Below are 288,358 nucleotides of genomic sequence, written 5' to 3' on the forward strand. Positions count from 1 at the left end.
GGCATGGGCAAAGGCCAGGGGGTAAGCACGGGACGGGGAAAGAGCGGCAGCCATGAGGGCGGGGGCCGAAGAGCAGTAGCACCAGCACACCAACCAACAAAGAACACACCACGAACACCCTGATTGCTACCCGGGGGCCTTCAATTATACCTTCGTCGAAAACCCTTATCTGTGTGCCAAATCAGGTTAGTTCTTTGCTTTAATTTTGATGGGCTATTGTAAATAATGGGCAATCCATACTAACTGGTTTTAGATGGCCGGTAATCGCATCTACCGGCCCGATAATTGACTTGTATTGTCCTGAAAGTTCCTTGATGGGCCTGTCCGGCCTCGATGGCTCTGTTAATCTGTTTCCAATAATATATGTAGACTGCTTGATGGCCTTAACTATAGGCCTAAACTGAATTGAGATTTGTCTCCAATTCGGTCTAATGCATAATTCAGAGTCCTGTCTGGTTCCAAAATACAAAGTCTCTCTTCACAGAAGCCTGCAGCTTGGGTTTCGATCCACAAGCTGTCTGCGTTGCAGAGTCCATTTTAAAATCCCACAGGCTTGCTGCCACGAGGCACGGACGCCATTTTGGGTACCCCTTTTGATTTAAAAAGTCCACGCGGGGTCCCGTTTATTAATAACAGCCTTCGGGGAAATGCAGAAATTTTGCAAATCTTACAGCCCCAACACAGATTCTTGCGGGACACCACTAGTCTCATCCTGCCAATTATCCCTACTATAGGGCTGAATTTTCATTGAGGAGGCGGGTAGGAGGCGGGACTACAACTTTCGGGGCTGTAGTCCCGCCTCCATCGAGTTGTGGCCAACCCACATGATTTTCACTTGATTGACCTTGTTGAGCCCACCCAGCGGGCTCAGCAGGCCAATTAAGGGCCACCCGGCAACAGGTGACATCACAGATTGACATTTCATCTGTCAAGAGCTTTGGACAGATGAAATATCATTGTTCGACAGCTGCTTGAAGCTGTCAAACACTGACTGATGTAAGAAAAAGGAGGCTTACCATCAAGTAACTTTAAAGTAAGCTTTAAGTAACTTATAAACACACTATATACAAGAGAGGTCTTTACCATGCCTCTGGTAGAAGCCTCTTACAATACTGAACAGACCTGTATTTATACCAGTCCAACAGGAAGTGACACATGACAGGAAGTGAGGTATGTACACAGTTCATAGTTCATAGTTCACAGTTCACAGGAAGTGATGACATAACTTCCCGGAAGTTATTATTTTTATCACATTCTTCCCTCCTGCAGGTTTAGGAGGCTGTGGTCTACCATTTGGTCCGCAGCCGCCGAACAAGGAAGAGTCGCACCCGTTTGGATTCCCGTCGTAGAGGGTCGCTGGTCCGCTTACATGCGGTTGGCCATTGGCCAGAGTCCGTGTGGCCTGGATTGCCCTGTGAAGGGTCGGGGAGATCATGGCTTCGAGTACGAGCCCCAATAGGTTCAAAGTCAGACTGCCTCTGTTCAGAGGGAGGTGCAGAGCTGTTCTGTGGCGGACCAGTACTTTCATGCGTGGTACTGGGAGGGTCGCAACCTTGAGCACGGGGTTCTACCGGCACCAAGCTAGTTGGTGTCCGATCAGGATCCTGGAGAGGGGTACCCGATAGGTCCCAAGAGTTTCCTGGTGAAATGCCATCACCCGATGTCCCACTAGGTCCTGGTGGGCAGGGAGCCAGATCCCGTAATGATACGGTAGATTCTCGGCCGTCGGAATATCGTATGTTTGCATAGGTGGGGTTGGCATCGGTTAGTTCGACCTCGTCTACAAGAGGGTCATTTTTAGACGTCCGAACGTATCTTCGGAGTAATACAGGTCCAGGAGTAGTTAGCCATGACGGGAGTGATGTCCCATGAGATGAGCGACGCTGGAATCCAAAGAACCGCTCATGAGGTGTAGTATTTGTGGCTGTAGAAAGCAGGGACCGTATAGAGTGCAATGCACCCGGAAGCACTGTTTCCCATTGCTGGTCTGGTAGGCCCCGAGATCTTAAAGCGAGACGTACGGAATTCCAGATGATACCGTTATACCTCTCTACCTGCCCATTTCCGATGGGATGGTATGGTGTTGTTTTGCTTGTAGCAATTCCCCGTTCTGAGAGGTAGTCCTTGAGTTCCCTCGACATAAAGGATGGACCCCGATCTGAGTGAATATAAGCCGGCATGCCACAGAGAGAAAATACCTGCTCAAGGCAGCAGATTACTGTGGACGCCAGCATATTGGAGCAGGGGAAGGCAAACGGAAAACGTGAATATTCGTCGATCATGGTGAGCAAATATGTGTTCCGAGTTGAAGAGGGCACTGGGCCCTTAACATCGACGCTAAGTCGTTGCATCGGTTGGGTTGCATGTATGAGTATACCATCTGAGGGGCGGAAGAACTGAGGTTTTAATTCCGCACAAAGCCGGCATTCTGAGCATATTTTCTTTACATGTCCAGTGGAAAAAGGGAGATTCCGTGATCGTACGAAATGTAGCATGCGCGTAACGCCAGGATGACACAAACCATTGTGGATATCCATGAGGGTGGAGGATGACATAGTGGAGCAGAATGCCCATGTGAGGGTGTCCGGGGCCACATTCTCCTTGCCAGGCCGATAGAGAATGGTATAACCAAAAGAGGCCAGTTCCATCCTCCAAAGTTGTATTTTATTATTCTTAATTTTGGTTCGTTTTCGATTATCGAGCATGAAGGCGACTGATCGTTGGTCCGTGATCAATGTAAAGTGCTGGCGAGCTAGAAAATGGTTCCACTTCCGTACTGCCTCTATGATGGCTGTGGCTTCTTTCTCAACCGGAGGATAATGTAGCTCGGCACCTTGTAAGGTCCTGGACATAAATGCTACAGGACGACCTTCCTGATTCAGAGTAGCCGAGATCGCCACCTCCGAGGCATCACATTCAACCACAAAAGGGAGATTCTCATCAATGGAGTGAAGAGCCGCTTTCTCCAACTGTTTTTTGAGAAGGTTAAAGGCTGCAACAGCCGCTGTTCCCAGTGGAAATGATTGGATTTTGTCCGAAAAATGAGGAATCCATTTAGCGTAGTATGCAAACAGACCGAGAGCCCGACGTAAAGAAGCCGGATTCTTAGGTGACGGGAGCTCTTGGAGCGGGCGAAGTCTTTCTGGGTCTGGCTTAATGATACCATTGCCTACGCAGTAGCCAAGGATGTTGATGGTCGGTTGCGACTCAACAGATTTGGATTCATTCAGGGTCAAATTACGGCGATGGAGGGCATCCCAAAATTTTTGGAGGTTGGAGTCGTGTTCCTGTTGATCGTGACCTGCAATGGTAATGTTATCAAAATAGGGAAAAGTGTCCCTTAGGTTTTCCTGCTTAACCAGGCCATCCATTGCCCGTTGAAAGACAGCCACTCCATTAGTAACCCCGAATGGGAGGCGACGAAATTGGTACAGCCGTCCATTAGCCTCAAAGGCTGTGTACTGCTTATCTGAGACCTTCAAGGGTAACTGATGATAGGCACTTTTTAAATCGTAAGTTGAGAACACTTTGTATTCGGCCAGTTTATTAACCATATCATCAATGCGTGGCAATGGGTAGGCGTCCAAGTCGGTATATTGATTGATGGTTTGCGAATAATCGATGCATAGTCGCCGTTTGTGAGGTTTTAGAGGGTTCTTGACAATGACGACTTGAGCCCGCCAGGGCGACGAACATGGTTCAATGATATCCTCTGCTAGAAGTCGAGAGATTTCAGCCGCAATAAAAGATTGGTCTTCCTGATTAAAGCGCCGCGATTTCGTTATTATCGGTTGGCATTGAGGCGGAATACTGGCAAATAATGAGGGTTCATCAAGTGAAGCTGCTGATAATGCACAAAATGGTAATTTAGACGGTATATTAGAAATAGTAAGTCCGGGTTTGGATCCACCAAACTCAATGGTGAGTTTCTTATGCTGTTTTTGGAAGTCCAGTCCTAAGAGGAGATCACTACATAAGTCCTTGAGCACCGAAAGTCGGGTGGAGGGATACATACGACCATGAAGTGTCATATCAACAACACAAAAGCCGGAGATTCTGGTATTAAGTGATGACTGGGCCATCGCAATTGCCTGGTCCGATGGGAAGACATGTAGTTTCAATTTCGCAACAATCTGTTCCTTAATGAAACTATCAGTACTTCCTGAGTCAATTAAGGCATCTAAGGTATGCCCTTTAATTGTAATTTTTGTGGCTGCATGAGACAGGTTCTGTGGGCAAGCAGCTGTAATTGGTGTCGTTGCACAGAGAGTGGCTAAAACTCTCGGTGTGCTTCTTCGGGAGAGAGCTCGAGAGGAAGCTTGATAGGTCCTAGCTGGAGCATCTTGATAGGCCCTAATTGGGGCAGTTCGGTAGGCCTTAGCTGGATTGGCCCTCGTAGAGGCCCTTGATAGGCAAACTTTAGCAAAGTGTCCTTTTTTCCCGCAATAACTGCAGATTGCATTGCGAGCAGGGCAGGTTTTCCTAGGGTGAAAAGCATCTCCACAAAAGAAGCATTCCTTCCTAGATTGCCAAGAGGCTGCTAAAGTGGGGTTGTCCTCCTCTTCTTCATCAGAATTATCAGAATTAGATTGCCCCATGATAGGGTTCACCTGAGACTGCTTGAATTGTCTGGTTGCAGCTACAGCAGCAGATCGAGATCTGGGCAGCTGATAGAGGTCTGCATTTCTCTTTGCCAAATCCAGTGAACAAGCTAGGTCAAAAGCTTTTTGTAGCTCAAGTGTTTTACTTTCTAGTAGACGCTGGCGTATAAATGGAGAGGCAATCCCGCAGATGAAAGCATCACGAATCATTTCTTGGCGGTACAGCTCAGCTGAGGCTGCCTGAAAGTTACAATCTACGCTGAGCCTGCGAAGTTCTTGCAGGAATTCGTCAATTGATTCCCCTGGCCCTTGTCGGGCTGTGGCCAGTAGATGTCTAGCATAGACCTCATTTGGGGTCTTGGCATACAGTTTCTTAAGTGCCCGAATCACCTCATCGTAATTATCCCATTCATCAACATATTCGAACACTTTTGGGGTCACATAATTGATAAGTATCTTCAATCTAGCAGGAGCATCCGCTTCACATTCATCCAGAAAATTCTCAAAAGTACGGTACCAATGCTTCCATACCCTGCCAGCTGCTGGTGCATTCGGGTCCAAGTCCAGACGAATAGGTCTAAGGATTTTCTCCATGATGGGTGGTTCCCTGGATCCTTAATTCCGAGTTTGTCCGAAGGTCTAGTATTTGTGAGTGTAAATACTAAGTTACTTAAATTGATGTGAGAAAAAGGAGGCTTACCATCAAGTAACTTTAAAGTAAGCTTTAAGTAACTTATAAACACACTATATACAAGAGAGGTCTTTACCATGCCTCTGGTAGAAGCCTCTTACAATACTGAACAGACCAGTATTTATACCAGTCCAACAGGAAGTGACACATGACAGGAAGTGAGGTATGTACACAGTTCATAGTTCATAGTTCACAGTTCACAGGAAGTGATGACATAACTTCCCGGAAGTTATTATTTTTATCACACTGACAATCTGTACTCCAAGTAAATTCCTTCCTCTCAGGATGATTTAGAGATCTCACTGGAACAGAAAGCTGAATGCTGCAATTTTTGACAGATCGCAGCCATTCTGCTTTCTGTGCCGGTGAGATGAGGGACTCCCGAGACCTGAAGGAAGGAAGGCTGTAAAGGTAAGTATATGTAGGGAAAACTTCTTTTTAAACACTTTACACACACCAAACACACTTACCTCTGCACTCATGCACCCATCACTCACCTGAACACTGGACATCTCGACCCCTCCAAGCCCTTCATCCCAACGGCCCACCTTGCTAACTTGGCGTGGTTTGTATTACGTCCGTGAATAATTGAGACACGGACAGCAGGAGTGGAACAAAATAAGTCTTTACTGATGGAAGTCAATAGTGAAACTTAAACAACAGAGGCTCACTAGTGCCTTTTATACAGGGGTGGTCACTGCCGGTACTGCAGTCTGAGACCAGTTATTCTCTTAAAGGTACATACACAACAATTCCTCCCCTTTTAGATAAACAGTACATAACATTCATTTAACAACTAATTGATAACTAATTACAATCACAATTACGGTTACTAGATACATTGGTTAAGTTTAAGCAATTATAAGTTCAGTCTTTGAGGAGGCTTCCTGATTCTGTCTGGATAACGCCTCTTTGGGGTATCAGGTTCTTCTGGCAATGTTGATTCAGGATCAATGTTGTTGTTTGGTTCATCTGCTTCCAATATTACCGGTTCTGCGGTAGCTGCAATTGGAACGTCGATTTCATTACCAGGTGTATCAGATCATGGTGTGGAGTTGACGTTTTCCAGTGACTCTAGAATCTGGTCAGCATGGCGTCTTACAATGCTCTCCCCAACGTCCACGGTATACATGAGAGGTCCTTGTCGTGTACAAATCGTTCCTGGCTGCCATTTCTCTGTGCTGTAGTCCCAGGCCAAAACTGGTTGACCTATCTTAAAACTCCTGGTCGGCCTTTCATTCATATTCTGAAACTGCCTGTTCTCCACATCTCTTTGGACGTTTGGCTTAACCAAATCCAAGTGGCATCGTAGTCTTCGATTGAAGAACATCATGGCTGGAGTTTGGTTGGTAACCGCATGTGTCGCATTCCGGTAGGCAAACAAGAAGTTGTCCACCTTGTGTTGTAGGGGTATATCTTCATTACACATTGCCTTGATAGCCTTCTTGAATGTTTGGACAAACCTCTCGGCCAATCCATTAGTGGCTGGATGATATGGGGCAGATGTGTAATGCTGAACACCATTGTTCTTTAAGAACCTCCAGAACCCTTCAGACACAAACTGTGGTCCATTGTCAGAGCAAATCTGTTCAGGCAGCCCATTCCTGGCGAATATGGTTCGTAAAACTGTGATAGTTTTTTCCGTGGTGGTTGAGGACATTTTTATTACCTCTGGCCACTTTGAATGTGCATCCACCGCAATTAAAAACATCGAGTCCATGAAGGGACCAGCAAAATCAATGTGCACCCTTTGCCATGGAGATGAGGGCCACTCCCATGGATGCAGAGGAGCTTGTGGTGGGGCGTTTTGGACCTTCTGGCATCCTGCACAGCTCTTGGTCATCTCTTTGATTTCTCTATCGATTCCCGGCCACCACACAAACGCTCTGGCTAAGTTCTTCATTTTTACCCCACCCAGATGACCCTCATGAAGCTCATTGAGCACTCTATCCGTCAACTTAGGTGGAATTACTACTCTGGATCCACACATCAAGGTTCCTCTGCACACTGACAGCTGTTCTCTTCTCGGCGAGAATGCTGGCAGCAGTGGTTCGCCATGTGCTGGCCATCCCTTCACCGTTAAATCATAGACCCGTGATAGTGTCGGGTCATTCCGTGTTTCCTTTTCTATGTTTGCATTCATCACAGGGAGACATTCGACTGTGGTCGAGTGGAATAACTCCATTGGATCCACTGCAAGGACTTCTTCTTCCACCGTCGGCAACGGTAGGCGCGACAATCCATCAGCATTTCCATGCTGTTTAGTTCCTTTGTACTCGATGTCATATTGGTGTGCCCCTAGGAAAAGGGACCATCTCTGCAGCCGTTGTGCTGTCATTCTCGGTACGCCCTTCTGAGGGTTGAAAATGGAGTTAGTAGAGTAAATTTTTGACCGTGCAGGTAGTGATTGAACTTCTTCACCCCTCACACTAGGCTGAGGGGCTCTCTGTCAATCTGGGCGTAGTTACGCTCGGCAGAAGTTAACGAGCGTGACGCAAAAGCTATCGGCCTCTCTAAACCATCAAGGAATTTATGTGATAGTACCGCCCCAATGCCGTAGGGAGACGCATCACACGCCAGTCTGATCGGCAGTGCTGGGTTGTAGTGAGCCAATACTTCCCTTGAAGTGATTAAGTCCTTACTCTTCTAAAAGGCACACTTACAATCATCGCTCCATTTCCATGCTACCCCCGTTCGTAGCAGTGGATGCAGAATTGTCGACAAATTCGGCAAAAACTTATGATAGTAATTCACCAATCCGAGGAATGACCTCAGTTGCGACACATTTTCAGGCACTGGGGCCTTAACAACCGCTTCAATTTTGTCAGGGGACTTATGTAACCCCTCTTCATCAATCACGTGGCCACAATACATAGAAACATAGAGATAGGAACAGGAGTAGGCCATTCGGCCCTTCGAGCCTGCTCCGCCATTCAATGAGATCATGGCTGATCTTCGTCTGAGATCATAGCTGATCTTACCAGTTCAGTACCCCGTCCCTGCCTTTTCTCCGTAACCCTTAATCCCCTTAGCCTTCAGAAATATATCCAATTCTCTCTTGAAAATATTTATTGAATTAGCCTTCACAGCCCTCTGTGGCAGGGAATTCCACAGGCTCACCACTCTTTGAGTGAAGAAATTCTTCCTCATCTCTGTTTTAATTGATTTGCCCGCTATTTTTAGACTGTGGCCCCTGGTTCTGTGCTCCCCGGCCATTGGAAACATTCTCTCTGAATTCAGCCTGTCCAGGCCTGCCATAATTTTATATGTTTCGATGAGATCCCCTCTCAATCTTCTAAACTCCAGTGAGTACAAGCCCAAACTATTTAATCTCTCTTCGTAGGTCATTCCCGCCATTCCAGGTATCAGCCTGGTGAATCGCCGTTGCACTCTTTCCATGGCAAGAACATCCTTCCGCAGATGGGGCGACCAAAACTGTACACAATACTCCAGATGCGGTCTCACCAGCACCTTGTACAGCTGTAGTAAGGTATCCCTATTCCTATACTCGAACCCCCTTGATATGAAGGCCAACATACCATTTGCCTTCTTAATCGCCTGTTGCACCTGCATGCTCTCCTTCAGTGACTGGTGCACAAGAACACCCAGGTCCCTCTGCACTTCCCCATCTCCCAATCTATTGCCATTTAGATAATAATCTACCCTCCTGTTTTTACCCCCAAAGTGGATAACCTCGCATTTATCCACATTATAGTGCATCTGCCACGTATCCGCCCATTCCCCCAACCTGTCCAAATCGCACTGTAGCCTCCTGACATCCTCATCAGAGCCCACCGCTCCTCCTAGTTTAGTGTCGTCAGCGAATTTGGAAATATTGCATCCAATTCCCTGATCCAGATCATTTATATATATTGTGAACAGCTGGGGTCCCAGGACAGATCCTTGCGGCACCCCGCTGGTCACTGCCTGCCACTCCGAAAACGAGCCGTTTATTCCAACTCTCTGTTTTCTATCCGCCAGCCAGTTCTCTATCCACGTTAATACTTTGCCCCCAATCCCATGAGCCTTAATTTTGCATGATAATCTTTTGTGTGGAACCTTATCGAAGGCTTTCTGGAAGTCAAGGTACACCACATCCACTGGCTCTCCCCCATCTATTTTACCAGTTACTTCCTCAAAAAATTCCAGCAGATTAGTCAAACACGATTTACCCTTTGTAAATCCATGTTGACTCTGTCCGATCCTTTCCCCATTTGTCAAGTGCTCCGCTATTTTATCCTTAATAATGGACTCTAGCATTTTGCCCACAACCGATGTAAGGCTTACTGGTCTATAATTCCCTGCTTTCTCTCTACCCCCCTTTTTAAATATTGGGGTAACATTAGCTACCCTCCAATCCACGGGTACTGTTTCCGAGTCAATGGAGTTCCGGAAGATGATCCTTAGAGCATCTGCTATCTCCAGGGCCACCTCCTTAAGTACCCTAGGATGTAGTTTATCAGGCCCCGGGGATTTGTCGGCCTTCAGTCCCCTCAACTTACCCAACACCATATCCCTAGAGATACTAATTTCTGTCAGCTCCTCCCTCTCATTAGTCCCTATGTTTGCCGATATTCCTGGGAGGTTATTTGTGTCCTCCTTTGTGAATACAGAACCAAAGTATGAGTTTAATTGGTCTGCCATTTCCTTATTCTCCATTATATATTCTCCCGAATCGGACTGCAAGGGACCGACTTGGGATTTTACCAGTCTTTTCCTCCTGATATACCGATAAAAGCTTTTGCAGTCTGTCTTTATGTTTGCTGCAAGTTTACTTTCGTATTCTATTTTCCCCTTCCTGATTAATCCCTTTGTCCTCTTTTGCTGTATCCTGTACTGCCCCCAATCTTCCGGCCTGGTGCTTTTTTTTGCCAGTTGATATGCCCTTTTTTTTGATTTTATGCTGTCCCTAATTTCCCTCGTTATCCACGGTTGAGTCACCTTTTTAGGTTTATTTTTATGCCAAACCGGTATAAACATGTTCTGGAATTCTTCCATTCTATCTTTGAATGCTTGCCATTGTCTATCCACTGTCAATCCCCCCAGAAACACCACCCAATCAATCTTACCCAATTCCCGTCTCATACCCTCGTAATTCCCTTTATTTAAGTTCTGGACCTTAGTCTCTGATTCAATTTCCTCACTCTCCATCTCGACTGAGAGCTCGATCATATTATGATCGCTCTGACCCAAGGGGCCTCGTACAAGAAGATTGCTGATAAGTCCCTTCTCATTGCACAATACCCAGTCTAAAATGGCCTGATCTCGAGTCGGCTCCTCGACATATTGGTCCAGATAACCGTCCCGAAAACATTCCAGGAATTCCTCCTCCTCAGAATTTTTACTAATTTGGGTAGTCCAATCAATATGTAAATTAAAGTCACCCATGATGACAGCTGTGCTCTTATCGCACGCTTCTCTAATTTCCCTTTTTATGCCTTCCCTCACCTCCATATTACTATTTGGAGGCCTATATATCACACCCACTAACGTTTTCCTCCCCTTGCTATTTCTCATTTCTACCCATACAGATTCCGTTTCATCCGAGTTAATATCCTTCCTTTCCATTGCATTAATCCCCTCCTTTACCAGCAATGCTACCCCACCTCCCCTACCTTTTTGCCGATCCTTCCTAAATATTGTATATCCCTGGATGTTAAGTTCCCAGCCTTGCCCACCCTGCAGCCACGTTTCTGTAATCCCAATCAAATCATACTTGTTTACCTCTATTTCCACAACTAATTCATCCACCTTGTTCCTAATGCTTCTAGCATTAAGATACAAAGCCTTCAGGCTTGCTTTTTTCACACTCTCATTATGAATTAGTTTGGCCCTTTGTGTTTCTCTCCTTTGCTTATTGCTTCTCACCTTTCTACCATCTATTTCTGACTTCATATGACTTCCCTCTTTTCCACTACCTAGGTTCCCATCCCCCTGCCAAATTAGTTTAAATCCTCCCGAACCGCCCTAGAAAATATTACCCCGAGGACATCGGCTCCCTCACAGTTCAGGTGTAGACGATATCTGTTTCTTAAAAAATTCGCACTTGGGGCGGTTGGCTCGCAGCCCATGTTCCCGTAGTCTAGTGAGCACCTGTTCTAGGTTGTTAAGGTGTTCACTGTCATCTTCGCCTGTCACAAGGATGTCGTCCAAGTAACACTGAGTCCCCGGAATCCCTTGCAGGACTTGTTCCATCGCTCTTTGCCCTATCGCCGGAGCCGATGCTACTCCGAATACCAATCGATGATACTGGTAAAGACCTTTGTGAGTGTTTATCGTGAGATACTTCCTAGAGGACTCTTCAAACTCCATCTGCAAATATGCTTGTGCTAGGTCAATTTATGTAAAACGCTTCCCTCCAGACAGTGAGGCGAAGATGTCTTCTATCCTTGGAAGAGGATATTGTACTGTGTGAAGGACTGGGTTCACCGTCACCTTGAAATCCCCACAGATGCGAATCTTCCTTGGCTCTCCGGACTTATTGCTTAACGTTTTCTTCATGACAGGAATGATGGGTGTCGCTCACTCGCTCCAGCCGACCTTAGACAACACGCCTGCCTTCTCCAGATTCTCCAGCTCTGCCTCGACGGCTGGGCGAATTGCATATGGTACTGGTCTTGCTTTGAAAAACTTGGGAACTGCATTCTCTTCTATTTTTATCGAGGCGGTTACGCCTTTAAGCGTGCCCAGTCCTTGTTGAAATACCTCTTTGGCGTTAGCTAAGATTGTTGACAATCGTCCAGGAGTGACGTCTTCATCTTTTTTACCGTCCACCGTCATTGCATGAATGGAGTGCCAATCTAAGTTTATCTTCCTGATCCATTCCCATCCCAATAACGGTGGTCCACCATTTGGCAGTATGTAGAGGTACAATTTCCGTATTTTCTTGCCGTTGTATTCGACAGGCACCCTTATTTTTCTCTGGGGTATACTTTTTGCCCCGTATACGTCGTCAAGACGATGGATGTCTCTTTCAAGGGTATGTGTGAAAATAGCCGCTCGTAATCTCGTCGATTCATGACGGTTAGCGCTGATCCTGTATCCAATTCCATTTTAACTTGGGACCCTGCTATCGTGAGGGTGACCCAAATGGTTTGGTGATCCTCTTTTGCGGTTACATTGTGAAGTTTGAGACAGCTTAGTCTCCTGTTCCCGGATTCACTATCGCTCATCTGGTCTTCGGAATTACTGTCCGTCATCTTTTGTACTTTCTTGTACGGTTCCTTAGTAGCCTTTTTGTTGTCGCTGGTCTTCTTCCCAGACCTGCAAACTCGTGCAATGTGTCCCATCTGTTGAGTCTGTGTGTTCCAGATATACTTATTTTAAATAACTGGACACAGACAACAGGAAAAACTTAAACAGGTCTTTACTACTTGAAGGTCAGGGCTGAACTGCTTTACAAATTACTACACAGAGCTTATATACCAGTGTGGTCACCACCGGTACTACAATATACAGTAGCAAGAGAAAGTAGTCCATCTTCTTAAGGTAGTTCTCTTAAGGTGGTACAGGTTACATACACCACAATTCCTCCCTTTTTAGCTTAACAGTGTACACCCCAATTTAAACATAACATGGATAACATATATACAACTTTCATGCAACTGTTCAAAGATTCAGTCTCTGAGGAGGCCTCCTGATCCGAGTTGGATAACGCCTTTCAGGGGTCTCTGATTCTGGTTGCTGGGGTGACTCCTCTAATTGATCTCTTATGGATTGAACATCCTCATGTACGTTCGCGTTTGAGGTAGATGCTACAGGTTCAATCATTTCTTCCACTGGTGTCTCTGCTGTAGCCATGGGTTCGACCCTTGTTCTCGATTCTACAAGTTGGTCAGCATGACGTCGTATTACGTTTTCACCAATCTCTACCATGTACATCAGGGGTCCTTGTCTGGCACGAATTGTTCCAGATTGCCATTTCTCATTCTTATAGTCCCGGGCTAACACTGGTTGTCCTATTTCGAAACTCCGAGTGGTCTTGGTATTTACATGCTGGAACTGTTTGTTTTCGACTTCCCTACGCACATTTGGTTTTAACAAATCCAACCTGGACCGCAACCTCCTGTTATAAAACATCATGGCAGGACTTTGATTTGTCACTGCATGTGTGGCGTTTCGATATGCCATTAGGAAATTGTCCACCTTGTGTTGTAGTGGAATATGGTCTTCGCTCATGGCCTTTATCGCCTTTTTGAACGTTTGTACAAATCTCTCGGCCAACCGGTTTGTAGCCGGATGATATGGGGCAGATGTATAGTGTTTCACCCCATTCTTCTTCATGAATTTCTGGAATTCTTCTGACACGAACTGCGGTCCGTTGTCTGAACATATCTGTTCTGGCAATCCATTTCTTGCAAATATGGTTCTTAGAACTGCGATCGTCTTTTCCGAGGTAGTGGTCGCCATCTTAATCACTTCTGGCCATTTAGAATGTGCGTCTACCGCTATCAAAAACATGGAATCCATGAATGGACCTGCAAAGTCGATATGTACACGCTGCCATGGGGTTGAAGGCCATTCCCATGGATGCAGCAGTGCAATTAGAGGTGCATTTTGAACTTTTTGGCACCCTAAGCAGCTTTTAGTCAGATCCTCTATTTGTTTGTCGATACCTGGCCACCACACATAAGCCCTAGCAAGGCTTTTCATCTTGACTCCCCCCAGATGACCTTCATGCAGTTCCTTTAGAACTCTCTCCCTTAATTTAGGAGGAATAATCACCCTTGTACCATACACCAATGTTCCTTGACAAACGGACAGCTGTTCTCGTCTGGCTGAGAATGCCGGTAACAGTGGTTCACCGTGTGCTGGCCATCCCTTCACTGTCAATTCGTAGACCCGAGACAGTGTCGGGTCGTTCCTGGTCTCTCTCTCAATACTCGCATTGGTGACTGGCAAACATTCGATGATGGTCGAGTGAAATAACTCAACAGGGTCAACTGTCGGTGCCTCTTCCACTGTAGGTAGTGGCAGGCGCGACAGCCCATCAGCATTACCATGTTGCTTTGTACCTTTGAATTCGATCTCATATTGATGTGCCCCTAGGAAAAGGGACCATCTCTGGAGCCTCTGCGCTGTCATCACCGAAACACCCTTCTTAGGGTTAAAAATGGAAACCAATGGCTGGTGGTCTGTCAGCAGCGTAAACTTTTGGCCTTGCAGGTAATGATTACATTTTTTTACTCCCCACACGAGGCTGAGAGCCTCCCTATCTATCTGAGCATAGTTGCGCTCAGCGGAGGTCAATGATCTGGATGCAAACGCGACTGGTCTTTCCAAGCCATTTGGCAACTTATGTGATAGCACTGCCCCAATACCATATGGAGAAGCATCACAAGCTAAACGAATAGGCAGCGTTGGGTTAAAGTGAGCCAACACTTCCTTAGAGGTGATCAATGCCTTGCTTTTGTGAAAAGCCCGCTTACAGTCCTCGCTCCACTTCCATGGCACTCCCTTTTGTAAAAGAGCGTTCAGCGGGTGTAGCACCGTGGATAAATTTGGCAGAAACTTATGGTACTAGTTAATCAACCCTAGGAACGACCTCAACTGGGATACATTTTCTGGAGCGGGAGCCTTCACAACAGCTTCAATCTTGTCAGGTGACTTGTGAAGCCCCTCCTGGTCAATGACGTGACCACAGTATGAGATTCGCTTCTGAAAGAACTCACATTTCTGGCGATTAACTCGAAGTCCATACTCTTTCAATCTGGTGAGCAACTGTTCCAAATTAGCAAGGTGTTCCTCATCATCATCTCCTGTAATAAGAATGTCGTCCAGATAGCATTGTGTGTCAGGAATTCCCTGTAATACCTGCTCCATGGCCCTTTGCCAAATCGCTGGAGCCGATGCCACTCCAAAAACCAGTCTATTATACCGATATAAGCCCTTATGCGTGTTGATCGTGAGATACTGGCGTGACGCTTCATCAACTTCCATCTGTAAGTACGCCTGTGCCAGGTCTATCTTGGTGAAGTGTTTCCCGCCAGACAACGAAGCGAAGATATCCTCAATCCGCGGAAGCGGATATTGCACTGTGTGAAGAACCGGATTAACAGTGATCTTGAAATCGCCAGAGATGCGAACCTTCCCCGGTTCCCCCGGCTTGTTGCTCAATGAACGCTTCATGACGGGAACAATGGGCGTGGCCCATTCACTCCAGTCCACCTTTGACAGTACTCCTGAACGTTCTAGCCCTTCCAGCTCAGCTTCCACAGCAGGTCGTATCGCATAAGGTACCGGTCTGGCTTTGAAAAATTTCGGGTTTGCATGTTCTTCAACCTTGATGTTTGCCGTAATTCCTTTCAGTGTTCCCAGTCCCTGTTGGAACACCTCCTTAGCATCGTCCAATATTCTGGACAGTCGTTTAGGTTTGACATCGTCCTTTTTACCGGAATCTACAGTTAGTGCTTTTAAGGAATGCCAGTCCATATTTATTCTCCTGATCCATTCCCGTCCCAGTAGTGGTGGACCTCCCTCAGGTAACACATACAAGTCCATTCCTTTGCTTTCTTTACCCTTGTGGACCACCTTTACTTTTATCTTTTCGATGGGGTACACTCTTTGCCCCGTGTATGTTTTTAATACAATCTCCGTATCCCTTAGGGGAATGTGTGAGAATAACCTTTTGTAATCTTGCTTATTCATGACCGTCAATGCCGATCCCGTGTCCAATTCCATCTTCACTTGGACTCCTGCTATCTGGAGTGTAACCCAAATAGTTTGGTGGTCTGCTGTGTTACCCACATTATGTATTCTTAGACAACCCAGTTCCTTACTGCTGGAGTCTGAATCAGTCTTCTGTTCATCCGAACTGTTCTCTGTCACCTTGTGTACTTTTTTGTACTTCTTCTGTGGTGACTTTTTGTTGCTGGTCTTCTTTCCTGACCGGCATACTTTCGCTATGTGACCGAGTCTGCCACATTTTCTGCATTCTTGATCTTTGAACCAGCACTTGTTCTGATCGTGCGTTGTCCTTCCGCAACGATAGCACTTTACTGCACCCAATGCCATTTGATTGGTGCTGAGTTCCGATGGCCTTAGCTGCATTTCCGCGGTGCCTCGTGCTGCCGCCTCGTGCGATGCTGCAATGGTGACAGCTTTATCTAGCGTAAGGTCCTTTTCCTCTAGCAGTCGCTTCTGAGTTCCTTCTTTTAATAGTCCACACACGAACTTATCTCTCAGAGCATCTGCTAGTCCTGTACCAAACTGACAGTACTTTGATAGCTTGCGCAGTTCAATTAAGAATTCAGCGTTGGTTTCCTCTTTCAGCTGCGTTCTTCTGTAAAATTTAAATCGTTCCGCTATCAGCAGCGGCGTGGGGTTTAAATGCTCTTGCAGGATAGTAACAATATTCGCGAAAGTCTTATCCGCCGGTTTATCTGGTGTTACAAGGTGCCTTAATAACCCGTACGTCTTCGCACCCATCGAGTTTAATAGGGTTAGTGCTTTCTTTTCAGCCGGTATCTCATTTGCTGTACAATAAACTTCAATACGCTCCACATAAGTGGCCCAATCTTCGACATCGCTATCAAAAGCAGTGATGTTACCGTTTTTAGGTATCCTTGAAAGTTTCTTTAAGTATTTGATTTTTTTCCAAAATGGCAGCTTCCCGCACTTGGCGGCTTTTCCCACGCTTGTCTTCTTCCTGCGCCGACTAAAATGGTGGCTTCCCGCGCTTGGCTTCTTCCCCCGCTGGCTACAATGGCGATTACCGCGCTGTTGCCGTTCTCGCCTCCCAGCGGTCCTCAGTTTCCCCCGACGCTGCTGCTTTTACTCCCTGCTGTCCTCGTGGGTATTAGCGCTTCCTTTCTTGCTGCGCGTCTATTCCGATTGCAGCCCGGCCCTTTACACCGGCTGCGGTCGAGTTCTCCGCCCTTTTTCCTCCGGTCTCGCCCCCCTTCTCCACTGACAACGCGGCCGACTTTCTGCCCGTGTCGCTAGATCGGCTTACCCACCGCCGTGGAAGAAGGATGATCACTGCCTGTCGCTGATGGTGGACTTCGTGGTCAGCAATTCCAACCCGGGTTCTCGATGCCTCCCGTGCGAATGCGGTGCTCAGCAGGATGATGAGGGCGGATGCCTCTTCTCGACGCCCGTTCTGGGGACGAAGCTGCCTTGGATGCAATTGCCGCTGGGTAAGATCGACTCGTCGCCACTGTTGAGTCTGTGTGTTCCAGATATACTTATTTTAAATAACTGGACACAGACAACAGGAAAAACTTAAACAGGTCTTTACTACTTGAAGGTCAGGGCTGAACTGCTTTACAAATTACTACACAGAGCTTATATACCGGTGTGGTCACCACCGGTACTACAATATACAGTAGCAAGAGAAAGTAGTCCATCTTCTTAAGGTAGTTCTCTTAAGGTGGTACAGGTTACATACATCACACCATCTTCCCTCATTGCCTGCATATTTTGTCTTTGGACCAGCAGTCCTTCTGGTCATGGTTAGTTCTGCCGCAGCGATAACATTTTGCAAATCCCTGTGTCATTTCGTGGGTGCCGTATTCCTGTGGTTTTTGTTGAATTTCTGCAGCTCCCCTGGTTGCTGCTTCATACGATACTGCCACGCTGAAAGCCTTATCGAGCATCAGCTCTTTCTCTGAGAGTAACTTCTTCTGTGTTCCTTCACTCAGGAGTCCACAGACAAATTTGTCCCGTAGGGTATCTGCCAGTCCTGCTCCGAACTGGCAGTGCTTTGATAGCTTGCGTAGTTCCGTAAGGTACTCAGCATTGCTCTCATCTTTATGCTGAGTTCTCCTGTGGAATTTAAATCTTTCTGCTATCAACAGCGGTGCAGGGTTTAGGTGTTCCTGTAGGACAGCAACAATTTCGTTAAAACTCTTCGCCTTCGGTTTGGCTGGAGTAATCAGGTCCTGCAATAGGCCGTACGTTCTAGCGCCCATTAAGTTTAGCAATATCGATGCCTTTTTCTCCTCCGCTATTTCGTTTGCCTCGAAATATACCTTGGCTCTTTCCACATACGTGGTCCAGTCCTCTATTGTATTATCAAAAGCAGTGATACAGCCAGTCTTCGGCACCTTGCAAACCTAAAATGGCACCTCCCGCGCTTTGCCTTCTTCCCCGATTTAACAAAATGGCGCCTCCCGCGCTTTGCCTTCTTCCCCGTTGATTAAGATGGCGCCTCCCGCGCTTTGCCTTCTTCCCCGCTGTTGTTAGCGCTGCTTTCCGCGGTTTCTTGCGCGTTTAATATTTTTTTTAAAATTATTTTCCCATCGTGGAACAACCCTGTGGGACTCTTGCCTCCCTCTTCGCGGGTCTATACGCAGCCCGGCTTCGTAGCACCAGCCGCACCCTGTGTGCTCCACCCTCTCTCTCTCTTCTTCCCGACAACGCTGCTCGGCCCCGTTGCAAACCACCCGCTCGAGTTCGCGACCGCCGCAGCCCAGGAAGGATCAGTGCACTACCTGCCACCAGCCCGATTAGCTGAAGCACCGTCGACAGGAACCAGGCCCCGCTTCCGACAGCTTCTCCAGCAATCTTCAACTCCGCAACACAGGGCGGATGCCCACGGTCGACACCCGTTTCTACTGCTTCTTACTTTCTTTTCTTTCTGGCCTCGACCTCTGCTCACTTCGCTGTAGGAATGGATCCCAGGAGGTGGTGCAGACTGTAGGTAGGTTCGTATCTGCTCGTCGCCAGTATTACGTCCGTGAATAATTGAGACACGGACAGCAGGAGTGGAACAAAATAAGTCTTTACTGATGGAAGTCAATAGTGAAACTGAAACAACAGAGGCTCACTAGCGCCTTTTATACAGGGGTGGTCACTGCCGGTACTGCAGTCTGAGACCAGTTATTCTCTTAAAGGTACATACACAACAGTTTGGAGCCGTCGGGAATCCCACACTTCACCAATAAAAATAGGGATTAGGCTAAAAACTGCCTGTTAACTACCTGTTAACAGGCAGTTAATTGGCACTAATCCCCTTCCCGCTTCGGGGAGGCCAGTCCCAGTGCGGGTCGGGTATCCACCTCCTTTGAAACTGGCATGGAGGCGGGTTCGGGGCGGGATGTGCTCGTGCCCCCCAATTTCAAGATTTTAATCCCCCACATGCCTCCTATCCCGCCTCCACGGCTCAATGAAAATCCTGCCCTATGTCTACTGCTGCTCAGCCAATTTCCTAGCTAGGTCAATAATTTGCCCTCAATTCCGTGGGCTTCAGCCTTAGTTAACAGTCTCTTATGAGGGACTTTATCAAATGCCTTCTGGAAATCCATATAAATAACATCCATATAAATAACATTCCCCTGTCCACTACTTTAGTCATCTCTTCAAAGAATTTAATCAGGTTCGTCAGGCATGACCTACCTTTTACAAATCCATGGTGGCTCTCTCTGATCAGCTTAAAAATTTCTAAGTGTTCAGTCACCCTATCTTTAATTATAGACTCTAGTAATTTCCCGACAACAGATGTTAGGCTAACTGGTCTGTAATTCCCTGGTTTCCCTCTCTTGCCATTCTTAAATAGCGGAGTGACATGTGCAATTTTCTAATCTAAGGGAACGGTTCCCGAATCGAGAGATCTTTGGAAGATTATAGTTAGGGCATCTGCAATGTGCTCACCTACTTCCTTTCTAAACTTGGGATGGAAACCATCTGGTCCTGGGGATTTGTCACTCTTTAGGGCCATTTTTTTCTTCATTGCTGTTATTTTGCTTATGTTAATTATGTTGAGTCCCTGTCCCTGATTCAATATTAGTTTCCTTGGGATTTCCAGCTTCCTCTCCTGTAAATACTGATGCAATGTAATTATTCAATATATCTGCCATTTCCTTATTATCATTGACAATATCACCGATATCAGTTTTCAAGGGGCCAACCTTGCTCCTGACCACCCTCTTTTTCATAATATAATTGTAAAAAAATGTTGTGTTGATTTTGATATCCCTTGCAAGTTTCTTTTCATACTCCCTTTTTGTAGCTCTTACTATCTGTTCTGTCACCCTTTGCATCTTTTCAATTTGTCAGGAGCTGCTATTTTTTGCATTTTTATATGTTTTTTCTTTTAGTTTTATGTTGTCTATTACCTCTTTAGTCGTCCATCACTTTTTTTTGGCAAGTAGAGCTCCTGCCCCTTAGGGGTATAAACTGATTCTGTATCACATTTAATTCTATTTTGAACACCTCCCACTGATCTTCTATCATTTTGCCCATTAACAGATTGCCCAGTTTACTGTGAACAGTCTCTGTATCATTGCATTGAAGTCGGCCGTACCTAAATCTAAAATCTTAGTAGCTGTTTCGTGTTTCTCCCTTTCAAACATTACATTGAACTCGATCATGTTACGATCGCTATTAGATAAATGTTCATGCACCGTTAGGCTATTAACTAAATCTGGGTCATTACTAAATTTAATAAGGCTTGCCCCCTTGTTGGTTCTAGGACATATTGTTGCAGAAAATTATCCCAGGCACACTCAAGAAATTCACTTCCTTTCTGACAGGTGCTAGTCTGCTTATCCCAATCTATATGAAAGTTAAAATCCCCCACTCTGCCTTTACTACATGCTTGTCTAATCTCTGCATTTATACAATCTAGCACTTCACAGCTGCTACCAAGAGGCCTGAACACAACTCCCACTATAGTCTCGAATCCTTTCCTATTTCTTAATTCTCAGTAAACAGAGGCTAGGTGCTTCATCACGGGGAAATTGGTAAGTTGAGTCCTCGCAGGTGGTTATAGAGTGGTATTGGCAGAGGATTGTGAAGAAGTTGGCTATCCATCCTCTCAGCCAGCATGCGATTTACAGGGTATTATTCCATTTGCCAAATTTACCGCCTTATACTCACATTGCTTTTTGCACTGAACTTAGCACAGAGCAACTGTGCGGCATAGGACACCTTCTGCTGTTTACAGCGATATCTGCAGCAGCAGACCCAGAAATGTCTGGAGCGAGAATAGAAATCAAAACTGAACCAGATAGAAGCGATTACGGGGAACTAGAAACTTACTGCCTTATTGGCAGCTTGTAAACCAACAAAGTTATTCACACCCGAAACCTTAGTTTTTGCTCCGTCACTGCAACGTGGAAAGTGAGTTACTCACTGTTTGTGGGTTCATTTTCTATAAATCTGTGCAAACTTTCCATACGAATGCACGATAACATAAATACTTTAAATATCTAAAATAATGCCATTGGCAGCATGACTCAGAATTGACACAATCGAATTGATTGGAAGATTGTTTACTTAGAACTTTTTAAAAACTTGCAGTGAGCTTTTAGTCTCTAATTTTTAGGCTCTCATTTTTAGCGACTAATTCAAAATTAGTCCTAAGCTTGATTTCATTCCACTGAGTTATAAAATGCTATTTTTGTTTATTGGTGCAATTGGGTGAAAGGTGTTGTTTGAATTCGGCGAGGGTATCGCCAGTCTCCCGGCGTAACTCTATCGCAGACTCAGTTACGCCGGGTCCCTGCCGTTTCTGGGAGTTTCCTCAGTAAAGAGTGGGGCAGCTTCTTGCCCAGTGATGGGCAAAATGCAGCCCGTGCGCCAGTTCATTCTATCTGGCTCACTGGACGGGACAGAAATAGAACGCGAGCCGAAACTTGAGCTGCGCATTAGTCGGAGTCGAGTCATGGCTGCTCATCTCGATGACTCTTTTACTGAAGAAAGAGACCGGCGCTGCGTCTTTCCTCTCCCGCTACCCAGAGTACGATGGCAGGGGCATCCTCATAGCCATCTTAGACACGGGAGTGGATCCCAGAGCACAAGGACTCCAGGTAATGGCACGCGATTGTAGTTCAGGGCTTGCGAAGCCTCGGGCTCCTGTACTCAGCACACTAAAAGGAGAACACCTCTCACGTCGAAGGCCCTGCAGACTTGAGCCGCTCTGCCAAACAGCCACGTAGAATTTCAGTACATCTAATTGATCAATTGATCAATCATTTCATTCAGTATTTTGCACTACATTTTGTGTATTTAAGATAGTATCTGAATTTATGTTCATAAATAATTGGGAGGGTAGAAGTGGGAGTGGTGATGAACACAATGAGTTGGCCTGTTTAAAATTTACCAATTTAACACTTTGCTCTCACCAACGTGCGCGGTCCCTTTAAATTTGCTGCGCGGTATCTCTTCCACTGGCAGGAGCTGGTCAGCGGCCTGCGCGGGACCTCGCGATTGGTGCACGACCGTGCACCTTAGGGGGAACATTGGTGTACGGCCCTCAACAGCTCACCAAAACTTGTTAAGTGGCCCTTCAGCCCAAATAATTGCCCACCCCTGCTTCAAAGTTAGGAAGGGAAGAACCGCATGGGGTAGAAATTGCACCTTGTCATGGCCGTTCTACGGGCATACAATGGGCACAATGAGGGCCAATTTCGGGGATAAACATCCGGCGTCCAAAGGACGTCTGACTCAATATTGGGTTGGACCATTTCTCAGGCCTACCTGGTGGCAGCCGAAAGCAGGTGTTAGACTCTTTACATATGTAAATGAGGGGCCTGACGCCTGTTTTAGGTCACCTCTGGGAAATTGGATATTGCAGAGTGGAGTCGGTGCTAGGCCTTCGCCGTTCCAGATGCTTTAGTGTCTCCTGCAGCCTAAGCAGTGGCCACCAACAAAGGTATGTTTTAAAAACATTACTGTGGAGCCAGTGGGAGCAGGAGTGCTGCCTCGATGCCACACTATCCTGATCCGCGGGCAAGGTAAGCGACCAAATATTCATTTTCTTCAAATGGGCGAGCTGCCTTTGGCGGCACGACAGGCATTGGGCCGGGCAGGTGTTGCGGCCGACGTCTTTTCTACTTCTATAACATAGTGGCACTTGAGCTAATGAGGCAGTGTTTAGGCACATTAGTTATGTATTAATCAGTAGATGTCATGCTGTATGCAAAGTGGTTCAATATGAAAAGAACATTATTAGAGACTGGTTTATAAGATTTTACTGATGAGTTATGTAAACATATAGTGAGAAAGAAGAATCTGTTCCAAATATCAACCATGTTAAAAAAGACATTGACCAGTACCCTTAATGCCTTGGATATGTCTAGGAAACTTAACTCCAATGAAAACATCAGGTAGCTAAACTTTTGTTTGTGTCCGATTGTATAATACGGTGGTGCCAGAAATAGCTCAAAGGCCACCTATTTCAAGGGTATAACAATACTGGCTGCGCCTTCAAATATGGTGATGTAATAATGGAAATGAACTTCTCATGGATAAGAATCACCCTGTTCCAAGCCGTTCCTGTACTGGGGATAACGGATTAAAAACTGTGAAGGAAGTACAGAGGTAGAAGTTCAAACCAAACAAAAACAAAGGAGGACAACTACTTATGCAGCTTAGTTTAATTCAAACTGAAGTATTGGATCACATATACCGAATGCCCCATTGTCCTCACTGTGTCATTATCAGCTCGCACTTCCCGAAATTTGCAGCGTAAATTATATTCGTGCTGAAGGGTGCAGGAACAAGCCTAATGGGTGCCTGCCACGAGATGCCCCAGCAAGATTTGGCCATTATTTAGAACTTCAATACAAAGTTGTCAGACATAAATAGCATACTGTAAATAAAACAAAGAAATTCAGGAATCTTTCAAATGTTTTCAGGCTGTGCATGTAAGACTTCCGTCGCCTCCAGTTCAGATCCAAGGTCGTTCCATCCTCTGTCATCGAATTACAGTATGCAGACAATGCTTGCATCTGCACTCACTCGGAGGTCGAACTCCAAGCCATCGTAAACACCTTCACCGAAGCATACGAGAGCATGGGCCTTACACTAAACATCCGTAAGACAAAGGTCCTCTACCAACCTGCCCCCGCCACACAGTGCTGCCCCCCGATTATCAAAATCCATGACAAGGCCTTGGACAACGTGGACCACTTTCCATACCTCGGGAGCCTACTGTCAACAAGGGCAGACGTCAACGACGAAGTCCAACACCGCCTTCAGTGTGCCAGTGCAGCCTTCGGTCGCCTGAGGAAGAGAGTGTTTGAAGACCAGGACCTCAAACCCGGCACTAAGCTCATTGTCTACAGGGCAGCAGTGATACCTGCCCTGCTGTATGCCACAGAGACATGGACCATGTACAGCAGGCACCTCAAAGCACTGGAGAGGTACCACCAACGCTGCCTCCGCAAGATCCTGCAAATCCATTGGCACGATAGGCGCACCAACGTGCTCAGGCCAACATCCCCAGCATCGAAGCTCTGACCACACTCAATCAGCTCTGATGGACGGGTCACATTGTCTGCATGCCCGATACGAGACTCCCAAAACAAGCGCTATATTCGGAGCTCCGGCACGGCAAGAGAGCCCCAGGTGGGCAGAGGAAATGCTTCAAGGACACCCTCAAAGCCTCCTTGAAAAACTGTAACATCCCCACCGACACCTGGGAATCTCTGGCCCAAGACTGCATAAAGTGGAGGAGAAGCATCCGGGAAGGCGCCGAACACCTCGAGTCTCTTCGCCGGGAGTAAGTGGAAGCCAAGCGCAGGCTGCGCAAGGAGCGCACGTCAACCCAAGCACCCCACCCACCCGCCCCTTCAACCACCGTCTGCCCCACCTGTGACAGAGACTGTAGGTCCCGCATTGGACTCATCAGTCACCTGCGAGCTCATTTTTAATGTGGAAGCAAGTCATCCTCGGTTCCGAGGGACTGCCTAAGAAGAAGAAGTAAGACTTCTGTGGAGATAGATCCATGACAAAACACTGTACTGTAAAATATTATGGAACTATCAGTCAAAATGTGGTCACATTAGAATAAAGAGAAAAGCTTTCATATCTACACGTGTCTTCAATCTACAACTTCTTCTGTGAATCAAACAGAGATTTGTAGTGTGGTGGATTTTATTCCCTTTGGGAGAGCTTCAAAGTATTGTTGGATTTTTGATGCCATTTCCAAGCTGTGTTATTACTTTTGAAATAAAGACACTGAACCAGTCAAAAATGTTATAATAACAAGTGGGATTTTGTTCTCTTTATACAACAATGCAAAGAACCAATTCTGCCTAAGTATCTAAGCAGTACACCGTATACCCTCCACCAAACAACTTTGTGGCTGTGAAATTCAACCCCATAGTTTTGTCCATCTAAAAACAAAATGGCATCTGCCTCGTTTCCACCCACTTCTGGCGCGGCCCGTGCTGTTCACCATCTTGGTGAGGGTGATAGCGCAGGCGATGCGTGAGCGCACCGGCGTTGGTTCAGCTGCACAAGGGACCCCACCAGCGCTACTTAAAGGGACACATCCAGCTCGCAGGTAAGTTGATTGCTGCTTTTGTATTGGCTCTTGCAGAGTTTGTAGGAGTACTGGGTTGCTGTGAGAGGTGTCAAAAGTTGTTAAAGTGTGCAGGGAGTGCTGCTGGACGTTGGGAAGGCTTCTGAGTACACCATTTCCTCCCAGTTATGGGAGCTCTAGTTGCAGTCCCCCCTTGTGCTGCAGCCTGACAGGGAGATGGAGCAGAGGCAGCAAAGAACACAAGCTGCTCGCAGAGCGAGGAGGAGGAAGGGGAGGAGGGCTCTCAGCAGGAGAACTTACTCAGCTAGGGTCTTCAGGTTGCACTTCTCCCACCTGCACCTTAGCCAGGAGCAGTGTGTTTGGTGGCTCCGCTTCACCAAGGAGATGGTCACAGAACTCTGCCACCCAATGGAACCAGACCTGCAACCTCAGAGCAGGGCGATGATGGCGCTGCCAATGGCCCTCAAGGTGACCATGGTCCTGAATTTTTTCACCAGTGGATCCTTCCAGGCTGGAACAGGTGACATAGCAAACAATTCATAGTTTGCCATCCATCGCTGAATCCAGGAGTTCACAGTGGCTCTGTATGCTAGGAGAGTGGACTTCATTGTCTTCTCTCTAAACAGAGAGAAGCAGGAGAAGCATGCATGTGGCTTTGCTAGGATATCGGGCTTTGAGAACCAGTTCCAGCAGCTGCTGATTTCAGAATGCAACTCCCCTTTAAGAGGTGCAGACTGCCTTTAAAAGTGGAGACTATCTTTAAATAGAGCTAGCCTCGCACAAACTTTGGCCCCCTGCTGAGCATTCAGCCACTCAACAGTGCTCTCAGCACCGGGCTACATGCATCTATAATGATAAGTAGCAGGCAGCACGAATGTTGCATGCTGCCTGCATTATTTCCAATGGGCATGGGCCAATCGTGCCTGTTTTCGGCCCTCGTCGAATTTTTAGCCCTGTGTGTTTTATCCATTTAGTGACTTGACCCACAAGAGATGGTACGGCCTCATTTGAACAAGGGTAAAAATAGGATTCTCTCAGCTTCCACAAGTTCCCAACATCTACTCTAGGGCCTCGCTATCAATGATTTAGGCCTCTTAGCTGATTAACCTGGAGACATGACTGATTGATCATTTATCTCATTTGCTAACAGTGGTACATTGCTGTGCACAAATTAGTTGCCACGCTTCTTTATATTACAACTATGACTACATTTCAAAAGTACTTCATTGGCTGTGAAGCACCTTGGAACATCCCGAGGTTGTGAAAGGCGCTATATAAATCCAAGTTCTTTCATTCTTCCTTCACCCTCTACCTTGCTATATCCCTCCCCTTCTTCAATAGTTTCCCTTTGACCAAGCCTTTAATCATCTAATTCCTGCTTGTTTATTTCAGTTCCCTTTTCGTGAAGCACCTTGGGATGTTCTGCTATGTTAAAGGCACTATATTAATGCAAGTTATTGTTACTTTTAAGAAAGAAAGACTTGCATTCTACAGCGCCATTCATGACCACTGGACGTCTCAAAGTACTTTACAGTCAATGAAGTACTTTTTGAAGTGGAGTCACTGTTGTAATGTGGGAAATGCAGCAGTCAATTTGCGCACAGCAAGCTCCCACAAACAGCAATGTGATAATGACCAGATAATCTGTTTTTGTTATGTTGATTGAGAGATAAATATTGGCCAGAACACCGGAGATAACTCCCCTGCTCTTCTTCGAAATAGTGCCATAGGATCTTTTATGTCCACCTGAGAGAGCAGATGGGGGCTCGGTTTAACATCTCATCCAAAAGACGGCACCTCCGACAGTGCAGCACCCCCTCAGCACTGCACTGGAGTGTCAGCCTAGATTTTTATGGCTGTGTAATTTTACAGTTCATACCTGTAGTTGGCACAAGCTCAGATCACAACATTGCACACAGTTTGGCATTAGATTCACAATCCTATTTAAAGAAACCATAAAGATGGCAAGTATCAAGCATATAAAAGTTCACATTGGTGCCAGACGTCGTGTTTTTCCAGGGTACAGTTAAAGGATATAATCTAGCTAGAGCATAGGCAGTTTCCAATACATACTGTACAATGCTCCACACAGTGCAAAATGCAAATATTGAATAAGTCTAAATAATGCCAAAGTTATTTTGCCACAGTAAGATTATCTTGGCCAGGGTAAAATTATTAAATCATGGCCTTTAATATTTCTTTATGTTCAGATTGCAATGGTCAGTTGTCTTAATATTGGCTCAAAAATTGCTGTGGCAAGTCAACGAATGGCGCCCACCATTAGTTAGACTTGCCCTTGCCCGTTTAATGTCGACAATATTTTGTGCTGCAAGTTACTGAAAATGCAAGGTGTGCCCGCTACAGAGCATCTGGAATCTGAGTGAACAGGGCAAGCAACTGGGTATCTCCTTAACCAAATTGAAGCATTGTGAAATTAACAGCACAAAGACTGAGAAGGAAGTGTAATTTAGAGTGGGTAAATTCAATGCCAAATCAGGTACAAAAAGAGAAATAAAGAGAGGGGAAAAAGATTGGATTAAGAGAGAAAAAAAAGACAGGAAGAAAAAGTTTTTAAAAATGTAATTAAAAAAATCTCCAACAACAATTAAAATCTGAAGGAATGAGACTCCACATTTGTAATAGTTAATTTTCAGTGTCAGAGAGGTTGACTGACAGTAATTCAAAATTTTCACGTTATTACTTAGTACTTAGACTTGAAATGACTTGACTTAACTTTCTGTGGCGAGTTGACTTCGTATTTACTGTGCAAGTACAGGAACTTCACGTTCCTCAATGCATTTGAACAGGGAGCCAGACAGCGAGATGTCATTTTTGTGAAGCTAATGGCGGAGTGGCACATCTCCGACAACAACTTTTCGATTTACGCATTTAATCGCGCATTTGCCCTTGCCTAAAGTTGTTGTACCATTTGCGCATGAACAACGCCCAGCACTATTAGCTTCTAGCGCTATTTTGACAGCAAATTTTGGCCCATTATGCTAGTGTCTTAATGTGACAGCTGACCCAAATATATTCTTTAAAAAAATGGCACTACATTTTCTATAACAGCTTTAATTACTTTTCCCCTTATCATTAATTGAATTGAAGATGTATTTTACTAAAATTGATTTTGAGTGATAAATGCTGCTGCAATCCAGACTGAGCTTTGATGTATCATAGTTGTTTTAAAAGCCAGAGAAAATCTCATTAAGTGTGTGGCAATTATGCACTCAGCTTGAATTTGTACAAATTCTTAATAGTGGTGGACTATGGTTATAAATGGAATCCATAATAACTAGAGCAACTGTAATGTTTTGCTTACTTGAAGTGTTGTAATTATTGTTCAACCATTTTCTTCAAATTGCTACATGCTCCAGAAATTCAAACAAGGCTCTTGAGAGCTGCTGCCACTTCTGTGTCAATACAAAGCAGTTTGGATGTGCAGCAACATGGCCCAAAACGAGGCAGCCAAGACTAGTTTGATGTGTTCATGAGTCAGTGACCTAACCCACAATTGCATTGAAGCAAGAGATGTCAAACCATCTCCAGTAGATACACCAGGTGCAGTGTAAGTCCAGCCTGGAGCAAAGCTGCATTTTAAAAGTGCTCAGGTGGCCCATTACACTTTCTGAGGTCTTTTATAAACTTTTTGTTTCAATCTTTTTAATGTTAGAAGAAAAAGTATGCTCTCAAAGCATGAACAATTAGCCATCCAGGTAGCAGAGCTCAGTGCATGCATTCGAGATCTGCGCAAAGTGCAGTTGGCAGTATAACTTGGATCTGCCAACTGATATTGATTCTGAAATCAGAAGCTCTCGGGTTGCAGCCTCTCCACCTTTTGGCTGGACAGTCCAATTTTTGTCAGGTTGTCAGGAATTGCTTCAAAACCGAGTGAATCTCCTGCAACGTTGCTGACAGTTAGTCAGAGGGAATAACGGCTGAGTTGTTCTATCTTTGTGCTCACCGGGCTGCAATTTTCTGCCCACTAAAATGAATGAGCTGAAAACTGTGGGCTGGTGAGCACAGAAGCATTATCATCGGGAATTTCCTCCGGGGTTCTCCCAATCTGCCACCGTAACTTTGGCAGAAAATCGGTGGGAACCCCGTTTAGGCACCTATCCGAGCTTTCTGCAGATCTTGCACCAAAGTTAAGTCGGCTGATCGGGAGAACCTCTGAGGAAATTCCCGGCATATATCTTTCAGTTGTGCTTGTTGTAACAGCTGGTGAGAGAGATTACAGCTCCCCACTTTGGAGCAAACAAGAATCAAGCCCTTTAATATTGCTTGATGGTAAGAGTGCCATTCTGTGGAGGAAATAAGAATAGCAGCCATTACTGCTGCAGTTACAGCGTAACCCATTGATCTCAATGGACTGTGCGTGTTAGTGTTACCAACTGAGCACATCTCTTGTAGCATTCACAATGACTCTAGCGAATAACATCAAGGCTGTTGAATTAATGGTTAAATAAGACAAATTCCATTTTTATTAGTGCTTTGGACTGAATTCCATGACTCTTGATTATTCTGTGAAAACTATAAGAGAATGACCTGATTTAAAGCTGAGAATACACATCAAAATGGTAGACAAGATGCACCAGTTAAAGTTAGATATCTAATATTTAGCAGCACTACGTTGGTGAATGGGGATTAGCTGCACTCAGGGGGTGTGGTCCTGCACTTTTGTAGCACTGGAGAGTGGTCTTGGGCTTTGGGATAATTGAGTTGAATATCTTGGCGTCTGGCAGCACGACAGTGGAGCTGGGGGAGTTTAGCAGCATGGAACAATTCTTTGGTCTGACATCACTGTATAGGGGATCTCAGATTTGGCAGAAGGGGGTGGAATGTTGGATTTGACTAACTGGCGGATTCCCTGGTGTCTGCCAGCAGTGAGTCAGCATGGGCCTGAGCATTGGGGTAGCCAAGGTCTGAAGACTGGAAGCACTGAGTTTTAACTTTCTAAGAGATCGCTGTAAACATTAAATTTGATGTTTGTGTTTGACGCTTGTGAGTGTATCTATTTCTCTCTGTCTGCCTCTCTCTCGCAAGACTGGATGTTGGACAAGCAGGCTGACAACACAGAGGAGTTGGAGAGGTCGAGAGGAATGGCGGTGAGGCAGAGCTGGGTGTCGTCAGAGTATATGTGGAAGCTGACCCCATGTCTTCGGATGATGTCACCAAGGGCAGTGGGCAGACGAGGAAGGAGCGGGGTCAAAGATAGACTCTTGGGGGACTCAAAAGGTAGGGCTACAATTAGATAGGCAGAAGTGCAACCAAGTGAGGACTGTCCCTCTGAGCTGGAAACAGAGGAGAGGTGTTGGAAGACAATGCTGTAGCAGCAGAGAGGTCAAGGAGGATGAGGAATGTGAAAATGCAGATCAGAATGCTCTACAGTAATAAACTTAGAAAGGTTAGAATCTTTTCGTGGCCTGACTTGTTCAGGAGGTACTGCGGATACCAGGGGAATACATGAAATCCCATAAGTACTGCAATCAAATTGATGGGGTGGGGTTCGGAGGTCAGTGGGATGGAATTCTGATGTGCAGTTGCAGATATATATGTCCTGCCAGCCGAGGTTGTATGAAAATAATGCTGTTTATCTCATGGACGAGTACAACTGAAGTCATTAATTGTTGTTGATGCTGATTCCATTACTTATAAATATTTATTAATGGCCAGAATGTGGAGGTCAATGCTTTTAAACATCAATAATGAAAGGGTGAATTGCACTCTGTCCATAAAACGTACGTTGTAAGTGATGTTTTGAAGAACATTACAGAGCTCAGGAAGGTTGTCAGTGGTTGAGTGAAACTCCATTGTAAATGATGAGTAGCAGTGGGTGGTGGAAGCAGGTATCTGTGTCTGACACACTATCCTCCATCACACAGTGTGATTGTATGTGCATACCCTTGTTACATTATGATTTTTGTGCCAATTTTATGCCGGTAGTGACATAAATGTGGTGGTAAGGATGAACTACCAAATTTATATCTGCTTCAGTTATGCTCTCTCTACCAACACTTCTATCATATTGACACTAATTCAAACATAATTTCCTGCCACTGTTCCTATGCTGCCAGGGGTTTTTCCTCCTCAGCCGGAAGGTGCATTTGCCCCACTGTGCCTTCCTCTTGTTCTGGTGCCTAGCAACATCAGTGAACTACATGCTGATGCCTCTATTAATAGCAGCGTTGTGCAGCATGCAGCACACCTTCATTACTCTCGCCACATTTTCAGGCACATATGTAAAGCAGCCATCCTATTAATATAGACTCCTAAAGTGGTGTTCGAGCAGATCAAAGCCTTTCATGATTGGCACCCCTGGCCCAGTAATGGATCACTCTGTTGCACCTTGACCTTGGTGTGTGGTTTGTGCAGAGGCATCACGAGCCATAGTTGGAATGCACAGCACATCTCTCCCAGCATCCAGCTGTCAAGCCTTTCCTCCTCTTGGAAGAACTCAGTAGCACTGGACTCATGCATGATAACAGCTGGAGAAGCTGGCACAATCCCACATCAGCAGCCATTACCATCTGCACTGTCATCTTTTAAGTTTGTAATCCTTTTTATTTTTCATGGAGAGAACTTGTGAATGAGCGATGCTTGAGGGTTGTGTTTTAAAACAAAGTGAATTTGCACAGGTTTTAAAATAAACACACAGGGTGTAGTATCGAGAAAGAGGGGTTTGATGTGTTAGTGAGCCAACTATCCTTATTGTTGTCTAGAAATAAACAATTAATTATCTGATGGCAGCCACCATTTTCATCCCTCCCGTTGCGTTGCTGGTAACTGGCTGCGCCCTGGCGGTGTGGTGACATCAATCGGTGTGCAATGTCGATTAACATCACCAATCCGAACTTCCACCCTAGTGCTGAATTCAGTGCTGGGTCCTAAGCATGCCAGGTAAACCTGGCATGCCAGCAGGCTGACAGAGGCGATGTCAGCACCTCTTAAAGGAACACACACATCATTCAGGTAAGTTTGGATTTAAGTTTGTGGACTGGGTTTTTTGATTTTATTGAAGTAGTAGTTTGCTGCAATAGATGTTAACAGTTTTTTAAGTGTGCAGGGAGTGCTGCTGGATGCTTGCAAGGCCTCATATGGTAAAGGAAGGCCTCTGAGAAGACAGAAAATGCTGCAAGTACTCAACAGGTCAGGCAACATCCATGGAGAGTGAATCAGAGTTCACGTCTCAGGTCGAGAGGCTGCCTGAGCTGCTGAGTATTTCCAGCATTTTATGCTGGCATTCCAGATTTACAGCATCCATTCACAGAGGGAAGAGGAAAACACAAGAAGTGGAAGAAACAGAAGAGGAGGCAGTAGATGGAAGGATGCATCCCAGACAGTCTCTTTGTGGCCGGGATATCTGGGATGGAATCATCCACCTGTGGTCCCAGTGACCACAATCCCAATTCCCCTTTCAACATTTGTCCCACACCTTACCTTCCCTCTGTTACTGACCATCACCTGGTCCTCTTGGCCACGATGCTGAAATAAAAGCCACCACAAAGCAAACTTTCCAATCCAATCCATCCAATATGACATCAAGAAATCAACTCAGCACCCTTATGCATTCTCTTAGTAACTGCCTTGTGTGTGCTTTTGCCTATTCTACTGATGTCATGCAGTGCTACCCCAGTGGCTGCAGCATGGCTGGTGGAAAGTTATTATCTAAATGGAGAGAAACTGCAAAGTGCTACAGTACAAAGGGATCTGGGGGTCCTGGTGCATGAAACACAGAAGGTTAGTATGCAGGTACAGTAGGTGATCAGGAAGGCCAACGGAATCTTGGCTTTTATTACAAGGGGGTTGGAGTATAAAAGCAGGGAAGTCTTGCTTCAGTTACACAGGGTACTGGTGAGGCCACACCTGGAATATTGCGTACAGTTTTGGTTTCCATATTTAACTGCTCTCGAGGCAGTTCAGAGAAGGTTCACTCGGTTGATTCCGGAGATGAGGGGTTTGACTTATGAGGAAAGGTTGAGTAGGTTGGGCGTCTACTCATTGGAATTCAGAAGAATGAGAGGTGATCCTATCGAAACATATAAGATTGTGAGGGGGCTTGATCGGGTGGATGCAGGGAGGATGTTTCCACTGATGGGTGGGACTAGAACTAGGGGGCATAATCTTAGAATAAGGGACTGCCATTTCAAAACTGAGAGGAGGAGAAACTTCTTCACTCAGAGGGTAGTAAATCTATGGAATTTGCTACCTCAGAGAGCTGTGGAAGCTGCGACATTAAATAAATTTAAAACGGAGATAGACAGTTTCCTAGCTGATAAGGGAATTAGGGGTTACGGGGAGCGGGCAGGGAAGTGGACGTGAGTCTAGGTTCGGATCAGCCATGATCCTATTGAATGGCAGAGCAGGCCCGAGGGGCCGTATGGCCTACTCCTGCTCCTACTTCTTATGTTCTTATGTTCTTATGTATAAGCTGCTGACTTCTAGTGGGGGACACTACAAATGGCCTTGCTGGTTGACCATGAGGAGCTGGTGGCTCGGAGTGTCAAATCAATCTTCTTCTTCTTGTACTTCTTCATTCTCCTCTCCCTCTTCTTGGTCACCCACTGAAATGAGGAAGGCACAAGGAAACAGTTGTGAGGGGAGGGTGAGAAAGCAAGAGGTGCATGCGAGAAGGAGGATAACGTATGAGGATACCAGCATCTTGTATTCTTTCATCCCTGCTACTGACCAAGGGCTCAGTCATGCCCTGCCCAAGAATGGCCTCCACCGTCTCCTCCAAGGGAGTGAGGTGATGCTAGGAATGGAAGATGTACCTTGTGATTGAAACAGATTGTTGGTAGGTGAGTGATGGGGCAGGGGGTTGGTGGGGTGGAGTTGTGCATTGAGCAGTGTGTGAGGCTAGTGATGCAGTTGGTAGGAGATGGCTTTTGAAGATGCATTCACTGACCTTGCCCACTGGTCTGAGGTCATGAAGCTTCTTTGGGCACTGGAGCCAGGTGGTGGGGGTGACACTGCTGGCAGTGACAGCCTCGGTGAAGTGGTCCCACATTGTTCTTTCTGGAGGGCCTCCTGGCCCCTGTGGGTAGGGGACCTCTCTTGCAGTGTTGACTCCCCTGCACAAAGTTGGAGTGCTGCGTGCGAGACCCTGGGTGTCCTTTCCCTGGCTTGCTGAGCCATTTGTGTTAGTGCTGAAGTGCTTCTACCATTTCTTTAGGTGTGGAAGTCAATTCAGCTTTAAGAGCTGAAGGCTTCCATTTGGGAATTATTTTTAATGTTTATGTTTATTTTGAAAGGCAATAAGGGCTGAAAATGCATTTTTTCACTTGATTTTAATTTTTATTAGTTTTGAATGCATTGCCCCTTTAATTCACAGCCCCTTTAATTGCCCACAATGCCTTGCAAACTCCACAGCCTCGCTCCCACAGGCTGTAAGAAGCTGCAACGCTGACTGGGGACGGGAACTTCGGGTCAGAGGCCTCCGTTATCACCAGCAGGAGCGCGTTGCATGGTAAGTTAGCGCTGTGCTCTACATCGCCAACCTCCAGAGCCAACTCTTGAACGTAAGATGCTTGGACTGCTTATGGGAGTGACCATCATCACTGCACCTGAAGGAATATCTAAGGCAGCCCCAAAACTTCCAACAAGTATATTAAAAAGTGAGATCCCTTTCAAATTAGGGATGCCTTGGTATTGCTGGATGATGCCTTCTAGCAACATGCATATAGTTGATTATTCCCTGTACCCTAGAGAAGAGCAGAAATTGGAAGAAACCTAACTGTTTTTGAGATTGCAGGTCTTTCTTCACACCAAAGTTCATGCACTGGTGGACACGGATGGCCGAGCAGTGCATCAGTCACCTCTTTAATGGCTGATGAGGTCCTGGTAGCTATCAATGACCTAGAAACTGAAAGCTACTGTTACGTTGACTGGCACAGGGAAGGCAGTGCTGACGGAATACTTTCCTTGCAGTTTATCATCCACATGGTGCCACAGCTCAGTAATCACCTCCCTGGATGGCCTTAGCCTTTGCAGGGCTGCTGCTCCATTCTTGGGCTCTGGGTAGTTGGTGTGAATAATGTTGAGCTTTCTATGAAGTCTTTTCTTCTGCTGTGCCCTCTGTGGTCTGTGGTGATGCACAGACTGCTGTAAAACTCATCTTGTTCACCTATCCCAGAGGTATATCGTCACCTGAGTTTGGGAGCAATGGGAGCCAGTAGATAACTTATTACATCAAATGGAAACCAATACCAATTGGTACTGAGCCATTAACAATCCTTTAAATGACATGATTATACAGTTGGATTAAATAAGGATATAATATTAGTGCTAATGAATTCTTTTCACTCAGGCTGGAGAACTTGGGCTGACACCTCCAGCATTGTTCTGTAGCAAAATACTGCAGATGCTGGAAATCCGAAATAACCACAGAAAATGCTGGAAAAACTCAGCAGGTCAGCCAACCTCCCGCGTTGTTAGCAGAAAACGTACCGAATGATCTGTTGATAGGTGTGAGGAGGAATCACTTCATCGCACACAATTACATTCAGGAAGTCCTTAACTGATCAGCAGGAAAATAGAATTCTGATTTATAAGCTGAAATAGACAAAGACAAAATGAAAGTTAAACAGAATGATCCCTAAACATATCATGTAGCCATGTCTGCTGAGCTGTACATTGAAAACAAATGGCTTAACGCAAAGAAATTTACATGAAAGCATTCAGACTCTGCTTATGTTAAAGAACCTGACTGCTGGCCTGGTTTGACCTAAGTTTCGTAGGCCCAAAGCCGGTGAGCTGCCTCTGGACCCCTGTTTCAGGGTGGGGCCCTCTGGCCTGCAGGATCTTGATGAATCCCTCCCACTACAGCTGCTGGGTGGACGTCACGCACATCCCCCCGGCTTTCCGTCCAGAGTTCAAATTCCCTATTCTCTGTGCAACACGATAGGAGATCCATTAATATATGTTTAGAGAACATCTGCAACAATGCACATACCTCATACTTCTCCGGATTGAATTCCATTTGCCTCTGTTCTGCCCACCTGACCAGTCCATTGATATCTTCCTGCAGTCTACAGCTTTCTTCTTCATTATCAACCATGGCCAATTTTTGTATCGTCTGCAAACTTCTTAATCATACTTCCTACATTCAAGTACAAATCATTGATATATACCACAAAAAGCAAAGGACCCAGTACTGAGCCCTGCAGAACCCCACTGGAAACAGCCTTCCAATCACAAAAACACCCTTTGACCATTACCCTTTGTTTTCTGCCTCTGAGCCAATTTTGGATCCATGGGCTTTTACTTTCATGACTGTTAGATCCGTGTATTTTGATGTTGTGTGTCCTTCAATAACTAGACACGAGACTGCAGGGAACAATCAACAGGTATTTACTGGATGAGGGTTACTCTAAAACTAAACGTACAGATCCCTACTCAGGGTTTCTATACAGGTGTGGTCACTGCCAGTACTACAGTATACAGGAGCTGTAAAAAGTAGTTCTCCCCTTAAAGGTACATACAGTACAATTCCTCCCCTTTTAGATTGACAGTACCATAACATTCATTTAACAATTAACACTTTTAACATGCACATTAACTGAAAATAGTCCATTTATAAATTCAGTCTTTGGGGCGGCTTCCTGATCCTTTCTGGATAGCGCCTTTCCTGAGTGTCTTGTTCTTGGTTCGGAGGCCCCCTGTCGTCAGTTGGTTCATCAGCTTCCGATGCTACTGTTTCTGGGGTAGATGCTACCTGTATGTCGGGTTCATCACCAGGTGCGCGTGACATGGGGTTGACTCGTTCCGGTGACTCTAGGATCTGGTCGACATGGCGTCTCACAATGTTCTCCCCAACATCCACTGTGTACATTAGTGGCCCCTGCCGTGTTTAATATCGTTCCTGGTTGCCATTTCTCTGTTCGGTAGTCGCGGGACAAGACTGGTTGCCCTACATTGAAGCTCCTTGTCGGCTTCTCATTGATGTGCTGGAATTGCTTATTCTCAACATTTCTTCATACATTTGGTCTGAGCAAATCCAGACGAGATCTCAACCTTCGGTTAAAGAACATCATGGCCGGGGTCTGGTTGGTGACTGCATGTGTCGCATTTCTGTAGGCTAACAGGAAATTGTCCACCTTATGCTGCAGTGGAATGTCGTCATCGCACATGGCCCTTACTGCTTTCTTAAAGGTTTGTACGAACCTCTCAGCCAATCCATTTGTGGCTGGATGATACGGGGCGGATGTGTAATGCCTTACACCATTCCTTTTCATGAATCTTCGAAACTCTTCGGACACAAACTGTGGTCCGTTATCAGAGCAAATCTGCTCTAGCAAGCCGTTCCTGGCAAATATGGTCCGTAGGACTGCAATAGTTTTCTCCGTGGTGGTGGAGGACATTTTGATCACCTCAGGCCATTTCGAGTGCGCATCCACGGCTATTAGAAACATTCAGTCCATGAATGGACCAGCAAAATCAATATGCACCCGTTGCCATGGAGATGAGGGCCACTCCCATGGGTGTAGAGGGGCATGTGGTGGTGCATTTTGGACCTCCTGGCATCCTGAACAGCTCTTTGTCAGGTCCTCGATTTGCTGATCGATCCCCGGCCACCACACATAAGCCCTAGCAAGGATTTTCATTTTCACCCCTCCCAGATGACCTTCGTGAAGCTCATTGAGCACTCTCTCCCTTAACTTGGGTGGAATTACCACTCGGGATCCACACATCAAGGTCCCCTGGCATACTGACAGCTGTTCACTTCTGGATGAGAATGCTGGCAACAGTGAGTCGCCATGTGTTGGCCAGCCCTTCACCGTCAAGTCATATACCCGAGACAGTGTCGGGTCATTTCGGGTCTCCTTCTCTATATCAGCGTTAGTTACTGGCAAGCGTTCAATTATAGTCGAATGAAATATTTTGACAGGGTCCACTGCTGGTGCTTCCTCCGCAGTAGGCAGTGGCAGGCATGATAGCCCATCAGCGTTTCCATGCTGTTTCGTGCCCTTATACTCGATTTCATATTGGTTCGCCCCTAGAAAAAGGGACCATCTTTGTAGCCGTTGCGCAGTCATCACCGGCACGCCCTTCTTTGGACTAAAGATGGAGACAAGTGGTTGGTGGTCCGTCAGCAAGGTGAACTTCTGCCTGTGCAGATAGTGGTTGAACTTTTTCACTCCCCACACTAGGGTGAGGGCCTCCCTGTCAATCTGGGCGTAGTTACGCTCGGCTGAGGTTAGTGACCGAGACACAAAGGCTACCGGCCTCTCCGAGCCGTCCGGAAACTTGTGCGACAGCACCGCTCCAATGCCATAGGGTGATGCATCACACGCCAACCGAATTGGTAGTGCTGGGTTGAAATGAGCCAACACTTCTTTTGATGTGATCAATTCTTTGCACTTCTGGAAAGCTCGTTTACATTCATCATTCCATTTCCATGGTACCCCCGTTTGCAGTAGGGTGTTCAGTGGGTATAGTACTGTAGACAAATTCGGCAAGAACTTATGGTAGTAGTTCACCAGCCCGAGGAACGACCTCAGTTGTGACACATTTTCCGGTACTGGAGCCTTGACTACTGCCTCAATCTTTTCTGGGGACTTATGTAACCCCTCTTCATCAATAACGTGGCCACAATACGAGACCTGCTTTTGGAAAAACTCGCATTTATGGCGATTTGCTCGGAGCCCATATTCCTTCAATCTAGTGAGCACCTGCTCCAGGTTGGCAAGGTTAGCACTGTCATTTTCGCCCGTGACCAGGATGTCGTCCAAATAACACTGGGTCCCTGGAATCCCTTGCAGGACTTGATCCATTGCCCTTTGCCAAATAGCCGGAGCTGATGCTACCCTGAACACCAGCCGGTTGTATTGGTAGAGACCTTTATGAGTGTTGATCGTGAGGTACTGTTTTGAGGCTTCTTCTACATCCATTTGCAGGTACGCCTGGGCCAGATCAATCTTAGTGAAGCGTTTCCCTCCAGATAGCGAGGCAAAAATATCTTCAATCCGCGGAAGCGGATAATGTACCGTGTGAAGGACTGGGGTCACTGTCACCTTAAAGTCCCCACAGATGCGAACTTTCTTTAGTTCCCCAGGCGTATTACTCAACAACCTCTTCATTACAGGAACGATGGGTGTGGCCCACTCGCTCCAGTCCACTTTGGACAGTACTCCCGAACGTTCCAAACCTTCCAGCTCTGCTTCGACGGCTGGGCGGATAGCATAAGGCACTGGTCTGGCCTTAAAAAACTTTGGGCTTGCATTTTCCTCTATTTTGATCGTCGCTGTTATGGCTTTTGGTGTTCCAAGTCCCTCCTGGAACACTTCTTGTGCGTCAGTTAGCATTTTTGACAGTCGTCCAGGTGTGGCGTCGTCATCCTTTTTGGCATCTACAGTCAGTGCTTGTATGGAATGCCAATCTAGCTGTATCTTCCGGATCCATTCACGTCCTAGTAGTGGTGGTCTTCCATCTGGCAATACATATAGGTCCATTTTTGGTGTTTCCTTACCGTTATATACAACGTTCACCCTTATTTTTCCTTTGGGGTAGACTTTTTGCCCCGTGTACGTCTTCAAGACAATCTCTGTATCTCTCAAGGGTATATGTGAGAATAGCTGCTTGTAGTCCCTTCGGTTTATGACTGTTAGGGCTGATCCTGTGTCCAATTCCATTTTCACTTGGACTCCAGCTATCTTGAGCGTGACCCAGACAATTTGGTGATCCTCCATTTGGATCACCTTATGTAGTTTCAGACAACCCAGCTCCTTGCTTCCGGAGTCTGTATCACTTTTCTGTTCATCTGAACTACTCTCCGTCACCTTATGTACCTTCTTGTACTTCTCCTGTGGAGATTTCTTGCTGCTGGTTTCCTTTCCCGACCTGCAGACTCTTGCTATGTGTCCTACTTTTCCACACTGTCTGCACACTTTGGCCTCGAAATTCAGTTTGGGGCGGCCAGCTGGCTAGCACCCAAAAGTTAGCGCTGGGCGCGGAGCCATTTGCGACCGTCAGATATTCGTCTTCTGCACCCCAATCCGGAACCGGGCGCTATTCCAGGGTGTGCCCGCCTCCGCTTGGGGCGCTGAAAGTGAATTTCAGCGCTCTTGGCGCTGCTGCACCAGCCGCTGCGGAGCAGCAGGCTGCGGTACTGCAGGCCTCCTCCTTCTCTTAAGGGGCAGCTGCCTGCAACGGGGAGATCGCCGCTGGAGAGTGCCGGCAAATGAGCCCGGCACCTCGGAGAAGTGCCGGGTTAGCGGAAAGCAGCCGGCAATGCCGCGGGGGGGGGGGAGGAGGCCGGGGAAGGAGGTGCGGGCAGGCGGCCGCCGAAAAAACGGCCGGCCGCACCTCCACCTTAAAGCGCCCCACTAAGGCTAGAGTACGGCCCCGATTTCTGGTCGCTGTTTGCGGCCGCTGCGGAAGAGGCGGCCGCAACTAAATATGGGGATCGGGCCGGTTTCGGGGCGAAACCGGGGCACTGCGCACACCGATGACGTCATCGGTGCCGACGCAGCGCTAACGGCTACCGCCGCCAATACCGCTGCGCTGAATATCAGCGCAAACTCATTTTTGGCGCAGAAGCCCTCTTTAGGCGGTAACTGGCCGCAAAGCTGGAGGGGCCTTACTGAATTTCTAGGCCTTTGTCCTTAAACCAGCAATCATTATGGTCGTGTGTTGTTCTGCCGCAGCGATAGCACTTCACTGCTCCGTATGACATTTCATTTGTGCCATATTCTTGCGGTCTCCATTGTATCTCTGCAGCGCCCCGTGCGGCTGCTTCGTGTGATACTGCCATGCTGAAAGCCTTGTCCAGCGTAAGATCCTTTTCTGATAGAAGCCGTTTCTGGGTTCCTTCACTTTGAAGCCCACACACAAACTTGTCCCTTAAAGTATCTGCTAATCCCGTTCCAAACTGGCAGTGTTTCGATAGCTTGCGCAGTTCCGTTAAATACTCAGCATTACTTTCATCTTTATGCTGGTTCCTTTTGTGAAACTTAAATCTTTCTGCTATCAGCAGCGGTGTGGGGTTTAAGTGGTTCTGTAGGATTGACAGTATGTTTCCAAAATCCTTTTCCACTGGCTTCTCTGGGGTTACTAGGTTTCGCAGTAAGCCATACGTTTTTGCACCCATGGAATTCAACAATACCAGCGCTTTCCTCTCATCTGGCACTTCATTCGCTTGCAGTACACTTCTATGCGTTCAACATATGTTGTCCAATCTTCGACTTCATTGTCGAACGCTGTGATACTGCCACTCTTCGGCACCCCTGGGTGTGGTTAGACTGGCTCAAAATGGTGTTTTCCCGTGCTTTCCCTTCTTCTTGCGGCTCAAAATAGCATTTTCCCGCGCTCTCCCTTCTTCTCCGCTGCGGCTCAAAATGGCGTTTTCCCGCGCTCTCCCTTCTTCTCCGCTGCGGCTGCTCGGCCCTTGAACACCGGCTGTGCTCTGCGCATTTCCCTTTCTTCCCCGCTGAAGCTGCTCGTCCCTTGAACACCGGCTGCGCTCTGCGCGTATTCCTTCGCGCCTCTCTCTCTTTGCCCATCGACGCCGTTCGGTCCTGAACACCGGCTGTGCCCTGTGTGCTCTACCATCTCTCTTCTCCCGTCGACACCATTCGGTCCTGAACACCGGCTGCGCCCTGTGCGCTCTACCCTCTCTCTTCTCCCGTTGACGCCGCTCAGTCCTGAACACCGGATGCGCCCTGTGTGCTCTACCCTCTCTCTTCTCCCGTCGACGCTGCTCGGCCTTTTCTGTGCCATCGGTCGGCTCTAGCCGCCGCTGTCCGGGAAGGGTCTGCGCCATACCTGTTGCCAGCCCGTTTCGCTGGACCACCGTGACTGGAGAACCAAGCCCAGCTCTCAACAGCCTCCCCTGCGATGCTCAAATCTCTGCTGGGTGACTGGGCGGCTGCTCGTGGTCGACGTCCGTGCTTCTGGCCTCAACTTTCTTCCACTGTTCTCCAGGAGCGAATCCCTGGGAGGTAATGCAGAGTTGCAGGTAGTTTCGAATCTGCCTCGTCGCCAATGTTAGATCCGTGTATTTTGATGTTGTGTGTCCTTCAATAACTAGACACGAGACTGCAGGGAACAATCAACAGGTATTTACTGGATGAGGGTTACTCTAAAACTAAACATACAGATCCCTACTCAGGGTTTATTTACAGGTCTGTTCACGGCCGGTACTACAGTATACAGGAGCTGTAAAAATTAGTTCTCCCCTTAAAGGTACATACACTACAATGACCAGTGTGCCATGCGGGACCTTATCAAAAACCTTGCTAAAATCCATATAGACACAATCAAATGCAGTACTCTCATCGACCCTCCTTGTTACCTCCTCAAAAAATTCAATCAAGTTAGTCAGACATGACCTTCCCTTAACAAATCCATGGTGACTGTCCCTGACTAATCCGTGTCTTTCTAAATGAAGATTTATCCTGTCCCTCAGAATTTTTTCCAATAATTTTCCCACCACTGAGGTTAGGCTGCCTGGCCTATAATTACTCGGTCTATCCATTTCTCCCTTTTTAAACAACGGTACCATATTAGCAGTCCTCCAGTCCTCTGGCACCACACCTGTAGCCAGGGAGGATTGGAAAATGATGGTCAGAGCCTCTGCTCTCTTAACAGTCTAGGATACAATTCATCTAAGCCTGGGGATTTATCCACTTTCATGTATTAATTGGCTTATGGCAAAGTTGCACTCTTGATTGGGGCACTGGGGGAGACACTTCCAAAGATTAGATGTGAGTTGGTCTACATTGCTATCATAAAGCCTGATGTAAGAAAACTACTAGGCACTTGGTCTGAGTATTAAACAAGGCTTTAATCAACTGTTTTTCAACATGGGGATCTAGTTGTGTCCTTCACTAGTTCCTGTTAAAGAATGTCCTGAGCAAGCTGGGCCCATGCACCACCAGCAGGCCGCCCAATATTACTTCATATGTCATTTCCCCATGAATGACAAGATTCATGTCAAAGCCTTCACATGGCTATTCATAAATGATGTTTTCGGTTCCTGGAAGTAAGTTTCCTGTTCACTCTATCAGCAGGAAATGGTGCATGGTGAGATGGATAAAGAGAGAGACAAAGTAAAAATGCCTGGAGAGAGTATAAGAATTCCAGTAGCACAGAAATAGAAAAATGTACTTGGTCTTCTCGGCGATGGCACATCAAAAGTGCATCCAAATACAGAAAATTAGAGCACTCAAATTAAATTTGAATGAGCTTAGCTGAATGGTGCTGCGTTGTTCTCTGCATAAACTAACATGACTGGGATATAATTAGGAATCAGTCACACTGCAGTGTTAGCAACTATGCACTGCATTGTGCAATTACAAAAACAATCAAAAGGGGACTTGTATTTTTTCAAAGATGCCTTAAAGCTGATTTAAGGCATATTAAATTTCCTTCCAGGTTATAATGTTCCCAGGAATGTTCAGCCACGTGTGAAATGTTGAGGATATTTTATACATCCTTTAGCCTTGTAACTTAGGCCAGAAACCCTGAATTTAGGATGAGTAAAGCAACTTCACGACATGTACTGCATGTAGTAACTCCTCTCTCTGCCAAACAGAAACGCTGCACTGAAATAGTACTGGCAACGTAACAAACCTTTAGTACTCCCGTGATTACGTGATTTTTAAAATTTTATTACTTCCTTGGAACATGACTGAAAAGAATGCCATCACATTATATTATACTGTTACCAGGATTGCAGGTTCATTTGCTTTTAATCAGCAACAATCCTCTCTGATTGAAATAAAAGGATAATGAAGTAAGGGAATGATGTCTTGTGTGTAATAGCACATTCACTGGGTCATTAAAACGCCCTATCAGTCACCTCATCCTGCTCTAACTCTCAAATAAAATATTTTAGTGTCGCTGCCCTAGAAAGTACTTCTTATTCAGTAATTACTGCTGGTGATGGAAACTACTGTTTGTTGTCTCATTTCATTAATGCTATTACATTGGTCCCAGCCTGGCATTCCGTAAATGTAGGGGGTATTTTATCATTTGGGCCACAACAACAACAACTTGCATTTAGATAGCACCTTTAAGGTAATAAAAACATCCCAATGCACTTCACAGGAGCGTAATCAGACAAATATTGATGGCCGGCAGAAAGCACGGGCTGACCACCTGGGAGGGGCAGCGTGACACCCTGTAGGGGGTTTGCACAGGCGTGTTTGGTCAGTCAGCTTTGCCTCTGACTACCTTCTTTGAGCGGTTCGAATCGCTCGCCCCCTGGGTTCTGGACACCGGACTTAGATACAGGCAGCGATACAGAAAATCGAGTAGACAAGTGGCTTGGTGTAAAAAAAACAAGATTTTATTGAACTGAAAAATTATAACGATCTTACACGAGAAAATTACTGGTACAGCACACTACAGACATAAAATGCTTATACTTAAAGGGAATGGGGAACACACGGCACAATCGAGGGAAAACAACTGTATTAGCAATCCCCTTAATTCCCACCCCCTATACCTAACTAGATTAGACTATGAGGGGCCAGAACTTCATGCTCACCAATCCAAGAACTTGTTACGTTTAAAAAAAAACATTTGAAGGTTTTGGGTTCACTCCTTGTGCACTCTGTGGCCTGCCGACATCACGTGGTTCCAGCGCGCTGCAAGGGTGCCGTCCAGGTACAATACCCCAATATTAAAGTCTCTGCCTGGGTATTTTACCTCGCAGGACGGGCTCTTCTTCAGTTGATGTTCTTCCTTGGTTGATCCTGTTGGGTTGAATGAGCTGGACTGAGGGCCCGTTTATTCAAAGCCCCACACAGTCTTCTTCATACAACCCGTCCTGGTTGTAATATGGCAGCGAGTTGAGAGGCAGGAGGGAAGAGGCAAGAGAGAGAGTGACTTCCTGATGGGCCCATAGTTATACTCCCATCGGGAGCCCTTATCTGCGCAGCAAATCAGTTCAGTCCTTTGTCCGATTTGGGTGAGCTCATTTAAATGTTTATAAACGTTTATAAAAATGACCTGTAGAGTGATAGTCGTTATGTCTAAAGTAGCCTCGAAACCCTGGCTGTTGTTAAAGACAAGTTGTGAATTGCTCCCATTCAGGCTTAATGTCTCTGGTGAGCGGTTCCCGATTTAAAATGCAGAAAGCCTAATGGCTTGAAGGAGCCCAATCCAACTTAATGACTGAAATGTACAGTCTTTTGTTCATTTTATCAGTCCTTACAAAGTGCTTTGTGCATTGAGTGCTGTTGGAGTTTTGCTAAGTGGGAGAAAAATCATTTAAGTGTATTTTGTGAATTTTAGTGTGTTAAGAAGTCAATTATTTGAAGTAAGTTTAATTTTTGAAGGGTTTTTTAAAACTCTTGGGCAGTTTAAACAGGAAGTAGAATCCGGGTATAAAAGGGGAGGGGCTAGTGCAGTGCACGGAGTGCTTTGTGCATTGAGTGCTGTTGGAGTTTTGCTAAGTGGGAGAGTTCGGATAAGTGGGAGGTGAGGGTGTGTTTTTTGCTCTGTTTTGTTCCCCACTCCCAGGCTTAGACAGCACTGCGGAGGTGGAGCAGCGAGACGAGTCAACCAAACAGGCTCCACAGACAGTATTCAAGGAGGAGGTTGGTGATCAGCTGGTTGGTTGGTTTTCTTCCTTTTCTCTTTTATACCTTTAAGTTGGTAAGTCCTATTGAATAGTGGTGTGATATTATCATATATATCCAGGCAGGGTCTTCATAACTAATAATAAGAAATTAAATTAATTATATAGAATGGAGCAGGTGATGTGTTACTGTTGCGAGATGTGGGAGCCGGTGAACCCCATTGAGGCTCGCGGTGATTACATCTGCGACAAGTGTTTGCTGCTAGAGGAACTCAAGTTCCATGTTATGGAGCTTGAGACCGAGCTTCAGACACTGCGACACATCAGGGAGGGGGAGAAGTTCCTGGACTCTGTGTTTCAGGAGATGGTCACACCTATGAAGTTAATTACTGCAGATGTAGTCCGTGGTCAGGGACAGGACGGTGTGACTACGAGTGAGGAAGGTACAGGGATCCAGGATGTAGTGTTGAAGGAGACGCAGCCCTTGTTCTTGTCCAGCAGGATCGAGGTTCTTACTCCCTGTGAGGGCGGGAGCGGGGACTGCAGGGAGGATGAGCAACCTGGCCACAGCACCGTGGTACAGGGGGCCATTCAAGTGGAGGGAGTAAAAAGAAATGTTGTAGTGGTAGGGGATAGTATCATTAGGGGGATAGATAGGGTTCTCTGCAGTCAAGAGCGGGAGTCCCGAAGGCTGTGTTGCCTGCCTGGTGCCAGGGTTAAGGACATCTCTTCTGGGCTGGAAAGAAACTTGGAGTGGGAGGGGGAGGATCCAGTTGTCGTGGTCCATGTTGGTACAAACGACGTAGATAGGACAAGGAAGACGGTTCTGTTAAAGGAGTATGAGCAGCTAGGGGTCAAATTAAAAAACAGAACCTCAAGGGTAATAATCTCTGGGTTTTTACCTGAGCCACGAGCGAATTTGGCTAGGATAAATAAAATTAAAGAGTTAAATGCGTGGCTCAAAGACTGGTGTGGGAGAAATGGGTTTTGCTTCTTGGGACACTGGCACCAGTACTGGGACAGGAGGGAGCTGTTCTGTTGGGACGGACTCCACTTGGCCAGTGCTGGGACTAGAGTCCTGGCGAATCATATAACTAGGGCTGTAGAGAGGGCTTTAAACTAATTAGTGGGGGGGAGGTTTCTAGAGAGCAAATAATAGAAATGACAACAGAGAAGGTCATAGACTTAGGTAGCAGTGGGGGAATTAAAAAACAGAATGTGTCAGGAAGGGGCAGAAGGTATGGAGTAAAAGGTAAAGTACTAAAAAGGGAAAAAACAGGAACTAAGTGTTACAAAACATATTTGAAAGTTCTTTATCTGAATGCACGTAGCATTCGTAACAAAATGAATGAGTTAACGGCACAAATAATGACATATGGGTATGATCTTGTGGCCATTACAGAAACATGGCTGCAGGGTGACCATGACTGGGAATTAAACATACCAGGTTATTTAACAATCAGGAAGGACAGGCAGTAAGGGAGAGGAAGTGGGGTGGCTATGTTATTAAAGGAAGGAATCACTATAATACAGAGAAATGATATTGGGTCAAAGGAGCAGGATAGTGAAACAGTTTGGGTGGAGATAAGGAATAATAAGGGGAAAAAAACACTAGTGGGTGTAGTCTATAGGCCTCCGAACAGTTGCAACTCTGTTGGACGGAGTATTAATCAGGAAATAGTTGAGGCTTGTAATAAGGGAACAGCTATAATTATGGGGGATTTTAATTATCATATTAACTGGACAAATCAAATTGGGCAGAGCAGCCTTGAGGATGAGTTCATTGAGTGTATTAGGGATGGGTTTCTTGAGCAGTATGTAACTGAACCGACCAGGGGGCAAGCAACCTTAGATTTGGTCCTGTGTAATGAGACAGGATTAATTAAAAATGTCCTAGTGAAGGATCCCCTTGGAATGAGTGACCATAACATGGTTGAGTTCCATATTCAATTAGAGGGTGAGAAGGTTGGATCTCAAACAAGCATGCTGAGCTTGAATAAAGGAAACTATGAAGGTATGAGAGCAGAATTAATTAGAGTGGACTGGGAAAATAGATTAAAGGGTAAGACGGTACATGACCAGTGGTGTACATTTAAGGAGTTATTTTACAACTTCCAAAAAAAATATATTCCACTGAGGAAAAAAGGGTGTAAAAGAAAAGATAGCCATCCGTGGCTAAGTAAAGTAATTAAGGATAGTATCCGACTAAAAACAAGGGCATATAAGGTAGCCAAATCTAGTGGGAGGATGGAAGATTGGGAAGTCTTTAAAAGACAGCAAAAAATAACTAAAAGATTGATTAAGAAAGGGAAGATAGATTATGAAAGTAAATTAGCAAAAAATATAAAAACAGACAGTAAAAGTTTCTATAGTTATATAAAAAGAAAAAGGGTGGCTAAAGTAAATGTTGGTCCCTTAGAGGATGAGACCGGGAAATTAATGGTGGGAAACATGGAGATGGCAAAAACACTGAACAATTATTTTGTATCAGTCTTTACAGTAGAGGACACTAAGAATATCCCAACACTGGACAAACAGGGGGCTCTAGGGGGGGAGGAACTAAATACGATTAAAATCACTAAGGAAGTGGTACTTGGTAAAATAATGGGACTCAAGGCAGATAAATCCCCCGGACCTGATGGCTTGCATCCTAGGGTCTTGAGGGAAGTAGCGGTAGGGATTGTGGATGCATTGGTAATAATTTTCCAAAACTCACTGGACTCAGCAAAGGTCCCGGCAGATTGGAAAACTGCTAATGTAACACCCTTATTTAAAAAGGGTAGTAGGCAGAAGGCTGGACACTATAGATCTGTTAGCCTAACATCTGTGGTTGGTAAAATGTTAGAGTCCATTATTAAGGAGACAGTAACAGGACATTTGGATAAACATAATTTAATAGGACAAACTCAGCATGGTTTCATGAAGGGGAAGTCATGTTTGACAAATTTGCTTGAGTTTTTGAGGATGTAACATACAGGGTGGATAAAGGGGAACCAGTGGACGTAGTGTATTTAGACTTCTAAAAGGCATTTGACAAGGTGCCACACAAAAGATTATTGCTCAAGATAAAAAATCACGGGATTGGGGGTAATATTCTGGCGTGGGTGGAGGATTGGCTCTCTAACAGAAAGCAGAGAGTTGGGATAAATGGTTCGTTCTCAGATTGGCAACCAGTAACTAGTGGTGTTCCACAGGGGTCAGTGCTGGGTCCCCAACTCTTTACAATCTATATTAACGATTTGGAGGAGGGGACCGAGTGTAACATATCAAAGTTTGCAGATGATACAAAGATGGGACGGAAAGTAGTGAGTGAGGAGGACATAAAAAACCTGCAAAGGGACATAGACAGGCTAAGTAAGTGGGCAGAGATTTGGCAGATGGAATACAATGCTGGAAAGTGTGAGGTTATGCACTTTGGCAGGAAAAATCATAGAGCAAGTTATTATCTTAATGGCAAGAAACTGGAAAGTACTGTAGTACAAAGGGATCTGGGGGTCCTGGTGCACGAAACTCAAAAAGTTAGTATGCAGGTGCAGCAAGTGATTAAGAAGGCCAATGGAATGTTGGCTTTTATTGCTAGGGGGATGGAATATAAAAACAGGGATGTATTGTTGCAGTTGTACAAGGTATTGGTGAGACCGCACCTGGAATACTGCATACAGTTTTGGTGTCCATACTTAAGAAAAGACATACTTGCTCTCGAGTCAGTACAAAGAAGGTTCACTCGGTTAATCCCGGGGATGAGGGGGTGGTCATATGAGGAGAGGTTGAGTAGATTGGGACTCTACTCATTGGAGTTCAGAAGAATGAGAGGCGATCTTATTGAAACATATAAGATTGTGAAGGGGCTTGATCGGGTGGATGCGGTGAGGATGTTCCCAATGGTGGGTGAAACTAGAACTAGGGGGCATACTCTTAAAATAAGGGGCTGCTCATTCAAAACTGAGATGAGGAGAAACTTCTTCACTCAGAGGGTGGTAGGTTTGTGGAATTTGCTGCCCCAGAAAGCTGTGGAAGCTGCATCATTAAATAAATTTAAAACAGAAATAGATAGTTTCCTAGAAGAAAAGGGAATTAAGGGTTACGGGGAGCGGGCAGGAAATTGGACATGAGTCTAGGTTCGGAATGGTCATGGCCCTGTGGGTAGTGGAGTGGGCCCAGGGGCCGTGTAGCCTTGTTCTGCTCCTACTGTGTTCTAATTCTGTGTTAGATTTCAGGAGATGGCTTTATTCCTGTTCCTGGCTGGGGTGGAGATCGCCTTTACAGAAGGTAAGTACTGTAGAAAATATAGGGACAGACTGATCTCCTGGAAGAATTTCGATCACCTAGATGGGTCGGAGAGGGATTTCCCAGATTTTTTTCTCCCAAATTGGCCATTGGGTCTTTATCTGGTTTTTCGCCTCTCCCGGGAGATCACATGGGTTCGGGTGGATGCAGAGTGATAGAAGATTTGAGGTTGGGATCAGATCAGCCATGATCTTATTGAATGGTGGAGCAGGCTCGAGGGGCCGATTGGCCTACTCCTGCTCCTATTTTTTATGTTCTTATGTTCTTAAAGCCTTTGATTAGTTTAAAACTTGAACTCCTTGACCTGCTTGATTTGCAGAACCTTTGTTTTAAAATCCCATTTGGCCTGGTCACGAAGTTTACCGCAGCCATTTTGGGTACACTGGTTTTAAAATCAAGTCCTTCCAGGGTCCCTTTTGATTAATAACTTCGGAGAATGTTGGAATTTTGAGAACCTTACAACCACTTCGAGGGCTAGGCCTCATTTAAATAGAGCAGGTGAGTTACCCGCCCCTAACAGGCATCCCCGATTCAGATTGCTTGATTTGAGGTGGTGCAGTGTCAGGCACCCTGGAGGCCACCCAGCTAGTCGCAAGGTAAGTCCCAGGTGGGACTTGTGATCGCGAAGGGGGAGCCAGGGGTAACAGCTGGCAAGATTCATTTTGCGGGGCCTAAAGCAGCACTTCTGCTCCTCCTGGCCACACAAAAATAACTTTTCACTTACCTTTGAGGGCCTCTGCTTCTCAGCCGACAGGGCCTACTGGGAAGCATCCACAGTGGACGCTCCACCCAGTGGGCTGTAGAAATGGTTTTGGGGTCCTACTTATATGATAATACCCTGGATGACCATCAGGGCCACAACAAGAATACATTTTATTATATTAAGAAAATTGCCAATTAATCCCTGATGTAAGAAAACTACTAGGCACTTCGCCTAAGCATTAAACAAAGCTTTAATCAACTGTTTTACAACATGGAGGTCTAGTTGTGTCCTTCACTAGTTCCTGTGAAGAATGTCCTGCGCAAGCTGGGCCCGTGCCCGAGTATTTATACTCTCCCTGGAGAGCGCCACCTGTAGCCCGCTCAGTATTATTTCATAAGTCCTTCTTTCATGAATGACTGATTCATGTCAATCCCTTTCAGTTGCCAATACCAGAACCATGGAGGACCATAAAGCTTCAGCTCATGCCTTTGTGGATGCACAGATGGAAAAAAAATACAAAATGTCCCCCGGCACCTATGCATTATGTCTATGCATTGCTTCTAACAATATATTTCTATAGCCAGCTGATGGAAGATGGGTGAAAATGATTCAGAGCTCTGACTGCATCATCAAAACATGTAATACATTGACCCTGAATTTGCGGTCGGCGGCATACCTAAAGAGTACGCCGCCGACCTCTGAACGCAATCTGCACTTACCTGCTGTGAACCTCCCTTTGAGACATTGCTTTTAAACTCTGCAGAGTTGTGCGCAGCGTAGTGGCCCTGGGATGGCGTGGGGCAGTGCTTCTTTCACTAGCCAATCAGGAAACATTTCAACTTGACATCAAAGAACGTGTAAATTAAACGGTGTGATGCTAATTATAATTATTTGACAAGTACAGCACTTGGCTTTAAAAAGCACAGGGAAGGCTTTGGAGTAAGTGCAGTTATTTACTGGAGGACGCTGCAAGATTAAAAAAAAGATTAAAACGATCTCATCCCTCAAACCAAGCCATTACAGCTGCCTCATAGGTTCTTTTACGTGTTCATTTTTAATTATTATACAATTTTCTCACCCCCCTCCCGTTATGCTGTGCAACAGGCTCCTGTGCCTGTTTGCACCAGTCGTAAAATTTTCCAGTGTAATTGATGCGCAGTAGGTGGGCAATTAGTCTAACTTTTGACTTCAAGTGCATGCAGAAATCTCGAACTTGCGGTCAATTTCAAATTGGTATGACGGTGTACTCTGAGACTGTGCTGTCATACCGACTGCAAATTCAGGGCCAATATCTAGCATTCACATTTATTCAATAGTACACATCCATTATGTAGTAATTGTAACCTATACATCCCCAAAGTTAATTATTAAACATGCTGATTATTATGGTGCCACACTGCGGGACTCCCTTAGCTCAGAAATTAGAGATATAACCTCCAACAGAAGACAGTATAATGTCCAATCACAATATTCAGACCACTTGGCAGAATTGATAAGCTTTCATGATATAATTCATGTGCAGCCTGTATATTAGGGGTGATATGCCTCTGTACAAATTGCAGGGAGGGTGTACGCTGTGCATTAATTCTTGTCAACCTTTCAAACATAGGAACATTAGGAACAGGAGTAGGCCATTCAGCCCCTCCAGCCTGCTTCACCATTCAATTAGATCATGACTGATCTGCACCTCAGCTCCATTTACCCACCTTTGCTCCATATCCTTTCATTTCCATCATTTACAATTCTTTTTTTACCTCTAATGCTGAATGTGTTGCTTAACAGAAATCACAATTTCACATATTAAATAAATGTGTGTTCAATAAAGTAACTGCTCTACTAATTCAGAATTGGCTAGCCAGTTAGCTGGTGACAGTAAATTAATTGTTAGCAAATGGTATCATTTGGCAGTTATGCAACATTAGTATAAAGGCCTGGTTTACATTTCAGTATTGAAACAGTTGTCTACATTATAACTAATGTTTTGGCACCATGTGGCGAGATTATACAAGAAGGAAAACAGTTCTAACGGTCTGCTCGAGACTATAGAGCTAAAGGAAATGTTAGTCTGGCATTAGATTCTTTGAACATATTGTAGTGAAAAGTTTAATGGAGTCACTTAGCTTCATGCTGGGACAATGGCTTCTTTTGATGTCTTAACTATAGTTGTAAACATCAAACAGCAAGGACTTATCTTTGTGAGTGATTCTAGGTATAAAATTCTATATTCAGAACCTAATTGGCTCTCGTTGATTTATATTTTCTTTTTGGTGTAATTCATAAATGTGCAGCATGTAAATTGGCAAGGAAGGTTTGTCTATTATTTGTAAGTTTTCTGCAAACTTAGGGCTCGAATTTCCAAGCCCCGTGGAGGCGGGTTTGGAGGCGGGGGTGGTGGGAAAATTGCAGAATCGGGGGGCACGAACCCATCCCGCCCCCAACCCGCCTCTGTGCCAATGTCCCAGGAGGCGAGTATCCGACCTGTGCTGGGAGCCGCCTCCCCGAGGTGTGAAGGGGATTAGTGCCAATTAACTGCCTGTTAACAGGCAGTTTTTTGCCAAACCCGTTATTTTTAGCCCTGAAGTGTGGGCTTCCTGACGGCTCCGAACCACGTCAAGTTAGCGAGGCAGACCGTCGGTCTGAAGGGGTTGGAGGGGTCGAGATGTCTTTTGTGCAGGTGAGTGATGGGCACATGTGTGCAGAGGTAAGTGTGTGAGGTAAGTGTAAAGTGTTTTAATAAGTTTTACTTACCTTTACTTTCTCCTGCAGGCTTCCTTCCTTCAGTTCTCGGAAGTCCCTCAGCTCACCAGCACAGAAAGCAGAATGGCCGCTGAAATGTCAAAAGCTGCAGCATTCTGCTTTCTAGTCTGGAGAGATCTCTAACTGAGTCTGAGTAGAAGGACTCAAGTTAGAAGACAGATTGTCAGTGTTTGACAGCTTCACTGAGCTGTCAAATGCTGATTTTTCATCTGTCAAAAGCTCTTGACAGATGAAATGTCAATTACTGACTTCACCAGTAACCAGGTGCCCCTTAATTGGCCTGCTGAGCCCGCTGGGTGGGCTTAACAAAGTCAATCAACGGAAAATAGCGTGGGTTGGTTACAAGTCGATGGAGGCGGGTCTACAACCCAAAAAGTGGGAGTCCCGCCTCCATCACGTCCCCATTGACAAAATCCAGCCCTTAATGTCTAACGACTATTTTTCACCATTTGTAAAATTCTGATATGTAAATACTCTGTAATGAAAGCAGAAAGAAAAGAAACCCTATTAACCACTTGTCTAAAACTTGATCTTCTTTGTTGTTACATGAAATTAAGACAGGAAATTGAACTTTAAAAGAACAATTTTGCATCAAGTGCCCACACACTGGAATGAACTTTCAATGTGGGACTATTTGTTTCACACAACACAGCCTTAGAACTCACAATCACCTTTTCTTCACTTAGGCAACATTGGCATATTTGGCATGTGGAGCAGCTTGGTGCACCTCCTCTGTTTATAAGGACAAATATTAACCAGCTGAAGCTGGAGATTTTGTGGATAACATTCTTGTTTCTGGTGCACATTTGCGAGGAAAAGGATGGCACAGGGCCACTTGTGGCTCTGACATACTGGAAGGGCTGATGGAGGAGACTGCAGAAAAGGAGCATCAAGAGCATCAGCCTTCTGTTTAACAACTGCTTTGAGTCTAAATCATCCGCTCAAAATGTAGTTACCTGTAGATCACCGAGGATCGGTGGTTGATGGTAGTCCGACTGAGCAAAGAAACAAACACCAAGTCGTGCTGCTTGGTGCCAGTAGGTCTGCAGAAGCAACAACACTGTCAGTGAAAATCAAGGTAAGCCACTGCTCTGAATTTACACACCATGAACACCTTCCAGCCACCAAACTAAATACTTGAACAAAAACAAGCCCTGTGCAGCAAACTTCTGTATTTGTGACATGACAGAAACTCACTATCAGCTTATTGAGTTGGACATGGAGCACAAGCAGAGAAGTGGAGGACATTATCAGTTTCACTCAAGTTATCATTCACGTGCCTCCTTATAATTCAGGACCTTATGAGTGAGAAATGTTTCCGTTCCATCAACCTGTAGTTGGTTGGGGGCCAGCAACTCACAATCATGCATATTAATATATTCCCATCCTGGGAGTATGCACAATTCATTCATACTGAGGCAGTCCAATGCAAACAAACTGTTTGAAGGGAACAATTGAAGACCATCTTCAGCAAGACAAAATATGGGCACTTCATATTTAACTACAGTAAAGATATAATAATGCCCACATTAAAACTATGATGGTCATTGAGAAAACCTTGAGGGTGCTCTATCAATGCTTCCAACACTTGCATCAGTCAGATAAGGTCTTGCCATATTCCCTAGAGAAAGCTAGAAAAATTATTACAGTGCTGCATCAACAGAGATCTGGCAATGGAAGACTCAGAGGCCTCGATTTTCATTGGGCCGTGAGGCGGGCTTTGAGGCGGGCAGAGGGTTAAAATCGCAAAACCTGGGGGTCGATACCCCCCCCCGCCTGGTTCCCGCCTCCACGCCATATTAACCTAGGTGTGTCTGATGGACCCGAATCAGTCCTGCCTGCAACTGGCGGGACTGGTCTTTTGGGCCCTTAAACAGCACTAATTAGCCTTCATAATCCCATTTTAACAGGCCCTTGCCTGTTTAACCCTTTTCCCACATAAAACACGTCTGGTGGGGATCACGCCTGTGAAACCTGGCGTGAACATTCTTGGCTTGTTGACTATCAGCTGCGGGTCCAACATTAAAGAGGATATTTGATCAGTCATCATTTGCAGGTGGCAGGACTTTGTTGTCTCAGGTCTGGGGCAACTTTTACCAGGCCTAGCCACACCTGTGGAAGGTTGTAGCCTCACACAATGCGCCAATGTGACCTCCTGCGAGACCCCTCTCGCCACCCTCACTCAGTGCTTCCTCAACTGAGGCATCTACCAGAAGCATGGGATGCCTTTTTTCCTTCCCTTCTTGGTATTAGAGGACCTCCAGCACCAGGCGCGGCAGCAGCAGAACCAGGCACAACAGCAGCACCAGCAACAGCAGCAGCAGCAGCAGCAGGAGCGACAGGCTGCTGCTCACCCACCTGAGGCAGCTCAGACCAGAAGGGGCCAGTGCATGGAAGCCCGTCGGCGCAAGAGGTACCCCCCAAACAGGCTCTACAGACACACGGTCAGCTACCTCAACATGACTGAGCAGCAGTGCCAAAGGCGGCTCCGACTTTCGCGACAGGTGGTGACTGACATCTGCGCAATGATACAGCAAGACCTGCTGCCCAGAGGACCAGGTGGACACTCCTTACCAGTGGCCATCAAAGTCACCACCGCACTCAATTTTTTTGCCTCAGGCTCATTCCAGGGATCAGCAGCAGACATCAGCGACATCTCCCAGTCGGCCGCACACACTTGCATCACGCAGGTAACCGATGCCCTCTTTGCCCTCGCGCACAATCACATCCATTTCACCAGGGATCGCGCAAATGTGACGGCGCGAGCGGTTGGATTAGGTCATCTGGCAGACTTTCCAAGGGTGCACGGCGTCATTGACTGCACACATGTGGCCCTTAGGGCACCCCATCGCAATCCAGGTATTTTTGACAACCGCAAGGGCTTCCACTCCCTTAACGTTCAGCTGGTGTGTGACCACAAGAAGGAGATTTTGCATGTTTGTGCCAAGTACCCTGGCAGTTGCCATGACTCCTTCATACTGCGCCAGTCTAGTGTGCCTCCGCTATTCAGTCCGCCAGACCAACTTCACGGATGGCTACTTGGAGACAAGGGCTATCCCCTGAGGACTTGGCTAATGACGCCATTGAGGAGGCCAGCCAATGAAGCTGAGGAGCGCTACAACTCCAGCCACATTTCCACCAGATCCATAATCGAGCAAACCATCGGCTTGCTGAAGATGCGCTTCAGATGCGTGGATAGATCAGGTGGAGCCCTACAGTACTCAGCAGGCAGGGTCTCCAAAATCGTCGTGGTTTGCTGTGCACTCCACAACATGGCACAGCGTCGTGGCTTGCAGATTCCTGAGGACCAAGTGGCTCCTCTCATACCCTCCTCAGATGATGATGAGGAGGAGGAGGAGGAGGAGGAGGGCGAGAACAAGCATCCTGCAGAGGCCCATCAACCAGCGGCAGCATTACGCGAGAACATTGCTGCCCAGGATGCAAGGAACGCACTCATCCTGGCCAGATTTGCTTAGCCTAGTTAATCAAACTCTTTTGCCTCGCAGCTTCTTACCTGAGCATCGACAATGGCCAAACCCTACAGATTCTGAGCTATTTGACCAGCATCCTGACAACTGCAAGTAATCCTAAGCCCTCAATGTGAAAGCCCCATTCGCGAAATGACACACACCAGAACTGCAGCAGTTGCCATCAGAATTTTTATGAAACACACACAACTGATGGCATTTTTCCAAAATACATAGCATTTCAACCAAGTGACTACCCTTGTGACTATTTGTGCTTTATTTTGCTCTTACGCGTGCTCCTACGTTGTGGTTCCCCTGTGGCTTCAGTAGATGTGGAGGCCCCTTGCTCACTTTCCTGCTGCTCCTGTCTCGACACCTTTGGCGGGCGTCCTCTGGGGTGGCGAGCAAGTGAGGGCTCGCCAGCAGTCTGCTGCTCCTGCAGCTGTGCAGGAGTTGAGACGTCTATCTCCGTTGGGTGTGGACTCCAGCGGGGCTCTGACCGAGGGCTCTGCAGTGGTATGGAAGTGTGAGCGCTTGGAGAGGAGCCCCCACTTCCTTGAGGCCTGCCACCAACCTCCCTCTCATGGGTCAGGTACCCTTCAGTGCCTGCAAGTGGCTTGAGAGCTGCTTGCTGCACATCAGGGGGGCCATGGGGACCCGTATCTGCAATGGCAGCCCTAATCAGAAGGACTTCCATGAAGGTCTGGTTTCTCTGTTCAATAGATGGCCATTGCTCCTCAAGAGATGTCATTCTATTCTGAACACTCACCATGTTTTCCATACCCTGGCGACTAACCTCCTCCATAGCCGTAGCCCTCCTCTCCTCTACCGTAGCCAGCCTTACCACAGAGGCAGCAATCATTTCCACGTAGGTAGCCATCCTTTCTGTGTTGATGCGTTCATGCACCACTGACTCCACAAAGGCTCTGCTCATGTTCGCTATGGACGCCTCCATTCGCTCCACACTCGCAGCGACCCTGGAGACAAAACCTGCCAGAGACTCTTGTATCTGTGCATGGAGTTCCATCACCTCTGATCTTATGGATGGACCCAGAGGCAGAGGGTCGACATGCAGCTGAGCCGAGCTGGCAGAGTCCTGCGCCCACCGACGAGGACCCTCCACTGCTGTCCCTGTCTCCACAATCTGCTGATGCTCACTTTTGAGCTGTGATACACCAGGTAACAACTCTACTCTATGTCTCGAAGGTCCCACCAAGGTGTGATTGTCTGCGCTGGTGCTGGGTGCGCTTATTTCTGCTGACGCTGCGCCCTCAGAGGTTGCAGATTCCTCTGAGGAGTCTGGCTGCTCAGGCTCTTCCTCCTGCAGAGTGGGGACGGGGGCTCTCGATGGTCCTGTGGGGGAGTGAAGGAAAAAGTTAGAGATGTGATACCAAGGTTACATGCACATTGCATTTTGCAGATGATCATAAGTCCATATGATGTAGCTTCAGAATCATTATCAGCGACTCATGCAATGCCAATGAGAGAGAGGGAAATCTATTCGGTCACCAGCTTGCGGGGATGCTCCTGTCTGTCCTTCCCCAACTTCCGCATCTATGTCAGCCCCGACAATCTCCAGGACGCCTTCCTCCCAGGGGGTGAGCTGGGCTAATGAGGGTGGCCCTCCTTCTGTCCTGGCTCGCTCTCTCCTGTTGTGAGCTCTCTTTTCCTGCAATGAGGGAGACAAGTGGAGTTTGAGTGAGAATGAAGGAGTGAGTGCAGAGATTGCATAGCATGGATATTTAGAAGGAGTCAAAGATGGAGTGAGGTTGCAAGACCAAGGGCCCTCCCTGTGTGTAGTCAGTTGTGTTCAAAGCATCAGAGTGAGAGGGAGTGTGAGGGCTGCATGGTGGAATAGTATAGGGGGTGGTGGTTGGGTGTGGCGCGTGCGCCCAGTCAGTTATTCCCCTGACTGTTTGTGAGCGGTTCGAATCGCTCCCACGCCCCTGGGTTCTGGACACCGGACTTAGGTACAGGCGGCGATACAGAAAGACTCGAGTAGACAGGTGGTTTGTATGTAAGAAAACCAAGATTTTATTAAAACAGAAATTAACACAGTCTTACGAGAATTACTAGTATACATTACAGGCAAATACAAAATAACTATACTTATGCAGGGAATGGGGAACACACGGCACATCGAGGGAAAACAAACTATCTTAACAATCCACTTATCCTTATCCCCCGCCCCCCCCTTATACCTAACTAGATTAAGCTATGAGGGGCCAGAATTCATGCTCACCAATCCAAAATAAAGCCAACTGTTTGACGAATGCAGGTTTTGAGGTTTGGTCTTTGGTCCTTCTAGGTACCCTGTCGCCACGTGGTCTTCAGGGGCGCGGTGCTGGATCTGTTACTGCGATGCACCTTCTTCTCCTCCGCTGCCATCGTCGTCTCGATGGGTTCTCCTCTTCTTCTCCCTCGGGTGGTTGTCGGTGGTAACGTTATGTTTATCGGACAGTTAACAGTCTTTGTCGTTTAGATTTTGCTACCCATGCGTCAAGCGCCAGTATATTTGTTGTGGCGTAGACACCTGCGTTATCGCAGTGTTCAACAAGATGTTCGTCTTCCCAAGCGCCAGCTTATAACTAGGTGCTTGGTCTTTATCGATACGTTTTTCGCTGCCCTGCTCTGCCCTTATCGAGTTGTTATCGTCTTCTTCATCTTTACTCGCCTCATCTTGCCGGACTACCATACAAGTCCTGGGCTACCTGCTCAACTTCGTATCGCCCCTTTCTGCGCCTGGGCATCCTGGATGGCTATGGACTTGGGTCTCGTTCCCCTCCCCGGCTGTTGGTATGGTGTCTTTTACAGCTGAAAACTCACCGCGGGGAGCGAGGAGAGACCCACCACGAGGCCAGGGCATGAGTGAGCCAGGAACCAAGAGCGAGGGCCAAGCACAAAAGAGAGCAGAGAGTGATTGCTACCCGGGGCCTGCAGTTATACTCCTTATGATAGCCCATTATCTGCGCACCAAATCAGCTTAGTTCATTGTTCCAATTTTGGCGGGCTAGTTTAAATAATTGTAGCAATCTAAACTAACTGTTTTAAGATGGCCGTTTATGGCACCTAATGGCCTGATGTCTGAGCTGTATTGTTATTAATGCATTTTAATCGGCCTGTCCAGTCTCGATGGCTTCCTTAAGCTGTTTCCGATTATTTATGCAGACAGCTTGATGGCCTCAAGTATAGGCCTAACTGGTTTTGGTCTGTCTACGATTTGGCTTAATGCATATTCAAAGTCCTATGTCTGCTTTTCAAAACACAAAGTCCTTTTTCACAGACATTGCATTTTAGGTTTCGATTTCCCCAAAAGCTGCTTGTGCCACAGAGCCCAAGCTTTTAAAATCTTGCAGGCTTTTGGTCACGAGGTGCGGACGCCATCTTTGGGTACGCTTTTTAAAATGTCCTCGCAGGGTCCCTTTTATTATTAATAACCTTGGGGGAAATGTGGGAAATTTGCAAATCTTACACTCCCCCCTGTGATACTAAAACTTGCTTGAAGTATCATTCTTACAAGGTCAGCAAAATTTTTCTGACCCTCCGTAGTCAAACTTCCCCTGTAATTACCTATCTAATATACCCACGACACATGCACTTCCCATTCCGCGAAAATGTAGTGTACATAAGCATACATAGGATAAATTACAGACTTTTACACACATCCAAGCATGGAGGGGGTCTAACATCCCTGCACCACTTGGTGCACATACATCTTTATTAACCGCGTCGCAAAAAAACAAAAATAAACTTTATTAAAAACAACAAACACAAAAAAACCAACAATCTTTTAATCAGGAATATAAGGAAAAACTCAAACAAGCGTATCTCCCTCCATAATGTTCCTTTCAGATCTTCTGGTTTCGGAATTCTAATATCTGACCTTTTCCCTTACATTGAATGCAAACTAGATACAACACTATCCCTAACTGGCAAACCACGAGAATGTGGGAAGCAGGTCTGATCCATGAAGGGACCTCTATGTTATTGAAAATGTCCCACCAGGGTGGAATCACAATATCCAATATCTTAGCCCCTATCTCTACTGTTTTCTGCTCTAGAGTGTAAAAATGTTTCTGTGAAACTATAACGGCTTTCAGTATTTTGGTAAGGTGTTCAGGGAGAGGGGGGATTTCATAGCCAAAGTGTGCTACGTACTTTTGCAAATTCGTAAAATTCTCCTTCACAGTGAGGTGAACAGTGGAGGGTTCAGGAATGGGGACAATTCGCTCCTGGGCCACTTGAACTTCTGCCTCGGGTTTAAAACAGAAACTGCTGTCACTAACCGGACACCAGCTATGCTGTCCATGCTGGTAGTGGGACGTGCCTGTGGTGACACAATATGTCCCACCTCCTATATATGCTACCTGCAGGGGAACATGGCCTTGTGCCATTGCCTCCATGGTACAATTTATAGGCTTCGCGCCAGCAGCTCTGAACCCACACTGCGGTTTTGAATAGGCGTTCAAGTGCTGGGGACACAGGATTATGTGTGCTCCCCGGCTCCGGCACCCTGAGAGATCAATACCTGTCATAGCGTGTTCCCACTTTATGACGTAAGGTGGGACCACTGTGAAACGAATGTGTGCACCACCTTGAATGACTCCAATGTTCTCAACCCTGTATACCGGTGCAGGTCGGGCTGTCCTACCCGTGACCGGCATCCTAACTACTACTCCCATGATCGTGTGGTTGGACCGCCCACAATCCACGGGGACTCGTTAGGCTTCAGAAGCTAGCCGGAGTTGGCACGGGCTTAATGCATTCTCAAATGGGTGGAGGGCTGCGAGGTGCTTGTTGCTGATCCAGGAGGGGACTAAACACTGTTTTAAGTCCTCCAGATTACTGCGGCCCTCGCCCAGTAACCACGCCCCGTATAACACGCACACCTCATTCTGCGCAGCCTGGTTAGAAGCATTTCTGTCCTCCCTTATGAGGGCATTTACCGTCTTTGCGTGCTTTTCCAACTCGGCTATAATTTCCTTTAAATGGACTGTCATGGCCTGGTCCTCATGCAACTCCGAGCCCACTACCTTGTTCTCATCCAGTAATATCTTTCTTAACTGTGTTTTTAAACCATTTATCTGGGTCTGTAGCTCTATGTCACCTAAACTGTTGATGACAGAGGACCCAGTATTAAACGCAGTAAAAACATCATTCTATACTCCCCTCCTTTGCCTCCCTGCATTACCCCAAAACTCTCGGTGTGTGGTGTACGGTTCGGTTTTGTCAACATGGGCGAAATCGAACTCATAAAACTTCTTGAACATGTCCTTTAATAGGGCCTGGTATTGCTGCTCTGTTTCTTTGGGACACCACTCCGGTAAATGTACCTCGGTGAGATTTAAAATCACAGAGGCTACCGCGTAGTGTACCCCCTGGTACAGCATCTGATCGGTAGGTACTAGTACCAATCCATTCCCTGGTCCCTTGGTGGTGGTGGGGCAACCTTCCCTGTGTATCCTCGCCGCCTGCGCTGTGGGCGGGGCACAAGCTCAGTGGCATTGACTGGGTTCGGGGTGTATGGGACCGCACACACCTTCAGGCTGGTATCCCACTTCATCCCCTCCCCGGTGTCTTGCCACTGCCGGTGAAAAACAATGGATATGCCTGCGGGGCTGTAAGGTTAGCAAAATTTCTACATTTTCCCAAAAGTTATTAATAAGAAAAGGGACCCTGCATGGACACTTTAATGAAAAAGGGTACCCAAAATGGAGTCCATGCCTCGTGGCAGAAAGCCTGTAAGATTTTAAAACTTAGACTCTGCAACGCAGGCAGCTTGTGGAGAAATCAAAACCAAAGCTGCAGTTTCTGTGAAGAGAGACTTTGTATTTTGAAACCAGATAGGACTTTGAATTATGTATTAGATCGAATTGGAGACAAATCTAAATTCAGTTAGGCCTATAGTTAAGGCCATCAAGCAGTTTACATATATAATCGACAACAGATTAAGGAAGCCATCGAGGCTGGACAGGCCCATCAAGGAACATTCATGACAAAACAAGTCAATCGCGCTCTGGCCGTGCCTTTCCCCACTCCATCTGGAAATCGCCCAGGCACTGCATCGGGCCGACACGGATAATTCAGGCCAGGCGGGGCGGGACGCGACGAGGGGAGGAGGGAAGACCAACTGAGGAAGACCAACTGAGGAAGACCAACTGAGGAGACGAACTGAGGAGATGGACTGAGGGTAGGCTTCGAATCATCGGGCCTTCAGCCTCAGCCAACCTGCGACTATCTTCATACAAACTCAAACTGTCGGCCGAAGAAGAAGAATCATCCCTGCAAGGTAAAGTACCCAAGCAGAGACTTTAACTTTGGGGTACGTGTACCTGGACAACGCCCTTGCAGCACTCAGAGACCACGTGATGACGGCAGGCTCCAGAGAGCACCAAGAGCGAACCCCGAACCTGATGTGCCAAATAACTGGCTGAATCCATGAGGTTAAAGCTTAAAACTAAAGGCTTTTATTAAGGAAGAACATGGCATCAAGTTAACACAGGGCAACCATCATTCATCACCGACCCAGCCCTTGGTAGAACATTCCAGAAGAGGGGCGGGGCTAGGGAGGAGCATTAGTGGTTACACCGGTAGAACATTCCAGACATTAACAAGTACAACAACAACAACAACAATACAAATGCCAGAACACAGAGTTGTTTCATCACATTCACCCCTGCTATTGATTCAGTCTGTCAGGAGGTCTGATAATCCTCTGGGAACGACGTAACTCTTGCTGAGGCTCCTCCCGGAGTACTAACTCCAGTTCATTTGAATTCCCAGAATCATCAGTATTTTCCACACTGAGGGTTTGTGTCTCTGAAGGTCCAATACCACGATTGAAAACTCTACTCTCAGAGTCAAACTCTTTTCGAGCTCCAGCAGGTGCAAGATCTTTAATAGAGACCGTATCCTCTCGCCCATCCGGATATTGAATATACGCATACTGGGGATTAGCATGGAGGAGTTGTACTTCCTCCACCAGTGGATCAGTCTTGTGGCCTCTCACATGTCAGCGCAACAACACAGGGCCCGTGGTCGTCAACCATGTGGGTAACATTACTCCATTAGTAGCTTTTCTTGGTGGCATTCATCGCTGTACACAAAAGAGACCTTATGGAATGCAGCACGTCTGGCAGGACATCCTGCCAGCGAGAGGTCGGCAGGCCTCGTGACTTCAGAGACAGTACGATAGCTTTTACAGTGTGAGGTAAAGGTAATTCCTTAAGTGGGTGTAATCTTTCAGGATCTGGCCCGATTACCCCATTCTCCACAACGCAACCAAGAATACACAAACGTGTAGTATTGAAGGTACACTTGTTTTCGTTGTAGGTCAGGTTTAACCTCTTTGCAGTCTCTAGAAACTTCGCGAGATTTTGATCATGCTCCCGTTGGTCACGCCCACAGATAGTAACATTGTCCAGGTACGGGAATGTTGCTTCCAATGTGTATTCATCCACCATACGATCCATCTCCCGTTGGAAGACGGATACCCCATTCGTCACTCCAAAGGACACCCTATGGAATTGGTACAGGCTCCCATTAGCTTCGAAGGCTGTATAAGGTCGGTCTTCTATTTTAATGGGGAGTTGATGGTAGGCAGACTTTAAATCAATGGTGGAGAACACGCGGTACTGAGCTATCTGGTTCACCATCTCAGAAATACGAGGCAAAGGATAGGCGTCTAATTGGGTATACAAGTTTATAGTCTGGCTATAATCGACCACAAGTCTTTTCATTAGTTTTAACCACCACCACCTGGGCACGCCACGGTCTATTACTGTGTTCGATGATTCCCTCCCGTTGAAGCCTTTCCACTTCTTTTATAAATTTTTTTATCTTCTGAACTATACCATCGACTCTTAGTCGCTATAGGTCTACAATTAGGAGCAAGGTTCACGAACAAAGAAGGCGGACTTATTTTTAAAGTAGAAAGGCCGCAGACTGTGAGCGGAGGCTGGGATCCACCACACTTAAGGGTGACACTCTCATGCTGACACTGGAAGTCCAAGCCTAAAATTAAGTTCACACACAACTGAGGTAATATGAGGAGTTTAAAATCCTTATACTCCGTATCCTTAACGGCCAATGTGACTTTACAATATCCAGTTAGCTCCGAAGTAAGGGACTTGGACGCCATCACGATTTCACTTCAAGTAGGATACACCTTCAATGAACAGGAGTTAACAAGGTTGGGGTGTATAAAACTTTCAGTACTGCCACAGTCTATCAAACACCCAGTAGGACGACCATTAATCTTGATGTCCATCATAGATTTCGACAAGGAACACGGTATGGTCTGGTCAACCGTAACCGAAGCTAGAGTAAAACGATAGGCGGCAGCAGAAAAGACATCGGGTACAGGATTACCCTTACACACTTTACTAAAATGTCCCCGCTTCTTACATTTAAAACAGGTAGCCTCTCTGGCTTACAAAAACAGTAGGGGAGCCGATGCACACCCACCCAAAGGAAAGGTGCATGAGGTAAAACCCGGACCGGGTAGGAAAGAGTGGCACCAGGAAGGGAGTAACCCCCCCACCACCAAGACCAATTGTTACGGGTGTGGGAAGGATGGTCACTGGCAGAAGGAGTGCAAAAACCCTTGGAAAGGTAACAAGGGAAAACATCCCACAGCCCGAGCCCAAAATGCAGGGGCAGGGACCCCTTCCGCAGAGGTCGAGTCACTTTTGGACGCCATGAGGTCCTTACTGACTGGCCAGGGGAGAGTAGCAGCCGCCACCGGTGCTCTCACCCCATCTGCCCCATCCAACCCACAGCTGTGACTCGAGCCAACGCAGCCTGTTTATCTGTGTTCTCTCTGATATGATGAGTGGAAAAGATCCCTTTTGGAGATGGAGGTGGAGAAGGTGACAAGGACCTATCTGTTAGACATGGGGGCATCATGCACCGTGATCTACTCAGCTAACCCCATCACCTCACCTCTCTCCAGCGGGGTCCCATACAGTCTAGCAGGGTTCACAGGTAGGGAACAGGCCGGCTCGTTTTCCATCCCACTCGCCATTTGGATAGGACCGCTCTGCTCCAAGTGGACATGTGTCTTGATGAGATGGGATGTGGAGGGTGGAAGAGGGGTCCTGGGGGCCGATTTTATCATAGGCCACGGGATCCAAGTGGATTTGAGGAATCACTGCCTTTGGGGGGCAGGCAAAGTAAAGAACGGAGAGATCGTAATTATCCCGGGAAAGGAAGGGAAGGGGACCCTCTGCACCATGAAGCCCAAAGAGGATTATAACCTCGGGTTCCTGGTCAGCAACACACCACCAGAATTCCAGGCATTTGTGCAGGCCCACCTGGACACATTTGCCATTCATAAGCACGACTGCGGGAGGGTCACGGGGTTTGAGGTCAGCGTAGACGGGGACCCCATGGCCCGACCACAGAAACGGTATAACTTCCCCAGGGAAGCAGAACCGGACATGGAAGCAGCCATGTCCTCGTTAATGCAGCAGGGAGTTCTGAGACTGATAGCTACCCACGTGAATTCTCCATTATGGCCAGTCAGAAAACCGGACAATTCCTGGAGGGCCACGGTGGTCTATCGGGTGCTCAACAGTAACATCCCAGCCTGTGCACCCACAGTAGCAGCAGTTGCCGACCTCATCGGGAGTATTCCAGCATCCGCGACCACTTTCACGGTGCTGGATATTTCAAATGGGTTTTGGTGCATCCCCGTAAGGAGGGAGGATCAGTACAAGTTTGCCTTTACGTTTAAAGGGCAACAGTTCATGTGGAACTGTTTGCCTCAGGGCTTCCACAACAGCCCCAGCATTTTCCATCAGTGCATGGCCAACAGTTTAAAGGATTTTAGTCAGCCCAGTCAGTTGGTTCACTATGTGGATGACCTGCTCCTGTTCACTGATTCGAAAGAGGAGCACGGCCCACTATTGTCCGAACTGCTGGAGCTGTTAGGACAGAAGGGTTTCAAGGTAAATCCCAAGATAGCGCAGATCGGCCAGCAGGAGGTGAAATTCCTCGGTCTCACCGTGCGCGCTGGAGAAAGGGCCATAGATAAGGCTAGGAGGGAGGCGGTACAAGAACTACCGGTCCCTAACACAGTAACGGGTGTGAGGTCGTTTCTGGGGCTAACCGGGTACTGTAGAGATTTCATTGAGGACTATGCAGCCACCGCAGCCCCTCTGCTCCGACTCCTACACAAGGGAGTGGAGTGGCTTTGGGATGAGGGTTGCCAGGCAGCATTTGTCAGGCTCAAGAAAGACTTGCAGACCGCGCCAGCTCTAGGGCCCATAGATGGGGGGAAACAGTTTTTCCTGGAGGTAGCAGCCAGCGGGGACAGCCTGAGTGCTGTGCTGCTCCAAAAGCGGCACGGCCGGCTATGGCCGGTGGTCTACTCCACCAGGATACTCACAGATGTGGAAAGGAGCTATTCCAACTGTGAGCGGCACCTTTTGGCCACACATTGGGCTGTGAAAAGATCACTGATCTTCACAGGCACCTCTCCCATCACCCTCCTCACCCATCACACACCCACCCAGATGCTTCTGGATGGGAGGATCAAGGATGGAACAGTGAGCAGTGCCCGCATTGCCCGCTGGACCTTGCTCCTCTCACAGATGGATATGAAGGTGAAGGGTCTCTGTGAGCCAAAGCTCGCAGCCAACCTGGTATATCCTGGAACAGCCCACCAGTGTTCCATTGAAGGGGTTTGGGAAGTAAACATAGGTTTTCGGGCCGGGATACATCCCACAGGCTGCGAGATCTATGTAGACGGTTCCAGCACGGTATCTGCTGGCGAGCGTCTCACGGGGTGTGGAGTTTACGACCCAGCGGCAAACATTGCCCTGGTGATTAAGCTCCCCAGCACCATGAGCGCCCAGCAGGCTGAACTGTCCGTGGTGGTGTACGTTGTTACACACCCCGAAATCTTCCCCACCCCCTACACGATTTGCTCGGACAGCATGTTCATGTGCAATTCATGTATGGAGTACCTGGCCATCTGGTCCCGCCGCGGATACACCTCCGCTGATGGGAGACCCCTCACAGTAAAGGCCCTGCTGGAAAAGATCCTGGCAGCAGTGGGGGAGGAAGGGGAGATTTTCATTCACAAGGTGAAGGCCCATTCCTCCACAGAACCCCGCAGCCAAGGCAACCAGCAGGCTGACTTGCTCGCCAAGGAGGGTGCCGGCACAGGCACTTTCTGGGACCCATTTGGGTCCAGACCCATGGCGGCGATCAGAGGTAGGGGCGGTACCCAAGGGAGTGTAGGGGTAGCGTTAGCCCTGGACCTTAAGACAGTCCAAGCCCAAGACCCCATCCTAAAAACAGTCCTCAGCGCAGTTGCTGAGGGAAAGGGAATAGAAGCTCCATACGGCACAGCGACTCTCTCCGTTAAAGAGGGTATGCTGTTCCGGGCGGAACAGTGGGTTCTGCCACAGCAGCACCGGGGGAAATTCCTTCAACTGGCCCATGAGGGTCCAGGAGCGGGACACCCTGGGCCTGAGACCAACTGGTAGCGGGTGGAACAGGCGGGATGGTGGCCGGGACTCAGGGACGATGTCCGCGAGTTCTGTGCAGGCTGTCTTGTGTGCACTGCAAACAACCCTGACCCCCACAAAGGGAAGGTCCCTATGGGACACGTCAGGGGGGTAGCGGGACCATGGCAGTCGATACAAGTCGACTACACCGGGCCCCTGCCCACCGCCCAGGGAGGCTATAAGTACTGCCTAGTCCTGGTGGATGTGTTTACCAAGTGGGTAGAGGCTTTTCCCTGCAAGGCAGCCACAGCTCTGGTTACTGCCAGGATCCTGGTCCGGGAAGTGTTCTCGCGGTGGGGACTACCACAGTTTGTGGAGCCCGACCAATGGAGTCACTTCACCGGACAGGTGATGCAGAACACCCTTATGCTGTTGGGCATTGAAGGGAAATGGCACGTGGCCCACCACCCGCAGTCATCAGGGATCGTGGAGCATATGAATCGGACCCTCAAAGAAAGGTTAAGAAAGGAGACGGTGGACTCGCCCGTAAATGGGCCGAGGTCCTACCGTTGGTTTTGATGGGGATCCGGGCCAGCCAGTCTAAAAGCACGGGGTATTCCCCGTACGAGCTAATGACTGGCAGGGTTATGTGGACCCCCACCCATGTACTAGCCCCGTTGCTCACGGAGGATCAGCTCAGAGAGGTCAACCGGGACAAGTTCGCCCAAAACCTCTTTGAGCACCTGAAGCAGGTCAATGAGCAGGCGGCTGGGAGCATGGGGAGGCAGTATCGGAGTGACCGATTGCTGCTCGAACCGAGAAAGCACCACGAGTGGGAGGTAGGAGATCAGGTCTTGGTAAGAAACTATGCCCGAGTAGGGAGTTTGGAGCCATTGTACATGGGGCCCAACAGTATTGTAGATAAAGCCAGCCCCATGGTTTACACCGTAAAGATGCCCCGGCGTACAAAATGGTTTCATATCAACCAGTGTAAGCTGTTTACGCCCGAAAGGGGAAAGCAACCAGTTGGAAAAGGGCCTGAGGATAAAGATCCTCAGCCTGCAGCAGGAGCGAGTTCACAGACTGCACAGGCAGACGATGTGGCTTGCCTGAAGGGAGGGGCCATCCCGCCCATCGATTGGGACACGCCCCCACTCTTCTGGGATCCAGATGAGGGGGGGGGGGACCTGAGGGCGAAAACCCCGCCCCTAACCCAGGTATAGAGAGGGAGGGACCTGAGTTTGAAAACCCCGACCCGGACCCAGCCACGGGACCTGGGGGTGGAGACTCTCATCTCGCAGCAGCAGGCTGCGAAAAGTTACCTACCCCCAGCCCAGGTCCGGGAGGGGTCAAGCCTGAGGGAGCAGCGGTTCAGGTTAAAGGCCCAGCGGCCAAGAAAGCCCCACCCATCAAGGCCCCCAGAAGGTCCCCACAGACGCCCCAGCCGAGGAAGCCATGGTCACCAGCCCTCCAGTTACCAAAGGCCGCCCCTCGAGTCAGGGAAGGGTCCAAGGACAAAGGTCCTCAGCCAGCAGCCATGGGCTGCGAGGGACCAACAGGGAAGGACGGTCCGGTCACGCCGGGGGTGGCGGTGAGCCGCAGTCTGACCAGGGATTAGCCTGGCCGCCCGGAGATGGGCGGCGGATGTATATAGTTTTAGTTTAAGTTTGTGGTTATTGTTAAGTAATTATTCAGCTTAAGTTGGGTGTTTTTGATTTAAGTTAAATAAGGTGATGGGTAGTTTTAAGTAAGTAATCTGCTAAGAGTGTGTATGTTTGGGGTCGAGGTCACGGGACCCGACCATGCTTCACCAAGCCAGAGAATCTCTTGGGGACCTGACTGCATGTTTTTGTATCTTTTGCAGAAAGATTTTCGGGATGGAATGGATCGTGATCCTATTCGCCCTGACCGGGATGAGTGTAGAGAGACGGGGCAACGTCCAAGACTCCCACATCTACGGGTGCTCGGGAGACAAGGCGCCCACAGCGATCGATGGGAGCGGTGAACGGGATGCAGAGGAAACCGCCGTCTACTTCCACGAGGGGAGGTGGCCAGGATGGCTGGGGTCCAATTCGTCTCAGTACTCCAGCCAAACCGGATTCACGTACAGGGAAGCCTCCCTCCTGTGCCCCAGGGTACGAGTCGTTACCACGAGGGTCAGCGTCACCGTTGGAAAGTGAATATGTTTGACGTGTAAAGGACACATTCCACTGGATAGATGGTGGTGGCTCAGGAAGCTGAGCAAGGACATGAGGAACCCCGAAGTCGAGTGGGAATGGTTGAGAAACAACACCCATCGGACGATTACCAGGACTCATGGAGGACTAAGCGTGTGTTGAGACAAGTGGTGGGAACCGGACCAAGGGATTTATATCTGTATGTGGGGGTTAGAGAAGGTCTGCCCCGCAGACATATCCATTGTTTTCCAGTGGCAGTGGCATGATACAGGGAAGGGGATGAGGTGGGATGCCAGCCGGAAGGTGTGCACGGTCCCATACTCCCCGATCCCAGTCAATGCCACTGAGCTGGTAACCCGCCCCCGTAAGCCCCCGCCCACAGCGCAGGTGGTGAGGTTACCCAGGGAAGGTTGCCCCCCCACCACCAAGGGACCAGGGAATGGGTTGCTACTAGTCCCCACCGATCAGATGCTGTACCAGGGGGTACATTACGCGGTAGCCTCCGTGATTTTAAATCTCACCGAGGTACATTTACCGGAGTGGTGCCCCAAGGAAACAGAGCAGTTATACCAGGCCCTATTAAAGGACATGTTCAAGAAGTTTTACGAGTTCCATTTCACCCACGTGGACAAAACCGAACTGTACACCACACACCGGGAGTTTTGGGGTAATGCAGGGAGACAAAGAAGGGGAGTATGGAATGATGTTTTTACTGCGTTTAATACTGGGTCCTCTGTCATCAACAGTTTAGATGACATAGAGTTGCAGACCCAGATAAACGGTTTAAAAACACAGTTAAGGAAGATATTACTGGATGAGAACAAGGTAGTGGGCTCGGAGTTGCATGAGGACCAGGCCATGACGGTCCATTTAAAGGAGATCATAGCCGAGTTGGAAAAGCACGCAAAGACGGTAAATGCTCTCATAAGGGAGGACAGAAATGCTTCTGACCAGGCTGCGCAGAATGAGGTGTGTGTGTTATACAGGGCGTGGTTACTGGGTGAGGGCCGCAGTAATCTGGAGGATTTAAAACAGGGTTTGGTCCCCTCCTGGATTAGCAACAAGCTCCTCGCAGCCCTCCACCCATTTGAGAATGCATTAAGCCCGTGCCAACTCCGGCTAGCCTCCGAAGCCCACCCAGTCCCCGTGGATTGTGGGCGGTCCAACCACACAATCATGGGAGTAGTCGTTAGGATGCCGGTCATGGGTAGGACAGCCCGACCCGCACTGGTATACAGGGTGGAGAACATTGGAGTCATTCAAGGGGGTGCACACATTCGTTTCACAGCGGTCCCACCTTACGTCATTAAGTGGGAGCACGCTATGACAGGTACTGACCTCTCAGGGTGCCGCAGCTGGGGAGCACACATAATCCTGTGTCCCCAGCACTTGAATGCCTTTTCAAAACCACAGTGTGGGTTCAGAGCTGCTGGCGCAAAACCTATCAATTGTACCATGGAGGCAATGGCACAAGGCCATGTTCCCCCGCAGGTAGCATATATAGGTGGGACGTATTGTGTCACCACCGGCGCATCCCACTACCAGCATGGACAGCATAGCTGGTGTCCGGTCAGTGAAAGCAGCTTCTGTTTTAAACCTGAGGCAGAAGTTCAAGTGGCCCAGGAGTGAATTGTCCCCATTCCTGAACCCTCCACTGTTCACCTCACTGTGAAGGAGAATTTTACGGATTTGCAAAAGTACGTAGCACACTTTGGCTATGAAATTCCTCCTCTCCCTGAACACCTTACCAAAATACTCAAAGCCGTTATAGTTTCGCAGAAACATTTTTACACTCTCGAGCAGAAAACAGTAGAGATAGGGACTAAGATATTGGATATTGTGATTCCACCCTGGTGGGACATTTTCAATAACATAGAGGTCCCTTCGTGGATCAGATTGGCTTCCCACATTCTCGTGGTTTGCCAGTTAGGGATAGTGTTGTATTTAGTTTGTATGCAGTGTAAGGGAAAAGGTCAGTGGTCAGAATTCCGAAACCAGAGGATTTGGAAGGAACATTATGTGAAGGTGGAGGGAGATACGCCAGTTTAAGTCTTTTTCCCTGTATTTTTGATTAAAGACTGTTGTTTTTTGTGTTTGTTATTTTTAATAAAGTTTTTTCTTTTGTTGTTTTTTGTGATGCAGTTAATAAAGATGTATGTGTACCAAGTGGTGCAGGGGTGTTGGACCCCCTCCATGCTTGGATGTGTGTAAAGTCTGTAATTTTACTCTCTGTATGCTGATGTACACTACATTTTCGCGGAATGGGAAGTGCATGTTTCATGGGTATATTTAGATAGGTAATTACAGGGGAAGGTTGACTATGGATGGTCAGAAAATGTTTGCTCACCTTAACGGTATGATACTTCAAGCAAGTTTTAGTATCACAGGGGGGAATATAAGATTAGCAAAATTTCTACATTTTCCCAAAAGTTATTAATAAGAAAAGGGACCCTGCATGGACACTTTAATGAAAAAGGGTACCCAAAATGGCATCTGTGCCTCGTGGCAGAAAGCCTGTAAGATTTTAAAACTTAGACTCTGCAACTCAGGCAGCTTGTGGAGAAATCGAAACCAAAGCTGCAGTTTCTGTGACGAGAGACTTTGTATTTTGAAACCAGACAGGACTTTGAATTATGTATTCGATCGAATTGGAGACAAATCTAAATTCAGTTAGGCCTATAGTTAAGGCCATCAAGCAGTTTACATATATAATCGACAACAGATTAAGGAAGCCATCGAGGCTGGACAGGCCCATCAAGGAATATTCATGACAAAACAAGTCAATTATTGGGCCGGTAGATGCGATTACCGGCCATCTAAAACCAGTTAGTATGGATCGCTACCATTATTTAAAATAGCCCGCCAAGATTAAGACAAAGAACTAACCTGATTTGGCGTGCAGATAAGGATCTTCGAAAGAAGTATAATTGAAGGCCCCAGGTAGCAATCGCGCTCTGGTGCACTCTGCTCTCTGCTCGGCTCTTTTGCCCCTCGCCCTCGTGGGTGTCGCTCTTTCCCTGTCCCGCGCTTACCCCCTGGCCTTTGCCCATGCCTTTCCCCACTCCATCTGGAAATCGCCCAGGCACTGCATCGGGCGGACATGGACAAAACAGGCCAGGCAAGGCGGGATGCGACGAGGGGAGGAGGGAAGACCAACTGAGGAAGATCAACTGAGGCGATGGACTGAGGGTAGGCTTCGAATCTTCGGGCTTTCAGCCTCAGCCAACCTGCGACTATCTTCATACAAACTCAAACTGTCAGCCGAAGAAGAAGAATCATCCCTGCAAGGTAAAGTACCCAAGCAGAGACTTTAACTTTGGGGTACGTATACCTGGACAACGCCCTTGCATCACTCAGAGACCACGTGACGACGGCAGGATCCAGAGAGCACCAAGAGCGAACCCCGAACCCCACCGCTGTTTTGAGTTCAGCAGACCCCTTTTATTGGTGAGTATGAAGTTCTGACCCCTCATAGCTTAATCTAGTTAGGTATAGGGGGTGGGATAAGGATAAGGGGATTGTTAAAATAGTTGTTTTCCCTCGATGTGCCGTGTGTCCCCCATTCCCTGTACAAGTGTAATAATTCTTTTGTATTTTGCCTGTAGAAGTGTACACTAGTAATTTTCCATAAGATTTTATTAATTTCCTCTTCAATAAAATCTTGGTTTTGTTTACATCCAACCACCTGTCTACTCGAGTCTTCTCTGTACCGCCGCCTTGTACCTAAGACCGGTGTCTAGAACCCAGGGGCGTGGGAGCGATTCGAACTGCTCATAAACAGTCAGAGGCATAACTGACTGGGCACACGCGCCACCCCACTGCCACCCCCCTACAGGGCAGACCGTCTCTGACCCCCACATACAGATATAAATCCCTTGGTTCGGTTCCCACCACTTGTCCCAACACACACTTAACCCTCCATGAGTCCCTGTGATCATCCGGTGGGTGTTGTTCCCCAACCATTCCCACTCGACTTTGGGGTTCCTCATGTCTTTGCTCAGCTTTCTGAGCCACCACCACCACCTATCCAGAGGAATGTGTCCTTTATACGTTAAACATATACGCTTTCCAACGGTGATGCTGACCCTCGTGGTAACGACTCGTACCTTGGGGCACAGGAGGGAGGCCTCCCCATACGTGAATCCGGTTTGGCTGGAGCACTCAGAGGAATTGGACCCCAGCCATCCTGGCCACCTTCCCTCGTAGACGTAGATGGCGGTGTCCTCCACATCCCGTTCACCACTTCCGTCGGTCGCTATAGGCGCCCTGTCTCCCGAGCACCCGTAGATGTGGGAATCTTGCACATCGCCTCGCCTTCCGACGCCCATCCCAATCAGGGTGAATAGGATTACGCTCCCCTTCATCCTGAAAGCCTTTCTGCAAAAAAGATACAAAAACATGCAGCCAGGTCCCCAAGAGATTCTCTGGCTTGGTGAAGCATGGTCAGGTCCCGCGACCTCGACCCAAATATACACACTCTTGGCAGATTCCTTACTTAATTAACACTACCCATCACCTTATTTAACTTAAGCTGAAACACCCGAACATAAGCTAAATACCTAACTTAACAATAACAAAAACTTAAATTACCTAAACTATATACATCCGCCACCCGTCTCCGGGCGGCCAGGTTAATTCCTGGTTGCATTGCAGCTCACCGCTACCCCCAGCGTGACCGCACCATCCTGCACTGTTGGTCCCTCACAGCCCGTGGCTGCTGGCTGAGGACCCCTGACACGAGGGGCGGCCCTTGGTAACTGGCGAGCTGGTGACCATGGCTTTCTCGGCTGGGGCATCCGTGGGGACCTTCTACGGACTTTGGCAGGTGGGGCTTTCTTGGTCGGTGGGCCGGTAACCCGAGCCGCTGCTCCCTCAGGCTTGACCTCTCCCGAACCTGGGCTAGGGGCAGGTAACTCTTCGCAGCCTGCTGCTGTGAGCTGAGAGTCTCCGCCCCCAGGTCCCATGGCTGGGTGCGGGGCGGGGTTTTCGACCTCAGGTCCCTCCCCCTCGTCTGGATCCCAGAAGAGTGGGGGAGTGTCCCAATCGATGGGTGGGATGGCCCCTCCCTTTCAGCAAGCCACAGCGCCTGCTTGTGCAGTCTGTGAACTCGCTCCTGCTGCAGGCTGAGGATCTTTATCCTCAGACCTTTCCCCAACTGGCTGTTTTCCCCTTTCAGGTTTGAACAGCTTACACTGGTTGATATGAAACCATTTTGAACGCCAGGGCATCTTCACAGCGTATACCATGGGGCTGGCTTTATCTACAATGCTGTAGGGCCCCATGTATAATGGTTCCAAACTCCCCACTCGGGCATAGTTTCTCACCATGACCTGATCTCTTACCCCCCACTCGTCGTGCTTTCTCGGTTTGAGCAGCAATCGGTTACTCCGATGCTGCCTTCCCATGTTCCCAGCCGCCTGCTCGTGGACCTGCTTCAGGTGCTCAAAAAGGTTTCAGGCGAACCTGTCCCGGTTTACCTCCCTGAGCTGACCCTCCGTGCACACCGGGGCTAGTACATGGGTGGGGGTCTGCATAACCCTGCCAGTCATTGGAAGGTTCAGGGATGGGGACAATTCGCTCTTGGGCCACTTGAACTTCTGCCCTGGGCTTGAAACAGAAGCTGCTGTCACTAACCGGACACCAGCCGTGCTGTTCATGCTGGTAGTGGGGTGCTGCAGTGGTGACACAGTATGTCCCACCTATATATGCCACCTGCGGGGGCACATGGCCTTGTGCCATTGCCTCCATGGTGCAATTTATAGGCTTCGCGCCAGCAGTTCTGAACCCGCGCTGTGGTTTTAAATGGGCATTCAAGTGCTGGGGACACAGGATGATGTGTGCTCCCCGGCTCTGGCACCTCGAGAGGTCGGTACCCGTCATTGCATGCTCCCATCGAATGACGTAAGGTGGGACCCCTGTGTAGCGAATGTGCGCACCCCCGTGAATGACTCCAATGTTCGCCACCCTGTATATCGGGGCGGGTTTTGCTGTCTTTCCCATCACCGGCATTCTTACCACTATACCCATAATGGTGTGATTAGACCGTCCACAGTCCATTGGGACTGGGTAGGCCTCTGAAGCTAGTCTGAGCTGGCACGGACTCAATGCATTCTCAAAAGGGTGGAGGGCTGCGAAGTGCTTGTTGCTGATCCAAGAGGGGACTAAACCTTGCTTTAAATCCTCCAGATTACTGCGGCCCTCGCCCAGTAACTACGCCCCGTACAGCACACAAGCTTCATTCTGCGCAGCCTGATCAGACGCATTCTGATCCTCCCTGATGAGAGCATTTACCGTTCTGGCGTGTTTCTCCAGCTCAGCTATTATCTCTTTTAAGTGTAATGTCATGGCCTGGTCCTCATGTAACTCAGAACCCACTACTTTATTCTCGTCAGTCAGTATCTTTCTTAACTGTGTTTTTAAACCATTAATCTGGGTTTGCAGCTCCACGTCATCCAGTGTGTTGATGATGGAAGTTCCTGTATTAAAAGCTGTGAAAATATCATTTACTGCACCCCTTCTTTGCCTCCCTACTCTGTCCAAGACCTCATGTGGTGTGGTGTACAATTCGGCTCTGTCGACATCGGCAAAGTCGAATTCGTAAAACTGTTTAAACATGTTTGTTAACAGGGCCTGGTATAATTGCTCCGTTTCCTTGGGGCACCACGCTGGCAATCGTACCTCGGTGAGGTTTAAAATCATCGAAGCCACCGCGTAGTGGACCCCTTGGTACAGTACCTGACCTGTTGGTACCAATACCAATCCGTTCCCGGGTCCCTTTGTCGTGGTGGGGCACCCTTCCTTGAGGGCTTTAGCTACCGGGACTGTGGGCAGGGGCTTGCGGGGTCGGGCGATGAGCTCAGTGGCGTTTACTGGGATCTGAGAGTATGGGACTCTGCACGCCCGTGTGCTGACGTCCCACCTCATTCCTTGTCCAGCATCCTGCCACTGTCTTTGGAAAAAGATAGAGACGCCTGTGGGGCAAGCGCGCTCTGAACCCCACATATTGATGTAGATCCCATCATCTGGTTCCCACCATTTGTCCCAACAGACACTCAACCCCCCGTGAGCTCCCATTATTGTCCGATGGGTGTTGTTACCCAATCTCTCCCATTCCACAGTTGAGTTCTTCATGGTGCTGCTCAACTTGCGCAGCCACCACCAAAGATCCAAAGGTACACGTCCGTTGCAAACAAGGCAAATCTTCCTGCCCACGGTGACGCTGATCCTGGGTGCAATGATCCGCACCCTGGGGCACGTCAGAGACGTTTCTCTGTATGCAAACCCCGTCTGGCTGGAGTATTCAGTAGATTTCGACCCCAGCCAGCCTGGCCATCTTCCTTCATGGAAGTAGGCAGCAGTCTCTTCAGCATCCCGTGAGCCGGTTCCGTCAGTCGCGATGGGGCCTCTGTCTCCAGAGCACCCGTAGATGGTGGAGTCCTTGGTGCGGCCCCGATAGGCCCAGCTCCACCCGATCGTCACGAACGCGATGAGGATCCCTCTCATCTTTCTCCTGGTTTCTGCAATAAATCAAACAATATAGCCAGGCTCCCGAGAGATTCTGGCTTAGGTGACGGCATGATCGGGTCTTTCGACCTCGATCCAAAACAACACACATACTGGGCAGATTTAAAAACGACTTAAACTCTAATCATCTTAATATTTACACACCTTAAACTTAAACCTAAACTTATGTACAGCGCCGCCCGTCCCCGGGCGGCTTATCTAATCCCTGATTGGACTGCAACTCACCGCTCCCTGTGACGGGGCTGCAGTGACCTGTGGCTCGGGTTCCCCGCAGCCTTTTGCTGTTAATCGGGGACTGTGTTTTTTCAAGGATTTCTGAAGTCGGCGTTTACTGACAACGGGGGACTCGGGCCAAGGTTTTACTGGCTGAGGCGTACGAGTCGACCTGCAAAAAGGTGCTTTGGGTGTGGCTCCCTTAGCGAGTGGACCTTCGGGTGGGACTTTAGCTCTCACAGCCCGTGGCTCTTCCATGACTGTGGGCTTCGGCTCCCTCCCCTCAGGCTCCGCCCCTTCGGGAATTGGGCCTGTGGCAGACGGCTCCTCCTCACCTGTCCCTACTGGTGGAGAATCTCTGCCCCCAATTTCTACCTCCCCCACGCTCGAGTCGAGGGCGGGATCTCCGTCCTCCGGCTCCAACCCCTCCAGAATCGTGTTGAGGGCGGGACCTTGTTGTTCGGGCCCCTCCTCGTCCGAGTCCCAGGCCATCGGGGAAAGCTCCCCCCAGGTGGGCGGGACAGCTTCTCCTTCCAAGCAGGCTACAACGCCAGCTTGTGTAGTCTGTGACTCATCGCGCGCTTCAGGCTGAGGATCTTTACCCTCAGACCTGGCTTCGGTTGCTGATGCTCTTGCACCCGGTTTGAACAGTTTGCACCGCTTCATGCGAAACCACTTGTTGCGTTGGGACACCGCCACTGTGCGAGTGGCGTAGACCGGTGGATTTTCCACCGATTCCAGTCTATCTTCCTGTTCTACGGCTCTCTCGCCAGCGCATAGGGTTAGACCCAAGAATTTTACTTCTCGCCGGCCAACCCGCGGCTTTGTAGGGTCTTCCTTGACACTCTCTATCTCCTTCACACTCGTACCCGCTCCCCGGAGACAATGATTTCTAAGGTCCACGTGGATCCCGTGGGCTACCAAGAAATCAGACCCCAGGACTCCCGTTCCACCTCCCACCTCCCACTTCATCAGGGTACACTTCCACATGGTGCAGAGTGGTTCTAAACGAATGGAGAGGGGAAGGGAATGTGCGTCAGCCTGTTCTTCACCCGTGAAGCCCAACAGAAGGTATGGGACCCTGGTGGACAGAGGCGAGGCGATGGGGTTATCTGCGTGGATCACGGCGCACGATGCTCCCGTGTCCAACAGATAGGTCCCTTTCACCTCCTCCACTTCCATCTCCACGAGGGGTCGTCTCCATACATCATATCGCAGCGCACACAGGTAGACGGGCTGCACCAACTCTAGTCACTTGGGTACAACGGTCGGAGTCTCGGGAGCGACAAGACCAGTGGTGACGGCTATTTTCCCTTGCGAAATCATCAGAGACCGCATTGTCTCTATGATTGATTCAATCGCAGCGGGATCCATAACTGCACCAGCTGCTTGTGCTGGGGCAGGAGCTACAGCTTGGGTTTGGGCTGGTGCTCGGGCGGCGGTCTGGGCTTGGGCTTGGGCTGCGGGAAATCTCCCTTTATTATCCTTCCACGGGTTTCTACAGTCCTTGCGCCAATGTCCATCCTTCCCACACCCGTAGCAATTGAGCTTGGCTTGGACAGGGCGATTCCCTTCCTGACGCCACTCCTTTTTGCTTGGGGCTACGGGTTTGCCTCATGCACCTTTCCCTTCTGGGGAGGTGTTTCCTGACCTCTACAATTCTTGTACGCCACCTTTAGCTGACGGAGCACCATCTCCTCCGTGATGCCGGGACCTTGGGGATCAAACCAAGATCTGGCTAGGACCCGTATCTCTGGCAAGCTGTTGGTAACCAAGCAATGGCGCCAATGAACCCGCTGTTCGTCGCTCATTACAGCCCGTTCAGGCATACCCGGACAGCTGCGTCGATACACTGGCCACAGCCTTTCTGCAAAAACCCGTGGGGGTTCTCCAGATAGCTGCACGGTCCCTTCTACATGGTCAAACGGACAACCGTCGTCCACTCCCATTACTTCTAAAACTTCCTCCCTGAGATCCGCATACCCTTTCCGTCCCCTCTTACTATCCTCTGAGAGGCACTGAAGGATTGTGCAATCCAGGGAGAAAAGCAACAGTTTCACCTGTTCCTGATCATCACAGTCATTAATGGCTGCTGTTTCCTCTATCTCCCTGAAATGAAGCGAGGGAACTCCCTTTACGGTGAGTCATGCGAGGTGGCTCACCATGGACTTTAATTGTGGGCCAGCGTAGGGCACCACGAACTGGTTCTGGTGGGGTCCGATACCGCCATCGGCAGCGTTGGGACCGAACCTCTGGTGCCGAGCGGGGCACATTGGTGCCGGTCCCGGCTTTGCTACCAGTGGTTCTTCCTCACGCTCCACCTCGGCTACCTCCTCTTTCACTACCCCCTCCTTTTCCGGCCAAGTCTCACTGTAGCTCGGCGGTGCTGAGGGCTCGGTGGCTGGTACCACAATTACCTCAGCTGGAATCGGCTGTTTTGATTCCTTTAAAAAGTCCATGTGACTAGCTTTCGGGCTGACGAGATACACCATGCCTTTTGCCTTTACCAGGGCCGTCCTTAGGTCCTCTATGGTCTTTTGGCAGGGGCCGTGGTCTGTGCTCTCAAACCCGTGCTCGAGGGCTAACTTGTAAGCTGCCTTAACTTCCACTACTCTCTCCTCTTGCGCTCTTAGCTGTTGTGCGAGGCGGGCGTTTTTCTCCTGTATCCTCGTTTCATTAATCTTTGCCTCAGTAACCTGGCACTCCAGGTACTCTATCCTAGCCTGATGTTGACTAGCTACTACTTGGCGTTCCTGATTCAGCGTGTGAAGCGCTGTGATGAGTTTTTCCCCACCCATGGCCTTTTCCTCTATCTCTGCTGCCTGGGTTGTGATCTTGGCTGCCTGTGCTGCAACGACCCGGTCCAAGATCTGGACCTGCGTCTTGTAACACATCAGCCACACTGCCTTCTCCACTGACTTCTTATGCTCTTTGCTCTCTGTCCACCTGATGGCTGCGTCCACTGGATGCCCATCCAGTAAGAGATCGGAAATCCACTGTTTAGTGGTTTCCTGGACCAATATGTCGAGGAACCAACCAGAGATCAGGCCATCTTAGACTGGGAATTATGTAACGAGAAGGGATTAATTAGCAATCTTGTTGTACGAGGCCCCTTGGGTCGGAGCGATCATAATATGATCGAATTCTTCATTAAGATGGAGAATGAAGTAGTTGACTCAGAGACAAGGGTCCTCAATTTAAATAAAGGAAACTACGATGGTCTGAGGAGCGAGTTGGGTAGGATTGATTGGGGAATGGCACTCAAAGGGTTGACAGTGGATAGACAATGGCAAACATTCAAAGGCCGAATGGATGAGCTACAGAATTTGTTCATCCCAGTTTGGCATAAAAATAAAACAAAACAGGTGACTCAACCGTGGCTAACAAGGGAAATTAGGGATAGCATAAGATCCAAGGAGAGGACATATAAATTGGCTAGAAAAAGCAATAATCCTGAGGATTGGGAGCAGTTTAGGAGTCAACAAAGGAGGACAAAGGGATTAATTAAGAAAGGGAAAATAGAATATGAGAGTAAGCTACCAGGGAACATAAAAACTGACTGTAAAAGCTTTTATAGATGTGTGAAGAGAAAAAGATTGGTAAAGTCAAGCGTAGGTCCCTTACAGTCAGAATCAGGGGAATTTATAATGGGAAACAAGGAAATGGCAGACCAACTAAATACATACTTTGGTTCTGTCTTCACAAAGGAGAACACAAATAACCTCCCAGAGATGTCGGGGAACATAGGGTCTGATGAAAGGGAGGAACTGAAAGAAATCAGTATTTGTAGGGAAATGGTGTTAGGAAAATTGATGGGACTGAAGGCCGATAAATCCCCAGGGCCTGATGGTCTACATCCCAGGGTACTTAAGGAAGTGACCCTAGAGATAGTAGATGCATTGCTGGTCATCTTCCAGAACTCGATAGACTCTGGAATGGTACCCATGGATTGGAGGGTAGCGCTATTCAAAAAAGGCGGTAGAGAAAAAGCGGGGAATTATAGACCGGTAAGCCTGACATCGGTAGTGGGGAAAATGCTGTAGTCTATTATAAAAGATGTAATAGCAGAGCACTTGGAAAGCAGTGACAGGATCGGACAAAGTCAACATGGATTTACAAAAGGTAAATCATGCTTGACTAATCTACTGAAATTTTTTGAGGATGAAACTGATAAAATAGATAAGGGAGAACCAGTGGCTGTGGTGTATTTGGACTATCAGAAGGCTTTCGATAAGGTCCCACATAAGAGATTAGCGTGCAAAATTAAGGCACATGGGATTGGGGGCAAGGTGTTGACTTGGATAGAGAACTGGTTGGCGGACAGAAAGCAAAGAGTTGGAATAAACGGGTCGTTTTCCGAGTGGCAGGCAGTGACGAGTGGGGTACCGCAAGGATCGGTCCTAGGACCCCAGCTGTTCACAATATATATTAATGATCTGGACGAGGGAATTGGATGTAATATCTCCAAATTTGCAGATGACACAAAGCTGGGTGGGAGGGTAAGCTGTGAGGAGGATGTCGTGAAACTCCAGTACGATTTGGACAGGTTGGGTGATTGGGCAGAAACATGGCAAATGCACTATAATGTGGATAAATGTGAGGTTATCCACTTTGGTGGCAAAAACAGGAAGGCAGATTATTATTTGAATGGCAATAGATTAGGAGAAGGGGAAGTGCAAAGAGACCTGGGTGTTCTTGTGCACCAGTCGCTGAAGGTAAGCATGCAGGTGCAGCAGGCGGTTAAGAAGGCAAATGGTATGTTGGCCTTCGTAGCAAGAGGGTTCGAGTACAGGAACAAGGATGTCTTGCTACAGTTGTACAGGGCCTTGGTGAGACCGCACCTTGAGTATTGTGTGCAGTTTTGGTCACCTTACCTGAGGAAGGACGTTCTTGCCATGGAGGGAGTGCAGCAAAGATTCACCAGGCTGATACCTGGGATGGCAGGAATGACGTATGAGGAGAGATTGTGTCGATTGGGCTTATACTCACTGGAGTTTAGAAGATTGAGAGGGGATCTCATCGAAACCTATAAAATTCTGTCAGGTCTGGACAGACTAGATGCAGGAAGGATGTTTATGATGGCCGGGGAGTACAGAACCAGGGGTCATAGTCTAAGGATAAGGGGTAAGCCATTTAGGACTGAAATGAGGGGGAACTTCTTCACCCAGCGAGTGGTGAACCTGGAATTCTCTGCCACAGAGGGCGGTGGAGGCCAGTTCATTAAATATATTCAAGAAAGAGTTGGATATATTTCTCGAGGCTAAAGGGATCAAGGGATATGGGGAGAAGGCAGGGACAGGGTACTGAATTTGGATGATCAGCCATGACCTCATTGAATGGCGGAGCAGGCTCGAAGGGCTGAATGGCCTACTCCTGCTCCTATCTTCTATGTTTCTATGTTTACCTTGCAAAGACATAATCCGCTATCCTCTCATCCATTGCATTTCGACCATTCAAACTCGGATCTACTACATTGCAATCCTGCTGCCAGATTCCTACCACGGTTGCCATTTTCTGTAAGGGGTTTCCCTGAGAGATGTCCCTGAGGTTTCTCTCTCTAGAGGCCTCTCTCTCTTGCAGGGTAAAACCTTGAGTGGTTTGACCCACTCGCCCCTTAGATTCTATACTCTGGACTTTGGGGCAGGAACTACAATGTAGAGAAAACTCTTGTAGACCAAGTTTGATGAAACAAAATGAAATTTTATTGCATAAGGAAAAATATCAAATCAAATGCAAGCAGATAAGAGAGTACACGGGAGGGAAAAACACGAACAAATCATAATGACACAGTACTAACTAAGGCAAATACAGGCATCTTATACTCTACAAAGATCATCATGAAATAAGGAAACACACGGAACATCGAGGGACAACAACTCATTTTATTTGTACCCTTAAATCCACCCCCTTATTAAACCTATCTAGATCTGATTGTGAAAGGCCAGAAACATGCTCACCAATCCCACTAGGAAGTGCAAGGTTTTGAAATCGAGTCTGTGTTTGGTCCTTTCAGGCGTTTCGTCTCCACGTGGATCGTGGAGCCCCTGCGAGCTGCGCCACACCTCTCTCCTGAGGTGGGGGTCGGGGCGGCTGGACACCGGCAGGCCTGGATGTCGGCAGGGTCGGGGAACATCGGCTCGACCCTGGTCAGAGGAGCCTTGGGCTGGCTCCCATCGCTTCTTCAGTTTGTTTTTAGCTCTTCTCCCGAGCCGGGGTGGCTGGAAGGTTTCTTCTCTTGGGGTTTTATTTTTTTGTTTCTTCTCCCAAGTTGGGTCGATGGCCTCTCGTTCCGGCAACGGCCCGGGGATGGTCGATGATCTCCTGATGTGTTTCCCCGGGGCGTGACGTCGGCTTCGAGACGGCCTTCTTGATGTTGGCTAGGTTCTTCTTCCTTCTCCGAGTGCCTGCTTCTTCTTCTGAGTGTCCGGATTCAAGCTGTGAGTCCAACTGCTGAAAAGTCTTCCAGGTATACCTTTCTTCCAGAAACTTCCGTCTCCCGCCCAAAATCAGGTTAGTCTTTATTTAACTTTTGGCGGGCTGGGAGCACAGCGGGGTAGTTATTATATTTTTTAATGTTTTAGATGGCCGGTAAAGGCCCATCCCTGGTCTGGAATGACCTTCATTGTTTTTAATGTCCTGCTGATCTCGTTATCTAGTCCTGGGTGCTGTTCTCATGAATATGAAATTGTCCCCTTTTGTCTGGGTCAACATTTAGATGGCCTCTGTCGCCAGGCTGATCTTGACTGGATCTGCATCTAATCCATATGTATATGTATGGGTCTGGTTTCGTTCTCTCAGAAACGGCTTCCAGAACTTACTGTGGGTTGAATCCACAAAGCTGTCTGAGGTTGCGCAGAAACCATTTTAAAGTGTCCCAATAAGCCGGTCACGTGGTGTGGCAGTCATTTTGTATGCCCCTTTTTCTGGGCTTCTTTTAAAACAGTCTTTAAAAACCATGGCCTCTTCTGCCATTTGACCCTTTATAATATAAAGTCCAATTTTGCGAATCCTACAGATGAAAACCTCCCCTTCCTCCCCCACTGCTGCCAGGATCTTTTCCAGCAGGGCCTTTACTGTGAGAGGTCTCCCGTCGGCGGAGGTGTATCCGCAGCGGGACCAGATGGCCAGGTACTCCGTACACGAATTGCACATGAACATGCTGTCCGAGCAAATCGTGTAGAGGGTGGGGAAGATTTCGGGGTGTGTAACAATGTACACCACCGCGGACAGTTCAGCTTGCTGGGCACTCATGGTGCTGGGGAGCTTAATCGCCAGGGCAATGTTTGCTGCTGGGTCGTAAACTCCACACCCCGTGAGCCGCTCGCCAGCAGATACCGTGCTGGAACCGTCTACATAGATCTCGCGGCCTGTGGGATGTATCCCGGCCCGTAAACCTATGTTTACTTCCCAAACCCCTTCGTGGGCTGTTCCGGGATATACCAGGTTGGCTGCGAGCTTTGGCTCACAAAGACCCTTCACTCTAAGATTCATCTGTGAGAGGAGCAAGGTCCAGCGGGCAATGCGGACACTGCTCACTGGCCCATCCTTGATCCTCCCGTCCAGAAGCATCTGGGTGGGTGTGTGATGGGTGAGGAGGGTGATGGGAGAGGTGCCTGTGAAGATCAATGATATTTTCACAGCCCAATGTGTGGCCAAGAGGTGCTGCTCACAGTTGGATTAGCTCCTCTCCACATCTGTGAGTATCCTGGAGAAGTAGACCACCGACCGCAGCCGGCCGTACAGCTCTTGGAGCAGCACAGCACTCAGGCTGTCCCCGCTGGCTGCTACCTCCAGGAAAAACTCTTTCCCCCCATCTATGGCCCCTAGAGCTGGTGCGGTCTGCAAGTCTTTCTTGAGCCTGACAAACGCTGCCTGGCAGCCCTCATCCCAAAGCCACTCCACTCCCTTGTGTAGGAGTCGGAGCAGAGGGGCTGCGGTGGCTGCATAGTCCTCAATAAAGTCTCTACACTACCCGGTTAGCCCTAGAAATGACCTCATACCCATTACTGTGTTGGGGACCGGTAGTTCTTGTACCGCTTCTCTCCTAGCCTTATCTATGGCCCTTTCTCCAGTGCGCACGGTCAGACTGAGGAATTTCACCTCCTGCTGGCCGATCTGCGCTTTCTTGGGGTTTACCTTGAAACCCTTCTGTCCTAACAGCTCCAGCAGTTCAGCCAATAGTGGGCCATGCTCCTCTTTCAAATCGGTGAACAGGAGCAAGTCATCCACATATTGGACCAACTGTCTGGGCTGGCTAAAGTCCTTCAAACTGTTTGCCATGCACTGATGAAAAAAGCTGGGGCTGTTGTGGAATCCCTGAGGCAAACAGTTCCACGTGTACTTTTGCCCTTTAAACGTAAAGGCAAACTTGCACTGATCCTCCCTCCTTAAAGGAATGGACCAAAACCCATTGGAAATATCCAGCACCGTGAAAGTGGTCGCGGATGCTGGAATACTTCCTATCAGGTCGGCAACTGCTGCTACTGTGGGTGCACAGGCTGGGATGTTACTATTGAGCACCCGATAGTCCACCGTGGCCCTCCAGGAATTGTCCGGCTTTCTGACTGGCCATAATGGAGAATTCACGTGGGTAGCTATCGGTCTCGGCACTCCCTGCTGTACTTGTAGTGTATGTACCCGTCTACCTTTAAGAGAACTATTGTATGTAACCATTCACCTTTAAGAGAACTATTTTAGGTGTGGCACTACTTTGTTTGGCTTCTGTATACGGTAATACCGACGGTGACCACACCAGTATATAAGTGTTGTGCCAGGAGTTATTGGGCAGATTCGCCCTGACCTTCGAATAGTAAAGTCCTGTTTTAAGTTACTCTTGGAGTCTGTGTATTAATTAACTAAACAACCCACAGACTTTACAGTGGCGACGAGTCTGATCGTACCCTGCGGCAACAATAATTCCGAAGCAGTTAACGAGCGCCGAGAAGAGGCAACCGCCCTCGTCATTCTGCTGGGAGAAAACTCGAGTCTGCAGAGCTGGAAAGGAGGAAGAATTCAGAGACAAAGACTTCCATCAGCAACAGGCACTGACTGTCCCTTCTGCCATGGTGAGGAGTGAGCCGATCAGCACGAGAAGCAAGGCGGCCATGGTGACTGTGAGTAAGGGAAAAGTAAAAAGAATAACCGGAGGATAAGGGCGGTGCACTCGACCACGGTCGAGGGGGAAAGGAGCCGGACAGAAGTCGGGCCCAGAGGCGCTGAGACTGGGGCAGCGTGGAGCAAGGAAGCCGCGGTACAGACAGGCTGGGGGCGCAACGGTGTCGTGAGACAGCTAGACCGCGACCGGCGAAAAAGGCCGGGCAGCGACCGAAGCCACGAAGCGCTGCGACCGGGAGCGTAGGCACGGGAAGATATAAAAACTCAGCCGCAGCCGGGGAGGGAAGCACCGGACTGCGAGACGGCTGGGAGAGGCGTTTGGGAGCCGAGCGAGCGGGAGAGGCAGAGCCGACCAAGGGAGACTGCGCGAGAGCCAGTCCAGCGGCTGAAACTGTTCTCCGTCAACGGGGTGTACCCAGCGCCGGTAGAGCCGAGAGAGCAGGAGAGAGACCGAGCCCGAGCAAGGGGAACTGAGCGAGAGCCAGCCCAGCGGCTGAACCTGTTCGCCGTCAACGGGGTGTACCCAGCGCCGGTTGCCCTGCCGAGAAAAGGGAAAGCACTGAAGCCGACGCGCAGGCTGTGAATCTGAAAGCCAGCGGCCGTCGCCGGTGGGGGAAAGTGTACCCCTCCCGCTAGGGAAGAAACGCGGGAAGCCGCCATTAGGCGGGGAAGAAGACAGAAGCGGGAAACCGCCATTGAAGTGGGCGGGGAGAGAAGATAAGCGCGGGAAACCGCCATTTTCGCGGGAAAACCGCCATCTTAGAAAAAAAAAATAAGTTAAAGAAATAATTCGGGGTGTTATCAGAAAGAGAGGAAGATGCCTAAGCGTGGTAACATCAACGATTTTAATGCCGAGGTAGAAGACTGGGCCACGTACGTGGAATGCATCGAGATCTATTGTGAGGCCAATAAAATAGAAGAAGATGACAAAGCTATAACCTTGCTAAACTCGATGGGCGCGAAGACATACGGGCTCTTGAAGCATCTACTATCACCAGCTAATCCGGCGGATCAGACTTTCGATGATATTGTGGCTGTTCTGAAGGATCACTTGAACCCCACACCATTGATGTTGGCGGAACGATTCAAATTCTATGCGAGAACGCAACGGAAAGACGAAAGCAACGCAGAATACTTGGTCGAACTGCGTAGACTAGCGAAATACTGCCAGTTTGGAGGGAATCTGACAGAGGCATTGCGAGACAAGTTCGTGTGCGGGTTGGCAAAGGAAGGAACGCAAAAGCGACTACTCGAAGAGAACGACCTTACACTTGACAGGGCTGTCCTTATTGCAGCATCGCATGAAGCCGCAGCGAAGGGAACTGCGGAAATGCAGCTAAAGACAGCAGCACTAAGTGTGGATCAAATTACCTTGACAACAACAAAATGCTATCGTTGTGGGAAGACAACACACGATCAGAACCAATGCTGGTTTAAGAACCAGGAATGTAGGAAATGTGGCAAACTGGGTCACATAGCTAAGGTATGCCGGTCAGGGAAGAAGACCAACAACCAAAGGACCAACAACCAAAGGAAGCCACCACAGGAAAAGTACAACAAGGTACACAAGGTGGCTGAGAAGAGTTCAGACGAACAGAATTCAGACTCAGACCCAAACGGCCAGGAGCTGGGTAGTCTGAGAATTCACAATGTGAGTAAGGAAGCTGACCTACAAACTATCTGGGTCATGCTAAAAATAGCTGGAATCCAAGTGAAAATGGAGTTGAACACTGGATCAGCTCTATCAGTCATAAATCGAAGGGATTACCACCGGCTATTCTCACATATACCCTTAAGAGATACCAAGTTCGTATTGCAGACATACACGGGGCATAAGGTATACCCCATGGGAAAGATAAGAGTCAAAGTGAGAGATAGGGGTAAAGAACACCCAAGAATGAACTTATACGTACTACCTGAGGGAGGACCACCACTTCTAGGACGGGAGTGGATCAAGAAAATAGACATGGAATGGCACTATCTAAAAGCCATAACGAGTGAGGACTCGGTGCAGACAATCAGCTCAGATTCTGAAACGGATGACGATAAGACCAACCCAAATATGAAAGACAAGGCTGAAATGGACTTGCCGACTGTAGTGTATGTAACCGTCTACCTTTAAGAGACTATTGTATGTAACCGTTCACCTTTAAGAGAACTATTTTAGGTGTGGCACTACTTGTTTGGCTTCTGTATACGGTAATACCGACGGTGACCACACCGGTATATAAGTGCTGTGGCATGATTTATAGGGCAGATTCGCCCTGACCTTCGAATAGTAAAGTCCTGTTTGTTTGTTACTCCTGAAGTCTGTGTCGTTATTAACTGCACAACCCACAGACTTTACAGCGGCGACGAGTCCGATCGTACCCTGCGGCAAGACTACCAAAGCAACTAAAGAGCGTCGAAGAGAGGCAACCGCCCTCGTCGTTCTGCTGGGAGAAAACACGAGGCTGCAGCAATAGAAAGGAGGAAGACTTTAGCAACAAAAGCTTCCATCAGCAACAGGCACTGACTGTCCCTTCTGCCACGGTGCGGAGTGAGCCGATCAGCAGGAAGCAAGGCGGCCACGGAGACTGTGAGTAAGGGAAAGTGTAAAGAATATCCGGAGGATAAGGGCTGTGCACTCGACCACGGTCGAGGGGGAAAGGAGCCGGACGGAAAGCCGGGTCCAACGGCGTCGTGAGACAGCCAGACCGCGATCGGCGGGAAAGCCGGGCAGCGACCGAAGCCACGAAGCGCTGAGACCGGGAGCGTAGGCGCGGGAAGAGAGAAACTCAGCCGCAGCCGGGGAGGGAAGCACCAGACTGCGAGAGGGCTGGGAGGCGAATGGGAACCGAGCGTGCGGGAGAAACAGAGCCGACCAAGGGAGACTGCGCGAGAGCCAGTCCAGCGGCTGAACTGTTCTCCGCCAACGGGAGTACCCAGTGCCGGTAGAGCCGAGCGGGCAGGAGAGAGAGAGACAGAGCCGAGCAAAGGGAGAGAGACTGCGCGAGAGCCAGTCCAGCGGATGAACTGTTCTCCGTCAACGGGGTACCCAGAGCCGGTAGAGCCGTGCGAGCGGGAGAGAGAGACAGAGCCGAGTAAGGGGAACTGTGCGAGAGCCAGCCCAGCGGCTGAACCTGTCCGCTGTGGGGAAAGCGTACCCCTTCCACCAGGGAAGAAACGCGGGAAGCCGCCATTAGGCAGAGAAGACGACAGACATGGGAAACCGCCATTGAAGGGGCGGGGAGAGAAGGAAAGAGCGGGAAACCGCCATTTTCGTGGGAAAAGCCGCCATCTTAGAAAATTAAAAAAAAATAATAATAATTTAAAGAAATACTTGTGTTGTTCCCAAGGAAAGGAAGATGCCTGAGCGTGGGGACATCAACGATTTTAATTCTGAGATAGAAGACTGGACCACGTACGTGGAACGTATTGCGATACATTCTAAACCGGCGGATCAGACTTTCAATGATATTGTAGCAGTGCTGAAGGATCACTTGAACCCCGCACCGTTGATGTTGGCTGAACGATTCAAATTCTATGCAAGAACGCAACGGAAAGACGAAAGCAACGCGGAATACTTGGTCGAACTGCGTAGGCTAGCGAAACACTGCCAGTTCGGAGGGAATCTGACAGAGGCACTGCGAGACAAGTTCGTATGCGGATTGTCCAAGGAAGGGACGCAAAAGCGACTACTTGAAGAGAACGATCTTCCACTGGATAAGGCTGTCCTTATCGCAGCATCAAACGAAGCCGCAGCGAAAGGAACTGCGGAAATGCAGCTAAAGGCAGCGGCACTCGGTGTGGACCAAATTACCTCGAGCATAACAAAATGCTATCGCTGTGGGAAGACAACACACGATCAGAACCAATGCTGGTTTAAGAACCAGGAATGTAGGAAATGTGGCAAACTGGGTCACATCGCTAAGGTTTGCCGGTCAGGGAAGGAGACCAACAACCAAAGGAAGCCATCACAGGAAAAGTACAACAAGGTACACAAGGTGGCTGAGAAGAGTTCAGACGAACAGAATTCAGACTCAGACCCAAACGGCCAGGAGCTGGGTAGTCTGAGAATTCATAATGTGAGTAAGGAAGCTGACCTACAAACTATCTGGGTCATGCTAAAAATAGCTGGAGTCCAAGTGAAAATGGAGTTGGACACTGGATCAGCTGTATCAGTCATAAATCGAAGGGATTACCACAGGCTATTCTCACATATACCCTTAAGAGATACCAAGTTCATATTGCAGACATACACGGGGCATAAAGTATACCCCATGGGAAAGATAAGAGTCAAGGTGAGAGATAGGGGTAAAGAACACCCAAGAATGAACTTATACGTACTACCTGAGGGAGGACCACCACTTCTAGGACGGGAGTGGATCAAGAAAATAGACATGGAATGGCACTGCCTACAAGCAATGACGAGTGAGGACTCGGTGCAGACAAGCAGCTCAGACTCTGAGCTGGAAGACGATAAGTGCAGCCCAAGTATGAAAAACAAGGTTAACATGAACTCACTGACTAAGGTTGGAAAAACGGTGGCGTGTATAAAGACAGAGAATTCTGAGTCTGTTCAAGTTACAGACATATGCATTATGGAGGAACACCGGGCTCGAACTCAACGTTATCTCAAAGTACGACAACAATTAGAACAATTGAGTTACCGTCTCATACAAGAGATGAAAACAATGAAAAAGTTCTATGACACCGAATGGGAGAGTCTGGAAAGACAACAGAACCTGCTGGCTCAAGCAGAGAGCGACCATAGAGCCATCGTGACCAATTACCGATCACATCTCCCTTATGATGTTCAGGAGTTAGAATATTTGCATGATCTAGAGATACAGCATAAAGGCAAACCACGCTACACTGAGGATTTTGTCCTGCAATTGGAGACGGAGCTAGTGCAGGCAAGGTTAAGAGAAGCTGAATCGTAATGTGCACTTAAAGAGATGCAGAAAAAAATCTTGGACATAGAAAAGAGAAACGCTTCTTTACCTGATGAGAATAATGTGGCCATGTTGCAAGAGGAGCTTATAGGGGCGAAACTGAAAGAAGCTAAGCAAAGGATGTTGGAACTTGAAACACAGAACCAAATCAGCAGTAACCAGCTATGTCGAGTAGAGAAGGAGTGCAATGGTCTACAGGAGAAGGTGCAATATCTCTCAGCCCAGAATAAGGGACTACTCACTCAGTTAAATGAAAGTAAAGGGAAAATGGCTGAGATAGACTACAAGAATAAAGAAGATTTGATGGCAGTGAGACTTCGAGAGGCAGATAGCATAGCAGCCTTGGCTGAACTCCAACAGAAAATTGCAAAAGAAGCAAATGAAGAGGAATCTTCAGGAAGCCAGGATTTTATTCCAGTTCTTCTCTATGACTCCTTACAAGCAGAGTGTGAGAAGTTGAAAGGACAGTATGAACAGGCCCAGGCTATAATTCTGGAGGGGGTTAACTCGGCAACCTCCGAAAAGCTAGTTTCAGTAGAAGCATATGAGCAACTAAAGGTTGAACATGAGCAAGAAGTCCAAAGGCTGCAGGAAATTCTTGATGAGCTCAAGGCCAAGACAGACTCATCGGTAGAAGTTCCATCCATAGATGAGAAATTAGAGGTGAAAGACATGGCAGAACATGAAAGACAAGATGTCCAAGAACTCATAAAAATATTGAAGGAAACCTAAGACAAATATGAGGCGGAAATGACCGAGGTTCAACAACTTGAAGAACAGATTCAACTGGGAATCCTTTCAGTGGATGAAAAGGAAACTGTAAGAAACACAGAGACTGTAAGAATGGCCCCTGAACATGAGCTAGAGAGCATCAAGGCGCAACTTCTCCGAGCGCTGAAAGCCAAAGTACAAGAGGAAAAGAAGGTGAAAGCATTGGAGGAAAAGGTGGATGAAATGGAGAAGACTCTGATCCACAGTGTTCCCGTGGAAGAGTTAACGGTCAGCCAACTCCTTCATATGCTGAGGGACAAGACTCTGCAATGGGAACAATCTGAACACGAGCTTCAATCTTCAAAGGGAAGGAGTTCGGAGCTCTCAAAAGTTATGGAAATAGCTGAGTTTGCAACACAGATTTTACTGGGATGCCAAAAGTACGCTGAATCACGTCTATGTGAACAACAGAATGTTGAAACAGCTGCTCCAGTAGAAGGATTGAATGGCCCGATCAATCAATCCCCGATGGAAGGGGAAGTATTGAAATCACAAATGAGGTCCTTAGTGAAGGATTTGCAGGAAACCCAGGAAGAGCGGGATGACTATGAACGCATGAAGAAGTCCCTTCAGGAAAGATGTCTAGGGAGGGAACAACAGTCGGCTAACGTCCAGTTGGGTAAGGAAGAAGTAGCAGGCCCTCTCGCTAGACTAGCTCAGGATGACACCGAATATTACCATGACCTGTTGAGTGACACGGAATATTACAAGGACTTGGTCTGCCCCGCTTGTGATGAAAACTCCCAAAGTGCAGAAATCAGGATGAAGCACTTAAAGTCTAAGGAACATAGGGAGATGGTGGCGCTACAGCTGGCAGCTGAGAAGGGAGCCCCGAGAGTCTCCAAGAAGCAAAAAAGGAAAAGACGAAGCCGAAGATGATAACCTTCTAAATCATTATCACTTCTAATGGGAAAGTAGGGAAAAATTACTAAGGCAGTCCAGCTGTTTGTAAAAGTCAGCACTGCTGGTTCAGCAGGACAGAAGTTCAAGCTGTTACGTCAAGGGAAAGACTATTGGATGAGTCACGCTAGCAATGTGAACCGGCTACACCACAGAGATGTTGTTCGGACCGAGTCAGGACCAGAGACTGAATCTGTGAACTGTTCCCACAGAGACTGAACCTGTGAACTGTTTTCCGCAGAGATTATATCTGTAAATTGTTTTACATGAAGTTGAATATATGTTATGTTTAATGGGGAATACGTATGTTGTAAGCTAAAAAGGGAGGATTGTAGTGTATGTAACCGTCTACCTTTAAGAGACTATTGTATGTAACCGTTCACCTTTAAGAGAACTATTTTAGGTGTGGCACTACTTGTTTGCCTTCTGTATACGGTAATACCGACAGTGACCACACCGGTATATAAGTGCTGTGGCATGATTTATAGGGCAGATTCGCCCTGACCTTCGAATAGTAAAGTCCTGTTTGTTTGTTACTCCTGAAGTCTGTGTCGTTATTAACTGCACAACCCACAGACTTTACACCGACGAAGGTTGGAAAAACGAAGGCATGCATAAAGGCTTATGCTCCAGAGAAGAACAAAGTTTCAGAGCAGAACTCCACCGAACAACGACAACCTAGTTTGACAGAAAATTCTGAGCCTATTCAAGTTACGGACATATCCATGACGGAAGAACACCGAGCTCGGACTCAAACTTATTTCAAATTACGACAACAATTAGAACAATTGAGTTACCGTCTCGTACAAGAGATGAAAACAATGAAAAAGTTCTATGACACCAAATGGGAGAATCTGGAAAGACAACAGAAGCAGCTAGCTCAAGCAGAGAGCGACCATAGAGCCATCGTGACCAATTACCGATCACATCTCCCTTATGCTGTTCAGGAGTTAGAATATTTGCAGGAAGAAGCAAATGAAGAGGAATCTTCAGGAAGCCAGGATTTTATTCCAGTTCTTCTCTACGACTCCTTACAAGCAGAGTGTGAGAAGTTGAAAGAGCAGTATGAACAGGCCCAGGCTACAATTCTGGAAGGGGTTAACTCGGCAACCTCCGAAAAGCTAGTTTCAATGGAAGCATATGAGCAACTGAAGGTTGAACATGAGCAAGAAGTCCAAAGGCTGCAGGAAATTCTTGATGAGCTCAAGGCCAAGACAGACTCATCGGTAGAAGTTCCATCCATAGATGAGAAATTAGAGGTGAAAGACATGGCAGAACATGAAAGACAAGATGTACAAGAACTCATAAAAATATTAAAGGAAACCCAAGACAAATATGGGGCGGCAATGACCGAGATTCAACAACTTGAAGAACAGATTCAACTGGGAATCCGTTCAGTGGAAGAAAAGGGAACTGTAAGAAACACAGAGACTGTAAGAATGGCCTCTGAACATGAGCTAGAGAGCATCAAGGCGCAACTTCTCCGAGCGCTGGAAGCCAAAGTACAAGAGGAAAAGAAGGTGAAAGCATTGGAGGAAAAGGTGGATGAAATGGAGAAGACTCTGACCCACAGTGTTCCCGTGGAAGAGTTAACGGTCAGCCAACTCCTTCATATGCTGAAGGACAAGACTCTACAATGGGAACAATCTGAACATGAGCTTCAATCTTCAAAGGGAAGGAGTTCGAAGCTCTCAAAAGTTATGGAAATAGCTGAGGTTGCAACACAGATTTTACAGGGATGCCAAAAGTACGCTGAATCACGTCAATGTGAACAGCAGAATGTTGAAACAGCTGCTCCAGTAGAAGGATTGAATAGCCTGATCAATCAATCCCCGAGGGAAGGGGAAGTATTGAAATCACAAACGAGGTCATTAGTGAAGGATTTGCAGGAAACCCAGGAAGAGCGGGATGAATATGAACGCATGAAGAAGTCTCTTCAGGAAAGATGTCTAGGGAGGGAACAACAGTCGGCTAACGTCCAGTTGGGTACGGAAGAAGTAGCAGGCCCTCTCGCTAGACTAGCTCAGGACGACACCGAATATTACCATGACCTGTTGAGTGACACGGAATATTACGATGACTTGGTCTGCCCAGCTTGTGATGAAAACTCCCAAGGTGCAGAAATCAGGATAAAGCACTTAAAGTCTAAGGAACATAAGGAGATGGTGGCGCTACAGCTGGCAGCGGATAAGGGAGCCCCGAGAGTCTCCAAGAAGCAGAAAAGAAAAAGGCGAAGCAGAAGACGATAACCATCTAAATCATTATCACTTCTATCAGATCATGCACGGGGGCCCCACGAAAGGGGCCAAATCAGTTGGAAAGTAGGAAAAATTACCAAGGCAGTCCAGCTGTTTGTAAAAGTCAGCACTGCTGGTTCAGCAGGACGGAAGTTCAAGCTGTTAAGCCAAGGGAAAGACTATTGGATGAGTCATGCTAGAAATGTGAACCGGCTACACCACAGAGATGTTGTTCGGACCGAGTCAAGACCAGAGACTGAATCTGTGAACTGTTCCCGCAGAGACTGAATCTGTGAACTGTTTCCCGCAGAGACTATATCTGTGAATTGTTTTACATGAAGTTGATTATATGTTATGTTTAATGGGGAATAAGTATGTTGTAAGCTAAAAAGGGAGGATTGTAGTGTATGTACCCATCTACCTTTAAGAGAACTATTGTATGTAACTGTTCACCTTTAAAAGAACTATTTTAGGTGTGGCACTACTTTGTTTGGCTTCTGTATACGGTAATACCGACGGTGACCACACCAGTATATAAGTGTTGTGCCAGGAGTTATTGGGCAGATTCGCCCTGACCTTCGAATAGTAAAGTCCTGTTTTAAGTTACTCTTGGAGTCTGTGTATTAATTAACTAAACAACCCACAGACTTTACAGTACTCAAGAGCACATGGCTGCTTCCATGTCTGGCTCTGCTTCCCTGGGGAAGTTATACTGTTTCTGTGGTCGGGCCATGGGGTCCCCATCTACGCTGACCTCAAACCCTGTGACCCTCCCGCAGTCATGTTTGTGAGTGGCAACTGTGGCCAGGTGGGCCTGCACAAATGCCTGGAACTCCTGTGGGGTGTTACTGACCATAAGCTCGAGGTTATAACCCTCTTTGGGCTTCATGGTGCATAGGGTCCCCTTCCCTTCCTTTCCTGGGATCACTACCACCTCTCCGTTCTTTACTTTACTTGCCCCCCATAAGCAATGGTTCCTCAAATCCACTAGGATCCCATGGCCTACAATAAAGTCAGCTCCCAGTACCCCTCTTCCACCCTCCACTTCCCATTTCATCAGGACACAGGTCCACTTGGAGTGGAACGGTCCTAACCGAATGGCGAGCGGGATGGAAAACGAGCCAGCCGGTTCCTTACCTGTGAACCCCGACAGTCTGTATGGGACCCCGTTAGAGAGAGGCGAGGTGGTGGGATTAGCTGAGTAGACCACGGTGCATGATGCTCCTGTGTCTAACAGATAGGTCCCCGTCACCTTTTCTACCTCCATCTCCAAAAGGGTTCTTTTCCATTCATCATACCAGAGAGAAAACAGATAAACAGGCTGTGCTGGCTCTAGTCATGGCTGTGGGTTGGATGGGGCTGATGGCGTCAGAGCACTGGTGGCGGCTGCTACTCTCCCCTGGCCAGTCAATAAGGACCTCATGGTGTCCAAAAGTGACTCGACCTCTGCGGAAGGGATTCCTGCCCCCGCCTTTTGGGCTGGGGCTGTGGAATTATTTCCCTTGTTATCTTTCCAAGGGTTTTTGCACTCCTTCCGCCAGTGACCACCCTTCCCACAGCCATAACAATTCATCTTTGTGTTGGGGGTTTACTCCCTTCCTGGTGCCACTCTTTCCTACCCGTTCCGGGTTTTACCTCATGCACCTTTCCCTTGGGTGGGTGTGCATCGGCTCCCCTCCTGTTTTTGTAGGCCAGAGTTAGCTGCCTAATCACTGAAATTTGGTGGTCTGGGGATTTTTGGGGTCGAACCAGACTTCTGCCTTGGCCCAGACCTGTGGCAAGCTGTTTGCCACCAGGCAACAGAGCCAATGGGCCAGGAGATCCCCGTTCAGGAACGCCTGGTCCGGCGTCCCCGGACAGGCCCTCCGGTACACTGACCACAGCCGGTCCGCAAAAGCCTGCGGGGTTTCCCCTGGGAGCTGGACCGTCTTCTCCACACGGGAGAAAGGGCTTCCCTCATTCATCCCCATGGCCTCCAGAACCGCAACTCTAAGCTCCGCGTACCCGCTCTGCCCCCTCTTACACTCGTCAGAGAGGAATTGGAGGAGAGTACTCTCCAGGAAGAATAGCAGCATCTTGGCCTGTTCAGCGCCATCGCAGTCGTTGATGCTGGCTGCCTGCTCTACTTCCCTGAATTGGATCGAGGGGTCTCCCTTCTCGGAGAGCTTCGGGATATGGTTGACCATAGCCCTAAGCTGTTGGGTGTTAAAGGGTAATACAAACTGATTTTGATGGGGTAACTCATCGTCGCCACTGGCGGGTGGGCCGAACGTTAGATGCCGTGCTGGGCACATCGGCCCCGGCTCCGACTTCACGGGCGGGGGTTGCTCTACCTCCGCCTCCCCCTCTGGCTCCACCCCTGGCTCCACCCCCCCCTTGCTGCCAAACCTCTCTGAAACTTGGCGCTACGGTTGGTGGTTGTGAGGTCTCCTCTCTCTCAACTGGGTTGTCCCTAGGCACTACCGGTGACATTGGAACTGTCCTCCCCTCGTTCCCCATAAAATCTGCCTGACCTGCCTTTGGGCTTATGAGGCATGCCTTCCGGAGGGCCCGGCTCAGATTTTGTATCCTCTCTCTACAGGGGCCGTGGTCTGCCTCCTCAAACCCCTGTTCGCTCGCTAGCTTATACGCTGCCTTTACCTCCTGTACTTTCTCTTCCAGTTCCCTAATCTGCCTTGCCAAGCGGGCGTTCTTCTCCCGCAACCTTAACTCATTTCCCTTGGCTTGGCACCGTAGGTATTTCAATTGAGCCTTGTGTTCTCCCATTAAATGCACTCTCTCCTGATTCAGGGCCTGCAAAGCTATTAACAACTTCTCCCCTGCTAGAGCCTTATCCTGGATTTCCAGGGCTGACTCCCTTAACTTGACTGCCTGTGCTGCAACGAGCCTGTCCAAAAGCTGGACCTGCTTTTTGAAACACATCAGCCAAACTGCCTTCTCTAAGGACTTCTTGTGTTCCTTTCCCTCTGTCCACTTAGCTGCTGCATCTACCGGACGCCCAGTCCTTAACTGAGTGGTGATCCACTTCTTAGTGATATTCACCTTGCTAAACACATAATCAGAAATCCTTTCCTCCATCATGGTTTACTCATCTGAACCATTGTCTACTGTATCGCAACCCTGTTGCTGGTGTCCTGCCGCGTGTTAGATCCGTGATTCTGAGAGTATGATGTTTTTCAATGACCACACGGATGGTAACTGAACAATCAACAGGTATTTACTGGAGTAAGGTAATCTCAAGACTGGGGTACAGAGGCATGCTCAAGGCTTATATACAGGTGTGGTCGCTGCCGGTACTACAGTATACAGGAGCTGTAAAAGTAGTTCTCTCTTAAAGGTACATACACTACAATTCCTCCCCTTTTAGATTAGTAGTACCCATAATATTCAAATAACAATTAACACTTTAACATGTACATTAAACAACAATAGTCCATTTATAGATTCAGTCTTTGGGGCGGCTTCCTGATCCTTTCGGGATAGCGCCTTTCCTGAGGTTCTTGTTCTTGGTGCAGAGGCGATTCTGGCCCCTTTTCATCGGTTAGTTCATCGGGTTCCACTGCTACTGGTTCGGAGGTAGATGCTAACGGTATGTCGGGTTCATCCCCAGGTACGCAAGACATGGGGTTGACTCGTTCCTGTGACGCTAAGATCTGATCAACGTGGCGTCTCACAATGTTCTCCCCGACATCCACTGTGTACATTAATGGCCCCTGCCGTGTGCATATCGTTCCGGGTTGCCATTTCTCTGTTCGGTAGTCACGGGCCAAGACTGATTGTTCTACATTAAAGCTCCTTGTCGGCTTCTCATTGATGTGCTGGAATTGTTTATCCTCAACATTTCTTCGCACATTTGGTCTAAGCAAGTCCAGACGAGATCGCAACCATCGGTTAAAGAACATCATGGCCATGGTCTGGTTGGTAACTGCATGTGTCGCGTTTCGGTAGGCTAATAAGAAATTGTCTACCTTATGCTGTAGTGGAATTTCATCATCGCACATGTGTGGTAAACCACTGTTTGTATTCCTGTTTGTCCTGTTTGTATTCCACTGTGTACATGCCTGGACATGCCTCGGCTGACTCCTCCCACAGGTCCTAGTATAAAGGTGACTGCTCCCCAGCCCTTAGTATCATGGACCGGTCGACCACGCGAGGCAGACCTCCATTCTGTTGTTAATAAAAGCCTTTAGTTACTCTTCTAACTCTCAGTCTTTTATGAGTAATTAATAGCGCATCAATTTTATTAACAACATTTTTATAATGGAGAAGATCCTCACACCAGCATGCCTGGACTTAGATCATCGGGAGGCGGACTCATCCACCAAGTTTACTCACTGGCTTAAGTGTTTCGAAAAATTCCTGACCGCCTCCGAAGCAATCAAATCGGACGAGGACAAACTGGATGTCCTGACCTCCAAAGTGAACCACCGAGTGTACTCGGTCATCCAAGACGCGACCTCGTACGCGGACGCTATCAAGCTCCTCAAGGACCAGTACACGCGCCCAGTGAACGAAGTGTACGCCAGGCACCTCCTGGGGAGTCGTAAACAACAACCTGGGGAATCGACCGTGGAATACCTTCAGGCACTGTCTGTGCTTGGCCGGGCCTGTGGTTGTAAGGATGTAAAGGCCGCCGTGTACACAGAGGAACTTATCCGGGACGCTTTTGTAGCGGGCCACAGATCCAATTACACCCGACAGCGACTGTTGGAGCAGAGTAACCTCGACCTCAACAAGGCCTCTGAACTCGCACTATCGTTGGATGCAGCCTACCAGGGCATGGATGCCTACTCCTCTGCACCGTGGACGCCGCGGGGAATGACAGCCTGGGACACGGTAGGACCGCCTCATAGCGCCGTGCCACCCCAGCCACACCCCAACAACGGCCCAACTACCGCAGCAGTGTCCCAAGGCCAGACAGCAGTGCCCCAAGGCCAGAAATGCTACTTCTGTGGCCAGGCAAAACACCCCAGAGCGCGCTGCCCGGCGAAAAACGCGATCTGCTCGGGCTGCGGGAAGAAGGGACACTACGCTAGCATCTGCAGGACCAAAGCCACCCCGAACCCCAGCAGCGCCGCGTGTGGGCCATGCGGGCCGCCATCTTGGACCTCCCCGGCCATGTGCGAATCACCGGTACAGCAGCCATTTTGGACGCCTCCAGCCACATGGGGATCATGGACGCCGCCATCTTGGACGACAGCCGGGACGCAGCAGGCCCCCGACACCGCCTCATCTGATACCCGCAGCGACACACCGACCCCTACGCTGGCATCCGTTACACTGGACCAAGCGAGACCGCACCAACTGGCCAGTTCCACAATGGACATTAAGGTAAATGGTCACGATACAATCGGCCTTTTTGACTCTGGGAGCACGGAGAGCTTCATCCACCCCGACACGGTGTGGCGTTGCTCTCTCCCAGTCCTGCCTGCGCAACAGCGGATTTCTATGGCCTCCGAGTCCCAGTCGGCGGACATCGGCGGCTACTGCGTGGTGACACTCGTAGTAGACGGGACCGTGTACGATCATTTTAAACTTCTGGTCCTGCCTGACCTCTGCGCTGCCGTCCTGCTGGGGTTAGATTTTCAGTGCCACCTTAAAAGTGTTACGATGGCGTACGGTGGACCCCTACCCCCACTCACAGTCCGCAGCCAGCAGCTTCCAAACTGCCCGCCGCGCACCAGGTGCAACCTCTCCACACTCAGAGTCACCCCCCCCCAACTGATTGCTAACCTCACCCCCGACTGTAAGCCCATCGCCACAAAGAGCAGGCGATACAGTGCCGGGGACAGGGTTTTCATTAAAACCGAAGTGGAGCGGCTCCTGAAAGAAGGGATTATTGAGGGCAGCACCAGCCCCTGGCGAGCCCAGGTTGTGGTCGTTAAGACCGGCGAGAAGCAGTGCCTGGTCATCGACTACAGCCAGACAATAAATCGCTACACCCTGCTGGACGCCTACCCACTCCCCCGTATAGCTGATATGGCCAACCAGATCGCGCAGTACCGCGTCTTCTCGACCATTGACCTGAAATCAGCGTACCACCAGCTCCCCATCCGCCCTGAGGACCGCCAGTACACTGCCTTTGAGGCAAACGGCCGCCTCTATCACTTCCTTAGGGTTCCCTTTGGCGTCACCAATGGGGTCTCCGTCTTCCAAAGGGAGATGGACCGGATGGTAGATCAAAATGCGTTGCAGGCCACTTTCCCATATCTGGACAATGTGACCATCTACGGCCGTGACTTGCAGGACCATGACGCAAACCTCGAAAAATTCCTCCGCACCGCCCAACTCCTAAACCTGACATATAACAAGGAGAAGTGCATATTCCGCACAAACCGCCTCGCCATCCTTGGCTGTGTTGTGGAACACGGAGTCATCGGCCCCGACCCCGACCGGATGCGTCCCCTTATGGAACTTCCACTGCCCCACTGCCTCAAGGCCCTGAAGAGGTGCCTAGGGTTTTTCTCCTATTACGCCCAGTGGGTCCCCTACTATGCGGACAAGGCCCGTCTGCTGATCAAGTCCACCTCTTTTCCCTTGACGGCAGAGGCCCGCTTAGCCTTCCACCGTATCAAGGAGGACATTGCCAAAGCCACCATGCACGCAGTGGACGAATCCATCCCCTTCCAGGTGGAAAGCGACGCATCTGACTTTGCCCTGGCCGCTACCCTCAATCAGGCGGGGAGACCCGTGGCCTTCTTTTCACGAACCCTCCAAGGCCCGGAGACCAGACACTCCGCTGTTGAGAAGGAGGCCCAGGCGATTGTGGAGGCTGTGCGTCATTGGAGGCACTACCTGGCCGGAAAACGATTTACCCTGCTCACTGACCAGCGTTCAGTTGCTTTTATGTTTAACAACAAGCAGAGGGGCAAAATCAAAAATGACGAGATCTTGAGGTGGAGAATCGAACTTTCCACCTACAACTACGAGATCTTGTACCGGCCCGGGAAGCTAAATGAACCCCCGGATGCGCTATCGCGTGGCACCTGCGCCAGCGCGCAGATCGATAGACTGCGGGCCCTCCACAATGACCTCTGCCACCCGGGGGTCACCAGGTTCTTCCACTTCATCAAGGCCCGCAACCTGCCTTACTCTATTGAGGAGGTCAGGACCATGACCAGGAACTGCCAAGTCTGCGCTGAGTGCAAACCGCACTTTTATAGACCAGACAGGGCCCACCTGATAAAAGCCACTCGCCCCTTCGAGCGCCTGAGCGTCGATTTTAAAGGGCCTCTCCCCTCCTCCGACCGCAATGTGTACTTCCTCAATATTATTGATGAGTACTCCCGTTTCCCGTTCGCCTTCCCCTGCCCGGACATGACCAGTGCCACGGTCATTAAATGTCTGAACAACCTCTTCACCCTGTTCGGCTTCCCCAGCTATATCCATAGCGACCGGGGCTCATCGTTTATGAGCGACGAACTCCGTCAGTACCTGCTAACTAGGGGTATTGCCACAAGCAGGACCACCAGTTACAACCCCCGGGGGAACGGACAGGTGGAAAGAGAAAATGCGACAGTTTGGAAGGCCGTCCTGCTAGCCTTAAAGTCTAGGGGCCTTCCAACCTCCCGCTGGCAGGATGTGCTCCCCGATGCGCTCCACTCTATTCGGTCACTGCTCTGCACTGCCACTAACGCCACCCCTCATGAGAAAATGTTTGTCTTCCCAAGGAAGTCCACATCGGGGACATCGCTACCGCCATGGCTGACGTCCCCAGGGCCGGTCCTACTGAGAAGACACGTGAGGACCCATAAAACGGACCCCCTGGTCGAGAGGGTCGACCTCCTCCACGCCAACCCCCAGTATGCTTACATCGCATACCCGGACGGGCGGGAGGACACAGTCTCCATAAGAGACCTTGCACCCTCGGGGGCCGCAGTAACCCACTACCCACTACCACCCACCCCCCACGATCCGATATCCAGCCCCAGCAGACGGCAGGCCTGGGCCCCGCGACCCGCTCGACATCTACGAGGACGACACGCCTGTGCCACAGCCTACGCTGGACTCGACGCCGGAAACTTCACTACCCCTGCCGTCGCCACGCAGATCACAGCGGCAGACAAGACCTCCGGAGAGACTCCAATACACTAACTTTTAATACACTTCACCCCGCCGGACTCAATTTTAAACAAGGGGTGAATGTGGTAAACCACTGTTTGTATTCCTGTTTGTCCTGTTTGTATTCCACTGTGTACATGCCTGGACATGCCTCGGCTGACTCCTCCCACAGGTCCTAGTATAAAGGTGACTGCTCCCCAGCCCTTAGTATCATGGACCGGTTGACCACGCGAGGCAGACCTCCATTCTGTTGTTAATAAAAGCCTTTAGTTACTCTTCTAACTCTCAGTCTTTTATGAGTAATTAATAGCGCATCAACATGGCTTTTATCGCCTTCTTAAAGGTTTGTACGAACCTCTCAGCCAATCCATTTGTGGCTGGATGATACGGGGCAGATGTGTAATGCCTTACCCCATTCCTTCTCATAAATTTTTGAAATTCTTCGGACACAAACTGTGGTCCATTATCAGAGCAAATCTGCTCTGGCAAGCCGTTTCTGGCAAATATGGTCCGTAGGACGGCAATCATTTTCTCTGTAGTGGTTGAGGACATTTTTATCACCTCAGGCCACTTTGAATGAGCATCCACTGCTATTAAGAACATTGAGTCCATGAATGGACCAGCAAAATCAATATGCACCCATTGCCATGGAGAGGAGGGCCACTCCCATGGGTGTAGAGGGGCATGTGGTGGTGCATTTTGGAACTTCTGGCATCCTGAGCAGCTCTTGGTTAGGTCTTCGATTTGTTGATCGATTCCTGGCCACCACACATAAGCCCTAGCAAGGCTTTTCATTTTCACTCCCCCCAGATGACCTTCATGTAGCTCCTTTAGCACTCTCTCCCTCAACTTGGGTGGAATCACCACTCTGGATCCACACATCACTGTCCCCTGGCATACTGATAGCTGTTCTCTTCTGGATGAGAATGCTGACAACAGTGAGTCGCCATGTGTTGGCCATCCCCTCACCGTCAAATCATATACCCGAGACAGCGTCGGATCATTGTGGGTCTCCTTCTCTATATCCGCGTTCGTTACTGGCAATCGTTCAATTATTGATGAATAAAATATCTCAATAGGGTCCACTGCTGGTGCTTCCTCCACAGTAGGCAGTGGCAGGCGCGATAGCCCATCAGTGTCTCCATGCTGTTTCGTGCCTTTATATTCTATTTCATATTGATTTGCCCCTAGAAACAGGGACCATCATTGTAACCGTTGTGCAGTCATCACTGGAATGCCCTTCTCAGGATTAAAGATGGAGACAAGTGGTTGGTGGTCAGTCAGCAAGGTGAACTTCTGCCCATGCAGATAGTGGTTGAATTTTTTTACTCCCCATACTAGGCTGAGGGCCTCCCTGTCAACCTGGGTGTAGTCACGCTCGGCTGAGGTTAGTGACCGAGACGCAAAGGCTACTGGCCTCTCCAACCCGTCTGGGAATTTGTGCAACAGCACCACTCCAATACCATAGGGTGATGCATCACATGCCAAACGAATTGGTAGTACTGGGTTGAAATGGGCCAACACCTCTTTTGATGTGATCAATTCTTTACACTTCTGGAAAGCTCATCTACGTTCGCCATTCCACCTCCATGGTACCGCTGTTTGCAGTGAGGTGTTCAGTGGGTGTAATACCGTGGACAAATTTGGTAAGAACTTATGGTAGTAGTTTACCAGCCCGAGGAACAACCTCAGTTGTGACACATTTTCTGGTGCTGGAGCCTTGACTACTGCCTCAATCTTTTCAGGGGACTTATGTAACCCCTCTTCATCGATGACATGGCCACAATACGAGATCTGCTTCTGGAAAAACTCGCACTTGTGGCGATTAGCTCGTAGCCCATATTCCTTTAATCTGGTGAGCACCTTCTCCAAGTTGGCGAGGTGATCACTGTCATTTTCGCCCGTGACCAGGATGTCGTCCAAATAACGCTGGGTCACTGGAATCCCTTGCAGGACTTGATCCATTGCCCTTTGCCAAATAGCCGGAGCCGATGCTACCCCGAACACCAGCCGGTTGTATTGCTAAAGACCTTTATGAGTGTTAATCGTAAGGTATTGTTTCGAGGCTTCTTCTACCTCCATTTGCAAGTACGCCTGGGCTAGATCAATTTTGGTGAAGCGTTTACCTCCAGATAGCGAGGCGAAAATATCCTCAATTCATGGAAGCGGATATTGTACCATGTGAAGGACTGGGTTCACTGTCACCTTAAAATCCCCACAGATGCGGACCTTCTTTGGTTCCCCAGGGGTATTACTCAACGACCTCTTCATTACAGGAACGATGGGTGTAGCCCACTCGCTCCAGTCCACTTTGGACAGTACTCCTGAACGTTCCAACCCTTCCAGCTCTGCTTCGACAGCTGGTCTGATCACATAAGGCACTGGTCTGGCCTTAAGAAACTTTGGGCTTGCATTTTCCTCTATTTTAATCGTTGCTGTTATGCCTTTTAGTGTTCCGAGTCCCTCCTGGAACACTTCTTTTGCATCAGTTAGCATTTTTGACAGTCGTCCAGGTGTGACGTTGTCATCCTTTTTGGCCTCAACCTTCAGTGCCCGTATGGCATGCCAATCTAATTGTATTTTCCGGATCCATTCACGTCCTAGCAGTGGTGGTCCTCCATCTGGCAATACATATATATCCATTTTAGATATTTCCTGGCCTTTATATATCACTTTCAGCCTTATTTTTCCTTTGGGGTAGACTGTTTGCCCCGTGTACGTCTTCAAGACAATCTCTGTAGCTTTCAAGGGTATATGTGAAAATAGCCGCTTGTAGTCCCTTTGGTTTATGACTGTTAGGGCTGATCCTGTGTCCAATTCCATTTTCACTTGTACTCCGTCTATCTTGAGTGTAACCCAGATAGTCTGGTGATCCTCCATTTTGGTTACCTTATGTAGTTTCAGACAACCCAGCTCCTTGCTTCCGGAGTCTGTGTCACTTTTCTGTTCGTCTGAACTACTGACCATTACCTTGTGTACCTTTTTGTACTTCTCCTGTGGAGATTTCTTACTGTTGGTTTTCTTCCCAGACCTGCAGACTCTTGCTATGTGTCCTGCTTTTCCACATTGTCTGCACACTTGGTCCTTGAACCAACAATCCTTCTGGTCATGTGTTGTTCTGTCACAGCGATAGCATTTCCCTGTTCCATAGGACATTTCATTGGTGCCATATTCTTGTGGTCTCCGTTGTATCTCTGCAGCGCCCCTTGCAGCTGCTTCGTGTGATACTGCCATACTGAAAGCCTTGTCCAGCGTAAGATCCTTTTCTGATAGAAGCCGTTTCTGGGTTCCTTCACTTTGCAGCCCACACACAAACTTGTCCCTTAACGTATACATAGATACATAGAAGATAGGAGCAGGAGTAGGCCATTCGGCCCTTCGTGCCTGCTCCGCCATTTAATGAGATCATGGCTGATCCTTTAATTCAGTATCCCGTCCCCGCCTTCTCTCCGTAACCCTTAACCCCTTTTGCCCGTAGAAATATATCTAATTCCCTCTTAAATATATTTAATGAGCTGGCATACACTGCCCTCTGTGGCAATGAGTTCCACAGGTTCACCACTCTCTGAGTGAAGAAATTCCCCCTCATCTCTGTCCTAAATGGTTTAGCCCTTATCCTTAAATTATGTCCTCTAGTTCTGTTCTCACCCGCCAAGGGAAACATTCCTTCTGCATCCAGTCTGTCTAGACCTGTCAGAATTTTATACACTTCTATGAGGTCCCCTCTCAATCTTCTAAACTCCAGTGTGTACATCCCTAAACTACATAGTCTCTCCTCATAGGTCATTCCCGCCATTCCTGGTATCAGCCTGGTGAATCGCCGCTGCACCCCCTCCATGGCAAGAACATCCTTCCTCAGATGAGGCGACCAAAACTGTACACAGTACTCGAGGTGTGGTCTCACCAGTGCCCTGTACAGCTGCAGCAAGGAATCCCTGTTCCTGTATTCTAACCCTTTTGCTATGAAGGCCAGCATACCGTTTGCCTTCTTGACCGCCTGTTGCACCTGCATGCTCGCCTTCAGTGACTGGTGTACAAGAACACCCAGGTCTCTCTGTACTTCCCCCTCTCCCAATCTATTGCCATTTAAATAATAATTTGCCCTCCCGTTCCTGCACCCAAGGTGGATAACTTCGCACTTGTCCACATTATAGTGCATCTGCCATTTATCCGCCCAATCGCCCAGTCTGTCCAAATCGCTCTGGAGCTTCCTGGTCTCTTCCTCTGAGCCCACCCCCCCTCCTAGTTTAGTGTCGTCTGCAAATTTGGAAATGCTGCATCCGACTCCCTGATCCAGGTCATTAATGTAAATTGTGAACAGCTGGGGGCCCAGGACAGATCCCTGTGGTACCCCACTTGTTACTGCCTGCCATTCAGAAAATGAGCCGTTTATTCCAACTCTCTGTTTTCTATCTGACAGCCAGTTCCCTATCCACGCCAAAACTTTCCCCTTTATCCCATGAGCCTCAATTTTCCATGCTAATCTTTTATGTGGGACCTTATCGAAGGCCTTTTGGAAGTCCAGGTACACCACATCTACTGGCTCTCCCCCATCTATTCTACCAGTTACTCCCTCAAAAAATTCCAATAGATTAGTCAAGCACGATTTACCCTTTGTAAATCCATGTTGACTCTGTCCTATCCTGTCCCCATTTGCTAAGTGCTCCGCTATTTCATCCTTAATGATGGACTCCAGCATTTTGCCCACAACTGATGTAAGGCTTACAGGTCTGTAATTACCTGCTTTTTCCCTACCCCCCTTTTTGAATAGTGGGGTAACGTTAGCTACCCTCCAATCCATCGGCACTGTTCCCGAGTCTAATGAATTCTGAAAAATCATCCTTAGTGCATCCGCTATCTCTAGGGCCACCTCCTTCAGTACCCTAGGATGCATGTTATCAGGCCCTGGGGATTTGTCCACCTTCAATCCCTTTAGCTTCCTTAACACCATATCCTTAGAGATATTGATTTGCGTCAGTTCCTCCTTTGCCAATGTCCCTATTTTTCCCGATATCCCAGGGAGGTTTTTTGTGTCTTCCTTCGTAAAGACGGACCCAAAGTATGCATTTAGTTGATCTGCCATTTCCTTATTTCCCATTATATATTCCCCCGTATCTGACTGCAATGGACCAACTTTGGTTTTCACCAGTCTTTTCCTTTTGATATATTTATAAAAGCTTTTGGAGTTAGTTTTTATATTTTCCGCCAGCTTGTTTTCGTAAGCTATTTTGCCCCTCTTGATCATGCCCTTTGCCCTCCTTTGCTCTATCTTAAACTGTTCCCAATCTTCCGCTCTGGCGCTTTTTTTGGCTATTTTATACGCCCTATCTTTGGATTTTATGCTGTCTCTAATTTCCCCTGTTATCCACGGTTGAGTCACCTTTTTAGATTTCCTTTTATGCCAGATTGGTATAAACAATTTTTGCAATTTTGTCATTCTATCTTTAAATGTTTGCCATTGTTTATCTACCTCCAGTCCTCCCAGGAACGTTGTCCAATCAGACCTACTCAGTTCCCGTCTCATGGCATCATAATTCCCCTTGTTTAAATTCAGGACCTTAGTCTCGGAGTCAATTTCTTCGCTCTCCATTTCGAGTGAGAAATCGATCATGTTATGATCGCTCTGACCCAAGGGTCCCCGTACAACAAGATTACTGATTAGTCCCTTCTCATTGCACAGTACCCAGTCCAATATAGCCTGTTCCCGAGTTGGTTCCTCGACATATTGATCCAGATAACCATCCCTGCTCCAAACTGGCAGTGTTTCGATAGCTTGCGCAGTTCTGTTAGGTACTCAGCATTGCTTTCGTCTTTGTGTTGGTTCCTTTTATGGAAATTAAATCGTTCTGCTATCAGCAGCAGTGTGGGGTTTAAGTGGTCCTGTAGGATTTCTACTATGCTTTCGAAATTCTTGTTCACAGGCTTCTCTGGGGTTATTAGGTTTCGCAGTAACCCATAAGTTTTTGCACCCATGGAATTTAACAAAACCAGTGCTTTCCTAGCATCTGGCACTTAATTCGCCCTGCAGTACACCTCAATACGTTCCACATATGTTGCCCAATCTTCGACTTCATTGTCGAACGTAGAGATACTGCCACTCTTTGGCATCCCTGGGTGTGATTTATCTGTCAAAAATGGCGTCTCCCGCGCTTCCCCTTCTTCTCCGCTGGCACAAAATGGCGTCTCCCGTGCTTTCCTTCCTTCCCGCGCTCGCCCTTCTTCTCTGCTGCGGCTTCTAAAAATGCCATCTGCCGCGTTCTCCCTTCTTCTCCCCGCGGACACTGTTCAGCCCTTGAGCCCTGGCTGTGCTCTGCGCGTTCTTTTTTTTTTGTGCGCCTTTCCCATTTCCGCCGCTCGGTCCTGAACCCGGCTGTTGCTTTACCCTCTCTCTCTCCATTTTATTTTTCCTCGACGCCGCTCAGTTTTCAACCCCTGGCTGCGCCCTGTGCGCTTCACCCTCTGTCTTACCCCGTTGACGCTGCTCGGCTTTCTCTCCGCCGTCGGTCGGCTCCAGCCGCCGCTGTCCGGGAAGGGTCTGCGCTGTACCTGTCGTCAGTCTATTGCTGATCGTCATGGCTGGGGAACCAAGCCCGGCTCTCCACAGCCTCCCCTGCGATGTTCACTCTCTGCCGGACGACTGGGCGGTTGCTCATGGTCGACGCCCGTGCTTCTGGCCTCGACTTTCTTCCACCGCCCTCCCGGAGTGAATCCTCGAAGGGAAATGCAGAGTTGCAGGTAGATTCGAATCGACACTCGTCGCCACTCTTAGATCCGTGATTCTGAGAGTATGATGTTTTTCAATAACCACACGGATGCTGTAACTGAACAATCAACAGGTATTTACTGGAGTAGGGTAATCTCAAGACTGGGGTACAGAGGCATGCTCAAGGCTTATATACAGGTGTGGTCACTGCCGGTACTACATTATACAAGAGCTGTAAAAGTTGTTCTCTCTTAAAGGTACATACACTACACTGCGGTCGCCATTCTGTAGGAGATGGTGGTTGGGTGTGGCGCGTGCGCCCAGTCAGTTATGCCCCTGACTGTTGTGAGCGGTTCAAATCACTCCCACGCCCCTGGGTTCTAGACACCGGACTTAGGTACAGGCTGCGATAAAGAAAGACTCGAATAGGCAGGTGGTTTGGATGTAAGAAAACCAAGATTTTATTAAAACAGAAATTAACACAGCCTTACGAGAAATTACTAGTATAACATTACAGGCAAATACACAATAACTATACTTATGCAGGGAATGGGGAACACACGGCACATCAAGGGAAAACAACCTATCTTAACAATCCCCTTATCCTTATCCCACCCCGCCCATATACCTAGCTAGATTAAGCTATGAGGTGCCAGAATTCATGCTCACCAATCCAAAATAAAGCCAACTGTTTGACGAATGCAGGTTTTGAGGTTTGGCCCTTCTAGGTACCCCGTCGCCACGTGGTCTTCAGGGTTGGATCTGGATCTGTTACTGCGACGCACCTTCTTCTCCTCCACTGCCATCGTCGTCTCGATGGGTTCTCCTCTTCTTCTCCCTCGGGCGGTCGTCGGCATTAACGTTATGTTTATCAGACAGTTAACAGTCTTTGTCATTTAGATTTTGCTACCCATGCGTCAAACGCCAGTATATTTGTTGTCGTGTAGGCACCTGCATTATCACAGTGTTAAACAAGATGTTTGTCTTCCCAAGCGCCAGCTTATAACTAGGCGCTTGGTCTTTATCGATATGTTTTTCGCTGCCCTGCTCTACCCTTATCCAGTTGTTATCATCTTCTTCGTCTCTACTCGTCTCGTCTTGCCGGATTACCATACAAGTCCTGGGCTACCTGCTCAACTTCGTCTTGCCCCTTTCTGCGGCCTGGGCGTCCTGGATGGCTATGGAGTTGGGTCTCGTTCCCCTCCCCAGCTGTTGGTATGGTGTCTTTTACTGCTGAAAAGTCACCGCGGGGAGCGAGGAGAGACCCGCCACGAGGCCAGGGCATGAGTGAGCCAGGAACCAAGAGCGAGGGCCAAGCGCAAAAGAGAGCAGAGAGTGATTGCTACCCGGGGCCTGCAGTTATACTCCTTACGATAGCCCCTTATCTGTGCGCCAAATCAGGTTAGTTCATTGTTCCAATTTTGGTGGGCTAATTTAAATAATTGTAGCAATCTAAACTAACAGTTTTTAGATGGCCGTTTATGGCACCTAATGGCCTGATGTCTGAGCTGTATTGTTATTAATGCATTTTAATCGGCCTGTCCAGCCTCGATGGCTTCCTTAAGCTGTTTCCGATTATTTATGCAGACAGCTTGATGGCCTCAAGTATAGGCCTAACTGGTTTTGGTCTGTCTATGATTTGGTTTAATGCATATTCAAAGTCCTGTGTCTGCTTTTCAAAACAGAAAGTCCTTTTTCACAGACACTGCATTTTAGGTTTCGATTTCCCCAAAAGCTGCTTGTGCCACAGAGCCCAAGCTTTTAAAATCTTGCAGGCTTTTGGTCACGAGGTGCGGATGCCATCTTTGGGTACCCTTTTTAAAATGTCCTCGCAGGGTCCCTTTTATTATTAATAACCTCGGGGGAAATGTGGGAATTTTGCAAATCTTACAAATAGTTCTGTGAATGTGAGCATAGAGAGAGAGGTGTATGGATGTGAGTGTCTAGTGGGATGTGCAGGAAGAGATAGCTAAAGCTGAGTGCTGGTGAGGAAAGGCAATGGGGAACAAATTGAGGGTAATGGAAACTTCATACAGTACCTACTTTTCCAGTGCGAAGAAGGTCATGGAATCTTTTCCTGCACTGCAACCATGTTCTTTGTGTAAGCCCCAAGGAGTTGACTTGACTTGCCACCTCTAGCCACACAGCCTTGGTCTGGCTGGGAGGCATCTTCCTCCCTGAAGAAGGGAAGGGGACCTCCCTGTGGGCCCTAGCACCATCCAGTAATGCCTGTAGTGAAGCCTCATCAAATTTGGGCGCAAATCTGGCTCTCCCACTGGCCATTCCTCCTGCAGGCTCCTGTGCCATCTTAATGTTGAAGGTTGGAATCCTGCAGAGGAAGCAAGGCTTGCTGTGGACCTTAAAAGCAGCAGCAATGATGATGTCATATTCTGCGACTTTCTGACTGGAAATACTCAATTGCCAAGGCTTCCCACATGTTGGAAATCAATTGGCCAATTGTGTTAAATTTGCATCAATCTCACAGACCCATTTACAATCGTGTCGGAATCACTAAATTCGGGGAAACCACCAATTTCCCGCACTTGATTTAGAATCGACCCCAGAGGATCAGTTGGAACAAAGGGGGCAGCAGGCTGATGATGAGGCTGAAGAGCCAGTAGGAGGAAACCAGGCAGCGTGGGGTGGCAGACAGGAGCAGGTGGGCATCATATCCATTTCCTTTTAGGGGATATTCAAATGTTTGAAGGAACCATGTTTTCTTTTCTCATTTGTGTCAGACCAATTTCATTTTTTAACTTTTTCTTATGAGCTGAATGTTTCTCCCCCTTCTGGAATAGTTTAGTTTGACTTCATTTTCTTTGCAATCAAATCATAGAATGCAGCTCATACTAAAAGAGTGCGGGTCTGAATTTCTGCAGGGGTTCTCCCGATTATCCACCGTAACATTGGCAGAAGATTCATGGAGACTTTTGCGTTGTTACTCTGGGGTTTCCACAGGTCTTCTGTTGAAGTTACAATGAATGATCGGAAGAACCCCCGCTGACATTAATTGCATATGTTTGTGTTGCCTCGTATGCCATGTGACCCCTAAATGCCTGAGTTACTTCTCTAGCATCTTTTGGAATGCAGAAAGACAAACATCTCTAGCCCAAGCAAGGGCAACCACCATAATGGCTTCTGGTTCTATGCCTTGATCAGCACTCACCTTTTCTATTCTTTCCTCACCACTGTGCTGTAAGAACATAAGAAAAAGGAGCAGGAGTGGGCCATTTGGTCCTTCAAGCCTGCTCCGCCATTCAATAAGATCATGGCTGATCTTCTACCTCATCTCCACTTTCCTGCACTATTCCCATATCCCTTGATAGCGCCAAGTTCTTTCTCCTGGCCCACAACTATTGTAAGTATTAGTTCTGAGCTGGCACTTAGCACAAGTGCCACTCTTGATGCTGGAAGTGCTGACATACTATGCTTCTCTGGACCTCACTGTGGACCATTGGTTCCTGCAACATCATCTGTAAAGAGATAAGAAGTACATTTATGAGTGTATTAGAATACTTCGGCAATTCATCGTTGTTTTTGAAAGTATTGATGTGGGGAAACTATTGCTCTTGGTATGACAGCATTGAGCTAATCATGGTAGTTGCTCTACAAATCAGAAGAAGGTACATACAAGCCCTCCTCAAAAAGAATGACTTCCATGTCTTCATATCAATGTCATTCTTTGTTCAAAGGTTACCATGCCTGCCTTGTGTTGCACCCCCTCCAGTTCCACTAAGGACCTTGGGCCTAGAAATTCAGTATAGCCACTTTTGGGGTGGTAAAGTCGGGCGGCCGCTGAAGTTTGCGCCCGGCGCAAAGTCGATGCCACTTCGCCGATATTCAGTAGCATCGCCCTAAGAGGTTGCTGCAGCGCTAAAACTGGCGATGCACGACTATCTTTAGGCGCTAAGCCGGCGGTGCTGAGCTATACCGCCGAGGCCGGGCGCAGCACAGGTGCGGTGATTTCTTCATTGACGGCAGACACGCTGGCGCCGGCCAGCTCTTAAAGGGGGAAGGGTCGATTTTTTTGGCTGCCACGCCCTGGACACTGCAGCCCTCCACCCAGGCCTGAGCACTGCTGCTGCAACTCTTCACCGCCCAGGACGATGCAGAAGGCCCGGGAGAGAGCGCTGCGCTTCAGCGAGGGTGACCTGAGGCTGCTGGTTAGCGCAGTGGAGCGAAGACGCCATGTTTTGTTCCCTGACAGTGGCGAGAAGCCGGTGCCCAGCATCTACCGCAAAGCCTGGAGGGAGGTCTCCAACAGGGTGACATCCAACAGTGTGGTTGCCAGGAATCCTGTACAATGCAGGAAAAAGTTCAACGACCTCACTCGGATTGTCAGGGTGAGTACCCTTTCCAGTGTCCTCCTCATCCTTGCATGTGCACCTCACATTATGGACAAAGGGACCTGAAAGCCCTAATGGCCAGCCCTCATCCAGCAGCTATGGGACTGGCATGAACATCAATTGCACATTCTGCACTTTACACACTGTCCAAGCTATTCGACCATGGGAGGCAGTGCAGACAAGATCAGGGCTACACACTGTCCAAGCTATTCAACCATGGGAGGCAGTGCAGACAAGATCAGGGCTACACACTGTCCAAGCTATTTGACCATGGGAGGCAGTGCAGACAAGATCAGGGCTACACACTGTCCAAGCTATTCGACCATGGGAGGCAGTGCAGACAAGATCAGGGCTACACACCGTACTTAGAGGCCGTCCTTTCTCTTGCAGGCCAAGCTGGCTACCAACAGGCGTAGCCAGATTGCGACTGGTGGAGGCCGACCTCAGCACCAAGAGCTCACCGACCTAGACCAGCGTGTGGAGCGCATTATGGGAGTCCGTGTGATTGGCCCCGTTGCCACTGGAGATGCCGACCCTGTTCTGGGCACCAATGGTAAGGACATCACCTTTTGGACCTCTCTCGTTCCACTTGCGCATCAGATCAACATCCTTTGCCATGTCCGACCAATGCGGTGAATGGCACCACTCATGCCTCCCTCGCTGACGCCCTGTCCTCACTCTAAAGCTACTCTTGTGCCTTCCTGCTTTCAGATGGTGAGACGCCAGGTGAGGAGGCGGGCCTTGAAACTGCCAGTGACAGCCCCTCGGAAGAGGAGGAGGAGGAGGAGGAAGAGGTAGCCGGCCCATCAGTGGCACCCTCAGCTGCGGCAGCCCATGGCAATGTAGGGGACACGTCTTCCCTGGAGGGGAGCCTGGGGGAAGGGTCGCAGGAGAGTGAAGTTCCTGGGCCCAGCGGCCTGCAGCAATGCGGGAGGGGTGGGGAAGCTCGGCGGCCTTCTCCCCAGAGGGTGAGTGCGGCCTCCAGTCCTGCGACGGTCAGCGCAGAGGAGGTGCGCCTCCTAGAGGAAATGGCCGTCGACTCGGAGCGCAGGCACACGGAGCTCATGGGGGTAGTGGCACGGATGCCTGACTCCATACAGTCACTGGCTCGGAGTGTGGAGGAATTCGGGGCAGCACAGTCGGCGAGTTCCCAAGTGCTCACTCGTGCCGTCCAGGCCCAGGCCAGGAGTCTCCAGGAATTCGGGGCAGCACAGTCGGCGAGTACCCAAGTGCTCACTCGTGCCGTCCAGTCACTGGCTGGGAGTGTGGAGGAATTCGGGGCAGCACAGTCGGCGAATACCCAAGTGCTCAGTCGTGCCATCCAGTCACTGGCTGGTCTTATGCGGTCACAGACCAGGGCAGCACGGGCACTAACTGGTGCCACACTGGCTGCATCAGCCAGGCATCGCCAGGGCACCCGCCGCCCTGCAGCAGCCCAGCGGGCTGTCCTTCAGCAGTTTGCTGCGCATGCTGCAGTGCTGGCCCGGGCGACTGCCACTGTATCAGGCGACCAGCGAGCGCCTGCCATCAGCCAGCTTGCCCCCATTCCTGCAGCCGACACTGCCACTCCACCAATGCAGCTGCCACCAGCTGCTGGACACACTGATGCCGCCCAGCCACAGCTGCAGCAGTCACCAGCCGGTCCCTCGAGGGCCAGAGCTCGTGCAGGCCGACCCCCAAGGGCATCTGCCGTCTCGCCATGTGCCCCTCAGGAGCCTTCCCCCAGCCTTGCTGCAGCCACTGGGCTCCAATTGAGGAGGAGCAGCAGGGCGGGCAGGGGCCGCACAAGTATGCGCATGGCATCGCCCTCGCGGGCCAAAAAGTAGAAGGTGTGGGCAAATGTGTTGTTTTTATGAAGGCCGAGGATGTTGTGTTTGTTTTTATGAAGGCCGAGGATGTTGTGTTTGTTTTTATGAAGGCCGAGGATGTTGTGTTTGTTTTTATGAAGGCCGAGGATGTTGTGTTTGTTTTTATGAAGGCCGAGGATGTTGTGTTTGTTTTTATGAAGGCCGAGGATGTTGTGTTTGTTTTTATGAAGGCCGAGGATGTTGTGTTTGTTTTTATGAAGGCCGAGGATGACGGTCTTTTTTGTTTCACTGTTCTGTTAATCCTCTCCAGGTTGTGGGAGCGAGTTATGTGTCTGACTGTTTTTGGGGGTTTTTTTCTGTTTCTGTTTGTCATGTGGGAAGGGCACAGAGTTTGTGGAATAAACAATTTTCTTTAATCAGATTGTCCATGTTTGAACTTTGAAGTTTTTGTTGCCTTGACCGGCTGAGGGCTTGCGGAGCGGCTGCATTCATGTTCTTTCATTGGCACAAGCCATTCCCTGAAGAGGGGGCCTAGAACCTACGTTCAATAAGCCGCCGACGGGCGGCCCTTGGACCTTGTGCCTCCCTCCTGTGCTGGTCCTCCTCCTCCTGCTCCTCCTGCTCCTCCTCCTGAGGTGGTGCTCCAATCTGTGGTGGCAATGCCTGAGTCCTGCGGATAGCCAGGCTGTGCAGCATGCAGCAAACGACCACGAAATGGGAGACTCGCTCCGGCGAATACTGCAGGGCTCCGCCGGAATGATCCAGGCAGCGGAACCGTTGCTTCAGGATGCCGATTGTTTGTTTGATGATGTTCCTGGTCGCTTGATGGCTCTCGTTGTATGACTCTTCAGCAGGGGTCCTGGGCGCGCGGAGTGGGGTCATGAGCCAGGTACACAAAGGATAGCCTTTGCCCCCGATAAGCCATCCTCATGGCTGAGGCTGTGCCTGGAACATGTCAGCCACAGTAGTCTGTCGCAGGATGAAGGCATCGTGGCTGCTGCCTGGAAAGCGGGCATTGACAGCTAGGATGAGCTGCCTGTGGTCACACACCAGCTGTACGTTGAGGGAATGGTAACCCTTCCGGTTGCGGTAATCCTCGGCATTCTCCACAGGTGCCCGCAAAGCCACATGCGTGCAGTCAATGGCGCCCTGCACCATGGGGAAGCGCGCTATTCTTCCAAATCCCATTGCACGCTGTTGCTGCTTGTCCAGGGTCATGGGGAAGGAGATGAACTGACGTCTCCTTCTGAAAAGGGCATTGGTCACCTGGCGGATGCAGCAATGCACGGCGAACTGGGAGATGTTAGCAATGTCCCCAGCAGCGGATTGGAAGGAGCCGGTGGCATAGAAGTTGAGAGCCACCGTCACCTTCACTGCCACCGACAGAGACGTCCTGCACCTCAGCTGTGGCTGCAGATCTCTCCGAAGCAGCTGGCAGATCTCTGTGACAACCTCCCTTCGGAATCGCAGCCTCCTAACACACTGGTCGTCAGACATGTTGAGATAGGAGAACTGCTGGCGGTAGACCCTGGGTGGGTAAGGCCTCCCTTGGCGACGCCTGTTGCCCCCTCTCCGTCTAGCCAGGGCTCGCACTCTCTCACGGCATCTGCGAGCCCTTTGGATGTAATTGTGAAAGCCAGCGTTGACACCCATTGCAGCCCCCATAATATGCTGGCAAACAATGAGATATGAATGAAGGCAAAGACAATTGCAAAGCTGTGGCCTGAAGCCAGAAGTACCTGTCCTAGTGTTGGGCCAAAGTAGTAAGCTCTCTACCTTGGTCTCTCTCCAAAGATCCGTCTCACAAGAATGAGTGCTGCAAAATGGCAGCCTTTTATAGTGCAGGTGAAGTGCCCTTTAATTTGCGCTCCCCGCGGCCCGCATCGGCTGAGCACCGTTCCACTCAACAGTCGCGAGGGCCGCCAGGCGCACAATGGGCCGGCGCGACTGAAGTTCCGGTTGGGGGCGCACAAAGGGCGTTGCACGAGGAAATGACGTCATGATCTGCGCGCGCAGCTGAGCGCGCACAAAGACTTTGCGCCGGCGCTAAATGTCTACTGAAGTTGGGGCGAGGCGCAGATCGCGCTGCGCCCGGGCGCTAAGCGCCTAGCGCTCGACATTTACTCCTCCTAAGGCGCTAACGGCTGGCGCAACCAACTGAATTTCTAGCCCTTGTTGTTATATACTGCCTTTTTCATGGGCACATATTATTGACATTGTCAATTCAGCATAATAAAGAAAGAAGGAAAGAAAGACTTGCATTTATATAACGTCTTTCATGACTTTTGAAGTGTAGTCACTGTTGTAATGTAGAAAATGCGGCAGCCAATTTGTGCACAGCAAGCTCCCACAAACAGCAATGTGATAATGACCAGATAATCTGGTTTTTGGTATTAGTTGAGGGATAAATATTGTCTAGGACACTGGGGATAACTCCCCTGCTTTTCTCTGAAATAGTGCCATGGGATCTTTTACATCCACCTGAGAGAGCAGACAGGGCCTTGGTTTAACATCTCATCTGAAAAATGGCACCTCAGACAATGCTGCACTCCCTCAGTATTGCACTAGTGTGTCAGGCTAGATTGGGCTTGAAGTAGGACGAACCCATAACCTTCTGACTCAGAGGCAAGGTTGCTACCACTGAGCCATGGCTGACACTATTAATACAAACATATGAGACACCTTTTAAAAAAAGAAACTACCATCTTCACTCTGACATCTTTACACAGTTATATTTGTGTCACTATTGAGCCATTATGACTTCCAATGAGAATTCTTACAAAACCTTAAGTTATCACATTAAAATAAGTGCATATAGTGTCTTCTTCTCTTCTTAGGCAGTCCCTCGGAACTGAGGATGACTTGCTTCCACATTAAAAATGAGCTCGCATGTGACTGGTTAGTCCAATGCGGGACCTACAGTCTCTGTCACAGGTGGGGCAGACGGTGGTTGAAGGGGCGGGTGGGTGGGGTGCTTGGGTTGACGTGCGCTCCTTGCGCTGCCTGCGCTTGGCTTCCGCTTGCTCCCGGCGAAGAGACTCGAGGTGTTCGGCGCCTTCCCGGATGCTTCTCCTCCACTTTGTGCGGTCTTGGGCCAGGGATTCCCAGGTGTCAGTGGGGATGTTACAGTTTTTCAAGGAGGCTTTGAGGGTGTCCTTGAAGCATTTCCTCTGCCCACCTGGGGCTCTCTTGCCGTGCCGGAGCTCCGAGTAGAGCGCTTGTTTTGGGAGTCTCGTATCGGGTATGCGGACAATGCGACATATAGTGTACAGTAAAGGCTGCAACATTTGCAGTTGCTTTTCCACATTACCATGGCAGCTATCCTCAAGTCATGATCCTTCTTCCTATCATTCTTTCATGCCCTTTGGGGTTCTGAACAAGGCATCAATACACTCAACAATTCACATCCAGACAGCCTCCACCAAACTTGGTTGACCCGTTGCCCTCTGGGTCTTCAAAAGATCATCCTTATTTACATGCACCTTGGCAAGAAGGAGGGTGAAATCTCAGTCAGAGAACCAGGGTTTGCCAATAATTTGAGCAGCCATTGCCTATGCATTATGATTTCTTCACAACACAGCTGTATTTACATCCTGATTGGAAGAATAGTGATTAGCAGCTCATTATCTATTTGAAAAAGGAAAGATTACCATCCAATGCTGATTCGCCTGTTTCTGCTGGGTGAGGTAATCAAATTTGTGTGGCGGGAGTCCAACTGGAGGAAGCACAGATGTGCCCAATAGTTTGAAGGACAGGTTATAACTACAAACAAAAATGGGTGAATTTTAGGAATTATTTCTGAAGGAGTACCTGTAGGTGGAAAGGGCGGAAGCAGAATATTGCCCATTTTACTTCACTGGAAGTATTTCTCTTGGTGACTAATCACAAAACAGCATTGGCTGTCTATGTGGTGTAGTTGTCAGCCCAGATATTGACATTACTGAAAGAAGCTAGTGTCCACATACAAGAGAAAATGAAGAATAGAAATTCATAGAGTCATATAGAGTCATAACGGCACAGAAGGAGGCCATTTGGCCCATCGTGTCTGTGCCAACACTCTGTAGAGCAATCGAGTCAGTCCCATTCTCCCGCTCTATCCCTGTAGCCCTGCAAGTTTATTTCTCTCAAGTGCCTATCCAGTCTCCCCTTGAAAACATTGAGGCCTAGAAATTCAGTGGGCTGCGCCACCCGTTAGCGCCTTAAGAGGGCGCTAAGTGGGTCGGAAGCCACTGGCCACGCCTCCCGCTAAATTCAGTGGGACGCTAATGGCGGCGCTAGCCATTAGCGCTGTGCCGCCACCGATGACATCATTGGTGTGCGCAGCGCCCCGCTAACGCCCCAATCACGATATTTAGATGCGCCCCCTGCTTTAACTCTGGGCGCTATTTGCGACCGGTTCAGGGGGGCCTACCTGCGGCGGTAGAGGCGCTAATTAAAGGAGAGGTGCGGGGCGGCCATTTTTGTTGCTGGCCACCTGCCAGCACCTCTCCGCGCTGAGCCTCCTGAGCCCCCCCCCCGCCGCGGAGTGCCGACTGCGTTCCAAGAACCCAGCACTTCTCCTCGGTGCCAGGCTCTTTTGCCGGCACTCGCGATCCTCGATCGCGCTGCACAAGGCCCCTCCCCTTCAAGAAGGGGAGGAAGGCCTGCAGTACCGCAGCGATATTCAGCTGCAGCACCCCAAGAGGGATGTGGGGCGCCTCCAGTAGCGCTGCACTTCCCTCTGGGGCACGCAAACTGAATTTCCGGCGGGCGGCCGCAGCTGCTTCCGGGGGGCTACTTTTAGTGTCCTGGCGAGGCTGGCGCCCCAAACGGGGCTATAGTGAATTTCTAGGCCTGAGTGTCTTCGCTTCCACCACTTCCATCAGCAGAGAGTTCCAGGTCCTCACTACTCGCGGTGTAAAAAAGTTTTTCCTCACATCCCCCTGTATCTCTTGCCCAAAATCTTAAATCTGTGTCCCCAAGTCCTTGCACCATTCAAAAAGAAAGCTATTTACTGGACCAGCAGGTTGACCTTTGAGGCCATTCTGCTTGAGCTAGCTAAAAGTTGCTGCAGGTGTTGGGGCAACATCTGGAATGACCTAAGGTGACAACATCCTTTTAAAGTCACACACAGCACTCCTCACTTCTCACACAAGCTGATGCGATGACACCAACACTCCAAATGATGCCATCTCACTGATGTTGATTAATGTTGTTAAGTATGTGTATTGTATTGAACAATTAACACAAAGACTTAAACGTATAACTCAAACAGGTCTTTACTGGTTGGAGGTAGGGACTACACGTAGGTCTTTACTTCATGCCCACAGGCGGGAACTGAGGGGAGATCAGTACCCACAGTACTATTTATACCCCTATGGCCAGGAGTGGTACTGCGTATCACAACGCCCTACAAGTAGTGCAGTCCTGTCCATAGGTTTAAAGTAGCACACATATTACATACACAACATTCCTCCCTTCTTAGCTTTACAGTCATCTCCCCATTTAACATAACGTAATAACATATATACATATATAACTTCAGGTTTACATAACAGAATAACATAGATACATAGATAACTTCATGTCAAAACAGATCACAGATTCAATCTCTGCGGAAAATAGTTCACAGATTCAGTCTCTGTGGTGTAGTCGGTTCACGTTGCTGGAGTGACTCATTCAATAGTCCTTCCATGGATTTAACAGCTTGAACTTCCGAACTGATTTGGCTCCGTTCGGAGGGACCACGTGTGTGATCTGGTAGGGGTGATAATGGTTCAGATGGTTATCATCTTCTGCTTCGTCTTTTCCTTTTCTGCTTCTTAGAGACTCTCTGGGCTCCCCTGTCAGCTGCCAACTGTAGCGCCACCATCTCCCTATGTTCCTTAGACTTTAAGTGATTCATCCTGATTTCTGCACTTTGGGAGTTTTCATCACAAGCTGGGCAGACCAGGTCACTATAATATTCAGTGTCACTCAATAGGTCATGGTAATATTCGGTGTCGTCCTGATCTAGGCCAGCGAGAGGGTCTTCTATTTCCTCCATACCCAGCTGGGCGTTAGCCAGCTTTTGTTCCAAGTCCAGACATCTTTCCTGAAGAGACTTCTTCATGCGTACCTCTTCATCCAGCTTTTTCTGGGCTTTCAGCAAGTCGTTTACTAATGACCTCATTTGAGATTTTACTACTTCAACTTCTTTTGGAGATTGATTGATCGGACTATTCAATCCCTCTACCGGAGCAACTGTTTCAGCGGTCTGTTGTTCTACGTTGACGTGAGTCAGCGTACTTTTGGCATCCAAGGGCTGCTCTGTTGCAGTCATCTCAGTCTGTGTTGCCACCTCAGCTCTTCCAATAACCTTTGAGAGCTCCGAACCCCTTTCGTTTGAATATTGAAGTTCGTGTTCAAGTTTTTCCCATTTCAGAGTCCTGTCCTTCAGCATATGCAGGAGTTGGCTGACCGTTAACTCCTCTGATATCAGACGTTTTGTGTGCTCCTGCTCCATTTGCTCCAGCAGCTGCTTCTGTTGTCTTTCCAGATGTTCCCACTCTATATCAAAGAACTCTTTCGTCGCATTCATCTCTTGCTCAAAACGGCGAATCATTTGTTCTAATTGCTGTTGCAGTTTGAAATGGAGTTGAGTTCGAGCCCGGTGTCCCTCAGAAATGTGCATGTCAGTAGACTGGACAGACTCAGAATTCTCTATCTCAGTGGAATTCTGTGCTGAAACTTTGTCTTTTGCCCACGGGTTGGTCTTACCATCATCAGTTCCAGAGTCTGGGTTGATTATGTTCACCGAGTTCTCACTCGTTATTGTTTGTAGGAAATGCCAGTTGATATTCATTTTCCTAATCCACTCCCGTCCTAGTAGTGGAGGACCTCCTTCAGATAGCACATATAAGTCCATTATTTGACTTTCTTCGCCCTTGTGGACCACTGTGACCTCAATTTTCCCGATGGGGTACACTCTTTGCCCCGTGTATGTTTTCAATATGAGCTCCGTATCCTGTAGGGGAATATGTTGGAATAACCTTCCATAATCTTTCTTATTTATGACCGTCAATGCCGATCCAGTGTCCAATTCCAGTTTTACTTGGACTCCTTCTATCTGAAGAGTGACCCAAATTGTCTGGAGGCCTGCACCCTTACCAACGTTGAGTACCCTTAAGCTAGCCAGTTCAATACTGCTTAAGCCAGCCAGTTCATTACTGCTAGCGTCTGAATCGGACTCCTGTTCGGCCACCTTGTGTACTTTTGCGTATTTTCCTTGCGGTGACTTCTTGTTGCTGGTCTTCTTCCCTGACCTGCATACTCTAGCTATGTGTCCAAGCCTACCACAAGTTCTACATTCTTGGTTTTTAAACCAACACTGGTTCTGATCATGCGTTGTCTTTCCACAACGATAACATTTGCCAGAACTCACACCCAATTTGTGTGCACTGAGCTCCGGTGACCGTAGCTGCATTACTGCTGTGCCTCTCGCTGCGGCTTCGTGTGCTGCTGCCATAGTGACCGCCTTCTCAAGCGTCAGCTCATTCTCCTCGAGCAGTCGCTTTTGTGTATCCTGTTTAAATAAACCACACACAAATTTGTCTCGTAGTGCATCTGTCAGTCCCGTTCCAAACTGGCAATATTTCGCTAATTTACGCAATTCCAGCAAATATTCAGCATTGCTTTCATGCTGTAGCTGCCTTCTGTCGTAAAATTTAAATCGTTCCGCTAGCATCAGCGGCGTGGGGTTTAGATGATCTTTCAGGACAGTAACAATCTCATCGAACGTCTTATCCGCCGGTTCATCTGGTGATAACAGGTGTTTCAATTGCCCGTATGTCTTCGCACCCATTAAATTTAATAATGTTAGAGCTTTATCTTGGTCACGAATTTTATTGGCCTTACAATAATTTTTTACTCTTTCAACATATATGGCCCAATCTTCGAGGTCACTATCAAAGGTGCTAATATTCCCGTGTTTAGGCATTGTAGATTTGCAATTTCTCAGATTTTATTTTCTTTACTTGTTATCAAAGATGGCGGCTTCCCGCTCTTGCCGTCGTCCTCCGCCCACAAAATGGCGGTTTTCCCGCGCTTGGCGGTCTTCACCCGTCCCCCGACGCCGTCTCCCTTCAGCCCCCGAGTGCGGCCCTTATCTTCGCCGCGATCGCCCGAGTGCGGCCCTTATCAGCGGATGCGATCGCTGGATCGCGAAGTGGCTCCCGACCGAAGCGGCTCTCGGCCCTTATCTTCTGTGCGATCGATAGCCCGCGCTGTGCACCGCGGCTCTCGCACCTTAAGCTTCTGCAGCCGCCGCGGCTTTCAGTCCAAGTGCGGCCCTTATCTTTGGTCCCGATCGCTGGCCTGCGCTGCGCCTCGCACTTGAAAGCGGCCCGGCCTTATCTCCGATCGCGATCGATGGCCCTTATCTCCTCCGACTTCCCCAGCCCTGTCTTTGCAGCCAACGCTGCACGGCTTACCCCACCACCTAGGTTGAACAAGGAAACTGCAGAAAGACTTCTGTCAGTCGCTGGAAGCTGTCAGGATGGCTGCTGCACTCCAGTGCTCAGTCGCTGATGGAGGCTTCAGAGTCCTAAAGCCTGTCGCTTCTAGTGGGGTGGTGAGGTTTGAAACCTCTCTTCAACTGCCGCAGGGTAAGAACCTGACTCGTCGCCAGTGTTAAGTATGTGTATTGTATTGAACAATTAACACAAAGACTTAAACGTATAACTCAAACAGGTCTTTACTGGTTGGAGGTAGGGACTACACGTAGGTCTTTACTTCATGCCCACAGGCGGGAACTGAGGGGAGATCAGTACCCACAGTACTATTTATACCCCTATGGCCAGGAGTGGTACTGCGTATCACTACGCCCTACAAGTAGTGCAGTCCTGTCCATAGGTTTAAAGTAGCACACATATTACATACACAACAAATGTGGATGTTTCTTCTTGCTTGCACATGTAAAAATGACTGCCACTGCAGCTTTAAACCACTACGACTGATTGTGCTGTGAGGTCTGATCCTTTAATTATGCATTTTTGTCCGCATTTAACAGCAGCTCATGCACAAAAAGAGACTGAGGAAGGAATAACCCGGCATGACATTTTGCTAGAAAAGAACAGAGAGTACCCATGTTAAACCAGCTATCTTAAAGGGTTGTGCAAATGGTCTTACGCATGTTTACTCATTGGTTTTATTCTGCCTGTGGAGAAAATCCTATCACTCGGGAGTCCAAAGTGTAATGCAGCAGTAACAGGACACAGGTTCAAATCACATGGCAGTTTCCAGCTGCGAGAAGAGGAAGCCCTCTCAGCGGTTACTGACAACCCACACAGTCTTTCTCCTCACGTCCAACCTCTGCCACTTCCCAGCAAGCAAAGACTCACATGGAGCAGCTATTATTCTACCTACTTTACTGCTACAATTTAAAAGCATGGAAAGAGGAACTTTTTTGACCCAGGCAATAAACTGTTGGATGGTCCTGTGGAGGGTAATGTGAATGCACATTTCCTGGTGATTGCACTGTTATCACTAGAGGTATAGTACCACTTCTGGCACTACCGGTAATTACTGCTACTCTATGAGTTACCAGTAAAGTCAAATAGATTTTTAATTGAAGAGAATCCATTGCTTGAACCATAAAATAGAGCAATTATTAGGAGACTAATCACATTTGAATAAATAATTGTATATACGATTCCCATACTTTATCCTCAACAAAACTATGTTCATATGGCTCAAGTTCACGTTGGGTTGTTACCATGGTAAATTATTACCACTTATTCAATACTGTGCTTACATTGCAGAGGTAAATATCTGCTATAATCACTCTCCCATGAAATGACTGCCTCTTCGCAGTTTCACTGGAGCAACACATGCAGAGGATGTGATCTAACTAGAGTGCCAGTACTGGTCTTTTAAAGAGTGTTCCTAAATCCATGCACAAGTGAATGTACTCGCAAGGTGGTAGTTGTTTCAGTATAGCACATTTAAAAATTTCAATTTGAAACCAAAGCTGGAAAAGGATAATGAATTGACATTAATAATTAGATTATCCCAACAGTTTACCTGTATATTCAACGCTAGTCTGCTGCTATCTGAATTAGTGTCAGGTTGCATTTACACACCTTAGCATTGCAGTGAGGCAGTTTCCACTTTGCTATGATGCTAAAGTTGGAGTGTAAACAGAGTCAGATAAGATGGAGCTGGAAAGTGAAGCTCCAGAAACTGGGTTTTCAAACCTAAACTGCAGACCCTGCTTGCAGTATAAACACAGCCTTCAGTTGTACCGATTCCAAATTCTTCCTTCCTATCAGTGGCATCCTTGTAACATCATAACGTCAGAATGTCGCAGGGCTTGAAAATCAGAAACTGGAGGTGTGACTGGGTTTGGAGAAGTCAATGTAAAACACGTCTCCAAACTGACAGCAAACTTGATTTGTAGATATTGTGCTTGAGTATACGCCTGACAGCTAGTTCACAATAATTATTATTATAAAACTAAAATTATATTACTTTTTTAAAAGATTTACTGTTCTCCAAATAGCAACAAGTTATTTGACTACAATATTTTAGCTTGAACATTATCTATCATAAACTGTCTGTGACTTTATTTTATTAACCTATGTTGTCGGTTTGCTCTTAAAATATTTGTTGTATTACATCTATTTGCTTTTACATGTAATAACACTATTAACAGTCTTGTGTATGTGCGCACTTCATGTCTAACTTCCCATTTCACAATTTTGAGTAACACATTTTATATCAACATTTACAATGGAAACTGTCTATGTTATCATTTAGAATGACAATTTCTCCAATTAAAAACTTAGCCGTCACAATGTATTTGCATGTTTCCTGCCACTACATGGTGCTGTGACATGCCAAATGTTGCCCAGCTCTGGCTCCATCTTGTCCTGAATGTTGCTTCTCTTCCCACTATTCTATCTGTTATGTGCTGCCCATTCCCTCCTTATAGCAGTACTTTGCAGCTCAAAAGTTTTTTAAATAATATAATTACTAGTGGCCCATTCTATGACTCTGCACTTGCCCACTCACACTTCAGCCATTTCTAAAAATGGTGCCCCAACTCTCCCATCATCTGATATTGTCACCCAGGCTCCCCAATGGTGCTTCAAAATAATAACAGACCTGCTCTTAGTGGCCTTGCTATCCCTTTAAAAACTGCTCTCCCAATCCCCTATTTTATGTCTCCCTTGCTCCTTGGTCAGCCCTTAAGGCAACCCACTTGCTTGCTCCCCTCTACAACCCTTATGGCTACCCTTTCAGCCTTCAGCCCCCTGCTCCCAGTCTGTTGTTATCATGGCCTCGTTCAACCTTTGCTCCTCATGGCACCTTACTGTCCGCCTCATCATTACAGCAGGAACAAGATTGCAGTGATATAGCAAATTATAACATAGAAAAACATCCCAAAGTGCTTCATAGAGGCAAATCAAAAAAATGGGCATGGAGCCAAAGACGGAGCGATCAGGAGGGGTGCACAAAACCTTGGTAAAATGGGTGGATTGTAAGGAGGGATGTGGAGAGCCAAAGGGGTTTAGGGAGGTAATTCTGGAGCAAGGACACTAGACAGCTGACGACATGGCCACCGATGCTGTTGTAGAGAGCTGGGGTAGGGGCTGAGGTAGGGCAATGTTAGAGACGGAATTAAGCAGTGTTTGTGATGGAAAGGATATGGGGTCAGACGCTGAGCTCAGGGTGAAAAGGACATGGAAGTTGCGAACAGTCTGTTTCAGCCAAAGAAAGTGTCTGGGGAACTGAATGGAATAGGTAGTGAGGTACTGCATTTGTGGCAGTCTTGCCAATATTTAACTGGGAGAAATTTCAGCTCATCCAAACATGAATGTCAGACAAGCAGTCTTACAACACAATTGATAGGATTGAGAGAGGTGGTGGAGAGGTAGTTGTGTGTCATCAGCTTACATCTGGAAGCTGACGCCATTGCTGCCGATGATGTCACCTAAGGGTAACATGTAGAAAGTGAAGAGGAGATGGCAATGATAGATCCTTGGGAGACTACGGAGGTCCTGGGAAGAGAAGCCATTGCTGGAGTTGCTCTGGCTATCATCAGATAGGTAAGAGTGGAGCCAAGTACGAGCAGTCATATTGAGCTGTGGCATTGGAGAAGGACGGAGTGTTTGACCATGTCAAAGGTTGCAGAGAGGTCAAGGAGGATGAGGAGGATTAGTGCACCATGATCACATGAGCAAGAGCAGTGAAGTCCAGAGACCCAAAGGAGGGGATAGGTAAATCCATGGGATCAATATAGATGAGGGAACTGATCCAAGGAATAATTGTAAGGAGGTGAGGATCACACAAGATCAGAAGCAGCAGCAGGAGTTTGAGGAGCTGGTCGAACCCATTCCAGCAAAGGATGATGGAGGAGTCCTGAAGGATGAGTATAACAGAGCAAGGGAAGCAAGAGGATAGCAGCAAAGCAGTGCTTATTTTGTAGCATTCTCGCAGCATCTAAAGGAAGATGGAAATCAGCAGTTCAGTGTTCAGTGAAAATTCCCAACAGAGAAGCAGAAACTAACCCTGCATAATTGATAATTGATAGAAGCAGCCCAGCAGAGAATTCAGCCTCAGTGCAAAGTGGTGGTTGAGGTGGAAGTCACAGTAAAGTCCAGAAGCTAGTAGAGCAATGATATACAGCCTGCACCCTTCCTGTTCTCTTCATTTCCTCTGACAGCAGGAATCTTAAAAAATCTCAAGCCACCATTTTTTCTTCATCCCTATCGGTAATATTGAATTCCTCTCTCTGGCCCTACCAGCTACGGCCCTCCCAGTATTTTCCCTTCACATTTCCTGTCTATTTACACAAACAGAGATTATGGGGAAGAGCAAGGGAAAGAAAGAGATCAAGATTAGAGAAAAGAGGTTGAGGCATAAAGAGAGGGAAAAAGATGGAGAAAAGAGGTTAGGGCAGAGATAGGGAATTATAGACAAGTTAGCCTAACAGCTGTTGTTGCGAAATTACTAGGGTCCGTAATTAAGGATGGAGTGACTGAACACCTTGAAAATTTTCAGCTGATCAGAGAGAGCCAGCATTGATTTGTAAAGGGTAGGTCATGCCTGATCAACCTGATTGAATTTATTGAATTGAGAGCGGCAGCGGTGGGAATCCGAGTGGCAGCGACCTATAAAAGGTAAGCCCGAGGCACGGGTAGGCCTCAGAGCGGCAGCGGTGGGAATCCGAGCGGCAACAACCTATGAAAGTTAAGCCCGAGGCGCGGGTAGGCCTCAGAGCGGCAGCGGCGGGAATCCGAGCGGCAGCGAGCTATAAAAGGTAAGCCCGAGGCGCAGGTAGGCCTCAGAGCGGCGGCGGCGGGAATCCGAGCGGCAGTGAGCTATAAAAGGTAAGCCCGAGGCGCGGGTAGGTTTACCAATCTCCAATCTCAGAGGGAGAGAAGTAAAAAGTAATCGAGGTGTGACGTCACCACAAAGCAGGTAAGTGATTGGTTGGGACTATTTCTCTCTTTTTTTAAACTTTAACTCCGTGGTTTATAGTTTTTAAGGTCTCTGTGTAGTGGGGACAGTTTGTAAACCAGGGCCCTTAAATATATCATTTAACTGTAGTGAAATTGGTGGGATTCATTTGTTTAATTTAATTTAAATTAATTAAAGGGTAAGTCATGGCAGGACAGCCCGGTGCCATGGTATGCTCCTCCTGCGCTATGTGGGAACTCAGGGACACTTCCTGTGTCCCTGACAACCATGTGTGCAGGAAGTGTTTCCAGTTGCAGCTACTGGCAGACTGCATGTAAGGGGTTTTAGATCGCAGAGGTTTCTCTCTCTGGAGGCCTCTCTCTCTTGCACAGTAAAACCTTGAGTGGTTCGACCCACTCGCCCCTTAGGTTCTAGACACTGGACTTTGAGGCAGGAACTACAATGTAGAGAATACTCTATAGGCCAGGTTTAATGAAAACGAAATGAAACTTTATTGTATAAAGGAACAAGTCAAACTGCAAACCAATAAGGTACATGGGAGGGAAAAACAAATCATAATACAGTACTGGCTAAGATATATACAGGCATATTATACTTCACAAAAGTCATCACGAAATGGGGAAACACACGGAACATCGAGGGATAACAACTCATTGTTAAAATTACCAATTAAATGCCCACCCCCTAAGCCTATCTAGATCAGATTGTGAGGGGCCAGAAACATGCTCACCAATCCAGTTGGAAAATATAGAGTTTTGAAAACAGGTCTGCATTTTGATCCTTTCAGGCGTTCTGTCTCCACGTGGTCAACGCTGCGGGCTGCGACACTCTTTCTTCTTCCTCGAGGTGAAGGTCACGGACAGGCTGGATGCTGGCAGGCCTGGACGTTGGCGGGGACGGAGACCACCTGTTTGACCATGGTTAAAGAGGTTTCTTCACAGAGCCTAGCTGGCTTACCATTTTCAGATAGGTTTCTTCTGAAGGGCTGCTGTCCTTTGTCTCGTCAATGGCCCGGGTTTCGTCGATGATCTCCCGATGGTTACCCCGGGGCGGGACGCAGACTCAAATCACCTTCTTGGTCTCCGGATCGACGTTTCTCCACGGCTCTCAAAAAAACAAGCTGGCTACCAAAAGCTGCAAAAGCTTCAAGCTCAAAATGCGCTCCCGATGGCTACCCCGGGACTCCAGTTATACTTCTCAAAGAAGCCTTTATCTCCCGCCAAATCAAGGTTAGTCCTTGTTTAACTTTTGGTGGGCTTTTAGCACAGCGGGGTAGTTATTATATTTAAACTGCTTTCGGGATGGCCGGTGATGGCCATCTCTGGTCTGGAATGACCTTGTATTGTTTTGAACGTCTTCTTGATGTCTTTAATGGGTCTTTGATGCTCCCCTTATGAATATAAAACTGTTTCCCTTTGTCTGGGTAAACATTTAGATGGCCTTTATCTACAGGCCGATCTGACTGGATCTGCATCCAATCCATATGTATGTGGTTCTGTCTGGTTTTGTTTTCTCCGAAACGGCCTTCCAGAACTTACTGTGGGCTGAATCCACAAAGGCTGTCTGGGGACTGCAGGAACCATTTTAAAGTGTCCCAATAAGTTGGTCACGGGGTCTGGTGGCCATTTTGTATGCCCTTTTTCCTGGGCTTCTTTTAAAACAGTCTTTAAAATCAAGGCCTCTTCTGCCAATAGACCCTTATGTAATAATATTCAATTTTGTGAATCCTACATGCATTACAGTGCTGGAGCAGCGATTGGATATATACTGGACCATTCGTGATGCTGAGGACGTCGTGAATAGCACGTTTGATCAGTTGGTCACACCGCAGGTAAAGTTGGCACAGGCAGAGAGGGAACGGGTGACCAACAGGCAAAGTAGTAGGCACAGGCAAGTAGTGCAGGGGTCCCCTGTGGCCATCCCCCTCTCAAACAGATATACCGCTTTGGATACTGATGGGGGGGATGGCTTACCGGGGAAGGTAGCAGCAGCCAATTTCCTGGCACCAGGGGTAGTTCTGCTGCACCGGATGGGAGGAAAAAGACTGGGAGAGCTATAGTGATAGGGGATTCTATTGTAAGGGGAATAGATAGGCATTTCTGCGGCCGCAAACAAGAGTCCGGGATGGTGTGTTGCCTCCCTGGTGCAAGGGTCAAGGAGGTCTCAGAGCGGCTGCAGAACATTTTGGAAGGAGAAGGTGAACAGCCAGTTGTCGTGGTGCATATAGGTACCAACGATATCGGTAAAAACTGGGATGAGGTCCTAAAAGCTGAATATAGTGAGTTAGGAGGTAAATTAAAAAATAGGACCTCAAAGGTAGTAATCTGAGGATTGCTACCAGTGCCACGTGCTAGTCAGAGTAGAAATAGAAGGATATTTCAGCTGAATAAATGGCTAGAGGAATGGTGCAAGGGGGAGGGATTCAAATTTCTGGGACATTGGAACCGGTTCTGGGGGAGGTGGGACCAGTACAAAATGGACGGTTTGCACCTGGGCAGGGCCAGGACCGATGTCCTAGGGGGAGTGTTTGCTAATGCTCTGGAAGAGGGTTTAAACTAAAATGGCAGGGGGTTGGGAACCTGAGCGGAGAGACAGAGGAAAGGGAAACAAGGATAAAAACAAAAGACAGGAAGGAGAAAAACAAAAGTGGCAGGCAGAGAAATCAAGGGTTTAAATCAAACATGGCCACAGTAAATAATAATTCTAAAAGATCTAAGAGCGTTAAAAAAACAAGCCTGAAGGCTTTGTGTCTTAATGCAAGGAGCATTCGTAATAAGGTGGATGAATTAGCTGCGCAAATAGAGGTAAATGAATATGATATGATTGGGATTACGGAAACATGGCTCCAGAGTGGCCAAGGCTGGGAACTCAATATCCCGGGATATTCAATATTCAGGAAAGATAGGCAAAAAGGAAAAGGAGGTGGGGTAGCATTGCTGGTTAAAGAGGGGATTAACAAAATTGAAAGGAAGGATATTAGCTCTGATGATGTGGAATCTGTATGGGTAGAAATGAGAAATACCAAGGGGCAGAAAACATTAGTGGGAGTGGTATATAGACCTCCAAACAGTAATGCGGAGGTCAGGGATGGCATCAAATGGGAAATTAGAGAAGCGTGCAATAAGGGCACAGCAGTTATCATGGGTGACTTTAATGTATATATAGATTGGGCTAACCAAATTAGTAACAATACTGTGGAGGAGGAATTCCTGGAGTGTATACGGGATGGTTTCCTGGACCAATATGTCGAGGAATCAACTAGAGATCAGGCCATCTTAGACTGGGTATTATGTAATGAGAAAGGACTAATTAGCAATCTTGTTGTGCGAGGCCCCTTGGGTCAGAGCGATCATAATATGATAGAATTCTTCATTAAGATGGAGAGTGAAATAGTTGACTCGGAGACTAGGGTCCTGAATTTAAATAAAGGAGACTACGATGGTATGAGGCGTGAGTTGGGTAGGATTGATTGGGGAATGACACTCAAAGGGTTGACGGTGGATGGGCAATGGCAAATATTCAAAGATCGCATAAATGAACTACAAAATTTGTTCATCCCAATTTGGCATAAAAATAAAGCAAAAAAGGTGACTCAACCGTGGGTAACAAGGGAAATTAGGGATATCATAAGATCCAAGGAGAGGACATATAAATTGGCCAGAAAAAGCAGTAAACCTGAGGATTGGGAGCAGTTTAGGATTCAACAAAGGAGGACAAAGGGATTAATTAAAAGGGGGAAAATAGAGTATGAGAGTAAGCTTGCGGGGAGCATAAAAACTGACTGTAAAAGCTTTTATAGATATGTGAAGAGAAAAAGATTGGTGAAGTCAAGCGTAGGTCCCTTGCAGTCAGAATCCGGGGAATTTATAATGGGGAACAAAGAAATGGAAGACCAATTAAATACATACTTTGGTTCTGTCTTCACAAAGGAGGACACAAATAACCTCCCAGAGATGCCGGGGAACATAGGGTCTAATGACAGGGAGGAACTGATAGAAATCAGTATTTGTAGGGAAATGGTGTTAGGGAAATTGATGGGATTGAGGGCCGATAAATCCCCAGGGCCTGATAATCTACATCCTAGGGTACTTAAGGAAGTGGCCCTAGAAATAGTAGGTGCATTGCGGGTCATCTTCCAAAATTCAATAGACTCTGGAACAGTACCCATGGATTGGCGGGCAGCTAATGTTACCCCACTGTTTAAAAGGGTGGTAGAGAGAAAACGGGGAATTACAGACCGATAAGCCTGACATTGGTAGTGGGGAAATGCTAGAGTCCATTATAAAGGATGTAAAAGCAGAACACTTGGAAAAAAGTGACCGGATCGGACAAAGTCAACATGGATTTACAAAAAGGTAAATCGTGGTTGACTAACCTACTGGAATTTTTCGAGGCTGTAACTGGTAAAATAGATAAGGCAGAACCAGTGGATGTGGTGTATTTGGATTTTCAAAAGGCTTTTGATAAGTTCCCGCATAAGAGATTAGCGTGTAACATTAAGGCACATGGGATTGGGGGCAAGGTATTGACTTGGATAGAGAACTGGTTGGCAGACAGAAAGCAAAGAGTTGGAATAAACGGCTCTTTTTCTGAGTGACAGGCAGTGACTAGTGGGGTACCACGGGGATCGGTCCTTGGACCCCAGCTATTCACAATATATATTAATGATGTGGATGAGGGAACTAGATGTAATATCTCCAAGTTTGCAGATGACACAAAGTTGGGTGGGCGTGTGTGCTGTGAGGAGGATGCCGAGAAACTCCAGTATGATTTGGACAGGTTGGGTGATTGGGCAGAAGCATGGCAGATGCAATATAACGTGGATAAATGCGAGGTTATCCACTTTGGTGTCAAAAACAGGAAGGCAGATTATTACCTGAATGGCAATAAATTGGGAGAAGGGGAAGTGCAACGAGACCTGGGCGTCCTTGTGCACCAGTTGCTGAAAGTAAGTATGCAGGTGCAGCAGGCGGTTAAGAAGGCAAATGGTATGTTGGCCTTCGTAGCGAGAGGGTTTGAGTACAGGAACAAGGATGTCTTGCTGCAGTTGTACAGGGCCTTGGTGAGACCACATCTGGAGTATTGTGTGCAGTTTTGGTCGCCTTACCTGAGGAAGGACGTTCTTGCCATGAAAGGAGTGCAGCGAAGATTCACCAGGCTGATACCTGGGATGGCAGGAATGACGTATGAGGGAAGATTGGGTCGATTGGGCTTGTACTCACTGGAGTTTAGAAGAATGAGAGGGGATCTCATCAAACTTATAAAATTCTAACAGGACTAGACAGACTAGATGCAGGAAGGATGTTCCCGATGGTCGGGGAGTCCAGAACCAGGGGTCACAGTCTAAGGATAAGGGGTAAGCCATTTAGGACAGAGATGAGGAGGAATTTCTTCACCCAGAGAGTGGTGAACCTGTGGAATTCTCTACCAAAGAAGGCAGTAGAAGCCAATTCATTAAATATATTCAAGAAGGAGTTGGATATATTTCTTAAGGCTAGTGGGATCAAGGGATATAGAGAGAAGGCAGGAACAGGGTACTGAATTTGGACTATCAGCCATGATCTAATTGAATGGCGGAGCAGGCTCGAGGGGCTGAATGGCCAACTCCTGCTCCTATCTTCTATGTTTCTATGAAGAGGTGATTGAAGTAGTCGACAGAGGAATGTCTATGGATGTTATTTATATGGACTTCCAGCAGGCATTCGATAAATTCCCTCATAAGAGATTGTTAACTAAGGTTGAAACTCATGGAATTAAGAGTAAATTATTGACCTAATTAGGAGTTTGGCTGAGCAGCAGGAGACAGAGAGTAGGGATCATGGGCAGGTACTCTAATTGGTAGGGTGTGACCAGTGGTGTCCCACAGAGATCTGTGTTGGGGCCTCAACTAGAGATCCCGCTAAGGTGCATGCGTACGCGCATGCACATTTGCACAGTGCTCTGAGAGATCCTGAGCAGGTAGCTCACCAGCTTTAACATTGTAAATACCGCACATGCGTAAAAATTTGAATGGGCCACGTGTTGGGGGAGGCAGGTCGCGCAGGAGGCAGTGTAGCTTACATTGGCCTCAACTATTCACTTTATTTATTAATGGCTTAGATGACGGGAGAGGGAGCCACATATCCAAGTTTGCTGATGACACAAAGATAGGCGGCATTGTAAGCAGTTTAGATGGAAACATAAAATTACAAAGAGATGTTAATAGATTAAGTGAATGGGCAAAACTGTGACAAATGGATTTCAATATAGGCAAGTGTGAGGTCATCAAATTTGGACCTAAAAAGGATAGATCAGAGTATTATTACGCCTGCTTTTACCAGGATAAGAGTTGAAAAAAGTAAAAATAAATTTCAGCCTTACGCCTGCTTTTATCAGGCGTAAGAATTCTAAAGATTTTCTGCAGGTGGAGGGGCTCCAGAAAGCAGAACTATCTGCCCACAAATGCCCTTCTCTAGGGCAGGCATCCAATCTGTCAAGAGCATTCTGCCGGTTTTCAGCGCATGCACTGTGCATGGCTGAAACCGGCATTTCCGATGTCCCTACGGGTGAGTACACAGCGCGTACCCACCCATAGGGAATGGAATATCCGGGCCAATATATTGGCCTTGGAGGGAGAGCAGTGTAGATTTGCCAGAATGATGCCTGAACTCCAAGGATTAAATTACAAGGAGAGATTACACAAACTCGGGTTGTATTCCCTGGAATTTAGAAGATTAAGGGGTGAGTTGATCGAAGTTTTCAAGATATTAAGGTAAACTGATAGAGTAGATAGAGAGAAACTATTTTCACTGATTGGGAATCTAGGACTGGGGGATAGGGCCTAAAAATTAGAGCCAGGCCTTTCAGGAGTGATGTTAGGAAACACTTCTACATGCAAAGGGTGATCGAAGTTTGGAGCTCTCTTCTGCAAATGGCAGTTGATGCTGGGTCAATTGTTAATTTTAAATCTGAGAGGGATAGATTTCTATTAACCAAAAGTATTAAGGGATGTGGGGCAAAGGCGGATATATAGAGTTAGGTCACAGAGCAGCTATGATCTCATTCAATGGCGGAACAACCTAGAGGGGTTAAATAGCCTACTCCTGTTCCTATGTCCCTCGAGACAGAAAGAGAGATAGGGAGAAACAGGGGAGAGAGAAAGATAGGGGACAGAAACAGAGATAGAAAGAGACAGATTGAGACAGTGGGCTAAGAAAAGTAAGTGATGGGAAGGGGGAAGAGAGAAATAGGGAGAGGCAGAGATCAGCTTAAAGGAAAAGAGATATCAAGGAGCAAAAGATACAGAAAGCCTTATCAGAAAAAGAGTCAGAACAGATCAGGCAGACATCAATGCAGAGAGAGAGAGATCAGGGGCACATAGCCACAAAGGAATATAAGTCTCTCTGATTTACTGTGAGCAATGCCAAGGGAAATCTACTAGTATCTCCTATTAATGTGAACTCAGCATATTTTCAAGATGTTAATCAGTACAACACTTGCAGCATTAGCTGTCAAATATATGGCATAGCTCTGGAGAAAAAATTCCTTTTGATCTCAAGTCTTACTGGCGGCTTGTTAATTTCATACTTCTGTGCGCTAGTTCTGCGGTCACAGCCAGTTAAATTAACTTACATGTGTCTGCTTTATCTATCCCTCTTAGGATTTAAAAAATCTGGATCATGTCTTTTCCAGGTCTTCTAATAAAAATCAAGGTAGGTCCTGTGGCTCTCTCTTCATTACCTACAGCCAAAAGTCCTGGGACAATCATTCTTTCACAGCCTAATACATTCATGTCCTTTTAAAGATAAAATGCCCAAAACTGCAACACATTATTCTATAGGGTGAATTCCCAGCAATGTTTATGGAACGGGTGGAAACCAAGCAGAGTGGGATTTGCGCCCGCAGGAATTGCACATGTTTGACACCATTTCATTTTCTGAGTCAGACCAATCTAATGAATCATTACAAGCTCCCAGCATGAATGACACCTGGCAATGGTGAAGGGATAATTACTAGTCCTAGCCCCTTTAGGGCTACACTGGACCAGGCGTATTCCTCAGACATTCACTTTCAACTAAAGTTTGAGGTAGCCGAATCCTAAAGATGCTTAATTGGGTCTAAAGGTCTGGACTATCTCTCCCTAAAAAAAAGGAACAACCTGAAAATGTTACCGCCCTCCAGATAGCACTTTTAATAAGTTTAGCTAAATTGTAACATTCCAGATATTATGAGGGTCCGGAAAACTCCCCCAGAATTCTGCAACTCCTCACCAAAGAGTGTACAGAGATTGAGTTCACGAGTTTGATACAGAAGTATTATGTGAGACAATTCTAAAAATATATAGATTTATTAAAGAACCGACATGTATTTTACAGTTGGTGATTCAATCGCAAAATTAACAGTTCCAAAAAGATAAAGCTTTACATTCTTATCAGAGATCCTTATTCTCAAATCTTAACTTCGCTACAGTTTTACAGTTCTTAAAGTTTATTCAGGATATCCACCAAAATCAAATACAGTACCTTGATCCCCGAGATACAAAGGGTTGTAGACTTACAGAGCCGCCTCTGAAGCCTGAGAATCGCTTTGCTCCTTTACAGCGAATCTAGTATCCTATTTGAAGGGGGGAGGTATAAGGGCAGGTGTTACATCTCCTGCGCTTGCATGGGAAGGTGCCAGGCGAAGGGGAAGGGGTGCTGGGGGTGATATAGGAGCGGACTAGGGTGTCTCGGAGGGAGCGGTCCCTACGGAATGCTGAAAGGGGAGGGGAGGGGAAGATGCATTTGGTGGTGGGATCACTTTGGAAGTGGCGGAAATGGCGGAGGATGATCCGTTGAATGTGGAGGCTGGTGGGGTGAAAGCTGAGGACAAGGGGAACCCTATCGTGGTTCCGGGAGGGAGGGGCAGGGGTGAGGGCAGAAGTGCGGGAGATAGAATGGACACGGTCGAGGGCGGTGTCAACCACGGTAGAGGGGAATCCTCAGTTGAGGAAAAAGGAAGACATGTTGGAAGCACTGGTGTGGAAGATGGCATCGTCAGCAGATGCAGCGGAGATGGAGAAACTGGGAGAATGGAATAGAGTCCTTACAGGAGGCGGGGTGGGAGGAAGTGTAGTCCAGGTAGCTGTGGGAGTCAGTGGGCTTGTAGTGAATATTGGTCAATAACCTATCCCCAGAGATGGAGACGGAGAAGTCGAGGAAGGGAAGGGAAGAGTCAGAGATGGACCATGTGAAGGTGAGGGAAGGGTGGAAATTGGAGGCAAAGTGAATGAAATTGTTTAGTTCAGGGCGAGAGCAGGAAACGGGACCGATACAGTCATCAATGTATCGGAAAAAGAGGTGAGGGAGGAGACCCGAGTAGGACTGGAACAAAGAGTGTTCCACATATCCCACGAAAAGGCAGGCATAACTAGGACCCACGCGGGTACACATAGCAACACCTTTGATTTGGAGGAAATGAGTGGAGTTAAAGGAGAAGTTGTTCAATGTGAGAACAAGTTCAGCCAGCTGGAGGAGGGTAGTGGTGGATGGGGACTGGTCGGGCCTCTGTTCAAGGAAGAAGCGGAGCGCCCTCAGGCCATCCTGGTGGGGGATGGAGGTGTAGAGGGATTGTACGTCCATGGTGAAAAGGAAGCGGTTGGGGCCAGGAAACTGGAAACTGTTAAAGTGGCGGAGGGTGTCTGAAGAGTCGCGGATTTGGTGGGAAGAGACTGGACAAGGGGAGAAAAGATAGAGTCGAGATAGGAACAGATAAGTTCCGTGGGGCAAGAACAGGCTGAAACAATGGGTCTACCAGGGCAGTCCTGTTTGTGGATCTTGGGAAGGAGGTAGAAGCGGGCTGTGCGGGGTTGGGGAACTATGAGGTTGGTGGCCGCGGGGGGGAAGATCTCCAGAGGAGATGAGGTCAGTGACAGTCTTGGAAATGGTGGTTTGATGTTCGGTAGTGGGGTCATGGTCCAGGTGGAGGTAGGAGGATGTGTCGGAGAGTTGGCGTTCAGCTTCTGCTAGGTAGAGGTCAGTTCGCCAAACAACAACAGCACCACCCTTGTCAGCGGGTTTAATGACAATGTCAGGGTTGGATCTAAGAGAATGGAGTGCTGCAAGTTCAGAGGGAGGTAGGTTGGAGTGAGTGAGGGGAGCAGAGAAATGGAGATGGCCCATGTCGCGGCGGCAGTTAGCGATGAAAAGATCTAGCAAGGGTAAGAGGCCAGGGGGAGGGGTCCAGGTATAATGGGAATTCTGAAAGCGGGAGAAAGAGTCAGTCGTGCAGGGGGAAGACTCCTGGCCAGAGAAGTGGGCATGGAGATGAAGGCAGCGGAAAAAGAGCTCAACATCGTGCTGAGCTCTCTGTAATCAATTCAGCTTGGGAGAAATGGAGGCAACAAGGCTCTCTGAGGCATCTTCAGTAGAAGGTAAGGGCATAATACTGAGCATGCAGGATAAATACATATCTAGAGCCAGCAAGATCAGACTAAAAAAGTGGCACCCTCAATGGGTTAATAAACAGCTCAAAAGTGAAACAAAGTTGGAAACATTACCTCTATAACTCCTGAGAGGAGAAAAAAAGGATGAATATAAGAAGATGCAGAAACACATTAAATGGATGATCAGAGAGATAAATGGAGACCTACAAAAAACATTGATGCAGACGTAAAATACAACAGCTAGAAGTTGTGTTGGTTCTTCAACAGTAAGAGGGAAGACAGAGAAGAGGTGAAAACAATGAAAGATACAAATGGGCTTGAAACTAAGGATGAGCATAAAAACAATAAATCTCCAGGGATAGCCTAATGCAAATTGAGCCCTCAATGAAAGAGGTCCTAAGTGCAGTCTGATTACCACTGCTAGTATCAAGGCCTTAGGTTCCAATATATAACAGGCTATTATGCTCAGTTTAAACACACCGGGTGCTCCTCCCAACTCCACAGTATTGGCGCTCGGCCCCACCCCTATTGCCGCTGGACCCCCTCCCCTACCAGGAGCGGAATGCAGAAGCTCCCATGCAATACGCTCTTACTGGCGGTAACATCAGCAGGAGGCCGAAGGTCACATCTAAAGGATCGGTGCGGCATTCTCGGGCAGTCACCTTATTAACAATGAAAGACTGTGGTGTAGATGTCGTTAAACTGTTGCATGAGAAATCCTGAGATTATGCCCAAGATATAAACCGAACACAGAAAATATAATGGACTGAGTGCAATATAAAGGGAGTAGCACCATTATATGGAAGAGGGATGTTGCTAAAGTGGCAAGGCTGCAAGAGATACCAGTGAGTACTGGCCACTTGCTAAATTTGTTAAAATAGGGCAATGATCACAAGGCATCTACTATGGAAATTCCAAACTGTTCTTTCAAGCTTAATTTTGGATTATGGTTGTATAGGGACTGTATTGGCACCTATGTATATATTTTCAATAAGAACAAAAAACCCGCTATAAATCTTAATATTTATTTGTTTAGCAGGCTCATCAGCATTTTCTTGATGCAAACTGAACTTGATGAAAAGATCAAAAAAATAAATTAAGCAACAACGAAGAATAAGCCAGCTCGGTCTGGATCATATTAAAGAATTTTTGCAATAAACTGAAAGACAATTGAAGTCAGTTATTTGGGTGTAACTTATTTAATAAGTAGCACCATAAATGTGAATTGAAATAAATGTTTTAAAAAGGGAAAGATGAACCTCTTGGACAGGAGTTTACTGGTGTAAACCGTGCAGAAGAAAGTTCAATTACATTTTTAACAACAACAGACTTTTGAAGAACTCCTGGTGAGGATATGGCGTTAAATTTTTCTTAATTCTTGGCCTTTTTAAAAACAGACTTCAAAACTCTGCATATTATTTTATCAGTTCCTAAACTAGAAAACCCAATTCATAAAATTTAAGGAAATGCAGCTTTGATTTTTTTCCTGAGATTCTTACAATTGTAGAGCAATGGAATCATAGACTCATAGAAATTTATGGCACAGAAGGAGGCCATTCGGCCCATCGTGTTTGTGCCAAACGAAAAAGAGCTATCCAGCCTAATCCCACTTTCCAGCTCTTAGTCCTTAGCCTTGTAGGTTACGGCACTTCAAGTGCATATCCAAGTACTTTTTAAATGTGATGAGGGTTTCTGCCTCTAACACCCTTTCAAGCAGTGAGTTACAAACCCCCACCACCCTCTTGGTGAATAAAGTTCTCCTCAACTCCCCTCTAATCCTTCTACCAATTACTTTAAATCTATGCCCTCTGGTTATTGAACACTCTGTTAAGGGAAATAGGTCCTTCCTATCCACTCTATCTAGGCCCCTCATAATCTTGTACACCTCAACCAAGTCACCCCACAGCCTCCTCTGTTCCAAAGAAAACAACCCCAGCCTATCCAATCTTTCCTCCTAGCTAAAGTTCTCCAGTCCTGACAACATCCTCATAAATCTCCTCTGTACCCTTTCTAGTGCAATCACATCTTTTCTGTAATGTGGTGACCAGAAACTGTACGTAGTAATCTAGCTGTGGCCTAACTCATGTTTTATATAGTTCAAGCAAAACCTCCCTGCTCTTATATTCTATGCCTGGGCTAATAAAGGAAAGTATCTTGTATGCCTTCTTAACCACCTTACTTACTTGTCCTGCTACCTTCAGCGATCTGTGGACATGCACTCCAAGGTCCCCCTGTTCCTCTACGCTTCTCAGTATCCTACCATTTATTGTGTATTCCCTTAGCTTGTTAGCCCTTCCCAAATGTATTACTTCATACTTCTCCGGATTGAATTCCATTTGCCACTTTTTTGCCCACCTGACCAGTCCATTGACATCTTCCTGCAGTTTACAGCTTTCTTCTTCACTATCAACCACACGGCCAATTTTTGTATCATCTACAAACTTCTTAATTATGCCCCCTACATTGAAGTCTAAATCATTGATGTATACCACAAAAAGCAAGGGACCTAGTACTGAGCTTTGCGGAACCCCACTGGAAACACTCCTCCCCATCACAAAAAAACCCGTCAACCATTCTCTTTGCTTCCTGCCACTCAGCCAATTTTGGATCCAACTTGCCACTTTCCCTTGGATCCCATGGACCTTTACCTTTCTGATCAGTCTGCCATGTGGGACCTGTATGTATTGTGTGTTCTATTGTGTGTTCTCCTCCCACCTGTGGTGGCGCTGTCACAGGAGATAAATGGTTGGGTGTTCTCTGTTAAATTTTAGCTCTCTTTGTTCGGAACTTCCTTTCCTTCCAATAAAGCACTTCATGTTTGAATCTCTGAGTTCTGAGTCCTAAATTGTGTCTAGGTAGAAAGGTACCGACACAACAAGTGGCAACGAGGAGCGGATGAATCTGCGTATGTTACGGGTGCAGTGAGTAAACAGAAAATTTAATTTGAAACGTGAGATGGCTACTATATTAGGAAACATCGGTGATTTTGATGAAAATGTGGAGCAATGGAGCGCTTATACGGAACGTTTTGACTATTTTGTATTGGCGAATGCGGTGGCAAATGAAAAGGTCGTGCCTACCTTTTTGAGTGTAATCGGGCCGAAGACTTTCAATTTACTTCGCAGCCTCGTGCAGCCAGATAAGGCAGGAACTAAAACATATAAGCAACTAGTGGAAATTCTTGGAGCACATTTTTCACCAAAACCTCTGGTTATTGCTGAGAGATTTAGATTCCACAAACGGAATCAAGAGGAGGGGGAATCAGTGACGATGTTTATTGCTGCTTTAAAAAGGTTGTCGGAACACTGCCAGTTCAAGGATGTGCTGAATGACACCATTAGAGACAGACTTGTGTGTGGTCTGCAAAATGCAGCCACACAGAAGCGCCTTCTTACTGAGGACAACCTTACTCTTGAAAAGGCCATTGAAGTTAGTGTCTCCATGGAGATGGCGGAAAAGGAGGCTCACCAGTTGAGTTCAACAGGGAGAGTTCACAAGGTGTCGTCTGAGCCTAAAGGTGCGCGGAACGGCACATGTTACCGTTGTGGGAAAACGGGCCATCACGCTAATGACTGCTGGTGTACGGAGCTGGAATGCCGAAATTGTGGCAAAAAGGGTCACATTGAACGCGCCTGTAGAGGTAAAAAAAGAACAGACGGAGCTGGGAAGCATGGAAGCAAAATGTCTGTATTTGGACAAGAGAGGAAAAAGAGTGTTCATTCAGTGCAGTATGATCGAACAAGCAAAACAGAGGGGAGCGACACCTCTGAGGAGGAAGAGGTGCACATACTGACGGTTGCAGGTGGTTCAAATGGCTACTGGGTGTCACCACTGGTGGAGGGACAATCAGTGCGGATGGAGGTGGACACAGGCGCGGCTGTGTCCCTTATTTCAGACACTGCCTACAACAAAATGCTAAAGCATTTTACCCTTCAGCCAACAAACATTGTGCTAAAGACGTATACCGGCGAACCTGTGGCCATGAGAGGCGTCATTGAGGTGACAGATAAATTGAACGGACAGACTGCAAAACTGCCACTATATGTGGTAAAGGGAAATTACCCATCGCTACTGGGACGTGCGTGGCTAGAGGAAATCACGCTGGACTGGCCTGCAGGCCGCATGATGTCAAAAGGGGAGTCAGGTCTGACTGCAGTGTTAAACAAACATGCAGAACTCTTCAATGGGGAACTTGGGAGCATGAAAAAGATCAGCGTGAGACTGGACATTAAACCCGACAGCAAGCCAAAGTTTCACAAAGCCCGACCTGTACCCTATGCAATTAGGCCAAAAGTTGAGGCTAACTTGGAGGCCTTAGTCGAGAATGGAGTCCTGGAGCCTGTGAGCATGAGCAAATGGGCCACACCCATTGTTCCGGTCCTGAAAAAGGATGGATCTGTTCGAATCTGCGGGGATTTTAAAGTGACTATTAACCCGGTGCTGTCTGTGGAACAGTACCCTCTTCCCCTCATTGATGATCTTTTTACGGGCCTGGCCGGAGGGCAAAGGTTCAGCAAAATAGACTTATGCCAGGCTTATCTACAAATGCATGTCGATGACAAATCAAAGGAGCTGCTGACAATTGTGACACACAAGGGGCTATACAGGTACTGCCGCCTTCCGTTTGGAATTACGTCGGCCCCTGCTCTATTCCAAAGGGCAATGGATCAGATTTTGAGTGGACTGCCAGGAGTCCAGTGCTACCTGGACGACATCCTTGTCACTGGGACAAATGAGGAGGATCATCTTCTGAACTTGGATGCGACACTACAACGACTGAAAGAGTACGGACTCAGAGTTCGTAAGGACAAATGTGAATTCTTTCAGTCTTCAGTTGAGTACCTGGGGCATGTGAGTGATGCAACTGGCCTGCATAAGGCGCCATCAAAGGTCAAGGCGATCGTGGAGGCCCCAGCACCCCAGAATGTGAGCCAGTTATGTTCATTTCTGGGGCTGCTTAACTACTATGGGAAGTTTATTCCAGACTTAGCAACATTGCTGAAGCCGTTACATCAGTTGCTATGTCAAGGCAAAACATGGAAATGGACTGAACTGTGCAACGAAGCTTTCGCCCAAGCAAAGAAAGCATTGCTGAATTCGGAGGTCCTGACACACTTCGACCCAAAGCTACCCGTGCAGCTAGCATGTGATGCATCACCATATGGTGTGGGAGCAGTCATATCCCACATCATGCCTTCGGGTGAAGAGAAACCTATCGCCTTCGCATCACGCACCTTGAACAAAGCCGAGAGTAACTATGCGCAGATCGGGCGCGAGGCCTTGGGAATCATTTTTGGAATTCGAAAATTTCATCAGTACCTGTTTGGGAGAAGGTTCACACTCCTGACGGACCACCGTCCATTGACTTCAATCTTCAGGCCCCACACCGGAATTCCATCTCTCGCTGCAAGCAGGATGCAAAGGTGGGCTTTACTGCTGTCAGGACACACATACGACATCAAATATCGTAAATCAGACTTGCACGGCAACGCAGACGGTCTCGCGAGGCTACCCTTGCCTGTTACTCCCCCAGAGCCTCGTCAGATAGACATCTTCTACTTTAGACAAGTGGAGGGAGCACCTGTCACTGCAGTTCAGGTGTGAAGGTACACCCGCAACGATCCAGTCCTGTCTGAGGTAATGGACAATGTCATTCGAGGGAGAGCGATAGGAGATTCTCCTAGTTTGAAACCTTACATTTCATAAAGAAATGAGCTCTCCGTCCAGGCAGGTTGTCTTCTTTGGGGACGCCGTGTCATCATTCCGCCACCTCTGAGGGAACCTATACTGCAACAACTTCATACAGGCCACAGTGGGATGGTTCAAATGAAGGAAATGGCAAGAAGCTACTTCTGGTGGCCAGGTCTCGATGGGAATATTGAGGAGAAAGCCAAAACATGTTCCCCATGTCAAAGGGTCCAGAATGTTCCACAGCTGGCAACCCTACACCCGTGGGATTGGCCTGCAGAAGTGTGGCAGCGAGTACATGTGTACTTCGCCGGTCCTTTCGAAGAGAAGATGTTTATGGTGGTTGTGGACGCTCGTAGCAAGTGGCCGGAGGTCGCTGTGATGAGGTCTACCATGGCAGAGAAAACAATTGAGAAACTTGGTGAGATGTTCAGCAGTTATGGCTCACCAGAACAACTCGTAAGTGAAACCGGTCCACAATTTGTATCACAGGAGTTTGCAACCTTCCTGCATGTAAATGGTGTCCAACACATTAGGTCTGCGCCCTATCATCCCTCTACTAACGGCCAGGCAGAAAGGTTTGTGCAAACTTTGAAGCATGCCTTGAAGGCATCGCAAGGTCAGGGCTCAATCCACCAACGTCTGAACAGCTTCCTGTTGTCCTACAGGAACGAGAGAGAAAAGAGCCAAGGAGAGACGGTTTCATCCGGGAGAGCACGTCCTAGCTCGAAACTACAACACTGGACCGAAATGGGTTCCTGCTACGGTGATCGCGCAGACGGGCCCTGTGTCTTACATGGTTGAGACTGCTGAGGACGTTGTCTGGAGAAGACACACAGATCAACTGTTGCTAGGAGCAGAGACAGCCACAGAGGCTCCAACGGCTGGTTGGCCTGAACTGTTTCCGGATGATACCGCAAACCAGCATCCTTTGCCACAGTGCTCTTCTCCAACACAGGAAGTCAAAGAGACTGTTCCACCTGTGCAAACTCCTGACTTTCAACTGACACAGGCACCTTCTCCATCCAGGCCTGTGTCAATGCCTACTGCTGTGGAAGCCAGCGATGACCGCCGGTATCCTGTCAGAGAGCGGCGGCCTCCAAGACGCTTGGATCTGTAGGCTTAGTGACTTACCCACAAGACTGGGGCAGAACAAACCCCAGGGTAAAGTCAGGGTTTGAGGCAGTCTACCTCTACCCTAGGTTCGTTGAGTGCATTGAAAGTAACTTACCTGTTGAGGAATAATGGGGACCTTCCATTTAAGAGGGGAGGAAATGTTATGTATTGTGTGTTCTATTGTGTGTTCTCCTCCCACCTGTGGTGGCGCTGTCACAGGAGATAAATGGTTGGGTGTTCTCTGTTAAGTTTTAGCTCTCTTTGTTCGGAACTTCCTTTCCTTCCAATAAAGCACTTCATGTTTGAATCTCTGAGTTCTGAGTCCTAAATTGTGTCTAGGTAGAAAGGTACCGACACAACAGGACCTTATCAAAAGCCTTGCTAAAATCCATGTAGACTACATCAATCCATTACCCTTATTGACCCTCCTTGTTACCTCCTCAAAAAATTCAATCAAGTTAATCAGACATGACCTTCTCTTAACAAATCCATGCTGACTGTCCTTGATTGATCCGTACCAATCTAAAAGTATTTACAAACTGTAATATTTGACTGACGGGGGGTGGCGAGATTTGATGCAACTCATTGGAACTCTAATTACATAGTCTGATCTCTCCATAGTTACCAGTTATCTCAGCAGTTGTTTACTTTACGGTTTATAGCTCACCGCCGCTGTCTCCTGGCTCTATGCGCTGTCAACGGCTGCACGTGCAGGTGTGCTTTGAAGAGGAGCGGCGACATCCAAAATTGCTGAGCATGCATCAATTCGGTGTTGCACGGCGATTGACGGCACACTCCTGGTAATTAAAATACTTGCGGCGAGCTCAGGCAATGGCAGCGCTGCCGACCTAACCAATATGGCAGCCTCCGCTAACCATGGCGGAAGTGGACAGAAGCGAGGAGGCTGCCATTTTATCTTCAAAACCGGCCTTAACGGTGGTGCTAAATCTTCTAATCTTATATTGATGTACATTAAAATCCACAAGTTAATGAAAAAAAAAATTAAAAGGTTCTGACTCAGACCACTGGGTAGAAAAATTATTCATTCAAAATTATTTTTTAACATGAACCTTTGTTGTTGTGGCCCCAACCACAGACCATAGCTGCCATAAGGCTTTGGCTAAATCTCTGATACTGATTTTATATTAAAACATTTTGTTCTTTTCCCTCTGCAGATGCACATTCATTTCTTTTTTTTTTAACGATATGCATGCTGCAAGCCAAAGTGTTGAGAATAAGGCCAAATTTGAGTATTCCCATATAAACTGAAATGAACCCAATTCAGTTCATTTTAAATTACAAATTCATCTTGTCTTCTAATCATACATTTTACAAACCTCACTATAATCAGTATTTCCCTGATTCTAGCAGAAGTTCCTTTCTAGACATAAGAAGGGTTCCCGCTGCAACTCCCGCCTGCTAGCCCAGACATCATTCCCACCGGCTTTGACCAGGGCACCGGTTTCAAATATCCAAATGTGGCCCTTTGGTTAAAGTCAGCAGGGCCTCCACGTCCCTGAACTGCCGGGGTTTGTCGCCTATTTCTGAGCTTGCATGCACCATACCTGCCCCCCACCCCACCTTTAAAATCGGACCATTGTTCCTGTCCAGTCGACAACAGCATGTTTTTGTAGAAAGCAGAAGTTTTTCCCTGTATGGGTAATAATTTTTCTCACAGACCCCAATTTTTGGCCTGTCATCATATCCTTTGTATGTGACAAATAAGCTAGTGGACTGGCTCATGCAAATCTAACCTGGGTAAAAATTCAGGAGTCCAAAGTGTCAAAGGTATTTTACATTGTTTGTAAACTCTTCTGCTCTGATAGTGGTTGTGTCATAGAAACATAGAAGATAGGAGCAGGAGTAGGCCATTCGACCCCTCGAGCCCGCTCCACCACTTCATGAGATCATGGCTGATCATCCAAATTCAGTACCCTCTCCCTGCTTTCTCCCCATATCGTTTGATGCCTTTAGCCTCAAGAAATATATCCAACTCCTTCTTGAATATATTTAATGAATTGGCCTCAACTGCCCTGTGTGACAGAGAATTCCATAGGTTCACCACTCTCTGGGTGAAGAAATTCCTCCTCATCTCAGTCCTAAATGGCTTACCCCTTATCCTTAGACTGTGACCCCTGGTTCTGGACTCCCCCGCCATCGGGAACATCCTTCCTGCATCTAGTCTGTCTGGTCCTGTTAGAATTTTATAAGTTTCATTGAGATCCCCTCTCATTCCTCTAAACTCTAGTGAATATAAGCCAAATCGACCCAATCTCTCCTCATACGTCATTCCTGCCATCCAAGGTATCAATCTGGTGAATCTTCGCTGCACTCTTTCCATGGCAAGCACATCCTTCCTCAGATAAGGCGACCAAAACTGCACACAATACTCAAGGTGTGGTCTCACCAAGGCCCTGTACAACTGCAGCAAGACATCCTTGCTCCTGTAGTCGAATCCTCCCGCTATGAAGGCCAACATACCATTTGCCTTCTTAACCGCCTGCTGCACCTGCATGCTTACCTTCAGCAACCCAGGTCTCGTTGCACTTCCCCTTTTCCCAATCTATTGCCATTCAGATAATAATCTGTCTTCCTGTTTTTGCCACCGAAGTGGATAACCTCGCATTTATCCACATTATACTGCATTTGCCATGCATCTGCCCAATCACCCAAATCATACAGGAGTTTCTCTGCATCCTACTCACAGCAGACACGCCCACCCAGCTTTGTGTCCTCTGCAAACTTGGAGATATTACATCTAGTTCCCTCATCTAGATCATTTATATATATTGTGAATAGCTAGGGTCCTAGCACCGATCCCTGCGGTACCACACTAGTCATTGCCTGCCACTCGGAAAAAGAGCCGTTTATTCCAACTCTTTGCTTCCTGTCTGCCAACCACTTCTCTATCCAAGACAGTACCTCACCCCCAATCCCATGTGCTTTAACTTTACACGCCAATCTCTTATGCGGGACCTTATCAAAAGCCTTCTGAAAGTCCAAATACACCACATCCACTCGTTCGCCTTTATCTATTCTACCAGTTACATACTCAAAAAATTCCAGTAGATTAGTCAAGCATGATTTACCTTTTGTAAATCCATGTTGACTTTGTCCGATCCTGTCATTGTTTTCCAAGTGCTCTGCTATTACATCTTTTATAATGGACTCTAGCATTTTCCCCACTACCGATGTCAGGCTTACCGGTCTATAATTCCCCATTTTCTCTCTACCACCCTTTTTAAATAGTGGGGTTACATTAGCTATCCTCCAATCCATGGGAACTGTTCCAGAGTCTATAGAATTTTGGACTATGCTGTTATTTACTGAAAGAAATTATGCAGAATTTAACGAGCAAAAATTAATACTTGTTATTACTTATGATAGTAACATTTTCTTAGTGATATTTTGCCAGGATTTCTGGTGTGCTTATTCACTGCTGCTCAGCAGACTGGTAACTGTGTCCTTGGGAGAAATAGTTATTAACAGCATTGTTAAGGTTATTGTGATCCCCACCTGTACATTGTATTTATAATCTGCCCCCTCACTCTTTTGGTTTGTGCTTGGTTTTGAATCCATTGGTATCAGGAGCTATGATTCCACTGGGACCAGGGGCTATGGTTCCACTGGGACCAGGGGCTATGATTCCACTGGGACCAGGGGCTGTGATTCCACTGTTATCATGGGCTGTGATTTCACTGGTATCATGGGCTATGATTCCACTGGTATCCAGGGCTATGATTCCACTGCAACCAGGGGCAATGATTCCACTGGTATCACGGGCTATGATTCCACTGGTATCCGGGGCAATGATTCCACTGGGACCAGGGGCTATGATTCCACTGGTATCCGGGGCTATGATTCCACTGGGACCAGGGGCAATGATTTCACTGGTATCGGGGCTATGATTCCACTGCAATCAGCGGCTATGATTCCACTGGGACCAGGGGCAATGATTCCACTGGTATCCAGGGCTATGATTCCACTGCAACCAGGGGCTATGATTCCACTGCAACCAGGGGCTATGATTCCACTGGGACCAGGGGCTATGATTCCACTGGTATCCGGGGCTATGATTCCACTGCAACCAGGGGCAATGATTCCACTGGTATCATGGGCTATGATTCCACTGATATCATGGGCAATGATTCCACTGGTATCACGGGCAATGATTCCACTGGTATCATGGGCTATGATTCCACTGGTATCACGGGCTATGATTCCACTGGTATCATAGCCGCATGGGGTCGGCTGCCCTCAAAAGTTTGTCACCATCCTCTGCCTGCTTCACGACGATGTGCAAGCCGTGATCCTGACCAATGGATCCACCACAGACCCAATTCATGTACGGACCAGGGTCAAGCAAGGCTGTGTCATTGCATCAACGCTCTTCTCGATCTTCCCGGCTGCAATGCTCCATCTCACCCTCAGTAAGCTCCCCGCTGGAGTGGAGCTAATCTACAGAACAAATGGGAAACTGTTCAACCTCCGTCGCCTCCAGTCCAGATTCAAGGTCGTCCCATCCTCTGTCATCGAATTACAGTATGCAAACGACGCTTACGTCTGCGCACACTCTGAGGTCGAACTCCAAACCTTCGACAACACCTTCACCGAAGCATACGAGAGCATGGGCCTTACACTAAACATCCGTAAAACATAGGTCCTCTACCAACCTGCCCCCGCCACACAGTGCTGCCCCCCAATTATCAAAATCCATGACAAGGACTTGGACAACGTGGACCACTTTCCATACCTCGAGAGCCTACTGTCAACAAGGACAGACGTCGATGACGAAGTCCAGCACCACCTTCAGTGTGCCAGTGCAGCCTTTGGTTGCCTGAGGAAGAGTGTATTTAAAGACCAGGACCTCAAACCCAGCACCAAGTACATGGCCTACAGAGCAGTAGTGATACCCGCCCTCCTGTATGCTTCAGAGACATGGACCATGTACAGCAGGCACCTCAAAGCACTGGAGAGGTACCACCAATGCTGCCTCTGCAAGATCCTGCAAATCCATTGGCACGATAGGCGCACCAACGTCAGTGTTCTCGCTCAGGCCAACAGCCCCAGCATCGAAGTTTTGACCACCCTCGATCAGCTCCGATGGACAGGCCACATCGTCCATATGCCTTATTTGAGACTCCCAAAACAAGCGCTCTACTTGGAGCTCCGACATGGCAAGAGAGCTCCAGGTGGGCAGAGGAAACGCTTCAAAGACACCCTCAAAGCCTCCTTGAAAAAGTACAGCATCTCCACCAACACCTTGGAATCCCAAGACCGCACAAAGTGGAGGAGAAGCATCCGGGAAGGCGCCGAACACCTCGAGTCTCTTTGCCGGGAACAAGCGGAAGCCAAATGCAAACAGCGGAAGGAGTGCACGTCAACCCAAGCACCCCACCCACCCGCTCCTTCAACCACCGTCTGCCCCACCTGTGACAGAGACTGTAGGTCCCGCATTGGACTCATCAGTCACCTGAGAACTCATTTTTAGTGTGGAAGCAAGTCATCCTCGGTTCCGAGGGACTGCCTAAGAAGAAGAAGAAGGTATCAGGGGCTATGATTCCACTGGTATCAGGGGCTATGATTCCACTCGACCAGAATTTGCGAAACTTCTTGACCCCAAAATTCAATGACAAAGCTTCCCTTTCGTTCTGCACATAATTACGCTCACTGGCCCTGAGAGTGCGTGAAGCAAAAGCAATTGGTCTCTCTTCCCCACTATCTGGTACATGAGAGATCACTGCCCCAACTCCGTACATAGAGGCGTCACATGCTAGCTTGATCTCCTTAGATACATCATAGTGAACAAACATGGTACTGTCTACTAACTGGTTATACACTCTTTGGGCTCGATTTTGCCAGGCCCGAGGAGGCGGGTGTAAGAGCCATAAAAGCTTAAGAAAATACTTTAAATTAGTGGCTAAATGGCATAATACAGTTAATTTACCTGAACGACTTATTGTATTAAGAAACCCCCTATTTTCTTGCTCCAGTGGTATAGTCCGACACCCCCTTCATTCTTGCCACAATGGAACAGTCCCTAAGCCACACATTGGGTGCAGCCTTTTCACAGTTTTAAACTGCATGTGGTGAAAGAGGCAGAAGCTGTGAGGTTTGGAGCAGTACAGTTTTTGACCGTGTTCGTTTATACGTGTTTGCTTTGTAATTCTGCTTGTTAAGTGTTATAGTAAACAGTTTAAAAGACAAAGCTACGTTTGGGAACGTTTTATTTCGACACGCGTCTACTCATTGTTAAAGGCCCCACAGCTCAGTGGCCTGCCTGTTTGGAAACTAAGAAGCGCCACTACAGCGGGATTGGAGGCATGTGAGGTGGTAAAATTGCAAAAAATGGCGGGCGGGCCCGATCCCGCTTCCATCCCAGCTCCGAGCAATTTTCCCAAATGCGTGTTTTCTGACCCCGTTCCCATCCTGTCTCCAAGAGGCGGGATAGGCACTTAAGGCCCTTAACAACCAGTTAAGTGCCTCTATAATCCCATTTTGAGAAGCCTATCTGATTTTACCACCTTTCCCACATCCTGCACATCTCCTCTGGAATCCTGGCGGCCTCACAAGTGGACTGCTTACTAACAGTCGCAGCTCCACCATTAAAAAGGAGTTTTCAGCAATCTTCATTTGCAGGTGGCAGAACTTTGTTGTCTCAGGTCTGGGGGAACTTATAGCAGGCATACCCATTGTTGTGGAAGTTTGGAGCCTGACACCCATCTCCAGTGGGGCCTCCTGGGAAACCCCTCTCGCCACCTTGACTGAGCGCTTCCTCAACTGAGGCATATACCAGAAGCATGGGAACCATTTATTTCCTTTCCTCCTGGACATCAGATTTGGACGAAGACCAGCCGTGGCAGCAGCAGAACCATGAACAACAGCACCACCAACTGCAGGAGCAACAGCAGGAGCTCCAAGCTGCTGCTCACCTGATATACCTATCAATTCGTCCAATAAAAGGCGACGAGTTAGGAACGTAACTAAAGGTTTTTATTGACTAAATAACAGAGCCCACCCTCGTGGGTGATCGGGTCCAACAAGGAGGAATACCAGCCAGTCGACTACCTTTATACCTGGGCAGGTAGGTGGAGCCATGGGCGGAGTCGGAGGTGGTCAGCCCAGGTATAACAGCGCGACAAGAGGCGACCTCGTATCGTGATACAACGGTGATAACAATACAACAGTGATAACTATAGTGTAACGATAAAGTGGTTTACCACATTCACCCCTTGTTTAGATTTGAGTCCGGCGGGGTGAAGTGTACTACCAGTTCTGGTATGTCAGTCTGTCCGGAGGCCTCGTAAGCCTCTCCGATCGTCGCAGCGGCGGTGCTGCATTATCCGGTGTTAGTGCTGGTGTCTGCGTGGTCGGCGAAGGCTCGTGGGGTTCCGGCATGCCGTCTACCTGGGCTGGAATTGGGGGGGTGGTGGGGGGGGGTAAAGGTGGTGTCTCCGGAGTGCCCGAGGGTGCGAGGTCTCGTAAGGAGACAGTGTCCTCCCGCCCGTCTGGGTAAGCCACGTAGGCGTACTGGGGGTTGGCGTGCAGGAGGTTCACCCTTTCGACCAGGGGGTCTGTTTTATGGGCCCTCACGTGCTTTCGCAGCAAGACGGGCCCCGGAGAGGTCAGCCAGGTTGGTAGAGTGGTTCCCGTAGTCGACTTCCTGGGGAAAACAAACATTCGTTCATGGGGGGTGGCGTTAACGGCAGTGCAAAGTAGTGACCGGATGGAGTGCAGCGCTGTCGGGAGGACTTCCTGCCAGCGGGAGGTTGGGAGGCCCTTAGACTTTAAGGCTAAGAGGACGGCCTTCCATACCGTCGCGTTCTCTCTTTCCACCTGGCCGTTCCCTTGGGGGTTGTAGCTGGTGGTCCTACTTGCTGCAATACCTCTCGCTAGTAGGAACTGACGGAGTTCCTCGCTCATGAAAGAGGAGCCCCGGTCACTATGTATATAGTTTGGGAACCCGAACAAGGCGAAGAGGTCGTTCAGGCATTTAATGACCGTGGTACTGGTCATGTCTGGGCAGGGGAAGGCAAAGGGGAAACGGGAGTACTCATCAACAATGTTGAGGAAGTACACATTACGGTCAGAGGACGGGAGGGGCCCCTTAAAGTCGATGCTCAGGCGCTCGAAGGGGCGGGTGGCCTTGATCAGGCTTGCTCTGTCCGGCCTAAAGAAGTGCGGTTTGCACTCGGCGCAGGTCTGGCAGTTCCTGGTTATGGTCCTGACCTCCTCGATGGAGTAGGGCAGGTTGCGGGCCTTAATGAAGTGGTAAAGTCTGGTGACCCCGGGGTGGCAGAGGTCGTTGTGGAGGGTCTGAAGTCTATCACTTTGCGCGCTGGCGCATGTAATTCGTGACAGAGCATCGGGGGGTTCGTTCAGCTTACCTGGCCGGTACAAGATATCGTAATCATAGGTGGAGAGCTCGATTCTCCACCTCAAGATCTTGTCATTCTTGATTTTGCCCCTCAGCTTGTTATTAAACATAAAAGCGACCGAACGTTGGTCGGTAAGGAGGGTAAATCGTTTGCCTGCCAGGTAGTGCCTCCAGCGTCGTACCGCCTCCACAATCGCCTGGGCCTCCTTCTCGACCGACGAGTGTCGGATCTCAGGGCCCTGTAGGGTCCTTGAGAAGAAGGCCACCGGTCTCCCCTCCTGGTTAAGGGTGGCGGCTAGGGCGAAGTCGGATGCATCGCTCTCGACTTGGAAGGGGATGGACTCATCCACTGCGTGCATAGTGGCCTTGGCAATGTCTCCCTTAATGAGGGAGAAGGCTGCGCACGCTTCCTCCGTAAGGGGGAAGGATGTGGACTTCATGAGGGGTCTGGCTTTGTCCGCATAATTGGGCACCCATTGGGCATAGTAGGCGAAGAGCCCCAGGGTTCTCTTAAGTGCCTTAGGGCAGTGGGGGAGGGGTAGCTCCATGAGGGGGCGCATTCTTTCGGGGTCGGGGCCGATGAGTCCGTTCTCTACTACACAGCCAAGGATGGCAAGGCGCGAGGTGTTAAACACACATTTCTCCTTATTGTAGGTGAGGTTCAGCCGTTGGGCTGTACGGAGGAATTTCTCCAGATTCACGTCGTGGTCCTGCCGGTCGCGGCCGCAGATGGTGACGTTATCTAGGTAGGGGAATGTGGCCTGCAGTCCGTTCTGGTCAACCATCCGGTCCATCTCCCTTTGGAAGACCGAGACCCCGTTGGTGACACCGAAGGGGACCCTAAGGAAGTGGTATAGGCGCCCATTCGCCTCGAAGGCGGTGTACTGGCGGTCCTCGGGGTGGATAGGGAGTTGGTGGTAGGCCGACTTAAGGTCGATGGTCGAGAATATGCGGTATTGTGCAATCTGATTGACCATGTCAGATATGCGGGGAAGGGGGTATGCGTCCAGCTGGGTGTATCTGTTTATGGTCTGGCTGTAGTCGATGACCAGGCGATTTTTATCGCCGGTCTTAACGACCACGACCTGGGCACGCCAGGGGCTGTTGCTCCCCTCGATGATGCCCTCCTTCAGGAGACGCTGCACCTCAGAGCAAATGAAAGCTCTGTCCCCAGCGCTGTACCGCCTGCTCTTGGTAGCGACGGGTTTGCAGTCGGGGGTGAGGTTAGCGAACAGGGAAGGTGGCGGCACCTTGAGGGTGGATAGGCTGCAGGTGTTACGCGGTGGGCGGTTTAACCTTCGCTGGTTGTCGACTGTGAGTGGGGGGAGGGGTCCACCGTATGCTAGGGTTACACTTTGGAGGTGGGATTGGAAGTCCAGCCCTAGTAGGACGGCAGCGCAGAGCTGGGGGAGGACGAGGAGTTTAAAGTTTTTATACTCTGTACCCTTAACCGACAAGGTCACAGCACAGTAGCCGCTAATGTCCGTGGCGTGGGACCTCGATGCCATCGAGATTCGGTTGCGCGTTGGCAGGACAGGGAGGGAGTAGTGGCTCACCGTGTCTGGGTGGATGAAGCTCTCCGTGCTTCCGCTGTTGAACAGGCAGGTCGTGGCGTGGCCGTTTACTTTGATGTCCATCATCGACTTGGACAGGTGGTGTGGGCGGGCTTGATCCAGAGTGACGGAGGCTAGCGTGTAGGTAAGCGAGTCGTTGTCGTCTGCGGGCGAGGCGGTCGTCGGGTCCGGGGGCCCGGTGGCAGTCGGGTGTGGTGGGTAAAATGGCGTCTCCCACGAGGTAGGACAAAATGGCGGAGAAGATGGCTGCCCCCATAACTCACATGAGGCACTATTGGGGTCGGTTGCCTTGATCAAAGATGGCCGCCCCCATGACTCACGTGTGGGGATACTGGCCTCAGTTGCCGTGAAAGAAGATGGCCGCCCCCACAGTTCGCATGAGGCACTGCTGGCCTCTGAAGATCCGCTCCTGCAGGCCTTAGAGAAATGGCCTTTCTTCCTGCAGGTTGTGCAGGTAGAGTTCCTGGCTGGGCAGCGCGACCTCGGGTGCTTCTCCTGGCCGCAAAAGAAGCAGCCGGCGGCCCGATCGCGGGTGCCCGATGTCGGAGCCGGTACCGGGGGTGGCGGGCCCGGTCGGGTCCGGGACGCCGACGCTGAGGTAGGTCCCGGGGGCGGCGCTGCGAAGGGTATTGCGGTAGGGGTCGGGCCCGAGTCCCAGGGTCGTGAGCAGTACCTGGAAAACGCCTCCTGGTCCTGATGGGCCACCTCCAGGGAGAGAGCGAGGGCTTCAGCTTTGTCCAGGTCGAGGTCTTTAGCTTCAAGCAGTCTTTGCCGTGAGTAGTCGGACCGTAGGCCTTTCACAAAGGCATCGCGGATATTATCTTCCGTATTTTCAACAGCCGTCACCGCTTTAAAGTCACAGTTCCTGCCGAGTGCTCTTAGCGCCCGTAAAAATTCAGCTACAGACTCTCCTGGCTGTTGCGGGCGGGATCTTAGGAGGTGCCTGGTGTACATGTAATTTACCGGGCTGCGGTACTGCTGTTTCAGTAGGTTGATAGCGGCCTCGTACGTAGTCGTGTCCTGTATGAGTGCGTATACTCTCGGGCTCGCTTGGGCGTTCAGAAGTCTTAGTTTGGATCTCTGCGGGGCGCCGGATTCTTCCAGGTAGGATTCGAAGCAGTCCAGCCAGTGTTTGAAGTTGAGGGCTGCGTTTGCTGCCTGTGGGTTTAGATCCAGGTACGGTGGTTTGAGGGCTTGCAGCCAAGCCGGCTGGTGTGGCTGTGCTTCTGGGAGGGCTTCTGGCTGGCCAGTAGTAGACATCTTTAAAATTTAGTCAATAAAATTGATATACCTATCAATTCGTCCAATAAAAGGCGACGAGTTAGGAACGTAACTAAAGGTTTTTATTGACTAAATAACAGAGCCCACCCTCGTGGGTGATCGGGTCCAACAAGGAGGAATACCAGCCAGTCGACTACCTTTATACCTGGGCAGGTAGGTGGAGCCATGGGCGGAGTCGGAGGTGGTCAGCCCAGGTATAACAGCGCGACAAGAGGCGACCTCGTATCGTGATACAACGGTGATAACAATACAACAGTGATAACTATAGTGTAACGATAAAGTGGTTTACCACATCACCCACCTGAAGCTGCACAGGCCAGAAGGCACCAGCGCGCGACCACATTGCTGCCCGGGATGCAAGGGACGCACTCATCTTGGCCAGATTTGCTTAGCCTGCACAATCAAACACTTTTGCCTCGCACGTTCTTATCAGACCATCGACAATGGCCAAGAACCTACGGATTCCTATCACTCTGACCACCATACTGACAATTGCAAGTCGCCCTAAGCCCTCAATGTGGGAGTCTCATTAGCAAAATTACACATGCCACAACTGCAACAGTTTGCCATCAGAATTTTTTATGACAATAAGCAACTGATGGCTTTTCAAAATTAAACACAACATTACACCCAAGTGACTACCCTTGTGACTACTTGGGCATTATCTTCCACTTACGCATGCTCCTACGTGGTGCTTCCCCTGTGGCTTCAGCAGATGTGGAGGCCACTTGCTTACTTTCTTGCTGCTCCTGTCTTGACACCTTTGGCAGGTGTCCTCTGGGGTTGCGAACCTGTGAGGGCTCGGCAACAGTCTGCTGCTCCTGCGGCTGTGCAGGGGTTGAGACGCCGATCTCAGTTGGGTGGGGACTCTGGTGGGGCTCTCACCGAGGGCTCTGCAGTGGCATGGTCACGTGAGCGCTTGGAGAGGAGCCCCCACTTCCTTGTTGTATGCCACCAACATCCCTCTCATGGATCAGCCCCACTTCAGAGCTAACAATTGGCTGGACAGCACCTTGCTGTACTGCAGGGGGGCCATTAAGACCCGTTTCTGCACTGGAAGTCCTACTCCAGAGGAATTGCATGAAGGTCTGGTTTGTTTGCTCAATAGCTGACCATCGCTCCTCAAGAGATGTCAGTCTATTCTGAACAATTACCATGTTTTCCATACCCTGGCGACTAAGCTCCTCCATGGACGTAGCCATCCTCTCCTCTACCGTTGCCATCCTCTCCTCTACGGTAGCCAGCCTTACCATGGAGGTAGCCATCCTTTCCAAGGAGGTTGCCATCCTTTCCGTGGTGATGCGTTCATGCGCCAATGCCTCCTCAAAGGCTCTGCTCATGTTAGTGATGGACTCCTCCATTCGCTCCACACTCGCAGCGACCCTGGAGACAAAACCTGCCAGAGACTCCTGCACCTGTTCCTGGAGTTCCAGCACCGCTCTCCTTCTGGATGGACGCAGAGGCACAGGGTCGACGTGCAGTGGAGCCGAGCTGGGAGCGTCCTCTCCACTGCGACGAGGACTCTCCACTGCTGTCCCTGTCTCCACCATCTGCTGATACTCACTTGTGAGCTGTGATACACCAGGTGACAACTCTATATCCCGAAGGTCCCACCGAGATGTGAGTGTCTGCGCTGGTGCTGGGTGCGCTTAATTCTGCTGATGGAGTGCCCTCAGAGGTTGCAGCTTCCTCTGAGAAGTCTGGAAGCTCAGGCTCTTCCTCCTGGACAGTGGGGATGGGGGCTCTCGATGGTCCTGTGGGAGAGTAAAGGAAAGAGTTAGTGATGTGAGGTAAAGGTTGCATGCACATTGAATTGTGCAGATGATCATAAGTCAATCTGTTAGAGCATCAGATTCATTATCAGTCACTCATCCAATATCAGTGAGAGAGATGCCAAACTATTCTGTCACCAGCTTGCTGTGATGCGCCCGCCTGTGCATCTCCCACTTGGGAATCCTCCTCGATCCTGGCAATTTCCAGGGCCACCTCCTCCAAGATGGTGAGCTGGGCTACTGAGGGTGGCCCTCTTGTCCTTGCTCTTTCCCTGTTATTGTGGGCTCTCTTTTCCTGCAATGAAGGACACAAGTGGAGTTTGAGTGAGAATGAAGGAGTGAGTTTAGAGAATCCATAGCATAGATGCTTAGAAAGAGACAAAGGGCCCTCCCTGTGTGTTGTAAGTTGTTGTCATTGCATCATAGTGAGAAGGAGTGTGAGGGCGGCATGGTCAAATAGTGTTGTGTCTGTGTATAATAAGACACAGACTGCAGGAGAAACGGTACAACAGGTGTTTACTCAACGTGGCTCACAGTGGAACTGACTGTACAGATTGCTACTCAGTGCTATATACAGGTGTGGTCACTGCCGGTACTACAGTATACATGAGCTGTAAAAAGTAGTTCCCCCCTTAAAGGTTTATACATTACAATTCCTCCCCTTTTAGATTAACAGTACCATAACACTCATTTAACAATTAAATATCAAACTAATTACAATTAACACTTTTAACATGCAACATTAGCTGAAAATAGTCTATTTATATATTCAGTCTTTGGGGAGGCTTCCTGATCCTTTCTGGATAGCGCCTTTCCCGAGTGTCTTGCTCTTGGTGCGGAGGCGATTCTGGCCCCCTGTCGTCGGTTGGTTCATCAGCTTCCGATGCCACTGTTTCTGGGGTAGATGCGACCTGTACGTCGGGTTCATCACCAGTTACGTATGGGCGAGGCATGGGGTTGACTTGTTCCTGTGACTCTAGGATTTGGTCAGCATGGCGTCTCACGATGCTCTCCCCAACGTCCACTGTGTACATTAGCGGGCCCTGCCATGTGCATATCGTTCCTGGCTGCCATTTTTCTGTTCGGTAGTCGCGGGCCAAGACTGGTTGCCCTACATTGAAGCTCCTTGTTGGCTTCTCATGGATGTGCTGGAATTGCTTACTCTCAACATCTCTTCGTACGTTTGGTCTGAGCAAATCCAGGCGAGATCTTAACCTTCGGTTAAAGAACATCATGGCTGGGGCCTGGTTGGTGACTGCATGTGTCGCATTCCGGTAGGCGAACAGGAAATTGTCCACCTTGTGCTGCAGCGGAATGTTGTCATTGTACATAGCCTTTATTGCCTTCTTAAAGGTTTGTACGAACCTCTCAGCCAATCCATTTGTGGCTGGATGATACGGGGCGGATGTGTAATGCCTTACCCCATTCCTTTTCAAGAACCTCCGGAACTCTTCGGACACAAACTGTGGTCCGTTGTCGGAGCAAATCTGTTCTGGCAAGCCATTCCTGGCAAAAATGGTCCGTAGGACTGCAATAGTTTTCTCCGTGGTGGTGGAGGACATTTTGACGACCTCAGGCCATTTCGAGTGCGCATCCACGGCTATTAAAAACATTGAGTCCATGAATGTACCAGCAAAATCAATATGCACCCGTTGCCATAGAGATGAGGGCCACTCCCATGGGTGTAGGGGGGCCTGTGGTGGTGCATTTTGGACTTTCTGGCATCCTGAGCAGCTCTTGGTCAGGTCCTCGATTTGTTTATCGATTCCCGGCCACCACAAATAAGCCCTGGCTAGGCTTTTCATTTTTACCCCTCCCAGATGACCCTCATGAAGCTCATTGAGCACTCTATCCCTTAACTTGGGTGGAATTACCACTCGGGATCCACACATCAAGGTCCCCCGGCACACTGACAGCTGTTCTCTCCTTGTCGAGAATGCTGGCAACAGTGAGTCGCCATGTGCTGGCCATCCCTTCACCGTCAAATCATATACCCGAGACAGTGTTGGGTCATTTCGGGTTTCCTTTTCGAGACAAGCGTTAGTTACCGGTAGGTATTCAACTATAGTCGAATGGAATATTTTGACAGGATCCACTGCTGGTGCTTCCTCCACAGTAGGCAGTGGCAGGCGTGAAAGCCCATCAGCATTTCCATGCTGTTTCGTGCCCTCATATTCAATATCATAGTGGTGCGCCCCTAGAAAAAGTGACCATCTTTGTAGTCGTTGCGCAGTCATCACCAGAACGCCCTTCTTCGGATTAAAAATGGAGACAAGAGGCTGGTGATCAGTCAGCAAGGTGAACTTCTGCCCGTGCAGATAGTGATTGAACTTTTCCACTCCCCACACTAGGCTGTGGGCCTCCCTGTCAATCTGGGCGTAGTTACGCTCGGCTGAGGTTAGTGATCGTGACGCAAAGGCTATTGGCCTCTCTGAGCTGTCCGAGAATTTGTGCGACAGCACCGCTCCAATGCCGTAGGGTGACGCATCACATGCCAACTGAATTGGTAATGCTGGGTTGTAATGGGCCAATACCTCTTTCGATGTGATTAGTGTTTTGCTCTTCTGGAAAGCTCGTCTACATTCGTCACTCCACTTCCATGGCACCCCAGTTTGCAGTAGGGTGTTCAGTGGGTGTAGTATTGTAGACAAATTTGGCAAGAACTTATGGTAGTAGTTTACCAGCCCGAGGAACGACCTCAGTTGTGACACATTTTCCGGTGCTGGAGCCTTGACTACTGCCTCAATCTTCTCTGGGGGCTTATGTAACCCCTCTTTATCGATAACGTGACCACAATACAAGATCTGTTTTCTAAAAAACTCGCAATTGGGGCGGTTAGCTCGGAGCCCATATTCCTGCAATCTAGTGAGCACCTGCTCCAGGTTGGCAAGGTGATCACTGTCATTTTCGCCCATGACCAGGATGTTGTCCAAATAACACTGGGTCCCTGGGATCCCTTGCAGGACTTGTTCCATTGCCCTCTGCCAAATAGCCGGAGCTGATGCTATCCCGAATACCAGCCGATTGTATTGGTAGAGACCTTTACGGGTGTTGATTGTGAGGTATTTTTTTGATGCTTCTTCTACCTCCATTTGCAGATACGTCTGGGCCAGATCAATCTTAGTGAAGCGTTTCCCTCCAGATAGCGAGGCGAAAATATCTTCAATCCGCGGAAGTGGATATTGTACGGTGTGAAGGACCGGGTTCACTGTTACCTTAAAGTCCCCACAGATGCGAACCTTCCTTGGTTCCCCAGGCGTGCTGCTCAATGACTTTTTCATCACAGGGACGATGGGTGTAGCCCACTCGCTCCAGTCTACCTTGGACAGTACACCTGAACATTCCAGACTCTCCAGCTCTGCTTCGACGGCTGGGCGGATCGCACAAGGTGGCAGTGTGGCCTTAAAAAATTTTGGACTTGCGTTTTCTTCAATTTTAATCGTCGCTGTCATGCCTTTCTGTGTTCCGAGTCCTTGCTGGAACACTTCTTTCGCATCAGCTAGGATCTTTGACAGTCGCCCTGGTGTTACGTCATCATCCTTTTTGTCAGCCACAGTCAGTGCCTGTATGGAATGCCAATCCAGTTGTATTTTCCGGATCCATTCACGTCCCAGTAATGGTGGTCCTCCATCTTGCAATACATACAGGTCTAGTTTTGGTGTATCCTTACCATTATATATAACGGTCACCCTTATTTTTCCTTTGGGGTAGACTTTTTGCCCCGTGTACGTCTTCAAAATAATTTTTGTGTCTCTCAAGGGTATGTGTGAGAATAGCTGCTCGTAGTCCCGTCAGTTTATGACTGTTAGGGCTGATCCTGTGTCCAATTCCATCTTTACCTGGACTCCTGCTATCTTGAGAGTGTCCCAAATGGTTCGGTGGTCCTCCGTTGTGATCACATTATGTAGTTTCAGACAACTCAGTTCCCTGCTTTCGGAGTCGTTATCACTCTTTTGTTCGTCTGAACTATTCTCCGTCATCTTATGTACCTTCTTGTACTTTCCTTTGGTAGGTTTCTTATTGCTGGTTTTCTTTCTCGACCTGCAGACTCGTGCTATGTGTCCTACTTTTCCACATTGTCTGCACACTTTGTCTTTGAACCAGCAATCATTCTGGTCATGTGTTGTTCTGCCGCAGCGATAGCACTTCTCTGTTCCATATGACATTTCGTTTGTGCCATATTCTTGCGGTCTCTGTTGTATCTCTGCAGCGCCCCATGCAGCTGCTTCACATGATACCGCAATGCTGAAAGCCATTTTCAGCGTAAGGTCCTTTTCAGATAAAAGCCGTTTCTGGGTTCCTTCACTTTGAAGCCCACACACAAACTTGTCCCGTAAGGTATCTGCCAGTCCCCCTCCAAACTGGCAATGTTTCGATAGTTTGTGCAGTTCTGTTAAATAATCAGCATTGCTTTCATCCTTATGCTGGTTCCGTTTGTGAAACTGGAATCTTTCTGCTATCAGCAGCGGTGTGGGGTTTAAATGTCCCTGTAGTATCGTACTATGTCTTCAAAACTCTTTTCCATTGGCTTCGTTGGGGTTGCTAGATTTTGTAATAAACCATACGTCTTTGCACCCATTAAATTTAACAATACCGACGCTTTCTTGTCATCTGACACCTCATTTGCCTTGCAGTACACCTCTATTCATTCGACATATGTAGTCCAATCTTCGACTTCATTGTCAAATGCGGTGATACTGCCACGCTTCGGCATTTTGGGTGTGGTTTAAAATGGCGTCTCCCAATGGCTTAAAATGGCGTCTCCCGCGCTTTCCTCCCTCCCCCGCTGCTGCCAACGCCGCTCCCGGCGGTTCTCGTGGCAATGGCGGTGCCCTGTAGGTTTCAGCGCGCTTCTCCTGCGCTGCTGCCAACGCCGCTCCCGGCGGTTCTCGTGGCAATGGCGGCGCCTTGTAGGTTTCGCGCGCTTCTCCTGCGCTGCTGCCAATGCCACTCTCGGCGGTCCTCGTGGCAATGGTGGCACCTCGCGGGTTTCTGCGCGTCTCTCTCTCCCTCTCTTCGACGCTGCTCGGCCCCTGAACACCGGCTGTGCCCTGTGCGCTCTGCCCTCTCTCTCCCCCGTCGACGCTGCTCGGCCCTTTGCTGTGCCGCTCGGTCGGGCTCTAGCCCGCCGCTGTCCGGGAAGGGTCTGCGCACTACCTGTTGCCAGCCCATTTTGCTGGACCACCTCGACTTGAAAGCCAAGCCTGGCTCTCGACAGCCTCCCCCGCAATTCTCGAGTCTCTGCTGGATGACTGGGCAGTTGCCCGTGGTCGACGCCCGAGTCTCTGGCCTTGACCTCCAGTCCACTGATCTCCAGGATCGAATCCCCGGGAGGTGATGCAGAGTTGCAGGTCGGTTCGAACTTGCCTTGTCGCCAATGTTGTGTCTGTGTATAATAAGACACAGACTGCAGGAGAAACGGTACAACAGGTGTTTACTCAACGTGGCTCACAGTGGAACTGACTGTACAGATCACTACTCAGTGCTATATACAGGTGTGGTCACTGTACAGTATACATGAGCTGTATTAAGTAGTTCCCCCCTTAAAGGTATATACATTACAAATAGTTAAGTGAATGTGACCATAGAGAGAGAGGGAATGGGTAAGGGTGCAGGGTTGTCTGTGTCAAGCGGGATGTGGAGGAAGAGGTTGGCAAAGCAGAGTGCTGGTGAAGATAGGCGATGGGGATGAGATTGAGGGTGATGAGAAAGTCATACTCACTTTTCCTGTGCGGAGAAGGTCATGAAACCTCTTCCTGCGCTGCAGCCAGGTTCTGTGGCACATAGAGATGGCATTGACCTCCTGGGCCACTTGCAGCCACACAGCTTTAGTCTGTTGTGGTGGCTTTTTTCTCCCTGAGGAAGGGAAGAGCACCTCCTTATTAGATCTTGCTCCCTGCACCAGAGCTTGGAGGGAGGGCTCATCAAAGCGAGGTGCACACTTTTGCTTGCTGGTGGACATGGTCGGTAAATGAAGTCTTTCATACAATGTCCAAAGCGTTTCCAGTCTCCAGAAGAAGCAAGGCTGCTTGCTGGCCTTAAATCCGACAGCTTTGATGACGTCATTGAAGGTGACTTTCTGTATGAAAAGACTCATTGGGCCAGTGGTTCTCACATGCAGGAAATCAATTGCCCAATTAGGGGAAAATTGCACTTTTTCAACACATCAGTTAGGAGTCGGGGTCCTGACACGATTTCCACCTGGCACGCCCCAGCCCACCCACACTGACAAAATCCAGCCCTTTGAATGCTGTGTCACATGCTTTTGACCACTTCCAAGGGACCTGTTTTCTCAGCAGCTCATTCAGTGGATGTAACAATGTAGCCATGTTTGGGAGGAACTTTCCGTAATAATTCAAAAGACCCAAAAATGATCGAAGTTTAGAGATATGGGTGCATTTCTGATTGCATCCAGCTTTCCCTTGGTTGGATGTTAACCATCTTTGGCTACTGTGTGCCCTAAGTACTCCACTGAATTTTGAAACAACTCACACTTGTGAGCTGTCACTCGTACTCCGTGCTTCTCTAGCCATTTGCGCACTTTATTCAACACAGCAAAGGCTGTGGGACCCAACAACATCCTGACTGTCGTGCTGAAGACGTGTGCTCCAGAACTAGCCGCGCCTCTAGCCAAGCTGCTCTAGTAAAGCTATAACACTGGCATCTATCCGACAATGTGAGAAACTGCCCAGGTATGTCCTGTCCACAAAAAGCAGGACAATTCCAACCCGACCAACTACCGGCCCTTCAGTCTACTCTCAATCATCAGCAGAGTGATAGAAGATGTCGTCAACAGTGCTATCAAGCAGCACTTACTCACCAGTAACCTGCTCACTGCTGCCCAGTTTGGGTTCCGCCAGGACCACTCGGCTCCAGACCTTATTACAGCCTTGGTCCAAACATGGACAAAAGAACTGAATTCCAGAGGTGAGGTGAGAGTGACTGCCCTTGACATCAAGGCAGCATTTGATCGAGTGTGACATCAAGGAGCCCTAGTAAAACTTAAGTCATGTAGGGGGTGGCGGGTGTGGCGCGTGCGCCCAGTCAATTATGCCCCTGACTGTTGGTGAGCGGTTCGAATCGCTCCCACGCCCCTGGGTTCTAGACACCGGACTTAGGTACAGGCGGCGATACAGAAAGACTCGAGTAGACAGGTGGTTTGGATGTAAGAAAACCAAGATTTTATTAAACAGAAAATGAAACAGTCTTATGAGAAGTCACGAGTATAAAAATACAGGCAAATTACAAAATAACTATACTTACACAGGGAATGGGAAAACAGGGCACATTGAGAGAAAAACAATTACTTTAACAATCCCCTTATCCTTATCCTACCCCCTATACCTAACTAGGTTAAGCTATGAGGGGCCAGAATTCATGCTCACCAACCCAAAGCAAAGCCAACTGTTAACGAATGCAAGTTTTGAGGTTTGGTTTTCTGCCCTCTTAGGTACCCTGTCGCCACGTGGTCTTCAGGGGCGCAGTGCTGGAGCTGCTGCTGCGACACACCTTCTTCTCCTCCGCTGCCGTCGTCGACTCGTTGCGATGGGTTCTCCTCTTCTTCTCCCTCGGGCAGTCGTCGGCGGTAACGTTACGTCAATGAGACGATTAGCAGTTTTTACTGCTTAGATTTTACTACCCATCCTTAGAACGCCAGCATATTCGTCATGGCGTGGACACCTGTGTTTATTCGCAATGTTCAACGAGAGGCTTGCCCCCAAGTGCCAACTTAGTTGCAGGGTTCGCCCAACCAACTTCATCTCACTGTCCTCAGATACTTTCTTCCCCAAGCGTCAGCTTATAACTCGGCGCTCGTTTTTTTTAAATTAATACGTCTTCTGCTGCCCTTCTCTGCTCTTTGTCGGGGCTACCTTACTCTTCGCCTCGACTCGTCTCGTCTCGTTCGGTTACTATGCAAGCCCTGTGCTGCCCACTCAGTTTCGTCTCGCCCCTCTTTGCGGCCTGGGTGTAAGATTCGCAAAATATCTGCATTTCCCCGAAGGCTGTTATCAATAAACGGGACCCTGCGTGGACATTTTAAATTAAAAGGGGTACCCAAGATGGTGTCCGTGCCTCGTGGCAGAAAGCCTGTGGGATTCTTAAAATGGATTCTGCAACGCAGACAGCTTGGGAGAAATCGAAACTAAGGCTGCAGGCTTCTGTGAAGAGAAACTTTGTATTTTGGAACCAGACAGGACTCCGAATTATGCATTAGACCGAATTGGAGACAAAATCTAAATTCAGTTTAGGCCTATAGTTAAGGCCATCAAACAGTCTGCATATATTATCGGAAACAGATTAACACAGCCATCGAGGCCGGACAAGGCCCATCAAGGAACTTTCAGGACAATACAAGTCAACCATCAGGCCGGTGGATGTGATTACCGGCCATCTAAAACCAGTTAGTATGGATTGCTACCATTATTTTAAACTAGCCCGCCAAAATTTAAACAAAGAACTGACCTGATTTGGCGCGCAGATAATGGTTTTCGACAAAGGTATAATTGAAGGCCCCGGGTAGCATTGAGTAGGTTCGTGAAGACGGAGAGTTCGTGAGTTGGTGTCCAAGATCATCAGGTGCGTTTGTTGGTTGGTGTGCTGGTGCTGCTCCTCGGCCCCTCGCCCTCATGGCTGCCGCTCTTTTCCCTATCCCGTGCTTACCCCCTGGCCTTTGCCCATGCCCTTTTTCCTACTCCATCTGGAACTGCCCCGGCACCGGGTCAGGCGGACACAGACAAATTCAGGCCAGGCAAGGTGGGACGCGACGAGGGGAGAAGGGAAAACCACTGAGGGGCAGACCGGCTGAAGAAGACCAAACGAGGGGAGCCTTGGAATCATCGGGCCTTCAGCCTCGGCCGACCTTCGAATATCTGCACACCAACTCAAACTGGCCGCTGTCGACGAAGAATCATCCCTGCAAGGTAAAGAACCCAAACAGAGACTTTAACGTTGGGGTACGCAAACCTGGACAACGTCCTTGCAGTGCCTGAAATCCACGTGATGACGGCAGGCTCCAGAGAGCACCAAGAACGAACCCTGAACCCAACCGCTGTTTTGAGTCTAACAAACCTTTTGATTGGTGAGCATGAAGTTCTGACCCCTCACAGCTTAATCTAGTTAGTTATAGGAGGTGGGTTAAGGATAAGGGGATTGTTAAGATAGTTGTTTTCCCTCGATGTGCCATGTGTTCCCCATTCCCTGCATAAGTATAAGTATTATTATGATTCTCTTGTAATTTTTGCCTGTAGAAGTGTACACTAGTAATTCTTTTCCATGAGATTGTATTAGGTTATCCTCTCCAATAAAATCTTGTCTACCTGTCTACTCGAGTCTTCTCTGTACTGCCGCCTTGTACCTAAGTCCGGTGTCTAGAACCCAGGGGCATGGGAGCGATTCGAACCGCTCACAAAACAGTCAGAGGCATAACTGACTGGGCACACGCACGCGCCAAACAACACCAGCACCCGCCACCCCCTACATGGGTGTCCTGGATGACTAGGGACTCGGGTCTCGTTCCCCTCCCCTGCAATTGGTATGGTGTCCTTAGCTGTTAAAACTCTGCTATGGGGAGTGAGGAGAGAACACGCCACGAGGCCGGGGCATGAGTACAGGCAGCCCAAGAGGCCGGAGCCATGAGAGCAGGAGCAAGGGCAAGAGCAAGAGAGAGATTGCTACCCGGGGCCTGCAGTTACAGTCCTCTCGATAGCCCCTTATCTGCGCACCAAATCAGGTTAGTTCATTGTTTTAATTATGGCGGGCTGTTTTAAATGATTATAGCAATCTAAGTTAACTGGATTTAGATGGTCGTTTATCGCACCTAATGGCCTCCTGTCCGGACTGTATTCTTATTAATGCATTCTAATCGGCCTGGCCAGCCTTGATGGCTTCCATAAGCTGTTTCCAATTATTTATGCAGACAACTTGATGGCCTCAAGTATAGGCCTAACTGGTTTTGATCTGTCTACAATCTGGCTTAATGCATATTCAATGTTTGCTGTCTGTTTTACAAAACACAAAGTCCTATTTCACAGAAACTGCATTTTAGGTTTCGATTTCCCCAAAAGCTGCTTGTGCTGCCACAGAGGCCAAGCTTTTAAAATCTTGCAGGCTTTTGGTCACGAGGTGCGGACGCCATCTTTTGGGTACCCTTTTTTAAAATGTCCATGAAGGGTCCCTTTTGTTAATAACCTTGGGAGAATGTGGAAATTTTGCAAATCTTACACTCCTCCCGTGATACTAAAACTTGCTTGAAGTATCATCCTTACCAGGTGAGCAAAATTTTCTGACCCTCCATAGTCAACCTTCCCCTGTAATTACCTATCTAATATACCCACGACACATGCACTTCCCATTCCGCGAAAATGTAGTGTACATAAGCATACATAGGATAAATTACAGACTTTTTACACATATCCAAGCATGGAGGGGGTCCATCACCCCTGCACCACTTGGTAAATATACATCTTTATTAACCGTGTCGCAAAAAGAAAAAACTTCATTAAAAACAACAAACACAAAAAAACAACAATCTTAAATCAAAAATACAAGGAAAAAACTCAAACAGGTGTGTCTCCCTCCACCTTCACATAATGTTCCTTCCAGATCTTCTGGTTTCGGAACTCTAACTGTAGTGTATGTACCTTTATAATAATAATAATAATAAAAATCAACTTTATTGTCATTGTTAGTGCACAAGTGCAGTACAACGAAATGTAGGCTTGCGGCTCCCGAGAGTGTACATTTAGATTAAGACATTTAAACATTCAACATTCATTTGGCTTGTAATACATTAACATAAACATAATAAGGTGCATTGGCAGATGTGCAGGCTTTAGAGTTTATTTGTGGAGTTCAGTAGGATGACAGCCCTGGGAAAGAAGCTGTTCATAAATCTGGTCGTTCGGGTGTGAATGCATCTGTAGCGTCTCCCAGATGGCAGGAGGGCAAACAGACTGTGGCTGGGGTGGGTAGGGTCTTTGATGATGGTCCGTGACCTCCGTAAACAGCGTTTCTGGTATATGTGCTCTATGGTCGGTAGCCGGGTGCCTTTTACAGAACTACCTTTACAGCTCCTGTATACTGTAGTACCGGCAGTGACCACACCTGTATATAAGCCTTGAGCATGCCTCTGTACCCCAGTCTTGAGACTACCCTACTCCAGTAAACACCTGTTGATTGTTAAGTTACAGCATCTGTGTAGTTATTTGAAAATATCATCCTCTCAGAATCACGGATCTAACAGTGGCGACGAGTGTCGATTCGAATCTACCTGCAACTCTGCATTTCCCTTCAAGGATTCGCTCCGGGAGGGCGGTGGAAGAAAGTCAAGCCCAGAAGCACGGGCGTCGACCACGAGCAACCGCCCAGTCATCCGGCAGAGAGTGAACATTGCAGGGGAGGCTGTTGAGAGCTGGGCTTGGTTCCCCAGCCATGATGATCCAGCAACAGACTGACAACAGGTACAGCGCAGACCCTTCCCGGACAGCGGCGGCTGGAGCCGACCGACGGCAGAGAAAAAGCCGAGCAGCGTCGACGGGTAAGAGAGAGGGTGAAGCGCACAGGGCGCAGCCGGGAGTTGAAAACCGAGCGGCGTCGAGGAAAAACAAAAACAGAGAGAGAGAGGGTAAAGCAGCAGCCGGGTTCAGGACCGAGCGGTGGAAACGGGAAAGGCGCACAGGAGAAGGCGCAGAGCACAGCCAGGGCTCAAGGGCTGAACAGTGTCCGCGGGGAGAAGAAGGGAGAGCATGGGGGACGCCATTGAGCCGTGGAGAAGAAGGGAGAGCATGGGAGATGCCATTTTTAGAAGCCGCAGCAGAGAAGAAGGGCGAGCGCGGGAAGAAAGGAAAGCGTGGGAGGCGCCATTTTGTGCCAGCGGAGAAGAAGGGAGAGCACGGGAGATGCCATTTTTGACAGTTAAATCACACCCAGGGATGCTGAAGAGTGGCAGTATCTCTGTGCTCGACAATGAAGTTGAAGTTTGGGCGACATATGTGGAACGCATTGAGGTGTACTGCAGGGCGAATGAAGTGCCAGATGCTAGGAAAGCACTAGTTTTGTTAAATTCCATGGGTGCAAAAACTTATGGCTTACTGCGAAACCTAATAACCCCAGAGAAGCCCATGGATAAGAATTTTGGAAGCATAGTAGAAATCCTACAGGACCACTTAAACCCCACACCGCTGCTGATAGCAGAAAGATTTAAGTTCCACAAACGGAACCAGCATAAAGACGAAAGTAATGCTGAGTACTTAATGGAACTGCGCAAGCTATCGAAACACTGCCAGTTTGGAGTGGGACTAGCAGATACGTTAAGGGACAAGTTTGTGTGTGGGCTTCAAAGTGAAGGAACCCAGAAACGGCTTATGTCAGAAAAGGATCTTACGCTGGACAAGGCTTTCAGCATGGCAGTATCACACGAAGCAGCCGCAAGGGGCACTGCAGAGATACAACGGAGACCACAAGGATATGGCACCAATGAAATGTCATATGGAACAGGGAAGTGTTATCGCTGCGGCTGAACAACACACGACCAGAAGGATTGTTGGTTCAAGGACCAAGTGTGCAGACAGTGTGGAAAAGCAGGACACATAGCAAGAGTCTGCAGGTCAGGGAAGAAAACCAATAGCAAGAAATCTCCACAGGAGAAGTACAAAAAGGTACATAAGGTGATGGACAGTAGTTCAGACGAACAGAAAAGTGATACAGACTCCGGAAGCAAGGAGCTGGGTTGTCTGAAACTACATAAGGTAACCAAAATGGAGGATCACCAGACTATCTGGGTCACACTCAAGATAGATGGAGTCCAAGTGAAAATGAAATTGGACACAGGATCAGCCCTAACAGTCATAAACCAAAGGGGCTACAAGCGGCTATTTTCACACATACCCTTGAAAGCTACAGAGATTGTCTTGAAGACATACACGGGGCAAAAAGTCTACCCCAAAGGAAAAATAACGGTGAAAGTGATATACAAAGGGCAGGAAATACCTAAAATGGAGCCATATGTATTGCCAGATGGAGGGCCACCACTACTAGGATGTGAATGGATCCGGAAGATACAATTAGATTGGCATTCCATACAGGCACTGAAGGTGGAGGCCAAAAAGGATGACGACGTCACACCTGGACGACTGTCAAAAATGCTAACTGACGCAAAAGAAGTGTTCCAGGAGGGACTCAGAACACTAAAAGGCATAACAGCAACGATTAAAATTGAAGAAAATGCAAGCCCAAAGTTTCTTAAGGCCAGACCAGTGCCTTATGCGATCAGACCAGCCATCGAAGCAGAGCTGGAAGGGTTGGAACGTTCAGGAGTACTGTCCAAAGTAGGCTGGAGTGAGTGGGCTACACCCATCGTTCCTGTAATGAAGAGGTCATTGAGTAATACGCCTGGGGAACCAAAGAAGGTCCGCATCTGTGGGGATTTTAAGGTGACAGTGAACCCAGTCCTTCACATGGTACAATATCCGCTTCCACGAATTGAGGATATTTTCGCCTCACTATCTGGAGGTAAACGCTTCACCAAAATTGATCTAGCCCAGGCGTACTTGCAAATAGAGGTAGAAGAAGCCTCGAAACAATACCTCACGATCAACACTTATAAAGGTCTCTACCAATACAACCGGCTGGTGTTCGGGGTAGCATCGGCTCCGGCTATTTGGCAAAGGGCGATGGACCAAGTCCTGCAAGGGATTCCAGGGACCCAGTGTTATTTGGACGACATCCTGGTCACGGGCGAAAATTACAGTGATCACCTCGCCAACCTGGAGAAGGTGCTCACTAGATTAAAGGAATATGGGCTACGAGCTAATCGCCACAAGTGCGAGTTTATTCAGAAGCAGATCTTGTATTGTGGCCACGTTATCGATGAAGAGGGGTTACATAAGTCCCCTGAAAAGATTGAGGCAGTAGTCAAGGCTCCAGCACTGGAAAATGTGTCACAACTGAGGTCGTTCCTCGGGATGGTAAACTACTATCATCAGTTCTTCCCAAATTTGTCTACGGTATTACACCCACTGAACACCCTACTGCAAACAGGGGTACCATGGAAGTGGAATGCCGAACGTAAACGAGCTTTCCAGAAGTGCAAAGAATTGATCACATCAAAAGAGGTGTTGGCCCATTTCAACCCAGCACTACCAATTCGTTTGGCATGTGATGCATCACCCTACGGTATTGGAGCGGTGCTGCCGCACAAATTCCCAGATGGGTTGGAGAGGCCAGTAGCCTTTGCGTCTCGGTCACTAACCTCAGCCGAGCGCAACTATGCCCAGATTGACAGGGAGGCCCTCAGCCTGGTATGGGGAGTAAAAAAATTCAACCACTATCTGCATGGGCAGAAGTTCACCTTGCTGACTGACCACCAACCACTTGTCTCCATCTTTGATCCAAAGAAGGGCGTTCCGGTGATGACTGCACAACGGTTACAAAGATGGTCCCTTTTTCGAGGGGCGAACCAATATGAAATAGAATATAAAGGCATGAAACAGCATGGAAACGCTGATGGGCTATCACGCTTGCCACTGCCTGCTGTGGAGGAAGCACCAGCAGTGGACCCTATCGAGATATTTTATTCGTCAATCATTGAACGATTGCCAGTAACTAACACGGATATAGAGAAGGAGGCCCGCAATGATCCGACACTGTCTCGGGTATATGATTTGACGGTGAGGGGATGGTCAACACATGGCGACTCACTGTTGCCAGCATTCTCATCCAGAAGAGAACAGCTGTCAGTATGCCAGGGGACAGTGATGTGTGGATCCCGAGTGGTGATTCCACCCAAGTTAAGGGAGAGAGTGCTAAATGAGCTTCATGAAGGTCATCTGGAAGGGGTGAAAATGAAAAGCCTTGCTAGGGCTTATGTGTGGTGGCCGGGAATCGATCAACAAATCGAGGACCGAACCAAGAGCTGCTCAGGATGCCAGAAGGTCCAAAATGCACCACCACATGCCCCTCTACACCCATGGGAGTGGCCCTCCTCTCCATGGCAACGGGTGCATATTGATTTTGCTGGTCCATTCATGGACTCAATGTTCTTAATAGCAGTGGATGCTCACTCGAAATGGCCTGAGGTGATAAAAATGTCCTCAACCACTACAGAGAAAACGATTGCAGTCCTACGGACCATATTTGCCAGGAACGGCTTGCCAGAGCAGATTTGCTCTGATAATGGACCACAGTTTGTGTCCGAAGAGTTTCGGAAATTTATGAGAAGGAATGGGGTAAGGCATTACACATCCGGCCCGTATCATCCAGCCACAAATGGATTGGCTGAGAGGTTCGTACAAACCTTAAAAAAGGCGATAAAGGCCATGTGCAACAATGAAATTCCACTACAGCATAAGGTGGACAATTTCCTATTAGCCTACAGAAATGCGACACATGCAGTCACCAAACAGACCCCGGTCATGATGTTCTTTAACCAAAGGTTGAGATCTCATCTGGATTTGCTCAGACCAAATGTGCGAAGAAATGTTGAGGATAAACAATTCCAGCACATCAATGAGAAGCCGACAAGGAGCTTCAATGTAGGACAACCAGTCTTGGCCCGTGACTACCGAACAGAGAAATGGCAACCCGGAACGATATGCACAAGGCAGGGGCCATTAATGTACACAGTGGATGTCGGGGAGAACATTGTGAGACGCCATGTCGATCAGGTCTTAGCGTCACAGGAACGAGTCAACCCCATGTCTCGAGTACCTGGGGATGAACCCGACATACCGGTACCATCTACCTCAGAACCAGTAGCAGTGGAAACTGATGAACTAACCGATGAAAAGGGGCCAGAATCGCATCCGCACCAAGAACAAGAACCTCAGGAAAGGGGCTATCCAGAAAGGATCAGGAAGCCGCCCCAAAGACTGAATCTATAAATGGACTATTTTTGTTTAATGTGCATATTAAAATGTTAATTGTTATTTGAATATTATGGGTACTGCTAATCTAAAAGGGGAGGAATTGTAGTGCATGTACCTTTAAGAGAGAACTACTTTTACAGCTCCTGTATACTGTAGTACCGGCAGTGACCACACCTGTATATAAGCCTTGAGCATGCCTCTGTACCACCAGTCTTGAGACTACCCTACTCCAGTAAACACCTGTTGATTGTTAAGTTACAGCATCCGTGTAGTTATTTGAAAACATCATACTCTCAGAATCACGGATCTAACACTAACAACTGACCTTTTCCCTCACATTGAATGCAAACTAGATACAACACTATCCCTAACTGGCAAACCACGAGAATGTGGGAAGCCAATCTGATCCACGAAGGGTCCTCTATGTTATTGAAAATGTCCCACCAGGGTGGAATCACAATATCCAATGGCCTAGAAATTGGGTTTTGGCTTAGCCAGGGCTTTAGCGCCGGAGGTTAGTGCCGGCGCTAAGTCCCCCTGTGCGCGGCAAAAATTCAGTAGCGCCGCGCCCAAACGGCTGCCGGCTCTACTGAAGGGTCTTAGTGCCTGGAAAAGGGCTCTAACTGCCGTTTAGCGCCGCAATTCCGGCGCTGCGGCACCCGATGCGGTGCGGCAGGCTGGGGAAGTGCAGGCCTCCTCCTTCCGTTAAGGAGGAGCTGCCTGCACCCGGCCGCGGCCCGCGCAAATCTGTTTAAAAATGAGCCCGGCTCCTCGGACAAGTGCCGGGCTTGCATCTGTTCCGGGGGTGGGGGGGGAGAAGTCCGGGGAGGGAGCTGCGGGCAGGCGGCCGGTGGGAAAGCGGCCGGCCGCTGCGGGGCCTTTAATGCGCCGGCGCAAACACATGTTGGACTCTGTTGCCAGAGTCTTAGTTGCGGCTGCCACGGGCGAGGCGGCCGCAACTGAATTTCGGCGCTGGGGCCCGTCGCCATGGCAACCGGGACGCTGCGCACACCGATGACGTCATCGGTGCCGGCGCAGCGCTACCGGTGCAACGCCGCTTTAGGGCCCCAGGGAATTTTTCAACTGGCCATAACTCTGGCGCTAGTCCCTCTAGCGCCTCAAAAGCGGCGCTAAGGCTAGTGAATTTCTAGGCCAATATGTTAGCCTTATCTCTACTGTTTTCTGCTCTAGAGTGTAAAATGTTTCTGCAAAACTATAACGGCTTTGAGTATTTTGGTAAGGTGTTCAGGGAGAGGGGTAATTTCGTAGCCAAAATGCGCTACGTACTTTTGCAAATTCGTAAAATTCTCCTTCACAGCGAGGTGAACAGTGGAGGTTTCAGGAATGGGGACAATTCGCTCCTGGGCCACTTTAACTTCTGCCTCGGGTTTAAAACAGAAACTGCTGTCACTAACCGGACACCAGCTATGCTGTCCATGCTGGTAGTGGGACGTGCCGGTGGTGACACAATATGTCCCACCTCCTATATATGCTACCTGTGGGGGAACATGGCCTTGTGCCATTGCCTCCATGGTACAATTTATAGGCTTCGCGCCAGCAGCTCTGAACCCACACTGCGGTTTCGAATAGGCATTCAAGTGCTGGGAACACAGGATTATATGTGCTCCCCAGCTCCGGCACCCTGAAAGGTCAGTACCTGTCATAGCGTGCTTCCACTTTATGACATAAGGTGGGATCGCTGTGAAACGAATGTGTGCACCACCTTGAATGACACCAATGTTCTCAACCCTGTATACCGGTGCAGGTCGGGCTGTCCTACCCATGACCAGCATCCTAACTACTACTACGATGATTGTGTGGTTGGACCGCCCACAATCCACGGTGACTGGGTAGGCTTCGGAGGCTAGCCGGAGTTGGCACGGGCTTAATGCATTCTCAAATGGGTGGAGGGCTGCGAGGTGTTTGTTGCTGATCCAGGAGGGGACTAAACCCTGTTTTAAATCCTCCAGATTAATGCGGCCCTCGCCCAGTAACCACGCCCTGTATAGCACGCACACTTCATTCTCCGCAGCCTGGTCAGAAGCATTTCTGTCCTCCCTTACGAGGGCATTTACCGTCTTTGCGTGCTTCTCCAACTCCGCTATGATCTCCTTTAAATGGACCATCATAGCCTGGTCCTCGTGCAACTCCGAGCCCATTACTTTATTCTCATCCATCAATATCTTCCTCAACTGTGTTTTTAAACCGTTTATCTGGGTCTGCAGCTCTATGTCATCCAAACTGTTGATGACAGAGGGCCCAGTATTAAACACAGTAAAAACATCATTCCATACTCCCCTTCTTTGTCTCCCTGCATTACCCAAAAACTCTCGGTGTGTGGTGTACAGTTCGGTTTTGTCAACATGGGCGAAATCGAACTCATAAAACTTCCTGAACATGTCCTTTAAAAGGGCCTGGTATAGCTGCTCTGTTTCTTTGGGGCACCACTCCGGTAAATGTACCGCGGTGAGATTTAAAATCACGGAGGCTACCACGTAGTGTACCCCCTGGTACAGCACCTGATCGGTAGGTACTAGTACCAACCCATTCCCTGGTCCCTTGATGGTGGTGGGGCACCCTTCCCTGGGTAACCTCGCTGCCTGTGCCGTGGGCAGGGGCTTACGGGGGCGGGTTACAAGTTCAGTGGCATTGACTGGTGTAGTGTATGTACCCGTCTATCTTTAAGGGAACTATTGAAAGTAACCGTTCACCTTTAAGGGAACTACTTTAGGTGTGGCACTATTTGTTTGGCTTCTGTATACTGTAATACCGATAGTGACCACACCAGTATATAAGTGTTGTAGCAGGATTGCTGGGGCAGATTCGCCCGGACCTTCGAATAGTAAAGACCTGTTTGTTTGTTACTTCTGAAGTCTGTGTATTTATTAACTGCACAACACACAGACTTTACAGTGGTGACGAGTCCGATCGTACCCTGCGGCAAGATTACCAAAAGCAACGAAGAGCGTCGAAGAGAGACAACCGCCCTCGTCGTGCTACCAAAAAAAAACACGAGGCTGCAACAACAGAAAGCAGGAAGACTAACAACAAAAGCTGTATCAGCAACAGGCACTGACTACCCTTCTGCCACGGTGCGGAGTGAGCCGACCAGCAAGAAACAAGGCGGCCGAAGAGACTGTGAGTAGGGGAAGGTGTAGAAGTATCCGGAGGATAAGGGCAGAGCATTCGACCTCGGTCGAGGGGGAGCTGTGCCGGCCAAAAGTCGGGTCCAACGGCGTCGGGTGACAGCCGGACCGCGATCGGCGGGAAAAATCCGGGCAGCGACCGCAGCCACGAAGCGCTGAGCCTGCGAGTAGGCGCGGGAAGAGAAACCCAGCCGCAGTCGGGGAGGGAAACACCGGTCTGCGAGAGGGCTGGGGAGGCGAACGGGAACCGTGCGGGTGAGAGCCGGGTGCAGAGAGAGAGACTGCGAGGAGCCAGTCCAGCGGCTGAGCTGTTCTCCACCGACGGGGTACTCAGAGCCGGCAAAACCGAACGTGCGGGAGTGGGTGAGAGACACAGCCGAAAACGGGGTGAGAGACTGCGCGAGAGCCAGTCCAGCGGCTGAGCTGTTCTCCACCAACGGGGTACCCAGGGCCGGTAACACCGAACGTGCGGGTGAGAGAGCGACAGAGCCGGGTACGGAGAGAGAGACTGCGCGAGAGCCAGTCCAGCGGCTGAACTGTCCTCCGTTAACGGGGTGTACCCAGCGCCGGTAGAGCCGTGCAGGCGGGAGGAAAAGACATAGCCGAGTAAGGGGAGCTGTGCGGTAGCCAGCCAGCGGCTGAACCTGTCCGCTGTGGGGGAAGCGTACCCCTTCCACCGGGAAGAAACGCGGGAAGCTGCCATTAGGCGGAGAAGACGCCAGAAGCGGGAAACCGCCATTGAAGCGGGAAACCGCCATTGAAGTGGGCGGGGCGAGAAAGGAAGAGCGGGAAACCGCCATTTTCGCGGGAAAACCGCCATCTTGATTGACATACCTCCATTGAAGTGGGCGGGGAGAGTAGGAAAGAGCGGGAAACCGCCGATTTCGCGGGAAAACCGCCATCTTAGAAACAAACAAGTAAATAAGAATACTTAAAGAAATACTGGTGCTGCTCCCAAGGGAAGAAAGATGCCTAAGCGAGGGAATATTAACGACTTTAATTCGGAAATAGAAGACTGGGCCACGTACGTGGAATGCATAGAGATCTATTGCGAAGCCAACAAAATAGAGGAAGACGACAAGGCGACAACATTGCTAAACTCGATGGGGGCAAAAACATACGGGCTCTTGAAGCATCTAATAGCACCAAATAAACCAGCGGATCAGACCTTCGAAGAGATTGTGGCTGTGCTGAAGGACCACTTGAACCCCACACCGCTGATGCTGGCTGAACGATTCAAATTCTACGCAAGAACGCAGAAGAAAGACGAAAGCAATGCGGAATACTTGGTCGAACTGCGTAGGCTAGCGAAATACTGCCAGTTCGGAGGGAATCTGACAGAAGCGCTGCGGGACAAGTTCGTATGCGGATTGTCCAAAGAAGGGACGCAGAAGCGACTACTGGAAGAGAACGACCTCACACTGGACAGGGCTGTCCTTATAGCTGCATCGCACGAAGCCGCAGCGAAAGGAACGGCGGAAATGCAACTAAAGGCGGCGGCACTCGGGGTGGACCAAATTACTTCAAGCACAACAAAATGCTACCGTTGTGGGAAGACAACGCATGACCAGAATCAATGCTGGTTTAAGAACCAAGAGTGTAGGAAATGTGGCAAACTGGGTCACATCGTGAAGGTATGCCGGTCCGGGAAAAAGACCAATAATCAAAGGAAGCCACCACAAGAAAAGTACAACAAGGTACACAAGGTGGCTGAGAAGAGTGCAGACGAACAGAATTCAGACTCAGACCCAAACAACCAGGAGCTGGGTAGTCTGAGAATCCACAATGTGGGTAAAGAAACGGATCTACAGGCCATCTGGGTCATACTAAAAATAGCTGGAGTCCAAGTAAGAATGGAGCTGGACACTGGATCAGCTCTATCAGTCATCAACCGAAGGGACTACCACCGGCTATTCTCTCACATACCTTTAAGAAATACCAAGTTCGTATTACAGACATACACGGGGCATAACGTATACCCCGTGGGGAAAATAAGAGTCAAGGTGAGAGATAGGGTTAAAGAACACCCAAGAGTGAACTTGTACGTATTACCTGAGGGAGGACCACCACTTCTAGGACGGGAGTGGATTAAGAAAATAGACATGGAATGGCATTACCTAAAAGCCATAATGAGGGAGGACTCGGTGCAAGCTATTAGCTCAGATTCTGAAATGGATGATGATAAGACCAAGTCGAATATGGAAGACAAGGCAAAAAGGGACCTGCCGATGATGGGAAAGAAAACGAAGACATGCAGAAGGACTTATGGTACCAAGAAGAATAAAGCTGCAGAGCAGAACTCCAGGTTGACAGAGAATTCTGAGCCTGTTCAAGCAAAGGATTCATCCAGGATGGAAGAACACCGAGCTCGGACGCAAACTTATGTCAAAGTACGACAACAATTAGAGCAGTTGAGTGACCGTCTCGTTCAAGAGATGAAAAATATGGAAAAGTTCTGGGACACCGAATGGGAGAACCTGGAAAGACTACAGAGACAGCTAGCTCAAGCAGAGAGCGACCATAGAGCCATCGTGGTCAAATACCAATCACATTCCCCTGATGCTGTTCAGGAACTAGAATATTTACAGAATGAACCAAAGGAAGAGGAATCTTCAGGGAGCCAGGATTTTATTCCAGTTCTTCTCTACGACTCCTTACAAGCAGAGTGTGAGAAGTTGAAAGAACAGTATGAACAGGCCCAGGCTACAATTCTGGAGGGGGTTAACTCGGCAGCCTCCGAAAAGCTAGTTTCAGTAGAAGCTTATGAACAACTAAAGGTTGAACATGAGCAAGAAGTCCAAAGGCTGCAGGAAATTCTTGATGAGCTCAAGGCCAAGACAGACTCATCGATAGAAGCTCCATCCATAGATGAGAAATTAGAGGTGAAAATCATGGCAGAGCATGAAAGACAGGATGTCCAAGAACTTATGAAAACATTGAAGGACACCCAAGACAAATATGAGGCGGCAATGACCGAGGTTCAACAACTTGAAGAACAGATTCAACTGGGAATCCTTTCAGTGGAAGAACAGGACACTGTAAGAATGGTCCCTGAACATGAACTAGAGAGCATCAGGGCGCAACTTCTCCGAGCGCTGAAAGCCAAAGTTCAAGAGCAACGTAAGGTGGAAGTATTGGAGAAAGAGGTGGTTGAAATGGAGAAGACTCTGATCCACCGTGTTCCCAGGGAAGAGTTAACGGTCAGCCAACTCCTTCATATGCTGCAGGACAAGACTCTGCAAGGGGAACAATCTGAACACGAGCTTCAATCTTCAGGGGGAACGAGTTCAGAGCTCTCAAAAGTCACGGAGATAGCTGAGGTGGCAACACAAATTTTACAAGGATGCCCAAAGTACGTTGAATCACGTCAAGGTGAACAGAAGAATGTGGAAACCGTTACTGCAGTAGAAGGGTTAAATAGCCTGATAACGCAATTACCGATGGAAAGGAAGGTATTGAACTCACAAATGAGGTCCGTCGTGAAGGAATGGCAGATAACCCAGGAAGAGCGGGATGAATATGAATGCATGAAGAAGGCTTTTCAAGAAAGATGTTTAGGGAAGGAACCACCGTCAGCTAACGTCCAGACGGGTGAGGAGGAAGAAGAAGTCTCTCTAGCGGGCCTAACTCAGGACGAACCCGAATATTACCATGACCTGTTGAGTGACACTGAATATTACGAGGATGTGGTCTGCCCAGCTTGTGATGAAAACTCTCAAAGTGCTGAAATCCGGATGAAGCACTTAAGGTCTAAGGAACATAGAGAATTGGTGGCGCTACAGCTGGCAGCCGAGAAAGGAGCTCCGAGAGTTTCAAAAAGGCAGAAAAGAAAAAGAAGAAGCAGAAGATAATAACTGTCTAAAATATTAGCACTTCTACCATTCCAGGCGGGACATTACGAAAGGAGCTAAATCAGTGGGAAAACTGGAAAATGTCAAGACAGCCAGTTGGTTGTAAAAGTCCGCACTGCTGGTTCAACAGGACGAAAGTTCAAGCTGTTACGTCAAGAAAAAGGCTATGGAGGAGTCACGCTAGCCAGGTGAACCGGCTACACCAAAGAAATGTTGTTCGGAACGAGTCAAGATCAGAGACAGAATCTATGAACTGTTTCCGCAGAGACTGAACCTGTGAACTGTTTCCACCGAGATTATATTTGTAAATTGTTTTATATGACATTGACTCCACTGAGATTATATCTGTAATTTGTTTTATAGGAAGTTGAAGATATGTATGTTTAACGGGGACTCTGTAAGTAATAAGCTAAAAAAGGAGAATTGTAGTGTATGTACCCGTCTATCTTTAAGGGAACTATTGAATGTAACCGTTCACCTTTAAGGGAACTACTTTAGGTGTGGCACTATTTGTTTGGCTTCTGTATACTGTAATACCGATAGTGACCACACCAGTATATAAGTGTTGTAGCAGGATTGCTGGGGCAGATTCGCCTGGACCTTCGAATAGTAAAGACCTGTTTGTTTGTTACTTCTGAAGTCTGTGTATTTATTAACTGCACAACACACAGACTTTACAACTGGGATCGGGGAGAATGGGACTGCGCACACCTTCCGGCTGGCATCCCACCTCATCCCCTTCCCGGTGTCGTGACACTGCCGGTGGAAAATGATGGATATGCCTGCGGGGCAGACCCTCTCTGACCCCCACATACAGATATAAATCCTTTGATCCGGTTCCCACCACTTGTCCCAACACACACTCAATCCTCCGTGAGTCCCTGTAATCATCTGGTGGGTATTGTTCCTCAACCGTTCCCACTCGACTGCGGGGTGTCTCACATCTTTGCTCAGCTTCCTGAGCCACCACCACCTATCCAAAGGAATGTGTCCCTTACACGTTAAACATATACGCTTTCCAATGGTGACGTTGACCCTCGTGGTGACCACCAGTACCCTGAGGCACAGGAGGGAAGCCTCCCCGTACGTGAATCCGGTTTGGCTGGAGTACTAAGACGAATTGGACCCCAGCCATCCTGGCCACCTTCCCTCGTGGACGTAGACGGCGGTCTCCTCCACATCCCGTTCACCGCTTCCGTCGGTTGCTATGGGCGCCCTGTCTCCCGAGCACCCGTAGATGTGGGAATCTTGTACATCGCCCCGCCTTCCCAGGCTCAGTCCCATCAGGGCGAGTAGGATTGCGATCCCCTTCATCCCGACAGTCTTTCTGTAACAGATACAAAACATGCAGCCAGGTCCCCAAGAGATTCTCTGGCTTGGGTGAAGCATGGTCGGGACTCGCGACCTCGACCCAAAATACACACTCTTAGCAGATTACTTACTCAATCTAAACTACCCATCACCTTATTTAACTTAAGCTAAAACAACCAAACTTAAGCTAAATACTTAAACTTAACAATATAAACTTACATTACCTAAACTATATACATCCGCCGCCCGTCTCCGGGCGGCCAGGCTAATTCCTGGTTGGACTGCGGCACACCGCTTCCCCCGGTGTGGCCGCACCGTCCTCTACTGTTGGTCCCTCGCCGCCCATGGCAACTCGCTGGGGACCTCTGTCCTTTGACTTCCCCCTGACTTGGGAGGCTGTCCCTTTAAACTGGGGAGCTGGTGACCATGGCTTTCTCGGCTGGGGTGTCTGTGGGGACCTTCTAGGGACTTTGGCAGGTGGGGCTTTCTTGGCCGATGGGCCTTTAACCCGAACCGCCGCTCCCTCCTGCTTGACCTCTCCCGAACCTGGGCTGGGGCAGGTAACTCTTCGCAGCCTGTTGCCGCAGGCTGAGAGTCTCCGCCCCCAGGTCCCATGGCTGGGTCCGGGGCGGGGTCTTCACCCTCAGGTGCCTCCTCCTCTACACCTGGGTTAGGGGCAGGGTTTTTGCCCTCAGGCCCCTCCCCCTCATCTGGATCCCAGAAGAGCGGGGGGGTGTCCCAATCGATGGGCGGGATGGCCCCTGCCTTTAAGCAAGCCACAGCGCCTGCCTGTGCCGTCTGTGAACTCGCTCCTGCTGCAGGCTGAGGATCTCTATCCTCAGACCTCACCCCAACTGGCTGTTTTCCCCTTTCGGGTTGAAACAGCTTGCACTGGTTGATATGAAACCATTTGGTATGCCGGGGCATCTTAACGCCGTACACCATGGGGCTAGCTTTATCTACAATACTGTAGGGCCCCATGTACAATGGTTCCAAACTCCCTACTCGGGCATAGTTTCTTACCATGACCTGATCTCCCACTTGTGGTGCTTTCTCGGTTTGAGCAGCAATCGGTTACTCCGATGCTGCCTTCCCATGTTCCCAGCCGCCTGCTTGTGGACCTGCTTCAGGTGCTCAAAAAGGTTTCGGGCGAACCTGTCCCGGTTTACCTCCCTGAGCTGACCCTCCGTGAGCACCGGGGCTAGTACATGGGTGGGGGTCCGCATAACCCTGCCAGTCATCAGCTCGTACAGGGAGTACCCCATGCTTTTCGACTGGCTGGCCCGGATCCCCATTAGAACCAACGGTAGGACCTCGGCCCATTGACAGGGCGAGTCCACCGTCTCCTTCCTCAACCTTTCCTTTACGGTCCGATTCATATGTTCCCCAATCCCCGATGACTGTGGGTTGTGGGCCATGTGCCATTTCCCCTCAATGCCTAACAGCATAAGGGTGTTCTGCATCACCTGTCTGGTGAAGTGACTCCCTTGGTCGGACTCCACACTCTGTGGTAGCCCCCACCGCGAGAACACTTCCCGGACCAGGATCCTGGCAATACCCAGAGCTGTGGCTTTTCTGCAGGGGAAGGCCTCTACCCATTTGGTGAACACATCCATCAGGACTAGGCAGTACTTATAGCCTCCCTGGGCGGTGGGCAGGGGCCCGATGTAGTCGACTTGTATCGACTGCCATGGTCCCTCTACCCTCCTGATGTGTCCCATAGGTACCTTTCTTTTGTGGGGGTCGGGGTTGTTAGCAGCACACACAAGACAGCTGGCACAGAACTCGCGGACATCGTCCCTGAGTCCCGGTCACCATCCCGCCTGTTCCACCCGCTACCAGGTGGTCTCAGGCCCGGGGTGTCCCGCTCCTGGACCCTCATGGGCCAGTTGAAGGAACTCCCTCCGGTGTTGCTGCGGCACAACCCACTGTTCCCCCCGAAACAGCATGCCCTCTCTCACGGAGAGGGTTGCTGTGCCGTACGGACCCTCTACAATTTTTCCCTCAGTTACTGCACTGAGGACTGCTTTGAGGACGGGGACTTGGGCTTGGACCGACTTAAGGTCCGGGGCTAATGCTACCCCTACACTCCCTTGGGTCCCGTCCCTACCTCTGACTGCCGCCATGGGTCTGGACCCAAATGGGTCCCAGAAAATGCCTGTGCGGGCACCCTCCTTGGCGAGCAAGTCAGCCTGCTGGTTGCCTTGGCCGCGGGGTTCTGTGGAGGAATGGGCTTTCACCTTGTGGGTGAAAACCTCCCCTTCCTCCCCACTGCTGGTAGGATCTTCTCCAGCAGGGGTTTCACTGTGAGGGTTCTCCCGTCGGCAGAGGTGTATCCGCGGCGGGACCAGATGGCCAGGTACTCCATATACGAATTGCACGTGAACATGCTGTCCGAGCAGATCGTGTAGGGGGTGGGGAAGATTTCAGGGTGTGTAACGACGTACACCACCACGGGCAGTTCAGCCTGCTGGGCGCTCATGGTGCTGGGGAGCTTAATCGCCAGGGCAATGTTTGCCGCTGGGTCGTAAACTCCACACCCCGTGAGACGCTCGCCAGCAGATACCGTGCTGGAACCGTCTACATAGACCTCGCGGCCCGTGGATGCATCCCGGCCCTTAAACCTATGTTCACTTTCCAAACCCCTTCGATGGAACACCGGTGGGCTGCTCCAGGATATACCAGGTTGGCTGCGAGCTTTGGCTCGCAGAGACCCTTCACTCTGAGGTCCATCTGCAAGAGGAGCAAGGTCCAGCAGGCAATGCGGGCACTGCTCACTGTTCCATCCTTGCTCCTCCTGTCCAGAGGCATCTGGGTGGGTGTGTGATGGGTGAGGAGGGTGATGGGAGAGGTGCCTGTGAAGATCAGTGATCTCTTCACAGCCCAATGTGTGGCCAAGAGGTGCCCTCACAGTTGGAATAGCTCCTTTCCACATCCGTGAGTATCCGGGAGGAGTAGAGCACCGGCTTCAGCCGGCCATGCCGCTCTTGGAGCAGCACAGCACTCAGCCTGTCCCCGCTGGCTGCTACCTCCAGGAAAAACTCTTTCCCCCCATCTATGGCCCCTAGAGCTGGTGCGGTCTGCAAGTCCTTTTTGAGCCTGACAAATGCTGCCTGGCAGCCCTCATCCCAAAGCCACTCCACTCCCTTGTGTAGGAGTTGGAGCAGGGGGGCTGCGGTGGCTGCATAGTCCTCAATAAAGTATCTGCAGTACCTGGTTAGCCCTAGAAATGACCTCACACCCGTTACTGTGTTGGGGACCAGTAACTCTTGTACAGACTCCCTCCTAGCCTTATCTATGGCCCTTTCTCCAGCACGCACGGTCAAGCCTAGGAATTTTACCTCCTGCTGGCCGATCTGCGCTTTCTTTGGGTTTACCTTGAAACCCTTCTGCCCTAGCAGCTCCAGCAGTTCGGCCAATAGCGGGCCATGCTCCTCTTTCGAATCAGTGAACAGGAGCAGGTCATCCACATATTGGACCAACTGTCTGGGCTGGCTAAAATCCTTTAAACTGTTTGCCATGCACTGATGGAAAATGCTGGGGCTGTTATGGAAGTCCTGGGGCAAGCAGTTCCACATGTACTGTTGATCATTAAACATAAAGGCAAACTTGTACTGATCCTCTCTCCTTAAAGGGATGGACCAAAACCCGTTGGAAATATCCAGCACCGTGAAAGTGGTCGCGGATGCTGGAATACAGGTAGACTACCCTTTATCCGGACTTCCGAAAACCGAAACCCTCTAAAAACCGAAGGTTTTTTCGGTCAGCGTAAGTCGTGCGCACGACATGACCAGAGTGGCGCACGACTTACAGGCCTAGCCGGATAAGGGATAGTGTAGCATTTTTCCGCACTTCTGAAAACCGAAATCGCTCAGCGTAAGTGTACCAGCCTTTATCCGCACATCCGAAACCAGAAAACCTCTGAAAGCCGAAAGTGGAGCAAAGCATGACTTCTGAAAACCGAAATGCGCACGACCACGACCCCCGCCGACCCCCACCCCTGACCCCCCTTTCGGATAAGGGATAGTGTATCCTTTATCCGCACTCCCGAAAACCGAATTACCTCTGAAAACCGAAGTGTTTTCGCGCACCTTCCGAAATCCGAAATTTTCCTAAAACCGAAACACGGCTGGTCCCGAGGTTTTCGGATAAAGGATAGTCTACCTGTACTTCCTATCAGGTCGGCAACTGCTGCTACCGTGGGTGCACAGGCTAGGATGTTACTATTGAGCACTCGATAGTCCACCGTGGCCCTCCAGGAATTGTCCGGCTTTCTGACCGGCCACAATGGAGAGTTCACATGGGTGGCTATCGGTCTCAGAACTCCCTGCTGTACTAACGAGGACATGGCTGCTTCCATGTCTGGCTCTGCCTCCCTGGGGAAGTTATACTGTTTCTGCGGTCGGGCCATAGGGTTCCCGTCTACGCTGACCTCAAACCCGTTGACCATCCCGCAGTCGTGTTTGTGTGTGGCAAATGTGGCCAGGTGGGCCTGCACAAATGCCTGGAACTCCTGTGGGGTGTTACTGACCATAAGCTCGAGGTTATAACCCTCTTTGGGCTTCATGGTGCATAGGTTCCACTTCCCTTCCTTTCCCGGGATCATTACTATCTCAGCGTTCTACTTTACCTGCCCCCCATAGGCAATGATTTCTCAAATCTACTCGGATCCCGTGGCCTACAATAAAGCCGGCTCCCAGGACCCCTCTTCCACCCTCCACTTCCCATTTCATCAGGACACAGGTCCACTTGGAGTGGAGCGGTCCTAACCGAATGGCGAGCGGGATGGAGAACGAGCCAGCCTGTTCTTTGCCTGTGAACCCCGACAGATTGTATGGGACCCCGTTAGATAGAGGTGAGGTGGTGGGGTTAGCTGAATAGACCACGGTGCATGATGCCCCCGTGTCTAACAGATAGGTTCCCGTTACCTTTTCTACCTCCATCTCCAAGAGGGGTCTTTTCCATTCATCATACCGGAGAGAACACAGGTAAACAGGCTGCGCTGGCTCTAGTCAGGGCTGTGGGTTGGATGGGGCTGACGGGGTCAGAGCACCGGTGGCGGCTGCTACTCTCCCCTGGCCAGTCAATAAGGACCCCATGGTGTCCAAAATTGACTCGACCTCTGTGGAAGGGATCCCTGCCCCTGCCTTTTGGGCTGGGGCTGTGGAATTCTTTCCCTTGTTACCTTTCCAAGGGTTTTTACACTCCTTCTGCCAGTGACCATCCCTCCCACACCCGTAACAATTCGTCTTTGTGTTGGGGGGTTACTCCCTTCCTGGTGCCACTCTTTCCTACTCGGTCCGGGTTTTATCTCATGCACCTTTCCCTTGGGTGGGTGTGCATCGGCTCCCCTACCATTTTTATAGGCCAGAATGAGCTGCCTAATCACCGTAAGTTCGGTGGTCTGGGGAATTTTGGGGTCAAACCAGACTTCTGCCTTGGCCCGGACCTATGGCAAGCTGTTCGCCACCAGGCAACAGAGCCAATGGTCCAGGAGATCCCCATTCAGGAACGCTCAGTCCGGCGTTCCCGGACAGGCCCTCCGGTACACCGGCCACAGCCGGTCCGCAAAAGCCTGCAGGGTTTCCCCTGGGAGCTGGATCGTCTTCTCCACACGGGAGAAAGGACTTCCCTCATTCATCCCCATGGCCTCCAGAACCGCATCTCTAAGCTCCTCGTACCCGCTCTGCCCCCTTTTGCACTCGTCAGAGAGGGATTGGAGGAGACGACTCTCCAGGGAGAATAGCAGCATCTTAGCCTGTTCAGCGCCATCGCAGTCGTTGATGCTGGCAGCCTGCTCTACTTCCCTGAAGTGAATCGAGGGGTCTCCCTTTTCGGAGAGCCTCGGGATATGGTTGACCATAGCCCTAAGCTGTTGGGTGTTAAAGGGTAATACGAATTGGTTTTGGAGGGGTCCCTCATTGTTGCCATCGACGGGTGGGCCGAACCTCCGATGCTGTGCTGGGCACATCGGTCCCGGCTCTGACCTCTCTGGCGGGGGTTGCTCCACCTCCACCTCTGGCTCCACCACCCCTTGCTGCCAAACCTCGCTGAAACTTGGCGCTGCCGGTGGTAGTTGTGAGATCTCCTCTCTCTCACCCAGGTCGCCCCTGGGCACTACCGGTGACGTTGGAACTGTCCTCCCCTCGTTCCCCATAAAATCCGCCTGACCTGCCTTTGGGCTTATGAGGCATACCATGCCTTTTGCCTTCCGGAGGGCTCGGCTCAGATTTTCTATCCGCTCTTTACAGGGGCCGTGGTCTGCCTCCTCAAACCCCTGCTCGCTCGCTAGCATGTAAGCTGCCTTTACCTCCTGTACTTTCTCTTCCTGTTCCCTAATCTGCCTTGCCAAGCGGGCGTTCTTCTCCCGCAACCTTAACTCATTTCCCTTGGCCTCAGTGACTTGGCACCATAGGTACGCCAACTGGGCCTTGTGTTCTCCCATTACATGCACTCTTTCCTGATTCAAGGCCTGCAAAGCTACCAATAACTTTTCCCCTGCTAGAGCCTTATCCTGGATCTCCAGGGCTAACTCCCTTAACTTGGCTGCCTGTGCTGCAACGAGCCTGTCCAAAAGCTGGACCTGCTTTTTGAAACACATCAGAAAGACTGCCTTCTCCAAGGACTTCTTGTGTTCCTTTCCCTCTGTCCACTTAGCTGCTGCATCTACCGGATGCCCAGCCTTTAACAGAGTGCTGATCCACTTCTTAGTGATATTCACCTTGCTAAACACATAATCAGAAATCCTTTCCTCCATCATAGTTTGTTCATCCGAACCATTGTCTACTGTATCGCAACCTTGTTGCCGGTGTCCTGTCGCGGTCGCCATTTTCTGTAGGGGGTGGCGGGTGTGGCACGTGCATCCAGTCAGTTATGCCCCTGACTGTTGGTGAGCGGTTTGAATCGCTCCCACGCCCCTGGGTTCTAGACACCGGACTTAGGTACAGGCGGCGATGCAGAAAGACTCGAGTAGACAGGTGGTTTGGGTGTAAGAAAACCAAGATTTTATTAAACAGAAAATAAAACAGTCTTATGAGAAGCCACTGGTATAAAAATACAGGCAAATTACAAAATAACTGTACTTATACAGGGAATGGGGAACACGCGGCACATCGAGGGAAAAACAATTACTTTAACAATTCCCTTATCCTTATCCCACCCCCTATACCTAACTAGATTAAGTTATGAGGGGCCAGGATTCATGCTCACCAATCCAAAGCAAAGCCAATTGTTAACGAATGCAAGTTTTGAGGTTTGGTTTTCTGACCTCTTAGGTACCCCGTCGCCACATGGGCTTCAGGGGCGCGGTGCTGTAGCTGCTGCTGCGACACACCTTCTTCTCCTCCGCTGCCATCGTCGACTCGTCGCGATGGGTTCTCCTCTTCTTCTCCCTCAGGCAGTCGTCGGCGGTAACGTTACGTCAATGAGACGATTAGCAGTTTTTACTGCTTAGATTTTACTACCCATCCTTAGAATGCCAGCATATTCATCATGGCGTGGACACCTGTGTTTATTCGCAATGTTCAACGAGAGGCTTGCCCCCAAGCGCCAACTTAGTTGCAGGGTTCGCCCAACCAACTTCGTCTCAGTGCCCTCAGATACTTTCTTCCCCAAGCGTCAGCTTGTAACTTGGCGCTCGGGTTTTTAATTAATACATCTTCTGCTGCCCTTCTCTGCTCTATGTCGGGGCTACCTTACTCTTCGTCTCGACTCGTCTCGTCTCGTTCGGTTAGAACTTAAGAACATAAGAACATAAGAAATAGGAGCAGGAGTAGGCCAATCGGCCCCTCGAGCCTGCTCCGCCATTTAATAAGATCATGGCTGATCTGATCCTAACCGCCAATCTACTTTCACAGAACCATCTCCTGAATCTAACAGAATTAGACACACAAAATAGGAGCAGGATCAGGCTACACGGCCCGTGGGCCCGCTCCGCTACCCACAGGGCCATGTCCGATCCGAACCTAGACTCATGTCCAAATTCCTGCCCGCTCCCCGTAACCCTTAATTCCCTTTACTTCTAGGAAACTGTCTATTTCTGTTTTAAATTTATGTAATGATGTAGCTTCTACAGCTTTTTGGGGCAGCATATTCCATGGACCTACTACCCTCTGAGTGAAGTAGTTCCTCCTCATCTCAGTTTTGAAAGAGCAGCCCCTTATTCTAAGACTATGCCCCCTAGTTCTAGTTTCACCCATCATCGGGAACATCCTCCCCGCATCCACCCGATCCAACCCCTTCACAATCTTATATGTTTCAATAAGATCGCCTCTCATTCTTCTGAACTCCAATGAGTAGAGTCCCAATCTACTCAACCTCTCCTCATATGTCCATCCCCTCATCCCCGGGATTAACTGAGTGAACCTTCTTTGTACTGACTCAAGAGCATGTATGTCCTTTCTTAAGTATGGACACCAAAACTGTATGCAGTACTCCAGGTGCGGTCTCACCAATACCTTGTACAACTGAAGCAATACCTCCCTATTTTTATATTCTATCCCCCTAGCAATGAAAGCCAACATTCCATTGGCCTTCTTAATCACTTGCTGCACCTGCATACTAGCCTTTTGAGTTTCATGCATCTGGACCCCCAGATCCCTTTGTACTTCAGTACATCCTGTTTCTTGCCATGAAGATAATAACTTGCACTACGATTTTTCCTGCCAAAGTGCATAACCTCACACTTTCCAGTATTGTATTCCATCTGCCAAATCTCTGCCCACTTACTTAGCCTGTCTATGTCCCCTTGCAGGTTTTTTATGCCCTCCTCACTCACTACTTTCCCTCCCATCTTAGTATCATCTGCAAACTTTGATATGTTACACTCGGTCCCCTCCTCCAAATCGTTAATATAGATTGTAAAGAGTTGGGGACCCAGCACTGACCCCTGCGGAACACCACTAGTTACTGATTGCCAGTCTGAGAATGAACCATTTATCCCAACTCTCTGCCTTCTGTTAGATAGCCAATCCTCTATCCATGCCAGAATATTACCCCCAATCCCGTGATTTTTTATCTTAAGCAATAATCTTTTGTGTGGCACCTTGTCAAATGCCTTTTGGAAGTCTAAATACACTACGTCCACTGGTTCCACTTTATCCACCCTATATGTTACTTCCTCAAAGAACTCCAGCAAATTTGTCAAACATGACTTCCCCTTCATAAAACCATGCTGACTTTGTCCTATTAAATGATGATTATCCAAATGTCCTGTTACTGTCTCCTTAATAATGGACTCCAAAATTTTACCTACCACAGGTGTTAGGCTAACCGGTCTGTAGTTTCCAGCCTTCTGTCTACTGCCCTTTTTAAATAAGGGTGTTACATTAGCAGTTTTCCAGTCTGCCGGGACCTTTGCTGAGTCCAGGGAGTTTTGGAAAATTATTACTAATGCATCCACAATCCCTACCGCCACTTCCCTCAAGACCCTAGGATGTAAGCCATCAGGTCCAGGTGATTTATCCGCCTTGAATCCCATTATTTTACCGAGTACCACTTCCTTAGTGATTTTGATCGTGTTTAGCTCCTCCCCCCTATAGCCCCCTATTTGTCCAGTGTTGGGATATTCTTAGTGTCTTCTACTGTAAAGACTGATACAAAATATTCATTCAGTGTTTTTGCCATCTCCATATTTCCCACCATTAATTTCCCGGTCTCATCCTGTAAGGGACCAACATTTACTTTAGCCACCCTTTTTCTTTTTATATAACTATAAAAACTCTTACTATCTGTTTTTATATTTTTTGCTAATTTACTTTCATAATCTATCTTCCCTTTCTTAATCAATCTTTTTGTTATTTTTTGCTGTCTTTTAAAGTTTTCCCAATCCTCTATCCTCCCACTAGATTTGGCTACTTTATATGCCCTTGTTTTTAGTCGAATACTATCCTTAATTTCTTTACTTAGCCACGGATGGCTGTCTTTTCTTTTACACCCTTTTCTTCTCAGTGGAATATTTTTTTTTTGGAAGTTGTAAAATAACTCCTTAAAGGTACACCATTGATCATGTATCGTCTTACCCTTTAATCTATTTTCCCAATCCACTCTACTCAATTCCGCTCTCATACCTTCATAGTCTCCTTTATTCAAGCTTACCACGCTTGTTTGAGATCCAACCTTCTCACCCTCTAATTGAATATGGAATTCAACCATGTTATGGTCACTCATTCCAAGGGGGTCTTTTACTAGTACATTTTTAATTAATCCTGTCTCATTACACAGGACCAGATCTAAGGTTGCTTGCCCCCTGGTCGGTTCAGTTACATACTGCTCAAGAAACCCATCCCTAATACATTCAATGAACTCATCCTCAAGGCAGCCCTGCCCAATTTGATTTGTCCAATTAATATGATAGTTAAAATCCCCCATAATTATAGATGTTCCCTTATTACAAGCCTCAACTATTTCCTGATTGATACTCCGTCCAACAGAGTTGCAACTGTTCGGAGGCCTATAGACTACGCCCACTAGTGTTTTTTCCCCTTATTATTCCTTATCTCCACCCGAACTGTTTCATTATCCTGATCTTTTGACCCAATATAATTTCTTTGTATTACAGTGATTCCTTCCTTTATTAACATCGCCACCCCACCTCCCCTTCCTTCCTGCCTGTCCTTCCTGATCGTTAAATAACCTGGTATGTTTAATTCCCAGGCATTGTCACCCTGCAGCCATGTTTCTGTAATGGCCACAAGATCATACCCATATGTAGTTATTTGTGCCATTAACTCGTCTATTTTGTTACGAATGCTACGTGCATTCAGATAGAGAACTTTCAAAGATGTTTTGTGACACTTAGTTCCTGCTTTTGCCCTTTTTATTACTTTACCTTTTACTCCATACCTTCTGCCCCTTCCTGACATGCTCTGGTTTTTAATTTCCCCACTGCTACCTAAGTCTATGACCTTCTCTGTTGTCATTTTTATTATTTGCACTCTAGGAACCTCCCCCCGACTAGTTCGTTTATAGCCCTCTCTACAGCCCTAGTTATATGATCCACCAGGACTCTAGTCCCAGCACTGGCCAAGTGAAGCCCATCCCAACGGAACAGCTCCCTCCTGCCCCAGTACTGGTGCCAGTGTCCCAGGAAGCAAAACCCATTTCTCCCACACCAGTCTTTGAGCCACGCATTTAACTCTCTAATTTTATTTGTCCAAGCCAAATTCGCTCGTGGCACAGGGGATTATTACCCTTGAGGTTCTGTTTTTTAATTTGACCCCTAGCTGCTCATACTCCTTTAACAGAACTGGCTTCCTAGTCCTATCTACGTCATTTGTAGCAACATGGACCACGACAACTGGATCCACCCCCTCCCACTGCAAGTTTCTTTCCAGCCCAGAGGAGATGTCCTTAACCCTGGCACCGGGTACGCAACACAGCCTTCGGGACTCTCGCTCTCGGCTGCAGAGAACTCTATCTATCCCCCTATTAATACTATCCCCTACCACTACAACATTTCTATTTACTCCCCCCTCTTGAATGGCCCCCCATTCCATGGTGCTGTGGCCAGGTTGCTCATCCTCCCTGCAGTCCCTGCTCCTGTCCCCACAGGGAGTAAACCTCGAACCTGTTGGACAAGAGCAAGGGCTGCGGCTCCTCCAGCTCTACCTCCTGGATCCCCGTACCTGCCTCACTCGTAGTCACACCATCCTGTCCCTGACCATGGGCTACATCTGAATTAATTAACTTCATAGGTGTGACCACCTCCTGATACACAGAGTCCAGGTACTTCTCCCCCTCCCTGATGTGTCGCAGTGTCTGAAGCTCAGACTCCAGCTCATCAACATGGAGCTGGAGTTCCTGTAGCAGCAGACACTTGTCACAGACGTAATCACCGTGAGCCTCAATGGGGTCCACCGGCTCCCACATCTCGCAACAGTAACACATCACCTGCTCCATTCTATGTAATTAATTAAATTTTTTATTGTTAGTTATGGACACCCTCTGCCCGATTTTAGATGCTAGTATCCCCTTTAATTAATTGGATTTAAATTAAATCAATCCCTCTAATTACACCAGTTAAATGGTTTACCAACAGTCACTCTGCACCAGAAAGGCCTTATTAATTGCAACCCACAGAGTTAAAGTTTGAAAAGAGCACCTAACACCCCACATACCCTAACTCACACTTACCCAAACTCACAGCACTCTCTGCTGACTCGCACTCTGACTATGCAAGCCCTGGGCTGCCCACTCAGTTTCGTCTCACTCCTCTTTGCGGCCTGGGTGTCCTGGATGACTAGGGACTCGGGTCTCGTTCCCCTCCCCTGCAATTGGTATGGTGTCCTTAGCTGTTGAAACTCTGCTATGGGGAGCGAGGAGAGAACTCGCCACGAGGCCAGGGCACGAGTACAGGCAGCCCAAGAGGCTGGAGCCATGAGAGCAGGAGCAAGGGCAAGAGCAAGAGAGCAAGAGAGAGATTGCTACCTGAGGCCTGCAGTTATACTCCTCTCAATAGCCCCTTATCTGCGCACCAAATCAGGTTAGTTCATTGTTTTAATTTTGGCGAGCTGTTTTAAATGATTAAAGCAATCTAAGTTAACTGGATTTCGATGGCCGTTTATCGCACCTAATGGCCTGGTGTCCGGACTGTATTGTTATTAATGCATTCTAATTGGCCTGGCCAGCCTTGATGGCTTCCATAAATTGTTTCCGATTATTTATGCAGACAACTTGATTGCCTCAAGTGTAGGCCTAACTGGTTTTGATCTGTCTACGATCTGGCTTAATGCATATTCAATGTTTGCTGTCTGTTTTACAAAACACAAAGTCCTATTTCACAGAAACTGCATTTTAGGTTTCGATTTCCCCAAAAGCTGCTTGTGCTGCCACAGAGGCCAAGCTTTTAAAATCTTGCAGGCTTTTGGTCACGAGGTGCGGACGCCATCTTTTGGGTACCCTTTTTTAAAATGTCCATGAAGGGTCCCTTTTGTTGGGAGAATGTGGAAATTTTGCGAATTCTTACAGTCAATGGGAATTGGAGGGGAAACTCTCCACTGGCTGGAGTCATACTTAGCCAAAGGAAGATGGTTGTGGTGGTTGGAAGTTAATCATCACAGCCCCAGGACATTGCTGCAGGAGTTCCTCAGGGCAGTGTCCTAGGCCCAACCATCTTCAGCTGCTTCATCAATGACCATCCCTCCATCATAAGGTCAGAAGTGTGGATGTTCGCTGATGACTGCACAGTGTTCAGTGCCATTCGCAACTCCTCAGATAATGAAGCAGTCCATGCCCGCATGCAGCAAGACCTGGACGACGTTCAGGCTTAGGCTGATAAGTGGCAGGTAACATTCATGCCACACAAGTGCCAGGCAATGATTATCTCCAAAAAGTGAGCGTCTAACCACCGCCCCTTGACATTCAACAGCATTACCATCACCAAATCCCCTACCATCAATATCTTGGGGGCCACCATTGACCAGAAACTTAACTGGACCAGCCACATAAACACTGTGGCAACAAGAACAGCTCAGAGGCTGGGTCTTCTGCGGCGAGTGTCTCACCTCCTGACTCCCCAAAACCTTTCCACCATTTACAAGGCACAAGTCAGGAGTGTGATGGAATACTCTCCACTTGCCTGGATGAGTGCAGCTCCAAAAACACTCAAGAAGCTTGACACCATTGAAGACTAAGCAGCCTGCTTGATTGGCACCCCATCCATCACCTTAAACATTACTTCCCTCCACCACCGGCGTACCGTGGCTGCAGTGTGTACCATCTAAAAGATGCACTGCAGCAACTCGCCAAGGCTTCTTCGGCAGCACCTCCCAAAACCACGACCTCTTCCACCTAGAAGGACAAGGGCAGCAGGCGCATGGGAACACCACCACCTCCAAGTTCCCCTCCAAGTCACTTACCATCCTGACTTGGATATATATCGCCGTTCCTTCATCGTCAGTGGGTCAAAACCCTGGAACTCCCTCCCTAACAGCAGTCTGGGAGTACCTTCACCACAAACACTGCAGTGGTTCAAGAAGGCGGCTCACCACCACCTTCTCAAGGGCAACTAGGGATGGGCAATAAATGCTGGCCTTGCCAGTGACGCCCACATCCCATGAACGAATAAAAAAAACCTCATCATGGATTTGCCCGGTTACGGTTTACATAATCGGAGATTTCGACAATACTATTCGTGGTGAAAAACATTTCTAGCCACTCCACAAATGCTCTGAAAGTCTCTTGGTCATGATGGAACTCACCGAAGCACCCTGTTAGTCCCATAGGCATAGTCATCTGGACTCTAGCAACATTGACAATTCAGCCACGTGTGCTCGAAATTTACCTCGGATTTTAACATTTTTCTGTAAAACAAAGAACCTCTAACAGTCCTTCTGTTGGTTGGCAGGATTATCCTCCAACAAAAATTTCAGCTAGGGAATTCACAATTGCATCCTCAGCGCCAATTCTGTGATATCTAGAGACACAGCATATATATGCAACAGAGTAATGCAGGAATGGTCAAATTCCTATCTAGAGATTGAGTTCAACGCAGGCAATCAATCAAAAAGGTTTTTAATGTCAAACTAACGAGTTTAAACAGATTGATGCAAGAGAACTATGAATACAGGACTTAACAGGTCGGAGGCTCCACGAGGACTGCCAGGGCGGTCCCGTGGATGGCGTCATGACGTCATCACATTTTTCCCGCGTTTGGGTGATCACGTGATTAGCGGCATGACGTCATTGCGTTTGCCCGCACTCTTAAAGGGACCGCGCACTGTACATGCAAACAGTATATACAATGGTACAGATTTAGTCTGTAGCTAACACATCGTTAAACAGAATTATGTACAGTTGCTCAGAATCCCTCAGTGGCTCTGCCACATGCACCCCCCCAGAATTGTCTTTAACAGAAAAAGTCAAACGGTGAGGGGGTCTGACAAGCCTGTCAGAACGACTCCTGTATTCCCGAAGCGGAAGCTGTTGGACGGTGGGCGGTCTGGCGGGTGGTTGCACTTGTTCTGGCGTGACGACGGTGGGCAGCCAACCCCGTCTCGGTGGCTGTGCGGTCTCGACGGCAAGGCCCAGGTGTGCTGGCTTCAAACGGTCGACCGAGATGTGGTCCGGTTTACCACCGACATCCACCTTGAAGGTTTTGTCTCCTGCCTCTAACACGTGGAAAGGACCAGTGTATGGGGCCTTGAGCAGATCCCGGTGAGCATCGTGGCGGATGAACATGTAGTCGGCTTGTTTCAGCTCCACTGGAACGTGAGAGCCCTGAAACCCGTGATGCGATGTGGGAACCGGCGCGAAACATCTGGCTGCTTCCTGGTGGCTGATAAGCTGGCGTGAGGCGGTCCATGGCTCTGTTGGTGTTGGCAGGAAATCCCCTGGCACTCGCAGCGGCTGACCATAAACGAGCTCTGCTGCGGAAGAGTGAAGATCTTCCTTGGGGGCCGTGCGAAGGCCCAGCATGACTGAAGGCAGCTTGTCTGCCCATCCAGCATCTTGGAGGTTGGCCCTCAGTGCGGCCTTAAGCAATCTGTGAAAATGTTCGCACAGACCGTTCACTTGTGAGTGGTAGGCTGTAGTGCGGTGTAACTTGACACCGAGTTGTTGAGCCACTGCATTCCAGAGTGCGGAGAAAAATTGCGTTTCCCGGTCCGAAGAGATGTCAGTAGGCACTCCAAAATGGGTGACCCATGAAGAGATGAACGCCCTAGCCACGTCCGCTGAAGTAGTAGATGACAGGGGAACCGCCTCCGGCCATCTGGTGGTGCGATCTACTATGGTCAGGATGTGCATAAAACCGTGGGAAGGTGGAAGTGGTCCTACCAGGTCCACATTAACGTGGTCAAACCGTCGCTCAGGAACTGCAAAGGTGGCCAATGGAGCCTTGATGTGGCGCTGTACCTTGGCCTTTTGGCAGGCCACGCAGGTGTTGGCCCAGTCGCGGACATCTTTATGCATGCCCCACCAAACGAACTTAGACGACATTAGCTTCTGAGAAGCCTTCATTCCTGGGTGTGACAACCCATGTATGGCATCAAACACCTTGCGGCGCCAGGCGACCGGCACGACAGGGCGAGGGTCCCGAACGGAGACGTCACACAGCAACGTGGTACCAGCCGAATGGAACCTGACGTCGGCCAACTGGAGGCTAGTGGTGTTGGTGCGGTAAGCCTGCACTTCTGGGTCTGAGACTTGGTCTGCTGCCATGAGGGCGTAGTCGATGCCCAGCTGGACCGCATGCACGGTCGCGCGGGAGAGGCAATCTGCCACCAGGCTGTATTTACCGGCCACGTGCTGAATATCTGTGGTAATTTCGGAGATGTATGTCAGCTGACGTTGTTGTCGAGATGACCACGGTTCGGCGGTCTTGGCCATGGCAAAAGTCGGTGGCTTATGGTCGACGAAAGCAGTGAAAGGACGTCCTTCCAACAAGAACCGGAAATGGCGGATGGCCAGAAAAATGGCTAGTAACTCCCTGTCGAAAGTACTGTACGCCCGCTCATTATGCCGCAGTTGACGGCTGAAGAATGACAACGGCTGCCATGTCCCGTTTACCCACTGCTCCTGAACGGCGCCGATTGCGTAATCTGACGCATCGGTGGTGAGGGCGATGGTGGCTCCTGGAAGCTGGTGCGCCAGCATGGTCGCGTTGGCTAAGGCGCTCTTGGTGTCGGTGAATGCCCGGTCCATGTCAACCATCCAGCCCACCAGATCCTTGCCAGACTTGCCCTTAAGGGCCTCGTACAGGGGCTGCATGAGCAGTGCTGCCTTAGGCACAAAACGGTGGTAGAAGTTTACCATGCCTAGGAATTCTTGCAGAGCCTTTATGTTCTGCGGGCGTGGGAAGTGTGTCACCGCCTCCACCTTCGCCTGCAAAGGAACCGCTCCCTCTGTGGTGATGCGATGCCCCAGGAAATCGATCTGTCGCAGGCCAAACTGGCACTTAGCTGGGTTGATAATCAGGCCGTGTTGGCTGAGGCGTTGAAAAAGGGTGCGTAGATGGCAAAGATGCTCCTCTTTGGTGGGGCTGGCGATCAAAATGTCATCCAGATAGATGAAGATGAAGTTGAGGTCCCGCAGCATGGAATGCATCAGGCGTTGAAAAGCCTGGGCAGCGTTTTTTAAGCCGAAAGGCATGCGCAGAAATTCGAAAAGGTCGAATGGGGTGATGACTGCGGTCTTCTGGACGTCCTGCGGGTGCACCGGGGCCTGGTGGTAGCCCCGGACGAGGTCGACCTTGGAGAAGAAGTTGTTTCCAGCCAAATGGGCAGAGAAATCCTGAATGTGGGGGATCGGGTATCGATCAGGAGTGGTGGCGTCGTTTAGGTGCCAATAGTTGCCGCAGGGCCGCCATCCGCCGCCAGGTTTCAGAACGATGTGAAGAGGCGAAGACCAGGGACTATTCGAACTGCAAACAATCCTTAAGCGTTCCATTGTAGCGAACTCCGCCTTCGCGACCGCTAGCTTGCCAGGTTCGAGGCACCGGGCCCGCGCGTGAACCGGGGGGCCGGTGGTGTTCCACACCATGCTTCGTGGCCGTGGAGGAGAACGTGGGCCTAGTCAGGTCTGGAAATTCACCTAGCAGGCGAGCGAACTCATTCAGAGTCGGGAAAGCGCAGGAGACGGTGTGCAACATGGTGGCAAGGGATAGAGTGAAACATGGCCGTGTTGATCAGCCACCGGTTCCTTACATCGACCAGGAGGCCGTTGGCGCACAGGAAATCTGCACCGAGAATGGCTTGCGAAACCTTGGCCGTAACGAATTACCAGAAAAACCGCTGGCCACCGAAGCACACCTGGACCCACCGTCTGCCGAAGGTCCGAATAGCTCCGCCATTAGCCGCTTCGAGGGGGAGGCCGTGCCTCCCAGCCTGTACATCAAGAGCTGACGCAGGTAGAATGCTGCACTGCGCTCCGGTGTCGCACATGAACCGACAACCAGAGAGGGTGTCTGTGATGAAGAGCAGCTTGCCGGCATTGCCGATCACCATTGCAGCCGCGGGCACCCGTTAGACCCGTTCTTCATTGGACGGAGTTGTTGTTTTTTTTGAGAGAAGCTGCAGGGAGGGCGGCAACATCTCGCCTTCACGCCAAACCGCGCATGGTAGAAGCACAGCCCCGCGGGCTGAGGAGCTGGGGCGGCGTCTGTGGGGGATGGGCGCCGCGTGGCAGTGCAGTGCTGTTGCGTAACTGCAAATATTTTGTCTGCCTCGGCAGCGAGCGCTGCGTAGTCTTTGACCTCGGATCTCGCCAAGGCCGCTTGCACTTGCTCTGGTAATTGTCTGAGGAATGACTCTCTGAAGAGAAAGCATTCCAGTTCGGAGCCGAGGAGTGTGAGCATTTGGCTCATCAGCTCGGAAGGTTTGGTGTCCCCGATCCCGGGCATAGCGAGCAGCCGACGGGCGCGCTCTGATTTCATGAGCCCGAAAACCTGTAGCAACCGCGCCTTGAGGGTCTCATACTTGCAGTCAGTTGGAGGATTCCCGAGAAGACTGACAATCCGCGAGGCGGTAGAGCTGTCGAGTGCGGAGACCACGTATAAGTATCGGGTCTGATCCTCAATGATGCCTCTCAGGGCGGACTGGGCTTCAACTTGGATGAACCACGAGGTCGCTTGCTGCTCCCAGAACTGCGGCAGCTTCAACGAAATGGCATTTGCCTCCATGCTGTGTTCCTTTTGCGAAATCCGTTCACAAAAGTCGGGGTCACCAATGTAGGAATGGTCAAATTCCTATCTAGAGATTGAGTTCGATGCAGGCAATCAATCAAAAAGGTTTTTAATGTCAAACTAATGAGTTTAAACAGATTGATGCAAAAGAACTGTGAATACAGGTCTTAACAGGTCGGAGACTCCACAAGGACTGCCAGGGCGGTCCCGTGGATGGCGTCATGATGTCATCGCGTTTTTCCTGCATTTGGGTGATCACGTGATTAGCGGCATGACGTCATCGCGTTTGCCCGTGCTCTTAAAGGGACCGCGCACTGTACATGCAAACAGTATATACAATGGTACAGATTTAGTCTGTAGCTAACACATCGTTAAAGGGAATTATGTACAGTTGTTCAGAGTCCCTCAGTGGCTCTGCCACAACAGCACCACATAGCTTCTGGTAAAAACTGTACGGCACATGACTTTATTATTATATACATCAGTAGTCCACCAGGTGGCTCTTTAATGTTATAACAGCTGAGCCCAACCCTGTCATTCCTAAAGTCGACCCACATGCAGTCTCCAGCAAGGGCAATGGATAGCAATCTGGATTGAGAACCATGGCTGATTTTTCTCTTCCCCATCCCAGGGATACATAGAGCAATTCTTCTAAACCTACCTTCACCTTGGCAAAGATCAGCAAACCAGACTGATGTTCTTGGACTGGGAAATGTATTTCACGTAAAGCTCACCAGGGAGTTAAGAACTCCTGTCTGGAGTTTTTGCAGAGGTATACTGATCTCCTGCTGTTGATGCCATTTCTCCCAAGCATCTGTTGAAGTTATGGCGAGAGATTGGGGAGCCACCATAGAAATTTGTATTCTTGTAATCTGTATTTATAATATTCATCTAAAAACATAAATATTATCCTACTTGTACCATCAGGGAAAACAACTTTTTACTGATACTCTTTTTTATTCAAAAACCATGAATAATGGTGCTTCTATCCATTCACTAAATTACCACTAAAAGGCTCTTTTCCACATCATTGGAATGAAATGTGTGCAACAGAAATATGAAATGAAATGGTGACAATGCTTGCTACCTCACTTTCCTGACCTCACGCTTTACAATGGCAGAAAGCTATAACTGACAGCAAAGTGAGAAACAACAGATGCAAAAGAGCATTCTGTCTCTAATTCCTATTTCACTTGTTTCATTTATTGATTGGTCCAAATGATTTTCCTGGAAACTGTCAAAGTCTCTTTTCCAGCTAGAATAAAAATCAATATACTTTCTTTTGGAGTTCTTGCTTAAAAGGAGTGAAATGTGTGTAACTCTGTTGGACGCCACCAAAGGTCTCAGGATGGAGCATTTCATTTAAACTAAACAAACTGAAGTCTTTCCCTCTTTATTAGCTTTACAATCGTTTTCTTTTTTACACACCATTAACCTCTGTCTCTCCCCTATAAAGTTAACTAACATCATTTAAGGTTGATAAATGTAACAAGTATTATGGGCTAGATTTTCAGTATAGGCAGTTTTGGGGCGCTAACCTTAGCGCCCGCCCGAAGTTAGCGCCCGCCCCAAAGTAGCGCCCCGTTGCCGGGAATTCAGTGGCTTCGCCCTAAGAGGTTGGTGGAGCGCTAAAAGAGGCGTTCCACTACTATCTTTAGGCGCTAAGCCGGCGGTCCAGAGGGATAGCGCCCAGGCGGGGCGCAGCGCGGGTGCAGTCATTTTTGGACTGACAGCAGACCCCGTGGCGCCGACCAGCTCTTAAAGGGGGAAGGGACGAATTGGTCTGCTGCCACGCCCTGCACACTGCAGCCTTGCAAAGAGGCCTCAACACTGCTGCTCAGCCCCAGGGAGTCATGGCAACGCCAGAGAAGGCCTGTCAGCATGCCCTGCGCTTCTCAGAGGGTGATCTGGACATAATGGTCACAGCTCTGGAGGTGAGGCGCAAGATCTTGTTCCCAGAGAGTGGGAGGAATCCAACCCACCATGACTACACCAAAGCCTGGAAGCAGATCGCCCAGAGGGTGACGTTCACCGGCGATGCCCCCAGGACCCACAAACAATGTCGTAAAAAATACAACGACCTGACCAGGATTGTCAGGGTGAGTACCCTTTCCAGTCTCCTCCTCATTCTTGCATGTACACCTGACATGATGGGCAAAGGGAGCTGAAAGTCCTATTGGCCAGCCCTCAGCCAGCAGCATTGGGACAGTCATGAGCATCAATTGGCCATTCGGCACTCTACACTCTGGCCAAGCTATTCCACCATGGGAGGCAGTGCACACTACATCAGGGCTTCACTCTGGCCAAGCTATTCCACCATGGGAGGCAGTGCACACTACATCAGGGCTTCACTCTGGCCAAGCTATTCCACCATGGGAGGCAGTGCACACTACATCAGGGCTTCACTCTGGCCAAGCTATTCCACCATGGGAGGCAGTGCACACTACATCAGGGCTTCACTCTGTCCAAGCTATTCCACCATGGGAGGCAGTGCACACTACATCAGGGCTACACTGCGCACTTACAGCCCGTCCTTTCTCTTGCAGGCTAAAGTAGCCTTTAATCGCCAGGCCCGTGCCAGGGGTGGCCGCGCCAAGCTGCAGAAGCTCACTCGGCTGGAGGAGCGCGTGTGTGTGCTCATGGGAGCCCGTGTGATCGTCCCCACAGCATGCGGAGTATCCGACCCTCCACTGCCCGGCAATGGTAAGGACCTCGCCTTTTGGCCCTCTCGCGTCGCACTGGCCCATCCGAGCTACCTCCTTTGCCACTGTCCCACCAATGCGCTGAATGCCACCAGTCCTAACTCCCTCGCTGACGCCGTCTCCTCACTCTGAAGCTACTCTTGTGCATTCCTGCTTTCAGCTGGTGACGACCAGGACCCTGAAGCTGCCAGTGACAGCACCTCCGAGCAGGAGGAGGAGGAGGAGCAAGCCGGACCATCGGGGGAACAGTCACGTCCCGCAGGAGAGGAGGAAATGCTTGACACCTCCTCACTGGACGAGTGCCTGGAGGAACTGTCGCAGGGCAATGCAGCTTCTGGGACCAGTGGCGTCCAGCCACCCAGGAGCCGTGCGCGTGGCCCGCGGCCTTCCCCCCAAAGGGGGGAAGGATCAGAGGGGAGTGCTGCTGATCGGCACACTCGCCGCCACCAACGTGGCAAGGGTCCCCTAGTTCGGCCCCCTCCTCCCCAGCGGGAGAGTCGCGACTCCAGTCCGGACACCTTCACCTCGGAGGAGGTGCGGAAGCTGGATAAGATGGCCGAGGATTCGGACCGGCGCCACACGGAGCTCATGAGCGTGGTGGGGCGCATGCCTGAGGCCATCGAGTCGCTGGCGACCAGTGTGCGCGAGTTCGGGGCAGCAACTGCCGCGAGTGGCCGCATGCTGACTGATGCCGTCAAGACCCTGGCGGATGTGATGCGCGCGCACACCAGGACAACAGGGGCACTCACTGCTGCCACACGCGCTGTCTCAGGCAGGCATCGCCAGGGCAGCCGCCGCGCTGGACCATCCCAGCAAGCCGCCCCTCGGCTGATTGTTGCGGATCCTGCAGTGCGGGCCCGGCCGAGTGCCACCGCACCACAGCACCAGCCAGCGCATCCCAGACGCCAGCTGGCCCACATTGCGCCATCCGTCGCCGCCATTCCCCCACTGGGGCGTCAAGGGCAAGCGGCTGCAGCTGATGGTGGCCAGGCTCAGGTGCGCCACTCAGCAGACGGCCCCTCGAGGCCCAAACGCCGTGTAGGCCGCCCCCCAGCGGCATCTGGCAGAAGGGCATCTGAGCCTCAGGCGCCTTCCCCCAGCCTCGCAGCAGCCACTGGGCAGAGCTTGCGAAGGAGCAGCAGGCCGGGCAGGGGAGGCAAAAGGCTGGGCAAGGTCTCGCCCTCGCGGGCCACTCAGTAGAGGGTGTGGCCAGCTTTCCTTTTATATGGCGGTGGCCATCTTTATTTTGCCCATGGTTGTGTTGTTGGAGGGCTTATTTTTTGCGTTAGGCCAACGTTGAGGCCCGGCTTGAAGAAAGGTGGAGTGACTCCTCCCCAGTTTGTGGGAGTGAGTCGTTTGTTGGGCTTTTTGTGGGGCCCGTTTATTGTTTTTGGGGATTCACAGAATCACAGAATCACAGAAACCCCACAGTGCAGATAGAGGCCATTTCGGCCCATCGAGCCTGCACCGACACATATCCCACCCGATCCCTGTAATCCCGACACCAACACATATCCCACCCTATCCCTGTAACCCCACGTATTTAATCCCCCTAACACTAAGGGTCAATTTATCATAGCCAATCAACCTAACTCGCACATCTTTGGACTGTGGGAGGAAACCGGAGCACCCGGAGGAAACCCACGCAAACACGGGGAGAATGTGCAAACTCCACACAGACAGTCGCCCGAGGCCGGATTCGATTAAGGGCTTTTCATTTTTGTGTAATAAAAAATTATCTTTATTCATGCAGTCTCCATGGTTGTTCTTCTTAGTGTTTGTTGGCTTCGCCGGCTGAGGGCTTGCGGAGCGGCTGCATTCATCTTCCCTCATGGCCCCTGGCCATTCCCTGACAGGGGGCTTAGAAGTACCGTGTAATAAGGTGGCGTCGTGCGGCCCTTGGCCCTGGTCGCTCCCTCCTGGGAACGTACTCCTGCTCCTCCTCCTCCTCCACCTCATGCTCCTCCTGCTCCTCCTCCTGAGGTGCTGGTCCAACGTCAGGTGGCAGTGCCTGAGTCCTGCAGATAGCCAGGTTGTGTAGCATGCAGCAAACCACCACAAATTGGGAGACCCGGTCCGGCGAATACTGGAGAGCTCCTCCGGAGCGATCAAGGCAGCGGAACCGCTGCTTGAGGACCCCAATAGTTAGCTCGATGATGTTGCGGGTGGTTTGATGGCTCTCATTGTAGGCCTCTTCAGCAGCGGTCCTGGGCGCGCGGAGCGGGGTCATGAGCCAGGTGCACAAAGGATAGCCTTTGTCCCCGAGTAGCCATCCTCTTGGGGGAGGCTGTGCCTGGAACATGTCATGCACAGTACTCTGCCGCAGGATAAAGGCATCGTGGCTGCTGCCTGGGAAGCTGGCATTGACTGCCATGATGCGCTGCTTGTGGTCACACACCAGCTGCACATTCAGAGAATGGTAGCCCTTCCTGTTGCGATACTGCTCGCCATGCTCCAGAGGGGCCCGCAAAGCCACATGCGTACAGTCAATGGCGCCCTGCACCAAGGGGAATTCCCCGAGTCTGGAAAATCCAAATGCGCGCTGATGCTGGCTCTCCAGGGCCATGGGGAAGGAGATGAATTGGCTTCTCCTTCTGAACAGTGCTTCGGTCACCTGGTGGATGCAGCGATGCGCGCCGTACTGGGAGATGTTTGCTATGTCCCCAGCAGCGTATTGGAAGTAGCCGGTGGCATAGAAGTTCAATGCCACCGCCACCTTCACTTCCACCGACAGAGACGTCCTGCACCTGAGCTTTGGCCGCAGATCTCGGCGAAGCAGGTGGCAGATCTCTGCAATCACCTCCTTTCTGAATCGGAGCCTTTTAACACATCGCGCGGCACTCATGTTTAGGTAGGAGCGCTGCTGGCGGAATAGCCTGACTGGGTAAGGCCTACGTGGCCGACGCCTGTAGCCCCCTCTGCCTCTAGCCAGGGCTGCCCCTCTCACAATGCGTCTGCGAGCCCTACGGACATGGAGCTGCAGCTCCGCGTTGGCACCCCATGCAACCCCCATCAAATCCTGGCAAACACTCAAATTTCCAAAAGGCCACTTGCAGTGCTCTGGCCTGAGTCCAAAAATACCTGAGCTCTTGCTGCTTGAAACCAGTTAGCTATCCTCCTTGTTGTGTCTCCAGAAGTGCGTTGCACAAGAGTGTTTTCTGAAAAAAGGCTGGCCTTTATACTGGAGAGCACGTCCCCTTTAATTTGCGCCCCCCGGGGCCCGCGCTGGTTGTGTTGCGTTCCTTTTTCCAAACGCTCCGGCCGCCAGCCGCACAATGGGGCGGTCCGACTGAAGTTTGGAATCGGGGCGCACAAAGGGCGTTGCACGAGGATGTGACGTCATTTTCTGCGCGCGCATCCGGGCGGGCGCTAAACTTTGCGCCGGCGCTAACGGGCAACTTAATTTGGGGCGGGGCGCAAACTGCGCTGCGCCCGGGCGCTACACGCATAGCGCCCGAAAATCACTTCTCTTAAGGCGCTACCTGCTGGCGCTAGCAACTGAAAATCTAGCCCTATGATTTTACCCTGTGGCTCACTGTATATAATATTATTGGACAAGCTGGCATGTATAATATGTAGCTCTTCTGTGAGTGTGAAGGACTATCACAACTGTTACCTTTGCATTACAGGAGTGAAAGAAATCTTGTGATGGGCCTTTAATGTTGTTACACTCTCTTTATTCTGTTTTAAAATGACTTCTGCAGCATTTCACTGCAGTTATTACCTTTATTGTACCACCATTAATGAACTAATTAATCACAGCACAGTCAGTGAAAGGTTCACTGAAACCCATAGGATAGACATAGGTTGGAGTCAGTTAGCATTAACACAGAGTGGTCCAGATATTGTCACAAGAGAATTACTCTCGCTGTATAACATAAAGAAGCAGAGATTGTGGGTTGAGGGAGGACCAGGTTTATTCTGGTATTTTGCCATAAAGGATTTTGCTGGTGACAAGTTGTTATTTTTGCATCTTCACACTCTTCCCTTGGAGAATGGTGTGAAGGATTCACAGGCTGATTAACAGTCTGACAGGCTGAGATGTGACTGCTCCTTCCATGGCCGTAACCATCTTTGTATCAGCCTAGGTTGTTTAGTCCTATACAGTGGGAGGGTTTTACAGACTCCCACAATGCATATGATGAGGATGGGGCCACCCACACCCACCATAGAAACATAGAAACATAGAAGATAGGAGCAGGAGTAGGCCATTCGGCACCTCGAGCCTGCTCCGCCATTCAATGAGATCATGGCTGATCATCCAAATTCAGTACCCTGTCCCTGCCTTCTCCCCATATCCCTTGATCCCTTTAGCCTTAAGAAATATATCCAACTCCTTCTTGAATATATTTAATGAACTGGCCTCAACTGCCCTCTGTGGCAGAGAATTCCACAGGTTCACCACTCTCTGGGTGAAGAAATTCCTCCTCATCTCAGTCCTAAATGGCTTACCCCTTATCCTTAGATTATGACCCCTAGTTCTGGACTCCCCCGCCATCGGGAACATCCTTCCTGCATCTAGTCTGTCCAGACCTGACAGAATTTTATAGGTTTCGATGAGATCCCCTCTCAATCTTCTAAACTCCAGTGAGTATAAGCCCAATCGACACAATCTCTCCTCATACGTCATTCCTGCCATCCCAGGTATCAGCCTGGTGAATCTTCGCTGCACTCCTTCCATGGCAAGAACATCCTTCCTCAGATAAGGCGACCAAAACTGCACACAATACTCAAGGTGCGGTCTCACCAAGGCCCTGTACAACTGCAGCAAGACATCCTTGTTCTTGTACTCGAACCCTCTCGCTACGAAGGCCAACATACCATTTGTCTTCTTAACCGCCTGCTGCACCTGCATGCTTACCTTCAGCAACTGGTGCACAAGAACACCCAGGTCTCTTTGCACTTCCCCTTCTCCCAATCTATTGCCATTCAAATAATAATCTGCCTTCCTGTTTTTGCCACCAAAGTGGATAACCTCACATTTATCCACATTATAGTGCACTTGCCATGTTTCTGCCCAATCAACCAACCTGTCCAAATCGTATTGGAGTTTCACGACATCCTCCTCACAGCACACCCTCCCACCCAGCTTTGTGCCATCTGCAAATTTGGAGATATGACATCCAATTCCCTCGTCCAGATCATTAATATATATCGTGAACAGCTGGGGTCCTAGGACCGATCCCTGCGGTACCCCAGTAGTCACTGCCTGCCACTCGGAAAATGGCCTGTTTATTCCAACTCTTTGCTTTCTATCTGCCAACCAGTTCTCTATCCAAGTCAATACCTTGCCCCCAATCCCATGTGCCTTACTTTTGCACGCTAATCTCTTATGTGGGACCTTATCGAAAGCCTTCTGAAAATCCAAATACACCACATCCATTGGTTCTCCCTTATCTATTTTACCAGTTACATACTCAAAAAATTCCAGTAGGTTAGTCAAGCACGATTTACCTTTTGTAAATCCATGTTGACTTTGTCCGATCCTGTCATTGCTTTCCAAGTGCTCTGCTATTACATCTTTTATAATGGACTCCAGCATTTTCCCCACCACCGATGTCAGGCTTACCGGTCTATAATTCCCTGCTTTTTCTCCACCACGTTTTTGAATAGTGGGGTAACATTAGCTACCCTCCAACCCATGGGTACTGTTCCAGAGTCTATTGAGTTCTGGAAGATGACCAGTGGTGCATCTACTATATCCAGGGCCACTTCCTTAAGTACCCTAGGATGTAGATTATCAGGCCCTGGGGATTTATCGGCCTTCAATCCAGTCAACTTCCCCAACACCATTTCCTTACAAATACTGATTTCTTTCAGTTCCTCCCTCTCATTAGCCCCTAAGTTCCCCGACATCTCTGGGAGGTTATTTGTGTCCTCCTTTGTGAAGACAGAACCAAAATATGTATTTAATTGGTCTGCCATTTCTTTGTTCCCCATTAAAAATTCCCCTGATTCTGACTGTAAGGGACCTACGCTTGACTTCACCAATCTTTTTCTCTTCACATATCTATAAAAGCTTTTACAGTCAGTTTTTATGTTACCTGCCAGCTTAGTTTCATAATCTATTTTCCCCCTCTTAATTAATCCCTTGGTCCTCCTTTGCTGAATCCTAAACTGCTCCCAATCCTCAGGTTTGCTGCTTTTTTTGGCCAATTTATATGCCCTCTCTTTGGATCTTATGTTATCCCTAATTTTCTTTGTTAGCCACGGTTGAGTCACCTTTTTTGATTTATTTTTATGCCAGACTGGGATAAACAAATTCTGTAGTTCATCCATGCGATCTTTGAATGTTTCCCATTGCCTATCCACCGTCAACCCTTTGAGTGACATTACCCAATCAATCCTACCCAACTCGCGTCTCATACAATCATAGTTCCCTTTATTTAAATTCAGGACCCTAGTCTCTGAGTCAACTACTTCACTCTCCATCTTAATGAAGAATTCTATCATATTATGATCGCTCCGACCCAAGGGACCTCGCACAACAAGATTGCTAATTAATCCTTTCTCATTGAATAATACCCAGTCTAAGATGGCCTGATCTCGAGTTGGTTCCTCGACATATTGGTCCAGGAAACCATCCCGTATACACTCCAGGAATTCCTCCTCCACAGTATTGTTACTAATTTGGTTAGCCCAATCTATATGTAGATTAAAGTCACCCATGATGACTGCTGTGCCCTTATTGCACGCTTCTTTAATTTCCCTTTTAATGCCATCCCCAACCTCTGCATTACTGTTTGGGGGTCTATACACCACTCCCACTAATGTTTTCTGCCCCTTGGTATTTCTCAGTTCTACCCATACAGATTCCACATCATCAGAGCCAATATCTTTCCTTACAATTGTGTTAATCCCTTCTTTAACCAGCAATGCTACCCCATCTCCTTTACCTTTTTGCCTATCTTTCCTGAATATTGAATACCCCTGTATGTTGAGTTCTCAGCCTTGGTCACCCTGGATCCATGTTTCCGTAATCCCAATCATATCATATTCATTTACCTCTATTTGTGCTGCTAATTCATCCACCTTATTACGAATGCTCCTCGCATTAAGACACATAGCCTTCAGGCTTATTTTTTTAATGCTCTTTGACCTTTTAGAATGATTTACTGTGGCCATATTTGATTTAAACCCTTGATTTCTCTGACTGCCACTTTTGTTTTTCTCCTTCCTGTCTTTTGCTTCTATCCCTGTTTCCCTTTCCTCTGTCTCCCTGCTCAGCTTCCCAACCCCCTGCCATTTTAGTTTAAACACTCTACCCCAGAGCACTAGCAAACACTCCCCCAAGGACATCGGTCCCGGTCCTGCCCAGGTGCAGACCGTCCCGTTTGTACTGGTCCCACCTCCCCCAGAACTGGTTCCAATGTCCCAGGAAATTGAATCCCTCCCCCTTGCACCATTCCTCTAGCCACATATTCACATGAAATATCCTTCTATTTATACTCTGACTAGCACCTGGCACTGGTAGCAATCCTGAGATTACTACCTTTGACGTCCTATTTTTTAATTTAACTCCTAACTCCCTATATTCAACTTTTAGGACCTCATCCCATTTTTTACCTATATGCACCACGACAACTGGCTGTTCACCCTCCCCTTCCAAAATGCTCTGCAGCCGGTCTGAGACATCCTTGACCCTTGCACCAGGGAGGCAACACACCATCCTGGAGTCTCATTTGCGGCCGCAGAAACGCCTATCTGTTCCCCTTACAATAGAATCCCCTATCACTATAGCTCTTCCCCTCTTTTTCCTCCCGTCCTGTGCAGCAGAACCACCCCTGGTGCCAGGAAGTTGGCTGCTGCTGCCTTCCCCTGGTAAGCTATCCCCCCCATCAGTATCCAAAATGGTGTATCTGTTTGAGAGGGGGATGGCCACAGGGGACTCCTGAACTACCTGCCTGCGCCTACTACTCTGCCTGTTGGTCACCCATTCCCTTTCTGCCTGTGCAACCTTTACCTGCGGTGTGACCAAATGGTTAAACGTGATATCCACGACGTCCTCAGCCTCGCGAATGCTCCAGTGTGCATCCATCCGCAGTTCCAGCGCTGCAATGCGGTCTGCCAGTAGCTGCAGCTGGATACACTTCCTGCACACATGGTCACCAGGGACACAGGAAGTGTCCCTGATTTCCCACATAGCGCAGGAGGAGCATACCATGGGGCCGAGCTCTCCTGCCATGACTAACCCTTTAATTAACTTAAATTAAATCAAAACCACCAATTAAATGATATACTCAATGGCCCTTGTTTACCAACTGTCCCCGCTAAACCACAGAGGCCCTAGAAACTATAAAACACAGAATTTAAGCTTGTAAAAAAGGAGAAAGAGATAAATGCTCACCAACCAATCACTTACCTGCTTTCTGGTGACGTCACACTTCAATTACTTTTTACTTCTCTCTCCCGCTCTTGGAGCTCTGAGATTGGTAAACCTACCTGGTCCTCGGGGTCGCTTTTGTAGTCGCTCCGCCGCCGCCGCCCGCTCCACTGAGGTCTGCCACTGCTCTGGGGCCTATCTGGTCCTCGGGGTCGCTTTTGTAGTCGCTCCGCCACCGCCGCCCGCTCCACTCAGGTCCGCCGCCGCTCTGGGGCATACCTGGTCCTTGGGGTCACTTTTGTAGTCGCTCCTCCACCGCCGCCCGCTCCACTCAGGTCCGCTGCCACTCTGGGGCCTACCTGGTCCTTGGGGTCGCTTTTGTAGTTGCTCCGCCGCCGTCGCCCGCTCCACTCAGGTCTGCCGCCGCTCTGAGGCCTACCTAGTCCTCGTGGTCGCTTTTGTAGTTGCTCCGCCGCCGCTGCCTGCACCACTCAGGTCCGCCGCCACCAGACATGAGTATCCCACTGGATGTCAACCCAGAATTCAAAGCCAGAACTGTGTGGAGCGGCCTTCAAAACCTGCACGTTCTGACTCAGAGGCAGAAATACTACTGCTAAACTAATGGCAACTCCGCCGGTGATAAGTGTCATGGTAGAACAACAATGGCAGGCTTTCAGAATTGAATTATGTGACTTAAACTGAAGCCAGATATTTTGCAGGGGTGTTATTATATTGATTTCAAATTATATTTCACTGCAAGTTTCAGGGGAATTACGTATCCTGTGTATATTATATTACATATGCATTTATGTCAATGTTCTTTACAGAGCCATTTCATAGGGTTGAACTCAAAATATTGTCAAACTTGAACATAGGTATCACATCAAATATCATTCAGCATGTGTACGCACCCCCATTACTTTGAACTGTATTGACCAATTCAACTTAGTACTATACTTGCAAACTGCTTTTGTGTTTCATTGCAGATAGACAGTGACTAATAATGACATCTGTAACCTGTGATGTGCAACCTGGCCACAGCACTGTGCTACAGGGGGCCATTCAAGTGGAGGGAGTAAAAAGAAATGTTGTCGTGGTCGGGGATAGTATCATTAGGGGGATAGATAGGGTTCTCTGCAGTCAAGAGCGGGAGTCCCGAAGGCTGTGTTGCCTGCCCGGTGCCAGGGTTAAGGACATCTCTTCTGGGCTGGAAAGAAACTTGGAGTGGGAGGGGGAGGATCCAGTTGTCATGGTCCATGTTGGTACAAACGACGTAGATAGGACAAGGAAGACGGTTCTGTTAAAGGAGTATGAGCAGCTAGGGGTCAAATTAAAAAACAGAACCTCAAGGGTAATAATCTCTGGGTTATTACCTGAACCACGAGCGAATTTGGCTAGGATAAATAAAATTAAAGAGTTAAATGCATGGCTCAAAGATTGGTGTGGGAGAAATGGGTTTTGCTTCTTGGGACACTGGCACCAGTACTGGGGCAGGAGGGAGCTGTTCCGTTGGGACGGACTCCACTTGGCCAGTGCTGGGACTAGAGTCCTGGCGAATCATATAACTAGGGCTGTAGAGAGGGCTTTAAACTAATTAGTGGGGGGGAGGTTTCTAGAGAGCAAATAATAGAAATGACAACAGAGAAGGTCATAGACTTAGGTAGCAGTGGGGGAATTAAAAAACAGAACGTGTCAGGAAGGGACAGAAGGTATGGAGTAAAAAGTAAAGTACTAAAAAGGGGAAAAACAGGAACTAAGTGTTACAAAACATATTTGAAAATTCTTTATCTGCATGCACGTAGCATTCGAAACAAAATGAATGAGTTAACGGCACATATAACGACATATGGGTATGATCTTGTGGCCATTACAGAAACATGGCTGCAGGGTGACCATGACTGGGAATTAAACATACCAGGTTATTTAACAATCAGGAAGGACAGGCAGGAAGGGAGAGGAGGTGGGGTGGCTATGTTAATAAAGGAAGGAATCACTATAATACAGAGAAATGATATTGGGTCAAAGGAGCAGGATAGTGAAACAGTTTGGGTGGAGATAAGGAATAATAAGGGGAAAAAAACACTAGTGGGTGTAGTCTATAGGCCTCCGAACAGTTGCAACTCTGTTGGACGGAGTATTAATCAGGAAATAGTTGAGGCTTGTAATAAGGGAACAGCTATAATTATGGGGGATTTTAATTATCATATTAACTGGACAAATCAAATTGGGCAGAGCAGCCTTGAGGATGAGTTCATTGAGTGTATTAGGGATGGGTTTCTTGAGCAGTATGTAACTGAACCGACCAGGGGGCAAGCAACCTTAGATTTGGTCCTGTGTAATGAGACAGGATTAATTAAAAATGTCCTAGTAAAGGATCCCCTTGGAATGAGTGACCATAACATGGTTGAATTCCATATTCAATTAGAGGGTGAGAAGGTTGGATCTCAAACAAGCGTGCTGAGCTTGAATAAAGGAGACTATGAAGGTATGAGAGCGGAATTGATTAGAGTGGACTGGGAAAATAGATTAAAGTGTAAGACGGTACATGATCAGTGGTGTACATTTAAGGAGTTATTTTACAACTTCCAAAAAAAATATATTCCACTGAGGAAAAAAGGGTGTAAAAGAAAAGATAGCCATCCGTGGCTAAGTAAAGTAATTAAGGATAGTATCCGACTAAAAACAAGGGCATATAAGGTAGCCAAATCTAGTGGGAGGATGGAAGATTGGGAAGTCTTTAAAAGACAGCAAAAAATAACTAAAAGATTGATTAAGAAAGGGAAGATAGATTATGAAAGTAAATTAGCCAAAAATATAAAAACAGACAGCAAAAGTTTCTATAGTTATATAAAAAGAAAAACGGTGGCTAAAGTAAATGTTGGTCCCTTAGAGGATGAGACCGGGAAATTAATGGTGGGAAACATGGAGATGGCAAAAACACTGAACAATTATTTTGTATCAGTCTTTACAGTAGAGGACACTAAGAATATCCCAACACTGGACAAACAGGGGGCTCTAGGGGGGGAGGAACTAAATACAATTAAAATCACTAAGGAAGTGGTACTTGGTAAAATAATGGGACTCAAGGCGGATAAATCCCCTGGATCTGATTCCTTGCATCCTATGGTCTTGAGGGAAGTGGCGGTAGGGATTGTGGATGCATTGGTAATAATTTTCCAAAACTCACTGGACTCAGCAAAGGTCCCGGCAGATTGGAAAACTGCTAATGTAACACCCTTATTTAAAAAGGGTAGTAAGCAGAAGGCTGGAAACTATAGACCTGTTAGCCTAACATCTGTGGTTGGTAAAATGTTAGAGTCCATTATTAAGGAGACAGTAACGGGACATTTGGATAAACACAATTTAATAGGACAAACTCAGCATGGTTTCATGAAGGGGAAGTCATGTTTGACAAATTTGCTTGAGTTTTTTGAGGATGTAACATACAGGGTGGATAAAGGGGAACCAGTGGACGTAGTGTATTTAGACTTCTAAAAGGCATTTGACAAGGTGCCACACAAAGGATTATTGCTCAAGATAAAAAATCACGGGATTGGGGGTAATATTCTGGCGTGGGTGGAGGATTGGCTCTCTAACAGAAAGCAGAGAGTTGGGATAAATGGTTCGTTCTCAGATTGGCAACCAGTAACTAGTGGTGTTCCGCAGGGGTCAGTGCTGGGTCCCCAACTCTTTACAATCTATATTAACGATTTGGAGGAGGGGACCGAGTGTAACATATCAAAGTTTGCAGATCATACAAAGATGGGACGGAAAGTAGTGAGTGAAGAGGACATAAAAAACCTGCAAAGGGACATAGACAGGCTAAGTCAGTGGGCAGAGATTTGGCAGATGGAATACAATACTGGAAAGTGTGAGGTTATGCACTTTGGCAGGAAAAATCACAGAGCAAGTTATTATCTTAATGGCAAGAAACTGGAAAGTACTGTAGTACAAAAGGATCTGGGGGTCCCGATGCACGAAACTCAAAAAGTTAGTGTGCAGGTGCAGCAAGTGATCAAGAAGGCCAATGGAATGTTGGCTTTTATTGCTAGGGGGATAGAATATAAAAACAGGGAGGTATTGCTGCAGTTGTACAAGGTATTGGTGAGACCGCACCTGGAATACTGCATACAGTTTTGGTGTCCATACTTAAGAAAAGACATACTTGCTCTCGAGTCAGTACAAAGAAGGTTCACTCGGTTAATCCCGGGGATGAGGGGGTGGTCATATGAGGAGAGGTTGAGTAGATTGGGACTCTACTCATTGGAGTTCAGAAGAATGAGAGGCGATCTTATTGAAACATATAAGATTGTGAAGGGGCTTGATCGGGTGGATGCGGTGAGGATGTTCCCAATGAAGGGTGAAACTAGAACTAGGGGGCATAATCTTAGAATAAGGGGCTGCTCTTTCAAAACTGAGATGAGGAGAAACTTCTTCACTCAGAGGGTGGTAGGTTTGTGGAATTTGCTGCCCCAGAAAGCTGTGGAAGCTACATCATTAAATAAATTTAAAACAGAAATAGATAGTTTCCTAGAAGTAAAGGGAATTAAGGGTTACGGGGAGCGGGCAGGAAATTGGACATGAGTCTCGGTTCGGAATGGTCATGGCCCTGTGGGTAGTGGCGTGGGCCCAGGGGCCGTGTAGCCTGGTTCTGCTCCTACTGTGTTCTAATTCTGTGTTAGATTTCAGGAGATGGTTTTATTCCTGTTCCTGGCTGGGGTGGAGATCGCCTTTACAGAAGGTAAGTACTGTAGGAAATATAGGGACAGAGTGATCTCCTGGAAGAATTTCGATCGCCTAGATGGGTCGGAGAGGAATTTCCCAGATTTTTTTCTCCCACATTGGCAATGGGTCTTTATCTGGTTTTTCGCCTCTCCCGGGAGATCACATGGGTTCGGGTGGATGCAGAGTGATAGAAGATTTGAGGTTCGGATCAGATCAGCCATGATCTTATTGAATGGTGGAGCAGGCTCGAGGGGCCGATTGGCCTACTCCTGCTCCTATTTCTTATGTTCTTATGTTCTTATATGTGATATATACATTAGTGGTAGTGCATTTTATTGCACTATTTATGACACATTTTAGCAAATAGAACATACACTTAGAAAAAGGATCATCAGGAATTAGATGCCCCAGTTAGACCACTAACAGCAAGTTAGAATTAAGAAAATGTTTTTTCTACCCATTCTCAGCTCAAAGCAGTGACTGATGCTGAGAGCATTGTTTTATAGGTTTGATAGATACTTAGGTGATGCATTAGATTTCTATTATTTATTACTGAAACTTTAACAAAGAGTGTCACCGGGCTACTTGACTGTAAGAAATGTTATAACCAAGACTGATTCTATCTTCATCTGACGCATCAAACATCCAATTCCAGGTCAAACACTGTGGCTGATTTTTCCATTCCCAAGTCCATAGACACCAAAGTGAATTGTAGCAACCCACCACCACCCTGGCTGAGATTAACGGACACATCACAGATTGGCGATCTAAATTGGGACCTTTCTGAACCATGGCTCAGTACCACACCACATGCTACATTTACCCACTGAGATATTAGGGAAGCTACGCGGGTTTTACAAATTAATTTTAATTGGTCCAACTATGCTCACTTCAAAATCAAAATTGAGTTTGTTGCCCTTGTGTGTTACATGCACAGAGTGAAAAGTTGCCAGGCCCAGTTCCAGGCCTCACAACACTCCAATTATATCGGGCCTTAGTGAGACTACACCTGGAGTATTGTGTACAATTTTACGTAAGGAAGGATATACTTGCCATAGAGGGAGTGCAACGAAGGTTCACGAGATTGGTTCCTGGGATGGCGGGACTGTCGTATGAGAAGAGATTGAGTAAACTAGGCCTGTATTCTCTTGAATTCAGAAGAATGAGAGGGGATCTCATTGAAGCATACAAAATTATTACAGGGCTTGATAGGGTGGATGCTGGGAGAATGTTTCCCTTGCCTGGGGAGTCTAGAACCAGGGGCCACAGCCTCAGGATAAAGGGTAGGCCATTCAGGACTGAGAGGAGAAGAAATGTCTTCACACAGAGGGTGGTGAATCTTTGGAATTCTCTACCCCAGAGGACTGTGAAGGCTCAGTCATTGGGTATATTCAAAACAGAAATCGATAGATTTCTGACTAGTAAAGGCATCAAGGGATATGGTGATAGGGCCGGTGAATGGAATTGTGGCAGAAGATCAGCCATGATCTCATTGAATGGCGGAGCAGGCTCGAAGGGCCGAATGGCCGACTGCTCTTATTTCTTATGTTCTTATGTTCTAACACCCTGCTGAGACTGCAATATTAATGCAGACAAAGGAGAAATCCACAGGAGTAAGTCTCATGGTAACAGGCAGTCATCAGTGTCTTAAAGAAAAAAACAGAACATTTCACAGAATATAAATATAATAGCCCAGAAATTTGGGTCCGAGGCTTCCCGCGGGTGCAAGCCTCCGACCTGCTCTTACCTAGCGCGCCGGCCGTTGAGCTGTGGGCCCCCGTGGAATTGCGATCCTGGGCCTCCTCCAACTGCCGGCACGCAGTGCTTGCGTATCCCAGGGGCGCAGTTAGTTCGATGCGTCCCCGGGATCATGTGCGCTATGGAGAGCCAATGGTAGCAGGGAATGCTTCATTCATAAGTTTGACAGGACCTGTCAAACCTATAACTACTATAAGCCACAAAACATCACTAAAACCTCAAATAAATTTGAAAAACATCACATTTTAAAAATAAACTATAAATTACATGAAATAACTATTTTAAACAATAATTTAAATTTTTGAAAAAGTTAATTACATTTTCTAACGGGGCTAAAAATAAACTTACCTTTCTATAAAGTATTTAAAAATAATAAACCTGTGGAAAAAATGTTTTAATTTTAATTAATTCACCACTTACCTTGTAAAAAGCAGGCCTTGCACCTGCTTTTTAAAAGTGTAACTCCTGGAGACTTACCCTCCCGGGAAAACCTACAAGAAAAACGTAAGTTCGATGCGCACGCGCTGCCTCGCCTGCATACACGTTCCACCTCTGAACCCCTTCTTTCAGGGGAACGGAAGTGCCGGTTTCCCACGCATGCGCAGTGCATGTATGAAACCGACACTTCCATTGGGCTTACGGGCGAGTACCCCATGCGTACTCACCCGTGGAGACCCAAATTTCTGGGCCATAATGTGGTTAGCTAAAAAAGATGATGACACTCATCACACCAGATGGCCCAAAGCTATGCAACATTTTCTGTATCAAAACCAAGAGAGAGAATTATTTTCTCATTTATTTTCTGTTCCCAATGCTTCCATTTAGTTTGCTGGGCATGTATCTGTCTATCACTAAACCACATTCAGCTGGAAGAGTAAGATGGTCCAGACTATGAAGTTGTCTAAATCCAGTGCTGTGCTTACACCATATTACATGGTGGAGTAAAGTGTTGTGCACTTGTACCAGACCATGGAACCTACGCTAGGTTTTATTCTGGGTGGCCATAATGTGACACTTCAGCCTCGATTTTCATTGGACCGTGAGGTGGGCTTTTAGGTGTGCGGGGGGTTAAAATCGCAAAATCTAGCAGTCGCGACCACCCCCCCCCCCCACTCCTGGTTCCTGCCTCCACACCATTTTAACCTAGGTGTGTCTGATTGACCCGAATCAGTCCCGCCTGCAACTGGTCTTTAGGGCCCTCAAGCAGCATTGACTGGCCTTTTTAATCCCATTTTAACAGGCCCTTGCCTGTTTAACCCTTTTCACACACAAAGCGTGTCTGGTGGGGATGACGCCTGTGAAACCTGGCGTGAACACTATTGGCTTGCTGACTATCAACGTTAAAGAGGGTATTTGATCAGTCATCATTTGCAAGTGGCAGGACTTTGTTGTCTCAGGCCTGGGGGAACTTTTAGAAGGCATAACCACAGCTGTGGAAATTTGGAGCCTCACAAACTTCTCCAGCGTGACCTCCTGCGAGACTCCTCTCGCCACCCTCACTCAGTGCTTCCTCAACTGAGGCACCTACCAGAAGCATGGGAGGCCTTTTTTTCCTTCCCCTCTTGGCATTAGAGGACCTCCAGCCCCATTCGCGAAATGACACATGCCACAACTGCAGAAGATGCCATCAGAAATTTTATTTACAATAACCAACTGATGGCATTTTAAAAATAAACACAACATTTCACCCAAGGGACTACCCTTGTGACTATTAGTGCTTTATTTTCCTCTTACGTGTGCTCCTATGTAGTGGTTCCCCTGTGGCTTCAGCAGATGTGGAGGCCCCTTGCTCACTTTCCTGCTGCTCCTGTCTCGACACCTTTGGCGGGCGTCCTCTGGGATGGCGAGCCTGTGAGGGCTCGCCAACAGTCTGCTGCTCCTGTGCAGGGGTTGAGACCTCTATCTCCGTTGGGTGTGGACTCCGGTTGGGCTCTGACCGAGGGCTCTGCAGTGGCATGGAAGTGTGAGCGCTTGGAGAGGAGCCCCCACTTCCTTGAGGTCTGCCACCAACCTCCCTCTCATGCTTGAGAGCAGCTTGCTGCACATCAGGGGAGCCATGGGGACCCGTTTTTACAATGGCAGTCCTACTCAGAGGGCCTGCCATGAAGCTCTGGTTTCTCTGTTCAATAGCTGACCATCGCTCCTACAGAGATGTCAGTCTATTCTGAATACTCACCATGTTTTCATCACTCTGGCGACTTAGCTCCTCCATGGCCGTAGCCATCATCTCCTCTACTGTAGCCATCCTTTCCACGGAGGTTGCCATCCTTTCCGTGGTGATGCGTTCATGCGCCAATGACTCCACAAAGGCTCTGCTCATGTTTGCTATGGACTCCTCCATTCGCTCCACACTCGCAGCGACCCTAGAGACAAAACCTGCCAGAGACTCCTGCATCTGTGCCTGGAGTTCCATCACCTCTGATCTTACGGATGGACCCAGAGGCAGAGGGTCGACATGCAGCTGAGCCGAGATGGCAGAGTCCTGCGCCCTCCGACGAGGACTCTCCACTGCTGTCCCTGTCTCCACAATCTGCTGATGCTCACTTGTGAGCTTTGATACACCAGGTGACAACTCTACTCTATGTCCCGAAGGTCCCACTGAGGTGTGAGTGTCTGCGCTGGTGCTGGGTGCGCTTATTGCTGATGATGCTGCGCCCTCAGAGGCTGCAGACTCCTCTGAGGAGTCTGGCTGCTCAGGCTCTCCCTCCTGCAGACTGGGGACGGGGGCTCTCGATGGTCCTGTGGGGGAGTCAAGGAAAAAGTTAGAGATGTGATGCCAAGGTTACATGCACATTGCAATCTGCAGATGATCATAAGTCCATATGATTTAGCTTCAGAATCATTATCAGCGACTCATGCAATGCCAATGAGAGAGATGGAAAACTATTCTGTCACCAGCTTGCAGGGATGCTCCTGCCTGTCCTTCCCCCAACGTCCACATCTCAGTCAGCCCCGGCAATCTCCAGGACACCTTCCTCCCAGGGGGTGAGCTGGGCTAATGAAGGCGGCCCTCCTCCTGTCCTAGCTCGCTCTCTCCTGTTGTGAGCTCTCTTTTCCTGCAATGAGGGAGACAAGTAGAGGTTGAGTGAGAATGAAGGAGTGAGTGCAGAGATTGCATAGCATAGATACTTAGAAGGAGACAAAGATGGAGTGAGGTTGCAAGACCAAGGGCCCTCCCTGTGTGTTGTCAGTTGTGTTCAAAGCATCAGAGTGAGAGGGAGTGTGAGGGCTGCATGGTGGTATAGTTCTGTGAATGTGAGCATAGAGAGAGAGGGAATGGGTAAGGGTGCATGGATGTGAGTGTCTAGTGGGATGTGCAGGAAGAGATTGCTAAAGCTGAGTGCTGGTGAGGAAAGGCAATGGGGATCAGATTCAGGGTGATGGAAACATCATACAGTACTTACTTTTCCAGTGCGAAGAAGGTCATGGAATCTTTTCCTGCACTGCAACCACGTTCTTCGTGTTAGCCCCAAGGATTTGACTTGACCTGCCACCTCCAGCCACACAGCCTTGGTCTGGCTGGGAGGCCTCTTCCTCCCTGAAGAAGGGAAGAGGACCTCCCTGTGGGCCCTAGCACCATCCAATAATGCCTGTAGTGAAGCCTCATCAAATTTGGGCGCAGATCTGGCCCTCCCGCTGGCCGTCCTCCTGCAGGCTCCTGTGCCATCTTAATGTGGAAGGTTGGAAGCCTGCAGAGGAAGCAAGGCTTGCTGTGAACTTTAAAAGCAGCAGCAATGATGATGTCATATTCTGCGACTTTCTGACTGGAAATATTCAATTGCCAAGGCTTCCCACACGCTGGAAATCAATTGGCCAATTGTGTTAAATTTGCATCACTCTCACAGACCCATTTACAATCGTGTCGGAATCACTAAATTCGGGGAACCCGCCAATTCCCCGCACCTGAACAAAAATCGACCCCTTCATCTGCAGCTTGACTGGAAACTGGAAACAGAGCAATGTCAAAACAAGAGAAGAAAATCACCTCATGAAAACTGAGATAAGAAATCAAAACTGCAGCAAATCCAAATTTGGAACAGCCACATCTACCTCAAGGGCTAAACAGCCACTAATATTAATCTAAAGAGGCCCTATAAAACAACAATCAATACCTAATTAAATTCTAACTGAGAAGCCAAACCACAAGGCATTTCTGTACAGACGTACTTTCATCATTTACTCCAGAATCAGGGACCTGAAATACACATACAGTGGCCTAGATTTTCTACTATGTTGCACTGCTAAATCAGGGTAATTGGAATGGGCAGGGTGGAAAATGGAGCAGGGATCTTTTCTGCCAGGTCACCCCACCCCTTACGACCCATTTTTGTGTCTGTGCAACTTCATCTGGACATGATGGGGGATTTAAAATATGTCTGGCTATATATGGATGGCTGTAATGCTCTTCAAGTGACAGATATACATCATCTAATGCATTTTCAACAACAAAAACTTCCATTTATATATAGTGTGGCGGAGCCACCAAAGGACTCAGAGCGGTTGTACATAATTCCTTTAACAGCATTGTAGTTACTGTCTGTGCCTGTACCTTTAATTACACTGTTTGACTGTACAATGTCTAGTTACCTTTACAGCGCGGTTTCAACGTGATGACGTCATGCCGTTAGTCACGTGATGCCCCAATAGCGGGAAGAACGTGATGACGTCATGACGTCAGTCTTCTGACCAGAGGATCAGTCCTCGTGGAGCCCTCAAGGAGAGCAGACCTGTAGTTGATGTATTCCAGCAGTTTCCAGTTAAAACCTGTTTTGTTCCATTAAAGTTCATTGTTTTAATTGCCTGAGTCGAACTCAGTCTTTTTGATAGGAACCTCCGTTCCTACATTGGTGACCCCGAATTCTACGAACAATTTTCGTGGAAGATTCATCATGGACACGAAGGCCATCACACTGAAACTGCCTCAGTTCTGGGAGCAACAACCAGATGCCTGGTTTATCCAGGCGGAAACCCAGTTCGCCATTAGGAACATCGTCGCGGATCAGACCCGTTATTTTTACGTGGTCTCCGCCATCGACAGCGCAACTGCATCACGGATCATCAGCCTCCTCGGTAGTCCTCCTACTGACAGCAAGTATGATGCGATTAAGGCGCGGTTGCTTCAGGTTTTCGGGCTCTCAAAGTCGGAGTGCGCTCGCCGGCTCATCACGCTGCCCGGCCTCGGGGACTCCAAACCGTCCGAGCTCATGAGCCAAATGCTCATGCTCTTGGGTGCCGAACCGGAATGCTTCCTCTTCTAGGAGCTTTTCCTCTATCAAATGCCTGAACAGGTTTAGGCTGCCTTAGCCAGATCCGACATTACAGACTGCGCCGAGCTTGTGGCCGAAGCCGATAAGATTTTCACAGTAATCTAGCAGTGCTGCATGGCCACGAGGTGCCCATCCCCCACAGACGCGGTCCCAGCTCCTTGTACAGCGGGCTGGTGCCCCTACCACACCTGTTTTGGCGCGAAAGCACGATGCTGCCGTTTCCCCTGCAGTTTTTAGCCCAAAAAAAACCAACACCAAAGCGCCGGAGGCGTCCCTGGCGAAGGAGGACCGGGTCTAACGGGCGTTCCGTGGTGGCGATGGCCGTCGGATCTACGGGGAAACTCCTTTATATCACCGATTCCCTATCGGGCCGCCGTTTTCTTTGTGACACCAGGGCTCAGTGTAGCATTCTACCTGCGTCGAAGCTCGACATGCAGACTGGGAACCTCATTTTTCCCCTCGTAGCGGCTAATGGCGCAGCAATTCGAATTTTCCGAAAGCGGCGGGTCGAAGTCTGTTTCAGCGGTCAGCGCCTCTTTTAGGAATTCGTCATGGCCACCATCTCACAGGCCATCCTAGGGGCGGATTTTCTGTGTGCCAACAGCCTCCTCGTCGATGTCCGGCACCGCCAGCTGATCAATGCGGCCACCTTCCACTTGATTCCGTGCTACCACGGTACCTCCGTGTCGCGCTCGATTGCCTGCACGTTCCCTCCTCCGGATGACTTCACATGGCTCCTCGGGGAGTTTCCGGAGCTGACAAGGCCCACTTTCTCCTCTTCGGCAACGAAGCATGGTGTTGAACATCATATCACCACTACTGGCTCCCCGGTTTATGCGCAGGCTAGAAGGCTCGAACCTGGCAAGCTCACGGCTGCGAAGGCAGAGTTCAACACGATCGAGCGGCTCGGGATCATTCGGCGATCCAATAGTCCCTGGTCCTCACCTCTCCACATTGTGCCAAAACCAGGCGGCAGCTGGCGGCCATGCGGTGACTACCGACGCCTGAACGATGCCACCACTCCGGATTGGTACCCGATTCCGCATATCCAGGATTTCTCGGCCCATTTGGCGGGAAATTCTACTTCTCTAAAGTCAACCTCATCCGTGGATATCACCAGGTTCCAGTGCACCCACAAGACGTCCCGAAAACCGCAGTCATCACCCCTTTCAGCCTCTTTGAGTTCCTGCGGATGCCGTTTGGCTTAAAGAACGCAGCACAGGTGTTCCAGCGTTTAATGGATTCCGTTCTTCGAGACCTGCGCTTCATCTTCGTCTACCTTGACGACATTCTCATCGCCAGTGCCAGCAAGGAGGAGCACATCTCCCATTTGCGTTCCCTCTTTACGCGCCTCAGCCAACACGGGTTAATCATTAACCCGGCCAAGTGCCAGTTCGGCCTGCAACAGATCGATTTCCTGGGACACCGCATAACATCGGATGGCGCCGTCCCCTCAATGACGAAGGTTGAGGCGGTTACCTCTTTCCCGCGGCCGCCGACAGTCAAGGCCTTGCAGGAGTTCCTGGGGATGGTCAACTTCTACCACCGTTTTGTCCCCAAGGCGGCTCAACTTATGCAACCTTTGTTCGGGGCCCTCAAGGGCAAGTCCGGTAAGGATCCAATCAGCTGGACGGCCGAGATGGTCCAGGCGTTCGGCAACACCAAGAGCACTTTGGCCAACGCAACCATGCTGGCGCACCCACTTCCAGGTGCCACCATCGCCCTTACCACCGACGCGTCAGACTACGCCATCGGTGCAGTGCAAGAACAGTGGGTCAACGGTGCGTGGCAACCGCTGGCGTTTTTCAGCCGTCAACTACGGAAGAATGAAAAAAAGTACAGCACCTTCGACCGGGAGCTACTGGCCCTTTTCCTCGCCATTCGCCATTTTCGGTTCTTATTGGAAGGGAGTCCCTTCACGGCTTTTGTCGACCACAAACCCCTTACGTTCGCCATGGCCAAGGCCGCCGAACCGTGGTCCGCTCGTCAACAACGTCACTTGACGTTCATTTCCGAATTTTCCACGGACATTCAACATGTGTCTGGTAAGGACAACCTGGTGGTGGATTGCCTCTCCTGTGCGACGGTCCACGCGGTGCACCTGGGAATCGACTACGTCCTCATGGCAGCAGATCAGGCCTCGGATTCGGAGGTCCAATCATATAGAACCGTTCCCTCTAGCTTCCAAGCAACTGATGTCATTTTCCAGGCCGCAGGCGCCACGCTCCTTTGCGACGTCTCCATGGGCTTTCCATGACCTATCGTGCCTGTTGCATGGTGCCGGAAGGTGTTTGACACCATACACGGGTTGTCGCACCCTGGGATGAAGGCTTCACAACGGCTTATGTCGGCGAAGTTCGTCTGGAAAGGTATGCACCTCGATGTCCGTGACTGGGCTAATACCTGCATCATCTGCCAGAAGGCCAAAGTCCAGCGTCATGTTAAAGCTCCAGTGGCTGCGTTCGCTGTTCCAGAGCGTCGTTTCGACCACGTGCATGTGGACCTCGTGGGGCCGCTTCCGCCTTCTCGGGGTTATACTCATCTCCTCACCATGGTGGACCACACCACCAGGTGGCCAGAGGCAATCCCTTTGGTTTCCACCACTTCGGCAGACGTCGCTAGAGCTTTCATCTCCTGTTGGGTTGCCCGTTTTGGGGTACCGGCGGACATTTCTTCTGACCGCGGGCCACAATTTTCCTCGGAGCTTTGGAACGCTGTGGCTCAGGGGCTCAGCACCAAACTTCATCGCACCACTGCCTATCATCCACAGGCGAACGGCCTTTGCGAGCAGTCCACAGGTCACTTAAAGCCTCTCTTCGGGCCGGTCTTCAAGGTGCAGGATGGGTGGACAGACTTCCATGGGTCCTTTTGGGTCTTCGTACGGCGTCCAAAGACGACCTGCAATCGTCTTCAGCTGAACTCGTCTATGGCCAGCCGCTCCGAGTACCAGGGGATTTCCTCCCTTCTCCCAGAGAGCCATGGTCCACCTCCCAGCAACTCGTTCACCACCAGGAAGTGGCCAGATGCTTCGCTCCTGTGCCCACATCCAATCACGGTTTGCTGAACTCCTACATGCCACCAGGACTGAAGAATGCGGAGTATGTATTCATCCGACACGACGCTCACCGGGATCCGCTCAAGCCCCCTTACACTGGTCCTTTCCGCGTCATCGAACCAGGAGACAAATCCTTTTCGGTCGACGTCGGAGGGAAGCCGGATCACATCTTGGTGGACCGATTGAAGCCGGCTCAGCTGGACCTGGACCACCCTGTTGTAGTCGCTCAACCACCCAAACGAGGCCGACCGCCCGCAGCCGCCGCACCAGATCAATCAAAGGCGCCCGCCAACTCGACCGCGCTCGCCGCGCCTGCTCAACCACAACCGACTGCCAACTTGACCACCGGTCATCAACTTCCTCTACCAGGGTATCGATGTCAATCGGACAGACTTGTCAGACCTCCTCCTCATCTTACTTTTTCTGTTAAAGACAATTCTGGGGGGGCGCATGTGGCGGAGCCACCAAAGGACTCAGAGCGGTTGTACATAATTCCTTTAACAGCAATGTAGTTACTGTCTGTGCCTGTATCTTTAATTACACTGTTTGACTGTACAATGTCTAGTTACCTTTACAGCGCGGTTTCAACGTGATGACATCATACCGTTAGTTACGTGATGCCCCAATGGCGGGAAGAACGTGATGATGTCATGACATCAGTCTTCTGACCAGAGGATCAGTCCTCATGGAGCCCTCAAGGAGAGCAGACCTGTAGTTGATGTATTCCAGCAGTTTCCAGTTAAAACCTGTTTTGTTCCAAAAAAGTTCATTGTTTTAATTGCCTGAGCCGAACTCAGTCTTTTTGATAGGAACCTCCGTTCCTACAATAGCATCTTTAATGTCCCAAGGCACTTCACAGGAGTGATTATCAGACACAATTTCACACCAAGCCACATAAGGCGATATTGGCCCAGATTTTGCAGTGGTAATGACAACGAAACTGTCAGCGTTTGCCATCATTATCCCTATGACCGCAACTTCAGGATTTAGTGCATGCACAGATAAATGCGGAAATCCAGAAGTTGCGGTCAGTCATTCACAGCTCTGCCACAGGTTGCGCTGTGGAACTCCCCAGAGTCGACAATCACTTGAAATTACATATAAGGATGAAAATTTCTGCTTTTACGATGGAATATCGCTGTTAAAAGAAACACTAAAACTTTAAGGTTGAAAAATTGGGTTGCTTTGCACCTTGTGTTAGCCAGGGAGGCGCAACTTAATGACGGGGTGCAGGGACTCCTGAACGCTGCGCCCCCCCCCCCCCCGCGGAGTGCCAGCTGCGCTCCAAGAGCCCAGCACTTCTCTTGAGTGCTGGGCTCTTTTGCCAGCACTCCCAATCCCCGGGGGCCCAGCTGGGCCCCGGGTCATGCTGCGCAAGGCCCCTTCCCTTTAAGAACGGGAGGGAGGCCTGCAAATCCACAGCTAAGCCTTGTTGAAAGAGGTGTAACTGGGTTTTTAACAGTGTACTGACTGCTGAACAACTGTTCTGGCCCTGAATAATTAATTTTACATTTGTGGAATGTCAAATTTTTCCATTAATATGGTTAGGAAATTACAAGTTTTTAATATAATTATTTTTAGAGTTTGTTTATGATATTTCAGCTTCTACCTTAATCCTATGAGTATGTCCCAATCTTTATTTTGCTCTCTGTAAAAATTGTAAAAAGTAAATTAGAATCTGTGCAATTTATTTCCTGGTTTGCTGTCTGTGAGAATTCTTCAATGTGATTGGTTGCTTAGCCATCCTGATGACATCACTGTTGCTGGATGCTTAGGAATCGTTTGATTTGGCGCCAGATTCAAACAAAGGTCGGGAGAGCTAAAATTCATGCCCAAAGATTGCTATATATTTGTGGGCAGCTTTCTTCCAGGTCAGCAGTGAGCACAGTTGCTTCGCCGCTGACCCCAAATTCCGGGCCCTTAGGACATGTGACCAAAAGCTTGGTCAAAGAGGTAGGCTTTAAAGAGCGTCTTAGAGGAGGAGAGGGAGGTAGAGAGACGGAAAGGTTTAGGGAGGGAATTCCAGAGCTTGGGGGCTAGATAGCTGAAGGCATAGCCACGAAAGGTGGAGCAAATAAAATTGGGGATGTGCAAGAGACTAGAATTGGAGGAGTACAGAGATCTTGGAGGGTTGTAGGGCTGGAGGAGATTACAGAGATAGGGAGGGGCGAGGCCATGGAGGGATTTGAAAACAAAGATGATAAATTTAAATTTGGGGCATTGCCGGACCATAGCATTTTTACCATAGCAACATTGGTTGCAAGAGACTCCTGTTCATCCCTAACATCAATATTGCTGTGCATGGTGGACAGGGACATTTAAATTTTAATGGGCCAAAAATTGCAGATCAGTTGATTTCACGTGCTAAGGTGCCTTTTTTTGAAACTTTTAAAGGCAGTACAGAAGTTGTCAACCACACCACACTGTGGCAAGTCTTGAAAGCTGCATTCATCCTCCACATTTCTCCTAGGTGGACTCCCCAGTGGAGGCTAGGGAGCTCACTAAAATAATTAAAATAACCCTGACCCCAGAAAATCAGCCAGGGTTAAAGCTCCATCCTTAACAACAGATAAAACTCCTGTCCAGCCGCACTTCTGCTGCAATAAATGATCAAACCAGAAAATGTAGGCTCCTAGCATCAAGTGCTGGCACAGTTTTGAGGTTTTGACACTTCATTCAGGTTCAGCATCACCAGCCACTCTTGCAAGTGGACCTCATGATTCCTATGATTCAGTGGGCACATGTGTATGCTCAATATCTATTTAGATGATGGCATGACCCAAGGATTATAACAGAGAACCTATATTCTATATATCGCCCACTGAAAAATAAGAAGTGCTGCCATGGAAATCCTCTCTTTACAGAAGTAGACTGAAAGGGAAGACATAGGCCTAGATTTTCAGTGTGCCGTGAGGCGGGCTTTTAGGCATGCGGGGGGCTAAAATCCCGAATTCGGGGGTCCCGACACCATCCCGCCCAAAACCCGCCTCCACGTAAGTTTCAACAGAGGCGGGTACCCGCCCCGCACTGGGACCCGCCGACCCCAGGCGGGAAGGGATTAGTGCCAATTAACTGCCTGTTAACAGGTAGTTAACAGGCAGTTTTTAGCCTAATCCCTATTTTGAGGGGTGTTGTGTGGGATTCCCGACGGCTCCAAACCATGCCAGGTTAGAGCAGGCAGGCCGTCGGGTTGAAGGAGTTGGAGGGGTCGCGATGTCAGTGTTCAGGTGTGTGATGGGTGCATGAGTGCAAAGGTAAGTGTGTTTGGTGTGTCTAAAGTGTGTAAAGAAGTTTAAATTACCTGTACTTACCTTAACAGCCTTTCTTCCTCTAGGCGTTGGGAGTCCATCACTCAGCCGGCACTGAAAGCAGAATGGCTGTGATCTGTCAAAAGTGACAGCCTGCAGCTTTCAGTGAGGGTAAGAGTTCTAACTGAGTCTGCGTAGAAGGACTCAGGTTAGAAGTCAGACTGTCAGTGTTTGACAGCTTCAAACAGCTGTGAAACACTGATATTTCATCTGTTAACACCTCTTAACAGATGAAATTTCAGTCTGTGACGTCACCTGTTGCCGGGTGGGCCTTAATTGGCCTGCTGAGCCCGCTGGGCAGGCTCAACAAGGTCAATCAAGGGAAAATCAGGTGGATTGGCCGGACGTCGATGGAGGCGGGACTAAAACCCGAAAGTTGTAGTCCCGCCTCCTTCCTGACTGCTGAATGAAAATCCAGCCCATAGTTTTAGGCCATCAAATGGTTTATTTACAGTATACAGTGAGAACAGTCAAATTCCCAATGTTCATCAATTATGGAAAAACAATAAATATGCAACGTATTGGCTCTGATATTTATGAGGAGGAAGCGGGCAGGTGTAGCGTCCGGGGAATTGAGAAATATGAGTTTCCAGGACCTGATTTAAATTTTTGGACTTCGCAGCCTGCCAGATTGAGAAGCTGCCTGTCAGGTGGGACGGACTGCGACACCAGCCAACAGCCGGAGAGTGGAGAGGAGGGAGAGATCATGGGTTGAGTGGGGAGGTGACTAGCGATATCGCTCAGGAGACATCATGGGGGGGACCCGGAGAGATCTGTTGGGGGCCCCGAGAAGTGAGTTGGGGGTCGGAGAGATTGGGGAGGGGGTGGACGGATGATCATGGGGGTCCAGTCATGGGGTCTGATCGTGGAGGTCTGATCACGGGAAGGTTAACAGGTTTGCTTGATGGGCTGGGAGGAAGCACTCCTGCTCCTCCTGGCCCACAAGCCATGCTGGAAAGGCACTTAGCTGTTGGATCCAGCTGTTCTCGCCTTTCTTCAGCTGCAGGATTTCCTGAGACCCGGAAAACTCGGCCCAAGGGCGTGAAATCTGAAACAGAGGTAAAATCTGAAACACAAAGGCCTAGAAATTCAGTAAGGCCCCGCCAGCTCGCTTGCGCCCAAAAGTTAGCGCTGCGCGTGGAGCCAGTTGCGACCGTCAGAAATTCAGTTTTTGCGCCCCAAGTCGGAACCGGGCGCTATTCCAGGGTGTGCCCGCCCCCGCTTGGGGCGCTGAAACTGAATTTCAGCTCTGTAGGTGCCGCTGCGCCACCCGCTGCGGAGCGGCAGGCTGCGGTATTGCAGGCCTCCTCCTTCTCTTAAGGGGGAGGTGCCTGCAATGGGGAGATCGCTGCTTGATAGTGCCGGCAAATGAGCCCGGCACCACGGAGAAGTGCCGGGCTCGCGGAAAGCAGCCGGCAATGCCGCGGGGGGGGGGGTGGAGGAGGCCAGGGAAGGAGGTGCGGGCAGGCGGCCGCCGAAAAAGCGGCCGGCCGCACCTCCGCCTTAACTAGCGCCACTAAGGCTGCAGGACTGCCACGGTTGCAGAACGTTGTTTGCGGCCGCTGCGGAAGAGGCGGCCGCAACTAAATATTGGGGTCGGGCCGGTATCGGGGCGGAACCGGGGCACTGTGCACACCGATGACGTCATCGGTGCCGGCACAGCGCTACCGGCTACCGCGACCATTACCGCTGCGCTGAATATCAGCGCAAACTCCTCTATTGGCGCAGAAGCCCTCTTTGGGCGGTAACTGGGCGCAAAGCTGGCGGGGCCTTACTGAATTTCTAGCCCAAAGCCTCATAAAAATATTTAACTTATTTTAAATAAAAATCAAGAGAGATGTTAAACTGGCTTCTTACTTGCTATTGCCCATTTTACATTATCACACAAAGTCCAGATCTACCCCATTGACTGCAAAACGCTAGCTAGCCACACGAAACACAGATGGTTGTCACACATGCAGATGTCAAGTTGTGCATCAGAAATTAACAGTTTAGCTTTCCAATAGTTCAGTATATAAATGTTCCATGTGATATGATGCTCAGCTATAGAGTCCAGGAAGATCAGTTTTGATTGCTGGTTTGTGGTGAGTTAACTGATCTCAGGCCGAGTGGTGATGCAGACTTCATTTGTAATCTGAACATTACAGTGTATTGAAATCCAAGATGAAGCTGATGAAGATCTGAGCCAATGAGTGAAAATGTCATTGAAGGATTAACACACAACACTGAAGTGAGGCAAAAACCCAACTTATCATACATAGGGCAGCACGGTGGCATAGTGGTTAGCACTGTTGCCTCACAGCGCCAGGGACCCGGGTTCAAATCCGGCCTTGAGTGACTGTCTGTGTGGAGTTTGCACATTCTCCCCGTGTTTGCGTGGGTTTCCTCCGGGTGCTCCGGTTTCCTCCCACAGTCCAAAGATGTGCGGGTTAGGTTGATTGGCCATGATAAAAATTGGCCCTTAGTGTTAGGGGGGATTAAGTATGTGGGGTTATGGGGTTACGGGGATAGGGCTTTGGTGGGATGGCTGTCGGTGTAGGGACCGGGTGCTAGGGTTTGGATGATCAGCCATGATCTCGTTGAATGGCGGAGCAGGCTCGAAGGGCCGAATGGCCTACTCCTGCTCCTAGTTTCTATGTTTCTATGTTAATGCATTGAGGAAGTCTTTTTCAACATTCTACAGGAAACTTTGTTATATCCGGCACCGACGGGACCGAGCTGTTGCCGATCTATCAAAACTGCCGGACATACAAAGTTAATGTTGAAGCATACGGAGGTTTTCATCTCCGTATCTGACAACAAACACTGTTGCTTAGCAACAGCTTGTAAACAGTCGGCCCGTACCTTGGAAGCATCTCTGTAGCTTAGCAACAGCTTCAGAGAGACTTTCCAGAGCCCGACTGTTGAAAACAAAGCCACGAGAAGAAAAAAAACCTAACAAAACGGCTCCTGATTTCTGCCGGTAGATCGAAGTTTCCGGACATACAACCTCCGGATAAACCAAAGTTTCCTGTATCTACTATGCACTACTGACCTGTAAGTTTTTGTCATTTTTAAACATCTACACTGTTGTGTTTCATCCTAAAATAAATTAGTTCTGAACTCCTCTAATAGTACAGGTTCCTGCAGTGACAGAAGAAACATACTGAAACATAAAATGATACTGTTTCATTTTTAACATTTTTATTAGGGTTAACTTAATTGATCTGAAAAACAATTACACAAGAAGCTATTAAACTCATAACATTAAAGTGTAGGCAAACCTCCTAGAGTGTCTCGGCAAACTTAACGGGTAAAATATTTAGTGATAGATTTTGCAAGAATCTGACACATGCTTTAGTCATTTTCGATGATTCTCCACAGAAGCTTTCCTGGGAAGTGCACCACTTTTTAATTAATTCATTGACGATTATTCAGATTAAAAGATTAGGCTAAAAAAAGTTGTTAATCACCCTTGTGAGTGCAGTTTTAAAAATGCAGATGAATGGGAGATACCAAAAACAAAACTGGAGGACAAGCTGAAGGAGAATAATCAAGCCATCCATAAAAGTCAAAATGATGCACTGCGGAAATTATTTAATGTGAAGTCTAGTTTTATAGTAGATTCAAAGTCAGGTCACATTCAAAATCATTCCAAACTGAACTTTTCTGCTGTAGAGTATTTTTAAGTGCAGGGTCAAAGAGCATTACAACTCCCACAGAAAGATGTGGAAAGTTTTAAGAAGCTTGTCGATATTTTACCTGCTTGGTGACTTGAACAGGATTGCTCCTCACATTTTCAGTCTGGTTAGATTGATTAATACATATGGTTTAGTCTGCTGGGTGACATTCTATGAGTTTTAAAAAAATCTAATTTAAACAAACATTTTCACATCTGGAGAATGGATCAGAGCTGCATAATTTATTTTTTGACTGCTGTATTTTGATCACTGTTATTTAATTGGGACCAAGTCTCCGCAAGACTAGGGATGCCTTTTAATAATGGAAATAATTCAGTGTTAATATGAGAGCCACTTGGTGAAAATGCTTATTTAAAGGGAATGTTTCGTGAGGCACTATTTAATTCGACTCATATCCTATAGCTTCAGGTGAGCAGTAGTTAGATATTGGGGATGACTTTGTTACGATTTGGGAAATAAATTTTAAGATGACACTACTGTGAGCTCCCCCTGATGGCTCGGCTAGTTAAAGCAGCAAGTACCCGAGCCATGCAGACCAGGAGGATCTCTAGCCTGTGCTGAATTAGTTAAACACATGCAAGGGCAGAGTAACTGCTATTGGCCTCAGTGGCTTTGGATTAGGGACTGAAATTAACCAGACTAAAAGGGCTACATTTTCCCTCTGTGCACCCGATAGTGTCACTGGGAGGCCAGGTCCATTGTGTGGGCCGGGCCTCATTAACGCGGGCTGCTGCTATATCGAGTGGCCTGGCCAGCCCCTGGGCCCGGAAAAGGTAGGTCCGGGGACAAGGGGTAGAGGGAAGAGGGAGGGGTCGGGGAGGGGAGGAGGGGGGAAGGGATCATGCGACAGAAGCCCAGGTTGTCTTTTTGGAGGCAGGAGGAGCACTCCTGCTCCACCATTCCTGACAATAGTAAATTAAAACTTACCTCCTCAGCTCCTCTTTGGTTGGACCAGCAGCTGATACCGGATAGCATAAGGTCCACCCAGTTGAGCCATAAAATAGCAATCAGGGTCAGGATGTCAGGTGAGAAGAGAATTGGGATCAGCTGTAATGGCCTTGCAGTCAAATAGTCTGTTGATATTCACTGTTTCGGTTCACACAAGAACAATTACCACTTGTGTGACATATTCCACATGGAATTATACCTCAACAAAAAATCAATGCCTTCAGGAGCAGCAGAGGGAAGGAGAGAAAATTAGTAACAAAAAAGGGGCCAGGTAAAGGATGATCCAAATACAAGACACAAGACATAAGACAAGATACAAGACACTCCGCAAAACCAGTACCAGAAATCAAAAGCCCTTATTATCTTGCTACAAACCACAATAGTTGGCAATACTGTTGCAAGTGTCCTGCAAACTGGTATTGTGCATTTTATTAGTTCATGGAAGTTGGTAATACTCTGATATAAGAGTCACATGATTTCATTCATGTTATTACCACAGCAGTTGATAATAGTTTTGTATGAGTCACATGGGCCATAATGAATGTAAGCAACATCAACATTGTGAATTTTTAACTTGATAAAAATTATCCTAATCTAATATATGTATATATGCTATAAAATAAAATATCTAAGAGGGGTTTCAGTGTGGCAATGCTATCTTGGTGTATGTATGACATTTGTAAAGTGCTCAAGCACTATCAATAAAAGTTTATGACATCATCTCAGCTCCACAGTTATGTTGTAAATGTAAACCTAATTTGTACACACCCTCTTAAATAGCCATTATTCTGTTCTTAACAGATCTTGTAAACTTGCCTTTGATCTAACACCATTGGAACAGCCCTGCATTGCTGTGGCTCTAATCAAAGGTCTTTCTCTTCAAAAGCATAGTATTTATCAAGTTTGTTGATATTTTAACTACTTGATGCCACACAGTCCTTTAGCACAGGCTTTAGTTAAAATTGATCTGAGGAATCCATGTGAACATTCCCAACAAAAGTTATAATTGCTCTAAATAAAGAGTACAGTGAATATAGGAATAATGAATGCATTTCAGGATAAAATAGTGGACACAAATATTCAAAGTTGCACAGAGATAATTTAAGCTGGACTGAAAAGCAAAATTACAGAAAAAAATAATAATAGTGCAACCAATCGTTATTGAAAAACATCAATGCTATATATGTTTCTTTTTGTATATATATTTTTTTAATTGCCTTGATGTTAGGAACTTGATTGAGATGGTACAGACTTTCTTCTTGTATGTTGGGCCAGAAATTCCAGGCCAGAAGCGTGAGTACGGTCGGCTTACTCACGCTTCTGGCCGTTGGAAATGCCGGCGTTCAGCATGAACAGCGCATGCGGGGAACGCCGGCATTTCCAGACCTCGAGCGCGTGCGACTGCACAGGCAGCGCTTGCGCAGTGAACTTCGTGGATTTCATTCATGAAATCCGTGAGGTTAAGTCCTTAGACGTTACACTGAAAAAAAGCAAGTGTAAAGTGGTTCATTGGCTGCGGAGGAAGATATATTTTATCGTGGAGCTTTTGAAATGCAATATTTTTGTTTGGGAAAGGGAGGGAAGTTATTTTAAGAAATTTTAAGTAAGTTTTAAAGTAAAAAATTTTTTTTTTTTAAGGGTTTTCAAAACGGTAGGTAGAAGGAGCAATTGTGGCTGTGTGAATGGAATGTGAGAATGAGTTATGTATGTATGTCCACATATATTCCTTTACGTATATGTATGTATGTTTTATATTCCTTTACTATGAATGTATGTTTTTAATTATGATTTTCCAATAAGTTACTTTCTCTGAAAGTCATAATTAAATAATACATTCATACACATAAGTAAAGGAATATATACATAACACGCAAAGGAATATATACAGACATACATACTTTCAGAAGCTCCACGATAAGAAATATCTTCCTCCGCAGCCTCTGTAGCAACTGTACCCATGCTTTTTTCATGTGTAAGTTGTAATGACTGGACCTCACTGAAAGCATTAATGAAAGCGGCGAATTATACTGCGCACGCGCTGCATGTGCAGTCGCACGCGTTCTGCCTCTGAACCCCTTCGTTCAGAGGACAGGAAATGCCGGTTTTCCCCACATGCACTGTGCCTGCTGAAAACCGGCATTTCATCCGGCCAGATGCGTAAGTACCCCGACCGTACTAGCGCATTTGGAAGGGAATTATTGGGCCAACATTTTACATGTCAATAAAATAAAAAATTTAACACTTGCACGACTTGCCCCCTCGCATCTGCGACTGAGGGTCCAAGGAGGTGCATTGCGCAAGAGGTCATCATCGGACGTATCCTCACACTGTTCCCTTTGGGGAACTGTATGAAGTGGTGGAAGGATTTATGGCCGTGATTAACGCTCATTCCGTGACCGTAACCATCTTTGAACCAGCCATTAGGGTGGTTAGTCCTATGGCGGGAGGGTTTTACGGGCTCCCACAACCCATCTGAGGGGGGGGGGCCACCAACACCCACGGACGCAAGTATCCCGCTGGATGTCCACCCAGAATTTAAAGTTGGAGCTCCGACTCCACTTGCCGGGACTGTCTGGAGTGGGGTTCAAAACCCTACTCCTTCTGGCCCAGCGGCGGGGATGCTTACTGCTACGCAAAAGGCCCACTCCGCACAAAAGGTGACACCCATACGTTTCCTGCGCCTTTTCCCTCCCCGTGACTGGAGCCCTATGCTGCCATTTCACGTTGCTAATCGGATTGCGCGTTTGTCATAGCGGCAGGATCCCCGCCGCTGGGCCAGATCAGCGTAGGGTTTCGAACCCCGCTCCAGACAGTCCCGGCAAGTGGAGTCGGAGCTCCGGCTCTAAATTCTGGGTTGACATCCAGTGGGATATTTGCGTCCGTGGGTGTGGGTGGCCCCCCCTCCTTGTATAGCTTGTGGGAGCCTGTAAAACCCTCCTGCCATAGGACTAACCGCCCTAATGGCTGGTTCAAAGATGGTTACGGTCACGGAATGAGCGTTAATCACGGCCATAAATCCTTCCACCACTTCATACAGTTCCCCAAAGGGAACAGTGTGAAGACACGTATGACGACGACATTGCTAAATAAATAAATGGAATTAAAAAAATTCTTTTAGGGCTTTTAAAAGTCTTTAAATTGCTTTAATTCTCTTTAAAACTACTTCAGATTACTCAAAATAATGTAAACATTTTAAAAAGTTTATAAAAGTTACCAAAATCTTCAAAAAACTTCCAAAAACCTATTTAAACTGCTGCTTTGCATGTAAAAAAGCAAAGCAGCTTGACAGAAACATTGGGGGCGTGTCCAGTGAAACTGAGACCTCAAGGGGCGTGTCTCACTTACACTGCACGCTCCTGGGTCCGCGCTGGCTGCACTCCTGGGCGGCGTGACGTCATACGCTGCCCGGGAATGTGCTTTCAATTTCTCCAAGTTCAGGCGTCCCAGAAGCTGATCGGCAGGAGCGCGGGGTAAGTGCAAATATGGGGCTTGCACGCGCTGCAAGCCCCGTTCTGGAATTTCTGGCCCGTTAAATATTATATTGTAGGAACGGTAGTTCCTATCTGAATAATTGCAGTTCGACTCAGTAAATCAAAACAACAAAGTTTAATAACAACGAAGTTAACTAGTAAACTACAGGAGAAGATGTATACAGGTCTGTTCAGGCTGCGAGGCACTCGAAGACTGCTGGAAGGTTCTGGAAACCGACATCATGACGTCATCGCATTCTTCGCGCCACTGGCGGTCACGTGATCGGCGTCATGACGTCATCACGCAGAGTATAGGAAGGTACATACAGTATAGTTAACAAACAGTTTAAAGGTGCAGTACGTGGCTGCACTACAATGCAGTTAAAGAGATTATTCTCAAATGTTCCGAGTCTCTTAGTGGCTCTGCCACAATATTATGTTATTGAAAAAGCTTAGACTTCTGTCAACTGATGTGGTTTGAAAATAGTACCAACAAGGAGGCAACTTTAATTGTTCCCCCACAAGCAAATGCACTCTTGCACAGATCATAATACACAATCCGAGCTACAATAGCTGGAAATGCTTTTTAATTATTTTTTAAATAGCTCACTATAAGATAGGTTAGTACAGAAACAAGTTACCACGATAACAAAATTGAATAGTTATTTTGAATTCTGTATTATTATGAAGCAGCAGGTTAATTCTTTAAACATTATAATTCCTTCAGCAACATATGAGATTTCTTCCCTTGGAGAAAAATCACATAAATATTTAATAATTTTTGCAGGATTGAAAGTATTGGACCAGCTGAGTCATTTGGATGAAAATATAACAAACGCAATAATGATGAACATAAATTAAACATTGTGCAAAACTGTCATCTCTTATTTAAATAAAATATTGTTCAGAACTAACGCATTACCTCCTGTTGTACAGCCAGCTTCTGAGCAAAGCTGCACAGATAACTGGATCAAATAACCTTTCATCGATATTTTCAAATAGCTGCAGTTTTTAAATTGTTTATCTTTTAGTATCAAATCCATCAGTTCCTACGCAGCATTTACCAATGGAAACCCAGTAGCAAGAGGTTCCAAAGGAGGATCTGTTCAGTTTCCATGGAGCTTGGAAAAGTTCTGAAGTTTGTATTTATCCTGCATATCTGAGACTTCAAAACAGCTTAAAGTATGAAATTGGAAGGATTTTTCTGCTTACTGCAGCTCACTGGAGAGAATTTTATCAGTTCTCAGTCCTGACGGCTGCAGCTAATTGAATTTATCAAGGAATGGATGTTTGGCCAATATTCTCAAAAAGGTCTGTGAAAGCAGTCTTTTGAATTGATTTATAAGTTACTGTGATAGTCAAATGGTTGTTCTAACCTAATATACACCAATCATAGCACTGTTTATGGATCCAAGCAGGTTTTCATTGTAAGTAATGGATATTTGTTGTGTTACAGATCAGTGCTTTGGGCATTTATCTTCAGTATGACCTGCTTTCATGGTATTGATATTTAGATGGTTCATTTTCAATGGTCCATTTGAATCTGCTTACTGACCAACCTTTTATTTAGGTATGATTCTAAATGTGCTGCATTGCAAGGTTTGGGTTCTCTGGTGCAGGGCAGAAGTAAAATTGGATATCATCAGTAAGCACAATGCTTGATTGCATACAAGTTCAAGAGATGACTAATCATAATTAGTAGCTAGATTAAATAGAATGAGTATCAGATTGGCTAAAACAACAGGCATACGGGTACGATCTCCCTCTTAGAAAGTGACCGCTATACGTTAAAGATAATTATGAACATTCAATTGTCTTTTCTGGTCGACTTTGAGCCGATCAAAATGTTCAGCTGCAAATCATTCCTTGAACAATTAATTTCCCCACTGCAGCAGAAAATATGTTTGAACATTCACTATTACCACACAACAGTTAATTTAGGATTACTCCGTAGAGTATGCTAACTTCTAACCTTTTGTTATAATAGGAGGCTTTAAAAACAGCTGTGTCTATTTCACAAAGTTAAAGTGTTAGCGACAGCCCATAAGAAGTCTACAGATATCTTTTCTAAATTCAGACAATATGGCCAGAAGTAAAAATACTATACTCAATATTGACTAAATATTTTTTATTTTATTATTTATAATAACAACCCTTTACATCCTTTGAAGGCAGAATTCAGTTTCTATGTGTAATGCACCAAACTTCAGTGAATCATTTATCATTGCTCACAAAACCTTTGACAGGGTCTGGCACCATGCAGGTCACCATCATATGGACAGTTATGTTCATATCTAATGTCCTCTGTGCTGTAGTTGATGGCCCATCCTTTGACTCTTTGAATAAATCAGGTGTTCCCCATGGTTTTGTCCAGTTTCATATTCTATTTCTTCATACCAATGACCTGTTCCACTCTTGCTCACGATTTCATAAGAAAATAAGAACATAAGAAACAGGAGCAGGAGTAGGCCAATCGGCCCCTTGAGCCTGCTCCGCCATTCAATAAGATCATTGGCTGATCCAATCTTGGCCTCAACACCACTTTCCCGCTCTCTCTCCAGACCCCTTGACTCCCTTGTAGTTCAAATGTCTGTCAATCTCCGCCTTGAATATATTCAATGACTCCGCCTCCACAGCTCTCTGGGGTAGAGAATTCCAAAGATTCACAACCCTCTGAGAGAAGAAATTCCTCCTCATCTCCATCTTAAATGGGTGACCCCTTATTCTGAAACTATGCCCCCTAGTTCTGGATACCCCCAATAGGGGAAACATCCTCTCAGCATCCCCTGTCAATCCCCCTCAGAATCTTATATGTTTCAATAAGATCACTTCTCATTCTTCTAAACTCCAATGAGTATAGGCCGAACCTGCTCAACCATTCATCATACGTCAACCCCTTCATCCCAGGAATCAACCAAGTGAACCTTCTCTGCACTGCCTCCAATGTAAGTATGCAAGTATCAATTTCCTTCAGATCTCATGGCCACAGTGCACACAACCTCCACTGCTCTCTCATTGCAATGGTTGAATCACTACATCTTGATCTCCTCGATGCACTTCAATACAGCAATGAAAATTCTTCTAACCTCTAAGGGGAGATTTAACTCACCCCGATCAGCAGGCAAGGAGTGGGCGAGCAGTTAAAATGGAGTGGCTCCATTACCCGCTGACTTTAACACCGCTGGTTTTGGCAGTGGCAGACTCTGGCGGGAAGCCTCATTAATAAATGCAAATTGGGGTCCCATGATGTACACGAGACTCCGTTGGCATTGAACCCGCTCCTGAGCGGGGTGTCAAAGCGGCCGACCTGTCGGGTAAAGCTGCCGGGAAACCAGCAAGGCCGCTGAAGGTAAGTGAAGTGACTTTCCTCAGTGGGGCCACAATAGGATTGCCAACCCTCCAGCTTTGTCCTGGAGTCTCCAGGATTTGAAGAATGATCTCCAAGGCACTGCTGTGAGCAATCCTGCAGAAAAATGATTGGGACATTAAAAATATTGTGTGCTTTTTAAAAATTTCTTTAAACATGTTCGCTTATTAGTTATAAAATACAATGGAGATGGGAAACAGCTGTGTGACTGAAGTTGAGATCATCCCATTGGGTAATGAAGAGTCTGTTCACTCTGCTGCTCCGGACTCTACCCCCTCCCCCCATACCCAGCCTCGGGACCCTCAGAACACCTTTCTCCTGTGATTATCATGTTACCAGCCACCTTCTCTTGGTGCCAGTGTGCTACCTCCGGGCTGCCCGATCTCCATCATCCGCCCACCCACCAGCTTCTGCTTTCTGCCCAAGATGGGTTGGCAGCTGGCGTTCAAATGAGGCCTGGCCGTTAAAATCTGCTGGGCCTCCGACTCAAACTCTCGGGTGGGAATGCCGTGCTCTCGCAGTAGAAGTTGAAATGGGCCCTCTAGTCTCACTTGAGGCCTGAAGATTTTAAATCTACGTCCTCTCGTCCTGTGCTCAGAGTTTAAATCAAATAGTCTGCTCACAGCTACATCAATTATTGATATACCATGTGTGCATTCCTCACCCTTGAAGTGTCTCCAGATTTGGCTTTTTTCGCTTTAACTGATCTGCCTTAAAGGTTTCTAAAAAGGATAATGTCTCTTTAGGTAAACACTGGTGAGCACATGATTTAGATAAATCTGTCATGTTTGTTGGATTTTCTCCAATTAAATGGAAAACAGCTGTTGGCTGCTCATTGTCCCGTCGTCCCATTGTCCATCCCTGACAACTCGCTTGTTACTGATGCCAATAGATGAAATACATTGGGATTTCCCCCTATTATCCTCTTGTTAGATTAGCGCTGTTGCTGTGAAAGGATGTCTGGGTCACTGAGGATAGCAGCAACACTTAAATCATAATCACAATTCTAAATTGTTTGAGATTTAGAATATTCCAATTTTTGATATTGCTGTGTTCAGTAGAGGCACACTGTGTTTGTCACTATGTTCTAGACTTCTTGCTAATCAGGAGAAAACATTTCCGCCATGAGATGACACCTTTTATGTTTGAAAATACTCGCTGATCAATGTATGAAGGGAGATTCCCTTCTGTGATTGGCTCCCCATGGCCCACGTGATCCCAGGGACGCTGCGAACTACATACGCCCCTGGGATACGTAGGCCCTGCGCATTTCAAGTTTGGAGAGGCCCAGGAGCAGAAGCGTGTGCATCCCGGGAGCCCTCGGGTAGATTTTTCCAGATCGCAGGCCTCTGCCCGCGGGAGGCCTGCGATCGGAAAATACGGGCCAATAGCTATAGGATAGAAGCACACAAAGTCCAGAGTATAAGGATAAATTGAGGCAATTTAAGGACTGGCTATCACAATATTGCTTTACTAAGCTCTCTGGCCTATGGTTTTCTACTCTAGTAGAACCCTATCCCACTGAAACCCAGAGTGCCAAAACCAGAGGCATTTCTTGCCTGAGTATCAAATCTGCTGAAGGCTTCCTCAGTCAATTTCAGCAGTCATGAACAATTTAATTTTAATCAGGAACTTTGAAGTGCCAATGTTCTGCCTCTCTCTGCTCACTTGACAGTGACAGAAGTTACCAGCTAGTAACTACAGTAAACTAAAAGGCAGAAATTCCTTTAGACCCATTTACAAGCCTATGTGGCCTGAAGCCTGCCTGAAATTGGGCCTTGGACCTCATTAATGTTATTTGGGTGAGCTTCCTCCACAGGCAGCTTGCCCATTTGAAGAAGATCAATTTCAAGATGCTTGCCTCACTGGCAGTGGCACAAAGGGAAGTCCCGTGAGGTGGGTGGGGTAGAGCAGCAATGGATCGGGGTGATCAGGAATACAGTGGAGTTAGGGAGCACTCCTTCTTCTCCTGGCTCCACAGGAACGAATTTTGAAATATTTTAAAAAGCAAAGTAAACCTTTTGTTGGTGGCTGCTGAAGAATCCTGAGCGGATCAGGCCTGGCTCCTGCTTCCCTCATCAGTATTCAGTTTCACAGATTGGGACTAAAACAGGCATTAGGCTCCTGAGTTACAGATATAAGAGGCCTAACGTCTTATTTGGGTGGGCACCAGGGACGCCTGAAAAATGGTATAACCCATTAATGGGTCGGACATTTTTCAGGCGCACTTTGGGAGTGTGAAACATTGGTCCCCGAAACTTGCCACTTGTGCCTGTTTTATGCCCATAAAATGGGCGCAATGAGTTTGAATTTCTACTCCTTACAGTCAACATGAAGTCTGCTCCTCTTCAGACTGGGAAAATTAGAATATGAATTAAAGTGTCAGTGAGAAAAGGGCATGCTGACTGTAAGAGCAGCTGGAAGTAATAAAAATGAAACCCCTAGGTAACTTTTTTGGCCCATATGTTGACGACAACCAGTTTAAATGTTCCCTTTGTACTTCCTACAATCAATCATTTATACATCCTACAACTGACACTGGTGGATTCTACACTGTCTCATGAATATTCTGTGTCTCGTGACTGACAGTCTTGTCTTCACCCTCAGCAGTGTTTTAAGCTTCACTCAGAATCATTGCTTCAAGCATTTAGCAACATAGATATTCTGTGACCAATGCTCTTGTCCTACTCCAGGCACACCTGGCAACTGACTCTGCATCATACCATGTGCTTTCCTACTTCTAACTCTGGTTGCAAACTTTTCTCATAAGATTCACAGCTTTCAAATGACATTCTTAATGTATTGTCATGAAACTTGAGAAAATAGCTCACACTTTTAGTAGCGTTTGTAAAGAGAATAGCCAGATCTGGTATGAGCTTTTCTTTTTCTTAAAGAACAAAGCACTGTTTTTGGGTAATGTGTAGTACTTATGTGATGCAGGTCAAACAGAAGGGGGAATTGTAACTCCCTCTAGCCAGCAGAAACCAGTTGGTATGGGAGTTAAAATCGAAGAGGTCCACTTACCGCTCTTTTTCCACTCATGTCTATCGTAAAGCCAGGCAGCTGAGGCACCCACCTGATTCAGGCAAGTGCCTGATGAATGTATGCTAATTGGGGTCTTATTACATAGATAGGACCCCAAAGCCATTTTGACAGCCTACTGGGTAAAGTGTCCACCATGGACGCATTGCTCAATAGAAGTTGTTGGACCAGAAGCGGAGGTCGTCTGAGGCAAGCAAAAGACTTATTATTATGGGGCCGGGAGGGACAGGAGTGCTTCTCCAGACTCCACAAAATTAGTTGAGACCATTACTGTCCCAGGCTCATTCCTTCCACGTTCCCAAAACCGTCCCAAAGCACCCACCATTCCTCCATGTGACATGGGTTAAAACACTGATGGCACCTCAATTCATTGTGTGAAATGCTTTCAATTGTTTCAATGTGAAAAGCATTAAGATTGAATTATTAGTAATGCAAGGCTAGTAATCCAGAGGCCTGGTCTAATAATCCAGAGAATGCAAATTCAAATTCCATCATGGAATTTTGAGAATCTGAATTCAGGTTTAAAAAATCTAGAAATAAAAAGCTGGTATCAGTAAAAGTGATCATGAAGCTGTTAGATTGTTATAAAAACCCAACTGGTTCACTAATGTCCTTTAGGGAAGGAAACCTGCCATCTTTACCCAATCGGACTTATATGTGACTCCAGTCCTACACCAAAGTGGTTGATTCTTAACTCCTCTCTGAAGTGGTCTAGCAAGCCACTCAGTTGTACCAAAGCAGTCCACCACCATATTTCAGGGCAACTAGGGATGGGCAATAAATGCCAGCCTTGCCAACGATGCCCACATCCTGAGAATGAATAAAACATGCTATTATTACTTACTATTATAAACGTTATTATTAACAATTCTCCTTTTAAATTTCCTTTGGTGCCAGTGGAAACTATACACAGATAACAGAGAGGATCAAATTTTGATAAGGTAAATCAATGATGAGGAGAACCCACCTCCTGAGTTCTGAATAAGAAGTATTGACAGTTCAAGACACCATGGTAGCAATGTATACTATTAATCTGTCAAAATCCACCCTAGAGTTTAAAGAACAATCAGAAATGCTGGAAATACTCAGCAGGTCAGGCAGCATCTGTAGAGAGAGAAACTGAGTTAACATTTCAGGTCGATGACCCTTTGTCAGAACTGGAAAAAGTTGGAGATGTAACAGGTTTTTAAGCAAGTGTAGGGGCAGAGAGAGGGGGCAGGAGAGGAAAGAACAAAAGGGAAGGTCTGTGATAGGATGGAGGCAAGGAGAGATTAAGGGACAAAAGGGATGCTGGTGCAAGGCTAAAGGAGATGGTAATGGGACAAGTTAAGAAACAAAAGTTGACTCTAGATGAAGTGTAAATGGCAATGGCAGAATGATCGACAGATGCCATGTGAGAGAGAGAAAAAAAAATGATAGGGGCAGAGGTTATGGTCTGAAATTGTTGAACTCGATGTTGAGCCCAGAAGGCTGTAAAGTGAGCCAGAGACAATTGCTGAGGAAAGAGATGTGGCTGTAAAAGCAAGTTTTGGTAGATACCTGATCAAACACGAGAAGGGAAGCAGAAAGCAATGAAGATGAACAAAGTAAAAGAGACAAACGGAAATCCCGTCGGAGAGAAGAGCAGAACTTCTTCAAGGTGGGCATTCCTAGAAGAGAGATGGCAGTGAATTAAACATTAATACAAAAGCAAAATTCTGCGGATGCTGGAAATCTGAAATAAAACCAGAAAATGCTGGAAATACTCAGCAGATCAGGCAGCATCTGTAGAGAGAGAAACAGATTTAACGTTTCAGGTCGATGACCCTTCGTCAGAACTGGAAAAAGTTGGAGATGTAACAGGTTTTTAAGCAAATGTAGGGGTGGGGAGAGGGGGGAGGGGAGGAAAGAACAAAAGGGAAGGCCTGTGATAGGATGGAAGGCAGGAGAGAATAAGAGACAACAGGGATGATGGTACATCTCCAATCAGATTTCCAGCATCCGCAGTATTTTGCTTTTGTAATCAGAAATGCTTGCTCATTATTCAATGAGAACTGTTGCCCTGGAGGTTGAAAATGATCTTAGAATGCAGAAACGTTAGGAGATATTTTCACACCTATCTGTAGCATCTGATATGAAGTATGATGTTTAGAGAATGCAAATAGAATCAACCCTTTTTCATGTTATTACTTGGGTTGATGTGATCCCCTCCCATACCCTTTCAAGGACCTTCTTTCAGAAGTACAGCAAATTTGATTTCCCTGTCATCAGCTGAAGTACCAGTTTGGACTGACTGACCAACAACAGCAGTCGTTCATATTGATGCTCAAATATGAATGGAATAAATTGTCAGGTGATGACTTCGTATGAACATCCTCAGCTGACAGACAGCAAATAATAGCTTTAATCTATGAGTCCTTCAGCTTTAAACAAAGTCAATGTAAAGAAAGTGTCCATGGGGAGAAATAATTAAGCTGCATACAGAGCTGGGATAGAGAAATTGATCTTTTGGGATAAGTAATTTAGGATAAGAAGCTGAACGGGATCAAGGGACTTTATAAACAGTTCATTCACAATATTCTATTCATCTTTAAATATTTTGCAGCTGGCGGATTTTAAATGCAACAAACTTTGGGGACCACTTCACACAGCTGTAAAATCCATTGGTATAAAAGAATGTTCCTGCTGAAAGTAATAAATGTACACGAGATCCTGTCATATAATGCTTCATTTCTAATGGAATTACAACATCTTCCTGCATGTTACAAATTGGTTAGAATACTACTGGTATTACAGGTCCTCCTGGACTAGTATTTCCAAGACAGACTTGCGCTAAACAGTATTGTGTATTCATTTAGGCATTGGCATTGGATTTATGGAAAATGTATTAACATTGTGCTTAACTGGTTTGACATTGTAGCTGTCTGTAAATACATGGGAGAGAAGCTGTCTCTTTAGTTACAGTTCTGTACTCCAACAAAATACTTTTTCTTGCAAAACATCTTTGCTGTCCACAATTTTTTTTTGTTTTATTTTATTAGTCATTCCTAAAAGGCGACCTGTTTATCCAACTGCTTGACACTGTGTAATAGTTTCAAACACATACAACAAATAAAGAATTAGTTTGTAATGTTTGCTCAGTAGATACAAACGTAATCAAAAATATTACATTTCTTTTGCTTTGTGGTCATTTCTGACAGAATTAAAATGAGTAAAATTGTTTCAAATCTTTGTACATTAGTAGGACAGTACCATGGGGGCCGCAACAGCTGTACTTGTGATGTCTCAACAGTGCCAGCCATAAGCAGACAGCTAAGTTGGTGAATTGACCCAAGGCCTTTAGATCATGTTACTGGAGCTGGCAACCAACAAAGGCAGAGCCCACTGGCTGAGTGCTGCAAGGTGGAGCAAGAAAGAAATAATCTGCATTTATATAGCGCCTTTCACGATCACAGGATGTCCCAAAGCGCTTTACAGCCAATGAAGTATTTTTGAAGTGGAGTCACTGTTGTAATGTGGGAAACGCGGCAGTCAATTTGCGCACAGTAAGCTCGCACAGACACGGATTTGATAATGACCAGATGACTAGTCAAAAGGAAAGAGACAGGAGAAAAAGAGAAATGGCAAGAAAATGAAAGAGAAATAAAAGTGCAGTTGTCAAAGCAGATGTATAAATAAAACAGAGTTAGTACAATAGAAAAGAGGAACAATAAAAATAAACAAATAGAAAGAAAACAAGAAATAAAGTAATAGGTAAGTAAAGTGTTATAAAAACATTAGGCAAGAAATATATTTTCCAGTAAAGCTAGATGCTTTATTAGGCACATGGTGAAAGAGAGAGCAATTGGGATCTGCGTAGACAGCACTAGTGCAGCTTGTTTATTCATTATCTGGCAAAACACATTAAAGATAAATGGAAGATGCAGGAATGAAGTAAGAGATTTGAACCCAAGAGAACTCATTAATCTTTGGATCCTCTTATTGAAAGAAATGAATAAAACATTTATGTCAGATCTGCAGTTAAAAATATCTGATCAAATACTACAGTAAAGAGTAAATGAAAAATTCAAGAACATCTCAGTTAAAAAGGATACTGTGTGATCCCCCCTCATATACATGCTCACACACATTACACACACACACATTACACACAGAGGTACACACTACACACACTATACACACATCACACACACACATATGTGCACATGCATACACATTAATATGTACACACACATTACACACATACGCACACACATTACACACACACCCAAACATATGCACACACATAAATTACAGACACACACACAGATAAATTACACACATATGCACACACAATTACACACACACCCAAACATATGCACACACATACATTACAGACACATACACAGATAAATTGCACACATGCACGCACACACGCACACTGTTCAATGTTGGATCCAAAAAAGACAAATTGGAATAGTCTCTTCATGACAAGAGTTTAGGAACTGTGGAGGAGCAAAGGAATTTGGGTGTTCATGTATGCAAATCAGTAAAAGCTCGTGCACTCCTGTTCCTTTTTTCCTATGTTCCTGACTTTCAGCAGGAACTTCTAGAAATGGGGCTATGCAATTTTGATTTGAAGGGTTATAGACCTGAAATATTGACCCAGACATTCGGGTCCCAACGCGTGAGTACGCATGGGGTACTCATGCGTAGGCCCAACGAAAGTGCCGGTTTCGTGCATGCACTGCGCATGCATGGGAAACCGGCACTTCCGTTCCCCTGAAAGAAGGGGTTCAGTGGTCAAACGCGTGTGCCGGAGAGGCAGCGCGCGCGCATGGAACTTACGGTTTTTTTGCAGGTTTCTCCGGGAGGGTAAGAATCCAGCAGTTATACTTTCAAAAAGCAGGTGCAAGGCTTGCTTTTAACAAGGTAAGTGGTGAATTAATTAAAATTAAAACATTTTTTCCACAGGTTTATTATTTTTAAATACTTTAAAGAAAGGTAAGTTTATTTTTAGCCCCGTTAGAAAATGTAATTAATTTTTTCAAAAATGTAAATTATTGTTTAAAATATTGCATTTTCCAATATCGATTTCTTGGTTTTGAAGAAATAGATTAGAAATCCCATAACATAATGTGTACTTAAAATGCAGTGGCGGAAAAAAAAATACATCAGAAATAGAAAAATGCAAGCAGCTGAATTTAAGAATTAGGCACAGAAGCTACACTAAGAGCTGCACAGAAAAGATAAACTGTAATTTATAGTTATTTTAAAAATGTGATTTTTTAAAAATTTATTTGAAGTTTTAGTCATGTTTTGGGGTTTATAGTATTTATAGGTTTGACAGCTCTTCCTGTCAAACGTATGAATGAAGCATTCCCTGCTACCATTGGCTCTCCAAGGCCCACGTGATCCCAGGGGACGCATCGAACTAACCGCGCCCCTGGGATATGCAAGCACTGCGCATCGGCAGTTGAAGGAGGCCCAGGATCAGAATCCCACGCGGGCCCACAGCTCAACGGCTGGCACGCTAGGTAAGTGCAGGTCGGGGGCTTGCACCCGCAGGATGCCCCCGACCTGAATTTCTGGGCCATTAACTTTACTCTCCTCTCTCCATAGATGCTGCCTGACCTGCTGAGTGTTTTGAGCAATTTCTGCTTTTTATTTCAGATTTCCATCATCTGTAGTATTTTGCTTTTTATTTTATGTTATATGTGCTTTTGTACAACCATATGAATGTGTTTTCTGAAGCATTTTGCAATATCGATTTCTTGGTTTTGAAGAAATAGATTAGAAATCCCATAACATAATGTGTACTTAAAATGCAGTGGCGGAAAAAAAAATACATCAGAAATAGAAAAATGTAAGCAGCTGAATTTAAGAATTAGGCACAGAAGCTACACTAAGAGCTGCACAGAAAAGATAAACTGGCTCAAAGCCTCATATTAAGTTTCATCTGACTTTAATCATTGGGCTCCTTCAGGAAGATGTGTTTTTCTATTCTTGATCAAATCATCTTGCGTCAGAGAAGGAGGGAGCGGAAGAGTTCTGTCCGGAAACCCCGGAAAAATGGCATAAGTGGGTGCAGAAAAGATTTACAAGAATTATTCCAGGACTTCAGTTACGTTGATAAACTGGAGAAGCTGGTGTTGTTCTCCTTGGAGCAGAGAAGATTGAGAGGAGATTTGATAGAGGTGTTCAAAATCATGAGGGGTCTGGACAGAGTAGATAGAGGGAAACTGTTCCCATTGGCAGAAGGGTCAGGACCCAGAGGACAGAGATTTAAGGTGATTGGCAGAAGAACCAAAGGCAACGTAAGAAAAAAACATTTTTACTCAGCAAGTGGTTAAGATCTGGAATGCACTGCCTGAAATTGTGGTGGAGGCAGATTCAATCACGGCTTTCAAAAAGGAGTTGGATAGGTATCTGAAGGAAAAAAATTTGCAGGGCTACAGGGGAAGGGCGGGGGAGTGGGACTAGTTGAAGTGCTCTTGCAGAGAGCCGGCACAGGCTCGATAGGCCGAATGGCCACCTTCTAGGATTCTATGAATTTTTAAAAAAAGAAACCTGATCACCCCCCTTACACAGGGTCAGGGGGAAGGGAATTAGAAACTTCCCTCCCAGTGGTGGGCATGCACCAGATTTTCTGGCTGTATGGGGAAGGCAGTTGCCAAAGATGTGTTCATAGTGGCACCTACACTCACCTGCAAATTAGAGGCCCCCCACTGGTCAGGGTTGAAGGGTCCTAGTGGGTGCAATCCCAGCATAACTGTTTGAGTCAAGCAAGATGATTCATTGAAGTGAGGTGGTATTGTGTTTTCATTATTTTTATGTTCTTGAATGGACAAGTTGTATTGATGGAATAAGAGAATCCGATCAGAACTGTTACTCAGTACATTCACCGGCCTGTGGAATAAAGCAGCTCAAAGTTTCAAATTAAGCCTCGCCTTATCTAATGTTGAAATGGTCCACCTTCAGAATAATTGAAGAAATAGATGTGAGAAAGATATGATTATCCAGTTCCAGATCATAAGGAGATGCTATTGTTATATTCCTGGGTTACACTATCATACAAGTTGATATAGGGACAGCATAAGTTAACTCCTATAAAAGTAAGGCCCTCAGATTGCTTAAGGGAGCGACTGATGCCATTGAACCGAGAAGGTGTCCATGCCGGCACAGACACGATGGGCTGAATGGCTTCCTTCTGTGCCGTAAATTTCTATGATTCTATGCAGACCCGAATTGGGTAAACGAGGAGTAAAGAAGGAGTGGAAGTATTTGTTCATTTGAAAGTGATAGCGGGAAGCTGGAATCTGGTACAAAGAAATAGCAGAGTTAGTAAATAGTTATTTTACATCTGTCTTTACTCAGAGAGGGGAAGGAAAGTTGCCAAAGTCAAATATTTGATCTCCAGAATTAGCAGATGAGGAGCTATCCAATATGCAAATAAAACATATAATATGTGGTTATACAAAGGTTAGATGCATTTGAAATACCTGGTCAAAGTACATGCTCCAGACAACTTGTGCCAGGAGACAGGGAATGGAATTGGTGAAGCATTCATTTATATTTTTTATGTTTTCTAAATTTGGGAGAGATCCTGAGGATTGGAATGCGGTTAACATATCCCCAGTACTGAAAAAAAGACTGAAAAGATATACCTGGAAAAAACAGAACAGAAAGGTTAACACAGTGATTAAAGGACAATTCATTAAGAAGGGATACTCAGCCTGTGGCCCTGTGTAAATATTGGCCTTGCCTATATACCAGTTGTCCTCACTTTGTAACCTTTTGTACTGCCAACTTGTGTAATTTTGACATTAGAAGTCATTCAGTCAAGTTCATCATTGTGGGGTTATTTAAAGGCAAGGAGGGAGCATTTGGTTTGGTTCACTATTGCGGTAATTTAAAAGAAAATAATTAATTCAACAAACAATTTTTTTTAAAGTAAGGGAACGGTAGTGTAGTGGTAATGTCACTGGGTTGGTAATCCAGAAGCCTGGACTAATGACCCAGAAATGTGAGTTCAAATCCCACCATGGCAGCTGGGGAATTTAAATTCAGTTAATTAAATAAATCTGGAATAAAAAGCTAGTAATAGTGACCATGAAACTATCGGATTGTCGTAAAAACCCAGCTGGTTCACTAATGTCCTTTAGGGAAGGAAATCTGCCGTCCATACCTGGTCTGGCCTATATGTGACTCCAGACCCACAGCAATGTGGTTGACTCTTAACTGCCCTCTGAAATGGCCTAGCAAGTCACTCAGTTGTAACTAACCGCTACGAAACAAAATAATAAGAATGAAACCGGACAGATCACCCGGCATCGACCTCGGCACCGGCTACGGACACGGCAATGGCACACCCAGCCCAGTCAACCCAGCAAAGTCCTCCTCACCAACATCTGGGGACTTGTGCCAAAATTGGGAGAGCTGTCCCACAGACTAGTGAAACTACAGCCTGACATAGTCACACTCAGAGAATCATACCTTTCAGCCAATGTCCCAAACTCCTCCATCACTACCCCTGGGTATGTCCTGCCCCACCAGCAGGACAGATCCACCAGGGGTGGTGGCACAGTCAGGAAGGAGTGGCCCTGGGAGTCCTCAACATAGACTCTGAAGTCTCATGGCTTCAGGTCATGCAGAGGCAAAGAAACCTCCTGCTGATTACAACCTACCGCCCTCCCTCAGCTGATGAATCAGTACTCCTCCATGTTGAACACCACTTGGAAGAAGCACTGAGAGTAGCAAGGGCACAGAATGTACTCTGGGTGGGGGACTTCAATGTCCATCACCAAGAGTGGCTCGGTAGCACAACTACTGGCCGAATCCTGAAGGACATAGCTGCCAGTCTGGGTCTGCGACAGGTGGTGAGTGAACCATCAAGAGGGAAAAACCTACTTGAACTCGTCCTCACCAATCTACCTGTCGCAGATGCATCTGTCCATGACAGCATTGGCAGCAGTGACCACCGCACAGTCATTGTGGAGACAGAGTCCCGTCTTCACACTGAGAACACCCTCCATTGTGTTGTGTGGCACTACCACTGAGCAAAATAGGATGGATTCAGAACAGATCTAGCAGGTCAAAACTGGGCATCCATGAGGCCCTGTGGGCCATCAGCAGCAGCAGAATTGTATTCCTCCACAATCTGTAACCTATCCCTCACTCTACCATTACCATTACCACCAAGCCAGGGGACAAACCCTGGTTCAACAACGAGTGTAGAAGAGCATGCCAGGAGCAGCACCAGGCGTACCTAAAAATGAGGTGCCAACCTGGGGAAGCTGCAACACAGGACAACATGCATGCTAAAAAGAGGAAGAAGCATGCTATAGACAGGGCTAAGCGATCCCACAATCAATGGATCAGATCAAAGCTCTACAGTCCTGCCACATCCAGTCGTGAATGGTGGTGGACCATTAAACAACTAACGGAAGGAGGAGGCTCCAAGAATATCCCCAACCTCAATGATGGTGGAGCCCAGCACGTGAGTGTAAAAGACAAGGCTGAAGTGTTTGCAACCAACTTCAGCCAGAAGTGCCCAGTGGATGATCCATATCGGCCTACTACCGAGGTTCCCACCATCACAGAATCCATTCTTCAGCCAATTCGATTCATTACACATGATATCAAGAAATGGCTGATCGCACTGGATACAACAAAGGCTATGGGCCCCGACAACATCCCGGCTATCGTGCTGAGGACTTATGCTCCAGAACTAGCCGCGCCTCTAGCCAAGCTGTTCCATTACAGCTACAACACTGGCATCTATCCGACAATGTGGAAAACTGCCCAGGTATGTCTTGTCCACAAAAAGCAGGACAAATCCAACAGGCCAATTACCGCCCCATCAGTCTACTCTCAATCATCAGCAAAGTGATGGAAGGTGTCATCGACAGTGCTACAAGCGGCACTTACTCACCAATAACCTGCTCACTGATGCCCAGTTTGGGTTCCGCCAAGACCATTCGGCTCCCGACCTCATTACAGCCTTGGTCCAAACATGGACAAAGGAGCTGAATTCCAGAGGTGAGGTGAGAGTGACTGCCCTTGACATCAAGGCAGCATTTGACCGAGTCTGGCATCAAGGAGCCCTAGTAAAACTGAAGTCAATGGGAATAAGGGGGAAAACGCTCCACTGGCTGGAGTCATACCTAGCACAAAGGAAGATAGTTGTGGTGGTTGAAGGTCAATCATCACAGCCCCAGGACATCACTGCAGGAGTTCCTCAGGGCAGTGTCCTAGGCCCAACCATCTTCAGCTGCTTCATCAATGATACGCTTATCAATTACTTCATAAAAGGTGATGAGTCGAAGAAGAGATGACGAGTCGAAAGAAGAGATGAATAAGGCTTTTATTAGCTAAGAAGAGACCATGCTTCTTCGTGAGTGACTGAACAAGTCTGAACGAAACCCACACAGTGGTGGGTGGAGTCAGCTGAGGCATGCCTCCATACACAGCGCCACCCAGAGGTGGCAATATACAATACAGTGGTTTACCACATTCACCCCTTGTTTAATGTGAAGTCCGGCGGGGTGAAGGGTACTACAAGTTAAGTCTATCAGGAGGCCTTGTCTGACGTCCTGATCGTCGTGGTGGCGGCGGTGGTGTTGCAGCATCCGACGTCGGGTCTGGTGTCTGGGTGGTTGGCGAAGATTCCTGGGGCTTTGGCATGCCGTCTGCAGGGGTTGGGTTGGGAGGGGTGGTGGGGGATAACAGTGGTAAGGGGGATAACGGTGGTAAGGGGGATAACGGTGGTAATTCAGGGGTACCCGAGGGTGCGAGATCTCGTATGGAGACCGTGTCCTCCCGCCCGTCTGGGTATGTCACCCAGGCATACTGGGGGTTGGCGTGTAGGAGGTGCACCCGCTCGACCAGGGGGTCCGTTTTATGCGTCCTCACGTGCCTCCGCAGTAGGACGGGCCCAGGAGAAGTCAACCATGCCGGTAGCGAGGTTCCCGATGTAGACTTCCGGGGGAAAACGAACATTTTCTCATGAGGGGTCGCATTAGTGGCAGTACAAAGCAGTGACCGAATGGAGTGGAGCGCTGCAGGGAGGACCTCCTGCCAGTGGGAGGTCGGAAGGCCCTTAGATTTTAGTGCTAAGAGGACTGCCTTCCAAACCGTCGCGTTCTCCCTTTCCACCTGGCCGTTCCCCCGGGGGTTGTAACTGGTGGTCCTGCTCGTGGCGATACCTCTTGTTAGCAGGTACTGCCGAAGTTCGTCGCTCATGAACGATGAGCCCCTGTCGCTATGTATATAGCTGGGGAACCCGAACAGAGCGAAGATGTCATTCAGACACTTGATGACCGTGGTACTGGTCATGTCTGGGCAAGGGATGGCAAAGGGGAAACGGGAGTACTCATCAACTATGTTGAGGAAGTACACATTGCGGTCAGCGGAGGGGAGGGGCCCTTTAAAATCGACGCTCAGGCGTTCGAAGGGGCGGGTGGCCTTGATCAGGCTTGCTCTGTCCGGCCTATAGAAGTGCGGTTTGCACTCGGCGCAGATTTGGCAGCTCTTGGTCATGGTCCTGACCTCCTCGATGGAGTAGGGCAGGTTACGGGATTTGATAAAATGGAAAAACCTGGTGACCCCCGGGTGGCAGAGGTCATTGTGGAGGGACTGCAGCCTATCACTCTGCGCGTTGGCGCATGTACCACGTGATAGGGCATCTGGGGGCTCATTGAGTTTCCCTGGCCGATACAAGATATCATAATTGTAGGTGGAGAGTTCGATTCTCCACCTCAAGATCTTGTCGTTCTTGATTTTACCCCTCTGCTTATTATTAAACATAAAAGCTACTGAACGCTGGTCAGTGAGCAGGGTAAATCGTTTCCCGGCCAGGTAATGCCTCCAGTGACGCACCGCTTCTACAATAGCCTGGGCCTCCTTTTCGATGGAGGAGTGTCTCGTCTCGGGGCCCTGGAGGGTCCTTGAGAAAAAGGCCACGGGTCTGCCCACCTGGTTAAGGGTCGCGGCTAGGGCGAAGTCGGAGGCATCGCTCTCCACTTGGAAGGGGATGGACTCATCCACCGCGTGCATTGCGGCCTTCGCGATATCGTTCTTGATAAGAGTGAAGGCTGCACATGCCTCTGGTGTCAGGGGGAAGGAGGTGGCTTTGATGAGGGGCCTGGCTTTGTCTGCATAGAGGGGCACCCACTGGGCGTAGTAGGAGAAAAACCCCAGGCATCTCTTCAGTGCTTTTTGGCAGTGGGGAAGGGGTAGCTCCATTAGGGGGCGCATTCTGTCGGGGTCGGGCCCGATGACTCCGTTCTCCACCACGCAGCCGAGGATGGCCAGGCGCTTGGTGTGAAACATACATTTTTCCTTATTGTACGTTAGGTTCAGCCGTTGGGCCGTACGGAGGAAATTTGCTAGATTAACGTCGTGGTCCTGCTGGTCGTGGCCGCAGATGGTGACGTTATCCAAATAGGGGAAGGTTGCCCGCAGCGCGTTCTGGTCAACCATTCGGTCCATCTCCCTTTGGAAGACCGAAACCCCGTTGGTGACGCCGAAGGGGACCCTAAGGAAGTGGTAGAGGCGGCCGTTTGCCTCGAAGGCAGTATACTGGCGGTCCTCATGGCGGATGGGCAGCTGGTGGTACGCTGACTTAAGGTCGATGGTGGAGAATACTTTGTATTGCGCAATCTGATTGACCATATCAGATATGCGAGGGAGGGGGTACGCGTCCAGCTGGGTGTACCGGTTTATGGTTTGGCTGTAGTCGATTACCATGCGGCGTTTTGCAGTGGTTTTAACGACTACAACCTGGGCTCGCCAGGGGCTAGTGCTACCTTCGATAATGCCCTCCTTCAATAGCCGCTCCACCTCAGAGCTGATAAAAGCTCTGTCCCCGGCACTGTACCGCCTGCTTTTGGTAGCGATGGGTTTACAGTCGCGGGTGAGGTTAGCGAACAGGGGAGGGGGGGGGACTTTTAATGTGGAAAGGCTGCAGGTGGTTTGCAGCGGGCGATTTAAAAGTTGTTGGTTGCAGACTGTGAGTGGGGGGAGGGGTCCACCGTATGCTAGTGTGACACTCTTAAGGTGGCACTGAAAATCCAACCCTAGCAGGACGGCAGCGCAAAGACGGGGCAGGACTAGCAGTTTAAATTTTTTATATTCAGTGCCCCCTACTGACAGGGTCACCACACAGTAGCCGCTGATGTCCATTGACTGGGACTTGGACGCCATAGAAATGCGATGGTGCGTTGGCAGAATCGTGAGGGAGTGGCTACGTACCGTGTCGGGGTGGACGAAACTCTCTGTGCTCCCGCTGTCGATCAGGCAACTGGTGGCGCGGCCGTTTACCGCGATATCCATCATGGAGCTGGATAGATGGTGAGGGAGGGCTTGATCCAGCGTCACGGAGGCCAGTATGTGGCTTAGTGAGTCACTATAGTCATCCGCCGAGACGGTGGTCGGTTCCGGTGACGAAATGGCGGTTGAGTGCGTTGGATACGATGGCGGCGGATGCCATGCGGCCGGGGGTACACAAAATGGCGGATAAGATGGCTGCTCCCACGGCCCGCACGCTGCGCTGCTGGCTGGCTTCCCCTTGCAGGCGTTAGCGTAATGGCCTTTCTTCCCGCAGCCCGAGCAGGTAGCTGTCTTAGCTGGGCAGTGCGCTCTGGGATGTTTTAACTGGCCACAGAAATAGCATTTTTGGGCCTGGTTACTGGGCATCGAAGCAGTTCTTACCGGAGGCTGCTGTCTCGGTTGGGTCGCTGCAGCGGTTGGTGCCGGGGGCGGCGGTCCCGTGTCCCACGGTTTCGATTGCCATGTCTCGGCGCCGTTACGGGGGTATGCCTCGAGGTCTCGGTGGGCCTCCTCTAACGAGAGCGCAAGGGCAATGGCCGTCTTCAGGTCGGGTTCCTTGCTTTCTAGCAGTCTCTGCCGGGTGTGGTCTGACTGGAGGCCCCTGACGAAGGCATCACAGGCGAGTCCCTGCGCGTGCTCCACAGCCGTTACCGCTTTACAATCGCAGTCTCTGCAGAGTGCCAGTAGCGCCCGTGCAAATGCCCCTACCGATTCTCCCGGTTGCTGCCTGCGGGATCCCAAGAGGTGTCGGGCGTAAATTGTGTTCACTGGGCGCGTATATTGCCCTTTTAGTAGCTCGAGGGCCGCCACGTACGTATTAGAGTCCCGGATTAGCATATATACTTGATGGCTCACCTGGGCGGTCAAAATTTTCAGTTTGTGATCCTCCTCTGTAACCTGTGAGATTGCGAGGAAGGATTCAAAGCAGCTCAGCCAGTGTTCAAACTTGGCTGATGCACCCACCTCTTGAGGGTCGAGGTCCAGGCGTGGTGGTCTGAGGGCTCTCAGCAATGTCTGCTGTATCCGTTGCTGTTGTTGCTCCTCAGGTGTCGCCATTTAACTTTTAGCTAATAAAATTGATACGCTTATCAATTACTTCATAAAAGGTGATGAGTCGAAGAAGAGATGACGAGTCGAAAGAAGAGATGAATAAGGCTTTTATTAGCTAAGAAGAGACCATGCTTCTTCGTGAGTGACTGAACAAGTCTGAACGAAACCCACACAGTGGTGGGTGGAGTCAGCTGAGGCATGCCTCCATACACAGCGCCACCCAGAGGTGGCAATATACAATACAGTGGTTTACCACAATCAATGACCTTCCCTCCAACATTAGGTCAGAAATGGGGATGTTCGCTGATGACTGCACAGTGTTCAGCGCCATTCGCAACTCCACAGATAATGAAGCAGTCCATGCCCGCATGCAACAAGACCTGGCTGATAAGTTCCAGGTAACATTCGCGCCACAGAACTGCCACGCAATGACTATCTCCAACAAGCGAGAGTCTAACCACCTCCCCTTGACATTCAATGGCATTGCCATCGCCGAATCCTCCACTATTAACATCCTGGGTGTCACCATTAACCAGAAACTTAACTGGACCAGCCACATAAATACTGTGGCAACAAGAGCAGGTCAGAGGCTAGGTATTCTGCGGCAAGTGTCTCATCTCCGGACTCCCCAAAGCCTTTCCACCATCTACAAGGCACAAGTAAGGAATGTGATGGAATACTCTCCACTTGCCTGGATGAGTGCAGCTCCAACAACACTCAAGAAGCTCGACACCATCCAGGGCAAAGCAGCCCGCTTGGTTGGCACCCCATCCACCACCTTAAATATTCACTCCCTCCACCACCAACGTACCGTGGCTGCATTGTGTACCATCTACAAGGTGCACTGCAGCAACTCGCCAAGGCTTCGTCGGCAGCACCTCCCAAACCCGCAACCTCTTCCACCTAGAAGGACAAGAGCAGCAGGCACATGGGAACACCACCACCTCCAAGTTCCCCTCCACGCCACACACCATCCTGACTTAGAATTATATCACCAATCCTTCATCGTCGCTGGGTCAAAATCCTGGAACTCCGTCCCTAACAGCACTGTGGGAGTACCATCACCACACGGACTGCAGCGGTTCAAGAAGGTGGCTCACCACCACCTTCTCAAGTGCAACTAGAGATGGGCAATAAATGCTGGCCTTGCCAGCGATATCCACATCGCATAAACTAATTTTTAAAAAATTGTGTAGATTTCCTCGGTGTGGAGATAATAGTAAAATAGGCATGTTGTCCTCAACCCTCCTGCTTCGAGCAACTGCAAAGAAAACTCAGGCAATTGTAATCTGAATATCCATCACAGCACGCAAGGTTTGGAATTCATTTATTGAGGCTGCAAAGGGATTATCAAGGCCAAGGGTTCAACAAACCAATAAGAGTAAGCCCTGTCTGATTGATGAAGTCTGCTGCAGTTTATAGGTTTGAATAAACGTGGACGTGGGTGGAGGATGATTAAGAACCAAGTACAACGGTGTTTAGATCCAGAGTGAAAAGCTGAACTTACATACAGAGCTTGGATTCTGTTTGCATTCTGTGATGTTTGTGTGCGAACAGGAGTTGCACAGCTTACAGCAGTAACAGGCTGTTTGATGACAATAACCAAGAATGGGACCATGAAATGGATTGAGATCCATGGTCCTTAGACAAGCACGAGAAGTGATGCAGCAGACACAAGAGAAAAGTTAAAGGGAGTGTTCAGTGTAAAAAAAAAGTGATAAATTATTTTATTGATACAAAAAAACAAAAATGGAATTACAAACATGACATTAGGAGAGTGGTGTGGAGAAAAGCTTGCAGTTATACCTGAATACTGCACACATGACACTGGGATTTAAAAAAACACAAGGTTTTAATAATATTCTGAGAATAGTTTAATCAAACTCGTTATGATTGAGGTCAAGGAGCACTCTCCACACCCACACAAAAATTATACGTTTATTCCTAGAGGTGCGGAGGTAAATTTATTTTCCATGTGTTGGAATGTTCTCCTTCTAACACACCCTGGTTGTTAATGTTTTATTTCAAACTTACAAAAAGGCCAGGAGTACTCTACCCTCCAAATATCCTCCACAGAATGTATTTCCTGCTCCCAGCGGAATGCATATCCACCCACTTGTTTGGCAGGTTTGCAACTACGTATTGAGTCTATTTGTTGAATACCTGCCACAATATTACATGGCAACTGTTTGCAGTTCATTTACAGAGAGTGAGAGCATTGTACCAGAAAAATAGCAGCACCAGCCGCATCAAGATCTTTCACTGGCTGAAAGGGGACTTTTGGACGAATATCTGTGGCCATTCCAGCAGACTCTCACTGTAAGCGTTCCCTCAGCCTGCTGAAGCTATGTAAATTGTGAGACCTCCCGCTAACCCTCAGAAACTTTGGCGGAGTCAGCAGCAGTGGTTAGGGGATAGGCACATCTCAGCATTTACACCAAGATGCCGGCTTAATGAATTTTAGGAGATTTTTTTGAAACAAGATTACATGTCTGACCCATTCTTGGTGGCACTTCTGATGAGTGAGCTATCCATGAAGAACACTAACATTAGCCTTGATTTTAACTCTGGTTGGGAGTCAGACGGGCAGCGTGAAGCAGATGTTAACACCTGGGCCTTGTCTGCACAGCCTCAGTCAGTCTCCCGCTCATAACCTTTGGGAAGTTGCAGCTAGCTGGTGGGCGGGAGCGCAATGTGGGGCAGCAAAGACCACCACCAGTGACTGAAGGGATAGTCCCTGTTATGTTCATAAATAAATAGACGTTTCATTATGAACAGCTAGCCTGAGCTAGTCATTTATTCAGCCATGTGGACTAGTGTACAGGCATCCATCTTGACTACTGCCTTGTGGGTAGCCCCCTACTAAACATACAGCTCCACCTAGTGTACCATTCTAGAATGACATGTTACTGATCATTACATCCCCCTTCCTTAGATGGTTAAACAAAATCAATATCAATCAATATCAATCAATCATAACGACATAAACATCTTCACAACAGTCAACACATTTTCAAAGCTTTACTTTATGAACTCTAAGCTTTTCATTCTTTTATTATAGTTTTCTTTGTACTCAAAGATTAAGTCTATCAGGCTTTTTTACTTCACATGTGGATCTTCTCAGCACAGGTAAGTCTGATGTGTTTTCATGAGAGCCTGTATGTGTGTTTGTGTTAGATTGTTCTGGTGGTGAGTGACAAGATTCAGTTGCGGCATTGTCATCGATTTGATTTTGGATAGTTTCTTGTGTTTTCAGGAGGGAACGGCAGTTCCTCTTGAGAATCTGTCCTTCCTCAGTTCTAACAGTCTATGATCTTGGTCCTACTTCCTCAAGAACTGTAGCTTTCCTGTTCCATGCATCTGGATCCTCAATCCTGACAACATCATCCCTTGTCAATGGTTTCAGAGTTTTGGATGACTTGTCATAGTGTGATTTCTGTTTCAGCTTTAACAGTTGCAGTCTCTGTCTCAGTTCCTTACTCTGCTTTTCTATTGCACAGCAGGGTAGCGTAGTGCGCAACTTGCGACCCATTAGGAGTTCAGCAGGTGAAGAACCATAGTCTAAAGGGGAGGCTCGGTAGCTCAGCAGGGCGAGATAAGGATCAGACTTGCTTTCTGTTGCTTTCTTCAGTAGCTGTTTGAGAACTTGAACACCTTTTTCTGCCTTACCATTCGACTGAGCATACAGAGGACTGGATGTGATGTGTTGAAAGTCATAATGTGCTGCAAACTGTTGCCACTCCTTACAGTTGAAGCACGGACCATTGTCGCTAACGGCAATCCTGGGAATTCCATGTCTGGCGAAGATGGATTTAACATGCATTATGACACTGCTTGCTGATGTGCTTGAGAGCAGCGCCATCTCAGGATAGTTAGAATAGTAGCCAATCACTATTAGATAGTCTTTACCATTCAAATGAAAGAGGTCCATACCAACCTTTTGCCCTGGTGCTGTTGGTAAGTCAGCTAATAGCATTGGTTCCTTTGCTTGTTTGTTTTGGTGTTTCTGACATGTCTCACACATGCCTATCATGTTCTCAATGTCCTTATTTATGCCAGGCCAATAAACAGTGTCTCTTGCTCTCCTTTTGCATTTTTCAATTCTGAGGTGTCCCTCATGAATCCTTTTGAGCACGTCTCGACGTAGAGCCTGTGGAATGACTATTCTGTTCTGTTTTAGCAATAGTCCACTTGCGACACTCAACTCTGACCTGATGTGATAGTACTTTGGACAGGAACCTTTTGGCCAACCATGATGAATGTTCTCTATTACTGTTTGTAACACTGTATCTTTTACAGTTTCTTCTGCTATTTGCTTTGATTTTGTGTCTGACACGGGCAGCGCAGCAGTGACCATACTCACATGAACATCCATGTCTTCCTCAGTAGAGCTCACATGACTCATTGTGGGTGCTCGGGATAGTGCATGTGCTAACACTATTGTGGTGTATGTGCCTTTACAAGCCCCAGGTGTGCTGTAATGCCGGTAATTGCCACTCGGGCCATATAAGCCTGTATATTGTGTATATCCGTTAGAACCCCCCCCCCAGACTTTGCTTAGTAAATACCTATGAACCAACTCCTGTCTTCAGTGTCTTTATCAACACACGGACACTACAGTGGCGACGAAGTGGAAACAGACTTATCTGCAATTCGGCAGCACCTCAAGGACATCGATTCCTCGGGCATCCAGAAGACTCAAGGAAGTGAGAGAAGCTGTGTTTCACCAGCTGGCCAAGCTGGTGGCAGGTACTGCGCTAATCCTTCCTGGGCATCAGGCTGGGGCTCCAGTGGCTGGCTCTACAGCTGAGACAGGCAGCGAAATCGGAGGCAAGCAATAACGGACTGGGAGGGAGCACTCGGGAGACGGCCGGCGCGGCAAGCAGGTCAGCGTTCAGACCTCCGGCGGGAACGAGTCTCCAACAGTAAATTAAAAAAAAAGAGAATGGAAACTGCAGTAAACAGCGTTGTTATCGGCAGCAGCGGCGGGAAAGCGCAGGAAGTGCCATATCTTTTCTGAAATGCCTAAGTCTGGCAATATTGATGCTTTTGATAGTGAAATAGAGGATTGGACCACATACGTGGAAAGAGTAGAGGTATATTGCACTGCAAATGGAATAGAAGATGAAAAAAAAGCTTCAGTACTCCTGAACTTAATGGCGCAAAGACATACGGGCTGTTACGAAATTTAATCACTCCAGCCAAACCAAAGGACAAGAATTTTAAAGAAATTGTTGATACCCTGCAGGAGCACTTAAACCCAACACCGCTGCTGATAGCGGAACGATTCAAGTTCTTCAAGAGAAATCAACACAAGAATGAAAGTAACGCTGATTACCTAACCGAATTAAGAAAGCTATCAAAGTACTGCCAATTCGGGGCAGGACTATCAGATTATCTTCGAGACAAATTCGTTTGCGATCTCTTAAGTGAAGAAACACAAAAAAGACTGCTTTCTGAAAAAGATTTAACATTGGACAAAGCTTTCAGTATGGCTGTATCATATGAAGCAGCAGCAAAAGGAGCTGCAGAGATACAACAAAAGACACAGGACTTCGGCACCCATGAAATGACACAGGGTTTCGAAAGATGTTATCGCTGCGGCAGATCCACCCATAACCAGAGGGACTGCTGGTTCAAGGACAAATCATGCAGGCAATGCGGAAAGATTGGACACATTGCACGGGTATGCCGATCTGGACAAAATAAATCCACTGACAGAAAAAAAAAATCAATAAAGAAAAGTACAGGAAGGTACAAATGATGACGGACAGTAGCTCCGAAGACCAGAAGAGCGATAGCGACTTCGAAAACAAGAGACTAAGCTGTCTCAAATTACATAATGTACTTGCCAAAGATGATTACCAAACCATTTGGGTTACCCTCACAATAGCAAGGTCCCCAGTTAAAATGGAGCTAGATACAGGATCAGCTCTAAGCGTGATAAATCGACGGGATTACGAGAGGCTATTTTCGCATATACCTCTAAAAGACACATCCATTATCTTAAAAACATATACGGGGCAGAAAGTATACCCCAAAGGAAAAATAAGGGTGCCTGTTATATACAATGGCAAAGAAATACAAAAGTTGTATTTATACATTCTACAAGATGGTGGTCCACTGTTGTTGGGACGTGAATGGATCAGGAAGATACGTTTAGACTGGCGCTCCATTCAGGCACTGACGGTGACCAGTAAGGAAAAAAACAATGATGACATCATACCTGAACGATTAAAAGACATCTTGGCCAACGCCAAAGAAGTGTTTCAAGAGAAACTAGGAACCTTGAAAGGCATCACCGCCTCAATAAAAGTGGAAGATGCAGCAATTCCCAATTTTTTTAAGGCAAGACTGGTGCCATACGCAATACGTCCAGCAGTCGAGGCAGAGCTGGAGAATTTGGAAAAAGCAGGCGTATCATCCAAAATAGATTGGAGTAAATGGGCAATTCCCATCATTCCAGTCATGAAAAAAGCATTGAATAAAGATAATTCTGAAGAACAGAGAAAAATTCACATCTGTGGTGACTTCAAGGTGACTGTAAACCTGGTCCTTCACACAGTACAGTATCCTCTTCCGAGGATAGAAGATATTTTTGCCTCACTATCCGGAGGGAAACGTTTCACCAAAATTGACTTGGCACAGGCGTATCTACAGATGGAGGTTGAGGAGGCCTCTAAAAAGTATCTCACGATAAACACACACAAAGGCCTGTACCAGTACAATCGACTGGTTTTTGGAGTAGCATCAGCTCCAGCTATCTGGCAAAGAGCTATGGAGCAAGTCCTGCAAGGGATTCCGGGGACTCAATGCTACCTAGACGACATCCTTGTAACAGGAGAAAACGACAACGAGCACCTTGCTAATTTGGAGCAGGTGCTCACTAGGCTGAAAGAACGGGGCCTACGAGCGAATCGCCCCAAGTGCGAATTTTTCCAAAATCAGATATCATATTGTGGCCACATAATTAATAATGAAGGGTTGCATAAGTCACCTGAAAAAATTGAAGCGGTTATAAAAGCCCCAGCACCTGAAAATGTTTCACAATTAAGGTCATTCCTGGGATTAATAAATTACTATCATAAATTTTTACCGAACTTATCAACTCTTCTACACCCTCTTAATGAACTTCTACAAACAGGAGTGATTTGGAAATGGAACGAAGAATGTAAACGTGCCTTCCATAAATGCAAAGACTTAATCACATCCGAAGAAGTTTTGGCTCATTACAACCCATCACTGCCAATCAGACTGGTGTGCGATGCATCCCCTTACGGCATAGGAGCAGTATTATCCCATAAATTCCCTGATGGCTCAGAACGACTGATAGCTTTTGCGTCACGCTCATTAAACTCAGCTGAGCGTAACTATGCCCAACTCGACAGGGAAGCACTCAGCCTGGTATGGGGAGTGAAGAAATTCAACCATTACCTACACGGACAAAAATTTACCTTGTTGACTGACCATCAACCCCTCATCTCCATATTCAACCCTAAAAAAGGTGTTCCCATTATGACAGCGCAAAGGCTACAGAGGTGGTCCCTTTTTCCAGGGGCACACCAATACAACATAGAATACAAAGGGTCAAAACAGCATGGGAATGCTGACAGTTTATCACGCCTACCGTTGCCAATGGTAGAAGAGACACCTACAGTAGACCCAGTAGAGATGCTCCACTCTACCATAATGGAATGTCTACCAGTGACAAATTCTGCCATTGAAAGGGAAACGAGGAATGACCCGACTCTCTCACGGGTCTACGATTTAACAGTGAAGGGATGGCCAGCACATGGCGAACCACTGTTGCCAGCATTCTCGCAAAGAAGAGAACAGCTGTCAGTGTGCCGAGGAACCTTGATGTGTGGATCCAGAGTGGTGATTCCACCCAAACTCCAGGATAAAGTGCTAAAGGAGCTTCACGAGGGGCATCTGGGTGGAGTGAAAATGAAGAACCTAGCTAGGGTGTTTGTATGGTGGCCAGGTATCGATGGAGACATCGAAGAAATGACCAAGAGCTGCCTAGGATGCCAGAAGGTCCAAAACGCTCCACCACAAGCCCCTCTACATCCATGGGAGTGGCCCTCATCTCCCTGGCAAAGGGTGCACATCGACTTTGCTGGTCCATTTATGGACTCAATGTTCTTAATCGCGGTTGATGCACACTCCAAGTGGCCGGAGGTAATAAAGATGTCCTCCACCACCACGGAAAAAACCATCACAGTATTAAGGACCATATTTGCCAGGAATGGGCTGCCGGAACAGATATGTTCTGATAATGGACTGCAATTTGTGTCCGAAGAATTCAGAAAGTTCTTAAAAAACAATGGAGTTAAGCACTACACGTCCGCCCCATACCATCCCGCCACCAATGGATTGGCTGAAAGGTTTGTCCAGACCTTCAAGAAGGCCATAAAGGCCATGGGTAATGAAGACATAAAACTTCAGCACAAGGTGGATAACTTCTTATTCGCATACAGGAATGCAACACATATGGTTACCAACCAAACTCCCGCCATGATGTTCTTCAATAGAAACCTAAGATGCCGGCTGGATTTGGTCAAGCCCAACATCAGAAGGGACGTGGAGAACTGGCAGTTTCAAGGCATGAATGAAAGGCCAACTAGAACCTTCCAGATAGGTCAACAAGTTTTGGCCCGGGACTACCGTACCGAGAAATGGCAGCCTGGAACTATCTGCACACGACTAGGACCACTGATGTATACCGTGGACATCGGAGAAAGCATAATAAGGTGCCATGCTGACCAAATCATAATATCATCCGAAAAGGGACAACCTACACCACAACTCTATACATCTAACGATGAAGTAGAGATACCCATATCTACCTCCGATCCGGTGATACTGGAACCCGATGAACCCGACACTGGCATTCAAGCCGAATCAGCCTTGCCAGAAGAACCTACTACACCACCAGAAACTACTACACCCCCGAGGCATTATCCGGACCGAGTCAGGAAGCCTCCTGAGAGACTAACTTATAATTAATTAACTACAGCAATGTATATTATTTTGCTTATAACATGTAATTAATAATTACTTAAAATATGATGTACTGGTTAGCTAAAAGGGGAGGAATTGTGGTGTATGTGCCTTTAAGAGCCCCAGGTGTGCTGTAATGCCGGTAATTGCCACTCGGGCTATATAAGCCTTTATATTGTGTATATCCGTTAGAACCCCCCCAGACTTTGCTTAGTAAATACCTATGAACCAACTCCTGTCTTTAGTGTCTTTATCAACACACGGACACTACAACTATGTGTTTACCTGGTGTGTAGATCAGTTCAAAGTCATATCTTTGCAGCTTCATCATGAGTCGTTGCATCCTTGGAGACATCTCATTCAGATTTTTTTTTATGATGGCAACCAGTGGGCAGTGGTCTGTCTCAACTGTGAAGGTGGGAAGTCCATATATGTAGCCATGGAACTTTTCTAGTCCAACTACCAAGCCTAGACATTCCTTTTCAATCTGGGCGTATCGACACTCAGAGTCAGTCATAGACCTGGAGGCATAGGCAACAGGCTTTCAATCTTCACCCTCTGCTTGTAGCAAGACCGCGCCTAGGCCATCTTTTGATGCATCCGTTGACACTTTGATTCCCTTTGTTGGGTCAAAGAAGGTGAGTACAGGTGTGGTTGTCAGAACTGTTTTGAGGTTCATCCACTCTTGTTCAAGTCTTTCTGTCCATGCGAACTCATTTGTTTTATGTAGCAGGTCTCGCAGACAGGCTGTCTTGGCTGACAAGTTAGGAATGAACTTTCCAATGAAGTTTATCATCCCCATGATGCGTAGCACTCCTTTTTTATCAGTGGGTCGGGGCATGTTGAGTATGGCGTTTACTTTTTCCATATCTGGCTCTATTCCTTTACCAGATAGATTATCTCCCAGGAAAGTAACTTCCTGGATGCCAAATTGACACTTGGCTTTGTTGAGCTTCAGTCCATTCCGGCGTATGCTCTGTCGCACTTTAGTCAGTCTCTCATTGTGTTCTTTCAGTGTGGAGCTCCAGATGATGATGTCATCAACATAGACCCGAACTCCTTCCAGACCTTCAATTATGTGTTCCATCGCTCTATGAAAGGTTTCAGGTGCAGATATTATCCAGAAAGGCAGTCTGAGGAAACAATACCTGCCAAATGGTGTGTTGAAGGTACAGTATTTGGTGCTCTCTTCATCCAGTTTTAGTTGCCAAAATTCTTGTGAGGCATCGAGCTTTGTGAAGTATCTTGCACCTGACATTTCACTGGTGATTTCTTCTCGCTTGGGGATCTGGTAGTGTTCACGTTTTATGTTTGCATTTATGTCCTTTGGATCCATGCATACTCTTAGATCATTGTTCTTTTTCTTTACACATACCATGGAGTTAACCCAGTCTGTTGGCTCTTCGACTTTCCTGATGACTCCTAGTGTGGTCATTCTGTCCAGTTCTTTCTTGAGCCGGTCACGCAGTGGCGCTGGAACTCTCCATGGAGCATGTACCACTGGCTGAGCATCCTCCTTTAGCCGGATCTTGTAAGTGAATGGTAGAACTCCAAATCCTTTGAACACATCCTGGAAATTACTCACTTACAGAATCCACCGAGTCATCTGGTCTGCTTATGGCACAGTTTATACGGTAGACTCTCTTGACCAGTTCTAAGTCCTCACAAGCTTTGTCACCTAGTAGTGAATCAAGTCCTTCAGTCACAACAGAAAACATGAGATGATGCACTTTGTCTTTGACTGTCACTTTAAGTATGCATACACCTAAGCTATTTATTTTCTGTCCATTATAGTTCTTCAGTAGTACTGACTTTTTCTGTATTTTGGGCTTTTCTTTCATATTTTTAATGTCACTCATACTGATTAAGTTTGCTTTTGCCCCAGTGTCTAGTTTCAATGTAACTAATGCTCCATTTACCTGCAGTGGCATCATCCATTTGTCCTCTTTTACTGCATTAACTTTATGTTCAGCATTGTCCATTCCTGAGGGCTGCACATTTTCTGTATCCTTTTCGATATTGTCACATGACACCATTCCTACAAAAAATGTCTCACTTAAATCAGTGTCCTCAATCACATTGACTTGTTGCCCTTTCTTTGTTTTTACTTTTGAAAAGCATTGTTTGGCAAAGTGATTTTTTCCATTACATTTTGTGCACATTTTCCCAAATGCAGGGCATTGTCTTGACTGGTGCTGGTAACCACAGCATTTACAATTAAAAGTTCCATCCTCCAATTGCTTTGCATTTCTGTTCTACCCACATTTCTTCCCCTTGTAGGACACAGCACCGACAGCAGCACAGTCATTCACTACAGTCACATTATTATTAATTTCACTGAAAGTCTTTGCGTGCTGTTGAGCTAGCTCACTGGCATGGCATATTTTCACTGCATTTTCCAAATTTAGTTCGGTTTCTCTCGACAGACGTTCCCTGACTTTTTTATCATGAATACCAAACACAATCTGGTCACTAATCATGGATGATTTCAGTTCAGAGAAATTACATGTCTGTGCTTTCAGTTTCAGATCAGTCACAAAGCTATCAAAAGTCTCATTTTGCTGCTGTGTCCGTGAACGGAACAAGTACCTCTCATAGGCCTCATTCTTTTTGGGAGAACAATGTGTATCAAACTTCTTTAGCACATCGTCCATTTTTTCTCTGTCCTCCTCTTGATCAAATACAAATGTATTAAATACCTCTATCACCTGCGGGCCTGCAACTGTGAGCAGTAACGCTATTTTCCTTGCGTCTGGCTTCGTACCGAACCCGATGGCAGCAATATAGAGTTCGAATTGTTGTTTGAAAGTCCGCCAATTGCAGTCGACATTCCCCATGAGTTTCAAACCCTCCGGTGGCTTCAAATTCTCCATGTCATGTTTCACAATATTCAGCAGATACTACCACTCCTGGTACCATGTTATGTTCATAAATAAATAGACGTTTTCATTATGAACAGCTAGCTTGAGCTAGTCATTTATTCAGCCATGTGGACTAGTGTACAGGCATCCATCTTGACTACTGCCTTGTGTGTAGCCCCATACTAAACATACAGCTCCACCTAGTGTACCATTCTAGAATGACATAATACTGATCATTACAGTTCCTGGCAGTCACCTCACAATCTATCCTTTTTCTCATCAATATCTGTCTTTCTCATTATCCCTTTTGCCCTGATCTCTATATCTTTCTTTCCTTATCCCCCACTTTCTCTCTCCTTGTCACCCTAATCTCTCTCTGGTTCTTTCTCCGGTTCTCTCTCTCTCTCTTTGTCCTCTGTCTCTGTCAGCCTCCCTTTTCCTCTTGTCTCTCTTTCTCATTGTCTCTCTCTGTTCCTCCAATCACTCTCTTTCTCTCTCTCCCTAATCTCGCTCTTCATCCCCCAGAAAAGAGCAGGAGGCAGGGTTGCACTTTTTTAGTTTTCTTTTAAACAGCTTAAAATTGGTCAGAGAAACATAAGCGGGGTGGACATATGGGGAGTGAGCCAAGCCAGGACATAACATCCAGGTAGAAGAACTTCTAAAAGGCATGCACCCTGGGGTAAATGGAGCCAGGATGCAACACCAGAGGCAGTAACAATTTTTTAAAAAACCTGAGCAAGGTCAGATGGGGCCAGGAGCAAGAAACACTAAAGCCCAGAGCTGAGAGCACAATGAAAGAGTGAAACTGATAGAAAGAACCACGAGTACTGAAACTGGAGTTGACAGGGACATGGTGAGAGGTAACAATGAACATTCTGAACATACTTACTTGTTGTACATAGCTTTATCAACATGGCTGACACATTGAAACTTAGGCTGCGCTGCGGTGACACCCCGTGGCCAGAGATTGCAACTGCATGAAAACGCAATGGAAGTCCCTCTTTTCCAAAGTAATTGAGAGGAAGAATATGAGGATGAGGAAATGGAAAAGGTTAACTTAGAGGAATTTAGAATAAGGCATCACAGAACAGACAACCGCACACTAGGGCTTAAAGATTAAGAAGATCTTACTCAGACTTTCCTGACTGTCAGTGTCTTAGAAGACTGCACTTCACCCGCAGGCTATCAGGAGATATATTAACTGTTGGCAGCGAACCTGCAACCCAATTCCACCAGGAAAACAACACCGTCTGTACCAGTCAAAGTCGCAACTGCCTTGCATTTCTTTGCCACTGGATCCTTCCAGGCAACATCTAGTGACTTTTGCCACATTACTCAGGCAGCATTTCATCACTGCATCAAAAAAGTTACTGATGCTCTATTCAGAAAGGCTGCACAATTCAGACCTTTCCCAATGGAAGCCGACAAACAAAGAGACAAATATCCAGTTCAATACACTGGCAAGGTTCCCACAGGTGCAAGGAGCAATTGATAGAATGTGTGTGCCACTCAAAACCCCATATGACAACTTCCTCAATTTTATGAACAGAAAAAGCTTTCATTCCATTAATGTGTTGCTAGTATGTTATTTCAGTCACCTTACCCAGAATGTGAATGCCTGATACCCAAGTAGCTGTTATGATGCTTTCAACATGTGAAAATCTACCAAGCCAGCTCTCATGACTCAGAGCCATGCATCAAGACGGTTAACTGGTCATCAAGCCTATCCCCTGCAGTTATGGTTTATGACACTAGTAATGCTTTCACAGACAGTGGGGTCAGTAAATAGAATGAGACCCAAGCCAATACTACAAAAAAAAGGTTGCAAAGTACTTTACAGCCAATGAAGTATTTTTGAAGTGTAGTCACTATTGTAATGTAGGAAACGTGAGAAGTGCATAGAGCAGACTAAAGGCATGTTTTAGGTGCCTGGATAAATCTGGTGGAGCCCTGCAATACAGTCCAGCAAGAGTGTGCAGAATCGTTGTAGCTTGCTGTGTACTACATAAAATTACAATGGAGAAAGGCTTGCTGTTTCCAGAAGCTGAAGGCGATGATGGTGAAGATGGGAGGGAGGGAAGGACCTCCCTCCTCACAGCATGAGGAGAGTGCACAGGAGGAGAGGATGTAGAACAGGAGAGCCAGCAGCCAGAGAAAGGAGGACATGGCTTATAACCTAGTGCTTTCAATGAATAAAGTTGGTATTCCAAATATGGTCACTTCACACCTACCCGTTCTTCCTTCGACCCCTCACAAAGTCACTCAATGTCAAAGATTTCTACCTATTTCCTACATAAGATGGAAGTTTGCATTCCTCTGCATCATCCAGTTCCCAAACATAAACAGAAGTCAACTATGTGATCAAACCATGCTTACTTTACAGAACAACATTCACCAAAGGGTGCCTGAAACTCCATTTGCCCTATCTGCAATTACTTCTTAATACCACCTCTATCCTTTGTGCCAGTTACTATACTTGCTTGAGCTCCTAATCTTTTATTTCTACAAAGTTCTCTTTGAGTGAGATAAGGTGGAGCAGTGCGTGGCTGATATGGTTCCTTAGAGCCCTGAAATAACAAATGTGTTTGAATAATTCTGAAAAGCTTTTGAGCAAAAACTGCTCGAAAGTAAAGAGAAATATTCAATCAGGACAGCTGACTGAATGGTATACACACATTCTGAGAAATTAGGTACACAGCACAACCTCAAACTACACAATCAAAATTCTGCTCATAGAGTCGCATGGCAAAAATACCTAGTCTAAACCAGGCTTTTGGGAGAGGGTGAAATCTTCATAGAAAAACATTGATGAAGGCACAAAAAATATTCAACAGATAAATTTCATAGAATCACAGAATCATAGAATAGTACAGCACAGAAGGAGGACATTCGGCACATTGAGTCTGCACCGGCTCTTTCGAAGAGCAATCCAGTTAGTCCCACTCCCCCGCTCTTTCCCCATAGTCCTGCTATTTTTTCTCCTTCAAGTATTTATCCAATTCCCTTTTGAAGACTACTATTGAATCTGTATCCACCAGCCTATCAGGCAGTGCATTCCAAATCCTAACCACTCGTTGCATAAAAAAGTTTTTCCTCATGTCGCCTCTGGTTCTTTTGTCAATCATCTTAAATCTGTGCCATCTGGTTATTGACCCTTCAGTCATTGGAAACAGTTTGGCCGGAAATTTCTGGGGTCTGTGCAGGTGGGAATGGAGGCAGGTCAGGTGGGGAATTGGAAAAAAGTGGGAGCGGGTCAGGGATCCGGCGTCATCCCACCCCCACACACCTTCCCCATAGGTGCGTTTGCCGATGCGGCAGTAACCCAACCGGCAGAGGCGAGCAACCTAATTGAAATCATTATCAGCTTGTTTGCAGACATTTAAGAGCCTTTTCCCCTACATTTTAAATTTCCCTGCATGGTCACAGGATTCATGCAGCTCGGGAACCACATCTATCAACCTGAGGCAGGAGTTGAGTTGCCATTGCTCCAGCTGATTAGTTGACTGCATCAAATGTAGTTTAAAAGCTCCCACCTGACAGCTGATCATTTTCCTCAGGCAAAAGCTGTTACTGACTACATTCCCAGCACAGATTGAGCTTTCTGCAGGCTGCAAGTATCCATCCAGTGTCACCTCATTGGAAGAACCCCTCTCATCTTTGACAGATTGCTTCTGTTAACAATACTTCACCTGCCATCTCTTCCATCAACATGGGTGCCATCTACACTGTCTCATCTTGGTCCTCCGAATCTGACCACAATGAGCCCCAACACTAGCAGCACTAAGCACACCAGCAGCACCAACAACAACAACACCAACCTTCTCCTCAACGCCCTGATGTCCCACAGGACAGAGGGCATCAGCGCAGGGCTGCACCGCGCCGGAGGCGCTACCCCCAACACGGAGTATACAGGCAGAGGATGAGCTTCCTCAACATGACTGAGCAGCAGTGCCAAAGGAGGCTCAGGCAATCACGCCAGGTCATCACAGACATTTGCACATTGCTGGAGGAAGACCTGCAACCCACAGGAGTGGGTGGACTCGTCTTACCAGTGGACACAGCGGTGCTCATGTTGGAGATGGACTCCCTCCATTCTCTGAACACTGGCAGTCATCATGCTTACAATAACTGCCTCCTGCACTTGTTCCTGCAGCTCCAGGATCACCCTCTTTCTAGATGGCCCCCAAGGCTCAGCGTCTGCATGCAGCTGAGCAGAGCTGGGAGAGTCCTGCGTCCTCCGACAGGGAGTCTCCACTGCTGTCCCTGTCTCCACCATCTGCTCTTGCTCCCTTGTGATTTGTGAGACACCATTAGGCAACACTACTCTATCTCATGAGGGACCCACCGAGGTGTGAGTATCTGCGCTGGTGCTGGGTGCGCTTCTGTCTGATGATGGGTCGTCCTCAGAGGCTGGAGGCTCCTTTGAGGAATCACCTTCTTCTTGCGGCTGGACAGTGGGTGGGCTCTTGATGGATCTGTGGGAGAGTAAAGAAATGAGTTAGATATGTAATTTGTAGATTGGGTACAGAAACCATTATGCACATAAAGACGATTCATTGGCTGCTGACATCAGCCCTCATATGAGTGACTCCTGTATGCAATGTAGTTTAATGATCTGTCACCAGGTTGCTGAGATGTCCCCCTCTCTCTGTCTCCCAACTCCAGCTGCTCGGCCACTCCCGCCAGCTCTAAGACAGCCACCTCTGCTGTGGTCAGGGTGGCCATTGATGCAGTTCCACTGCCAGTTTTTTCCCTCTCCCTCTTATTGCGGGCTCTCTTTTCCTGCAAGGATGGAAAGACGAGAAGGTTGAGTGAGTGTGATGGAATGAGTGTAAGGAATGGATGGGTTACATGTGTAGAGTGTGACTATGATGGAGTGGGGTGGCAATTCCAAGTGGCCATCTTGTATGTTGTTAGTTGGCATGATTGCATTAGAATGAGGGTGAGTGTGAGGGGTGGCTAGTAAGTTGGGGATGTGATAAATTAGATAGAGAGAGAGGGATGGATGGAGGTGCAAGGTATGTTGGTGTGATTAAGGATGTGTAGGAGTAGGGTTGGGAAGGCAGAGTGATGGGGGCTGTGATAAGAGGCACAGCAGGATAAAGGTGAGTGTGGCTTTGGACTCACCTTACCTGATCTAACAAGATCATTGAAGCATTTGTGGCACTGCACCCAGGTCCTCCTGATGACATCCCTACTGTTGACCACCTCTGCTATTTGGAGCCAGGCTCCTTTGCTCTGCTAGGCAGATCTCTTCCTCCCATCAGCAAGGAAGAAGACCTCCCTGCGCACTCTGACTCCCTCCACAAACATATGGAGAGAGTCATCGGAGAACCTAGGTGCAGCCCTCTGCCTCTGTGCAGTCATCTCTGGTGGTGTGTGCAGCAGTGGAATTGTGAAGTGCACTGACTGCACACTCCTAGGTGAACCTTCAAATGCAATGTGGCCATGACTCCTTTAAATATACCAACTGAAAACACATCATCGATGACATCACCAGACCTGCATCATTTAATTGGGCCGGGTGACATGCAGAGCAGGATGGAGCCAGCAACAGGCTGGTGGCCTGCCATGGCGGGCCCCCGCACCAGACCTGCTCAGGTAGGGAAAATTCAGGCCTTTCTCTTTATTTACTCTATCTAAACCCTTTATAATTTTAAACAGTTCTATCAAATCTCCTCTTAGCCTTCTCTGCTCCAAGGAGAACAACCCTAGCTTCTCCAGTCTATCCATGTAACTGGAATCCCTCATCCCTGGAACCATTCTAGTAAATCTCTTCTGTACCCTCTCCAAAGCCTTCGCAAACTTCCTAAAGTGTGGCTCCCAGAGTTTGACATAATACTCCAGCTGGGGCTGAACTAATGTTTTATGTAAGTTTAGCATAATTCCCAGACTTTTGTACTCTATGCCTCTATTTATAAAGCCCAGGATCCCATATGCTTTATTAACCTGCGTTGTTAACCTGTCCTGGCTCCTTCAAAGATTTGTGCACAAACACCCCCAGGTCCCTCTGTTCTTGCACCCCCTTTAAAATTGTACCATTTAATCATGTTATTGTGAAATATGTAATTTGTTTGAATGTTTTATTTTGTTTAAACCCTTATTTTACACATTAGAAATTTCAGTTGCTGAGAAAATAAATGGTGCTTGTAAAAAATATCAGAAAGCATCCTGAATGATTTGTGAGAACCCGGTGGCTGATTGCACAATTAGAATGATGAGTTAGCACAGGCAAAATCCATTATAAATATAGACAAAGAAAAGTATAATGGGAAAAAAAACTGGCGCAATAGGCTGGCTATTTACTGGGGCAGGTAATTAGGCAGGGTGCAGAGTTTCGGATGGGAAACCCAGAAGTATGGGTTTCCCCGCATGCTGTGGCAATTTAACACCACAGAGTACGATTCTTGGCCCTGACAGGTTCCCCGCCTGATTGACAGGTTTGGCTTCCAGTCGGGTGGGGAGCACTCTGGAGGAGGTAGCAGGACCAGGTAGGTCTGATCCCCGACCCCGGGGTGGGGGGGGGGTCCGATCCCTGGGGCCGTCCAATCCCTGACCCCGGGTGTCTGATCCCAAGGCGGGTACAATTCCTGACCCCAGGGGTGTCCGATCCCTGACCCCGGGTCCAATCCCCGACCCCATCGAGGGTCCAATCCCAAGGGGTGTCCAATCCCTGATTCCGGGGAGATCTGTTCCCAAGGTGGGCCCGATCCCCGACCCCAGGGGGTCCAATCCCAAAAGAGGGTACGATTCTCGAAGCCTGGGGGGGCATCCGATCACGGGGGGCATTGAGTTTGTATGGGGCGGGGGTGGTCTGATTGTGTAGGAGCATGGGGGGCCGGGAGGAAGCACTCCTGCTGTCCTCGCCTCGCTGCAGCTGCTGGGTTTCCTGCCTCATTAACATATTTAAAATGCCAGCCCGCCTCCTGGGAGCGGTTTTGCTGCCTGCCCTTTCCCCTTCCTCAATAAAACCCAGAAGTTGGCAGGTTGGAGCCAGCTTCCCGACACGCTTGGAATTTTTTCCCATTTAACCCCCCCAACCCACTCCCACCCACTCACCCATGTTAAAATTCCCCCAAATATGTATGATATAAACATGATAACAATAAGTGAAACTGTCCAGACTGAAAGTGCACACAATTGTAAGATTTTTAATAAGGTACAGCTAAGGCATTGCCCAGACCTCATCTGGAGAATTGTCTGTAGTCTGGTCACCAAATTATTGTCCTTCAGAGGGTACAGAAATTAGCAACAAAGATGGCTTGGAGTGTCTGTGAAGTTATCTGTGAAGGTTATAGTAGTTTGGCTTGTATTCTTTAGAATAGAATGGCAGAACTTTCAACTTCATGAGCATAATATCGGCGGTAGTAGAACAGAGTGATTTTCCTTTCCATTTTCCTTTCCATATTAGAAAAAAGAAAATGCCTCAACCTTGAACCTTCCAATCCCGCTAACTTTGTATTTTGATTTTGGACACTTTAATTTATATTGTTTCTCTACTCACTGGGAAGGAAGATGTAACAGTGATCCAGGCCATCTGCTCATCCATCTGCTTATCTATGCCAAAATGACAGAAACAAAAAAAAAACTCAAGAAGGACTTCACAAATCATCAGCAAATGTTGCGGACGAGCTCCCTGTAGGATAAGCTTCTTGCCTTTCAAAATTGGTTTTGATCTGATAAAATCAAAACTAGATTTAAAATATCACCACTCACATCCACGTGCATCAACTACAGAAAATGGAACATAAAGTGTAAGGTTGGAATTTTTTGCTTTATAGATCTATAAATAAGATCTAGCTGTTGGGGGCATAGGTGGCAGACGGGCAGATGGATTCACAACCACAACAGTCAACTTTTTTCAGTTGTTGTTCTACCTCTTGTATACAGCATTGGACTGTTTTGCATTTTATTGGGTGCAAGTTGGCTCCAAAATGACACAGCTGGCAATGGGAGATTGGATAGTAGGTTTGGTAATCCAATACCTGAGCCAGGCAAGTATGTAGTACTCCAGGTTACTGAGCGGTCAGCCTGCCTCATTGATGGGACATGAAGAGTAAGCCTGTCATTGGGGGTGGTGTTCTTCCCATTCAACTATTGATAACCCTGCAAGCTAATGCTCTAATGAGTAGGGTGGTCCTAGATGGATAAGCAGGAGGAAACTTGCAGGTACTCTATGCTGATAAATTGTGAAGTTTTAGCTAGTTAAACTCCAGCACTATCCCAATGCACACTTGCAAACACCTAGGGGGAATAATTGGGTTGCGCCCCCTTTGGGGCACTAACATCGCCGGAAAATTAGCACCCCTGCACCCGAAATTCACTGGTGGCACCCCAAGAGGAAGGCGGGATGCTACTGGAAGCGCCCCGCCTCTCTCTTGGGGTGCTGTGAGTGAATATCATGGCGTTATGTGCTGCAGCACCACGTCCTGCGGCACGTCGCGCCGCGGTACTGCAGGCCTTCCTCCCCTTATTAAAGGGGAGGGGCCTTATGCAGCGCAACCCAGGGCCCAGCTGGGCCACCATGGATCAGAGTGCCATCAAAAGGGAAGTGCCGGGCTCACGGAGTGTAGCCGGCACCCCGTGGGGGGGCTGCACAGAAGGCCGAGGACAGCAATGGGGGCAGGTTCTGGCAGGCGGCCAGCAACAAAAATGGCCACCTGGCACCTCCCCTTTAATTTGCACCACCCCGGCCGCAGGTAGGCTCCCCTGACCCTGTCAGACATAGCGTCCGGCAGCTATTCAGGGGGCGCTACCAAAGATCGCAGTCAGGGCGCGAGCGGGGCGCTGCGCACAATGATGAGATCATCACTGGAGGCGCAGCGCCACGGGGCGCTAACAGTTACCGCCACCGCTAACCTGCCGCTGAATTTCGTGGGAGCCATTGGCGGCACCACGCCCAGATGCGAGTTGCCTTGCGCCCTGTTAGCGCCCCCTGGGAGGCACAAATCAACCGAATTTTTCCCCCTGAAGCTTTGTTGCCAATATGTACAAACCTCCATTTTGGGTAAGTGGAATGTAGCCTTATTGGAGGAAGTATTCACTTTGAATTGGAGCATCTTAATGTGGTACCTTATCGAATGCCTTCTGGAAATCCAAATACCCCAGGTCCAGGTGAGCGGGAAAATAAAAAGTCAAAGAGAAAGGAGAAGGCAATAAAGCAGGGTAGCGATGGGGGTAATGGTAACCAGAGTATGACAAGAAGGATCAGAACATATAAAAATAAGAGGGCATCAGAAAGTGGGGTCAAAGCATGGAAAAATAGTAAAAAGACAAAATTAAAAGCTCTTTATCTGAATGCACGCAGCATTCGTAACATGATAGATGAGTTGACGGCACAAATAGATATAAATGGGTATGAGATGATAGCCATTACAGCGACGTGGTTGCAAGGTGACCAAGGCTGGGAACTGAATATTCAGGGGTATTTGACATTTCGGAAGGATAGACAGAAAGGAAAAAGAGATGGGGTAGCTCTGTTAATAAAGGATGAGTTCAGTGCAGTATTGAAAAATGATATTGGCTCAGAAGAGCAAGATGTAGAATCAGTTTGGGTGGAGATAAGAAATAATAAGGGAAAAAAGTCACTGGTGAGCGTAGTCTATAGGCCCCCTAACAGTAGCTGCACTGTTGGACAGAGTATAATTCAAGAAATACTGGAGGCCAAGGTAGCCTCAAGGAAGAGTTCATCGAGTGTATCCAGGATGGTTTCCTAGAACAATAGGTTGTGGAACCAACCAGGGAGCAGGCTATCTTTAGATCTGGTACTGTGTAATGAGACAGGATTAATAAATGGTCTTGCAGTAAAGGATCCTCTAGGAAAGAGTGATCACAGCATGGTTGAATTTCAAATTCAATTGGAGGGTGAGAAAGTTGGGTCTCATACCAGTGTCCTGATCTTAAATAAAGGCAATTACAAAAGTATGAAGGCAGAGTTGGCTAAAGTGGACTGGGAAAATAGATTAAAGGGTAAAATGGTTGATAAGCAATGACAGACATTTAGGAGATATTTCATAACTCTCAACAAAAATATATTTCAATGAGAAGGAAAGACTTTAAGAGAAGGGAGAACCATCCGTGGCTAACTAAGGAAGTAAAGGATGGTATCAAATTAAAAACAAAGGCATACAATGTTGTCAAGATTAGTGGGAGGCCGGAGGATTGGGAAATTTTTAAAAACCAGCAAAGGACGACTAAAAAAATAATAAAGAGTGAGATGATGGATTATGAGAGTAAACTAGCAAGAAATATATAAACAGATAGTAAGAGCTTCTACAGGTATATAAAAAGGAAGAGAATAGCTAAAGTAAACGCTGGTCCCTTAGAGGATGAGACTGGAGAATTAATAATGGGGAACAGGGAAATGACAGAGACTTTGAACAAATATTTTGTATCAGTCTTCATGGTAGAAGATACTAAAACCATCCCCATAATCATATAGGGAGGGGGGAACTTAAAACAATCACTATCACTAAAGAAAAGTACTTGGTAAAATAATGGGGCTAAAAGTGAACAAGTCCTCTGGACCCGATGGCCTGCATCCCAGGGTCTTAAAAGAAGTGGCTACAGAGATAGTGGATGCATTGGTTGCAATCTACCAAAATTCCCTGGATTCTGGAGAGGTCCCAGCGGATTGGAAAACTGCAAATGTAACGCCCCTATTTAAGAAGGGAGGGAGACAGAAAGCAGGAAACTATAGACCAGTTAGCCTAACATCTGTCATTGGGAAAAGACTAGAGTCCATTATTATGGAATCAGTAGCAGGACATTTAGAAAATCATAATACAGTCAAGCAGAGTCAGCATGGTTTTATGAAAGGGAAATCATGTTTAACAAATTTGCTGGAGTTTTTTGAGGATGTAACAAGCAGGGTGGACAAAGGAGAACCAGTGGATGTGGTGTATTTGGATTTCCAGAAGACATTCGATAAGGTGCCACATAAAAGGTTACTGCACAAGATAAGAGCATATGGTGTTGGGGGTAATATATTAGCATGGATAGAGGATTAGCTAACTAACAGAAAATAGAGAGTCGGGATAAATGGGTCATTTTCTGGTTGGCAAACGGTAACTAGTGGGGTGCCACAGGGATCAGTGCTGGGGCCTCAACTATTTACAATCTATATTAATGACTTGGATGAAGGAGCCGAGTGTAATTTAGCCAAATTTGCCGATGATACAAAGATAGGTGGGAAAGCAAGTTGTGAAGAGGACACAAAGAATCTGCAAAGGGATATAGACAGGCTAAGTGAGTGGACAAACATTTGGCAGATGGAGCATAAAGTGGAAAAGTGTGAGGTTATCCACTTTGGTAAGAAAAATAAAATAACAAATTATTATTTAAATGGAGAGAGATTACAAAATGCTGCAGTACAGAGGGACCTGGGTGTCCTTGTGTATGAAACACAAAAAGTTAGCATGCAGGTACAACAAGTAATCAGGTAGGCAAATGGAATGTTGGCCTTTATTGCAAGGGGGTTGGAGTATAAAAGCAGGGAAGTCCTGCTACAACTGTACAGGATATTGGCGAGACCACACCTTGAGTACTGCGTACAGTTTTGGTCTCCTTATTTAAGGAGGGACATACTTGCATTGGAGGCAGTTCAGAGAAAGTTCACGAGGTTGATTCCTGAGATGAAGGGGTTAACTTCTGTAGAAAGGTTGGGCCTATACTCATTGGAGTTTAGAAGAATGAGAGGTGATCTTATTGAAACATTTAAGATACTGAGGGGGCTCGACAAGGTAGATGCAGAGAAGATGTTTCCCCTCATGGGGGAATCTAGAACTAGGGGGCATAGTTTCAGAATAAGGGGTCACCCATTTAAAACTGAGATGAGGAGGAATTTCTCCTCTCAGAGGGCTGTAAATCTGTGGAATTCTCTGCCCCAGAGAGCTGTGGAGGCTGGATCATTGAATATCTTTAAGGTGGAGATAGACAGATTTTTGAACAATAAGGGAGTGAAGGGTTATGGGGAGCGGGCAGGGAAATGGAGCTGAGCCCAAGATCAGATCAGCCATGATCTTATTAAATGGCGGCGCAGGCTCGAGGGGCCAAATGGCCTACTCCTGCTCCTATTTCTTATGTTCATATGTTCTTGGAGATAAGCTGATTATCTCTTGTATTAGTTCTCGCAGAGTTTGTATGAAAACTAGGTTGCTGGAAGACATTTATAACATTGTTAAATTGTGCAGGGAGGGCTGCTGGATTTTGGGAAGGCATTGGCTGCTCCTGGTAGGCCTCTGAATACACCACTTCCTCACAGTCATGGGGGCTCTAGTTCCTGTCCCCCCTCGCACTGCAGCATGACAGGGAGGTGGAGTAAAGGCAGCAAAGCAGACAAGCTGCTCACAGAGGGAGGAGGAGGGCTCTCAGCAGGAGACCTTACCCATGTAGGGTCTTCAGGGAGCACTTCTACCTGCACCTAAGCTAGGCGCAGTGGCTGCGCTTCACCAAGGAGGTGGTCACAGAACTCTGCCAACTCTTGGAACCAGACCTGCAGCCTCAGAGCAGGGCAACAACAATGCTGCCAGTGGCTCTCAGGGTGACCGTGGCCCTGAATCTTTTCACCAGTGGATCCTTCCAGCCTAGAACAGGTGACATAGCAAACATCTCACAGTTCGCCATTCATCGCTGCATCCGCGAGGTCACAGAGGCTCTGTACTTGAGGAGAGGGGACTTCATTGTCTTCTCTCTAAACAGAGAGAAGCAGGAGGTGTGTGCATGTGGCTTTGCCAGGATATCGAGCTTCCCCATGGTGCAGGGCACCATAAACTGCACTCATGTGGCTTTGCGGGCACCGTGAAATGTTCCATAACCGCAAAGGCTACCACTTACTTAATGTGTAGTTGGTGTGCAACCATGCCCAGCAATCATGGTGGTGAATGCCTGGTATCCTGGCAGCAGTCATAATGCCTTCATCCTATGCCAGTCTGTTGTGCCAGCAATCTTCCAGCCACTATGTTGAACATGAGGGCGACAAGGGCTATCTGCTCTATACCTGGCTAATGACTCCCCTTCACAACTCCACCACTCATGGCCAGCATCCATATAATGAGAGGCATGCTGCCACGAGGAACATCATCAAGCAGACTATCAGGGTGCTCAAGCAATGGTTCTGCTGCCTTGACCAGTCGGTAGGAGCCCTCCAGTGCTCACCAGAGTGGGTGTCCCAATTCGTGGTGGTCTGCTGCATCCTCCACAACTTGACCATCATAAGAGCGCACCCCTTGCCACCACGAGTTCTGGGATCACCTCAGGAGGAGGAAGAGGAGGAAGAGGAGGAGGAAGGGAGAAGGTAGCCTGCAAATCCCTGTTCTGGATGGGCTGTTCGTGAATGCCCCTATACTACCCTCTAAAGTACGCACAGTGCCATTTTCTGAGCTGGTGCCTGCGAGTGTCAGATTGAGTGACAGTGTCTCTTCTCTATCACTCTCCTCATCTTCTTCTTCCTGAATTGGCAGGTTGGAGTTCTTGGGTATCTGAAAGGAGAAAGACACAAGAGTAGGGTTGTGGTGAGGGTGGAGGGGGCAGAGGGAAAGCAAGATCTGCATGCTTGTAAGTGAGAAGAGATTGTGGGATGAGGGGCAATGGGATGTGAGAAGGAGGATTAGGTATGAGCATACTATCATCTTCAATGCTTTCAGCCATGCCGATCACCACAGCCTCAGTGACAGCCCCTCCAATGATTTCCAGCACTGTCCCCTCCAGATGGATCATTTTCTGCAGCTGTGCCTGACCCATTTAGCTGCTGCTGGCACCGATTATGCACCACCTTGGCTTGCAACAGAAAGGGAAGTGTGTCAGTGAGTGTGGTGCGATGTGTTTAGGTGATGTGCCTGTCATGGTTGAATACTGGCATTGTGTGCAAGCTGTGAGATGTGGGTGTGAGGCTTGCAGCAGTGATAATTGTGTACGAATTAGGTTAAACTATGATTGTGAGGCATGAGTTGTGATTGGTAGAGATTGTTGATAGGTGAGTGACGGGGATGTGATGCATTGAGCAGTGTGTGAGGCTAATGGCGCAGTTGGTGGTATATGGCATATGAAGATGCATTCACTGACCTTAGCCACTTGTGTGAGCTCATTAAACTTCTTTCGGCGCTCGATCCAGTTCCTGGGGGAAGGAATGCTGGCACTGATCGCTTCAGAAATCTGCTCCCACTGCCTTCTTACAGTCAGTCTCTTGGTCCCCTGTGGTTAGAAGACTTGTCTCCTCCTGTCGACCCCCTGCACTAAGGCCCCCAGTGTCATAGAACTCAGGTGCCCTTTCTTTGCCCCGTTGAGCCATAAGTAATTTCCTCTTTCCTTTGCTACACTAACAATGAGGTGCTTCTTTCAGAAAGCACCCCCCCCCCTTTAAGAAGTGCAGACTCTGTTTCACACTACAGGCTACCTTTAAATAGAGATCACACTTCCCACGAAATTGGGCAGGTTGGAGTTCTTGGGTATCTGAAAGGAGCTGAGCACTGAGCCAACCAGCAGTGCATTTAGTGCTGGGCTCACTGCTTCAATCATGTTAATGTGCAGGCAGCATGAATTTCACACGGCCACTGGCAGATCGTGCATCGCGATCCC

The sequence above is a fragment of the Somniosus microcephalus genome, chromosome 3 (genome assembly GCF_052327205.1).
Source record: "Somniosus microcephalus isolate GS21.2 chromosome 3, FLI_Smic_1.0, whole genome shotgun sequence".
In the NCBI taxonomy this organism is placed as follows: Eukaryota; Metazoa; Chordata; class Chondrichthyes; order Squaliformes; family Somniosidae; genus Somniosus; species Somniosus microcephalus.